Source organism: Tachypleus tridentatus, chromosome 4, assembly GCF_004210375.1.
Source record: "Tachypleus tridentatus isolate NWPU-2018 chromosome 4, ASM421037v1, whole genome shotgun sequence".
Lineage (NCBI taxonomy): Eukaryota > Metazoa > Arthropoda > Merostomata > Xiphosura > Limulidae > Tachypleus > Tachypleus tridentatus.
The window spans coordinates 81,279,868-81,568,225 of NC_134828.1; the positions used below are offsets into that span (position 1 = coordinate 81,279,868).

The 288,358-nt window shown below is 34.1% G+C and overlaps 2 protein-coding genes across 2 annotated transcripts in view; both read left to right on the forward strand.

Annotated features, from left to right (window-relative positions):
• The first annotated feature begins 2,211 nt into the window (after positions 1–2,211).
• On the forward strand, positions 2,212–137,869 carry LOC143249544 (cell adhesion molecule Dscam1-like). Its single transcript, XM_076499570.1, has 26 exons — positions 2,212–2,920; positions 31,689–32,012; positions 48,828–48,989; positions 49,939–50,085; positions 50,247–50,537; positions 52,752–53,021; positions 57,879–58,286; positions 66,412–66,573; positions 70,651–70,935; positions 72,616–72,735; positions 75,778–75,951; positions 77,069–77,216; positions 79,239–79,387; positions 79,792–79,923; positions 80,152–80,322; positions 80,889–80,959; positions 85,086–85,326; positions 87,508–87,606; positions 90,099–90,284; positions 91,593–91,886; positions 93,918–94,082; positions 95,226–95,425; positions 96,391–96,472; positions 111,844–111,951; positions 133,236–133,318; positions 133,864–137,869. Exons 1-25 carry the CDS (start codon positions 2,875–2,877, stop codon positions 133,286–133,288), a joined length of 4,488 nt encoding a protein of 1,495 aa, XP_076355685.1. The 5' UTR covers positions 2,212–2,874; the 3' UTR covers positions 133,289–133,318; positions 133,864–137,869.
• Positions 137,870–175,234: 37,365 nt separating this feature from the next.
• LOC143249545 (cell adhesion molecule Dscam1-like) overlaps positions 175,235–288,358 on the forward strand; it is a 117,796-nt gene continuing 4,672 nt past the window's right edge. The window contains exons 1-23 of the mRNA XM_076499571.1: positions 175,235–175,919; positions 189,869–190,189; positions 209,562–209,726; positions 212,099–212,254; positions 225,607–225,900; positions 227,604–227,873; positions 228,987–229,394; positions 229,922–230,083; positions 234,504–234,788; positions 235,335–235,454; positions 241,597–241,773; positions 243,228–243,375; positions 248,347–248,495; positions 250,205–250,336; positions 250,569–250,736; positions 251,274–251,344; positions 264,242–264,479; positions 265,025–265,123; positions 279,054–279,239; positions 279,852–280,148; positions 280,791–280,958; positions 281,542–281,732; positions 282,762–282,843. Of these exons, the coding sequence (XP_076355686.1) occupies positions 175,868–175,919; positions 189,869–190,189; positions 209,562–209,726; positions 212,099–212,254; positions 225,607–225,900; positions 227,604–227,873; positions 228,987–229,394; positions 229,922–230,083; positions 234,504–234,788; positions 235,335–235,454; positions 241,597–241,773; positions 243,228–243,375; positions 248,347–248,495; positions 250,205–250,336; positions 250,569–250,736; positions 251,274–251,344; positions 264,242–264,479; positions 265,025–265,123; positions 279,054–279,239; positions 279,852–280,148; positions 280,791–280,958; positions 281,542–281,732; positions 282,762–282,843 (4,339 nt within the window). The 5' untranslated portion in view covers positions 175,235–175,867. The remainder of the gene's footprint in view (positions 175,920–189,868; positions 190,190–209,561; positions 209,727–212,098; positions 212,255–225,606; positions 225,901–227,603; positions 227,874–228,986; positions 229,395–229,921; positions 230,084–234,503; positions 234,789–235,334; positions 235,455–241,596; positions 241,774–243,227; positions 243,376–248,346; positions 248,496–250,204; positions 250,337–250,568; positions 250,737–251,273; positions 251,345–264,241; positions 264,480–265,024; positions 265,124–279,053; positions 279,240–279,851; positions 280,149–280,790; positions 280,959–281,541; positions 281,733–282,761; positions 282,844–288,358) is intronic.

The window sequence follows — 288,358 nt, forward strand, 5'->3', positions numbered from 1 at the left end:
ATCCATCACCAAACTTTGGGTTACTCTAATTAAATAAACGAATTTGACCTCACTCCTATAACACACGCAGGGTCTCAAAGTGTGGAGCCGTGATTCTCCAGCAAGTCACTAACCACTGACTTCTGATTAACAGTCCACCCCGTTACCATTCGTTCTATGTCCGCTCCACAAATTACAAACATAACAATTAAATTCATTGACAAATTGCAACAAAAGAATCAACTCTTAGTTTTATTAATTCTTATCGTTACCGTATCTCTGTTGTACTACAAACGTAATACATTTTCTTACCGTATCTCTGTTGTACTACAAACGTAATACATTTTCTTACCGTATCTCTGTTATACTACAAACGTAATACATTTTCTTACCGTATCTCTGTTATACTACAAACGTAATACATTTTCTTACCGTATCTATGTTATACTACAAACGTAATACATTTTCTTACCGTATCTCTGTTATACTACAAACGTAATACATTTTCTTACCGTATCTATGTTATACTACAAACGTAATAAATTTTCACAACAGAAACTTTTCCCAGGCTGAATAAAATAAACGAATATTACTATACAACTTTAAAAAAAATTACATTGAATTAAGAAATTATTAGACTTATTTATTTAAAAAGAAACGCCTATTTTAATTATTTTTATTTATGTGTGTTTTGTTATGATGATGGACAACAAAAACAAAAATGGTTTCTATTCTTTAAAGCGCTGCTGTTCGAATATGAGAAAATACGTTTTTCTATTTTTGGAATATCTGAATATATACCATCCTTGACCATTGAGGTGAGATTATAGAAAAATTTAGAAGAAACGAAGACTTACTTGTTTAATGACTTCATTGGACATTAAAATTGTTGTTTATTATCAAGATTGTATCTATATGTATGTTCAGAGAGTTGTTGTTTATTATTAAGATTGTATCTATTAAGAGTTGTTGTTTATTATCAAGATTGTATCTATATGTATGTTCAGAGAGTTGTTGTTTATTATCAAGATTGTATCTATATGTATGTTCAGAGAGTTGTTGTTTATTATCAAGATTGTATCTATATGTATGTTCAGAGAGTTGTTGTTTATTATTAAGATTGTATCTATATGTATGTTCAGAGAGTTGTTGTTTATTATCAAGATTGTATCTATATGTATGTTCAGAGAGTTGTTGTTTATTATTAAGATTGTATCTATATATATGTTCAGAGAATTGTTGTTTATTATTAAGATTGTATCTATATGTATGTTCAGAGAGTTGTTGTTTATTATTAAGATTGTATCTGTATATATGTTCAGCGAGTTTCTGTCCTTTCAAAAACTCTGTGTTCAACACTACACCAGACCCCCCATAACACAGCAGTACATCAACGGACATAAATCTAGAAAGCGGGTTGCGATACCGGTGGTAGGAAGACCACAGAGAGCCCATTGTGTGTCTTTGTGCTTAACTTCAAATAAATCAGCGTTACACCAATGTTCTAAATAATCCAGTTTACAGTGCGTTTTGATTTTGTTCAATATGAATAACTTTTTTGTTATTCAGTAGATGAGTACTACATGAAATACATTAACTAAAAGAATGAAAATGTGTTATGGATATGTTGAATTCCTAAACTTATCTTAGGAATTCTATATAAATATTGTTTAAAAAATTTGGAAAGGTTGGCTAATGAATTAATTTAGTTCTTTAGTTCATTGGAGAAATCTGACCGGTAACACCTAAGTTTTCTAGGTCCTGATTATAATATTTATGTTATTTAACCATGATGAACTTATGATCCTGAGAAGTGTAAACCGAGATTATACTGTGATTTTTAGTTCCACAAGGGTGAATTTCAGGTTATTATTTTTTCATAAGATTATATTACCCTTTTTTCCAGACTTTTTATGTAGAAACAATGGAGAAGATATGCAGTTATGTTGAGAAACAAGCGGTACAATGAAAGTGTGTGACTGAATATTGTTAAGTTTAATACCATCTGTTCCATCAGTAATGCTCTACCGCCTGGACAAAGAAAGACGTCAGAGAAATCTGATGATCCGTTGAAAACGATATGACCAGGGGCTTTTTTTCTATTGACACCACATCCTCAGCAAAGGGGTGATTTAATAAGACCACAGTACAGTGGTCAGCTGAGTGCGAGATACTGAGAAGGGAGAGTGATCAGGCTCAATTATCACTGCAACCTGTCGCTCAGAGAGCTCGAGGCAGGCGTGTATCACGTGACGATCTCAGGCATTAGCAGCCGATTCGGAGGGTGAATGAGAGCTAGTCCTACTGCGGGCGATGATAGTTGGAGTTTGTCTTCTAGTGCACGAAGCGAGAAGGTTGGATTTCTATCCGGTGTCTAGCTGGGATGGTGCGAGTTTTAAAGTACTTGAAAACAAATAATTCATCCTGCAGCTTTCAGAAACTACAGCTTGAAGCAAGGAGTTTGGTGTAGTTAACCAAAAGTTGTGGAAGGCTGACTGTAGTCGTTCAAACTGTTATAACGAGTGGTAGTCGTTCAAACTGTTACATCGAATATAAATCGTTTCTTTTGTTCTAAGGTTCACTAACCGATTAGTGGTGGCTAACAAGAAAGAAATATTGGCCAATGAAACTTTGTTTACACATATTATATGACCATCGCTTTTCAATAATCCATTGCATCCGTGCGCTAAGCGACGGTAGTTTCAGCAAAATATATTAGTTCTGCAGTTACGTGAACCATTTGTCAACTGTTTCCTTATCTATACAGACTGGTAATGGGTTATTTACACATATGCTACCAACTCCATAGCTAATCTTCTATATCAAACGTGAAAGCCAAGACATTTCAGCTACCAGCATGTGAAATAGACGTTCAAGATCATTCAAGTATTCACAATGTTCACTACTCTCTCGTTTCTCTGTTGCCTTGGATATTGTTACCGTATGTAAATGATTTTGTTTGTGTCTCGTTAGGGTAATTTTATTAATGTCATTAATTATTAAGCCGACGTTTGTATCTTTGTTGTAAACTTCAATTTATGAAATAAGTTATTTATGGATGGTTAAAACGTAGTTTACTAAGACAAGCTATTCGGTAAGTTTCTAATTCTTTCTATTACAATAACAGGTGTCAAAGTAAATAATTCTATGTCAGTTTTTCTTGTGTATCCTTTTCTATGAGAATAATTTTTATTCTAATTTTACAAAAACACTTGACATTTTTTAACATAAACATAGACTGATCAAACATATAAAGAGTTGTTTAATTCTTATAGTATGATATACAACAAAATTCTGAAGATATTCAATATAGCATTACAAACTCTACCTCTAAAATTATATAAAAAGAACCTGAACCTGGATTAACATTGGTTAGTTCATTTCCTGTGCTATTTCCCACAAAGGTTTTAAGTAACTTCTACGTATTAGCTCGTAACTAATAATGAGCGTTTTCAACAACAGGGAGCGTTGAATATTGTGTTGGTGTAATATTGTCAAAAAAATGAACGTTTATTAAAAAAGCGTCGGTGTCTTCGTATAGATAATTTCCTAAAAAAGTTTCAGACAAAAGTAAATTAGTTATTGTATACAAGTAACTTGAAATAGCATTGTTTTTAACGAAATAATAAATTAATACAGAGAGTTGTTTGAAAAAATGAATATTTATCACAGGTCCTCAATTACTTCGAAATTACGCTCCCAAAATAATTTCTTCATAAGATAACATAGTTCATGTATTAAATATAAATAACTCTTTGAAAATGAATTTTTATCCACGATGAACAAATATTATGTAAGTCCCACTATATGAATATTCATTACATAGTTAGCAAAACAAGCATCTTTAAATTTTCATCAGAATTACTATCTAGAAATGATTGTTTAATATATTCATAAGAGGAGAACAATTATTGTTCAAAAGTACATAAAAATGTTTATTAAGATAATATTTCAAAACAACTCTAAACTATGAACGCTTATTAGTGAAGATTATTTAACATTTAGAGAGAATGGTGCTAATTAGAAAAGATAAGTTTTATGTTAAAACAGCTCTTAAGCAGTGAATAGCCACTTGAAAGGAAATTTTTAATGTTCAGGGACAACTGTTACAGGAATTAATGTTTGTTAGAACAACCATGTTCTTATGGGAAGACAGCTCTAAGCATTGAATGTTTTTTTAGAGGAATTAAGTTAAAGTTTAGAGATAGAAAAATAATGATTATGTAGAATAAACCAAGCCTTAATATGAAAAAACAAATCTCTGTACAAATTAATATTTTTAAATGTTGCAGCAAAAAAGTTGTTGATAGAATATTTTCCCTACACAAATCCAGTTATTACATGAACGCAAAGCTTTATAATCATCCAGTTATTTTCATGGTTTTAAAACAATTCAATCAGAAACATAATTTGTAAGAAAAACCAAGAAATTAATAAAAATTATTTCTAAAAATGTTGTGATTACTGGAAAATTTTAGCTGTTACTGAAAACATAGAGACGATGATTTGAATTTCTAGCCGTTCCTAATTTAGGAGTGTAAGAATAGAGGAACGGTAGCTAGTCATCACCACCCACCGCCAACTCTTGGGCTACTCTTTTACCAACGGATAATGGGATTGATCGTAACATTATAATGCTCCCACTGCTAAAAGGGCGAGCATGCTTGTTGCGACGGCGATTCGAACTCGCGACCTTCAGATTACGAGTCGAACGCCTTAATCCACCTCGCTATACGGGGCCTAGAGACGATGAACCGTATTTAGAATTCACCCTTTAATAATTGTGTATAGTAGAAAACAAAATCGGGAAATAAACATTTCTTTGAAATAACTGATGTTCAATACCAGGTTCATTACTATGTAGAAATAAATCGTTCACCAAAACTGTTACTTCTCAGATAAATTCCTTTTTTTTTAAAAAAAAGACATAATGAATGTATCTTTATCGGTGGGTTTGAGTTAGTTAGTTAGGAAATACAAGTGTAATCTTTTATATCTAAATTTTACAGATGTGATTAGCTGTTTATTGTCCCTGGATGGGAAAGAGGTAAATTATGGAGTTAAAATAGTAACATCTCGGGTTTGATTTTCTTGTCGGTAGATAGAACAAATAATCCATTTGGCTCGGTCTAAAATAAAATAAATAACCAAGCACTTAGCTGATTGTTTTACACATGCATTAAATGTAAAATAAATAATACATACGTTATTGTAGCGTAGCCAAAAAATATCTGATTAAACCTTTGATTTAAATCAGTAATATGTATTTAGTTCAATAACATAACAAAATACTAGTAATCCACACGCCGTTTTCACGATCTGTTTGTTATCTACAATGTTGTACTTTTCACGCAAAGTGTTTTTGCTGTTTAGTTTGAGAAGAAAAGTTCAACGTAATAGAATTAGGTGAAATATCCTATTGAATTTGTTAGGAATTCTCTGGTTTTATAGTGCAATATGTTGTGAAAGGGCTTAGAATGAAATGTTGTGAATGGTATGCTTTATTAGATTGGGTTTGGGAAATCATTTCAGACTGTCTGTGCGTTTTTATTGTCTCTCTGAGTTCTTATCTAGTTGACAGTATTTTTAGCCCCCAGTGGCACAGTGATATATCTGCGAAATTATACCACTAGCAATTGGTTTCGACACTTGTGGTGGGCAGGGCACAGATAGCCCTTTGTGTAGTTTTGTGCTTGATAACAAACAAACAAACACCACAACAGTATTTTAAAGCTCTGATGTACATGTATTTTGTTTTCGTTTTTTCAGATTGTTAGTGATTTTTGTCAGATCATGTATTTTTGTCATGTTGTTAGTATCTGTTTCTCAAGTTTCATGTGTTTTAGTCAAGTTTTCAGTGTTCTTTTTTCTCAAATAATCTTAGTTGTTTCTACGTTGTCAGTGTTTTTCAGGTTCAGTGTACGTGTTTGGGTGTGAGGTTGTCAGTATTTTTCATCAGGTTCTATCCGTTCTTGTAAGATTCATACATTCTAGTCCAGTGTTTTTTTTTCAATATTAGTATGGGATTTGTTAGATTGTTAAGATATTTTCTAACTTTTTTGTATTTATGTAAGGCTGTTAATACTTTTCCCATATTCTGTACGTTATTATCAGATTGTCACTATTTCATCTCATGTTATACGCCTCCTTATAAGGTTTTGAATGTTTTTATCAAATTCTTGATATTTTTTATCCTTAGTATTGTTAATATTATTTCTTGGGTTCTATATGCTATTGTTAAATTCTGTTCGTACTTGTCACGTTGCTAGCGCTGTTAAGCTGTAGCGAGTGTACTTTTGCCAGCTTATTTGGGTTTTTGAAAGATCTATATGCTCTTGTCTGATTTTCTGCGTATCTGTCAAATTGATTGTGTTTATCAGCTCTTAATTTATGTGTGTGTATTCCTTTCAGAGCGGAAGTATTTATTCCTAGGTTCTATGTGTCATTGTCGGGTTCTGTGAATACCCTCTATGTTTTAATATTTGCATATTTAGTGGGTGTGATTTTGTCGTGTTGTTAGTATATTTTATCAAGGTTTATTTGCTTTTTTAAGGTTTTATGTGTTTTTTCATGTTTTTAGAATTTCTTCTTCGGTTCTATGTGTCATTGCCAGGGTTTGTGAGTTCTGACCAAGCTGTTATTATTTTTTAACTTTAGCATGTACTTTTGTCAGGCTGTTATTTTTTCTCAGATTCTATGTTACCTTGGCAGGTTGTTGGTATTTTTTTTCAGATTTTATGTGTTTTTGCCAGATTGTTGGTGAATTTTATCAGATTCTATATGCTGTTGACAGTTGTTTTTTTATTGTCCAGTTCCTAGTGTATTTTAGCTATACTGTGGGTGTTATTATTAGATTGTCAATATTTTTTATCAGGTTCTGTGTTCTGGTTACGTAGTTACTGTTTTTCAGCCCAATTGTGTTTTTTTTGTGAGATTGTTAGTCATATTACTAGTGTTTGGTTTTCCCGGCAAATTTTAGTGTTTTGCATACACTACTATTAGATGTTGTTTGCACTTATCACTTTGTCAGTGCTTTCTGAAATTTCATATACCTTGACAAATTACTAATGTTTTATGTGTGTGTTCTCTTCAAATTGCTGGAGTGTTCTTGTCAAGTCTTTGTGTTCTATCAATATTCTAGAATCTCCGTCTTCTAACCATTTTAGTTATTGTCAGTTTCTATGACTTATATGTTTTTAGATATGTGTGTTTTTTAAGAAATTGTCTTCTTTGTCACTATCATTTTCTATATGTTTCTATCATTGTAGTTTGCATTTTTCTCAATCTGCTAGCATATTCTTTTCAGATTTGTGTGTTCTTTTGCGGTTACGTGCACACTTCACCAGTTGTCTGTGTGTTATTGGGATGTTTGAATAATATTTACTTGTATTACATGTTTAGTTTATTGTGTGTGATTGTTAGGTTGTTTGTGTGGCTTATGCTGTTCTGTTCTTGTCAGAGTGTTTGTTAATTTTAGTTCACGTAGTGTCAAGTGATTCGTGAAGGGTTCGTACAATATTTGTTCTAAATATCAAAATATGAATTAACGATACGATACTTTTCTAAAAGCCTGTTCAAATCAACGGTAATTATTGTGGTCCTAACAAGAACAAAGTCTTAATATGGTTAATTGTGACGCAGGTAATCATTAGCTCAGCAACTTATTATTTTATTGAAAATATCTGTATAAAAGTTGATAAAATTCAAACTAACATGAGCTTGTATTAATGGATCACACGTGTTATTATGTAATCTATTGACGTTGTATGTAATGGTTAAATTCTGATGTGAACTGAAAATAAAAAAATTGCAAATAGCAATAGCACATTTTCAAAAGGTTTGTCATCTAAAATATGTAGTTGTAAATATCCTATACAACTTTTTCACGTAATATTTTATGACTTTTTATTTTTTAAGTGCATCACTAAAACAATGTTGCATAACTTATCAAGGTCTCATTTTCAAGTACATGTCTAGAAAAACATTGTACGACGTAAGTGGGAGTACCAAACTTACGTACATGACAATGAAAAGCTTTATACACTTTCTCGTGTTTTATGTTTAGCTTATAATTATTGACAACAGCGTCATGAATGTGATATTTGACTACATGGTTTATTGTACAGAAGGCTGAAATATTGTGATTAAATACATTATTAACATAGTGTTGTGCTGGTTACCAAGATTTCATGTTCACTTAGTCGTTATAACAATAATGTATAGATTGTCGAAGTCTTATGACTAGTTACATGGTTATAACAATCTAATAAGAGCTAACATAACATATAACAAAATGTTTAGGGACAGAAAGAGTCCTATTAGTGAATCTCAGCTTTCCTATCTTTTAAGTCAAACTAAAATTATTAAATAAATTAGTTTAAAAAATTAAATCCAGCCTTTTACATTCATATATCTATCTGTCAAGTTTTCTTTTAAACTTTCTCAAATTTCCTGCCTCTCCAACATCCGAAGGCAACCTTTTCCATAGGCCAACCACACTATTTGAAAAATAAAATTGTCTCAGTTGAAGACGGCTTCTACCTTCTCTAAATATATATTTGTGTCCCCTAGTTCTTTAACTCTCGCTGTTAAATATGAAAAAATGTTTATGTATAAGTATAATAGTTCCTTTTACAATATTAAACACTTCAATTAGACTCCTTCTTACTCTTATTTTTCAAGAGAACACTAGTTTAAGAATATTAACCTATCCTCATATGGCCACCCCTACATCGCAGATACCATTTTAGTAACCCTTCTCTAAACCCTTTCCAATAATTCAATGTCTTTTTTTAAGGTAATGAGCCAAAGATTATACACGATACTCCAAATGTGGCCTAACCAGTGGTTAAAACAATGAAACTGAAACATCTTTTGACTTCTATTCAATATTTCTGTAGATACAACCTTAATTCCTATTTGCTCTACCACTCGCAACAGCACATTGCATGGATGGCTTAAGAGACTAATCAACCATTAAACCAAGATCCTTTTCTATCAGACTCCGTTAAGGTTATTTCCATACAAATTATAAAACAAGTTATGATAACCCACATGCAATATTTTTCATTTGTCGTAATTAAAACCCATCTGCGATTATTTGTCCAAATAAATAAATGATCTAAAATCTTTTGTAAAATAGTAGCATTCTCTTCACAGATAGCAACACCCAAGACCTTGATATAATGGTCCTAAGACTGGGCCCTGAGGTACACCATTTAGTAGATAAATCCAGTTTGACAGAGCTCCATTTATAACTACCCTTTCTTTGCTTTCCACTTTTCTATCCAATTAGTTAACTTATTCCCCACACCTATAGAGATAAGTTTCTTTATAAGCCTTTTATGTGACACTCTGTAAAATGCTTTCGGAAAATCTAGATACATCAAATATACACCCATACCCTCATTTACATATGCTGTAGCATTTTCAAAGCATGTAAAAAGGTTTGTAAGTCAAGATTTTCCCTTAATGGAACTATAAACTTCTAAACTTTTTAAAATGACTTTGTAAAGTATTTTTATCACACTTCCCAAAATAATTCCCACAACTGATTTAAGACTAATAGGCCTATAATTACCGGGACAACTTCTATTACTGCCTGTGAGGATAGTAGTGACATTAGCTAACTTCCAATCTGTTGGTACTTTTCCATTATTCAAGGACTTACAAACATTGTGGCAAGTGACTCACCTACCAAATCCTTTAAAACCCTTGGGGAAATATTATCTGCCCAGAAGCCTTATCATTCTTTAAATTTCTCAGTATTATTTGAAAAAGTTAAAAATTTATGCAATTGTCTTGTTCAACTTTGTTTTCATATATCACTTGGTCAATATGAGAAATACTAATTAAGCCTTCATTAGTAAAAACTAAATAAAAATAAAATTTGTAACCCAGCCGTTTCATAATAATCAGATACAAGCTTTCCTTTGTTGCCATTTCATGACCTAGTTGTTTCATAATAATCAGATACAAGCCTTCCTTTGTTGCCATTTGATAACCTAGTCGTTTCATAACAATCAGATACAAGTCTTCCTTTGTTGCCATTTGATAACCTAGTAATTTCATAATAATCAGATACAAGCCTTCCTTTGTTGCCATTTGATAACCTAGTCGTTTCATAATAATCAGATACAAGCCTTCCTTTGTTGCCATTCTTCAAGGAACCTACCCCCATTCTCACATTTTGTTTACCCTTAATGTACTTTAAACATTCCATACTGTTTTAAGCCAAATTATTTTAATATCTTTCGGATGTCCTTATTTCCTGTTTGATCGATTTTCTTGGTCTTCTATAATCTTCTAAAACTTATATAATACAGTTATCAAAGTCTAGTATTTAACTAAATTACTTTAATTTATTTTTATGAACTGTCGGGATTTTATGATTAGCCACGTGAACATAACATTTTTGTACAGACCGTCATAGTTTCAGGCTAAAGTATACTACAATAACATTGTTATACGCGTAGTGTTTATGTACATTATCAGAGCAATGTAATATAGAATGTCGGGACTTATGATTAGCTACATGAATATATCAGTATTATACATTTTATCAACACTTAGTGTTTAGGTGCATTGCTACAACAATAATGCTCACTACGTTTAACGAAACCATTGTAACAATTATGTTTTTATTACATTCTCTAATATTTAGATAATTGACAGGAGCTTTGTTGTTCATATTGATAGCATCTTATATTTAAATACATGATTATGATAATGTTACCCAAACTATTGAGGCCTAATGTTTATGTACATGGCTGTAAGAATGCTCTACACTTTGCTAAGACTGGGTACGTAACTAAATATGTAAGATTAATAAACAGGTTTCCTGTGTCTGATGTTTCACTTGAAGATTATGCCATAGTTTTAAATCATGTTCAAGCTCAATATTTAATTACTTTTCTGTACTTAATATGATACTTATATCAGTTTAGACTTTAAAAAAGAAGGAACATTGTTATGTACAGTGAGATAATGGCATGTAAGTTACATTGAATTATATCATTGTTTACCAGAATAGTAATATTCGTAGTAAACAAGACTGTAACGTTGGTATTTTTACTGCAATTAGCGAAAGAAGTCACTAGGCTTTTACGAGCAATGAAATAGCGAAAAATACGACGATGATACAATAAAAAATGGAAATATATAACAGATCTTATCAATGGTAACAGGAAATGATGCTGTCTGCTACCGTGTTATAGTGGGAAGAATGAAACCATTGGATTTTTTAAAATAAGATACCACGTAATTCAGTTATGTCATTATAATTCATGCCATTCATGAATCGTCAGAAAGACAATAATACTTTACTTATTTTTAAACCTAATAAACTTTGCTAGACATCAAAGAACCACATCTAACTACGTTTACATCGATCGATTTGTATAGTTAAATCTTCATGTAGTACAGAGATAATCTCGAAGGTATTGCAATGCAAAAGCAACTTCGTCTAAGTGAACAACCTCGCCCAGTTAATAGCATGTTTCCGGCGAAACGACTAACGAAAGGGAGTGGTTTATGAGTCAACGTGTTTATGCGAGAAATGTCAGACAGCGTGTTATGGCAAAAACAAAATCCACCTCTTGTTCTTTATAGCTGTAGCCGTTAAGCTTGAAGATCATATTATTTTATGGTAAAAACATCATACACCCTTTGTTCTTTATCTCTCTAGCTTTTAACCTTGAATATCATGTTGTTTTTGGATTTTCCATTATTTTACGAGTTGTTTCTTGTGCTCTTAGGTTTTGCTGATTGTTTAACTCTCTGCTGTTTCATGTTTTTTATACTTTCTAACTCTATCGCTGTCTCCCACTCTCTGGTTCTTTAATTAATAATGTTACCTAAACCTCAGAACGCCTTTTAACTGTTTCGTTTTCTCTTGTTTTCTGTCTGTTTATTTTTACATTATCTTCTGAACTTCTCGAATGCTTTTTATGAGTTTCATTATTTAGAGGTGTTTTAGCATCCACAATTATCCTTAAAAGGCCACTGCTATTTTGGTTTTCTATATCTTTTTATTTATTTATCTCAGAGTATTATCGTTGCTTTTGCAAGTCACTCTAGTTGCCAACTTATCCGTTTCATTTTTATTATCCTTCTTATTGTTTTCTTCTGTTTCAAACTTTCAGTCGCTTCAGCTGGTAATGTTCTCCTAATTTTCATATGCTTCATTATATGTTCACCTCAGTAATTTGTGCTTATCTTTTTTACGTTATTTACTCTCAAAAGCAGAACCTTCTGACAACAAGTCTTATTCAGTTTTCATTTCCAGCCTACCTTTATTTATTTTCAATCAACACATTTTTCTTTCATCGTCACTCTTGATACACTATTCTTTATTTACACATAAATGTATTCGTAGTAATACATCTGATACACTCTTATGTGTTAACACACATTTCATCCTTCTGTGAATACAAATGCATGTGTTTGTATTAAAACACACTTTTATCTTTACGCATTCATTTGTGCTATTCATCACTATTGATACGTCCATCTTTGTTAGTGCTGTTGTTTAATTTTCGTGTGTTTACACATACACTTGTGTTTCTTTGTGTCCGTTATATTTACTCGTTTATCTGTGTTGAACGTTTTTACTGAGACATCCTCTTATGTGTCATGTTCTTCCCTGTTTTAATTACTATTGGTATATCTTTTGATGTGTATATATATGTTTATGTCTTTCTGAAGCTACTGTTGATAGAAAATATGTGCTCGATCCTTCAACGTTTATGTTAATCTGTTGTGGATCATACAGGTGGCGTGCGGTACGAGAGCTCTCAATAAGCGTGAAAGCTAACTGAACTAAATGATGAAAAATGGGTTAAATTTAATAGTAAACACTAAACGTTTTATTCTCTGCTGTACAAACAGGTTATATTGTAAAACACAGGTGCTGCGAACTATCTTGCCAGAGGTTAACACAGGGCTCAATTTAGAATAGAGATCGTTGGTTTACTGGTGTTGTGATAGAGACTGGACTTATATGACAAACAAGGTTTTTATTCATATTTAGAAAGCTAGAGAGACTGTTTCTCCCCATCAGAATAGTCACAATCGAACTCAGAATAAAGATATTCAGAATGGATAGAATGAATAAAAATAACTTCCATAACACTATGATAGATACAGTAATATAATCAGACACAGCAACTACTTTATATGCCAATGGAACTCAAAGTGAAATCCATTTGAACTACTTCTACCTTTGACTCCGATAAACAGACGAAGGATAAATATTACAGGATAATTGGTGCCAACACTGGTCACTAAAGTACTGTTAAGGTAACACTCTAGCTAATTGGCCTTGCAATGAAGCAGCCTCGTGAATGCGTTTGAAAAGTACGTTAGAGATATTTTAGTTCTCGTGTCTAATGTCGAAACTAAGACAGAGTTAATTATAAATACATAGATATACATGTATATAAAATAAGAGTTACAGAAAAGTGAAGAAATATGTATCAAAATACTAAATCTTCATCGAATCCTTCATCTTGGGACGGTTTTTTTTATCTGACTTGAGTTTAAGCTCGTTCTAATTTCAAACACAAACATATGACCTTCTACGTAAACTTCGATCTCAGGTAGACAAAACATACAAAACTTCTCTTACGAATTATGACTCATAATAAAATGGTAGGACAATGTGGAAAGTCTCTTCAACTGTTTATAAACACTGAACAATTTACAAAAAATTAGTCACACAAAGACAAAAAACCACGAAAAACAGAACATGATAACAACGAACCTGACGAAATAAAACATAGCAGGCAAATACTGCAGCAAAGACACCTTTACAGGAACTAAGTTAATTTCATTAATTAATTGTTTGACAATAATGAGACTTAATAATCGTAACCAGAAATAAACCATGACTTGTAAATAACGATTTACATATTTATCGTCGTAATAAAGACCAATAATGGTATCATGACTTATTTTACATATCAGTATAACGTGTTTCGAAGTGATAATAAATTTAGTATTCATAAGTAATCAATATATATATAAGAAACAAAGTAAAAAAAGTCGTAATTGACACTACTACTAATGTAATACCGAACTAATTACAAATGCTCTCTGTATTTACAAGCAATAAGATATTTCAGCTATTCGTCTTAAACTAACCTGCCCATAATAATCTATGAACAATGACAGACTAAAATATACAATGGATATGCTATCTCTTCCTACACCTTGGCATCTATAGCAATGATAAAGAAAACCAAAACCAACTATAGTAAATGTGCCCAGTTCAAATCTAACTAGTGACATTATTTTACCCTGAAACATACAAAGTTGACCGCAATATGCACTTAAAGTGACTTACTTAAACTAACCTAGCACGGATCATCTAGTCATTACAAATAATGCAGAGAAACAAGTGAAAAGATAATAAACATTCACTGAAAATTATAAACGCACGTAACATCACAAGAATAATCACTAAATACAGTATTGTGGATAATGATACTAAATATTCCCAAGTGGTACTCCACAAAGTAAAAAGAGAAAAGTAAAAAAACGAGCAAGTATGCGTGTGTGTGTATAACACCACATTACAACGTTGCACATTACCCACAATCTAATACAAAATATATGTTTAAATGTAACTTAATTCAAAAGCCACAGTTAACATTCAAAAACAGATTGTTTTACTAGAAAATAAGTGGTAACTTTAACCACAATCATAAGGAGAATAACTAAAATCATACTCTCGTGCATCGTAACATTTAATTAATGAAACAATCGTTATAAAGCAGATGGTAGCAAGGAAATTTTCTACATCTTAGCTCAACATTACTAACACTAAGACCCTGGTTTTTGTAGATTATTTTGGCCTGATGAATGTCTGCCTGATAGTTTGTACATCTTTGCCTAATCAACTACCTGAAAGCTCAACGCAGTAGCATTTTTTCCAGTCTGCTGTCTAACATACTCTGTGTGATCTCTTTTAATTAGATGGATGATAAATAAGGTTTTTCTTATGTAGCATCTTGTGTTTCTCATGTACATGAATACGTGTTGGTTCATTTAGGTTATCCCATCTACTGTACAGTACTCTAAACTAAAAGTAAAACACTCAAAATCAACGCGTGTCAATCAAATATTGATCAAGGCTTCCTTTAAATCAACTGTATCTAACCCACCTGAAGACAACTCATTTCAAAATCCAACCACTCCGATAGAAAAATAAATGTATTTGTTGAATACGACTTCTACCTTGCCAAAATGACGTCCATGTTTCTTAGTCTAACTCTTCTCCTCTTTAAATACGATAAAAATGATATATCAATTCTATCAATTTCCTATGTAAACTTAAACACTTCAATAAAATCCAATTTAACTTTCCTTTTTTATACGAACACCAATTCATAGATCTTAACCTATCTTCGTATGACAACATTTCTATCATATGTATATTCCAGGTAGCCCTTGTTTGAACCTTTTCCAACAATTTGATGTTCTTTGTAAAGGAGCCCAAGACCGCATACAGTACTCCAAATTGCATCTATCCAATGATCTATAAAATTGCACTATAATCTCCAGATTTGTATTAAACATTTCTATAGATGCAGTTTAATGTTCTATTTGCCCTACCATTAACAATAGTACATTGCTTGGAAGACTCAAGAGTCTAATAAACCAGAACACCAGCGCCATTTCCTTCCATAACATTGTTAAGGCTAATCCCATTATTATTCACCCAACTCAGCAAATCGTCCAAATCTTTTTGTAAAGATATAACAGAATTCTCAGAGCCAGAAACACATAAAACTTTAACAACATCAACAAATGTAAATAATTTATAACCATTCCTTCATCTATGCCGTTGAAATAAGTTAAAAAGAATAAAAGTTATAGTACTGAGCCCTGAGGCGATATAAGGCCAGTTTAACTGAACTCTATTTATAACCAACCTATGCTTTGTTTGTTCGAGCCAGCCAGTTTTCCATCCAATGAGACAACTTATCCCACACACATAGAGGGATAACTTTTTAACCTCATATGTGGCACCTTATCAAATACTTTATGGAAAATCGTATGCACCAAACCCACACCTGTAACCTCATGTAATAAGCAGTGATCTTTTCCAAGAATGCTAAAATAATAGAAAGAGAAGATTATTCCCTAATGATCAGTGATGACGAGAAAACCCACTTGTAGAAAAAAATATGTAAAAAAAACGGCTGGTTTGGGTTGAGAAACAATTTTATGTAGAGGAGCGAACATCGTTTCGACCTTCTTCGGTCACCCTCAGGTTCACAAAGAAATAAAGAGGTAACTGACCAATAGCTGACCGCATGTTTGAAGGGAGTTGTGTAGCTGAGTGTAGGAATGTAGAGGGCATGCTTAGATGTTTGATTATATTTATTAATATAGGTATAAAGGTGTTCCTTTGTATTGGTTTATTTTGGGTTTAAGTTGTTGTATAAGTAAGGCTTCTTTAATTTTACATTTGTGTATGTTTATTTCTTTATTTAGTATTTGAGTGTTTTCTATGGTTATGTTGTGTTTATTTGATTTGCAGTCTTCGAAAGCGTGTGAAGGTTATTTTGTGCTCTTTGAATCTGGCTTCGTTTTTTTCTGCTTGCTTCTCCAATATAGAAGTCGTGGCAGTTACCACATTGTATTTTATAAATAATGTTGATGTGGTGTTTGTCAGTGTAGTTTTTACATAGTATAGACCTTAGTTTTGTGCCTGGTTTTTGAATAAATTTCGTATTAACTAGAATGTCATATTTTTTACTAGTTTTTGCCAAATGTTGGTTATTTTTCTGCTAATGTCGGGAATATATGGTATGTAGCAGTATATGGTTTCATGATTTTTTGATTCGTAAGATATATTTACTTTTGTTGGTTGATTTTGCTTTCTGTCTAGGTGTGTACGTATAAAGTTTTCTTCGGTTTGTGGAGGAAACTTATTGATGTTGATGAAGTATTGTTTTATTTTGTCTAATTTGTCGTTAATTCTATTTGGCGAACATAGTTTTATGGCTGTGTTTATTTGGTTTCTTAGTATGTTGAGTTTTTGTTTCGTTTCATGCGCTGAGTCCCAAGGAATGTATAGTCCAGTATGGGTGATTTTTCGGTGAATTCATGTTTTAATTGCTGTCTTAATTGCATATGTTTCAACTTGTGTCATAAAAAATATTGGCTAGAACTGGTGATACTGGGTTGCCCATGCTTAAACCATTTGTTTGTATATAGTTGTAGTTGTTGAACATGAAGTTTGCCTTCAACGTGGTAAATTCTATAAGGGTTACCAATTGGTTGCTGGGAATGTTATAATCTCATATATAGAATTCCAAGGCTATCTTACATGCTTCAGCGGTTGGGACTTCTGTAAAGAGAGATATAACATTGAAACTGAGTGAATCCACCTTAAGTGACTTTGTAAAGGATCTTTTAACAGAATTTTAAACACACTTGACATCATTGTTATGAGATTAATAGCCCTTTGAAAAAGGGATTAACAGTAACAAACTTTCAGTCTCAATCGTTCTATAACCAAGGGGTTAATACTTTAGTCACAGAACTTATCTAGGATTGGAGGTTGCCATATTGCTTCTAACACTATTGCCAATTCTTGTTTCTTAATTGGTTTAAGAAGGTTCTTTAGGGAGTCACTTGTAATCATGTTTAACACTGAGGAACACCCACTTCTAACTAAAATGGAGCTGTCTAACTGAGCATTCCTCCTGGGAAAAACATATTTAATAGTGAATAATTGTATAGTCCACTTCATTAAAACATATAGCCAGTCTTTCCGAGTTCGAACCTTTGTTTTCACAATTTATCATAATATATTGTATATCATAGAGTCGTGTGAAAAAGTTAGGACACCCTATGAAAGCCTGTGTATTTTGTAACATTTTTAGATATATAGATATTTAATCTCAATTTCAACAATATTGAGATATTATAGAATATAACTAAACAATTAAAACTAAAGAAAAGACCTTTCAAGATATTCTGTACATGTAATTCTACAAAAATGCATATTCTAACTGAGGAAAAGTTAGGACACCCTACCCCTAATAGTTAGTGTTACCCCCTTTGGCTGAAGTAACTACAGTGAGATGCTTCTTGTAACCATCTACCAGTCTCTGACATCGGTCTGAAGAAAGCTTGCCCCACACCTCAATGCAAAATTCTGTCAGCTGTGAGATGTTTGAGGGGTTTCTTGCATGTACAGCCCGTTTCAAGTCACCCCACAGCATCTCAATGAGATTATAATCTGGGCTTTTCAGGACTCTCCATTTCTTAGTTTTCAGCCAGTCCTTGGTGTATTTATTGATATGTTTTGGGTCATTGTCGTGTTGCAGGGTCCAGGTCCGCTTCAGCTTTACTTTTCTTACAGATGGTTTCACATGATCCTCAAGCACCCTCTGATATACAGTAGAATGCATGGTGGATTCTATGATTGTGAGCTCTCCAAGTTCTGCTGCAGCAAAGCAGCCCCAAACCATGACACTTCCACCTCCATGCTTCACAGTTGGTATGAGGTTCTTTTCCTGGAATGCTGTATTTGGTTTACGCCAAACATGTCCTCTGTTCTGGTGTCCAAATAATTCAAATTTGGACTCATCTCTCCAAAGAACATTATTCCAGAAGTCCTGGTCTTTGTCTACATTCTCTCTGGCAAACTTCAGTCCAGCCTTGATGTTTCTCTTAGAGAGCAAAGGTTTCCTCCTTGCACACCTCCCATGCAAGTTAAACTTGTGCAGTCTCTTTCTGATTGTAGAGGCATGCACATTCACATCAACAGCAGCCAGAGCCTGCTGTAGGTCCCGTGATGACATGTTAAGGTGTTTCGAGACCTCTTTTAGCATCTTGCGGTTTGCTCTCGGGGTGAACTTGCTTGGACGACCAGACCTGGGCATGTTGGCAGTTGTTTTGAAAGCCCTTCACTTGTTGACTATTATCCAGACAGTGGAATGGCTGATTTCAAAATCCTTTGGAATATTTTTAAATCCCTTACCAGACTCATAAGCTGCTACAATTTTCCTTCTAAAGGCCTCAGACAGCTCTTTTGCTCTCGCCATGGTGCTCACTCTCACTTTAACAGTCAGGAGCACACCAAACTAAATGTCTGAGGTTTAAATAGGGCAAACTTCATTCAAAATGCTGAGTAACGATCTTCTAATCATGTACACCTGGTGTGATACACCTGAGTTGAGTTATTTTAAGTGGAATAAATGTAGGGGTGTCCTAACCTTTTCCTCGGTTTGAATATGCATTTTTCTAGAATTACATTTACAGAAGATCTTGAAAAGTCTTTTTTTCAGTTTTAATTGTTTAGTTATATTCCTATAATCTCTCAGTATTTTAAATATTGAGATTAGATATCTATATATCAAAAAATATTACAAAAATACACAGGCTTTCATAGGGTGTCCTGACTTTTTCACATGACTGTACTGTTCCTTTTCTTGAGTATTTTTATACATACATATGTGCCTCGATAAAAACAGCATTCAACTACACTAAACTCTCATGTTTATCCTATGTCATATTTCATGAATTGGAGGCCATGTTTCAAATGTGAAAGAAATATAACTTCTCTTGCATATGTCAAGAATGTTGAAAGTTAAAAAACAATCATTATACTATTGCTCTATTGTCTTCTGTGCCATCGTAGCATGTGGTTAGCGATCGTTTTGGTTTGTCTGTCCTTCGTTCACAAACATTGTAATCATCCACTTAACATGGTATACATCTCACCCAATCAGACGAAGAATGGTAAGGTGAATTATGTGTCGTCCACTAGATGACAAACTCAGCAAAGCGTAAATTGCCAAATTTCATTGTTTTATTGATAATTATTTCTCCAGATACTCGAAAGAAAATCATTCATTGCATTACTAAGTCACTAGCCACAGACTGTGCTAAAGTGTCAGCGAGAGAATACATTTTAATCCACTTTGTACAGTAATAGATCACAGCCATTACATGTTATTTTCCTTTAGTTGTTTCTGACAATATCATGACCCTTCTCTCCATTGCAGAACTGGCTATTCCGCAAATTCTACACCTGCAAGCATTTTTTATTGTTTAATAATTGCCTTTCCCACTGGTCAGCGTAAGACATTTCATACTTGCAATAATACTGTTTAAATCTCACTATCACTAAAAATGTATCCAGTATAAATTAACACTCTGGTTTAAGGTAATCTAACACTAAGGCATAAACAAAAATGCACTTAGTGATTGAAATTACCGTTACAAATCTTGGAGTACAAAAAGAAGAATCATATTTAACAAATACAGACAGCAGCACTGTTATCTTAGTAAAGTTGGCTACATACCTTAAAACTGAGAAAAATTTAAATTATTTCTTGTTATAAGATGTCATTCTCTCATTGCTTGAACCTTATCAAGAATGCAAGAGATATTGTTCCTGCTTTTCCTTTCATTTGAAGTATTAAGGTCAGATTTTCATTAACAGTCCAAAATGTCCAAACATTAATACCTCATCGACATTTGAAAATTCATTTGCAAATCATCAACTACTTAAAAGTTGTTTACATATTATGCAAGCATAATTGAATTACATGAGCTTCTCATAGGCATTCTTTAGTTTTGAAAGTAGCCCTACATCTATTTTAAACATCACCTTATACCTGTCAATAGCCAAAGGTACTGTACCAGTAGGGCTCCTCTGTTGCATTCGTACATATATCTGTTTGCAAGAGAATAAACATGGCAACACATTCATTTGTCAGAAATTCTTGAAAACCATGGTGTGCCTTTGTTATCTTTTACTATTCTTCCAGGATATGGCCTTACGCGTTCTGACAGCGATTTCAGTAGTAGCTTTCATTATCTACTCTATTATTCTGTATAATGTTTAATTAACAGGATTCGTATCACCACTTCGAAAATGGCAGGCAGCAGGTCCTAAACATAAACCTACACATTAAACCATTAGCTTACTGAATGTGTAACCAGATTGTTACTACTGTCGTTTATCAGCAACCTCCAGGAATCTGTATACTTGTTTGAAAATATAATGATAGCTAGACTAACCATAGCTTTTCTGTTACTTTCAGTTGCTTATTCCTCACATATCTTTTCTAGTCTCATTGCAGTTGGTAACTTTATAGTTGTCTCTTTATAATTACACACATTTAATTAGAATATATCCACATCTCAGATACATTGCAATTTGAGCAAACATATTTTTGAGTTTGGTACTCCCTCACGTATAATTTCCAATTAATTCCATTCACAAATAGCACCACAACTCACTGCATTCATAGTTTACCACAAACTACTACTTATATATTTCATAAAAGCACTCTTGCTATCCATTGCTTCTTGGCTAACATTTGATAACTCTACCATAGAGTTACAACTAGTTCACCTGGTCCACAGTTCGTGTATGCAGTAAGTCCACCATTAAAAATCCTAGTTAGTTTAAAACAACTGGTTTTACAACTATAATAACTTGTTCTGAGCTTCTTACTGCTGCTGTCTGACACTGTGAAAATATGTGTTCTGCAGTTTCCAGCTCTGTATTGAACTTTATATACAAGCAGCCCTTTACTATTGAGGTGTATATTATAACAGTTGTCTCAGTGTTAATCTTTACAGCAAAGTGCGTGGATCCAATCCTCGCTAGCAATCTATAAGTTTATGTAACTGTGGCTGAAAATAGTGAGATTTCTCAGGGGGTGCAGGTGCATCTGGATGTTGTGTTGTAGTTTGCTGAACCATAATAGCTGTTTCCACTAGTGTTTTATTAGAAGCTAATGCTACTGACACAGTTTCAGTCAGTTTCATACGGCCATAGGGTCACATATCAGTTTGTTTGTTTGTTTTTGAATTTCGCACAAAGCTACTCGAGGGTTATCTGTGCTAGCCGTCCCTAATTTAGCAGTGTAAGACTAGAGGGAAGGCAGCTAGTCATCACCACCCACCGCCAACACTTGGGCTACTCTTTTACCAACGAATAGTGGGATTGACCGTAACATTATAACGCTTCTACGGTTGGGAGGGCGAGCATGTTTGGCGCGACTCGGGCGCGAACCCGCGACCCTCAGATTACGAAGTGCACGTCTTAACGCGCTAGGCCATGCCGGGTCTTCACATATCAGACCGTATAAATGAGAATGTCTTAGTACTCACTGTGCTTATGCTTATAATGCCATGTAAATTATGAACATTATTGTCATAATTTGATATATCTTCTTTGGATCTTGTTTGTTTAGTATTTAACTCTAACGTAGCGGTAGTTCAAAGTATGTTGGGGTCAAACCTACAACAATACTTTTTCAAAAAAATTAGACTCAGGTACGTAATTGGTCAACATTTAGAAACTCAGTACAAAAGAAAACCAGACCATTCGAGACTAGTTTATTCTGCATCTAACACAGCCAAAGTATTTTTTGCAACATCCGTATGAAGAGAAGGTTTTATTTGTATCACATTATAATTTCTTTCTGTGGACAGTGACGGAAATTGTCCTGTATTATCTTCCTGCTCGTGTAAATTAGGGTGCAAGCATTGTGTAAATTTGAAATGTCAGCATAAATTAAACTAAACCCTGTACTCTTCTGTAACTGGACATATTGTCGAGTCACTAAATCAATAAATGACACTTTAGCTGAGAGATGATCCTACTCAGATCTGACTTACAATGTTCATCAACCACAATTCCTAGAAGATTAGTCACTAAGATCTCGCTTCCAGTGTTAATGCTTTACTACTTATAAAAGACAATACCACCCAGATCTATATTGGAATTCATTTTCCCTTATTTCTGGAAGATAATGTCACCAAGATCTGGGTTCCAGTGTTAATGCTTCGTTACACATAAAATGGAAAAATAGTTAGCAGATGTGCTTACCCAATACATCTTTATCTCAGGTGCTGTAAACACTTTAGCCCAGTCCTCAGTAATACATGTACTAGAGAATGAAATATGAGGAATATAATAGAGGCAACCTCGTGTACTCTCAGTACATCCTGGCTTACTAACATTTAAAGGTCATCTTACCCTTTTAGTCTTTACCACAGTAAATTATCCCTGTATCTCTGGATTATTAATCCAGCTCAAAGATCAGCTTCTTCCCGTTCCTCACGTATTTCACCTTAGCCAATTCCTAGGATGAATCTTTTCTTCTTGGCTTTAGTTTCACGTTCTGCGGGGAAAAGAAATAGTGTTAAAGATTACGTAACTAAAAACGAAATAGAAGCCGCATGTTAGTCAAAGGTTTAAAGTAAATAAGAAGGTAGAGGTAGGTGTCAGTATGAGAAAGTATGCAAAACGAAATTCTTGATAAGACACAAAATGTGACTAATAAATACAAATATTTTTATTACATATGGCAAGAACCTATGGCATTGTGTATCACAACCTTTAGTACTTACCTTTTCTAAGACTAATACGTAATTCAAGTTAGGACATAGGTCACTGGATGTCTAGTGTGGTAACAAAGAGAGATTTTCTATATTAAAAAAACAACTTATTCCTTCCATGTTCAAAAGATGGAGACTTTCACTGCTGATTGTGAAAACGAGAATGGATCTCAATAGAATCCCATTTTGACACAAACTTAATATAAATAGTTTTTATCAATGAATTTCACTAACACATCCGCTTTGGAGAACAGATACAGTATACCAATCAGCCAGAGCAACCTTACACACCGGTACAACTCAAGTGGTGCATCTCAAATGTACCACTTTACCATGTGTCTCTGTCGACAAAGAATAGGACGGACAACAATAGGTAAATTCCCACATTGGTCTGGAATAGAATGGAATGGGTTAAGATTTTAACAACTCAGCCATGGGTTTTAAGGTTTTCACAGTTAAAGTCGAAAATATAAAAGAACAAGCACGTGCTGGTAAAAATACGGTATTTACCCATCCTTCTGTGTTTACTCCATTATTTCTGTTTATTGTCACTGATGGTACAACCATGTATTTAAAGAATAATTTCGATTTAATTCAATAAAAATTTATCCTTTTGTGTTTACGCAATAATTTTTATTTATCGTTGACAATAATACTTGATCATTCTATGTTTACACGATCATATTGTTTTGTTGTCACTAACGATACATACATTTATATATTATATAAGCCTGTGTTTACACAATCATTTCGTTTATTGTTTGTATTAATACATGACTTTGTATTTACACGGTCCTTTCGGATCATTGTTAATAATAATACGTCTTTTTCTGTTTTCGTGATTACATCTATTTGTCACTGATGGTACAACCTTGCGTTTACATGTGCATCTGTAGTTTGTGTTTGTGAAAGTATTTTTTCTGTGTTTACATATTGTCTTTCTCCGTTAGTTGTTACTTTGGTATGCTGCTTTGTTTATGCGTTCATGTCTGTTGTTACTATAGGTACATTCTCCTATCTACGGACAATTTTTTTTTATTTCTGTATCTATCTGCGTTTACGTTTTCATACCTGATGTTACGATTGATGTATTTCCATATAGTTACACATTCATCTCAGTTTATTACCAACGTATATACCTTTGTGTTTACACATACTCGTTTAATTGCCATTGGTGCATCCCTCTGTGTTTATACGTTACTTGGTTGTTGTTACTATTGGTACATTCTTCCGTGTTTACACCTTCATATAAGTTTGATGTCACAGCTGACACTTTAGTCTGTGTTTACATGTTCATCTCTGCTTTATTTTGATGTTAATGTACCTTTGTTTGTTTATAACATTTCTCTTTGTTATTATCATTGACATATCATTCTCTGTTTACTCGTTGATTTCTGTTTTTACCAATACTGATACACGTTCCTCTGTGTTTAGATGTTCATATTTATCTACTGCAAAATCTCTTTGTTATTACACGTTCATCTTTATGATAGATACCTCTCTAGTTGCACGTGCACCTTTATTTATTGTTACTCAAATTAAAGTTTTCCTGTTTCTAATACATACACACGTATTCTTTATCAGTACAGATTCATTCTAGTTTGCTATAATTGTGGATATTAAATAGCAAACGCAACATATCTAGTTCGTGTATCACCTTCTTTTAACAACTTATAGCATTGTCTAAGAATGCTAGCAAATATCGATCCACTGCTAACAGTGTAAGAGCTTGTTAGTAATGAAACGACACTAGAAACTACTAATGATTTACGTACCAATTGCGCATTGATTATATGAAGTTCCTAGAAGTTTAACAAAGTGATGTACGCCCGTATTGTGTTTGACTAGTAACGACATACGTTATTCAAACTTCAATAACAACAACTGGACGATGAGGTCTATAAGACGAAACATACAACAGCTACTTAACTTCCCTGAGTTCTTACCATTTCTAATTTCTGAATTTTCTGTTCTGTTTATTATTATGGAATGCAAGAAATGTTGAGATTCTTTTTTTATATCAGGGTAAAGCAGACAAAGTTCCAGTTTTAATGGCGGATGACGTTGCTTTCCTAAGTTTATCACTAGCTCCAAACACCGAAGACTTAATAGCAGTTTGATTCTTAGTTGTTACGAGGGCAAAAGACAGTTTAATTTCATCTTACCTTTATACCTCATATAGTAGTCGCGATTATAAATGTCATTTTTGTTCATAAAACAATATATCAGGTAAACTGCTAAATGACACTTTTATTCTGCCATTATGTTTTACGTTATAATTTTAAATGTTTTAACCGGATAAAATGTAAGATGTTAGAAAGAGTTAAAATATGCTTATGTAGCTATCGGTTTTCTAGTGATTTGAATTCTCCATTTGATTTATTATTTTCACTGAAGCTTGATAAACAACACGTTCTACGTAATTAATAACAGCTAATGCCCAGCGATATTGGAAAGAAATTCTGAGTAATGACAAAAGGTATAACAGGTGATGCCCCAATGAAGAGAAAGAACAGAAAGATAATTCGTAACTAGAGACATGGCTTTAAATATATAAATCTCTTTTAGACGGAAACGAGTAGAAACTTTTAAAATTAATATGAAACTGCATTGTAAAGTAACTAAATTGGGAGGAATTTAAATATTAATTCTTATTAAAACTTAGTTCATTAGAACGCATTAGAACAGCTCGTAAGTTTAATCGTTCCAAATGTGAAAACAAATTTATATTGATTTGGTCTCTATTCAAGAAATCAATTGTTACTATTCCCTGAGTGCATGTGAATTTTGTTATCACATTTATGAAACTTATCCTCCAATAGAGTTATCTTTTCAACTGCAGTCAAGATGAGCATCCTTATGACGATAGTTCTTAAAATGTTCATTATATGTTTCGAATCATAGAAAGAAAAGAGCACTTGTTAACGTTTCCATGGTAACAATTTTGATATTATTACAAAGTGTTTAAAGAGACAAGAAACTAAATGGGCCTGAATGACATAATTTTATGGCGAGGTAGAGTACTTGCTATTAAATATAGATTCACCTTCTATCAGCGTTGTTTCCCTCACTTCCAATATATTCTGTCTACGTTCTAAACTCAGAAAATTACGTCACAATTATTAGCAAACTATCGATAAATCAGAATGAAAAACTATCACGGACAATTTCGGAAGTCAAAAGTTAAGAAACTTCATCCATTTCAAAAGACGATAATCAAATTGTATAGCAGCGTATCACCTATCTAGCCATATCAATATAGAAAATAGTAGAAACATATTTTTTAATGTACATAGTAACATAGTTGTGCATAAAAACAACTTTTTTCACCCAGAATCAAACTTCAGTTATAACTCTGTATGTTTTGGCAGTATTTCACTGTCATTGTCGGAGTGTAAAAAAATATTACTTCTGATGATGGCAATGAAATACTATAGAGTTGCAATCACAAGTTGTAATTAAAATTACAGTGCATGAAAAAAGTTTTTATGTGTTTCATTCACATTTTCCTTTTCAGGAACACATATTTTAACTTTTAAAAAAGGCTCTGTTAATGTTTTTCTGTTTGAGAGATTACCTGCACTAGCTGTCTCTAATTTTAAAGAGATAAACCAAGGAAAGGGCAACTAGTCATCGTCACCCCCGGCCAATTCTTGGGTTAGTCTTTTGTCAACGAATAGTATCATTTACCGTAATGTTATAGCGCCATTACTGTTGAAAAGGAAAGTATTTTGGATCGTGGGATTAGACGAGTGCCCTAATCACCAGACCGTGCCATGCTGTATGGAGTTTAATGCAAATAAAATTTATTCGGTGACGAAAGTGGCATTAGGCTAAAACCTGAAAAGGTTACTTCCATTTTTAAGGATATTCATGGACCAAATACACTTAGTTAATAGAATTTTGTGTACACTTAAAGCAGTAAACGTAGTTTATAGCACATGTGATGAAAACAAATAATTTTAAGCTCCACAAACTTCGTCTCTAACCTTACACTTTCTTTAATTTCACGTAAAACTTTTGCAATTCCTCTTTTGTTATTCTACTCAATTGTACCCCGAAAGGTTAGGCAATAAACAGTTACCTAGTTTTTATCAACTAAATTTTCTTATCTTACCATTATTATTTGGCGAGCTTCATATATCGTCTGAAGTTACTTTACCTAACTGGATAATCCCCTGTTGGTTCATTGGTAAGTGTGCAGGTTTACGACAATAGATTGTTTGTTTGTTTTTGAATTTCGCACAAAGCTACTCGAGGGCTATCTGTGCTAGCCGTCCCTAATTTAGCAGTGTAAGACTAGAAGGAAGGCAGCTAGTCATCACTACCCACCCCCACCTCTTGGGCTACTCTTTTACCAGCGAATAGTGGGATTGACCGTCACATTATAACGCCCCCACGGCTGAAAGGGCGAGCATGTTTGGCGCGACGGGGATGCGAACCCGCGATCCTCGGATTACAAGTCGCACGCCTTAACGCGCTTGGCCATGCCGTACGACAATAGAAATCGGGTTTCTAAAATTTCAGCAGAACAAATATAGTCCATTATACAGCTCTGTGCAAAACAACAACAAAAAAACTAAATGAATGTATTTTATGTTAAAACTGTAAACCTGTTTAATACTCCACTAGATCGGTTCACTGTTTTGTTTTTCATTGTTTTCGCTGACATGTAGATAAAATTTTATAATGTGAAATGGTAAAACAATGTAAGACCGAAGGGTCTGTTGCTCGGGACGTGATACCACTTAATACGTTCCACACTTTATCTGTGGAGACTTTATAAAATCGATATTCAAACCCGTTGCTTTGTTCAAAGTACTATACAAAGCGTTTGTGGCGGCTGTTGCATCTATTACTCTCTTCCTAATCAGCATTTCATAATTAAGAATACCTATACTCGAACCTCTGATCCCTCTGACCTATACGTTTAACCCATGAGTCATTCATTTGAAAATTCCAGGTTCATTACAATTTATAAAGAAAGAATTCAACTGTTTTAACGTGCATTTTCGTTACGTGAAAGATCCGGCTAAAACATGAATCCTTCGTCGTGAACGACTTATAGTTTAAAAGTTGTAAAAGTCTGTTTTTTTGTTCGTTTTGAATTTCGCGCAAAGCTACATGAGAGTTATCTGCGCTAGCCGTCCCTAATTTAGCAGCATAAGAGTAGAGGGAAGGCAGCTATTAATCATTACCCACCGCTAACTGTTGGGGTACTATTTTACCAACGAATAATATGATTGATCATAACTTTATAACGCTCCCACGGTTGAAAGGGCGAGCATGTTTGGTGTAACGGAGATTCGAATCCATGACCCTCAGATTACGAGTCGAGTGCCCTAACCAGCTGCTGGCTATGCTAGGTAGTAGTGAAAGTAATCTTGTATTATTAAGTTGATCTTCTTTCGTGACTGTCTTATAAAAAATCTAACATCTGGTTTGATTGTATTCCATTGATAATCCAAAGCGAGGAATATTTCAATAGATTGAGTGCAATAGAAAAGAACCTAATGCCAGTCAAAGTTGATGTCAAACAATCTCTACCAACATTCTGTAACTCCAAGCTATGAAAAAAAAAGTTCTTTGATGGCACCTGATGGGAATTTTATATCGCAAACTTTAAATGTTCTAAATAACCACATTTATCGATTCACTGTGTGAAAAAGTCATAAATTGAACCAGACACCGTAGGCAAAGTCCGCTTTAATTAGATAAGCGTGTAACTTAACAAAATTTATAGGGTTGTAAAGCTGAGCGAACGCTATAAAGACACAACTTAGTAGCAGTTACAATATAGCTTGATAACGTAAAGATTTAAAAAAAAACATAGTAAGAAGATGGAACTTACCTACAGTGCTTATATTGAGTATAATGTTTAAAGTATCTCAATATTCACGGCATTTAAAATGAGATCGCATGTTACTCGATATCCTTTCTATACCACAACTTTTGGTATTAAACTGAATTTTATTTTACTATGATTTATACCAGCTGAAACCAAGCAAGATCGTATTTTTAGTAAAGGTTCTTAATTAAGCAAATTCACCCAAAAAAAGTGAAAGTGAAAGGGAAAAAAAATTGAATATCACATTTTTCAATCGTTTCTGTTTTCAGTTTTGCTTACAAAGGAATGATTTTTTTTTAATTTCGCGCAAAGTTACACGAGAACTATTTGCGTTAGCCGTCCCTAATATAACAGTGTAAGACTAGAGGGAAAGCAGTTAATCATCACTGCCCACCGTCAAATCTTGGGCTACTATTTTACCAACGAATAGTGGAATTGACCGTCACATTATAACGCCCCTACGGCTGAAATGGCGAACATGTTTAGTGCGACGGGGATTCGAGCCCGCGACCCTCAGATCACGAGTCTACTGCCTTAACCACCTGGCCATACCGGGCCACAAAGGCATATAACGATGGAAATTAATCTTTGATATCCAATAATCCTCAGTCATAAAACACAAACGTTCCTTCAATTTTTGTGCTTCGCAGATCTATAAAAATTTCAGTCTATCAAAATTCCTGAACTACAGCTTTGTAGCCACAATACACACACATACAAAAGTCCATTTATATGGAATATAAATAAATAAGAAAGAAAACAGTAGTCTTAATATGTTGGTATTCCCTTATCCTGAAATTACTTAAATAAAAACAAAATTGAAAAAGATGACCATTTTATTTGTAGACAACCATCGAGATGCGTTATATCAATGACAGATGAGGCTAGTCTAGCTTTTAACAAAGAACCAGTTCACACGCAAGATTGTATGCTGTACATTTATACAACTACCACACTCAGTTCCAAATCCAGGACTGTGACCATGAGTTTTGAACAGACTTCACGGAACTCTAAATTAGATAATGCTTCAGTTTAATGAACATTATTAGATATTTCATTAATCTCTGCTGAACGAGTCGAATTGTTATATAATTTCCAGAATAAAATAAATCAGATTACGAAACTACCGCTAAATAACAGTGATTTTGAATTCAACAGAAAGCTCAAGTTTAGAGTGTATTAGCCGAAAGTTGATGTCAATTTTGAAAAACATAAATGAAAACAGGTTAAAAAGATAATTTAAACTGTCTACACAATCTTATCAGAATATATCAAAATATGTGAAGGTCTGACTTTAAATTATTTTTTTATTTTTTCCTTACACTTATCGTAAACTATCTTACACATTACGTTATTTTTAGGTCCAGGTTCAAGTTTGGTTAAATTAAGTTTTATGAAATTCGATAAATATATATATAATGTAGATAACGTTTACTTTCTAAATATTCCCCCCCCCCAGTGTCACGGCGGTATGTCTGCTGACTTACACCCCTAGAAAACCGGGTTTCGATACCTGTGGTGGACAGAGCAAAGATAGCCCATTATGTGGCTTTGTACTTATTTCTAAATAAACAAACTTTTTTAATAAAGTAGTACGTCTTTAAATGTATTATCTTGTATCCAGTGTTTGGATAGTTCATAAAGTTTGGTATACATTTTATTTGTATCGTTTATTACTATATTACCATTTTGGATCTAACAGTTTGAAAAAAACGTGACTTTTACTTCCACATTTTCACTAAAACATGATCTTCCCTGTAAAAAATGTCGGGTATGGATAATTCCGAAACTGAAATCAGTAGACGAATTTACCAATATTAAAACTTTGCTTGATAATTACGTCGATTTTGATCATAATATTATTTTAAAATGTTCCTTAATACAAGTTCTGAATATTTACTCCTTTAATTAAAGTTAATTAATACTCTTTGTCATACTCTAACAAACAATGGTCAGCAAAAGGCGTTTTGATACGAATGTAAATTTGTGAACGGTTTCTGTTGCAGTTAGTTTTATGGTAAAATGTGTTTGAATATAAATGCACAACCGATTTTCTTCTATACAGCAAAACAACTACAGTCTATAACTTAAACAAAATGTGCGAAGTATTTAACGTCTTATTATGAGAACAACAAGAGTTAATTTTAAAATGTTTGTAAAAAATTCCAGACACAATGAAATAATTATTAGATATTATGGTTGCTCACTTCATTTTATTGTGTCGTCTCTTTCGATGAAGGTAAATACCTTATTTACGTACAACATATAATTTATCTCCACTTATATTTACATAATAGAAAGTAATATTCCACAGAAATGAATGTTTTATTACTTTATTATATGTGAATTAAAATCACCAGATTAACAATACTACGATTGTTTAACAATAAGCTTGTAGTTTTATTTTGAAGAAGTGAGAAAAGTTGCTAAGTTTATCCTTCTATAAGAGAAATAAATTTTAAGTTTTACTTTAAAACAGACGTTACAGTCGCTGTGGCCCGACAAAAGGGACCTGGTTTTCTTCAAGAACCTCCACATATTATTGACTTTTCAAACACAACTGGAGCTGTTATTCAATGTTTAGCACACGGTGATCCTTCTCCTACGGTCAGTTGGTCAGTGAATGACAGGATAGCGGTCAGCGATGTTACAGGTCTCCGTTACGTACGTAGCGATGGAGCACTCGTTTTCCCTCCATATCGAGGTGAAGATTTTAGACAAGAAATCCATGATACCACCTACCGGTGCATTGCTTCTAATTCAGTTGGCACAATAGGAAGTAGAGAAGTTAAAGTCAAAGGTGGTAAGTAAAATGGGTCTTATGTTTGTGTTGTTTTTGAAGTCATTTTCCTTGTACAGTTTTCTTAAGTTAAAAGTATTGTTAATTAATATTTTCAGATGATGTTTTGTAAAATCTCGAAATTCGATCATTTTACTATTTTTTCAATCCTATTTAACATTTATGAATCTTGCCCCCCTCCCAGTAGATCAGCGGGAAGTCTGAAGGCTTGTAACGCTAAATACCGAGTTTCGAGGACCATGGTGAGCACGATACGGATAGCCTGCTATGTATCTTAGAGACTACCAACAATCAAACCAAACCTTTCTCTGCCTAAAAGGAGAAAAGTTCCTTATCTTAGTAGACTGCAGCCATTAACTGAGTTCTCTTCACTGTAAATGTGAACAACGAGACTCGTCTTTGAAGCTTCCCATAATTTTAAATACTGGATAAGGTTGTTCCATCAAGTGCCTGAAGTTCAAAGAAGTTTATCTGAGCATATTAAAGATGTGCATACACACTTATCAACAATTTAGAAACTACACTTAGAACGCTAGCCATAAGTTAAGAATGTAAAACAAACGATAAGAAAGATGAAAAATGTGAACAATAAATATTTTTTGTTATTAAATTTTATTCACACGGGTGTTATACAGCGAATATGATATAAAAACATGAAATTATTTAAACTTCGATATGGCTTCAAAATAGAATAATAATAGAGCTTACATCAAGTTTCAACAATATATTTTTTGATCTAAATAAATAAAGCTTTAGAAATAAAAGATAAGTCAGAAAAACCAGACACACAGCAAGACGTGAATTTTGAAAAGTGTAATAAAATAAATAAATATAGTACGAGTTACAAAATAAAAACATTCGAAGAATGAAGAATTACAATGATGTAAGATTCAAATATTACAGGCTAATCTAAATACTCTGTGTTAACAAAATGGAGCTCTTTCTCATAAAATACCTTACCCATTGATGCTTAGTGGTAAACTTGAGGGTTTATAAAACTAAAACCTTGAAATTCAATCTCTGCTATGGGCACAGATAGCGTGTTTTGTGTTTTTTTTCTTATAGCAAAGCCACATCGGGCTATCTGCTGAGCCCACTGAGGGGAATCGAACCCCTGATTTTAGCGTTGCAAATCCGGATACATACCGCTGTATTAGCGGGGGGCACAGATAGCCTACTGTACAACTCTGTACTTAACAACAACAACAAAATTATACTTTAAGATGAGGGTTGGTGAAATTTGGCTCCTCAATCAATGTAAGAATTTTGGCAATGCTTTGTTGCTTGTAATTTCCAACAATTATAATATTGTTTTTAATTATTGAGTGTGAATAGACAATACATAAAATATTTGTGATTATCAAGATACATGCAGTACTGTGCAAAAGTGTTAGAACAAAGTCGAAAATGAGATTTCAGGCTAATTTCAATGAACAGTAAAAAGAAAACTCTATTAACCTTCATACTTAGTACAACAGAAACTCAGTGGAGATGCTTGAGTTCAGCAAACAGTTAATGTTTTGTGTGTCCTCCTTTTGCTTTAATAACTGCAAACAGTCTTTCAGGAATTGTTACAACATATTTAATCAAATTGTCCTTTGGGAGTTTACTCCAAATGTCTCTAATATGAAGTTTATTTGAAGTTACTTTTGATTTGTCAAGTTTTTGATCTACCAAAACACAGATCTTCCAATGTGTTGAGATTGGAGGTGTGTAGGGGCCATCGCATTCATTTCAATAACTCCAGCAGTTTCTTTCTCACTTTCTGCACAGGTTGTACAAGTGTTTGAGGTCGGTTTCTTCTATGTAGTAAAATCCTTTACCAATGATAGGTAAACCACCGGATATACCATGACGGATCTGGTGTTATTTGTACTTGTCCATTATTAGATCTATTTTGCAAGTATCTCCTGTCACCTCAGCACAAAAATACCCTCAAACCATCACACTATCTCCACCATGCTTCAAGTGAGTTTTGTTTGTTTGTTTTTGAATTTTGCGCAAAGCTACTCGAGGGCTATCTGTGCTAGCCGTCCCTAATTTAGCAGTGTAAGACTAGAGGGAAGGCAGCTAGTCATCACCACCCACCGCCAACTCTTGGGCTACTCTTTTACCAACGAATAGTGGGATTGACCGTCACATTATAACGCCCCCACCGCTGGGAGGGCGAGCATGTTTGGAGCGACGGGGATGCGAACCCGCGACCCTCAGATTACGAGTCGCACGCCTTAACACGCTTGGCCATCCCAGGCCCTTTAAGTGAGTTATGTATTGAGTTAAGTATCTTTTTACCTTTTTCTCTGCCGAACATACAATCCACATTTTGAGCCAAATATTTCAAAACTGAGCTCATCCGTCCATAACACCTTTTTTTTCCAATCATCAAATGTCCTCTTTTTTAGCAAATTTCAATACCTTGATAATATTTGGAGAATATTACAACTGCTACACAACCACGTTTCATCTTTGGTGAGTCTTCTTGATACTGTAGATCTGAACACTTTTTTGTCATTTGGTACATGGTTGTTTATCTCATGTTTGAGATCAGTGGCAGTCGTCCTTCTGTCCTGAAGGCTACATAAACGAAGATACTTAACATCAGTATCATTGAGTTTATGTGTTCTGTCTCTTCCTTTCCTATTTTCAAACTAACCTGTTTTGATCTCATGATCTACAGTGTATTCGACAATGTTTGGGGAGCATTTCAAGTCTGCAATAATTTGTTGGAGAGTTCAACCAGCCTAAACTTTTTTATGCAAACTTTGTGTTATATTGACAATTCTTTACCCTTTTAGGGCTGTGGCATGACAAAAAAACTTAATATACAGTGTTTTTATGAAGGTTTATTTGTGGAGTACTTTTCAATTGACTTCCTCTCGCATATACCAATACAATATGCTAGCTCCTTGTTCGCTTCTGTCTATATAATTGAAACATGGGGTAGCATAATAGTTCCTTCAGACCCTAAACTTGTTCAGTATGTTCATTCAACTAGAACCATTATGACATGCCCATGGTGTAAGTGAACGTGTATTCTAAAGAATTATGAGTATTCTCACTCTGGCTCATTCAATTGTCAATAGGGATCAGTGAAGAATAACCATAGTGCTGAAATTTGCATTCTGTAACGGCATGGTAGAATGAGTCTCATAAAATGGAAAGAATGAGAAAATATTCTGTTGTCCTAACATTTTGCACAGTAGTGTACATATACGAACATCCACTTTTATGTAGGGGTTCTGTCCACTGCTTATAGATGTTTCGATCAACCTCGCTACAGTAACTGTAAAAACACTTAATGAACAGCGGTGTTAAAATGTACGTCATACACGTATCACCTTCCCTGCGTTTGGAAACTAATGGAGGCAACGGAGCGTGAGGTGACACCATACGACTGTATTAGCTAGTACTCCCAGGTCACACTAGGTATACAGTTTATGCACATCTATTTGTATCTATAGGTGTATATATATATAAAGACACTTACGTGATTGGAATACACTTACTTGAGAATTTTATTAAAATAGATTTTTATTGACCTCTTTAATATAAACTCCTATAATCAAAAGCATATGGATCCTACTTGTACAAAGCAATGTTTAATGCTGATTTTTCGGTAGTATCTTTTAATTGATCTAGATACGTTTGGGAATGAAAGCAAACATTATATCATGACTTTATATTTTGTTGCTATTTTAATATGGTCAGTGCATATAATAACTGCACTTAGAGCAATAAACTTCAGTTCAAATCAACATTTTGGTGACGCCGGAGCACTAACTTGGGAATTTGATGGTTCACTTAGTTCAGTTTCGAATATTAAAGGGGTATGGAGAGTCAGGTCTTCCATTTCAGGCCACAGAAAGCAGAGCTGTCAAAACACATTCTGCTATACCTCTAACAACCACGTGACTCGTCTCTTTGAGTTTGCTGTTTGTTTTGAGCTCCGAGTAGAAGTGGCATCCGGAAATGAGTTTTCTGTTCATTTCTCTTCCTCCCTGAACACCGTGTCGACCGCTTCCCTTGCTTCTAAAAATATTTTTAATCAATGCAAATTTCAGCGAAATATTAGATTTATTTCTTCTTTCATTTTCTTTTGTGTGTATGTGTGTGTCCCCTGAGAAACTTAACAAATTATTGTTTCGTTATTGCAAGAACCATTTTATATTTATAGATGTCGCCATTATCGCGTGCAAATCTAAGGTAAATATCTCAGAGTAAACTATCTTTGAATTAAATATTTCTAAACCCGTTTTAATTATACAGTTCATTTGGAATGGTGTTTGATATGGAGAGTTCATTGTAAGTTCATTATCAGTAACACAGCATGCAATGACAAATATTCACACTGTCGAAATTATCTTGATATAAGAAAAAAATCAGTTAAAGAAAAATTCTCTTCTATCACAAGACGCTAATCTAGACTGACTTTATTGGAATGAGCACCTACGAATCGATTATAATAAAGGCATATTTAAAGAAAAGTGGGCTTTTAATAAAGCGTCTCTAAATTACATATTTATGGAATAAATTTTTTCTTAATTTAAAATAATGTTTTCTTACTTTTATAAAAGACATACACATTGTCTATATAACTCATTTTTAACATGATCTAATATAATGTGGCCTGGCATGGCCAAGCGCGTAAGGCGTGCGACTTGTAATCCGAGGGTCGCGGGTTCGAGCCCGCGTCGCGTCAAACACGCTCGCCCTCACAGGCGTGGGGACGAATAGTGACGGTCAATCCCGCTATTCGTTGATAAAAGAGTAGCCCAAGAGTTGGCGGTGGGTGGTGATGACTAGCTGCCTTCTCTCTAGTCTTACACTGCTGAATTAGGGACGGCTCGGTGCAGTGGGCTAACAACCTGCTCACTTAAATACTTGTTGAAGAATCCGCAAGCGATTGCGGCCCTATGTTCCTTGATGGAATCTAATGGTGATAACTAACTAACTAATTTTATGTGAAGCTGTACATAATATATGAAACGTTAATTTTATACTTAATAATAAGTTCGTTGTTGCAGTTAAATATAGAAATGTGTGTGTTGTTAATGTTTTAGATAGTTATATACATAGTAATTCATAGTATGTTATCTGTCACTCGGTCAATAAAGGACGCTTAATGTTGCAATTTGTACTGTCGTAACGTCAATAAAACTTGTGCATGCCATGAATCACGAGAATAATTATGCACTCTATAAGCTACAAAACAGCACGAAATATCATTAATTTTGGTTTCATTTACTCTTGAAACAGAACACTTTGTCAGACCCTATGGAAGAACGCCTATTATATATATTAAATTATATTACACCTTACAGTACTTTTATGTATTAAATAGTATTACATCTTAACTGTGCATGTGCATATTAAATAACATTACAATTTGAAACTACATGCATATATATAATATGGTATTGCACTCTGACACTAATTATGTGTATTAAATGGTGTTACAATTGTACAGTACACGTGTTTATTAAAGGTAATACACTTTAGCAGTACATCTTTTAAAATATATCTTTTATCTTAGAGTGATAGATGCTCTTCAAGATTCTTAGAATTGAGTAGTTAGTTATTAGCATATTCGTTTATCTATCTATCTGTTTCCCCCACGCTAGTACAGCGGTAAGTATAAGAATTTATAAAGCTAAAATCAGGGGTTTGATTCCCGTCGGGGAGCTCAGCAGATAGCCTGACGTGGCTTTGCTCTAAGAAAACACACTCTATCTGTCTTTTTGGAAATGATATTATCTCTATTTCTCTGTGAGAATTTATTACATCCTTGAGTTCACAACTAAACCGACTCTGTTCCTTTCGAATGTGTAATGTTGAACAACTAATATTCCGTGTTTTAAGATATTTTTAAACGCTGTTACATGTAACTGATTGGCTCATTGTTTTGTGTATGTTCAATGTAAAACTCAACACTCGGTAATAGGTTTTTTTAACTTGTTTTTAATCTCACAGTTTATTTAGGTAGATAACAGAACATATCTGTCAACATCATAGTAATCTTATGTATTAAAACAAGTAGTATATATATATATATATAGTTATTTATTTGTGCGTGCACACGCGCGCGCGTATTTATACTTCACAAATGTGGGGGGAGCTATCTGCTGAGTCCACCGAATATTTGACAAGAAAAATATAAATTCCCTCGTCTCACCACAGAAACGAACAAATGAACTACGCCCATGTCTTTATTTTAGGGTTTTGAGAACTTATCTTGTTCCTGCTCGTGTCATAAATGATTAGAAATCTGAAACAAATAATATTTCTATATATATATATGTGTTATATCTTCAATTAGGGGAAACACTTGTTAAGAGACCATAGTAAAATGAGCATTATTGAGCATCACAACAATAGAAAGATCAGTTATGTCTTAGTTACGTTTTTCACACATCCAGTCTTGTTATATCTACCTTTCACACACAGCCATAGTAAATATAATTAGTTACCCCAAGTTTGAACAACGTTATATAGCATTACTTTAGAGCATGTTAAACGATGTTGATTAATGATGCACGTGAAAACTATCCCAGATTATGTTTATCACTACACCTAAATACTGGTTACAGTCAACATAGAAACGAGTATATAATTATATTACGTTTAAGATAACAAGCTCATAAAACGTGTAATTTTTTATTTGCGAAAGCTGTGTTAAATTTAAAATATGTTATATATGCACAGTTTGAACAGAAATATAATATTTTATATTAATATCGTTAATAATAAGGATACGCAACTGATAAAACATTGAATTTTAATATTTACGAATAAAAACGTACAAATGGTGTATTTTATTAACTTCACTCATTACCGAGGTAATTTAATTTATGCAACTAGGTGAATTTGTTTGAGCGGAGTAATGCTAACATTTTTTACCAAACAATCAAAGTTAGGTTTACAGCCAAAACATTTTAGGCTTCTAAACCAAATTACAATGAAACTAAGCTTTCGTCTAGGTAAAATCTAGACCAATTAGTAAATAAAGTGGTAAAAATATTGAAAATAATAAAATAAATGAATGTATAAGTTTAAGTTTGTGAGATGCTCAAAATAGCACAAAACCTAAGATAATGTGAACAAAGTGCATGAAAAACAACAACTAAAATAACAGAAGCGGATGAAAAAGTTAATAATTGTAGAAAGTATTCAAAACAATTGAAGAAGAGAAGAGAGTGGATAAAGTTTAAGAAGTATTCAAAACAATAGAAGAAATAAAGGGAGTGAACAAGGTGCAGAATATACTCAAAACAATACAGCAAGAAGAAAGATAACATAGTGCAAAATGTACTAAGACAATAGAACAAGCAAAGAGAATGAAAAAGTTTAAATTGAAAAATACTCAAAACAGTTTAACAAAGGAAGAAAGTGAGAAAAGTGTAGAAGGTATCCAACAAATAATACAAACTTCCTTATCTTTTATTACTATTATTACTAGAGCTACAATTCATTGAGTGTATTGTAAGTTTCAACAAATTAGCTACTCTTTATATATACTATTCTGCTTCGTTGTATCATATATCTCCATCTGCGGTGATTATATAAACATAAGAAGGCTACTGCTATATGGGTATGTTGATATATATTAGGAGCAACTCTCTTTTTTTACATAACATCGTCAAAGTGTGTTCTATAAATTTTTATGTTAATGTACACTGACGCATTACCTTTGTTGTTTTTTTTTATCGTAATTCTAATCATCTTTATTATATGAACAAGCAGTTTTATCTGGTGAATTCTTGAAGGGCCGACATAAATTCCGTGACAAAGAAATACCTTTGTCTGAAGGGCGGATCCAAGATGTAGTGATGTGCTCTATGCCTTTCTCGCTCATTCAACACATTAGAGGTAGAAGAAATTAGTTTGAACTTTTAATTAACGATATATCTTCAGATGAACAGATAATATATTACTGCAAGTTCATTAATTTTCTTTCTGGGATAACGCCTTTCTATTAAAGGAAATATTAAATTATATAGATTGATGATAAAACAGCAAAATGTTAGCTTCATAATTAGCAAGGTAGCCTCCTAAGGATAATTATTTGTTAATTCAAGATGAGCATACATTAATAATTAAAATATGAACAGAAACATCAAATAAATTACAATTTTCATAATATCGTTTATCAATATCGATAAAATGAGATGGTAAGTCTTGCCTTTGTTTACATACACCTTTAGGTGGAATTGTTTTTAATTTGAGATTAAAAGTTGGTTAGACTGAGCATTTAAATAATCAGTCAAAGCAAGACGAGTGCCTCGTCTGAACAGATTAGAACCAAGGTTGTATCGCAATATTGACTAGCATAATATTTGAATCGTATTTAAGCCTGGACTAAACTAGGACCTGAATCGAAGCAATATTTGGGTCTATACTTTATATCAAACCACAATCTGAGTTGGATAAGACCACTACCTGGACCAAATCGGTATCATGAACTGGATTTGTATTTCATGTATTTCAATGGCATGAGCTGAACCATAACAGTTGATGTTCAAAGGATAAGGACATGTACCATAGAAATATACGGACCAGTTCTGAACCAGGAACATAACAAAACTTGATGGTAGGTTAGGAGCATGGACTAGAAGTGGTCTAATATCCGACAAAAATACCAGATACTCAACCAAACAACAACCGAAATATGGCCCGAAACACCATCAGACCAGGACATAGCCAGTAACAAAACAGAATCTTATCTTAAACCAGAAGAGGGCATAACTCAAACTAGGACCATGTCTGAAATTTACACAAGCCAAGACTCAGCCAATGCTTTGTCCAGAATAATAAAAGAACTTTAAACAAGCAACTCCTGGACTAAAAACAGATCCGTATTTTGGTTAGTATAATCTAGTTTAGTTATTTGCATGAACTAGATCAAATATTTTGAACAATATAAAAATATATTCGAATAAATACTCAAACTAACCTTTCTCTTTCAACAAATCCGTTTTAATATACGCACGTCCCCTTCGTTCTCTTCCAATTCAACCCAAATAAAATCACACGTTATCGTACATTAGTTTAATAACAATGTTATGAAAACACACAAACGTCTTCAACATTCTACAACTATAGTTTAAACTAGTGCTGTACGTATTCGAGTCTCTTTTCATAATTTTAAACCAATGTATATAATTATGTACAAATCACAGTGTGAATAGAATTTTATCTTATTGTTGAAAATAGAAACAGTTCCTTTGCTATCACTAACTATTTTTGACATTTTTTAACTCTCTCACTTCTACAAATGGAAGTTGTATCTCCTAAAATAAAAGTACAAGAAATTAGATAGTGTCTCTCTGCTTACCTCCTGTTGGTATGTACCTAAAACTACCCCTTTTTATAAGTATTTATTCGTGTTTGCTACTATCTACAAGTCCTGGGCAAAATTTTGTAATAATACTCATAAATCTTTGATATTTTCTTAATGATAATAGGATATCACATTTCCTTAGTCCACTTAAAAATTTAATCTCAAAAAACGTTATTATTATAATAATTCAATTAATGCAAAACAATCGAGCAATTCTGCATTTTTAGACTTCAATCGACTTCAACTGCTACCCATTATCTATTATAACAATACTCTGTTTTTGTCTGTCCTGAAAATGTGTGTGCACTTATATATCAACAAGTGTTAAGAAAAGATAGATGTAAACTTACAAATAAACATGTTAAAAGCTTATCTAAATTTTACAAAAGTCTAACGTTACGATGTAGAATAATACTATAAGTCTATTTATTGATAGTTTTAAGTAAGGCAAAGTTTAGCCGTAACTAATGTAAAACAACGTACACAAGTTACAGTGTTAAGGTATGTCTTAATCAAGTATAAGCAGTAGTTAAACAAGACGTAACAGGTATTAGTCCTAAGACTAATGGATTTCGGTGTCTACGAGTAGAATTACTTTGTATTATTCTGTAACTTCTGTATTTAAAAAAGTACTATTGCACTAAAGATATTAATATGTTCGCATATGTTTTGTGGGTTTCTTCTAGTTACAGTTGTTTTCCATACTTTTCGGAACATTCCTCTTTCATTTCAATAGTCACATAAATCTTTGTTCTATGTTTGAATATATGGAACCATTTCGGACGTTGCCGCGCTCTTTATTGAACATTGGCTTCATTTTTATTGGTTGATTAGATAGATAGGACAGATACATACGTTTCAACAGCTTTGAACAGACTGTTACACATACCCTTTTAAAACATTCTTTTCAATTCCTTTTAAAGCTATGCTATGTATACGCGTCAACTATTTAATTTTACAATAGATTTAAGCCTATTGTTACGCTTTTCCGTGGCTATAGAGAGATAGACTGATTTATAAAGACCCCACCATACAAAGCATTCATAAACAAGTGATGGTAGAACAACTTATAATCGTAGGATGGATCTGTAGATTGCTAGAATTATTGACCTTAAAATGACCCTGTTTATTTCTTTAGTTTCAGCGTATCTCAACAGACGCATGGTAATTTAGCGTTTACTGCATTCAGCTTTGTAATAAATAAGCAGATACCCACTTCAGAGCAACAACTGACAAGTATTATAAGCATTTAGTGCATCTACCGTTCGCAATATTTAAGGTAAGATACGTTTGCATATCTATGTATAAGACCTGAATTCTAGACCAGTGGAACTGTGCACCGCCCTTAATGAAAAACTTAGATGAGGATATTTGTAAAAGTTAGTTTTTTTCAGAATGTTTTAACAAGGCTCGATCAAGGATGGACTATATACACTCGATAAGGTTGGAGATTGGGTTGGCCAAGCCAATGTTAATGTTCTGACTTTCATTACATTGTTTAATAACTACAGCAGAAAGAACAGAAACGAGCCCGGCATGGCCAAGTGGGTTAAGGCGTTCGACTCGTAATCTGAGGGTCGCAGGTTCGAATTCCGTCACACCAAATATGCTCGCACTTTCAGCCGTAGGGGCGTTATAATGTTATTCGTTGGTAAAAGAGTAACCCAAGAATTGGCGGTGGGTGGTGAATACTAGCTGTCTTCACTCTAGTCTTACACACCTAAATTAGGGACGGCTAGCGCAGATAGTCCTCGTATAGCTTTTCGCAAAATTCCAAAACAAACAAACAAACGAGAACAAAAAACAACTTTTGTATAAAAGCACTGCTTTTTCCTGTTAGCTTGTGATGCCCACTGCCACCACTTGATATCGCTTAAAATGAAGAGTAAGTGTTTTCCGGTCAGTTACTCTTTTGTTATAGCCAATACTACTATGATAATTTCTTATGGTACCTTTGTTTGTTTGTTTGTTTTGGAATTTCGCACAAAGCTACTCGAGGGCTATCTGTGCTAGCCGTCCCTAATTTAGCAGTGTAAGACTAGAGGGAAGGCAGCTAGTCATCACCACCCACCGCCAACTCTTGGGCCACTCTTTTACCAACGAATAGTGGGATTGACCGTCACATTATAACGCCCCCACGGCTGGGAGGGCGAGCATGTTTGGCGCGACGCGACGCGAACCCGCGACCCTCGGATTACGAGTCGCGCGCCTTACGCGCTTGGCCATGCCGGGCCCTTATGGTACCAGTGCACACTTTTGCCTGTCCTGCAGCAGTAATATCTACTTGTTGTAGGTCGTTTTCCACACTTCTCCTTGGAACATAAGAAGTTGATTCTGTTGGTTTTAGCCTCCGCAGCAGTGCTAAAACTGTGTGTGTGTTTTTTCTATTTGACTAAACGTCACTCTGCTCACAGTGGACAGTGGTATTGCAGATGACCTATTGATTTCTCGCTTTGACCATCCTCCCATCGTCCATCTAAGTGGTCTCGTAAAAATAGGGTTAATTACTAATATTCTTTTGTTCATGGCGTGGCTGTTCGTATTCTGCGGTTTCCACAAGATACATTCATGTTTAAACGTCGGAGTTAATTCCACATGGTGTTAACAGAGACAGTCGATTTATATTCGCAGGTGTGTCTATTTACTTACTGGTAAGCTGCGTAGAGCCCGTATTTTCCTTTACTCATTCATAGTTAAACATTATGGTGTTATTGTTTTGAACGAATAGGAAGCTGTTAAAATTGTCCAAATAAATAACCTCAATCTCTTTAATAACTGTTATCGCTTTATTTTACTCAGTTCTAAACTGTTTAAAGTAAGTGAATTAATGGTACGATAAAATAAGGTGAAAAGTTCAATATAGCGTTTATTTTCAATATTTTCATGAAAAAAATTCAAATACTAATCTATGTTATAATATTCCCCAGTTGTTCTATGCTAGTACTACAAGTACAAGCGTCCTAGATTATCTTACAATAGGTTTAGAGTGTTATACATATACCTTTAAGACATTGTCTTTAAACCCTTTTAACACTATGCTATACATACACATCTGGTTTCTTTTACCATAGATTTCAGTCTGCAATTACACAGTTGGTTTAAATTACCACTACGTGTACACTTATATATCTTTTACCACCCCATACAGTAGTTATAAATACATTGTTATACATAATTAAGTCCCTTACAGTTCTATATAGTAGTTTAAATATTAGTTTGACAAATACACACTTTAAATCATTATTCCTGAGTTGTTTTAAGCTAGTGTTATACGCACTTGTGTTTTATATACATTAGTTAAACTAATCCTTCTCAGTCATGTAAACTCAATATTACTCATACACACTCTAAAACGTTCTCTGTGGGTCGGTTTAACTAGTGCTTTAATTACATTCTATTTCAGTAGTTTTAAAGTCATTACTAGTCAGTCATACTCACTATGAAACGTTCTCTGTCAGTCAATTTAAACTAATGCTTTAATTACATTATATTTCAGTAGTTTTAAAGTCATTACTAGTCAGTCATACTCACTATAAAACTTTCGATGTCAGTCAATTTAAACTAATGCTTTAATTACATTTTATTTCAGTGATTTTAAAGTCATTACTGGTCAATCATACACACTCTAAAGCGTTCTCTGTCAGTTGTCTTAAACTAGTGCTATATGCAGAGGACGCTTCCAGTAGTTTTAAACTTATAATTCTCATACAAGCTCTTAAAATATTCTCTGGCAGTCGTTTTTAAACTAATGCTACACACACACACACAGCTCTCAGAATAGGTTTACACCCATTGTTACTGAAACACACTTTAAAAATTCCCTGTCAGTAGATTTAAACTAATGCTACACACACACACACATCTCTCAGAATAGGTTTACACCCATTGTTACTGAAACACACTTTAAAAATTCCCTGTCAGTAGATTTAAGCTAATGCTACGCACACGTGTCTCAAACAGGTTCTTTGAGTAAGTTTAAACTCAGTGACACACATACTCTCCTAGTAGTTTTAAACCAGTACTAGCATACACATGTTTGTTCTTAAACCACCGCTACAGTTTCACACGCATAATCTTACATACATCTGAATAAACGTACAAGTCTTCCAGTAGAACAGCTTACTAAAATAGAGCGCTATAATGCAGGGTTCGATTTGTCGTGGTGGACACAGCATATGGCCTAAGATGTTTTTGCTCATTAAAAAAAGCAAAAGTGACGTATTTGTTAAAAGCATTTCACAAAGCACTTAAGTATGTTTTAGTATTTAAGTATGTTTTAGTAGCTTCGACGTCATAGGTGCAAGATCAACTAGAAAAACTTGACACCAGTGACGTTGACAACATAAATGCCTGGAGCTGATTTAGAAACCGTAACAAAAGAACGTTGCTAATTATAAAATTACTTTTTTATCCAGTAGAAAAAGAGTAGAAACAAAAAATAATGGTGTAATTAATCTAGGTCTTTAATCAAATATGCTTCGTTTGGTAATATATATTTTGCTGTATTAAGTTTCTCTTTTATGTGATCACCAATCTAAACCAGACCTTTCAGTGAGTTTACATGATAAGCAAGCGGTCGTTTCTGGTTTCTATGGAAACCGTTGCCATGTTATCAAAGTGCTACACTTGCCCAAGTTGCAATACTGTAAAGGAATGTTATCTTTCATACGATAAAATGTCTTAACCGCATAAAATTGTTCTTTTTACGACCGTCATTTCATTATACACGCGAAAATAAACCAGTAAATGTATCTGCACCAGTAAATGTATTATAGATATAATTACTTAATGTAAATTTATGTAATTTTAATTATGTCATTAACATGTAAATTTAAAATCATGATTAATAACAATGAATTTTAGGAATTACATGTTAGAGTCACTTCAAAGACAATGTAACAAGACGTGTAGACCTCTATCTTATTTGTTGCATATCTGATCATACAAATCATATACAGAAGAACAAACAAGGATGATTGTAAGGACAAACAAATAAGATAGCAAAAAAATGTTGTACTTGAAACTTGGACCTTTACTGGCAACGCTCAGAGCCATAAGTTGTACTCAGGATGTATTACAGAGAATTACCAGAAATAAAAACAAGACTAGTTTGTGATCGAAGCGATGGTTCGGAAGCAACATTTAGAACGTCCAGATTATTCTGGAAAACCTTATTTTCAATGTGTCTCTGGTGATATGTAGTTACTATATGACAAATATATTTTTTTAAAACTATAATCATTTCAAATATACAGTTTTCTTTGCTATCACCCAATAAATATATTAACATATATTGACCAAATCTTACTTGTGAGAATTATGTAACACCCTTGCTTAATTTTGTTAATCAACTTTAGATGAACTACACTCATGTTGACTAAAACGTATACTGGGTTAGTTTGTTGTAAAAAAACTTCAAGTAATTTTTGTTTCTCGTATGATGGTTCTGGTTCTTTTAAAATCGCAACATCTTGTCAACTTTGACGATACAGAACAATGACTGATTTTTCTTTTAATTAATTCTAATCTGTTGTTGCTGTTGTTTGCAATTAAGCACAAAACTACACGATGCTCTGCCCACCGGGGGTATTAAAACTCGGATTTTAGCGTTGTAACTCCGTAGACATACCGCTGTGCTATTGGTGGGGGCTGTTTTAACAGATAGTCGCACGTTAAAACTAATCTTTAAGAGCTTCCAACTTTTCAGTCATCTGAAAATTAGCATATGTATACGTATATGAAATTTAAGTTTTAGTAGTACTGTGTCTAAACTGAGATAAAGGCTAATTAGTTATTTAATTTCATGATAACTTATTCTAGAGACCAGTGTCCATTCTATTCAAAGTACGTTTATTGAAATGTTTATTATAAACGACAACTAACTCTTCCTACGGTTTAAACATAAACTTAACTGAATTATTAATGTGCATTATTCTTTCCAAATTTATCTTCACTGCACAAATTAAATACCGTTATTAAAAACAGTGACGGTAGTTTAAAACGTTGACTGTCATTCCCCAAAACCTCTTTGTAACTAAAATAAAAATAACTGCTTTGGATTGGATTTCGCAAAAAGCTACACGACAGCTATCTGAATTTAGCAGTGTTAGACTAGAGGGAAGGCAGCTAGTCATCATCACTCATAGTCAACTCTTTTACCAACGAACAGTAGGATTGATCGTGACATTATAATGCCCCCACTGCTGAAAGGGCGAGTATGTTTGATGTGACGGGAATTTGAACCTGCGTAGCTCAGATTGAGAGTCAAGCGCTTTCACCATCTGGCCATGCTGGGGCCAGTAGTAATAATAATTTCATTATGTTTTCATGGACGAAACATAAACTTACAAAAAAAATACTTGAGAAATGTATATCTTAAAGTAAAAGTAGTTCGGCATCAGAGATTCATTTTATTTTTCATGATGATTTCTGGAAAACAACCAAATTAATCAAAATACAAACCTAACATACATGAAACTATACAAAAGATTTAGCGTTATTATTTACTAGAAGCAAATGATAAAATTCTGTCTGACGTACGTGATAAACCTGAACACTTCGAAAGAGAGGCGTGTTGATAGTAATTTTAATATAATAAAGCAAACTTTATTTATTTTGTAGAAGAAAACTAGATGGAAGCATGCCTAGCGTTCTAAATAGGATCACTTTTGAATCAAATTTGTTTGTAATGCTGTGAACTCACAGATATATATATATATAGTATTATACATTTTTTAAAAATTCATAAGTCTCTTGAAACTTTGACATTTGTGTTTCTAACTGTTCCATCCGTAAACACTTTTTTTCATCGCTATTGAAATACATATATGTAGAAATATATTTTTGTATTAATTCGAAAACTACTATGAAGCGTTACTATCCACTTATTTATTTTTAAGAGTATTTCCTGGGTTGCTTGTTTTTTGAAAAATATGACGCTAAATTTACTGCGTTTTAAAGGTTATAAAGTGAGTTATAAATGCATAGGTTAAAGCCACCAGTGCTTCATGAGGTTATAAAGTAAGTTGGTGTGTATGTTATAAGTTTATTCATATGTATGTTTATGCATATTTAAAATACGACAAATACAAGTTACAAGTGATAGAATATTATAATATTATTTGATCATTATAAAGAAAGTTGCAACAGGTCCTAGAAATCCTTATCTGTGTTATATTTATGCGAACAACTCTGAATGTTCTTGAGTAATCTCTGGAATTTAGAATGTTGTAAATGTTCTCTAGTTTAAATAGCCCCAAAACGTTAATTTTCATATTTTAGAAACTTGACGTTTAGTACTGAAATTTAGAAACGTTGACTGTTATTTTACTGTATACCAAAATATTATAATACGAGTTATGTCATTACTTTTGTAGGTACGGTATTTTAGAAAACTGCAACGTGTGAATTAATTTTTAAAGAGTAAAATGTCAATTTCATGTAAGTTACAGACGCTGTAACTTCTTGCACGTATGTTTTAGTTGTGCTACAAAGCTACGTGGCTGAAGTTTACAAAACATATGCAGTCAAAGGAAACACAGCTGTAGTAGAATGTCACATTCCTGACTATGTCCGTGAATACGTTGCGGTAACGTCATGGCTGAAAGATGGCTCTGTTGTCATATATCCAACATTCACAGAGGGTAAGTCAACCTTTCTTACTTCAGCTTTCAAACTTTGTTAGGTCGTTATGCTCGTTAATGGTTCAATCTGTAAAAAAATAATTCCAAGCATTTGCTATATTGTTAGTACTCCTATAATAAATTATTACAAATATTAAGGTTTATTAAGGTTAGAATTAATAGTTCAACTTCAGTGACGTGCACAGAGGAGGAGAAATCAAGGTCCTGACTTTGTGTTCTTATGCCCTAAGAGTGCCATTTTTTCTCTGACACAAAATTATCAAGTATAAAATTATACACCTGATTCTATTCCTTGCTAGCTATGAATTATTAGGAAAGACAGAGAAAAAATTAGTTTCAGCTTTAAAATAGATGGAAAATTCGGTCGTGTAAGATTTTAATATATATATATATAATTATAGTACGCTATTAAGTAAGTGTTCATATGTAAAAAGTCATTATTTAGTTTTAGTTCAACTGAATAGAAATAAAAGAAGATGTGTTTAGTTTTCATAAAATTTTATCCCGTATATACTAAAGACACGGTCCCCACGGTCTCCTCTAAAACATACAGTCCCCTCCCAAAAACAGTTGTCTTACAAATGTTGAAAAGTGCCCATTTTGTTAACGATCCACTGCCCTTTTAACGTTCTCTACATTTTACTATTCAGTGTAATTTATCCGTAACTATAGCCACATTATATGAACAAATCCACATTATGGTTTGTAATGCTACATATAATAACTACTAGATGAATATCACGAAAAAAGTGTTATTACTCAACGAGTAACTATTCAACAAATCATTTATGCGTTTCGAAACATTCGTCTATCTTGAACACCTAAACAAGGAGAACCAATGCAGAGCTTCAAAATGTTTTTTGTTGTGACTAAATGCTATGATACACTCTAACATAATTCTTCATGCTAAGTGTGAAACCTTATAATAGTCCAATCATTCTTTAACCAGGTCGATACACTGTCTTTCCGTATGGAAAACTATATATTCGACAAGTGGAGTCCTCTGATAACAACAACTGGTACCAGTGTCAAACTCAACATAGACTGACTCAAAACATCCACACTAGCGCTACCAAGGGCCAACTTGTGGTAACAGGTGAAGTACAAACTTATTTATAATCATACAATAATCCATAAATAGCTTTATATTTATTTATTTAGCTTTATTGTATTTAAAAAGGAATATTAGCTTTCACCACTTCAAACTAAGATGATTAACGAATACATGTAAAAATAATATTATTCCGTATGTTACAGAACCTACTATTATGACACCAAAAATCATAGATATTAGACGACGTGTGGTGGTGAAACAAGGTGAAACAGCAGAACTACCTTGTGCAGCAAGGGGTTATCCTGTACCCTCGTATTTCTGGTACAAACATGATGGAGTCCAATTGAAGTCCATAAAAAATGGTGTCAGGCCTTTTCTGGTGGATGGAATATTGAGGATACGAAGCGTAAGAATCGAAGACGGAGGAAGATACACTTGTCTTGTTAACAACAGTCTTGGCTCAGAACAAGCAGAGACTTATCTTATTGTAAGAGGTTAGTAGTCAATGAAGATTCACTTGATAACACTATGTAACAAAATTTATACTTTTTCTCGTTCCTGGGCAGAAAGTGTTATTTCTCAATTGCTTATGCCTGAAGTAAATGGAAAAGACTTAGTTTTCTCTTCATATTTTGCGTTTCTGACCTGGGAGCGTACAACGAAAACATGATGGTAGACTGTATTTGGGGGTTGATACGTGAAAGTGATATACATTACAGTCGCAAATCTCGAAAAACTACTCACTTCTAAACATTTTTGTATAACTTTAGTATAAATACATGTAAATCTTGATTCATATGTTGTTTTATTCAGACCTTATGTAAATGAAAATGTGCAAGTTTATCCGTTTTTACATAGAAAGTAGGTTAATTTCTAAATTTCATTATCCACGTCACAAAAGCAAAGTTTGAAGAGAATAATGTCCATTTTCTGTACTTTTACAACATAAGCAATTAAAAAATAACACGTACACTCCAGGAACAAAATTTGTGTTATAGAGTGTAATCAGTAGCTTCTAAATTGCAATCATTCATGTGGCTGTTAATGATAGAAAAATAGCATAGGTTTACCACTATTAAAGAACAGATAATTAATTGATTATTTTAGAGTTATTAACAGCTGACTTTTAGATGTTAGAAGACAGCAGAGATTCACATGACTGCTAGAGGTTAGAGAAAATTAAGATATTCATATGAACGTTAGATATTAGAGTAAAATAAATATTCATACGAATGTTATATGAGATCATAAATTCATCTGACTGCTAGAGACTATAATACAGCAGATATTCATACGACTGTTAGAGTTTAGAAGACAGTAGGGATTTATTGAAACTGCTAGAGATTATAAGACGTACTTTCACGTGGTTACCAGAGGTTTTATAAAAGATGTGAATTACTTGATAATCGAATGTTTCTTAATAGCAGACACTCTTCTCAATGTTAGAAGTAGAATACGATAGAAATTCATTTTGTGGTATGAAGACATCAAAAACTCGTCTGATTAATAATTTATATAGTCGGTTTTGCTGAATTATTAGATGTTTATAGAGAGTAGAAAATTTTTGGTGGTTAATCGTTTTAAGAGAAATGAAATTTACGTGATTATTATAGCTTTGTATACAGCGAAAATTCAACTGCTTTTTCAACATTAATACAGGGCAAATATCCTACAGTGGAACTTATCTAACAATTACAGATTACTAAACACCAGGGATTAGTTTGATGGTTTGATATCTTCAAAATTAAGATTTTTCCTGATTATTAAAGGCTTACATAAAGCTGAAATTTATTAATATAATAAAATTATTCTGCAGAAAAGTCTCATCTAATTGTCCCAGTTTTTAGAGAAAAGGAGAAGCACTTCATTGTTAATACAGTAGAGTGAAGATGATTGATTGCTAGAGGTTAATAGACAGTAAATTATTACCTGATTGTTAAAGATTTGCAAAAAGCTGCGAAGTCTCTTGATTGTTAGAAACAAGCAGAAAACAATTAAGACTCGTCTGACTGACAGAAATTCGACTAATTGCCATTGTTTGTAAAAGCGAAGACTGGTCTGATTGACAGCGATTCAACAAATTATCTTTGTAAAGACCAAAGGCACATCTGATTGATAATAAATCAACTAATTGTCATTGTTTGTAAAGAGTGAGGAATTGTTGATTTTAGTACTAGAAGTAAACGACCTTATAAGACCATTGAGATTTGATTAGAATTTATTATTTGAACTATATTTGGTAAAAGTGTAATTAGTTCTAAGAATCTAATCACGAGATAGTTTCTTCGCTTTGTTCGTATAGAGGTATTTTGAACGGTTTTACTATACTTTTCAAAAGAGGAAAATTCTGTAACAGTGTTTACTAAAGATTTACCAAGGAGACCAACGCAAGTCAACGCTATATGTTTATTGGAACTCTCTGGCTTCCTTTTCTTGTGTTGTATGTTGAAAAATGTAATAACTAGTCTTGAAATAAATATCATAAGTTTTTCTATAACCTCGTATAACTTATGAGAAGGGTGATTATAGAGTTATTTGTCCTGCACACGTGGTTATTACGACTCTAGAAGAAAACATTTTTACAGGTAGATAATAGATTTACATTTACTAATCACAATACTAGAACGTCCACTACAGCGAGACGGCTATGTTATCGTATTTCATTGATCATTTTTAACAATCAAACGTTACATCGTCTCATATTCTAGAGCCTTTATCGGTCGAAGTACACCCTCGACACCAGGTGATTGACATCGGAAAATCCGCTTCGTTTAACTGCTCCATCGTAGGACAACCCATTTCAAACGTGGAATGGAGAAAAGACCAAAAGCCACTAAAAGGAGAAAAGAAACGCCAGTTAATATCAAGAAATGTTGTATACATTTCATCAGTTGGAAGAGACGACAAGGGGATGTACCAATGCTTTGTGAGCAGTGACTGGGAATCTGTGCAATCGGCTGGAGAACTGAGTCTGAAAGGTAAAGACGTGAGAAAATAATGAACATTGGTAAAAATATATCTCACTCACTAAAATATTAACACTTACACGTATTCAATACACAAAGACTTGCATGGTTGAAATTCTTGACGAAATAAAAAAACAAGTTAATATTTATAACATATAAATTTATTAAACTATTATTCAGAGCACTACCGTACTAGTAATATATTAGAATAGCATAACAATAAGGCCTGGCATGGCCAAGCGCGTAAGGCGTGCGACTCGTAATCCGCGGGTTCGCGCCCGCGTCGCGCTAAACATGCTCGCCCTCCCAGCCGTGGGGGTGTATAATGTGACGGTCAATCCCACTATTCGTTGGTAAAAGAGTAGCCCAAGAGTTGGCGGTGGGTGGTGATGACTATCTGCCTTCCCTCTAGTCTTACACTGCTAAATTAGGGACGGCTAGCACAGATAGCCCTCGAGTAGCTTTGTGCGAAATTCCAAAACAAACAAACAAAGCATAACAACATGAAAATTCTTGAGTAATATTAACATACTGATGCTAACAGAAGAAAGGGGAAGGATTTTATAACAACGATAGTAACAACAATACAAAAAGGACCGTAAAACTAAAGAATTTCTTTTATGTTCTAATTAACATATACCAGTTGCTCGGATATCGTATAACAGTTATAACCTCAATTAAACAAATTTTTTAACAGTCACCCATTTAAATTAAACATACTTTACCAAACACTCACACGAGCTGATTATTCAGAACTTGTCGCTTAAACACATTTTATTAAAGATTCACCAAAGTTGGTTATGAACTTGTCTCAGGAACTGTAATTGTTTATGAATCTTTAATAGTTACGAATTTAAGACCGGAGTCCAAGTAAAAAACAAACATTTCTTCTGTTTATTGAACGGAATAAAATTGGGAAAACCTAAAATTAAAAAAAAAACTTCAAATAAGCAAGAAAAATAAAATTTGCACAACTCCTTACTTAGGTCACAGTCTGGTTTGTAAACTAGTCTAACTCCGATATGACTCTTTATGTTGTTGTTGTATTTTCTGGTATCATACATATCAACTCTATATCACTGGCCAGAAATATATACCAAGAAACTGAAAAGTTGTCTCTGATTCTATAAAACACTCAACTTTTAAGAATTACAATCACATACGAACAAAGATAAAGTCCCATAAAACAAGAATTACCATAGTAATTCTGAACTGAGAACAGACATGTCAAAATTAATAATAAGTGTGAATTACCTTCAGCCAGTGTTATCAAATGGTACTAAACTCAATTGAGCAACCGCTTGATTCCTTGACAGTATGTAGAACGCAAAAGTTCAGATTATCCGAATATTTTATAATCTATACCTTAGCCATTTACAGAATAAGTACAACACAAGTATTCTTATGTCACTAATCAGAAAAATGTAGTGTCTGTAGACACGCTAGTTACAGGAGGATAACCAGTTTACATTTCTTCCTGTGGTGATCATAATAGAAAGTCTTCTGGAAAACATTATACACAAGTTACTTATAAAATATATATATAGTTATATGCTAGCTATGTTTTAGAATATGTACAGATATGTCGACATCTCTCCTCAATTACAGTTGTATCTAATTATAATTCATCACGTAATATATTATCATATGGTAGATAAGTCAACATTCTAGTGTACAGTCATGTAAAAACGTTAGGACACCCTATGAAAGCCTGTGTATTTTTGTAACATTTTTGGATATATAGATATTTAATCTCAATTTCAACAATGCTGAGAGATTATAGGAATATAACTAAACAATAAAAACTGAAGAAAAGACTTTTCAAGATCTTCTGCACATGCACTTCTACAAAAATGCATATTCTAACTGAGGAAAAACTTAGGACACCCTACCCTGTAATAGCTAATGTTACCTCCTTTGGCTGAAATAACTGTAATGAGACGCTTCTTATAGCCATCTACCAGTCTCTGACATCGGTTTGAAGAAAGTTTGCCCCACTCCTCAATGCAAAATTCTGTCAGCTGTGAGATATTTGAGGGGTTTCTTGCATGTACAGTCCGTTTCAAGTCACCCCACAGCATCTCAATGAGATTATAATCTGGGCTTTGACTCCGCCATTCCAGGACTCTCCATTTCTTAGTTTTCAGCTAGTCCTTGGTGGATTTACTGGTATGTTTTGGGTCATTGTCGTGTTACAGGGTCCATGTCCACTTCAGCTTTAATTTTCTTACAGATGGAATCACATGATCCTCAAGCCCCCTCTGATACACAGTAGAATGCATGGTGGATTCTATGATTGTGAGCTGTCCAGGTTCTTCTGTAGCAAAGCAGCCCCAAACCATGACACTTCCACCTCCATGCTTCACAGTTGGTATGAGGTTCTTTTCCTGGAATGCTGTATTTGGTTTACGCCAAACATGTCCTCTGTTCTGGTGTCCAAATAATTCAAGTTTGAACTCATCTCTCCAAAGAAGTCCTGGTCTTTGTCTACATTCTCTTTGGCAAACTTCAGTCTGGCCTTGATGTTTCTCTTAGAGAGCAAAGGTTTCCTCCTTGCACACCTCCCATGCAAGTTACACTTGTGCAGTTTCTTTCTGATTGCAGAGGCATGAACTTTCACATCAACAGCAGCCAGAGCCTGCTGTAGGTCCCGTGATAACATGTTAAGGTGCTTGGAGACTTCTTTTAGCATCTTGCGGTTTGCTCTCGGGGTGAGCTTGCTTGGACGACCAGACCTGGGCATGTTGGCAGTTGTTTTGAAAGCCCTCCACTTGTTGACTATTTTCCGGACAGTGGGACGGCTGATTTCAAAATCTTTTGGGATCTTTTTAAATCCCTTACCAGACTCATAAGCTGCTACACTTTTCTTTTTAAAGGCCTCTGACAGCTCTTTTGCTCTCACCATGATGCTCACTCTCACTTTAACAGTCAGGAGCACACCAAACTAAATGTCTGAGGTTTAAATAGGGCAAGCCTCATTCACAATGCTGAGTAACGATCTTCTAATCATGTGCACCTGGTGTGATACACCTGTGTGTGAGTTGAGCCATTTTAAGTGGGAATAAATGTGGGGGTGTCCTACCCTTTTCCTCAGTTAGAATATGCATTTTTGTAGAATTACATTTACAGAAGATCTTAGAAAGTCTTTTCTTCAGTTTTAATTGTTTAGTTATATTCCTATAATCTCTCCGTATTGCTAAAATTGAGATTAAATATCTATATATCGAAAAATGTTACAAAATTACACAGGCTTTCATAGGGTGTCCTCACTTTTTCACATTTATATGCTAATATAAATAAATTATTCTTTAAATGTCTACTAAAAATTGTTAAACTAATCACTACTACCTGTTTCGCAGGTGTTAATGCTAATATCTTGATCTTGAAATCAGTCACAATCAAGGTAATAAGGCCTGGCATGACCAGATGGTTAGCACGTTCGACTCCACGTTCAAATCCACATCATATCAAATATGCTCGCCCTTTCAACCATGGGTGCATTATAATGTTTCAGTAAATTCCATTATTCGTTGCCAAAAGCGTAGCCCAAGAGTTAGCGGCGATGACTATTCTTACACTACTAAATTAGGAACGGCTAACACAGATAACCTTCGTGTAGCTTTGACCGAAATTCAAAACAAACAAACAAATTAGAGTAATAATCTTTTAAAATTGTTGGGGCTGGTAAGCAAATGACTTAAAGATTTGTGGTGTAAAGAAACTTAACGGGCCCGGTTCGCGCCCGAGTCGCGCCAAACATGCTCGCCCTCCCAGCCGTGGGGGCGTTATAATGTTACGGTTAATCCCACTATTCGTTGGTAAAAGAGTAGCCCAAGAGTTGGCGGTGGGTAGTGATGTCTAGCTGCCTTCCCTCTAGTCTTACACTACTAAATTAGGGACGGCTAGCACAGATAGCCCTCGAGTAGCTTTGTGCGAAATTAAAAACAAACAAACAAAGAAACTTAATAAGATAAACGTCTATATTTGGTGTTTAATGACGACACAATAATATTTACTCTTTACAAAATAAACCTACTGTATCAGAGCCTATTTAACACGGATTGAGTCGTTATCGTAAAATTCTAGATGAAATTCCTTGAATTTCGGAGAAATAGGCCAAGCCTTGTACCCCTTCCTATCGTCTCTCACATTAAATCTGTGTAATCATAATAGCCATTAGAGTAAAGTCATGTTAATTTGTGTAGTCACAATAAAATTAAGCCGCGACAATTTGTGTAGTCACAATAGCCATTAGTTAGGTCACGACAATTTGTGTAGCTACAGTAACTATTAGAGTTAAGCCCCGACAATTTGTGTAATTACAATAGTCATTAGAGTTAAGTCACGACAATTTGTATAGTCACAGCAACCATTAAAGTTAAGTCACGACAAGTTGTTTAGCCATAGTAACTATTAGAGTTAAGGTATGTCAATTTGTGTAGTCACAATAACCATTAAAATTAAGCTGCGACAATTTGTGTAGCCACAATAGCCATTAGAGTTAGGTCACGACAATTTGTGTAGCCACAGTAACTATTAGAGTTAAGTCACGACAATTTGTGTAGCTATAATAGCCATTAGAATTAAGCCACGACAATTTGTGTAGGTATAATAGCCATTAGAGTTAAGCCACGACAATTTGTGTAATTACAATAGTCATTACAGTTAAGTCACGACAATTTGTGTAGCTATAATAGCCATTAGAGTTAAGTCACGAAAATTCACTTTTATTTTTATTTTCGGATGTTCGGAATCCAGACTTTTGGAGAGTTTTTAAAATATTCTTTAAATCTAACTTAACTGTTTCTTTCAATATTCCACGAGACCGTAAACCATAAACTTATTCGACTTGTTCCCTTTCACTACCAGAGGATGAGCCCTCACTTCAAGAAAAGTTTCACGGACAGACCTTACAGCCTGGTTCGTCCTTGACTTTAAGGTGCGTGGCACAGGGTGTACCTCTGCCTCAGGTTACATGGACCTTGGATGGAGCATCCCTCACCGACAGTCCTCGTCTGCGTATGGGGGATTATGTCACTCAATACCAACGTGTCATAAGCTATGTTAACATATCTAATATTCAGCCGGAAGATGGCGGAAACTATAGCTGCAAAGCAAACAGTGACGTTGGAGAAGTCATTCATTCAGCCAGAATCAATGTGCTTGGTCCACCTTTTGTAAGGCCGATGAAGAATGTCTCTGTGGTGGCCGGAGAGATTATGATACTGTATTGTCCGGTTGGTGGCTATCCTATTCACTCTATAACATGGGAACGTGGTAGGTTGAAAGTAATTTAGTTTCTCTATTTTTTTTTTCTATTTTAGGTAACTTAAAACTTCTAGTTAGACAGTACTAACACTAATTATGTTGCTGACATCCTTCTGTAGTTTATAAGTGTTTCATACTTTTGTTATTATTTTGTGTTACTAATTAGATCATTATTGAAATTAATAAGTTATTTTTAACCTGTATCTAAAGCAGGGCGTGCTGTGATTTGTCCTAAGGGGAAGCAATAGCATAAAAGGTGGATTATAAAATAAAAATAATTATATACAGGTCGGCCAATAAAAATAAAATTAGTTATTTGTAGACATTAATCATATTTAAGACTAAGTGCTTCCAATTAAAGATAAAAACAACATATTCAGTTACTTACTTCATTTATATGTTAATTCCATTCTTCTTTCGTTTTGATTGAATATATTTATTACATCTTCATAGAAACTATCAGTATTTATTTCCAGATAATTCTGGATTATATTTGACAGGCCAGAAAATCATTTGATTTCTCTACATGAGACTTCAGTAATAGATCATATTTCTTGCACAAATTTACTAATTTCACATAAGTGACTCAGTTAGCAGACTCTAGTGGTTCATAATAAACCCTAATGCTAATTTTTGTTCACCCAAATAGCAAACTACGTCGATTAATCTTTTCAAAATGTCTCTACTTCTGTTCATCTCTTTATTGTGCATTTATACATTAATTTTATGTTGGATATTTAGTTGGAATTCAACCCATGATTTTCCAAATCTAGCTAGGCCTAGAGTTAAAAATATATGACTGGAGGAATTTTCACGTCTTTTAATTGCCTTATGCACATTATATAAATCATCAAATCTGCTTGAGTTCCATGTCCCAAGTTCACTGTTAAATAATAAACACGACCAGCAGAAAAGCTTCTGGAAGTTAGGACAAGCAGTTTACCTGTCACATTGGTTTACATTAAATTTTCGAACGCACTGTTTTGTTTTTCCAGTCAGGCTTAGAGCTGGCATCAGTTTACTATTTTTAATGTTGCTTCCTTTATCTCTAAAACTGTTTATACCAAAGTTGTTTACTAATAAGCTTTCAATAACACAGTTACAATTTCTCTTATTATCTTTTTTAATCCATATCCAAACCTTGAGGGTAACACTTCACATAAATTTTATGCACACAAAAACTTACAACATTATTTAATACAATGCCGGAAGCACCTGCGAGGTGCAGGTCATGAAAAACAAAAGTTTTCAAATATCTCAAGAAAATTAACTATATTTTTTTCTTATTATATTTGACTTATTTGTTGTACATTTTAATTTATAAAATAGTAATTACGAAGCACTTTCATATTTATAATCTTTTATTTCGATTTTTAATGATTTAAATAATTTTATACATAAGCTATAAATTGTCAATAAATTCCAATTGTGTGTGTATTTTGAAGTAAGATGAAATGGTAATTGTTTCCCTTTATACCATAGAAGAGGGTAATATAACATTCAAAATGTGTTTGTTTGTTTTTTAAATACAAGTATAAATTTGTAAGTTTTTATTCAGAAAATTATTCATGTAAGCAGCGTTTTATAGTTTAAAGATTATATATGTAACAAAAATGTTGTAATTTAGAAATAAAGCCTTTTCTTGTAGGAAAAAAAGCTAAAATCAACTCACAAAAGGAAACATTTTGCGAGTTGTTGTCCAGCTTCTTTCGCCCGTCCAAAGCGATTACTGATTACGAGGTCTGTTCAAAAAATACGCGGACTGTTTGAATTGCGCGGCTCCAGTAGGTTCCAGGGGAATCCGCTTGGTGTCGCTAGGTTTGCACAGATCAGCTGATTACGATGCCATTTTCCGATTGCAGATATCTTCATTTGTGTATTAGCTACGCGGTTTTAAGTGAAGTGCGATTTTTTCGTTTGGCGGATTTCAGAATGAATGACCTGAAGAAGCAACGACTTGCTGTGAAATTTTGTGTTAAACTTGGAAAATCTGCGACTGAAACTATTGCTATGCTTAACACGGCTTACGGTGATGTTGCTATGAAGCGTACGGCATGTTTCAAGTGGCATGAACGTTTTAAGGATGGTCGACAGTCCATTGAAGATGATGAGCGTCCTGGACGTCCTTCCACGTCAACTGACGACCCACACGTCGACAAAATCAACACCTTGGTGCGGGCAAATCGACGTCTGACTGTCAGGGAGCTTGCTGAAGAGTGTGGGATATCAGTTAGATCTTGTTACGAGATTTTGACCGAAAAATTGAAGATGCACCGCGTTGCTGCGAAATTCAGCCTTCAGAACTCGTGAGTTTTTGGCCAAACACTCGATCACTGTTCTTTCCCACCCCCCTACTCACCTGACCTTGCTCCTTGCGATTGTTTCTTGTTTTCCAAACTCAAGAGACCCTTGAAAGGAAGAAGATTTGAGACGATTCCCGAGATTAAGGCAAATGCGACGAAGGAGCTGGAGGACATTACAAAAGAAGCGTACCAGGACTGTTTCAACAAGTGGAAACACCGTTGGGATAAATGTGTGCGTTGGGGAGGAGAGTACTTTGAAGGGGTTCCAGACCTGTAACTTCTAAATAAAGTACATTTTGTTTTATGACGTCAGTACGCGTATTTTTTGAACAGCCCTCGTACGCATGGTGTGGTAGAGTGCTTCCTTATGAATTATTTGGAAGCTCATAACGTCATATTTAGCTGATACTTAAAAATGAAATTTGTTAAACATATATATTTGGGAGGCACTACTTCTTTTGCTTCCACAGACCTCGCGCCTTTGATATTAAGTTAACAATTATTGACATTATCGAATTCTACAACTGTTAGCAAACATACAGTATATACTTAAAGTTAGTAAAGACTGGTTAATTGAGAGAGGTGTAGCTCAAACTTAAACATACCATTTTTTACGTGTTTGATTTACAGCTTAATAAATTAGACTGTTAAAGTTAACAGTTTTATCATCCACTCTTTAAGTGCCGGAAGCTGGGAAATATTTAAAACCTATAATTTAAAAATTATGATGGAATCATGTTAATTACATAAAAATGTTTGATATTCCTCTTACTTCGTCCATTGCAAATTGGAAATATGACGCTTGTGAAAATGACATTTAGATATATATATATACTCTTCAAAAAAAGAAACGCAAAAGGCAAAATTTGAGACAAATTGATAACAAGTTTATTTCGGGTAGTTCTGTATGACATGTGTAAAACTTTGCATTTTCACTGCTGAACATCCAAAGTCTGCAAAGGCGAAGTCCACGCTCACTAGTTGAAGCTCAACGTCAATAACAAGTATGCCCCCGTGAGCATCAATAACTGCTTGGCATCTCTTGCCATGGAAGCGATGAGATGACGAATCACATCCTATGGAATGGCTGTCCACTCAGCCTGCAAAGCTGCTGCAAGCTGAGGTAGAGTCTGCGGTTGAAGTTGTCGCCGTCGCAGACGTCGCTCCAACTCGTCCCAAAGATGTTCGATGGGGTTTAAATTTGGTGATTTGGAAAGCCAGGGAAGAACGTTGATGTTGTGGTGTCTCAAGAAAACAGTGGTGAGTCGGGCTGTGTGAGGACGGGCGTTGTCATGTTGAAAAACGTCGTTGACGTTCACCATGATGGGTTGCACATGGGGCCTGAGAATCTCGTAGACGGTTGCGTACGGTCTGATCGGAAATCCTACGCAGCCCTGGTATGATTGAGGCGGTAGACGTCGCAGTGGTGGTCCTATCCCGAAGGTGACATAACCGGATGTAGCGATCTTGTGCGGGCGTGGTCACACTAGGGCTGCCAGATCGTGGACGGTCACGAGTTGATCCATGTTGTTGGTGACGATTCTATAGCCTTGTGATGGTGCTTGGGCGGACATTCACAGCTCTGGCAACATCTGATCGAGATTCGCCTGCTTCCAAGCGACCAATGGCGTTGTTGCGTTGTGCTTCAGTCAGTCTTGGCGGAACTGTATTGCGTGTCGGTGGCTTAACACTGAGCTATGGAAACCGAGAACCCGTCACTTTTATAGGGATTTTGCACATGTTGCACTTGCAGAACATGCAGATCTCTCAAACAAATTTATTGGACACGAATGCGTTTTGGCGAAATATTCGTTGTTGTCCTCCGTTTTCAAAGTGCACAACTTTTATTGTCATTTTGGTCTGACAATCAGTGCCTTAACACGTGTAACATTACATACTCTGAGCTTGTAACGTTATTACATATATTTCTCTTTAAAATAAAAAAAATATCCCTTTTGCGTTTCTTTTTTTGAAGAGTATATTTAGTTTTCTGCATGTCATTGTCGAATTGCCTTTCGTAAATACCAGAATTCGTCAGTGGGGCTGAATGATAAGAGGCAAAATATTAATGTGTCCAATATAATAATTTAAAATTTATAATTTAAACGCCGAAAGATGTCGAAACATTGAGAACCAATAGGCCTAACACTTATGATAAAAAAGGCGTTAACTGTAATGGTTTTTACCTACATTTCTCTTAATTTCTTTACTCGCGGATTCAAAATGAAAGACGCCTTATTGGCTGTGATTTGTAGGAGGAAATACGTAGATCTGAAATGCTATTTCTATATTCCCACTTTTCCTGATTTTGAATACACAGTTGGCAGATTAAAAGGAATTTTATATAATCATCAGTAATTAATATGGTTTTATCCCGAAGTGTTGATATTGTTGGATTATATGATTTAGTAATACCTTGTATGTAGTGTTATCTGATGGTTAAGTTATATTAACTATTTGTATTCAAATTTACGTTTATTGTATTGATTAATTACACGAATTATTTGATTAACGATTGTTATTTATACTGCATACTGCGATGGTAATATTAGTACATTCGAGTCTACATTCTCTTATTAATACATTGAAAACATAGTTTTAAAACAATAACATAATGGAATAAGTTCATGTTTCATGTTTTGTGAGTTAAAGTAGCAGACAAAATTTAGAAATACAAATGAAACGACCTCCAGGAGTTTAAAATATATTTATAATACAGTATCCAGCAGCTTTGGAGTGTAGTTATTTATAATAATGATATAACCTCTAATAACATTGGAGTATGCGTATTTATACTAATAATACAATATTGAAAAACTTTGAAGAATTTTTATTTATATTAATGATACAATATCAAACAACTTTCTAATGTATTTATTTATACTAAAAATACAATATCCAATAATTTTAAAATTAATGATACAATATCAAACAGCTTTCTAATGTATTTATTTATACTAAAAATACAATATCCAATAATTTTAAAATTAATGATACAATATCAAACAGCTTTCTAATGTATTTATTTATACTAAAAATACAATATCCAATAATTTTGAAATTAATGATACAATATCAAACAACTTTCTAATGTATTTATTTATACTAAAAATACAATATCCAATAATTTTGAAATTAATGATACAATATCAAACAACTTTGTAGCATATTTATTAATATTAATAATACAATACCCAAAAATCTATAGCGTGTTTATTTATGTCAATGAACAACCTTCAACAACTTTGGAGTATGTGCTTTTTACCTCTCTTTAGTTTTAGTACTGGTTAAAATTAAGTGTTTTTATCACAGCTTGCTAATGAACCATCAAAGTTGTGTTCGTTAATGTACAACTTAGATTAAATACCGAATTCTCGAGCATCTCTGGTATCTTACTTCATTAACTAAAGCTAAGAGAATTTTGGGATATTCATAATAAGATAATTTAATCAATTCAGCTACAAACAGACACCATAGTGGATTTCATTCCTCCACACATGATTTCTCAAATGTCAAATACAAATGAGGTATCAAATTCTATTCCTTTGCTCTAACACAGTGTCAATAAACTGTTAAAACGCAGCGTACTGTGTAAAAATAAAAACTCTGAAGGACTTTAAAACTGCTTGACAAAAGTTTTAATTTCGCGTAGCTTTGTTTCATAGTTCTATTTTCTCAATTTTCAGTTTCATGTTCCAACGGACTGTAAACTGTGAGAAACACAAAGGCTTAATAATTTGTTCATTATTGTACTTATTTTTCTCCTGTATGCCTTCTAGTAAATGATAATAAGAGAAAGAGAGGTTGTTTCTTTGTCTGCTTCACAGAAATGTTACTTTTGTTCATCAACCGTCTAGATAGTGAAGTGGAAGTCAAACAGGTGTAAAAATCCTGTATAAACTTTAGTGTCACTATGTTAAATATTTTATAGTTCTCTAGGCGTTGCACTCCTCTAGAAGGCTTACTTATTGGAACGTTGAAATTCTTTAGAAGGCTTGCTTATGGTGTTACACTGCTCCTTAAGATCCGCTAATTGAGGTATTACTATTCTCTCTAAGATCCGCTAATTGAGATATTACTTTTGTTTGTAAGATCCGCTAACTGAGGTGTTACTCTTGTTTGTAAAACCGCTATAAGCTATGTTTACTGAGGTGTTACTCTTGTCTGTAAAACCGCTATAAGATCTGTTTATTGAGGTATTACTCTTCTCTGTAAAACCGCTATGAGATCTGTTTATTGAGGGGTTACTCTTGTCTGTAAAATCGCTATAAGATCTGTTAATTAAGGTGTTACTCTTGTCTGTAAAACCGTTATAAGATCTGTTTATTGAGGTGTTACTCTTGTCTGTAAAACCGCTATGAGATCTGTTTATTGAGGGGTTACTCTTGTCTGTAAAACCACTATAAGATATGTTAATTGAGGTGTTACTCTTGTCTGTAAAACCGCTATAAGACCTGTTAATTGAGGTGTTACTCTTGTCTATAAAACCGTTATAAGATCTGTTTATTGAAGTGTTACTCTTGTCTGTAAAACCTCTCTTAAGATGTTACTCTTTCGTGTAAGACATCTTATTGACATCTTGCTCTTTTTAAAAGACCTTCTTGTTGATGTTTTAGCCCCGTATGTAAGTCCTCTTATTATGGTGGTGTTTTTCCTTATAAACTGCCTACATGAGTGTGAAGTGATTTTTAATCTGAGCAATTTTGACTCTTATGTGTAAAATTTTGTTTGGAAGTTTCTTAGACAAAGATAGATGTTATTTTTTATAGAAGAACTGAACAGCAATGATCTTTTTATTAGTAAAGCTTTATCCATAAGTGTACATCATCCTAACAGCCTGTTGATACCTACTTTTCATGTGGTGGTTCTGGTTACTATCACTTGTGTACGTATTTCATGTTTTATATCATACTTATCTCTTGAGTGAGTCCAACTACTTGGAGGATGGGTAATTTTTCTCTATAATATCTGTTTTGAGATGTGGTTGAATAGTTGTTTACATTATCTTATGTGAGAAAGTGTTTAGCCATAATATCAGTTCGGTCATTAATTATTGCGTTGATACTCCAAGGAGTCAGTGTTAAAGTCCGTCCTTCTTTCCAGTTGCTGTAGTAGGCTTTTCTGAGGGTTTGGTGTTAAACTCTGTTATCGTTTCCAATGTTTGTACGAGTAAGATGAACCACTCAGGTTAATAGTTTACAAATATATCTGATTTTTGTGGCACATCTGTTTTTCTGTTGACCGTATGTATGAAGAATTGCTTCAAGATTATAATTTTCTTTAGACTAATGCTACATTTCTATGTGGAATAAGGCACCCTTATTCTTCTGCGTGAACGTTTCTGTAGTGTATATCGGGTATTATATTTCTCTATAACACTTTGCTAGAGAATTGGACGGATACTAGTTTTACAGTTTGTTTGTTTTAGTGCAAAGCCACAATGGCTATCTCCTGTATCCGCCGTATGGAATCGAACCCCGGAACTTAAAGGTGTAAGTCCTTAAATTTACCATTGCCCAACCGATAGGCCAGATTTCTAGCGATATGGATAATGTAGCGATTCTAATCTACAAAATATGTCTAATAGATTGTCTGTAGCTCTTCTTACTACAACTGAAAGCTTAATTGTAAAAACTACTTATTAATAATAACACACCAAGTCTTTCGAGTTTTTGGAATTGAACTTTTAATATCTGTCTAATATAAATCACTGTCGAGTTTCTCACCAATTGTCATATTGGTTATATAACAATATATAAGTTATATATATATGTATATATATATAGTTTTTGATTTATTCCTGTTGTCACGAAATTTCTTTTAAAATTCAGAGGGCGTCCGTCTTCCGTACAACCACAGACAAAAGGTCTATCCAAATGGCACTCTAGTGGTGAAAGACATCGAAAGAGCAACAGACGAAGGAAAGTACACATGCCAAGCAAGTGATAAGGATGGAAACTCCGCACAAAGTAGCTTAATAGTTTCGGTTTTAGGTAGGTCTTCTATTACAACCGGCACGTTTGTGGCCTAACAGATAAGGCTGTTGAAATATATTAGTTTTGGAATTTAGAAAGTATTTCACTTGAAATAATTACAATCATGTTTTTATGCGATGAATGTATATATATGACTTTGTCTCTTTTGTTATATCAAATACGTGTATAGAAAATTGGATTTCTTTAATCAGGCAGAACAGGGTGTTCAAACATAATTAATTCATTAAAATTGACGACATCTCACAAGTCAGCTACTTCAGTGATTCCAAAAACTATTCCTTGTAGCTTTATGTGCCTTTAAGAGGGACAATTAGCTTGAGGAACATGCATAAATCTACTCTATAGTTTTATTTGCTTAATCTCTCAAAGTAGATAGTAACTTTTAAAAAAAGAGAGATCATAGTTAAGACTATGAATATGCTTAGTAATGAAGTATCTCATGGTTTTCTGGGAATCCTTAGAATTTTAAACAGAACACATCTTTACGGAATGGTGTGTTTAGAACAGTAATGTTAACATGTACGAATCTGGTAATGTTGACTTTGTTGCACAATTCTGAAAGAGAATTAAGTTCAAGTTTTTTTAAGAATAAGTAAAAAAAAACTTTATTCTTTTTGTATTTCTGATTAAAGTTCTGTCTTTATGAGAAGATACTAGCGTCATTAATACAGAATAGTTCAGCAACGTAATCCTGGTCATTCTTTTTACTGAAGAAATTACTTGTTAATGTTCCTACGACGAAAAAAAAGTGACTAATACCTGTCTCACTTTAGTACCTGTCACACTCGGCATTTTCTCCATTATTATTAATATCCTTACAAAACGAAGAGAGAAAGGTACTCTTTTGGATTTCACATTTCAAACACTAGTGAGCTTCCTGTCACCAGCTTCTGTCCGTAATCCTTTGGATTAAAGATTGTAGCGAACACTTGAGTAAAAAAGTAAATATGGGGAATCTTTGACTATAAAAAATACCGAATTTGTCACACGATGCAGATACTGTCGATCAAATATACAAAAGTCTCTTATTTCTGTAACTTCAATAACCTTTCAACACCATTCAAATATCCATGATCAAAATAAACCAGAATAGTAATTTGTTTTCTTCTAACTCAACAGGAAACGTGCTTTTCATATCAAGTAACTTTTAAAAGTAACAATATAACTGTAGCATGAGAAGATATGAAAAAATTACAGTCGACTAGTGGTCGTTTTAATATTCACTGACTCAGTAATATCCCTTCATTGTTAGATATGTTTCACCACAATAAATCACGTGCCTCGCAGTCAAAACGTAATCTTGTTCTTAACAAAGTAGTATGATATTGTGCTCGTGCATGAACAGTTGAGAATTTGCACTGTCACGCGATTCCATTTTACGATCTTTTCAAGAAGATTGGACAAAAATTCCAGACAACTAACGCTCTAGAAGCAGCTGTAAGCAAATTGATTCGTAATATCACACCTATAAATTATAGACCTTAAGTTCATTAACACTGGTGGCCTATGTCTACTGCTTTTGAACTGATATGGCTGGTTTACAGGAATAAAACTCATTTCTGTTTGAAACAATCTTCGAGCTTTGTTACCTCTGAAGCCTCAGTAAAATAGGGTTGTTATATCATGTATAACTATATGATCACTGTATATACACATACAACTGGAGAACATCCTTCATTTTAAGGTAGTTAAGGCACTTGACTCGTAATTTGAGGATCGCGGGTTCGAATCCCTGTCACACCAAACATGCTCGCCCTTTCAGCCGCGGGGACGATATAATGTGACGATCAATCCCACTATTCGTTGATAAAATAGTAGCCCAAGAGTTGGCGGCGGCAAGAGATGACTAGCTGCCTTCCCTCTAGTCTTACACAACTAAATCAAAGACGGCTAGCGCAGATAGCCCTCGTGTGCTTTGCGCGAAATTCAAAACAAACCAAACATTCATTTTAGTCTCTCACTGGTATAACAGTAAGTTTACGGATTTACAACGCTAAAAACAAGGGCTCGATTCCCCTAGGTGGGCTCAGCATATAGACTAATGTGGCTTTGCTATTAGAAAACACATACTCCATCATTTTAAATCGTATACCAGCAATAATTTTACTTTCATATCGCTTATACACTCGCGAGAGAAATAATATGTTTCTTCCAATGGTTTTGTTTGTCAGTGCACTAAGTCTACCGTCACGATTCCAGAGATGCCAACCATTACGATTTGAGCGTAATCATTACGATTTTGGTGTATATATTACGACTGTACGCTCATACAGACAAATATTACGACTTGTTGCAACTCCCAAATTATTATATATTATATAGGCCTATACAATAAAGTGATAAATTGTTCCCCCAGGGCTTGAAAGGGGTGAAAAGAAAATTTCTAGTGAGATACAAATAAATTTTGATAATAAATAAAAGACATAGTTCAGATGGCTACTTGCGATAATCATGTTTGTGCTTGAAATAATAAAAAATATTTGTATCTCCGACGTCTACCAATAGTTTGAGTGCGGTGCTTCCCCATACTGGGTACGTGGGGAAATCCATAGTCACGTCATCAGTGCTTGTCAGCCAATCAGCGCTCGCGTAGATGGGTATTTGTCGTTTTCTAAGCGGCATAGAAACTCCAATGCGATCGTTCACAAGTTGGAAAAAAAGAGGTCTCGTTTACCAGATTATCTTGCTTCTGGCAAATCTAAAAGGACTAAAACTTTGAATCAAAAATTTAGGAAAGAGTATAGTGCAAAATATCTGGTCATTGCATCAAAAGTCAGTGACAGTCATGCGTTTTGTACAGTTTGTCACATCGATTTTTCTGTGGCGCATGGCAGGATAAACGATTGTTCCAGACATACAAAATCGGCATCTCACCAACAAAAGGCTGAGGCGAAGACAAAAACAATGCAGATAACGACATTTATGAGTACGAATTCAGAATATGAAAAAGAATTTCAAAAGTATTTTTTTTAAATTTATTTATTAAATACACAAAACACAGTCATAAATGAGCGATCTATAGCAGTAATAAATAATAGTTATAATAATAATATAATAATAAACAGCTTAGAGACATTGGTCAGGCCTATTGGTCAGTTATTTGAAATAGTTGGCATTTCTGGGATTCATTATTCTTCAACTTCAGGTACTAACCCAAAGAAGTCTCCAAGTGGCAGAACGGTATGTCTGCGAACTTACAACACTAGAAACCGGGTTTCAATACCAGTGGTGGGCTGAGCAAAGATAGCCTATTGTTTAATAAAGTTCACACAAACAAACCAAGGCTCTAGGAACATTGTCATATATCTATTGTTGTTATTGAACATTGTTACCTTTACAATGTTGTTCTTATGTTAAGTGACGTCGCCGTTTTTCTCGTGGTTAGTTCTACAACAACTGATGTTGATTTTTCCTAATCACTAGAGTGTTTGATGATGTTAAATCGTTTCAGTCGTCAAATATTTTACTCTTAAGTAGTTGACGTTTTAACTTTGTAATTAACAGAGTGATGTTGTTATTACGTTTTGTTTCGTTCAGCAATTTACCCTTCACCAAGTTAGAGTTGTTATTAATTTATTTCACCTATGCAGCGATTAACTCGTTAATAACTTATCTTTGGCTGGTTTATTGGCTACCTTCGTGTAGAATTCCACTTTTTAATTACCGATTGTTTTTGGTTTGTTTTGAATTTCGCGCAAAGTTACATAAGGGCTATATGCGCTAGCCGTCCCTAATTTAGCAGTGTAAGGCTAGAGGGAAGGCAGCTAGTCATCACCACCCACCAACAACTCTTGGGTTTCTCTTTTACCAACGTATAATGGGATTGACCATCACATTATAATGCTCCCACAGTGAAGAGGGCGAGCATGTTTGGTGTGATGGGGATTCGAACTCGCGACCCTCAAATTACGAGTCAAGTGCCTTAACCACTTGGCCATGCCAGGCCTCCGATTAGGTTTATTTTCTAGTTTATCTAATGATTGACTCCTGTAATAATAATAATAAAATCACTGGAAATGAAATTTGTCTGATGACTGAACCTTTTAAAAAGTATTTTGTTATTTTTATTTCTAGTACGTCCAGTAATTGACCCCTTCAGTTTCCCAGCCTCTGTCCACCAAGGTCAACGGTTCACAGCTATATGTACCGTCATCAAAGGAGATTCTCCTGTTCGGTTTACTTGGCTTAAAGATAAACATCGGATTGAAGACTACCTGGACATTCGTGTTGTCGGAGTTGGTGAGTTTTCATCTACTCTGATTTTCAACTCATTGCGGCCTGAGCACCATGGAAACTACACGTGCATCGCAAGCAACTTAGCAGGTTCCGTGAATCACACAGCAACAATGATAATTCACGGTACGGGTTGTTCACGTTTATGAACCTATGGATGTCGTAAAGTTTGTTTTAAATACTTTAGTATTTAGATTAGTTTTCAGTGTGTTTCTCCTAAATACTTATTCATAAATTTATCCGTAAAACGTGTAAGTGTTGATCTTTATAAGTGTTAATTATAAACTATATCTTTTTTATGATTAACAGTAAGAACTTGAGCAAGTTTTAATCTCAAACTTAAGCCCTAGGTCTAGTTTAATTTTTCGTATTTCGAACTTTATTCTTTTAATTATGTATGGCTAAGTGGTTAGTGTGCCTAAAGCGAATTAGAAGGTCCAAGATTCGAGCAGGATTCGTTGCAAAGTATGTTCCTTACTTTGAATTGTAGGAATTTAATATTTATGAAGGTCGATTACCCTATCTTATGAGGACAAGCTGTGTAGGTGGTAGGTGCTATTAACTGAATGTCACCTCTTATCAGCAGTCCTAAATTAGGAATGGCTATGCCTGGATCGTGGGACTCCTGTCCAGTTTATTTAACATGTTTGTCGTATAAGGCGCCGTTCAGTATCAAATGTTAAAAGTAGAAAGTTTAGTCTCAAACATTAGCCTTAAGATTAGCAGAAGATCTCTGAATTTTAAACGAGGCTGGTTATAGCCCAATTGTTAGCGAGACCACACTGTGAATTTTAGGATTTCGATTCGTGTCCCGTTGGCATATAAACACGCTTTCTACTTTGTAGCAGTGGTTAACTAGCTTTTCTTTCTATGATCTCTCTATCATTTCAAAATGAGGCAGGATTATTCGCAGATAGCCCCTGTGTGGATTTGCACAAAAACTGAAACAAACATACAGTTTCAAATCTTAGTCCTAGGATTCAAGTTTGGAAATTTTAACTACAAAATTTAATCGTATGGAATCAGCCTGGGTGTAGCTTAGTGGTTAATGTGCCAAGCAGAGTATCAGAAGATTCAAGGTTCGTATTACATATACCGCTGATGAACATGCTCCACGTTTTCAGCGTTATAAGTGTGAAATGTAATTTAGCTATTTAATTAAGATTAGTATTATAACTGTGACAGGCAATCCAACAATTTCATTTATATTAGCATTATAACTGAGACTGGTAATCCATGTATTCGATTAATATTAGCAGCGCAAGCGGCAGGTACTTCTGATTGGTTTCTCTCCCTCTGGCCAACATTTCTTGGTTAAGGATGATCATACCTAAACCTTGTTGGCTTGTGGCCTGGCCGCTTAGACCTCGTGTCGCATACAGTACTTATAGGAGTTTGGTTTAGTTCTAAATTAAATACAATAATTTTAGTTTCAGATTTTATATATAGGATTGGATAAATTAGTTTTAGTTTCCAATTTTTGTTTGAAAATTAGTTGTATAAGTTCTACATCAAGCTTCAGTTATAGAATTCAGTACACTCGTTTTAGTTTCAATCTTTGCTACTTGCAACAACTATAGAGTTTTAGTTTCAAACTTTTGTGTGTGAACTAGCTGTAAGGGTTTTATATCAAACGTTAACCTCTTATAAGCTATTTAAGGTATTGGAATAAGCCTTAGTTTCAGGACGAGGTGTAGAAGTTTTAGTTTCAAATTAGCATCGGTATACCGAAAAGTAGAATATGAGTGTAAACATAGGATTAGTTGTAGATATATGTCAGTTTTAGTTTCATTTTGATTCTTACAGTACCTCCTAGATGGAAAGTAGAACCACGTGATAGTTTTGTGATTAAAGGTCACTCCGCCCTCATAAACTGCCAAGTCCACGGTTTTCCACATCCCAGAATTCGCTGGACTAAATCTTCAGGTGAGAATAGTTTCAATAACATTATTACTCAGGTCTCATAACCCACTGTATATGTCTAGGTCCTTGGTTCTTACATTTCAATTAAATTAATAGAAATACCCGCCTTCCGAGTAGGTATAACTGCTAGTTCCTACAGAAAGCTGTTAAGCCTGCAGCCCAAATATAGAATCACATCCTTCTGGAATTGACCGACAAAACAAGTTTGTTTTTTTATTGTTTTATATTTGAAACTTACTCCTTTTCTGTTGGTAATTTTTATTAGTTAAATCTGAAACGTATCATTTTTGTAGAAATTTAAATTGTTTTATTTATTGCTCAGCTATAAAAATACTGTCTAGTGGTAAAAATATTACCCATTTAGGGCTGATGACGATCGGTGTGATAGTTTCCGAGATCCGAGTTTTGAATGCACATAACGCAAGCTCCATCATAATAAAATTATCCTACGAATAGCTAAAGTTAACAAAAATGAAAATTTCACCACTGTTTGAGCCTCGATAGCTTACCAACCATTTTTAACGAGTTATCTTTGTTATTTCTTACCAAACTTTGACAGGTACGTCTACTACTTTGTATATACTTTAAAATAAGTAATTATTAAATAATTAATTATAGTTATTTGAAGCTTTGAGACCGTTTTCATTTGGTGCGGGTTTACAGAATCTAAAATATAAAGTGTTATTTAGTAAATGTGTACTTTCAAACACTATTAGTCTACGTACATGCGTCATACAGTCTGTGAAAAGGATGGAAAAACATTAGATTGACCAAACGTATATGAACCGAAAATGCCACTAACAATGAGGTTATCCAACTGACTTATTTATCTAAGGCAAAGTGGTCATAGAGGCTTTTCCATGACTTGATGACATAAGATTGATCATTGCTAATTATAATTTTCATTGAAAATGTTTAGCAACTTTTCTGGTGGAAGTTATTACATGACAGGTTGTATAGGATTTTACAAGAAAATCACTGTCAGGACAGAATGATATTATCTCTAGTGTTCAACCTACCTTTATGTTTTTTTAAATTACTTTGATCTGTTATGTATATCGAAGGAAAATTAAAAGATTTTCACTTCGTTTCATTTAAATCTTAAAGGATAAAACATGAATACAACACATTATATAGAAAGAATAAAACATGAATGCAACACATTATGTAGCAAGGATAAAACATGAATACAACACATTATATAGCAAGGATAAAACATGAATACAACACATTATATAGCAAGGATAAAACATGAATACAAAACGGTATATAGAAAGGATAAAACATGAATACAACACATTATATAGAAAGAATAAAACATGAATACAACACATTATATAGCAAGGATAAAACATGAATACAAAACGGTATATAGAAAGGATAAAACATGAATACAACACATTATATAGAAAGAATAAAACATGAATACAACACATTATATAGCAAGGATAAAACATGAATACAACACATTATATAGCAAGGATAAAACATGAATACAACACATTATATAGCAAGGATATAACATGAATACAACACATTATATAGCAAGGATAAAACATGAATACAAAACAGTATATAGAAAGGATAAAACATGAATACAACACATTATATAGCAAGGATAAAACATGAATACAACACATTATATAGCAAGGATAAAACACGAATACAACACATTATATAGCAAGGATAAAACATGAATGCAAAACAGTATATAGAAAGGATAAAACATGAATACAACACATTATATAGAAAGGATAAAACATGAATACAACACATTATATAGCAAAGATAAAACATGAATACAACACATTATATAGCAAAGATAAAACATGAATACAACACATTATATAGCTATTGATCTGAATTTTTTACGATTCATTTTATTCTCAAAAACCATAAAAGCGATAAATAGATAAAAAAACCGATAATTATAGCAGATAAAACCTCCACCGATGGCTCAACCAGGAACTTGGAAGTTTATAAGAATTCAAAGTTCGATCTAAAAAATAAACGCTGCATAGATAGCCTACCATTCTCAACAGACGATAAACCAAATAAAATTATGAAGGGTAAAAAATAACATTCATATGTTTTGTTTTTACATAGTAAATAGCTTATTAATAAGGATATAATCTGTAGGTAGCCATGTTGCTAATCACATAAACAACGTATCTGTTCTTAAAGCAATCTTCTATGGTTATAGTAACGCGTAGAAACAGATACAGCAGAGGTGTAGTAGTAAAGAATGATCAGATAACCAAGATTTAACTGTGTACATGCTGTGTATCTTAGGAACTTATCGATATGAGGTTCACGAATTTCTGATTTATAAGTGTAGCTTCCCTATAGTATAAAATTATTCAACGGTTGTTTGAATGCAGAGTATGATGTGAAGAGTGAATCATTCTCCCGAGGGTTTCAAATTTTGTCTTTTACGAATGATGATGGGTTCAAGTGAGGTTATGTAAACTGTTACATTAGATAGAATTTAATGTTATGAATTGGAATTCCTAACCTGAACGGTATATTATTAGCAAGTGGACATAAAGGTCACACCAAGAAAGTCAATGGAGTTCAGATCTAACAATAATTAATTTTGAACTACTGACCAGATATAAGGCAGCACCATCTGCAGCGATGTATGTGTCAGAAACTTTGAATCAACTTAGGGGCTTTACTGTCATTTTAATAGCACATTTATAGTTGAAATTGTAGAGTATATTTGACAATAACACACCTCGAACCCAGGACCCATCGTTCCACTGCTCTGTATGCTAATCACTTGGCCACATTGGGCCGTTATCTCTGTTTTGAAAACACACACACACACAAAACAGATCGCATACCAACCCGCTTTTACTTCAAGATCCTTCATAGCTACGATATTTTTCTCCTCAGTAGCACAGCGGTATATTTATGGACTTACAACCCTAGAAACCGAGTTTCGATATCTGTTGTGGGCAGAGTCCAGATAGACAGGCTGTAAATAAAGTGATACATTCATTTCAACTATTTTATGGCTTTTATTTGTTCATGCGTCGCCAGAAGACACACCCAGAGACTACCGACCCATCAGTAGTAGCTCTCGTCTGTACGTGTACGAAAATGGTACAATGGCCATCCACAATGCACAGAAGGAAGATGCAGGGTTTTATTTGTGTCAGGCTTCTAATGGAATTTCTCCGAGCATCAGCAAGATCATCAAATTAAGTATACATGGTAGGTATACATGTTTAGACCTTTTATTGTGTCTCAGATAGACTAAAAACATAATAAACTCCTGAGAATTTACGATAAAACATTAAAACATAGATCACGATAATCAGATTTTTAAATAGTCAATTTCGCCATCTATTGTGGGAAACTATATCTGTAAAATTAAAACTTGAGCTTTCAGTGCCTGAGCGTTATTGTTTTTTCTAATTTATTTAATATTAATTTATTGATTTAATTTAATAATGAAAATTTTATAGGAAAATTATTCTGTTAGTTTTGGCTAATTATAACCCTTATTGTATAATTTTGCATCTGTGCTCAGTAGTATTATGATTTGGCCGAAATCCAAACCGAATGAAACTAACCCAAGCTTAAGAAAACATGCTTGTAAATAATACAGATTATTATAATAGAAGCATTACTAACTTTTAATTCACCTTAATATAGAAAAATATTCAAAGCTTTGTAGATATTTTTTCAACATACTGAGCACCCAGGATTACATTGAGTAATTAAATTAATCTCGAATTTTATAATTTGATTTTACTACATTCACAGAAGTAAAGATAGATATCTTCTAGTAATTCTTAATTATATGTCTCTTTCAAACCACTTTATTTTAAAGTAATTTTCCCATATTGACATGTTACTATTAACTTACAAATATAAAATATAAAAAAGTACTCGAAAGAGTCTTTGATGGAAACATTACATTTATTTTTGGAGTACAACGTTTCATCTCAATGACCATAAAATTTACAGCGTGTTTCACTTTTAAGCGACGAAACGTTGTAATATTTCCACGAAAATCTATTTCAACATCATACAAGTTAAATAATTAATCTTTAGTGCCACCTATTAAAGAGTTGAAGAAGCTCATATGTATCTAAATAATCCAAAATACATTTCTAATTTCTATAGAGTGTTTGAATCCGTTTTACTTTAGCATATAGTAATTTAAATTAATTAATCCTAATTAATTCAGGTATGCGAATAATGTGGCGCCATCTTGTCGAATTTATTATCCTGCGTTATATAATCGTTTCTCATTTGCTTTGAAATTGTTTTCTAATCACTCCAATAAAAAAAAAAAAACTACCTATTTGCTTTCGGTTTTCAGTTGCTGCTCATTTCACTACAAAGTTCCGAGCTGAAACAGTGAATAGAGGCTACAACGCCAAATTAAAATGTGAAGCCAGAGGAGATCGACCCATATCAATTGTGTGGATGAAAGACAAGCATTTGTTTCATCTTCAAGATTCCTCAAGGTTGAGTAACTTCTTAAATTCAGAAACACAGAAATACAAATAAAGTCGACTACAAACTAACAAACAATCTATCTTTAAGACCTACCGAAATTACGCAAGTTTTGATGAGACAAATGAAGATACGAAGAAACAAGCAGAAAATTAGAGATGAATAGATAGATAAGAAGCGAAACAAAACAAGTAAACAAACTGAGAGTAAGGAATAAATTTAGAATCCTGTTTTTAGGTCTGATTAACTCTTGTAAAGCACATGATTCGTAAATTGAGAAAAGTCCCAAGACGCCTCGTGCTTAAATATAATAATGTGACACGTCACGTTAAATTATTTCCTAGTATTGTTGTACGTATGAATAAATATCGTAGTTAACATATTACTTATAAACAATTACGGCGTATTTGTTACATAATGACTGACATAAATATATTTGAATGTGGTTTTACTAACATATTCATAAACTAATGTTAAAGTTTACATTAGAGACAAACTTTCTGCAAATGGAAAGTAATGCGAGTGAACTTGGAGCTCTATTTCTATAATGTTCTAACTAGAGGTTCGGTTTGTTTGTTTTGAATTTCGCGCAAAGCTACGCGAGGGCTATTGGCATTAGCCGTCCCTAACTTAGCAGTATAAGACTAGTGGGAAGGTAGCTAGTCATCACCACCCACCGCCAACTCTTGGGCTACTCTTTACCAACCAATAGCAGGATTAACCGTCACATTATAACACCCCCACGGCTGATAGGGCGAGCATTTGGTATGACGGAGATTGGAACCCGCGATCCTCAGATTACGAATCGAGTGCCTAAATAAATACAATTAATTATAAACGGTTAAATACTTTATTTGAATTTCGCGCAAGGCTGCACGAGGCCTATCTGTACTAGCTGTCCATAACTTAGCAGTATAAGACTAGAAGGAAGGCAGCTAGTCATCACCACCCACCGCCAACGCTTTGGCTACTCTTTTACCAACGAATAATGGGATTGACTGTAACTTATAACGTCCCTACAGATGAAAGGGCGAGCATGATTGGTGCAATGGGGATTCGAACCCGCAATCTTCGGATCACTAGTGTGTGTGTGTGCGTGTGTTTTTCTTATAGTAAAGCCTATATCAGGCTATCTGCTGTGGATCACTAGTCGAGCACCCTAACCACCTGGCCAAATATTTTGTTATGCAATGAAGCTTTCAAATAAGGTGATTATTTTATACCGTTAATGAACGTTGAGATAGTATATATCTCATTATCATGAATATTATTTGTAAAGTAATAAAGATGTGTTTATTTAATAAATTAACATACTATTACATATATCATTACAATTAGGCCTAATATATCATTAACCATATATAGGGCCGGCATGGCCAGGTGGTTAAGGCGCTTGACTCGTAATCCCAGGTGTGTGGGTTCGAATTCCCGTCACACGAAAAATGTTCGCCCTTTCACCCGTTGTGATGGTCAAAGAGAAGCCAGAGAGTTGGCGGTGGGTTGTGAAAACTACCTGCCTTTCCTCTAGTCTTATGATGCTAAATTAGGTACGGGTAGCGCAGATAGCCCTCGTGTAGCTTTGCGCGGAAGTTAAAACAAACATGAACCGTAGATTCTGGTCCAATTGTTTGACCCCTCTTCTACCCACATTTTCCAATGATGTTTGTAACAGATCACACAATTGCTACTGAATTTTCAATCACCAATCTACACAACTTGTCTAACACAAGATGACATCACAGATTGTAAGTGAACAGTCCCACCATCTAGTAATAGTATTAGGAGTTACTCGAGAACTAGTTGTTTCAATTATCCTTCCTTTCTAACCGTAAACAACGACAATTGTCACTTGTATTATACTTATTTCCTTTACTACAACGCGTTGACGGATAAAGAGATAACTAGCTAAATTCAAGTAAGTTATGTATGAGAAACTGTTATAAATATACGCACATATTTTGTAATGGCTGTTACTTGTGTTATATTAGGAATAAACTTATACGCTATTTCCTGTTTTTTGTATGATATTTCAGGTATAACATCAAAAAAACATTACATTCTAATGGCATAACGTCAGTGTTAATCATCCACGATACTGACAGGCGAGATTCTGCTTTATTCACTTGTCTAGCATCTAATCCATACGGCAGTGACGACACGAACATCAAACTCATAATACAAGGTATGAGAGGCAGTAATATAACGAAAAATAGTTTTTAAGTTTTAAAGTATTTATGACGACTGGGGAATGGTATTATTTGTAACATTTGTGATACAATTTAATAATTCTGAAGGTTCAATTTCTGGATTAAATAGTCTGAAATATTTTTGTATACCTGTCAGTGTACTATAAATGTATCGACTAAGCTTAAATCGAGAAGTTTGTGATATTAGTGGAAAATAGGTTTCTATAGGAAACGTGAACATGATATACAACCAAACTAGTTCGTAATGCGCTGATTCACAGCGTTGTTACTACTAATAATAATATTGTTAATTTTATTATAAGGCACATTAGTATATTATAAGAGCTTGACAAATATTAAAGTTATTTATTACTTTTTTTGCTCATCATATTTTCATCAGAGCCTCCGGATACCCCTCAAGACTTGAAAGTTTTGTTGGCCACAAGTAGAAGTGTGAATATAGAGTGGGCGCCACCGTACAGCGGAAACTCTCCGATAATAGAGTACATGGTGCAGTGGAAAGAAAATAAAAGTAAAATTTTTTTTTATCTGATTATCTTAAAATACACGAATTTAATTTATACCGTCATCAAGAAAACAGTAAACTGAATGATCAGTGATTAACAGGTATCGACGTTTCTTGTATTTATCTGATAGTTTATCTTATCAATAATCACAAACTGTTAATTTCATGTTCCTTTCAGCAGTGTTGTTATGATTAAAAATAAAATTGTAAACACAATGATACAATTTTTCACAGATAGATGGCAGGAAGGTCCTATTTCCAATATTTCTGTGCACGGTTCTGATTCGACGACTACAATAAACGATTTGCAGCCAATGACTGTCTACGATTTTCGAATTCGAGCGGTTAATAGCTTAGGAACAAGTGGATTCAGTGAACCAGTTCGTGTAAAAACAGATGAAGAATGTAAGAGCATAATATAATATTATCTTAACATTTTTGTATTAAGAAATCTAGGCATATTTACACTGATTACCTGCTTTGTTTTTGATTTATACGAAATCTGTTGTGTGTTCTATGAAGTATTTGTTACTAGATGTATTTCTACTGGGTCCCTGAAAAATTTCTGTTGGAAGAGTAAATAAAACCAAAATTAGTAGTAACAAATATTTTTATTATTTGCTTTTGGATTTCATATGTCATAATCTGTTGTAGTTTACAGAGTTTATAATTATTCTCGTGATTTATAGCATGCACGTGTTTTACTGACGTCACTTAAATACAAACTGCGACGTTAGACATCCCTTATGTGACATCATTCTAGTGTCTACTGACTGACTGACTGATAGACAACATACTACTGTATAGCAGTGCAAGAAGTTAAAAGGGGTGACCACTTCCTTTGGGCTACTTTCGGGAAAATTATTTCATTTACAGTTTTACATGAAAATAAAAAAATGAAAAACATTATATCTGAAAACAAACAACTATTTAAAGTGTCAATTAATTAAATATTGTACCACTACTTGCAGCTCCGGGTGGGCCTCCTATCAACGTCCAAGCTGAACCTACAAGTTCACAATCAGTGAAAGTTTCTTGGAAGGTATGGAGTTTTAATGTTTATAAAAATGTTATTTTAAAAGAAAATGTTAAATTCAATTTTTTTTTGTGAAACCCCAAACGGGTATAATTTTATATATTTCATTTCAATTAGTTCAAATGTCCGTCATTGGGTCAACGGTAAGCTTACAGACTTACAACACTATAATACAAAATTGGGTTCCACTGGTGAGCAGACCACGAATAACCTGTTGTGTAGCTCTTCGTTTAAACAGAAAGAGCTATTCAAAAACTTAACAACACTTTAAGTAACGTTTTTATTACTTAATAGTAGTTAAAACGCTCGTTCGGAGCCATAAGTAAACAAACATGACCTTCATCCAATTTTGACATGTGTGATGGACATTGACCAATCAACGACATCAGGGAGCGTGTTGCTATTTGCAAGTTGTTACATAGATAATAGGATTATGTCTACTTCAGTGGTCTTGAAAATGCATAAGACGAAGTAACTGTATTCTATATGAGTATGATACATAAAATTTGTTCATGATATTTTTGTTTCATCATATTATCCACAAACAAGATTATCATGTTACTAGAAGAGTACTATCTTCTAGATTATGTAAATTACCCTGACAGCATCTTCAATTTTACAAACATTTATAATTTTTTGTAAAATAAGGATTTCGATATTTGATATACATAACAAGTTATATCTAAGAAATGTTTTGTTACACTCTGTAACAAAACCTCGAACAAATATATCATGTTCATCTTTATTAGATCCAAATTTGGACTCATATGTCGATAACACCAGGGTTTTCCTAGGCGATATAATAGAATTACAGCAGGGGCATGCTTCTAAATAAATTCACATCAGCAATACCACAGGGTGCATTGCTATGGGTGCATAGCTAGGTGATACCATATGAATAAGTCATCACACTAGATGGTACGTTACTAACATTTATGTTTTTTCATATTATTTTATTTCGTTTACAAAACTTATCTTATAACTAATTATCATGAAAAGTTTCTGGGATACTGTAGAAAATAACGATACAGAAAACTAAATGTACACTTAGGGGAATTCTCAGTATTTGATGGTACATTAGGAAATTATGTTCTAAGTTACTGTTTTCTGTGTTTGATCTAGAATTCGCATATTTCTCTTTTACAAATATAACTCCATAATATTAATATAAATAAGCTGTATTTTTTGTTATGCTTTATCTCTGACATTAGAGGACGGATTTTTTCAATATGGTGACATACGAGGGCTGTTCAAAAAATACGCGGACTGTTTGAATTGCGCGGCTCTAATTGGTTCCAGGGGAATCCGCTTGGTGTCGCTAGGTTCGCACAGATCAGCTGATTACGACGCCATTTCCCGATTGCAGATATCTTCATTTGTGTATTAGCTACGCGGTTTTAAGTGAAGTGCGATTTTTTCGTTTGGCGGATTTCAGAATGAATGACCTGAAGGAGCAACGACTTGCTGTGAAATTTTGTGTTAAACTTGGAAAATCTGCGACTGAAACTTTTGCTATGCTTAACACGGCTTACGGTGATGTTGCTATGAAGCGTACGTCATGTTTCAAGTAACATGAACGTTTTAAGGATGGTCGACAGTCCATTGAAGATGATGAGCGTCCTGGACGTCCACACGTCGACAAAATCAACACCCTGGTGCGGGCAAATCGACGTCTGACTGTCAGGGCGCTTGCTGAAGAGTGTGGGATATCAGTTGGATCTTGTTACGAGATTTTGACCGAAAAATTGAAGATGCACTGCGTTGCTGCGAAATTCAGCCCTCAGAACTCGTGAGTTTTTGGCCAAACACTCGATCACTGTTCTTCCCCACCCCCCTACTCACCTGATCTTGCTCCTTACGATTTTTTATTGTTCCCCAAACTCAAAAGACCCTTGAAAGGAAGAAGATTTGATACGATTCCCGAGATTAAGGCAAATGCGACGAAGGGGCTGGAGGACATTACAAAAGAAACGTACCAGGACTGTTTCAACAAGTTGAAACACCGTTGAGATAAGTGTGTGCGTTGGGGAGGAGAGTACTTCGAAGGAGTCCCATACCTGTAACTTCTAAATAAAGTACATTTTGTTTTATGACGTCTGTCCGCGTATTTTTTGAACAGCCCTCGTACTTCCAAGTTTTAAGATCTCGTGACAAATGGTATGTCCTACAAGAAAACACACAATCCTTTACATAAAAATAAAACCAGTTTATAAGAGTGTTCCTATAAATTCACATAAAAGCAGTGTCAGAAAACCAACATGATTAGATTTATCTCTAGTCTCGCGCTTTACATGATAATGAAAACTAAATGTACGTTTATGAAATTCTCAATATTTGACGGTATCATAGGTCATTATTTTAGCTTATTTCTACTTTCTGTTTTCGATTGAAATATAAACTTACAAATATAGTTCCTAAATATTTATACAAATAAGCTGTTTTATTCATTATACTTTAATTTTGACGTTGAAGAATAGATTTTATATATCAGTAAAACACATTTTTCGATATGACATTGTTCTAAATTTTAAGATCTTACAACAAACAACATAACAGAAAAGCACATGTTACTATATCAGTACCACAGAATTCCACTATAACTTATCAAGTATAGTAACTAAGCTGCATGTGGTTCTTTACAAAAATGTGATTTTTTTGAAATCACTAATGTCTTATCTTACTGCTTGAAATCCAACAGAAATACTTTGTTGAGGCTGACAAAACCACAAAGTAACATTCTGAGTTTTCAGTTGGTTAAATGCACATCACTGGGTGAAGTAGTGTACCTAAACAAGTATTTTAAAAAATGGAAGAGGTGGCCAGGACCACCTTGGTTGATTCAATAAATATTTTAATACCTCAAGATATATAAAAGATAGATGATTCTTATATTAAATTTTAGCTTGTCAGTATCGGTGTCAGTGTACTTGTTACATTGTTCACTGATAAAACCCTACAGTCTCTGTAGCCAGTGTACTAGTTACATTGTTCACTGATAACAATTCTACAATCTCTGTAGTCAGTGTACTTGTTACATTATTGTTCACTTAACTTTATAATACCATTTATCAATATGGACATAGCAAGTTTCTGCCATAATCCTGTTATATCGCCTAACAACACACCTCCTGACACTGTCGATGTATGATTGGCGTACATATTCTTTCCGCACCTGTCGAAATTGGGTCAAGGTCATGTTTGTTTACTTCCGGCTGTATTCCGCCGTCTTAACTATTACTACTTGTTACTACTCAAGCCTACAAGAGATTTTGATTTAATTGCTGTTCATATGTCAAGTAATGTAATTACATAGCTTTTATTAACAATTTATAGTATGATTAATTTATTGTCTATATCATTGTTCCAACTGTAAGTGACTTAGTCTGTATCATTTTTCTAAATGTGAGTGACTTGTATAATTGTTCCGACTGTGAGTGTAGTCTATATCATTGTTCCGATTGTGAGTGATTTAGTCTGGGTGACTGTTCCGACCATGAGTAACTTAGTATACATATCATTGTTCTAGCTGTGATTTATTTAATCTGTATTATTGCCTTATCCAATGTTCCTTCAGTGAAGAATAACTCTAATTTGATAACTATTCTTACTATTAGTGGCTATTTTTATTAATGTCTAGACTGAATGATTAGTTATACCATTGAATTTACCATGATTAATTTTGTTAATTTTTATGACTAAAGATGAGTAGACTTAATGAACCATTAGACTATAAGTGGTTAATTTTGACCAACTGCGTGACTTTCAGTGTGTAGATTTGACAACACATTTGGCTGTGAGTGTCTTTTTTTACCAGTCATTTGACTATACGTTCCTAATTTTGACCAACTGTTCAATTGTAAGTGTCTAGACTTTGCCAATCGTTTGACTTTAAATTACTATATTTGAACAAAGTATGGCTTTAACTGTCTTATTTTGACAAATCGTCTGATTTTAAATAGCTAATCTGGACAAATCGTTTGACTGTTTGTGACTAATCTGAACCAGTCTTTTGACAGTGACTTACTAGTTTTGACCAATGGTGTGATTGTGAGAAATAATTTTGAGCACTGTCCTGACCAATTACTGCTCCAAGGCTTAGTGTCCAATACTGAGTGCTCGACGTCTGTCTTAGCCACCACATCCAGAGGTCAGATTTGGTGAACTAACAGGCTACTACATTGGCTACAAGATAGCGGGGTCATCAGATTCCTTCGTATATAAAACATTAAGTCTGAATGATAAATCTACAGTGGAAGAAACTCACTTAACCAACCTCCGTCGTTTCACCAAATACGAAATCGTAGTCCAGGCTTTCAACAACAAAGGGGCTGGACCACCTTCAAACGAAGTCTTTGTGCAGACTTTTCCAAATGGTAAGTTGAGATAATTACTACAGCATACTATACGTCCTAAGAAACGATAAATTAATATTTATTGATGTATTTTGTGAAATGCTAGATTAAGCTGAGCACTTATAAATGGTAAATATAGTAAACAATAAGCTACAACACACACTTTTATTTACTGTTTTTGTTATTTCTTAGAATTATAAGCGATGACTAGAACACTAAATTACAAACGTGATCTAAACCTCCATAAAAACTTGTTATTAGACGATGGCTGTTTAGACTTCGAGGTTTCTTCATGAGTAATGTATATGAACACCCGGAAATACAAATCACCCGTTGCTTTGTCAAACTTTAAGATCATTTAATCATTTTGCAATAACCAAAAAACTCGCAGCGCGTTACAACTGTTATCTGGAAGATGTAATGTTGTAATATTGTTATGACTATTTTAATTTTATTATTATTACTTTTCTCAAATCCCCATTCTATCGCGAGAAACTTTGTAAATGACTCCAGTTACCACAATATGCAACCTTCCATTTATTTCACGTATTAACTCTCCATTTCTGATAGAAACATAAATGGTATGATATACAGAATGACACGTCCACCGAGTGTCCTCCACCATCACCAATGTATCAAATATTGATATTTCTGTTCTGTCATGGATTATTGGTCTTGAAGCCTAAGAACGAGTTTCTAGTACCTCAGTAAATATCCTAATCCATCCAGTTCATATTAGAAGCTGATGAAAGATCTTGACTTGTGTGTTATAAGAGAAAACTGCAATTTGGTTGTAAATTCAACAGAAAATCAATTCATGCCAACATTTTCTTCCGTTATTTTCTTTTCAACCAATCGATAGCTAACAAAAGCTGACGTCATAAGAGGGGTAGAAAGCAAAGTTAGTCTTTTGTCGAGAGTACATTATTTTAGAGACATGAAGATATGTCTTCTACAAGATATTTCAAGTTAAGGGCTAGCATTCATGGCATGTTGAATAACCTCTTGATTCAAAAGAATTGTATGTCGAGAAAAAGAAGACAAGAGCTCAACTGAACTTGTCTGAGTTTCTCTACCCTACGTGTAGAGATCTATTGTATCAAAACAAGTTTTAAACCATGATCGACCCAAAGAAAGATCTTCTGCAGACAACGTTTCTATGATGTAATGTATAGCTTCCCGTGTTCCTCCAAACTAGAAATACGTTTACACCAAATGCACATTAAAATGAACTAGATTATCTTAGCAACGTAGGTCCTATCTATTACCTGAATGTGACATTTCTCAGGTCATGAAATAGCGTACAGAAACATTCACGAGCTTATAAAAGAATCCATCCTAAATAAACACTTGGCTAAATATAGCAGACATAAAAGACGTTATGTTTTGACACTAAATGCTAGGTGTATAAACGCAGAATACATCTTCATTAGACAGCATAGACTTGATGTATCAGAGGTGTAGATAAAGAAACCGTCCCTATTAAACATGGGTGTAAACAGATACTTAGTGTGAAAAGACATCAATTTCATGTAAACAACGTTTATGAAGCTTTCTCTCTGAGTGTTGAATCATAGACAACAACATATAATTCCTCAATAAAATTATTGTTCTTTGATAGAATGTTTAGGAAGAGTATTCACTGACCTGAAGACGAAAGGCGGAAGATTTTCGAAACGTCGTCCTCTACATTTGTGTCTCCACAACAGGCAGTTGCTGTCAATTCTTTAGTTTCATCAAAATTATTGTTGTCACGAAATTCCTGATTAATTAATCAATAGTAACAAAATAACAATAAACATTACGAAACAGTGTGCATACCTACTGCTTCCCGTTTAATAAACAAGTATGCGTGTTTGTGTCATATCATAGAGATGCATGCCAAGTGTTTAATATTATGAACAGTACAGTTTGTCGAGTTTCCTCAAATTCTATTAAAGTATTCAGAGAAAGTTAGGTTTTTATTCTAAGTTTTTATGTCTTAAACATTACAAGTTTCTCCACTTTCAGTTAACCTGGTAAGGTGACACTTTAACAGTAGTGTATCCATGCTGTTTTTTATAGTGACGAAACATTCTAGTAATGTCTCATTTACAATAGAGTATTTTGAGCTTGTCTTTTTCCTTTTATCAGATACATGTGTAAAATTCGCGCTCTGACTCTGTGTCTCATGTTTTACTGATATTTCTGCACTTCATTCAGACCCTCCCGTGTCACCCACACTTAACGTCGTTGGATCCTCAACTTCCAGTATTCGATTATCATGGGATGGGAACGATCTGAGTGACGATTCCATTTCTGGTAAGTTTAATTTTAATCCATATTCAATGTATATATATATATATATACAGTCATGTGAAAAAGTTAGGACACCCTGTAAAAGACTGTGTATTTTTGTAACATTTTTGGATATATAGATATTTAATCTCAATTTTAACAATACTGAGAGATTATAGGGATATAACTACACAATTAAAACTGAAGAAAAGACTTTTCAAGGTCTTCTGTAAATGTAATTCTACAAAAATGCATATTCTAACTGAGGAAAAAGTTAGGGCACCCCCACATTTATTCCCACTTAAAATGGCTCTCACACACAGGTGTATCACACCAGATGCACATGATTAGAAGATCGTTACTCAGCATTGTGAATGAGGCTTGCCCTATTTAAACCTCAAACATTTAGTTTGGTGTGCTACTGACTGTTCAAGTGAGAGTGAGCTTCATGGTGAGAGTAAAAGAGCTGTCTGAGGCCTTCAAAAAGAAAAGTGTAGCAGCTTATGAGTCTGGTAAGAGATTTAAAAAGATCCCAAAAGATTTTGAAATCAGCCATTCCACTGTCCGGAAAATAGTCAACAAGTGGAGGGCTTTCAAAACAACTGCCAACATGCCCAGGTCTGGTCGTCCAAGCAAGTTCACCCCGAGAGCAAACCGCAAGATGCTAAAAGAGGTCTCCAAACACCTTAACATGTCATCACGGGACCTACAGCAGGCTCTGGCTACTGTTGATGTGAAAGTGCATGCCTCTGCAATCAGAAAGAGACTGCACAAGTTTAACTTGCATGGGAGGTGTGCAAGGAGGAAACCTTTGCTCTCTAAGAGAAACATCAAGGCTGGACTGAAGTTTGTCAGAGAGAATGTAGACAAAGACCAGGACTTCTTTGGAGAGATGAGTTCAAACTTGAATTATTTGGACACCAGAACAGAGGACATGTTTGGCGTAAACCAAATACAGAATTCCAGAAAAAGAACCTCATACCAACTATGAAGCATGGAGGTGGAAGTGTCATGGCTTGGGGCTGCTTTGCTGCAGCAGGACCTAGACAGCTCACAATTATAGAATCCACCATGCATTGTACTGTGTATCAGAGGGTGCTTGAGGATCATGTGAAACCATTTGTAAGAAAAGTAAAGCTGAAGCGGAACTGGATCCTGCATCACGACAATGACCCAAACCATACCAGTAAATCCAAGGACTTGACTAAAAACTAAGAAATGGAGAGTCCTGGAATGCCTGAGTCAAAGCCCAGATCTTAATTTCATTGAGATGCTGTGGGGTGACTTGAAACGGGCTGTACATGCAAGAAACCCCTCAAACATCTCACAGCTGACAGAATTTTGCATTGAGGAGTGGAGCAAACTTTCTTCAGATCGATGTCAAAGATTGGTAGATGGCTAGAAGAAGCATCTCACTGCAGTTATTTCAGTCAAAGGAGGTAACACTAGCTATTAGGGGTAGGGTGTTCTAACTTTTTTCTCAGTTAGAATATGCATTTTTGTAGAACTACATTAACAGAATATCTTGAAAAGCCTTTTCTTCAGTTTTAATTGTTCAGTTATATTCCTATAATCTCTCAATATTGTTAAAATTGAGATTAAATATCTCTATATCCAAAAATGTTACAAAATGCACAGGCTTTCATAGGGTGTCCTAACTTTTTCACATGACTGTATATCATTAGTATGAGAAATAACATCACGTTGTCCCTCTTTAAAAAAAAAAAGCTACGATAATTTAATTATAGTTTGTCCAAATGAACAAGTTTTTAAAATTCCTCGGATAAAACTTTTTATAATATATTGCTATCTATTACTCACAAGATAATTATAGATACCAGCACGCTGTCTAACAAAGTCCTATTTTCTGGTACTTTTTCTGTCAGTTGTACTTTCAACTACTTATTGTTTGCTACTTTCTCCAGCAGGTTGCACTTTCAATCATTTATTGTCTGCTACCTTCTCCAGCAGGTTGCACTATAAGAGTAACCATAAAATGACTCTACTCTACCAGACAGGAATAGCCCAAAAGTTGGCGATGAATGGTGTTTACCAGCTATGTTCTTTCTCTAGTTTGGCAGTTCAAAGTTATTTAGCCCTTGTTTATGTCTGTGCGAAATATCTAAACCAGACGATTTTCCAGCTGGAAGGCGTCATGATAGCAACACTCCATTAATTTTAGCGCATGTTTTTGGATGGTTTAGATTATTCTAATTGTATTTTATGCTTTTGAAAACAAGTTATCTGCTTTATTACGAAAAAGGGCACAACATCAACTTCAAACATAAATAATTATTTGAGTAAGTAAAAGTGGGGCAGTTGAGATTGAAACATGTATTTACAAATTTAATTTATTTTTGATCACAGGCTAAACTATTTGTCTACGAACAAGATAGTTAAAATATAAATTATATGTTCAATGTTTTCTTTATTTTTAGTATTTAAAAATTCTATGCAAACAGGAAGTTTAAAATGTAATGTTATGTTTAGTAACTTGATTTTTTTTTTTTCGATAGGATATCTCCTCTATTATAAAGCTGACAATGAAGAATGGAAAGAAAAGACACTCCCTGGAAATAATAAGCACTACACAGTTGAAGGCTTAACATGCGGATGTCATTATCAACTCTATCTCCTGGCTTTCAATTCCGCCGGAAAAAGTGAACCTAGTGAATTAATTAGCACAAAAACTGAGGGCATGGGTAATAAAGCATTGTGTTATAGAAGGTATATTAGCAGGTTAAACAGAAAAAAGGTTGTGAGGTGAGGTACTATTGTACGTTCAGCCGAAGACATTTATGAGGTACTATTGCAGGTTAAACCTAAGACATTTTAAGCTTTACTGAGGCGTTAATGATATACTGCTGTAAGTACTGTTATCGGTTTCGCCGTAAATGGTAGTGCTGTATCATTAGAAGTTCAAACAAATGTATCAGTGATTTACTGCTTTAGACTAATCGCAGATAATAGCTTTGTACTCTTGTATGTTAAACTGAAGACATTAGTGATTTGTCATTTAAACCTGTGACATTAGAGGTGCACCACTTCGCGTTGAACCAAGTTTAAACAGGATACATCAATGAGATATTTCGTAATGTTGATCCTAAGAAAGACAATTTTAACCATCCTGTTCAACGTACACTATCTTTGTCTGTCTGATATTCTTCCAAAATTTAATCCATTTGTCACCAAAACAGTCAAGATAGTAACATCGATCCAAAGCTTAGATATTTGGAAAATACATATCCCACACCCAAACGACTCAATGTTGATAAGAAAGTTCGTCATAGGCCAATAGTAAATGCCTAATTGATAAATACACTGCTTATTATTTCCATAATGTATATTTAGAATAAGATATTAAAGATGAAAGTATATATTAAAAAATTCATTTCCGGTTTGTATCTTATAATTGGGCCCGGCATGGCCAGGTGGGCTAAGGCGTTCGACTCGTAATCTGAGGGTTGCGAGTTCGAATGCCGGTCGCACCAAACATGCTCGCCCTTTCAGCCGTGGGGCGTTATACTGTGACGATCAATCCCACTATTCGTTGGTAAAACAGTAGCCCAAGAGTTGGTGGTGGGTGGTGATGACTAGCTACCTTCCCTCTAGTCTTAAACTGCTAAATTAGGGACGGCTAGCGCAGATAGCCCTCGAGTAGCTTTGTACGAAATTCAAAAACAAACAAACAAACCTCATTTTTGTCATGTCCAATTTTCGTTAAACTTCTAAATTGTAGGAGGAGTCTACTCGTGTTTAACAGTTAATGGTGCAGCTTGAAGTTTTCAAGTTTTGAGACAATTTCTATTCTATACGTTGTAAGGAGGAGTCTATATCATTTAAATACTTTGTTAATAAAGTTTTATAAGTAAAACATTTATGAAATAATAAACACAGGAACTGTTTAACACTGCATGTTTTGTATATTTTCAATTCTAGGCCTAAGAGATGCAAATGTTAATAGTGTAGTACTTCTTGACACCCATAATAAGATTTTTTTTAACAAACAGCTCCCGTTGCACCCGAAAAACAGTCATTATTGAACACCAACAGGACTTCTGTGACGGTCATTTTAACTTCTTGGCATGACGGTGGCTGTCCAATAGGATCTTTTAGTGTTAGCTACAAGGTCCACACAGAAGATTCCTGGAGGTCTGTGTCCAGTAGCATTTCCGGGGACGAGAAACAGATGACCATTTCAAGTTTAATACCTGGAACTCGATACCAAGTGAAAGTCACTGCTCACAACAAGGCCGGCACTACAGAGTCTATGTACTCTTTTGTTACAGTATCTACGTCAAAGAGTAAGTCAGTTGCTATGTGTACAATAAAACTTAAGCAAAAGTTATAAGAAGAGTGCCTGTTTACAGTTATTGTTCCATCTTATAAGTCAAATACTCATGTGTTACATTACTATACAAAATTGGAAGAATAATTTGAATAAATAACATTTCTTGAAATTATCCTTTTTAAAACGTTTCTATAAAGCAAATATATTTAAATAGTTAGAAACTGTTATACGGTTTTTAAGTTATCATTAATAGCATTAAAATATTCACTTTCAACCTCATAAATTGTACTAGTATGCAAAGCATTAAAAACGTATGTGAACGAGTTCAAAGGTTATAAAATAACTTCGCCAGATAAAAATGATATTTTTTAAAATAGTTTAGTACCTTCTCTTCTAGACGTCCGGGTAGTTAATACACTTGACTCGCAATATGAAGGTCGTAGGTTCGAATCCCCGTCACATCAAACATTCTTATCCTTTCAGCCGTGGGGGCGTTATAACGTGATGGTAAATTCCACTATTCATTAGTAAAAGAGTAGCTCAAGAGTTGGCGGTGGGTGGTGGCGACTAGCTGTCTTTCCTCTAGTCTTACACTGCTAAATTAGGGACGGCTAGCGCAGATAGCCTTCGTGTAGCTTTGCGCAAAATTTGAAAAAGAAACGAATCTTCTAGTCATGTCAGTCGTTCATAAGAGTTTAATTTAAACCTGCTCTGAAAGCCATTAAAATATATTAGATTATTAGTAATATTTTACAGAAAGTTATGAAAAATTATTAATTTTAAACACAAGGTTATTAACCTTCCTCTTTAAAACAGTAACAATTATTACCTTCAGCATAAGGATGTTAAATTTCTGAAAATTATTAACTTTTCCTCTAAAAGCTACGATACTCAGTAGGAGACAATAAATTGTTTTCTGTCATAATTATTAATGTCCTACAAGAAGATAAGACTGATCTACTGAAAATTGTTATCTTCAACGGAAGGTTATTAACCTTCCTCTGAAATCTTTTAACCTGTTTCGGGCTCTATTTCCACCCAAAATTGTGAAAACAAATTGACGTCACATCCTCTTCTTTGAATCTTATTTCTTTATGAATGTTATTATATATATGAATTTTATATTGAAAGACAGGGGTTTTGTATTGTAAAAAATATATTTAAAAATTATTCTTGAAATAATAATAACAGAAAACCCCATATTAGTAATTGTTGAACTTGCTGTTTGTTTGTTTTTGAATTTTGTGCAAAGCTACACGAGGGCTATCTGTGCTAGCCGTCCCTAATTTAGCAGTGTAAGACTAGAGGGAAAACAGCTACTCATCACCCCCCACCGCCAACTCTTGGGCTACTCTTTTACCAACGAATAGTGGGATTGACCGTCACATTATAACGCCCCCTCGGCTGAAAGGGTGAGCATGTTTGGTTCGACGGGGACTGGAACTCGTGACCCTCACATTACGAGTAGAACGCCTTAACCCATCTGGCCATGCCGGGCCTTGAAGTTACTAGGCGAATCCGTCAGGAAATACATGGCGTGTTTAAATACAAGTTCCTCAATGTCAAGCGCTGCCTGTATTCTGAAAATTATATCCTCTTTTAAAAGTTATTAACATTGCTTTGACTATTAACTTCTGAACACTAATAATGTTTCTTTAAAGCTGTTAACCTCATAATTAATGCAGTGTCCTTTCTTCAGGTTGTCTTGTCTTGTTTGCAGTTAACTACAAAGCTACACAATGGGCTGTCTGTGCTCTACCCGTCATGGGTATTGAAACCCAGTTTCTAGCATGCGTGTCCACAGACTTACAGCTGTGCACACCAGGGGGAAGGGGTTCGGCTAGTCGAAACAAACAAAAAGCAAACTGAAATGTTTTAACAATCATTTCTTATATCTCTCACTGTTACTGCTGATTTACAACGCTAAAATCAGGGGTTTGATTCCCCTCGGTGGGCTCAACAGAGAGCCCGATGTGGCTTTGCTATAAGAAAAAAAAACACACACTGTAACTGATTGACTCAAACTACCGGTGTCGTTCCACAGTGTTCTCGACGCCTATCCCGATACTTATTGGAGAAAAAGTTCCGTTTTATCTGGATTTAAATATCATCCTACCGACTGGAGTGTCTTTCGTAGTGGTGGTCGTTGTCATGTTCTTGGTTTCTGCAATCGTTCGGCGACGCAGCTCTTCTGAAAGCTCAATAAGTGGTTTGTGTAATTTACTCATAGTTCTCTGGAATTGTAAGAAATTATGCATGTGTTTTAAGTTAATGAATTTTATGCATTAGGTGTAATAATGTATGCATTATATTATATCATTTATCTATATTGAAGTATTACTGTGTACTCGTATATTTTCATTACATACTCTTCTGTTCCTCTTTTGTACGTATGATTTCATAATGTGCTTTTAACATTCGTTTTGTTTTGTTACAGTCTATTATGTAGTCCTTGCTTCTCACCACGTACTTGTAGCACCTCATTAAGTTAGTCTGGGAATTGTATAATGTTATCATACTTTTATTATGTATTCCTAGCTTCTCACCACGTACTTGTAGCACCTCATTACGTTAGTCTGGGAATGGTATAATGATATCATACTTTTATTATGTATTCCTAGCTTCTCACCACGTACTTGTAGCACCTCATTAAGTTAGTCTGGGAATGGTATAATGTTATCATACTTTTATTATGTATTCCTTGCTTCTCACCACGTACTTGTAGCACTTCATTAAGTTAGTCTGGGAATGGTATAATGTTATCATACTTTTATTATGTATTCCTAGCTTCTCACCACGTACTTGTAGCACCTCATTACGTTAGTCTGGGAATGGTATAATGTAATTATACTTTTATTATGTATTCCTATCTTCTCACCACGTACTTGTAGCACCTCATTAAGTTACTGTCTGGGAACGATGTAATGTAATTATACTTTTATTATGTATTCCTATCTTCTCACCACGTACTTGTAGCACCTCATTAAGTTACTGTCTGGGAACGATGTAATGTAATTATACTTTTATTATGTATTCCTATCTTCTCACCACGTACTTGTAGCACCTCATTAAGTTACTGTCTGGGAACGATGTAATGTAATTATACTTTTATTATGTATTCCTATCTTCTCATTACGCCTCATTAAGTAACTGTTTGTGTATTGTGAAGAGAAAGAGAACAGTGTCATAGTCGTACTTCATGCCATAAACGACAGTTTTTCCTTAGTATACACCTGGCTTTATTCGTTTCTTATATTTTACAGTTTTCTTACTTCATACATATATCCTTTTTGATTAAGTCTACACCATGATGAAACATTCTTTACTAAATATTATTTTATTTTTAATGCAGGAAGTTCGGTGTATAACTGTCGGAAAATGCAGAGTCGTGAAACTGTCCAACTAAATAGTTTAGATAACCAGAACTCCATCAAAAAAATCTCAGCTTCACCTAGTCGGGCTAAATCTTTCACGTATCCACAACCATATGCTACTACCCAGCTGTCTGGGTCAGAAGACAAGAAGTTGGGCGATGCCGACGATTACAGCTTAGTAAGTAGAAGTATATATACATTGACAGTGAAAAGACATAATAATTCTGTTACGTATCAATGTTATATCTCGTTTTCTATTTAAATTTACAGCAAAAATGATCTCTGAAGTCTTTCAGTGCACTAGTAAGTACTGTAGTACACGTTCTAACTAATATAATTTTATTCTCAGATGAAATCACTTTTATTTTGTTAAGTTCTTCAGGCTTCTATAAAACGTTATATTTAAAAAGGACAAATTACGTTATTTCATTTGAAGATAAAATAAGTGTTAGTAAAATGTAATAGAACAGTTAATTTTTATATGATAATGGAAAATCGTTTATAAGCAGTATCGAATGCACTTCTCTAAACGCTAAGTAAAACTCGGCATACTTAAAAGTGTTTGTTTGTAGTTCAGTATAAAGATACACAAAGGGTTATCTGTGCTCTGCCCAACACAGGTTTCGAACCCTCATTTCTAGCGCTATAAGTCTACAGACATACCGTTGTGTCACTGAGGGCATTTAAAAAGTGACAAATAACTGTATTTAAGCTTACGCTATAGAAAGTAGTAAGTAACGTTCTTCACGTTTTTGCTGTTTATCCAGTAATGTTTAACTTGTAGTTTTCAAAAGGCTGTTAAGTTTCACTTTTCATGAATATGATGATTTTATTTTTACTCTCCGCCAAACAACGAAGACACTTTAATTTCTTCAAGATGAAAGTAACACTTTACTTGAGTGACAAATGGCATTGTTTATAGGATATGATTAAAAGTCATAGTACCGCTATTATTAAGCTGCAAACTGTTTGTTTTTTTATGAATGAATAGTCAATTTAAGAACTCGATCAGTAGATTTATTCAGTACATTTTTATCTCGACTTACTAAACAATATAATGAAACGAAAATAGTTATTTGTCAGTTTATTTTTTATTTTTCTTTGTGGGTAGAAACATTCATTCTGAAATTGGGTTTCCTTTAGGCTAAAGACGAACCTTTATATGCTACTGTGAAACGAACTCCTCGGCCTCCTCGATCAGAGGTACATGTGTACGATTATGAAAGTAAGTTCATATTTGTCTTAGTAGATGGCAGCACTTACTATTCAGCTTAGCAATCTTGAACTATGGAATTTTGTAAAATACCGAAATTTCTTCAGTAAGAGGTGTTTTTGATAAAAACACAAATTGTTTCTAAACTTAAATGTTTAAAAGCATTTTGTGTACTTGATGCTTTAGAGATGCATTTACGATACTATTCACTTATGAAAAATAATAATTGAAAATTTACTAAAAAATTACAAATCGGTTTATTAGAATTCTCCTAATTCATTTTCTGCTATCTACATGGTACTCACTTCACTGAAAATTTTAAGTTCATAATGAGAGCTGAATGGACTTTGAATGTATCATAAAGAGCATTAAAAATAACAGTACAGGAGTAGCTATATTGTTTAGTAAAAAGTTTGAACTTAAAATGCAAAATTAAGGAAAAATTTAAAGTGGTATATTAGTGTATTCATTGTAATTCTAAACACTGAGCATTTTTATTAACAAGTATGTATCGAACAAAAATAAATGAATCTAGTTTTTACTGTGAGGTAATTCAAATGATATTAGAGTTTAATAATAATCAATCTAATATTATGAGTAACGATTGCAACTTTATACAACATCAAAAGTTAGATGTAAAAGGATATTTATGTATATAACTAATCCAAATGCAAGAAATAAAGTATTAGAAATAATGGATATTTTATGTGACGCATTTCAAGTGTTTTATCCAAAATATAAACATTTGAAATGGTGAAAAAGGACCTTGGAAACAAGCGTTTAGATTTATTTTAGATATATCTCTTGATGACAGTTACTGCAGTAGACACTCATCAGTTATTTTAAAATGTCAACTCTTAATAAGTTTGTTCATGAGACAATAATCTGAAATTTAGTACCTTTTTGCACAAGGAATAATATTTTTTAAATGGAATGAAGATATATAAACTGGTAAACGAACCCTATACAAGAAACCATGGTATTCTATCATTCAATGCTCAATTGCTTCTTAGTATATTATTGATTGAAGTTAGAGTTATAGTTTGGTCTGAAAGTTATTAAAAATTAAAAGAATCAAGAATTAGAAAATGAAATAATGACTTTGGCACAATTTTTGAACGAAAATAATTGTAGACGTATAATGCATTATATAAAATATGCTAAAACAAATGCAACATTATTTAAAAAAATAAAAACGCATGAGAGTTCAGAAACAGCTAAACAAATTTAAATTCTATGGTATTAATTAAACTAGAGATGACTATTTAGAGGATATTGATTTAAATGTACTATTAAGACAAAAACAATTTGTCACATTCTGTATAAAATGCAGAATAGCTAGAAAACGATTCTGTGAAGGCGATTTATATGCTTTTAAAAATTAAGAAAAAGCGAAAACTTATCTAGAATTTAAAGTTTTACAATTCAGTTCTTTAAATTATTTTGGTAGAATATAACCACCATATAGTAAATGCAATAAATGACGCATATGAAGCTAAGAAACATATGGAAACAAGGTATTGTAACTCTTATTTCAAAACAGGATATGTCAAGAAATATATTTTACTGAATAGGAAACAAATTACTTTCATAAATCTTAATTAGTTTCAGAATCTATATCTAAAAAGATGAAAACTGTGTTAGCGTTATTTATCTATGAATGAGAGAAGTATTTGAAAAAATATTAGAACTTTAAATCATAAGTTTTACTAAGAAAAAAAGAGAATATATTAAGACTTTCACTATTTTTAAATTTTTAAAAAACATTTAATCCGCTTTTGTGGATGTTTTTAAATAGTATTCGATGTATTTGGATTTGGAAATTCAAATATACGATGGAGAAATGTTTTTCATAACGATATAAATTCTATTGTTACCCAACATCCGGGCCCGGCATGGCCAAGCGTGTTAAGGCGTGCGACTCGTAATCTGAAAGTCGCGGGTTCGCATCCCTGTCGCGCCAAACATGCTCGCCCTTTCAGCCGTGGGGGCGTTATTATGTGACGATCAATCCCACTATTCGTTGGCAAAAAGAGTAGCCCAAGAGTTGGCGGTGGGTGGTGATGACTAGCTGCCTTCCCTCTAGTCTTACACTGCTAAATTAGGGACAGCTAGCACAGATAGCCCTCGAGTAGCTTTGTGCGAAATTCAAAAACAATACCCACCATGCTTTTAAGCGACTTTTTAAATTGAAAGATGATGCGCTTTTTTTTGTTTGTTTACCTAGGTAATTACAATACTAGAAATAACTGTAAGACCTAATTCAAATATACAAGAAGTAAAAACTAAAGGTGATAATTTATTTTCAGTATTTTTATTGTTGTTCAAAAATTATTTCTAAATTTATAGTTGTCTGTAAATACAATGTTTATGTAACAGTATACTGGGAAATTAAAGGTGGAAAAGTACTTTAATCACGATTAGCAAAACAGAATGGTTAAATTTTATTAATATATTCCTATGTTGAGTATAGGAAACTTTCTAAACAACATAAGGCTTCAACAATATGCATTCTTTTATTTTTGTAAAAATAAAATAAAATTTATAATAGGTTATTTTATTGTTTAGAGTTTTTTTCAGGTTTAAATAATATATATAGTTCTAAATTATCACATTATTGTATTTGAATTAGAAAGTAATGGCACAAGCTGATACTGTCTGGAATTATATTTTATTGGATGCTAAATCTTACAGCTATAGAAGGAAATTAAAAAGAGAATAGTCGGTGGGAACATTTTTCTTTAAATAATTATATACAGCGTATCAAACTGAAAATTATATTTCAATAAAAATAAAGCAAAATTTACAAAAAATTGAAAAACTCGAAAAAATTATTTAACTATTTTTACTTTGTCTTTTTCTTTTGGAATTACTTAAATAATAACACTGAATTTTTTTATATTCCCTGAAAATTCTTTGTTTTTATTTATTTACAAACGATGGCATTTTGTCTTTTATGTTGGGATTTTTTATTGTGTCCTTTACAGTATCCATATTATTTATTAGCAAAAAGTTTTATATTTTTCTTATGTAGCTTCACTTTAATTTCTGTAGAACTCCGAGACTTAATATTAATGTATTCAATTGAACTACATGACCATGAAACGAAGTTGGATACCAAAACACTGTAACAAAATTAACAAAAAATTACTGTTAAACAAAAATCGTATGGATTTTAACGAAGTCTTCTAATTCACTCAGTTTTCCATGCTGATGGCGGTTTTTTTCAGAATGCTTAAATAAGCTAGAATTAAAAACTAGAAATACTAAATAAATGACTGAAAATATATATTCATTTATTTAAATTGGCTAAAGTTAAATACGGTAAAAGAGATATAACTTAACATGAAATACAAAGTAATGTACAATAAAACAAAAATAAATAGTGATTAAACTAGTATAAAAAGAAATGAAAAACATAAAACAAGGAAGAGAAAGTTAACGTATAATGGAAAAATAAGGCAGACTAAAAGAAAGAAATATATCACAATACAGAAAAACTACAAAATATAATACAAAAATAGGATAGAAATACAGCAAAATAATGCATACAAAATGGAATGGATAGAACAATTGAAATTTAACTATTGTATTAAAAACATTTTAAAATAGTTAAAAATGGTGGTAAGAAGAACCCAATATGCTGACGAAATATAAAAGAAGAAGGAAACAAAAGCATTTGAAAAGTTTCACTGTTAAAAACTAAGGAAAACATCTTGGAAAGGAATAAATATTAAAATAATTTTGAATAAATTAAAGTGAAGCAATCTTGAACAAATACTTAAAGCAAAAACTAAAATGAATGATCGAACTAAAGACAGGTAATCCTTACAACTGTAAAAGGAAATGAGTTAAACTGTTAAGGTGTGTTAAAAGTAAATAAAAATTAGTAAAACTTTTAACGTAAAATTTAGAAATATATGAACAAATAAGTGGAACAAAACGAAGCTGTTGATAAAAAAAATAACATTGGATTAGACACTATTAATTCAATTGTGTGAAACAAGAATCTACCAAAGTTTAGGCTTGAAAGTGTGTCCAAATTTCGTAATAAAGATACCGATGGTTACAACCGTTATTTCGTACATTTACTCGCAAGTAAATGCGTCAACAGCATTTCAAATGCGCTACCAAGAAGAAACTGCATCAGTAGCATGCCAGTTACTATTTCACACGTATTATTTACAAGAAAATACAGTTGTAACATTTGAACTATTATTTCATACGTGCTTACAATAAGAAAATACATCAGTAGTATCTCAACTGTTATTTTATACGTACTACCAGTAAAAAATACATTAGTAGCATTCGAACTACCATATTATACATGGCGCGGATAGCCTAGTTGCTTTGCGCCGTAAAACACTAGACTAATCAAACATTTTATACGTACTACCAACAATAAAGAATACATTAGTAAAATTTCAACTATTATTTCTTACTTACTAACGACAACAAAAATACACTACTTATATTTCAATGTAAGAGAAATAAACGGGGAAGAATTTAAACATAATAACAGAGAGAACGAGAAAATCTAAATGATTAAAGTAGTAATAATTAAAGGACTACAAGATACTACGTTGTAAACAGTTTTTACATAAAACACAAATTAGCAAATGAAATGTGTGTGAAAAATATAATTAATATAAAGTTTAGAGGCCTCACACAGGACAGTTATACAATAACGTTTTGATAAATTAAGCCTTCTTTCCACCCGCCTTTTCATCTCTTCATACGAGCGTCAACAGTCGGTTCTGTAGAAGTTTGTATAACAGCTAATTCCCTTTCAGAAACCACGAAGTTTGAAATCTCGTGAAGCAGAATAACCAAAGCACACTTTATGCCTGAAATCTGGAGCGTTACAAATATGAAGAATTATCTCACTTTATCTTCTGCATATAAACGATAACTGTGAGTTATTAAAGTTTTTTATTCGCGTCACAAACTAAAAGTCGTGTTACCAAACATGCACATTTGAAGTAAAAATCATCTCTATTTTTTTTATTGTTTGGTATGTTTTGAATTTCGCGCAAAGCTACTCGAGGACTATCTGCGCTAGCCGTCCCTAATTTTGCAGTGTAAGACTAGAGGGAAGGCAACTAGTCATCACCACCCACCACCAACTCTAGGGCTACTCTTTTGTCACCGAATAGTGGGATTGATCTTCACGTTATAACGCCCGCAGAGTTGGGTGGTGATGACTAGCTGTCTTCCCTCTAACCTTACACTGCTAAATTAGAGACGGCTAGCGCAGATGGCCCTCGTCTAGCTTTGCGCGAAATTCAAAAACAAACAAACAAAAATGTTTTGATTATGATGTAATCATTGTGTTGTAAACAATCACGTGATTGGCAGAATAGCGAACGATAAAAGTTTCTAAATCATTAAATATAACGTTTTAAAACTATAAATATTAAGAGTAAGTAAAGAACTTACCAAAAAAGACTTGAGAGAGTAATGTTACGTTGGAAACTGTTGTGATAACTATTATTGATATGTGAACGTTACACGAATCGAAATTAACATAAGTATTGAAAAAACCAAACATTCAAACAGTACATTCAGGCCTCCAAAAAACTTACAATGCTTGTTTTAAAACTAAATGTGTGTGTGGGTGATCACTTAAGTAAACTACGAACAAATTTTAAATTAAATAAAAGATGGTGTGAAGTTTTCACAGCATATCGAAATCTTAATGAAAAAAATAATTAGATTTAATTTTATAGAGAATGAAAAAATATATAAATGAAAAGTTTTTTTTTTTTAAACCCGCGACCCTCGGATTACGAAGCGCGCGCCTTAACGCGCTAGGCCATGAATGAAAAGTGTACTTGAAAAATAACGCTAAGACACAAATCATAGCCATAAAAAACGACTAATAAACAGCTAAGTAGGTTGATTGTGGTTGATACAGAATGAATAATTAGTATCCTTCATATATAACGAATACAATGAAATGGGTATCTGTTACAAATGTTATAGTAAGCGACCCCTTACGTGTCTTTTTTAATTCTTTTCATCCTGTTTTATATAATTACTCTTTTTGTTCATTAAAAAACATTTATTTATTTATTAACATGAAGTATACGTAACATGTCATATGTGAGACGAAAATCTAGTCATCTACACGTGTACAAAAAGTGCATAGATTTCAAAATAAAAGTAATTTGATTGAATTATAAAACACCAAAATTAATTAGTTTGCATCAGTAATGATTACAACTTTAGAAATCGTTCGAGTAGAAGCAAACAGATTACAAAAAGAGAATTTTCACATTCGAAAATACAAACCTTTATATCTTTATGGTTTAAATTAAGATTATAATGGTATTACTGTTGTAAATTTGCGTAATAACAATTGTATTGGTATTTTACTTTGTGTAGATAGGATTAATAAAAATGTACAAAAAGACAAATCAGAAAAAAAACTAAAACATAATAAAATGGATACGTTTTGCAGGTGTGTGTACGAATTTATATAGTAAATTCTGTGTACTCTCTAACATTCGTAATTACCTCTACAAAAATATAAATATATATACAAACTAAACAGTTAACAGTATTAGCAAAACCGTAAAAACATTTACTTTTGAAACTAACCATGCTGATCAATTAATTTTTGATATTATTGAATTTAAATTTAACATAAATAATTTAAATATATAATTAAGTAATTGCCAATAAGAAAATCGTCACTAATTTTAAACCCAAACTTGTTAATCATTTGCAAATTCCTAAAATTTTCATGGTTCTTTAATAAAAACTATTTTCCTTTAAAATAATTGAAACTTATTATCAATTTGAACTATGAAATTCCAATAGGTTTATGCGTTTGTAATTAAACACAAGACAACACAATGATCTATCTGTGTTCTGCCCCTGTGCTCCTGGGAATGATTCTAATAGGATCACTAATATATAATCATAAATATTTTTTGATTATTAAAAATAAATAATGTACACAGTTTGCCATGTGATTACTACTGAAACTTTTCGACAGATTCTTCTTATATACATATTGTTAGTGGAAAGTTGGATATGATAAAAAAAACAATTCTTTATAGAACATCGTGAGAAAAGGTGCTAAATGCGGAATAGCTTCATAAAAGAAAAAAAATAGACATTTTAAATTTTATAAGGAAAGATATCGATAATTATATATTAAACTTGATAATTTTACACGTTATCTTTCGACTTGATTTTAAGAATGGAGATATTATGTGATTAATAAAATTAAAGATAAATAATTTTCCCAGTTTAAATAATTATCCAACTAATTTAATATTTTTCGAATTTAAAATTAACATCTGTAAAATACAGGAACAATATATTATTGTGGTTGGCGATAATGCTCGTTCTAAATTTGGCTTTATTTACAACTGTTTTTATGCAAAAATTGTAATCAATAAGATAAATGCTAATAAATCAACTTATTTATATTTCTATATAATTAGAAAATTATACTTTTACTACTACTACTAATTAAAACTTGTTCACTTTTTATTTTACAATAGTTATATTCATTTCAATAAGTACATTTGTAAACAAATAATGGGTATACTGAGGTGTAATTATTCAAATTGTAATTTATATCTTTATTATTAATAAAATAAATTTATAAATGATTTTACAAATCTAAATTATTTTCCTTAACATATAAATATAATTATGATTTCATAAATATTAGTGATCCAGTAATGAGCAATTATAGTTACCTTGCAGTTCTACAAATCTAGAATACCTTCATATCAACTACCGAAGTACATTATTTAGATTAAGATAATTAATAATTATGATGATACTGGTATGTATGATAAAAAATGATTTCACATTTCATGTATAAGAACTAAATGGTAATGTTCAAACAAATGCCATACAAAGTATTATATATTCACAATTTCTTGAATATTGTAAAATTTCTAGCAATATACAGTGTCTGATATCTAATATAAATATTTTGGTATACGGAAAATATACCATTTGCGTTTTAAATGGCTATGATGAAAAACCTTAATAATATATTTTAAATCATTTCATAATAAATAGAAAAAAGTATTTACTTAAATTAAAAATAATGACATCAATAAAATTATAATGTATACAATAAAAATAATTACTAAAATTTATTGGTAAGAGGGAAAATAATTAAAATTGCTAGCTTGGACATTTTTATATCTATCTATATATAGATAAATATGTATAAATTGTTTGTTTTGTTAATTTCGCGCAAAGTTACACGAGGGCTATCGTTGCTAGCCGTCCCTAATTTAGCAGTGTAAGACTAGAGAAAAGGCAAGCTAGTCATCACCACCCACCGCCAACTCTTAGGCTACTCTTTTACGAACGAATAGTGGGATTGACCGTCACATTATAACGCATCCACTGGTGAAAGGGTGAGCGTGTTTGGTGTGACGGGGATTCGAACCCGCGACCCTTAGATTACGAGTCACATAAATATATATGATCGCGAACGTTTCTCTGTCTCATCCTCTGTGGGTCTGTTCCTTAAGTACGAGCTCTCCCAGGGGTATAGCGTCATGTTTTCGGACCCGCACCGCTAGAAATTGGGTTTCGATACCAGTAGTGGGGAGAGTACAGATACTTCATTATGTAGTTTCATGTTTAATTTCAGTCAATCAACCTTATGCACAACCACATCTTTTAAGCTGCAAATTCTTAACCCTGCTTCAGCAATATATTTTGCTTTTCTTGCGTGTAAGAAAGATATTAATCAAAGTGTCAGAATACTTCAAGTTAGCATTCCAATATGATATTTGGATTTAAATAGCAAAATGCTAAAGTACTATTATACTAAGCCAAACATTCTGCTGGTAATATAACTCTCGTACTCTACCTTTCTATGCGACTATGTACAAAGATCCGTACAGTAACAAGTATTTTATAGGGAAAGTGATACAACAACAGTAGCCACCTATATAAGACTAGTAGACTACCTGATGTTTCTCGGATAAAAATAGCTTTAAACATTCTAAGTTGTTTTGATTAAATCAACCATATGAATCGTGATTTTTTGCAAAAATATTCAAAATTATTTCTTTAATTAAATATTTGAGTAAAATCAATAAAAATAAAGTTGAATTTAATGAATAATTGATTTATTCTCTTCTCGTTGCAAAACAACTTAAATGAAAATTATCCAATACCAAATGTTTTTGTAAAGTCATCATATAGCTGATTCTTGCGAGTACACGCAAACAAAGCAAAAGACATTGCTGAAGTAGGCCTGCTCAGTTGAGGAAGTGTACGCACATATCCGAGAAGAAACACCACCCTTTTTAAGTTAAGGGGAGTTAGCGAGTAGACATGTATGTATAGAAGAAAGGAGAGGGAGGAAACAAGTAGAAATGAAGGCTTCATGAAGTTTTTAAATCGTTTTAAAACATAATTGATCATGGATAGAATAATTAGGAGAAGTCCTCACACAGAGACGAAATGTAAATAATAGCGTTCTTGATCTCATATTATCAAAAATATCCGATCTTTAGAATTCAATACCAGTTGGTCGTCCTGTTTACCAAATATTGCTATATTGGTCATTTTGGCCTCAAAACAGCCTCTGAGGCCGCGGCCAGGTAGCTCATGTTACTTTCTGCACAAAGTTGTTTTTCTACGCAGAATTAGGAATTTGCAGTTTGAAAGATGTAGCTGTGCACAAGGTTGACTGAGTGTTTGGAATTAAGCACAGAGCTACATAATGGGCTTTGTGTGCTCTACCCACTACGGGTTTCGAAACCCAGTTTTTAGTGGTGTGGATCTGCAGACATACCGCTATGCCACTGGAAAGGCCTGTGCATAGAGAAGAGGCCCACAGAATGAGAGACATTCTATATGTGTGTGTGTGTATATATATATATGTATATATATATATAAAATGTCCAAGTAAGCAGTTCTAATTATTTTTTCTCCTATCAATAAATTTTAGTAATTATTTTTTAAGGAGTTTAAAGCTTGTAGCTTTATAGACGTGACCATATGTAAGGAACAGACGCATAGAGACATTAGCGCTTATACAGAGTGACCAAAAAGTAGGTATATAGTTACATATGGAAAGTTGTTTCTGAGGCATATTCGAGGACAAATGTACAAGAGGAAATCGCGAAATATTTAGTGCAAGAGTTTATCACAAACGCATTTACAGAACTTGATGGACTGACAGACTTGTGTCAGAAAACTTGCAGAAGTGTGACAGCAGGCAGGCTCCAGGATTAGGTGGACAGTAACAGATTTCAATTTGAACATCTGTTGAATTAACACGGAATTAGAAGTGTAGTTAAATGAATTATGAATTATCAACATTATACATATTTTCGGGTTCCCCTGTATGTATATATATATTATCACATTAGTTTGAGATATAAAATGTTAAGCTGCTACTGGAGATTGTCATGGAGATTTGTTTGAGAATATAGTGAACATTTATGGATTCTGCATAACTAATTTTTTTATATATATAATGCATAGTAATTGCAAGTATACACTTAGACTAAGACACAACCCCACTAAGTGCGTATAAAATGTTACCAGTAGAAAAGCAGCCTTTACAAACAAAAATCTGCGTCTAAAATATCTTCTTAAATAAACTTTCATGCCTTTTTAAAGTAGGTATTGTATGAAAGTGTGCAATAAAATTTGACGTTAGGTATATTATTTTTTGCCTCCTTCACTGGTACAGCGGTAAGTCTACGGACTTACAACGCTAAATTCAGGGGCTTGATTCCTCTCGGAGGACTCAGCAGATAGCCCAATGTGGCTTTGTTATAAGAAAAACACCCACACACACCTCCACTTCATATATAATATACTGATTGACTCCTTAAAGACGCCGGTTGTATATACAAAACATTGAGTATCTACGTGTTATAATCATCTTATGTTCATCCTATTATAGGCTTATAATTTCTGTTTCTCCTTGTACTTAAGCTTCTTAAAGGAACACCAGATATATATATACGAAAGCTAACTTCACGAGGTAGTGTTAACATCGTTTACACTAAAACTATGATGTTTTATAGTTTATGTAAACTACAGAAGAAACAAATCCACTTTTCAGTACCCATACGACCTACGTAGTACCTTATATAGTATTTCACAAAAGGTTTGGGTGTAATATACCAATCCGTTTTTGTTGTAGGCTGGCAAGAAAATAATAATAAAAACGAATTTCAAACGGACCGTTTTGAGCGGATTTTCTTTCGTTTGGAAGTTTAACACGCGCTCTTATTTTATTCGTTTTATAGGCATACAACCGTTATCAGTCAACAGTAAAGGTTTTAAAGCGTTGTTTGCACTGAAGCTATACTGTTTAAGGTTGTTTTGTTTTCCCGAACCTTCTATTAAAATCTCTAGCGAACACTGTTATGAAACGCTATCGTGATTTTTAATAAATATGTTAGCATTCATCAATGAAGTAGTGCAGATCGCTGAGAAATCCTGTTAGGCTTAGCTGAGTAAAGTCATTGATAACTTTCTAAAGAGAAACAGCTATAATTTTCATCTATTTAGACAATATCCTAGAGGATATGTTTGATGTTAAACCCAGTTGGGAGAAGATTCTAATGTTCCTAAAAATGATTTTTGCTATAAAAAGATATTTTCACGCAACACTAAACCTTCATGTCATTCCTAGATTAATAAAGTAACCGATAGTTGTATCCAAACTGTAACTGAAGTATAAAAATTTAAAAGTAAAACCTGTGATTAAAGCTCCTCCCCCCAGTGGCACAGCAACTGTATTCTGTGGGCCTACAATGGTAGAAACCGGATTTCGATACCCGTGGTTCGGAGAACACAAACCATTGTATAGATTTGTGTTTAATTACAAACAACAACAAATGAAAGAGTTGAGGATGCTGCAAGAATGTTGTTGTAATAGTTTCAATTGTTGAACAGACTATTTTGGATCATTTGGTAAAATAATAATCCCAAATGTAATCAATTTAACGATAACAAAAGCATCTTGTTTCTTCAACAATAAGTTTACAAGTTAGCTTAGCAACGTGTGCTGATAAACCTATGTTCATAGAACTAAAGTAAATACTAAAACAACTTCTCTCAGCTCTCTTCGTATCTCTAGTAGTTCACTAGAATATAAACTCAATATTCATATAACTTAAGCAGCAAATAACTAATTGACAGATTCACTGATTCAATAATTAATCTACTGTAAAAAAACTCGCTAATTAATAATTACTTGCCCAACTCGTTTTGTTTTGTTTTGTTTTCATACAGCACAAAGCGTTTCCTACACTTTCAAGAAAGTTTTAGTCATATAGCCTTGACCTCGTCGCGTGAGGTTAAACTACCTCCAGATAAATAACAACACAAACGTCTAAATGGTGTCTCCACTCCTTGGATTATGAAGTCTATTGAACAATTTTATTACGAAGATAACACACTGGTTTATTAAGCTTAAACTTCCATAACAATAAAGCAAGAATTAACAATATAAATATTACAATCTATTGTTACTGGGACAGTCCTCTTTAAGTTGAAAGTTGTAGAATATCCCTACTGACTCCATTACAGATGACACTCTGGAAAGTGTCTCTACAAGAGCTCTTCAGTAAATAGGTTTACCTCTGACGTACTTACAAAGAAGACCACAGTGAACAAACCATTGTGTTCTTCGATTTTACTTTGTGGCACTTTATGTTGAATTTTTAGTTATTCTCTGCTTCTATTCTTCTCATTACTGGTTATTCTACATATAGTAATGTAATTATCATTTGGTGTACATGAGCTGTGAAATATTTGAAGATAGTTTAATGTAAGTTCGGTGTTTAAGAGTGGAATTTATTCCCAATATGCAATATTTCTTTGCGTCAATTGCATAAATATTGTATTATAGCATAAGGAGTGCTATAATTCTTAGGACCCAACACATGATTCATCACCGTCTCTGACTAATGTCTGTTATCTACCATTTTTCTCACCTTTTGGAAGTAATTTCTATTTAATACAGGATTTTCTTCTGTATTTCTTGGCAATATGCCCCTTTAAGTTGCAATTAAAACATCATCTGTCTTGTTATACACCACTTTCCATTCTGAGTAAACAGTTTTTCTAATTAATCATTTAAGATTTTCTGGACTTACATTAAAGAGAGTTAATGGTTTCTACACTACTCGAGCTGATAATCTCATAATACTTGGATCGTGCTTTTAGTTGTTTATCTGCAACTTTAATCGACTTTGTCACTAAATGAATAGCCTCTGCCTACGATGCAAACCTAATTTGCTTTAGCTTTATTCACACATTGTCATTTAGTATGGCATCTGGAATTGGCTTACGTTCCAAGAAACCCATTATTTCACGTAGAACAGGTCAGTATGATAATTGGATAAATCTTTGAACATTTCCCACAAATTCACCCAAGTCTCATCCTTCTTTTGTATTCTATTTCTATGGCCAAGCGTGTTAAGGCGTGCGACTCGTAATCTGAGGGTCGCGGGTTCGCATCCCCGTCGCGCTAAACATGTTCGCCCTTTCAGCCGTGGGGACGTTATAAAGTGACGGTTAATCCCACTATTCGTTGGTAAAAGAGTAGCCCAAGAGTTGGTGGTGGGTGGTGATGACTAGCTGCCTTCCCTCTAGTCTTACACTGCTAAATTAGGGACGGCTAGCACAGATAGCCCTCGAGTAGCTTTGTGCAAAATTTAAAAAAAAAACAAATATTCTATTTTTAAACTTTTTGAATTCCTTTATATTTGTTGTTATAATATTTTTTGTAAATCTCCTTTGGCTTCTTCGATCTTTCATTCGATAAAATTTATTTATGTTCATAGTTCTGTATTTCTCATTTTTGTATTTGTTGTCTTCACTATGTGTCTTTTTCTTTTTGAGTTTGCGCACATTTTATGTGTGTGTATGTGTATTTTTTTAATTTCGTCTTTTCTCGATCGTCTGTAACCTTTTCGTCACTCCCACCTCGCTTCGAGCACGAGTTGCTTTTGATGTTAAGTCTAGGTTCTATTTCAATTTTTACAAATAATACCATTCATTACACTTGTAATGGTGTCTCTCGTTGGATTATTCAGTGTTAATAATTAATAATGCAGAATGTAATCTGCTTAAGAAAAACGAAAATGTTTCATCAATAACGGTATTAAAGTAGATAACAAAACAATAATTTCACATTTTTGCTTTGAACTTTCACATATTTAGTAGTTCACTGGAACGTAAGCTGGATATTCACAAAGCTTACGTAACATACAACATGATAACAAAACTTCTAGTTCAATCTACTGGAACAATCCTACTAATCAGGCCCGGCATGGCCAGGTGGGTAAGGCGCTCAATTCGTCATCTGAGAGTCGCGGTTCGAAACCCTGTCACATCAAATATTTTCGCCCTTCCAGCAGTGGGGCGTTATAATGTGACGGTCAATCTAGCTATTCGTTGGTAAAAGAGTGGTTCAAAAGTTGGTGGTGGGTGTTCATTACTGGCTGTCGTCCCTCTTGTCTTACACGGCTAAATTAGTGACAGCTAGCATAGATAGCCCTCGTGTAGCTTAGCACAGATAGCCCTCGTGTAGCTAGCATAGCGCAAAATTCTAAAACAAGCAAACATCGTAATAATCAATAGCATTACTTACCATTTTAATGAGTATTGCCCAGTTCTCTCCAACAGACTTTAAATTACAAAATGTTCTATTTTGATCTGTTTGAAGTTAAGCACAAAGCTATATAATGGGCTATCTGGGCTTTGCCCAGTACGGATATCGCTGTACCACTAGGTGCTTTTGATTTGGGTCAAATAAGGTAGATGATATTTATTCTGAACTTGATAAAAGCTATATTTTTTAAAATTTTCGTTGAGTCAATATCTTTTTAACATAGCGTAGAGTGATTTAACGTTAAAACTCAGTTTATTAATGCAGAATATGTACAAGGAGATAAAATTTAATAAATGGTGTTGGACTGAAACTTTACAAATTTACTTAAGTAACGTTTGCTGATAGACCTAAGTTACAGAATTACAGTAGTCGCTATATAATATTCAGGAAACTGAAGTAATGAATAGTCAATCCAAATCTACTGTTTTAGACGGTAACCTCTAGCCTAACTTTATTTTTATAATATTTTGTGTTTCATGCACTTTAAAAAAATTCCTATTCTTAATGCCACGCATTCATCACGTGACTTAAAAGTCCTTCTCGTCAAACAATTTAAACGTCTTAATTTTTTTTAAAAAGGAAACAAACACATGTTTGAAGCAGTTGGTGAAGACAGAATTTAAATTTTGTGAGTGAAAGAGACTTACAATGATAAACCTAGTACATGAAGTACTTTTTTTAGTGTGTGTTTTGCTGCTGTGTAGGTTATGGTTTGAAAATCGACCAATTTTCTCTTCCGACCCAGGTTCAGCACAACGTTCATACGATGAAAGCCACCCTTCTACCAGTTACTGGAAAGGAACCCATGCATTCGTCCGGATAGAGGAATATCCGTCAGAAAAGTCTCTTGCAGGTAAAAGAATAAAAACCACAGAAAACATAGTAACAATATTTGATGTACTTAATTCTTTGTTAAAAACGATAATGTAAGAAAAATCGGGATATTTCAATATCTTCTTAAGTTATTTTGGGTTATTTTATTTTCTGGTATTAGGGTATGATGGAGTTAATCTGATAATGCTGATACAGCTAAAAATAGAAGTAGAAATTTTGCCTTTTATGTTGTAATCTATTTTTCTTTTTTTCTGCCCGATCAATTTATTGGTTTATATGGTAGGTACATTTTAATCAAATATTTCCAGAGATTGGGTGCTGACGGTTGATTGGTTAAAACAATACAATCATTTTTTTTTTTTTTTATGTTTCCAGTTTTTCTACAGAGGTCCTTAAATCTCGAATTTTTTTTCTATTTTGAATAAAACAGTGTAAATGATATTTACTATGACTTTGTAGAAAACGGTATCCATTGCTGACAGAATTTCAAAACTGGAAAGATGCGAAAATAAAAATTGCGCTCTATTTCATATGTTCCGAAGGTCGCGGGGTTGAATTCCCGTCATACCAAACATGCTCGCCCTTTCAGCCGTGGGGGCGTTGTAATGTAAAGGTCAATCCCACTATTCGTTGGTAAAAGAGTAGTCCAAGTGTTGGCGGTGGGTGGTGATGACTAGCTGCCTTTCCTCTAGTCTTACACTGCTCCATTTGGAACGGCTAGCGCAGATAACCCTCGTGTAGCTTTGCGCGAAACTTAAAACAAAAAAAAAACTATTTCGTATGTTTAGATACATATATATGTATGTTTTACTTTCTGTACGTTACAAATTTTTGATTACTTTTTAAAACTAGAATACAGAGTACAAAAAAGGTAAATGTTAAAAATACACATAAAATCAAATATTATTTCTTACAAAATGGAACTTTACGAGCTTTTAACATGGCAAAACTTTTCTTTAAATTTGTTCGTATGAATTTATCTGATCGTTTCATTTTCAATAGAAATTTTTGCTAGACCAAGTAATCTCTCATGACTCATTGTGGAACGCAAAAATGTTTTTGTAAACCATAGTCTCGAAACATATTTCGCCATTTGCCACACAAACGGACGAAGTTAGTAAAATTCTTAGAAAATTTTATTTGGTTTTTATGTAGATAAAATACGATCATTTCTGGGGCTGATTTTTCTCGTATTCAATGTAATATTAATTTAAGTTCTGCACACAAACTTTCACCATAAATAGTCTTTTGTTTATTGCTTGTAATTATTGTTATAAATGTTTACACTGTTTGCGCCCCTAAAATTATGATGCGGATTCTTTGAGCCCTTCAAACTCGTCTTGAACCAGCTCTAACAGTGTTTTTTTGTTGTTTTAATATCTTCAAACTCGTCTTGAACCAGCTCTAACAGTGTTTTTTTGTTGTTTTAATATCTTCAAACTCGTCTTGAACCAGCTCTAACAGTGTTTTTTTGTTGTTTTAATATCTTCAAACTCGTCTTGAACCAGCTCTAACAGTGTTTTTTTGTTGTTTTGATATCTTCAAACTCGTCTTGAACCAGCTCTAACAGTGTTTTGTTGTTGTTTTAATATCTTCAAACTCGTCTTGAACCAGCTCTAACAGTGTTTTTTTGTTGTTTTAATATCTCCAAACTCGTCTTGAACCAGCTCTAACAGTGTTTTTTTGTTGTTTTAATATTAGCTTATGACGAAACTCGTTTTAACCTACTACGGAATGATTAATAGGGTGCTCCGAAAATTTCATATTTAAAAATATGCGCTTCTCGAGCATTCTTCCGTTAAATTGATCATTCTAAATAGCCCGAGTTATGTTTGAAGTCTTAAAGATCATTTAAAACCTTGCTAGTAGAAAATGGATAATTTAAAATGGTTCGTTATATGCTATACTTATATAGTTAAAATACTAATGCATATACAAAAATCATATTTGCTGTAATCAATATTCAAGTTTGTTTGTTTTGAATTTCGCGCAAAGCTACATGAGGAATATCTGCGCTAGCCGTTCCTAATTTAGCAGCGTAAGACTAGAGGGAAGGCAGCTAGTCATCACCACCCACCGCTAACTCTTAAACTACTCTTTTACCAACAAATAATGGGATTTATCGTCACATTATAACGCCCCCACGGTTGAGAGGGCGAGCAAGTTTGGTGCGACAGGAATTTGAACCCGCGACTCTCAGATTACAAGTTGAAAGCCTTTACCCACCTGGCCATACCGGACATTTATTCAAGTCACACAGTGAGTTTGATAATAACGTAAACTTCACACGACAAAATGGTTCAGATAGTCACAGAAATAACAATTCAGATGTACTGAGAATTTCCTTTGTGAAATCTGGGACATTGCGATGGTATTTTTTTACTACTTGTAATATGAATTACCTTTGCTCTTCATCTTTTGTGCCCCCTAGTGGCAGAGCGAAATGTCTGCGGACTCACCCCACCAGAAATCGGGTTTGAATACCCTTGGTGGGCAGAGCACAGATAGCCCATTGTGTAACTTTTGTGCTTAATTACAAACAAACAAACAAAATAATCATTTGTTAATGTGTTTGCAAAATCCATGATGAGCTTGACTGAAAAAGATCGTTTACCATTTTGATATAGCAGCTTCCCTGAAATCACCATCAGTGGTCCATTGTATTGGTGACAAGCGTAACCAGCCAATGTCGATACCAAAAATGTCAACTACGAGTCATGATTTTCTGCCAATTGCAGACGCCAATTTAGTTGATAAAGATAACTGTGGAAACATCGGGACTCCTTTTTCCAGTAATTTTTCGTCCTTCACCTTAATCAGTCGAGGAGCAATTTCTTCTTTATAAATTCTGACATCAGGATGCATAAAAGCATAGAAGGTGCGACCTCTTGGCCCCGCATGGCCAAGCGTGTTAAGGCGTGCGACTCGTAATCTGAGGGTCGCGGGTTCGCATCCCGGTCGCGCCTAACATCCTCTCCCTTTCAGCCGTGGGGGCGTTATAATGTGACGGTCAATCCCACTATTCGTTGGTAAAAGAGTAGCCCAAGATTTGGCGGTGGGTGGTGATGACTAGCTGCCTTCCCTCTAGTCTTACACTGCTAAAGTAGGGACGGCTAGCACAGATAGCCCTCAAGTAGCTATGTGCGAAATTCCAAATCAAACAAACAAACAAACAAAAAAAGCGACCTCTTCCGTTAGGTACCAGAAATGGCTGCTGAGCGCAGTAATGACTCCAATTCTGCTGTGCATATTTAGATCATTCTATAGCTGAGGATCATTAAAAGATGCATCGATAACAGAAAATGATAACCAAGAGTTTTTACGTAGAATGGAGTATTAATGATGCGATCAAACATACTGTTGATGTGAACATTCTTTGTAGTCACTATGAGAAACCTTTACACACTGGTCCACCCTTGAACTTAGACTTCATGATAAAACAGATTTGGGATATTAAGTTTATTTTTTATTTATTTATTAAGCAGCTACGGTGCAACTTGTCCATTTTGAATTTATCATAATTCAGACTATCACCAAATGCGCATATCTTAGCACTATAAATTACAGCTTTCATTCAGTGCAGTCCAAAAACTGGGATTTCTTCTAGAAAAATCAACATCGATTCAACACATTCTCGATAATCGTCACGAGGCAGTAATCTTTAGAGACATCCTCAGATAAGGCCAATTTTGTGCAGAGAAAATTGATAATAATTTCCCGTTTAAGTTTAAGTTGACCGTAGAAAATATACAGAGATACACAGATATCAGAGATAATCAGCGTCATAAAAATTGATCGTTTCTCAAGAGTTCTCCAAGATTTCTTAAGCTCTTTGATTCCATTGTTGTCCAGACTGGATGTGGCACTAAACTATTCCTACCAAACTTCTTTCCATTATGTGGCGACGGCAAACAAATTAAAAATCTTTCTGGTTAAGCAAAGCTCCTAACTGCATATAAGTACCAATCTTCCATCCAGAGCTTCAAGAGTTAGTATCAAAAATACGTCCGACAACAGGGTTTTCTACCTTCTACTGGAGTCTTTGTTGTCTGGCATTCCTTCTATAAAAAACACTTTCCTCTTCTCATCTCGTGGAACAAATTTTCAGTCCCAGAGAAATATTGCACACTTCGTTGGAATACGTTAGTTTCTCGTACCAATGGCACTCTTCTTTCGATTTTTTTCTGAGCTCCTTGTAATCGATTTAGAATAAAACACCTAAAATAATCATAACATCTGAAATTATTGCGACCATGAATTTTGCTCTTTTACCTGCAGATAAATTTAAGCGATCTAACATTGTTGACATTTTTAGACTTCTGACTGAAGTACTTGGAAGTTCGAAAGTACTAGTTCCTTTTCTCGTGGAAATAGTATTCGTAGACTCAGCACAAAAGTAAGGTGGGAATTCAATATCGTCATCTTCAGACTGTGGATCTAGACAGTCTGTAGAATTTACTGGATCTGAATTTAGATTTTCTGGATTCACACTGACAGTTGCTGCAACACTTTGCTTTCATTGCTTTTCAGGCCTTTTGCTCATCAAATAAGAATTATCTTTCATCATTTTCTTTTCTTTTTTTTAGCTGTTTCTGATGTCTCCTGATAATAAAGACACCTTCATTCAGAAACTTGACATCTTTTTTCTTGTGCAGTGTTCTGTAACCCTCATAAAGATTCAAAACCTGAGCTATGACTTTGTTCTTTTTGTTAAGAAGGTATTTCTGTTTTGTCCCATTAGTTTTGAATATCAATTACGATCTTGTCTGCAACTGTACCATTAAAGTGGGCGTGTTTCTCATGCTTCGTCGTTCTATCTTTTAAATAGAATAACAGCCATAGGATCTCACCGTTTATAGGAATTCTGAAAGCTGAGAGTTCAGTTGCAGATTTACCCATTAACCATGTATCATGAACTTTCCCCAAAACAGGCCGATATATTATTCATCAAACAAACTGAATAAATAAGATTCAATTAATATTATGGTAGTAAATTTAACTTATACATTCAAAATTTAAATATTACATTAACAAACCAGCGTTAAAAACTTAAAAATCAAAAAAAATCAAAGCAGCTTTTCGTAGTCTCAAAATAAAAATAAAAACATTGATAATTATAAAGTTCCAAATTTTAATAGATTTTGAACATGCAAAAATATTTAGTACTAGTAGGAAGGCTATAGCATCTTCAAATAGCCTGAAAATAAACGTGTTTAAATGAAATAAATAATGGAATCAGATGTATGGGGAGCATGCCTTTAAACAATTCTTTTTAACTGTTGTGTATTAAATAATGTTATGGCCCGTTCTTCTGATATAGAGTATAGACAACAAGATATGGTTTAATAAACATGCTGTGGTATGGAATGGCACAGAATCAGTGATGCGACATCATATCAGTAACACTTAGAAGCGAATCTGTTACTGACAATCAACTTCACTATGCCTCTGTCATTTTAACATGTCACACGTGATAGGAATGACTCCACGTTGTGACAAGCTACATAATGTCTGACGTCGTAACAATGTTAGGTATAAACAATGTTTCCAATTAAGTATAGCGGGAGTGTTAAATTTAGTTAGGTTTTGAAGCAATCGATTTGGTTGCTTTACTGTTTATGAATAATATGTTGTGAATTAGCGACTTTTGTATTACTCCGTCATGTTCTTAGAACCTTCTAAAATTTTCTCTTTGTTTTAGTGTTTTAATATTATTACGTTATAATATATTGTAGTGAGTAGAACGTTTTAGGTTTCTGTTGAGCTAAAATACACGTCCAAAATGTAATTCGAGTCAGTGTTAGATAGATAGAGCTCGACTCGTCGATTGTGAGTTTAGCCTTAAAGAGCGTATAAATATGATTTTGGAAGTAAAATTATCACATATTGTTTTGCAATAACAGAGTAGAGAACAACAGTTTGTCTTGTCAATTTTATTAAATCTATGTAGACTTTGACGAAGAAAGAAGCAATTACTTAAAACCCTGGATACAACTGGAGTAACGAACAATTATATTGGTGATTTAAAAGTGAAATTATCACAGACTGTATTATAACAACAAGACAGAAATAATAATTCGTACTATCAAATTGTATTCTAAAGTAACTGAACCGGCTCGTATGGACTTTGACGTAAACGAGACAATTATTAACACTTTAGATACAACTATAATAACTAACGGTGTATCGAACATTTGTATATATGTTTCATTTGTTTAAATACATTGTTTTATGTATTATTATTATTTATTATATGTTGCTGTTTGTTTACTGTTGAAAGTTATCTCCAACAGGTTACAGACACCTACTGTACAGAATATATCCATACGTATGAAACCTGGCAAACAGTACTGAGCTGATAGCTGTAGTTATACACGAAAGTTTCAAAGATATAAAAATTATTAGGAAACCTTCTTATTAAATGTAGTATATTTAAGTAACTTCGTGATTTCTTCAGCTTCTAGCGAAGTTTCATCCTTCATCCTGATCTCTTAGTTAAAATATGAAGTTGCAAAGTTGAAAACGTCGCTCTCTTAACAGTTTTGAAGGACACAGTGTACTCATATATTTCTTACATATCTCGCATTCTGTTATGAGGTGTGGCACTCCTGAAATACATATATTTCGTGTTCCGATATTCGAACATAATTTTAAAAACTAGGTTTATAGATTATTAATCAGCAATCCACATCCATCCTGATTCATAAACATACCAGTTTAAAGTTGAACAGCCCACAAAAGAAATGTAGAGATTTTATACATTTAGATTTTCTAAACTATTAATGGAAAACATTAGATCTTTTATTCCGACTGAAAATTAAGAGTACAACTTGTAATGATGAACAGATGGACAATCCAAAAATTTTTTTGTATATTTGAGCTTTGTTTCACAAATGAATGCTCCATCATTGCTGCTCATACCTCTCAGAACTTGCTGTTAATGTTGCTCCTTCTGGACATGTCGTTATTAGGATTATTATGGTTTGAACAAAATATGTCTACCTGACAAACAACCTGACTAACAATGACAGTGTAGTCTGAACTGTTATAAACAGGAACATTTCGCTTAATTTTTCTTTGTAGTCAATCACGAAGCTACACAGTGGACTATCTGTGCTCTGCCCATCACACGTATCGAAACTGGGGGACATTTCACGTAATGGAGACATAAGCCTACCTCTACGCTTTCCAACTTTTATACGATTATATAAAGGTCAGAGTGTATAAACAGTACAGGACTTGAAAGGTAGCATAAAGACAGAAATGAATGACTTTCCGCATGAAACTTTGACCTCTGCAGTGAAAGATGTCATCATTAAGTCACACCAGTATGTAGGAGCTCATTTTGGACATCAACTGGACGTTATTTTTCATACTTAATTATTGCAAGCAATGAGCTATTATAAGTTTCCTAACTAATAAACACAAGTCATACAAACAGATGCTGTTGTCTGTTACTGCATTTTTAAATCCCTACACATTTTTGGTGGCGCCTGTACTTTAGACTGTGAAAAAAGGTTTGACAAGCAAGTCACTGTAATTATATTCACAAGTGCCATCTGGTGGCTAAAAGATATGCCTAGGAATTTATAACTCTAAAACCGTGTAGTTTTGTGCTTAAACAAAGTTTTAATACAGTATGATTATATATGTATGACACGATATACGAAAAGTACAAGTATATTCTCCTGTAATGGTTTAATACGTTTGGTTTTCTCGTGAGACTTTTTTAAAGTTATATCGCTTCATAATTGTAAAGTTTGTTTGGGAATTTCTCACAAAGTTACTCGAGAGCTATCTGTGCTAGCCGTCCCTAATTTAGTAGTGTAAGACTAGAGGGAAGGCAGCTAGTCATCACCACCCACCGCCAACTCTTGGGCTACTCTTTTACCAACGAATACCAACTTGTACGAAAAGTACAAGTATATTCTCCTGTAATGGTTTAATACGTTTGGTTTTCTCGTGAGACTTTTTTAAAGTTATATCGCTTCATAATTGTAAAGTTTGTTTGGGAATTTCTCACAAAGTTACTCGAGAGCTATCTGTGCTAGCCGTCCCTAATTTAGTAGTGTAAGACTAGAGGGAAGGCAGCTAGTCATCACCACCCACCGCCAACTCTTGGGCTACTCTTTTACCAACGAATAGTGGGATTGACCGTCACATTATACACCCCCACGGCTGGGAGGCGAGTATGTTTAGCGCGACGCGGGCGCGAACCCGCGACCCTCGGATTACGAATCGCACGCCTTACGCGCTAGGCCATGCCGGGCCTCAATTGTAAAGTCTGACGGTTTTAAACTACTGTCCACCGAGTCTTCCAGCTTTCGTACTGACGTAAAATTTTTTGCCCAATCACAATTAAGAACTTCTCCTGTTTAGTAACGCGATCATCGCTTTAGGCTTATAGGTCCTTAGACTACTTATCCGGCTAATTTACTCTTTTAAAAAGTTGAAAATAGTCTAATTAAATTTCTTATCCCACTTTCTCACTTACTTAAAAGTATCTCTTTTTCACTTTAGAACTTTGTAAAATTTTGATAGCGACAACACCAGTTTGGAACGTGTCTGCCGAGAATGCCCAGATTGTACTTTAGTAATGTAGCACTGGATAATATATCATAGTGTTTAACGTGCTAACCTTGGACTCAGAAAGTCCGAAATTCAAAGAGAGAAATGCTTGTGAACAGTATCACAGTTTCAGCTGTGGTGGGTATTATAAATATGACAGTCACTCAACTATTCAGTAAAGATTAGTTGTGTATGAAGCAGTTGCTACTCATCGGTTGTTGTTCCTCTTCTTACCAAAATTTGAAACAGCTTATACAATAATCCGTGATGAGGAGAAAACCCACTTGTAGAGAAAATTATATATGTAAAAACGGGTGGTATGGGTAGAGAAAGCACTATATAGAGGAACGAACAACTGGACTATACATTCCTTGGGACTTGGCACATGAAACAAAACAAAAACTCAACATACTAAGAAACTAAATAAACACAGACATAAAATTATGTTCACCAGATGAAATTAACGATGAATTAAACAAAATAAAGCAATACTTCATTAACATCAATACGTTTCCTCCACAAACCATAGAAAACATTATACGCACACATCTAGACAAAAAGCAAAATCAACTGACAAAAGTAAATATACCCCACGATTTAAAAATCACCATATATTGCTGCATTCCGTATATTCCCGACATCAGCAGAAAAATAACCAACATTTGACAAAAACTAGTAACAAAATATGACATTCCAGTTGATACCAAATTTATTCAAAACCCAGACACAAAACTGAGGTCTATACTATGTAAAACCTACACTGACAAACACTACACCAACATTATTTATAAAATACAATGTGATAACTGCCACGACTTCTATATTGAAGAAGCAAGCAGAAAAAAGGAAACCAGATTCAAAGAACGCAAAAAGTCATCTTCACACGTTTTCGAACACTGCAAGTCAAATAAACACAACATAACCATAGAAAACACCCAAATACTAAATAAAGAAATAAACATAAACAAACGCAAAGTTAAAGAAGCCTTACTTATACAACAACTCAAGTCCAAAATAAACCAATACAAAGCAACACCTTTATACCGATATTAATAAAAATATTCAACATCTAAGCGAACCCTCTGCATTCCTACACAACCCCTTCAAACATGTGGTCAGCTATCGGTCAGTTACCTCTTTCTTTCTTTGTGAACCTGACGATGACCGAAGAAGGTCGAAACGTTGTTCGGTTTTCTTCATAGTGCTTTCTCTACTCATATCAGCCGTTTTTACATATATAGCTTATACAATACTAACCTCTGATGACATTATAAGTGTGGCAATCACTTATCTAATAAATACTAGTCGTTTACGAGGTTGGTGCCAATGACCGATTGTTTTTCCTCTTATTAGCAGCTCAAAATTAGAGATGTCTTATACAATACTGTCCTCTGATGGGTTAGTGGTTACTCTGGGGCTTTACCATGTACATATTTGCGCTTAAGCAATAAACAAACACCGGTTAGTGAGTTAAAGATAGTACAAAAGTCTAAATTTATAATATCACACACCATTAATTCACACTTGTGACCAGCGAGAATCCGAACAGCAGCTATCCTGCTCGTATTAATAATCTATTTTAGAAGTAGCGTTGAGTACCATTAGTGATATTTAATTCTGTGGATTTTTATCTTGAGGTAGGTAAGAAGTCACTTTAAACACAAAAGTTTTGTTTTCTACAATTATTTGACCGTAACTTTCACTACAAGTTAATGATACTACTTTTAACAATAATGTAAATTGTTCAAGAATGATTAGTCGTGAATAAGCTTAACGTAGGACTAACTAATAGAAGTGATTCATGTAGCCAGCATTTTAATATTTTTCTTACGGAACAATTCTTAAATTTTAACATTTTCAAGTTAGTTATTCATAAAATAAATGATATGAAACATTATTGTTATATAAATTCCTCTTTTTTAAGAGACAAAAAATAATCTTAATCATAATAGTCTTAAGGTTAAAGAAATTTGTTAAAGTAAATAGCAGGTGAACTTCTCTCACAATGTGAGCTAGAGATCCTATATTGAAAGACAGTTCACTGAGCTCGAAAAGTGTAGTCAAGCTAACTGCAGCGCTCCATGCGGCAGGTTTGATAAAAAGCAACTGTGCTGCCGTTTTCGAACAAGCTGTCGTATAAAAACGTTCTACAGGTGCATGCATATAATACGTTTGCTATTTATATAAGTAAAAGCTAAGAAAGTGAGTGACATCATTCTAAGTTTTTGTTTTTATGTGTTTGATAAAAACACTAATTATCAACTGTATTTGGTTTTCCTCGTTTTAAGTGATGTGCGACCCCTAGTGGAGGCCCGGCATGGCCAGGTGGGTTAAAGCGTTCGACTTTTAATTTGAGGGTCGCGGGGTTGAATTCCCGACGCACCAAACATACTTGCCGTGGGGTCGTTATAATCTGACGGTCAATCCCACCATTCTTTGGTAAAAGAGTATCCCAAGAGTTGGCGGTGGGTGATGATGACTAGCTGTCTTCCCTCTAGTCTTATACTGCTAAATTAGGGACGGCTATCACAGATAGCTTTCGTGTAGCTTTGAGCGAAATTAAAAAAACAACAACAAAGAAACAAACCCCTTAGTGGCACTGCGGTATGTATATCGAGTTTCGATACTCGTTGTGGGCAGTACACAACGAGCCCATTAAGTCCAAACACTCAATAATGAAATAAATAACGTGCATTGCTCAACATTTGTTACGTTTCTCGAATTGACACATGCATTTTATTTTCCCAGCGGTTCATCACATGAGCAGAAGTTGTTTGTCAAGAAACACCATGTTAGACCATTTCTAACTTCGTAAACTATGCGTTATCAACAGAAATATAAGTATTATAAGGTTCGTATTAGTCTTTCCTATTGTTTATTCAAAGTGTACTAACATCACTAGTGTTTCCTGCTCATTAGGAACAAAAAAAATTATCTTAAAAGTTTAGATAACGATTGTGTCAAATATGTTGTCACCTCAGCTAGTCTCTAGAAAAAGGTCAAGTTACAAACGTTTTTGGGTTGGCTTTTTTTTTTTTTCCAATTCTGAAAGCTTCCTTGATAAGAAACTAAATCGTGAGAGTCTCTGTGTATTGTCAATAAAGCAATTATTTTAACAATACATGATTTAAAGCATCTTAATAATCAGAACAATGTTTAAAGAGAACAATATAAAGTATTTTTAAAATAATTTTTTTTCAGCTGAATAATATTATATTTTAAAATACACACATCCTTTTCCCCTTTTATAAGGCAAACTAATTTTGATATAACAACGTTTGTCGTAAGAAGATACATTTAAATCTTGTTCTTACAAAGACTGCTGTATCATTGGTCGTTTACTTTATCGTTCGTCACACATAAGGACACTGTGTATTGCTCTTCTTAGAAACGCAATCGTATATTTATTATGTTTCTCCCTTTAGGTTGTGTTTATACATTATATAACTTTCCAAATACATTGGGCTGTATTCTTGTCATGAAGTTCTATCTTGAGTAAGGCCCAGCATGGCCAGGTGGTTAAGGCACTCGACTCGTAATCCGGGGTCGCGGGTTCGAATGTCCGTCACACCAAACATGCTCGCCCTTTCAGCTGTTGGGGCGTTATAATGTGACGGTCAATCCAACTTTTTCTTGATAAAAGAGTAATCCAAGAGTTGGCGGTGGGTAGTAATGCCTAGCTGCCTTCCCTCTAGTCTTACGCTGCTAGTTTAGGGACGGCTACCTCAGATAGCCCTCGAGTAGTTTTGCGCGAAATTCAAAACAAACAAACAAATTATCTTCAGTAATATCTGAGTTTAAGATTCATCATTTGTGGTTTATTTTGTCATACTGTTTGTCTGTCATCTTTTTTTCTGTTGTTTGTTTTTTCTCGTGGGACTGAATATTTTTGGAGATTAAGTTCCTGTTGTACTTTACGTTTGTTTTCCTAAAGGTTTAATCTGACGTCGCTCTTCTTTTGAGTCTCCTTTCTTGGGATCACTCATTTGTTGGAAGGAACCTTTAACAAACTGTTCATGAAATAGTCATTTTTTACTGTCGTTCACAACCTCCAGGGTGGTAGTATTGGATCGCTGTACCCTACGGGTATCATCTCTTATTATCTTTGTTATGCTAAATGAGTCTTCACATCAGAATAATCTTCTGTAGTTAACTTATTCTTCTCATAATTTTTTTTAAAACCCTATTCGGTAAATTGATATATTTAAACTTCATATTACATGAGATTATTTGGTAATTCATCTGGTGCAAAACATCTTGCACTGTTACGTTATTCATTAATGTTTCGGTCACGTGTGTGATTAGACGATGGGTTAAAGGACCAACTGATAGCTTTGCACGGATTTAGTGAGCGTGAGTTTTTCAAATTTGTTTTCTGAAATCTTTGTAGGTCATTAAATTCAATTTTTCTGTTATCTTCTTCAGAAATCTGAACAGTGGAAAGTTTCTAATCATTCCACTGGACCGTCGCACTGAAGTTGATATAGTGTCATCCTTATTTGCTTCGGGTTTGAAAAGCCACACATTTTCACAAAATCCTGTATTAAAATTCACTTTCTTGATGACACTATACGAAAACTGAAACTTTAGAAACACAACAACAGTTTAAATTATTACTATAGTTAGAATTATTACTATTGTGTGAACTTCTAGATTATGGACTTCCTCTACAATAGAGGATTTTATAAGATAGTTCATAGATACTACAATGTATTTATTGTCTTAGACATGTAAATAGGCCTAAGCCATCAAGTGATATTTCTTCATATGTGATATAAACTATAGCGAGGACTTTATTCAATGAGATAATTATTTCCTTTAAATTAAAATATACTCTACACCACTCCACGGCGTTTCCTTCACACTTACCAACAGGACTTTACATTTTTTATTCAATTATGACCACTGCTTTCGCTATTATATAGTATTTAGAACGTGTGGTCATTATTTTCTTAGTACAACGAATGGTAGGTACTCGGTTACGTTTATTCACTTCATAGTTCCAGTTTCAGATACAACTTTTCCTGGTAAATTTATGTGTGTGTGTGTGTGTGTGTGCCTTGTTCTTGTGTAAGCTTTATTTTCTGATCTAAGTGGCAAAATTTCTGCCCAATCTGCACATTCTATTCCTCCCTCGTCTTAACCAGTGGTAAATCCAAATCCAGAATAATGTCCTACAATCAAGCTCAGTTTTGCGTGTTTTTTTTATGAATGCAGTCGCCCTCTATTTACACGAAAAGACTCCTCTTTTGTTTAACATCTTGATCAATAAGTACAATCTCAGTAACCCCTGTTCAAGGCTTGCATGGCGATAGTGAGCTGTAGCATTATATGTAAACGTGCGGTTTTCCCATCTTGCTAATTCTCTTTCAGAGTTCTTGAATTTCCTAATCTATCTGTAAAATATATGGTTCGTTCTTAAGATTAAAATGTTTGATTATTTTATTAATTTTTTTGACAAGTCCTTCGAAAAGTAATATATTTACTTAAGTCGTGCCGGCGCCACAGGTGGCAAGGGAACACTTGCTCACCCAAATATTTTGTTGCCTCCTTCCTCCAAAAAATAATCCTATATACACAGAGCATTACAATGCGTATAACAAGAAAGCACCTTCGCACACGCACTACCGTTTTACGAGATTTTTTTTTCTTGTATGCTAGAAATCGATCAGATGTATCCTACAATAATAGGTATACCTTTAACCCTATCTTTTTATGCTAATGATACTACTGGACTAAATGATTATTTACTTTATGAAATAGTGCTTGAAAGAACATTATTTATCGATTCACTTCTAAGAGAACTTGTTATTTATCCTCCCCCCAAAAAAGGAAATGGCTAGTTATGTTAGAATGGGTTAAACCTTTTGATCCTTTCCAAGGTCTTTCAGTACTTCAAAACCCAGTACAGAGTAAATTTTTGGTGCTGGTGCCGCCACTGTATTTAATGATAACTACCTCATCAACTAATCCATGTTTGACCTAACCTGAAGCCACCATAGACTTTCTACTTAGAATAATGTTATTGTCACCTCAGATATCTCCTCCAGAATTCGTTCTTGTAGGCCTTGTCTATTTGTAATATCCAATTTATTATAACTCATACAGAACCTCACATTCCTTTTTTCCTTTGTTCTGGAGCAACGTATGAACCTTATGCTCTTCAGGCTTGTTCCTGTATCTCTCACTCCCTTAATAGTATATAATGTGTCAAAGAAAGTTTTCTCAATCCTACTCATGCGGAACCTTCAGATAATGTGATTAAGTATTTATTTAGAAAATTCTATATTGCCCGTTTATTAATCTCTAACAAAATATTAAGGGTTAAATACTGGATTCAAGCAAATTAAACATTCCTGTCTTCATCACATTGGCTGTTCTAAACAATCTTCACAATTACTATTAATTCTTTATCGTGTAATTAGTCTTCCACTTTAAAAGTGCTGAACATTATTTATCTGTATAATCTCAGTCATAACTACAGTTTCACTACTGGGTTCAGAGTTACGGGTGGCCTAACTTTTTCTAAACAAATAAGTATATCACGCTATCACCTTGATCAGTGCCGTGCTACTACTACGTGTTATTCTTGTTCTAATGTAATCTTTACCGTCTCTGGAGACCGGAATGATTGTTTTGTTTGTTCGTTTTTTTTAATTTCGCGCAAAGCTACACGAGGGCTATCTGCGCTAGCCGTCCCTAATTTAGCAGTGTACGACTAGAGGGAAGGCAGCTAGTCATCACCACTCACTGCTAACTCTTGGGCTACTCTTTTATCAACGAATAGTGGGATTGACCGTCATATTATAACGCTCTCACGGCTGAAAAGGCGAGCATGTTTGGTGTGATGGGGATTGGAACCCGCGACCCTCAGATTATGAGTCGAGTGCCCTAACCACCTGGCCATGCCAGGCAAGACCTGAGTGAATCTTCCCAAAACATTACCAACGAATAATTTGTTATCAGATGTAGTTTTTTCAATCTATCCTCTATCTTAACAGTCACATTTGAGCCAGTTTTAATAATGCAATTATGCAGAAATTCTAACTAGTTTTCAATCTAAACTATATATATTGTATTTGTGATTTGCTGAACCTTGTATTGATATATTTACAGTTTAAGAGATATTTTATTCTTTGGTTGATTATACTTCCCACCCCTAACCCCAAAAAAACAATAATTTCAGTTTTTCCGAGTGTTAATATAGAGAGTTGAGTATGCTATATTCCAAATCTTTTTAATGTATAAATAGCAAGTTAAGTAATAAAAGTAGCCGATATAAAGTCGCGGCGGAACGGATTGTTTCAGAACTACATTTTCATCTTGTTTGGCGTTGTGTAGGTAGTGTGGTTCCTCTGGAAAGGTTATATATTAATAGTAGCTTGTTTTGGTTTGTTTGTTTTGGAATTTCGTACAAAGCAACTCGAGGGCTATCTGTGCTAGCCGTCCCTAATTTAGCAGTGTAAGACTAGAGGGAAGGCAGCTAGTCATCACCACCCACCGCTAACTCTTGGGCTACTCTTTTACCAACGAATAGTGGGATTGACCGTCACATTATAACGCCCCCACGGCTGGGAGCGCGAGCATGTTTGGGCGACTCGGACGCGAACCCGCGACCCTCAGATTACGAAGCGCACGCCTTAACGCGCTAGGCCATGCCAGGCCTATTAATAGTAGCATTTCCTATTTTAAATTGGTTTTCAATACCAGCAGTGGGCACAGTTCTGTGCTTAACAGCAGACCGAGATCTTAGGTCTTAGAGATGGGCTCAGGGTGGAAAAGTCACATTTACTTAATTATAATAGAAAATATAGGAAAATAGATCAAATTGGAACGGTCTAGAATATGATCTGCAACATGTCGTACTTCGGCCGTGGTAAGTGACTATCGTTGTCTTGTTCAAGATGAAAGTCCACGAACACCGGTCAATGGCAACATTCATCCACGTATCGTATACAACAGTTTGCTTGTTTTTGGTTTGTTTGTTTTGGAATTTCGCACAAAGCTACTCGAGGGCTATCTGTGCTAGCCGTCCCTAATTTAGCAGTGTAAGACTAGAGGGAAGGCAGCTAGTCATCACCACACACCGCCAACTCTTGTGCTACTTTTTTACCAACGAATAGTGGGATTGACCGTCACATTATACACCCCCACGGCTGGGAGGGCGAGCATGTTTAGCGCGACGCGGGCGCGAACCCCCGACCCTCGGATTACGAGTCGCACACCTTACGCGCTTGGCCATGCCAGGCCCCAACAGTTTGCAACGTGCACAAACTGCTTTCATAACTTATCCGTTCAGTTGTTGCTAACTTGAAGCAGATGACGAATGAAGACACACTAAAGTCACTGAAAGCAGTCACTATGTGTTCCTAAGTAACCGGACTGTTGAAACTAGCTCATGGAACCTTTATCATCGTATTTGGATAGAAGAGTCGATGGGTAAAATAGTTTTAGTAGGAGTAAAACATACACTTTAAAATGGTAACTTGATAGAAGAGTCGATAATAGTCTTAGAACCAAGTCTTTTTCATTGGAAACTAAGTTGCAAGGTTATTGTCAAGATGCACTGCTATCAGACCATAACTGGACGTGATGAAGTGTACTGTAATGACGTGGTGAAGTTCCAAAATCGTTTTAACGTAAGGATTTAACCTTTGTAATCTACTATACAGTATAATATCTTTCATCATGTGATTAAGTTCAGCGTAAATTGTAAAAAGTAAAACTTTTAGAAGTAAATAAGTATCAATCTCAGTATTCTTGTTCATCGTTGTGTGGTGTCTGCTCCCCTATGGTCAGGAGCTACTCTCCTTGGCTTGGCATGGTAGCATGCCTGTTTTTTATTTTGACTTGTACTCTCGACATCCAAAGCCAGTGGGACTGCTCCTACTTCCTGACTTTTCAACACCAACGAAATCCACTCAGAATTCCATTCTTTGTACATCCCTGCTGGTAGCTTGATTTACTTGGGTTGCTATATAATATATGACTCTCCTTACTGCGAATTGGCCTAGCGTAGCACAGCCGTTAATATGCCAAATTGGTGGGCCCAACGTTCACGTCTCGTTACAAAAAAAAAAGAAGACCACAGTTTAAAGGCCATTGGTGTGTTAAAAGGGTAAAAGACAACTCTCACTATTTGGTTACCCAAGAGCGCTTTTGAGTTAATTTTGGGCGAATATACTATAAAAGAATTAGACTGCGCATTCTGAGTTTATCATTTGTCTTGTCATTTTATCTATGTAAGGCATGTCTCCAGTTCTATGACTAACCCTTAATACCTATCTCATATTGTACTGTTTATTTGTCTTCAAGCGAAACCTAATATTTTCATCCTCGATGGCTTCTAAAAACTGATTTGTGGCTTGGATCTCATTCGTGTTAAGTTGTATTTATGTGTAAGCAAGACACTGTACTTGCGCTTAATCCAAAGTCAGAACAGACACTTTCTCTTCCCTCTATCTTATTTTGTGAGCAAACAGAACTCTAGGGGGCTCTTTTCTGTGAGCAGACTAACATTTCATGTAGAGGACATTTAGTTTCAGATAGTCCCTCAAAGGGAATGAGACTGCTAGTAAACACGTACTGTGTGAGAAAAGCAAAAGATGAGCAATCAATAGGATAGCACAAAGCCAGAAGGCCACTGGTATCATCAGTAACGGAACTGCTTTCTACTTCCTGTGAAGCCGCCAGGAAGCGGCGATCTCCGTGCATATGAGGGGTGCAACCCCTTTGATTGTCAACCGTCTCAGTTCACCAGAGAAAATAGTAGTTTAAACTACTTCAGCTATAAATTTGCTATGAAACATACAGTTTTATCATCACCAGGTATCATTAGGAACAGCCTTGTTGGCATTAGCGTACAACACGCAAAAGTGTACAGCTGAATTAATGTTATACACTTTTCTCACTGGAAACCCATGTAAGACCAGTAGAGAAATGGTTCACTAAAACTACAGTCAGTCTTATACATTATCAGACTATATATTTTAAGTATTCTTACACTATTTACAACCCTCTACTTTTCAATAAGTTCACTCAAATGTAAAATAAAATAAAAATCTCTACATTTCTCTCGTACTTTTATAAGAACATAAACATGGAATTCAGAATCTATATGAATGGATGTCACTATGTGTGTATATCTATTCCTTATAGGTTTCTACATTTCTTGATCAATCAGCACCAAACTTGACACGGTGGTATAGGATGCTTTGAGGAAGGTCAAAAGGGGTTTAACCCTCCCATCTAATTTCACAGTGACAGAATCCTGGAAACAGTATATTGTTCTTTTTAGTATCGATACCTTCAGTATTTTCTTTACATTGTTAATGTTTATTATGTTAAAAAAAATAAAAGTACAATTTCCTATTCGTTGTTTCAAACGAGTTGTTATATCACTCGTCCAACGGACTGACAATCGAGCTGGTGTGCCATGAAACAGATTACAAAAATTGGTAAATCAAATTAATAGCGTGTAGTTTGTTTGTTTTTTGAATTTTGCGCAAAGCTACACAAGGGCTATCTGCGCTAGACGTTCCTAACTTAGTAGTGTAACATTAGAGGGAACCTAGCTAGTCATCTCCACCCACCGTCAACTCTTGGGCTACTCTTTTATCAACGAATAGTGGGATTGACCGTCACATTCTAACGCCCCCTACGACTAAAAGGGCGAGCATGTTTGGTACGAATGGGATTCGAAACCGTAACCCTCGGAGTAAGAGTCGAGTGCCTTATCCACCTGGCCATGCCGGGCCAGCGTGGAGTTACTAAAAAAGTTAGAATTCATAACAACTGATCATTCGAAAATATTATTTGGCAAGTATTGTGAAAGTTGTTGTTGTTTGTCATTAAGCTGCACAAAGAGCTACCTGTGCTATGCCCATCACAGGTATCGAAACCTGGTTTTTAGTAACATACGTTCGCATACACACCGGTATGCTACTGGGATGCAATTTTAAAGACATTATTTTTTATTTAGTAGCATAACACAGTACCTAATTGGGTGTCAAGAATATGCCATAATTAATAAGTTAATTAAAGTATCATTAAGAAACAGAATGTCTATCTTAATGTCCTTCAATGGGACTGTTTGTTTTTCTTATAGTAAAGCCACATCGGGCTATCTGCTCAGCCCGCCGATTGGAATCGAACCTCTGGTTTTAGCCCGTTGGAACTATGGTAATTCTTCAGATTTACACTGCTAACATCAGGGGTTCGATTCCCCCCTCAGTGGGGACAGCAGATGACCTTATGTGGTTTTGCTATAAGAAAAACACAAACAGTTTACCTTAATAAAACAAAACGTCTCTGACAGTTGAATCTGTAACGCACTATTAATGAAACTGGTTTTCCAGGAACAATATAAACATGTTGACGTCCACAAAGTGATGCATGTTCGTATATTAAGACATAGAAGCGACGTACTTCTGTTCTCGCTGGCTTAATTGGAATTAAGAACAAAGCTACACAATGGGCTATCTGTGCTCTGCCCACCACGGTTATCGAATCCCGGTTTCTAGCGGTGTGAGTTCGAAGACATACTGTGCCACTGGTGGCTTTCCTTTTTCGGTTTTTAAATACATTTACGAGCTCTTAGTCACATATGCAACAACTTTCTGCCAATGTTTCAGTCTACGAATAACTGACAGTGAGTCAATTAAAATTAATCGAGCTCTTACATCACACTAAATACACGTCACTCACGTGGTAGTTGTTGCTGTTATAAACATCAAGATGTTACAACATTTTTGAAGATGCTTATTGATCACCGCATGACGTGGAAATGCATTCAAAAATGTGGGAAACATAGAGTTACACCAAGTTACATGGGAGTGACTGAAGGGGTAAGTTTGAAGACTCATGATGGTGGGCATAGCACCGCTTAATAAAAAGTAAGTAACACAGAATGTTATTTTCGACTTAATTGAAGCTATTGTTGCATTAACTTTTGTTTTCCTATACTCATAACATTTTTGTTATAATACTAAGTGTCACGCGATTGACACTACGTTTCAAGTATTTTAAGAGTTATGATATTCCCCATTCATTACCACTGTGTTCAAGTTGAAAGTGATGTCAAAATATCCACTTGAAGTTAATAAACTGTAGAGACACGTAACACCAGTAATATAATAATAATTTCTAGTACACTTCCATACAATTTAGTTATCTTATACAGTATTATTCTCACTCTATTTTGATATCTAACTTAAATTACAACTCGACCAACAATTTTGTCTCTGTACTTTATATAATAAATCCTTATATTACTGTTATCTGATCACATTCATCACATCAGATACTCGCAGCTCAATTCCGTATATACCAGCTCCTCGCAACACCAATAATACCATACTAATATTGTTGTTCTCGAGGCTGGAATGCTATTATTATACTCACATCTAATTCTTGAAAATCCCTAAAGGACACGACAAAGGAAGGACGTAGTGTTTAAACATGTAATGAATCTAATGCTAATGTTTTATGATAATTACAATAATGCTTCACCAACTTGTAAAAGGCAGTCACACCATAACGAAACTTCTCTACAATCGATTATCAACACTTGCAGATAGTTGCAGATATTGTAACCGAAAATTTGAGAAATACATGAAAGAAATATATGGAAGAGAAAATGTGGCTTTTATATTTTAATTTAAATGAGTAATTTGTTTATTTTAAAATAACATATGCACGTGTGTGACTTTTGATTTCATTTGTCTCTCTTATTAGCTCCTCCCAAACGAGTTGGTGCCCAAAATCCTGGAAGGTCACCTTACAGATGAAGTTTGATCTATTTACTTCTAACTACAAAGGTTAGTAGTGAACATTTGTTTATGAGTTTTTTCAGCATTCTTTCTAGCTATGAACTTACCAAAAAAAAAAAAAACTATCAAAACCTGTTACATTTTACGCTAAGCCTCAAAGGTGTCCAACCTTATAAAACATACAGTTAGTTCTCTCTCCATGGCTTCCGAAGCGGTACAGCGGAATGTCTGTCGTTTCACAATCAATCATTCTTTTTCAAACTTAAAATACTTACTTTAAAAGAGAAAAAGACTTGTGATGCGGTAATACGTTATCATTTAACCTGGAAGAGAATTATATTGATTCGTATAATAAAGAAAGCATTCGATTATTTTTATTAGAACGTATTCGAAGGGATTGTCAATGAATGTTTAAAATAAGCCTAACTCTGGTATAGAAACTCACTTAAGTGAAGTTTTAAGTATTTATAACAGACATTTCGCTCTTAAAGATTGGTCCATGGTATCTGTTTGTTCGAGAAAGTTTAGAAATTAATAATTTTTTGTGATAATTATTGATTGTTCACGAATAAGATAGAGCTTATTATTTGCAGGTCTTTTGAAGGAAAGGTACACCATGATTGTTTGTCAAGATGAAAGTTTTTGGACACATTATCATCAAGGATAATATATTGGAAAATATATCAACGAGAAAATTAATTAAAGTAATTATCAATGTGCCAAGTGAAATGTTCTGTGTAACGATTTTTAAATGCTTATGTACATCAAATGCACTGCACAAACTGGTCATATATTGTAATATTTATCAAGGAAATGAGAGAGACATTGATCAGTCACTACAGGTAATTGCAGGTAGCGTGATATTGCAAGTTATATTCCATGGTAATTAATGAAATATTCCCTGTTTATGTATGCAATGTGTACGTGCGTTATGTTAACCATAATTTCTAATAGAAGAACTAAGTTCTATTTTGTTTTTTATGTGGATTATGTTATGCCTTCGTTAGCTTTATTTATCCAAAGTTTTCATAATGTTACACTGCATACCACCTCTTCTGGGTGTTGACAAAGTTCCACAATGGTGAACTTTATATCTAGTCATTGGTCTCAGTGTTATGTTATCTATCACATAGATTGTTTGAGTTAGCCACTTGATGGCGCTAAGATATTGGTACAGTTTTAGTAGCATTGTTATTTATGCAAATAAAATATTTTGGATTCCAGTCATAAGAAATGTTCATGGTATTTATATAAAACGGGCATTATTTAATGATGTTCACAAAATACCCCAACTTTAATAGAAGATATACACAAGAAAAATAACAGAGAGAAACTTACTCAATACGTCAGCATAATTAATAAACTAATATATAATTTGATGGTAAAATTGTATTAATAAATTTCAGAAAGAGAGCGACTTAATAGTTTTACGCACGTTTCCTGTTTCTAGACAATTAAGGCTGATCAAGAGATCCGAGTTGGGATATTAATATATTTGAAAATACTGCTGTTTCATATGAAACCGTAAGTTCGTTAATGTTGATGAAATTTATTTTAAAGCATTCACATTGGGTGTTTTCTGCTGTCATCTTATTATTGGAACGTATGACCAATCTTCTCTCACAGAATAACATCAGACTACATTTCATAATTTAAAAGTAAAAATAGTGTTTTACTACGGTTAATGGTAAAGCTAAATCTTCGTATCTTCTTATTAGGTTTTGTAATTAAATTCTAAATGTAGAGTTCCTTTCTTCTTGAGTTTCTCGACGATAAAGGTGTGTCTAGACAGTGATAATTTATTTTCAAGCGGAGATAAAACTTTTCCTTGCGTGTGCTCATGTAATATCTAATCGTTAGCCTGAGTGTTAACTGTTTAACAGAAACTTTACCAGGCGACCACTTTATGTTGCTGGAAAGTGGATCTGTTATCCCGTGGTTTTTATCTTATGCTAGATGTGTAAAGGTTTCCATTACTGAGAAATATTTAACTTCAGTGTCCAATAATCAAATTTTGTTTGTTTGTTCTTTACGACATTAATCACAACTATTTTGATTCAGCCGGTAATTTTGGAAACCAATTTTTTTTATATATATACACCCGAATAGCTGTCTCAATCGGCAATCATATGGGACGAGTATGTTCGTTTACAGGGAGTTGAACTCGCGACCCTCAGATTGCAAGTTGAGTACCCTTAACCATCACCAGGACATACCAATCCCACGAATTACGTATATATATATTTTTTATTTATCTAAACTAAACTTATATATTATTCTCAATTTTCTTAGCTTACGCTTTTGAATAAAAACAATTTAGTATCTCTTTGTACTTCTACACAGCAGACAAATCTGTAACGTGTTCTTAATGGTTCATTAGCAGCTGATAACAACTCAGTTGAGGAAGGAAGATAAACACGTATTATGAAGTTAAACTAAAATACATATAACTTATCCTCATCAGTAAACCTCAGATCATTCATTGAGGTCTGTTTTATCTTCGTCTTTATATCCTAGATTATACATTGAGTTTTACGTTTATCCTTGTTTTCAAATTCCTAATTTTAAAATGAGGTCTTTTTTACGATGAGTCATCATATAAGAAATATTTCAAATAATTTTATTTACACCTTTAAAATAAATTAGTAATATTAAGTCAAACAATAGTTTATTGTGAACACGTGAAATACATTCACATTTTCCGTTTTAAAGTCCTAATAATTATATAAAACATATTGTTGACGTGAGAATTATTATTCCAAAAAACTCAATCACCCGCTGACACAGCGGTAAGTCTACAGATTTACAACGCTAATCTAAGGTTCGATTCCCCAAGGTGAACACAGCAGATAGCCCAATGTGGCTTTGCTATAAGAAAACACGTAAAAAAATACATTACCGTACACTTTAATGAGTTACGAAACGGGATTCTAGTAATTTTATTTTATTAAAAATATTCTTAACACTTACAAAGCTTATAAGGTATTTGAAGTATAAACATTACAAAGATAATTCTAAAAATGTTTTGTTCCAAAAGTATTTAATCTGAATATAATTGTAACACTTTGGAAAGATGGTGAATTAATTATTATATTTGTATTTGATTTTCCTTATGCATGAACATACATTTTTATGTTGTAAAGGTATATGTTTTTTCAGCTTTAGGAAATAAATAGCTTTATACGTTTATTTTACCAATAATATATTTGTGTAATATTCAAATACTATAAACGTTGCAGAGAGATCGTGACGGAAAATGTTTTTCAAACAACAATAATCGACACATGTTTTCGTGTTACAGTAAACGGCAAAAATCTGGCATTATTTGCCACCAAACAATGGAAAGTGCAGACACGCTGCTGTAATAAACAAAAAAGCGTAAAGTCAAATATTTATTGTCAATTAAATCTAGTTAACAAAACAAAGTTACAACTGAGTGACTGCAAATAGGACAGTAATCTGTTCTAGTAACGTGATGTTAACAAGTGAAGTTGTCAATTATGTAATTAATTTTTATTGTCAGTGTACAGAAAATATCTCGTGCGTTTCCAGCCTAAGAGGCATTGTAGTTTTAAGGAATAACATTGTTATACTTAACATCAAATTACATAGTTGAAGGAAATAAGACGAATTAAAACTGGCATTTTTGCACCAAAAACATTGTATTGTTGCTCTAATCAAAAGCTAGACCAATATTTTATCCTTGTACCGAAAATATTAAGTGCAAAAAATAATGTTATTGTATTAAACATGGCGAAGTACAAATGATATTCTTGTAGTTAATTAAGGGAACTACATATGACATTGTTGTACTTATCAATACTGAAGTACATGGCAGTGCTCTACAAAGTAAGCGCATCAGGAAAGAAAGGTGTATGTTGTGTTGTTGTGTATAAATTGCATTTTTTAAAATAATTCATTGATATGAACATATCAAAAACTTAAATGTAAAGTATAATTATCGCTATTAATATTATATGAAATAACTTCAAGTATTATTCATTCATATGTGAGACATGATGTGATATTGTGCAATTAAACATATTTATTTATTGTAAACTCTAGAAAAAAAGTGTTTGTTTGTTGTTTTCTTTTTCTATACATTAATTTGCCCATAACGTTAAGTGACGACCTGAGTAGAAAGCAATGTAAGAAAACAGTTTATTTCAAATATTCGTAAGTAGTTGTTTATTTTTCAACCTGACAAAACATAGATACGTATTTAATAGGTTTTAAGTTTATGTATGCTCTATATGTTTATTGTCAATAACAGATTGATTTTCACGATAAAACTATTTTAAAATTGTTAACTTTGTCAAATTCTTCTCCAGTTAATTACTGACTTTATTTTGTAACCAACTGTTCCAGTAAACTAATAAATATGTCTTACTTTTGACCGTATTTGCTTGGATGCTTCCCATCTATTTCTTAAAACTAACTGTTCAACTGATGTTACAGTTTTGCTCCGTATTATTATTAAACTGATTTTATTGTTTTTGTTCTGTTATTGTTTTCAGACATTTCTCCAACTGAACATTTAACTTATTGGCTGTATTTTACTGTTCATTATGATTATTAAATTTATGTTTTTAACTTTTCCTTGTTTGCTTATTTTATTGTTGAACCAACTCATTAACTGTCAGACTGAATATCGACCTTTTCCCTGCTGCTGCAGCTGTTGAAATAACTTTATTTTAACCACACTATTTGTTCAAATAATTATCGTAATCGCGTTTGAATTAACTAATTATAAATTCGACGTTGCTCACTGATTTTCTTTATCTAATAACAGATGAGCTGTCCACTTCATTCTTGGATTTCAGCTTGATAATTATCTATATTTGTTATCTAGTCTATGATTTTTTTCCACTAATCACTTCAACTGATGTTGTCTTAATATAATATACAAAGAGAGTTGTATTGTTTTAAAATGCTCCAGGTGATAATTAACCTTTATTATGTTGTCTTAGGCTATGCTAATGAATTATATCTTTCAACTGATTTATTTCCTAATAAAATGACTTTATTACTTAGTAAACTACCTGTACCCTGGTAGGTCGGTATTAATTTTACGGATTTATTACGCTAAAATCCGAAGTTCGGATTCCCCAATGAATAGAGAGAATATAGCCATTGCGTAGCTTTGCGCTCAAAAATACAAATAAAAACATCATATAGCTATTTGTTTCTCTGTTCCACCATTAAGACAACTTTATCATGTTGTGCCTACATTATTACCTTTTCTGTTCAAGATCTTTGTGTCAGTACGACCTTATTACCGTGGTGTTCTAACTGTTAAATCAGTCTTATTAGTTTCTCATCTGGTTCCCTGTAGTTAAGTTACTTTACGTACCTATGCTCTGTTATTCATTCTAGTTCCATCTCTAATATTTCTTCTTCTGGTACAGATAAACTAGTCCACTGGTGGCCCAACGGTAATTCAGAAACCTTAAAACACAGAAAATCGAATTTTCCATCATGAGATGAACACAGCACAGATAGCCCATTAAGAAGTTTTGTGCTTAATAACAAACGAACAGAATCATATAAACTAAGTAAAACTCAGAAAATAGTTCAGGCTTAACTGTTTGGAAAACTTTCAGTGGTGTTTAGTCTTTGTTATGACGATGCATTGCTAAAAATAAACGTTATTACAATACTGTTGCTAAATGTTATTGTACTAGCTTAGCTAACTGGAAAACAGGCTTTCTTAATAATGACTAAGATCATAAATAGTGCCTTCATTAAACAAACTCTCAGCTTGTAAAACGAGTTTACCTTACTTTCTGATCTTATACTGAAGTATAATCAGATCTTTCCGATGCAACATCATGGCCTCTTTTACATCTTCTGTTAATTATCAGTAACTGTATTTAATAAATGTTTAGTGAATGCCGTATTTGCTAAAGTTTAAACTATCATCACAGAAGTTTGTTTTTGAATTTCGCGCAAAGCTACACGAAGGCTATCTGCGTTAGCCGTCCCTAATTTAGCAGTGTAAGACTAGAGGAAAGGCAACTGTTCATCACCACCACCGCCAAATCTTGGGCTACTTTTTTACTAACGATTAATGGGATTGACTGTCACATTATAACGTCTCCAGGGCTGAAAGTGTGAACATATTTGGTATGACGGGGATTCGAACCCGCGACCCTCAAATTACGCATTGAGTGTCTTAACCACCTGGCCATGCCGGGCTCTTTTTTTGTAAATCGTTGAATATAATGAATAAAAACTTAATGGTTTTTATATACATTAAACTTCTTGCTGGTAGTAGATAATATTAGCATATTAAGCTCTCCTTCAACTATAGAAATTTGCATTAAATTAACAGTAAGGTAAAGAACAAACAGACAATTTAATGGAGTATTGGCTTATTGTCTTGGTTAATTGTTAGATTTTTTTTCATGAATTTTTGTAAAATGTATTGTAGAAGGTTCATTTGCTTAGTTCATCTTTATTGTTTTTAAAAAAAATTGAAATTTCCTTGGACGATTTTTTTTAACATTCTACTTGTTTTAAAAATCACCTAAACAAATTTTTAAAAATCTGTTAGTTTTGCTATCTGTTCTCCTAGTTCTGTGTCCGTTTAACGTCTTACTTTTGTTGATCTTCGAAAAGTTAGTTTGCGAACTACAATGGATTTAGTGAATGCATAGATCCTAGTTGTCATAATGAATTTAAATTTGATTAGCGCGGCTTGTGTTGTATTAACTCACTCTTTAATCAACTAAATAACTTATATTCTCATGAAAACAAACATGCTTCTAGCATGATGTGTGGGAACTCCACATCGATTATTGTTCAAACACAAGAGGTTTTATTTACTTTACTTCAAGCTGTTAGCTAGGACTTAAACACACAGGTCCATCGGGTTTTTGTTTTATTGAAATGGTTTGGTTATTGTTTGTGTGTTTTTCGGTAAGAATTACTTTCCGGAGACATAGGTTTATATTTGTGTGTGTATATATATATATATATAGAGTCATATTAAGAAAATCATAGAAATATTATTAGAATTATGACAAGGTTAATGAGAACAAGTTAACAATAACATTATTTAACTTTTATCTAAAAATAAATTTAAGTTTTCTAGTTGTTTCCATACTGTTCAAACCCATTTGATTAGATGTGGTGTGGAATATTATAGCCTGATGAGTTTGGTTCTGTTAAAATCTTTAGCATAATCGTTTGGTCCAGTCACAAACCGTTTATTATAGTCAGTGTAATAAACTTCAATAGTGAACACGACCATTGTAAAATTCTCGACTTTAATATTACTTTAACATTATAATTGTAAAATTCTCGACTTGAATATTACTTTAACACAGTCAGTGTAAACTTCCCGACGTTAATTGTTTGTTTGTTTTTTGTTTCCGAATTTCGCGCAAAGCTACTCGAGGGCTATCTGAGCTAGCCGTCCCTAATATAGCAGTGTAAGACTAAAGGGAAGGCAGTTAATCATTACCACCCACCGCCGACTCTTGGGCTACTCTTTTACCAACGAATAGTGGATCGACCGTCACATTATAACGCCTCCACGTGTGACGGGGATTCGACCCCGCGACCCACGGATTACGAATCGAGTGCTTTAAACAGACACGGAAGTTGTGCGAGCCGTATACTATATGCAGGACATTCACATTCAACTTCCGGAGGCGAACTGTAATGTACATGGTGAATCAGTAGTCAGTGAATTAAAGACGTGGGTGCGTTATAAGAGTGACTGTCGGATTCCACTATTAATTCTGGTAAGAGTAGCCCAAGAGTTTGCATTGGGTGTTATTGACTAACTGTCTTCCCTCTAGGCTAAAACTTCAAAATTACGGACGATTGGCCCAAACAGACATCATCTAGTTTTATGAAAAATCCATTAAATAAACTTTTAATCCTTATAATGACGATAAACTCACTTGAAGTAAAAAAGTATTTTAAGGACTGCTGTCATGAGTATTGAAACATTTAAGTAAAATAAAGTGCAGAACCACGTAGACAAACGTTTGTTTTTAAATTTCGCTCTAAGCTACACGAGGGCTATCTGCGATAGGCGTCCCTAATTTAGCAGTGTAAGACTAGACGGAAGGTAGCTAGTCATCACCACCTACCGCCAACTCTTAGGCTACTCTTATACCAACGAATGGGGATTTACCGTGATATAATAATGCCCTGACAGGTGCAAGAGCGAGCATGTTTGGTGCGATAAGTATTCAAACCCGCGATCTTCGGATTACCAGTCGAGCGCGTTAACCACGTGGCCATGCCGGGTCGCGTGACAACCCTAACACCAACATTATAAAATACAATGGCGCAACTGCCACAACTTCTATATCGGAGAAACAAACCGAAAGAATGGAAACCAGATTCAAAAAACAAAAAGACATTCGCACATTTTTTAACACAACAAATCCAAAAAAGTATAAAATAACCATAGAGAACGCCAAAGTATTAAGTAGGGAAACAACTACAAACAAACACAAAATCAAAGAAGTGCTACTTATAACTGAACCAACAAAAAGGAACACCTTTATACCTATATTAATTAATTAATAGCCTGACATATCACTGCAACACCCCTTATAGTCTCATGCGCATTCACACTCTTGTCCGCAAGTGCCTACTAACGATCAATTTCAAACTGTCTTTATCAACCTAAAGATGACCTAAGAACTTCTAAACATTGTCCTCTACTTTATTTTAATTAAAGCTATCTTTAGAATACACTTAAACCTTTCATCTAGTTATTTTACTCACTTTTATAGTTAAATATATGCTATATACTAAGCATATGCCTTAGGTAGTTGAGGGATATAGTATAAGACAATATTTTCACTTCTACTTTCAAAAATATGCACTTTCTTGGAAATAGGTTGAAGGGAAAGTAACCAGTTTCATCGCTTCAGTTACCGAAACGTCAGAGGGTTTTTTTCATCCAACTGTGTAATATTTTTACTACACATCTACTCGAAGAAATAAGTCTGACCAAATAACGTACAACCATGAGCATTTTAACACTTAACTTGTTTCAGTTTAATTGTTTTAAATATAATAACTTAGACGACATGAAGTTCTCCGTTACCATGACAACAACTCGTGACTAGTGCACGAGCTAAACCGTAACTTTTACATTTTGTGTGTTCTGGGAAGACGTTAGCAGATAAAGTCGTTTACCGATCGATAGGTCTGGTGAAAATTTGATTTACTTGCTGTGGATCAGTTTGTTTAAGATCACAACCTCTAGATCCAGCTAGCTACGGTCACGTGGCCATGAATTTTACAAAACACTCGTGATTTCGCCAGCAAACCGCAACGGCGTAAAAGCTGAAAAATTATTTGCTTCCACTCAAGAATTTCAGTCTGGGAAGAGAGATATTAAAGGATACACATTAGCAGATGTCATAAGTGAGTAAAAGATGTATATATAGATAGAGAGCTTTAAGAATAATAATAAATAAAATAGTTATCTTAAATGTTTGTTTGATTTCCAAAGTTACTGAAGTCCGATTTTCGCTAACCGTTTCTAATTTTAAAATGATAAACTAGAGGAGAAGCAACTATTTAACATCAGCCACCGCCAAATCTTGGGCTATTTTTGTCTTACCAAATACTGATATTTGACTGTCACATTCGTAACGCACCTATAGCCCAACACTATGGAGTGCGATTTTCTTCTTTCTTTTGCGGTAACGGGACGCGAACACTAGATACTCAGACCCATGACTACTAGCTACATATTTGGTCCTTCAGTGATGACGTTTTATGTTAAGAAATGTTTAAGTTGGTGCTTAACGTGGCGTTCGTCACATTTAGGGAATCCGTCATTAAGTAGTAAACAACTGTCTTTCCACAGCTCGACAATATCCATCATAAAATCCTTATAACGTAAACTTTGGGTTATAAAGTACTGTTCTTCAGGAAAAATGGTTTGATCGACGTCGCTTTTCATTAACTGAACAAAATGTCAGTAACTAGTTAACTCTGGTGGGCACGAAACGCTTCCTTTGTTTTGTTTTAGTTGAGACTTGTTGGCAGCAGGAGTAATTCTCACGCTATGAATGCCTCTTAAAGAGGTCTTGATGAAAACTACTTCATAAGAATGTTCAAGGAAGAAAAAGCTGACATTTCTGATTGAGCGGTTGAAGACATCAATTGGAAGTTTCTAAACTAAAAGTGCGCCTATAACATATCTATCTATGTGACATTAACGCACTGGTATTTTTGATATTTCAATTTTATGGGAGATTTTGTTAGATAATTAAGTATTACGGTGTGTTTGTTTGTTTTTGAATTTTGCGCAAAGCTACACGAGGACTATCTGCGCTAGCCGTCCCTAATTTAGCAGTGGAAGACTAGACAAAAGGCAGCTAGTCATCATCACCCACCACCAACTCTTGGACTCCTCTTTTACAAACAAATAGTGTGATTGACCATCACATTATAACCCCCCATAAGGCTGAAAGGGCGAGCATGTTTGGTGTGACGGGAATTCGAACCCGCGACTCTCGAGTGTCTTAACCACCTGGCCATGTGGAGCTAAGTATTACGGACATCTTTGCATTAACCCATGATTGATGGTGTTTGTTTTGTTTAGGCTGATTACCTTTTAAAGAAGTTATTATTATGCTTTGTGCTTTTATTTGAATTTTACAGCAGTTGGTACACGATCAATTTACCCTTTACGTTTTCATGTTTATAAAAGTTTTAAGTTGCATAAAATAAGCACAATTTAGTAATGTGGCACCACGAGATATCAAATAAACAATAATCGGAAAGAACTTTATTATTCTTATGAATATCGTAAGCAAAGGATATTAAATTTCTAAAGTTACCAATAAACCCGTTATCAACACAATGCAAACCACAAATGTGAAAATCTAACAGTATAGATCACTCAACACACGAAATATTTTAAGGACAGACATGCCTCCTAAACAAATGTAAATAGTAAACAATTCATTTATATTTGTTTGATTCAGTGTATTTACTTTAAAACATGTTAAACTTGCCATTAAATGTATAATCCTGTTGTAAAATTCTGTAAAAATAATTATTGAAGATATATGAGTACTGAACTACCCGACATTGCGTTTCAAGTTTACGTTTCACTCATAACTGGAAAATCATGTAATAGAACTTGCATACAAACTTCAAGCCTTGTAAATTAAGAAGTTTAATTCTTTTGTTGCTGTTGTTGTTGAAACGACAAAAAAATATCTATCATTATTTAACGTAACAATTCTCTTCAAATGGATGAAATTTCACTTGAATAATCGTTTAATTCACACACACAGAGAAAGAGTTTACACAACTACGAGAACCGCACCTAAAGTTACCTAATTTAATGGTTCGGTTCTTCTTGTGTCTAATCATAGCTTTTCCCTCGTCAAATCTGATTCATACAAAAGTATTTGTCAATTTTGTTAAATGTGCTGTTAAACCATATGTGTGTGTGTGTGCATGTATGTTCCAAAATATGGTTTTCACTCTTTTCGTTGAATACAGAGTGAGTAAACATTAATAATAACTGAAAAAGAAGAGAGCTTTTGTTGAATATAAGTTATTTTTTCAGAGAATAATTGCATGAGAGAGAACTTTTGTTGAATATGAAATCTCAAAATTTCAGAGAATAACTACGTGAGAAAGGAAGCTTTCATCAAATATCGGTTCTTAAGTCATCAGAGAGAACTTATATTGAATATCGGTTCTCAGATTATCAGAGTCACATCTAAATGTACCCTAACTTCATTTTTATGTAAATAGGATTTTTTTTTTAAATATAAAGGTCTAATTCAGTTTGTTAGTAAATCTGTGAACGTACATAGTATTTCTGCAACTTTTATTTAATATAATTATATTTTCGTTTATATATTCCGGAGCTTACATTATACGTTGAAAATGTTTGCCTGCAGCATTAGTTAGAGATAGAATTCTTATAACACGGAGAATAAACTCTAACCGTATGTTATTTAAAAAATAAAAAATCTTAAAAAGGACATTTCACCTGCCATAAAGTCGATAAATATATCCAAAGATCCTTTATACAAGAACAACTTTTAACTGAGGACAAAAAGGTCCTACTGTAACTTGCAATATACTTGTAAATATATGTAAGACTGCGTGTATGTTCACCCATATTTCTGTATTTATGACGTCACTGGTTGTCAAGAGAATAATTGTTTGTTTGTTTTTGAATATCGCACAAAGCTACTCGAGGGCTATCTGTGCTACCCGTCCCTAATTTTGCAGTGTAAGACTAGAGGGAAGGCAGCTAGTCATCACCACTCACCGCCAATTCTTGGGCTACTCTTTTACCAACGAATAGTGGGATTGACCGTCACATTATAACGCCCCCACGGCTGAAAGGGCGAGCACGTTTGGCGCGACGGGTTTGCGAACCTGCGACCCTCAGATTACGAGTCGCACGCCTTAACGCGCTTGGCCATGCCGGGCCTATCAAGAGAATAATCTAATAGTAGTTCCCAAACAAAATGTTGAATAAACGTCCAGAGGAGACCATTAAGCTAAGTATGAGTCCAGCTGTTTTATAGTTAGAACCTGATTGACTTATTTAAACTTTAAAACAGTATTATCGAATATACTTGAAGTGGGAAATTTATTTTTGACGTAGCACATTCATTCCTATATATACAGTCTTTGCAGTCATAATTTGTTAACTTATTCTTTTTCCAAACAATTTAGGTTGGTAAAATTTGGATAAACATGAATAAATTAATATAACTAGGTTTTCAGTTACCAAACTGTAACAAATATAGCAGCATCAGACCAAAAATAGATCTTCAGATAATTAAACGTTTAAAATAAAATAAAATTACGACAATTTAATATTAGGAAATTATCCATTATAGCAATCCATTACACCAGAAGACTCCCAAAATTTAAAATTAAAAAAAGAAAACAACGTTACATAGAAAAAAGCGAGACAAAACCAGGCAAGTACAAATTGGAGTTCAAAAACTTCTATAATGAAGTGGTAAACTGAAGAAATAGTAAGCCAAGAAAAATTCTATACTCAAGATCATCGACAATGAAAATTCAGAAGTTTCAATGTGTTAAAGTAAGGTGTAGTTAGAAAACGTAGTTAGATTTTAGAAACGATATAAAGAGCAACATAATTTGCAGTTTAATTGTTTTTAAGAGTTTGAACGTTAATAGATCACGTGAATTTCATTTCTTTGTCATTGTTTTACTGGTATAAATAAAGAGAGCTGAATTATTATTTAAAAAAAAAGCCGTGGCACCCAACTTATGAACTGAAATCCAAATTTTCACACAATTTGTTTATAACATAACACATTATTAAAGTATTCATTATTCTCAGTTAAAGTTTCTATAACATTTAAGAACTTAATACGAATACACTTAAAAAATAGTATACACTGTGTGATGGTCAGGATAACTTGTAGAAAGAGTTATCGGACAAAATAGTAGCTGTATGTGTGCTTTCTGCTACTCGCTTCAAACACCAGCTCTTGTTTCACGTTGTTAATTTATTGACCGCTATTGGTTGCAAAAGTGTCTTACGGGTCAAACTTGTAAAGACTTACAACGCTAGAAGCCAAAATTCGATACCTGTAGTGGAGAAAACGTGTAACTTTGTGTTGGAAACTAAAAACAAACGATCATCCGTAGAGAGTGCTAGCATACTCTCTCAAATATATGAAATGATTGTGTGCCCTCCCCTACACTGAGTTTACGTTGTGTCAAAGAAAACTTAATAAAAGTTTTGTTTTCGTGTTAGGACGTAGCGCCATCTATTAATGAAATTAACTTTAATTTACGTCATTTATAAGAACTCCACAAAAATAGCAATAATGAGGGTGAAGGGGGTTATGAACTTAACACTAACACCCTCTTGTTCCAAACTATCATCCCACAAAGTATGATTGAAATTAGCACAGTGGCCTGTAAGTACTTGGATAACAGACAGACAAACAGACAAACAGATCTGAGTTCTTCATACATAGAGAGAAGGATCTAGCAACGAAGCACACAATTTCTGATTATCATTATCACAGTTTTATTTATTCTCGTTTATACATCTACTATTTGGTTTGTTTCTCAACCTACTATTTCTTCAACAGAGAAAATAATTAAAGGGTTTTAATACTTAATATTGTGTTGTTTCTAAACTTACATTGCTTATACACGTTATATCACACCTGATGTTCCTTCATTACATGATATGTTCAATAAGTGTTAAGTCTTCTATAACTCCTAATTACATGTCATTTCTAAACTTACGCCGATTAGACACATTACAGCAAACGTAAGTTTTCTCCATTACATAATATATTAGATTAATGTTAAGCCTTCTATCACTTTTAATTACATGTTTCTAAAGTCACACTGATTATGCACATTTCATTTAGCCTATTTTTCCTCTATTATACAATATGTTCAATAAGGATTACGCTTTCTATCACTTCTAATTTCGTATTATTTCTTAACTTGAACTAATTATAACATTACAGTAGGCCTATTTTTCCTTCATTACATGATATGTTCAATAAGAGTTAAGCTTTCTATGAATTCCACTTTCAAGTCTTTCGTTAACTTACATTTATTAAATATATATATATATTACATTAAAATGAACTTGCTTTTCCTTCATTATACAATATGTTCAATACGTATTAAGCCTACTATCACATCTAATTACATTCTATTGCTAAACCTTTACTAATTTAACAATAAAATAAAACTATTGTTCCTTCATCATAAGTAAGTGTTAAGACTCTAATCACTTCTACATTTTTGTCGTTTCTAAACCAATGCTGACTATACACATTTGTATAACCTTACTTCTCTTTTATTATATACATGGAATATTCATGTTCAATAAATGTAACACCTTATTTTACTTCCAACTAGAAAGACATTCATAGAGGGAAACATCCGCTCCGCAATGTCTTAGACTTTTGCAGCAACAAACCTAAAATATACACCAAAGATTTCTAACTTTGAAATATACACGTGAAGACACCAAGATCCTAATTCTATCTGAGTTTCTTCGGGAATTTTTACTGTTTCTAAAAGTCTCAGTTTACTTTCTTTACGACGAAAGTTCTTGTGCTTCAGTATGAATTTAACATTTGAACTCCGTTCAATAACATTTAACTCATTAGACTTTATGGAACACTCACGCCTTAAAAAAAAGTAGATCAAAATAATCTAAAAACGTTTCTAACAATATAGTGTGACCTTAACCTTTAACATACCTGTATCTTAATCAACTTAACGTTCATTCTTTGTATCAGATTTGGTCAAAATCGGATAAAATCTTTTCAGGTTATATATTCACACACGCACATTGCTAAATGTTATGCTCCCTCTATCAGACTAGAGTAATTATACGTTGTACTGATTGTACAGACTACAGAAAGCATGTTCCTTCATTACACGATATCTTAACTAAAGCAAAACCTTGTATCACTTTCACCTTATATGTTGTTCATTATGTACATTACAAAATTTCTTCATTATATAAGACGGGCCCTGATGGCCGAGCAGCAAGTTTGAGGGTTCAGACCATTAAAAACCAAGTTTCAATACTCATTATGGTCACCGCACAGAGAGCCCACTGTGTAGCTTTATCCTGAACTACAAACATACAGGTGGAGTTCATCTCGTTTTAAACTCGTCGTATGTGAGAATAATTACCTTTTCTTTTTTCTTTATTGGAAATATTCTTCGGTTTTCTAAATCCGTCTGTTCTCTCTCAGTTATCGCCTATCTAAACATATTGATAGACTATTAATGTCTGATGTTATTTTTGTAGATAAAGGTAGTGCAATAAACTATTATAAATTTTCCTTAACACGTACATATAACATCCCCCAAACCTTACTGTCTTTAGAAATGTTTAGCTTTCTGTCAACATATACCAGCTTTATAAGTTCTTTTATTATAAACTGATTTATACCCACAATAAATATATCTCTTGCTTGTTTACTGCTCAAGCTGTGCGTGTACCTTGATAGTTTATGGCTTCAAAGTAACTTCCCCTAAGCGTCTCCGCTGGTTAGAAGAGCACACACACACCACGACAAACAGAGAACACCATATACTAGACCTCCCTACTAGATAGAATATGTGTAACAAACTTAAAGCTAATATTCAGTTTTGCAACGTCCTTATAAATATAAGGACTCGCGTTTATGTATACCGTTAAACGAAAAGATTAATATCTTCTAATAAGCTGGATAGTTACGGTGCAATAAGTCGTACTAAACATTCGCTAACGTAACATCTAACACATTAGATAGTCTGTATATTCCTTAGTACATCAGGTATAATGGCTGTCATTAATTATGATTTAACGCTCTAAGTAACAGAATATGGAAAAGAACAATATCTGCTGTCAAGTTGGATACGTCTATTCTTTTCAGCCTCTATATAAATTCTCAGGCTTCTGAGAAAGTGAAAATAATATCAATAATATGCAGTGTTCTGGATCCTTAAAGAATATTCGTGAAAATCCAACATCTTTTGGTTAAAAACAAAAATATGAACGTTTATAATTATACTTCGAGATGATCGTATTTTAAAGTATGAGATTTATAATAGTATCAGTGGCCCAACATGGCCAGGTAGTTAAGGCACTCAACTCGTAATCCGAGGATCGCGGGTTCGAATCCAAATCACACCAAACATGCTTGCCCTTTCAGCCGTGGGGACGTTGTAATGTTACGGTCAACCCCACTATTCGTAGCCCAAGAGTTGACGGTGATGACTAGCTTCCTTCCCTCTAGTGTTACACTGCTAAAGTGTAGCTTTGCGCGAAATTCAAAACAAAGCAAACATTATCAGTGGGCATAATTAGTGATTATTTTTGTATTGTGTCAACTATAAAATCAGATATGTTCTATAAACATTGCGCTAAGTAGCTTAAGACACTTCAAGCGATGACAAACCTTTCTCTACATAAGAACAGTCTGGTGATAAAACGGGTAAATCATTAAACTCAACACTGTTTTAAGTACTTTTGGTAAGGTTGTAGGGCTCGGATATCAGTCTTGTTGTAATTATTTGTCCTATACGATCATATAAATTCAATAATTAGTTGATTGTTATTTTTACACTATTTTATTTTTATTAATTGCTACTTAGTAACTAGATTCTACTCTACGTTTCACCTACTATTCTGCTGTCGTCATGAAAGTCTTGAGAAAGAAGATTTCTATGAAGGCATTTGGCGGGATTCGAACATTGAAATTATTAATAGAAAGACGGTTGTGTAGTTACTCTTTTCAACTGAAGGAGCGGAAGTAAGCGAGGCTCTGTGGTTCATGTTTCGTTACTACCAAAAATAAATAATTTTTCTTCCGTAGCTGCGTTATAAGAGTAATGGTCAAATCCAACTACATGCTCCTACAAGCGTAATACGAAATGATAAATACAAATTGTTTTCTCACTAATCTATCACTTTACAATCTAGTGTAGGTACCCTTTATTTAGTTTTGAGAAAATACAACAAACTAACACATTACTCTGTTTTCTCCGCCTCCCTCCAGTGGCACAGTGGTATATCTGTGGTCTTACTACGCTAAAAACCAGGTTTCGATACCTGTGATAGGCAGAGTACAGATAGCCATTTGTGTAGCTTCGTACTTAACTACAGACAAACTTATTCTGTTTTCTCCAGCTCTTGCTTCAATCAGCTGAACTTATTTAGGTGTCTTCGAAAAATGTATCCAGGTTTTCAAGATGTTTATACTAGGTAGATTAAGTGTATTATCAGTTAGGTAGGCTTAGAATGCTTTTTTATTATGAAGAAGGACGAATGCACCAACAACGAATATTTGACACATGTATGTTCAGTAACAAACATTTAATTCTTGGACGTTTCGGAATATAGATATTCCATCTTCAGCAAGCTATATTGAACATAGTAAATTATTAGATCCAGACATTAACCAGGTTTAAACATTTTACAAAAGTAATCAAAACAGAATAAAAGCACGAAACAAATTAAGAGATACTTTTTTATCTTGTGTCGTATGTTTGGTTCAATTACATTTATTTTAGAAACATTACAAATTCTTACATGGTCTTCATTAGCACATGAATTACTATATGTATAGATCACTAATGCACAGTGTTGATTTATATATAGAGATCAGTAATGCACAGTGTTGATTCTTATATATAGATCACTAATGCACAGTGTTGATTTATATATATAGATCAGTAATGCACAGTGTTTATTTATATATATAGATCAGTAATGCACAGTGTTTATTTATATATATAGATCAGTAATGCACAGTGTTGATTTCCTGTTATACTTTTACCCTAACTTTTGTTGGTGTTTTTGTTTCCCACTGTAAAGCAGTTTGTATTGACAAGGGCTGCCATAAACGTTGGGTTTTTAGATGGTTTTAATATATGCTAACTGCAATCGTGTTGCGCATAATTAATACTTAGACTAAAGTAATCGAACAGGCTGTCAACCATGACAGCAACGAAACGTTGTTTTGTTCATAAGAAGGAATACTTCTGTATTAACCATGACAACAAAGACACTTTGTTCTATTTTTTTTAGAAGATAAGGTTTCTTACGTACTAACGATGACAACAAATACATGTTGTTTTGTTAATAAGAATGTCCGTCTTCTTCTGTAGTAACCAAGGCAGACAAAACATTGTTCTATTAATAAGAAGGTTGTGTTTCTAATGTACTTACAACGACAACAAAGAAAGTTTGTTCTGGCAGTAAAAAGATTGGGTTTCTTACGCACCAACCACAACAACAAAGCATCGTTTTATTAATGAGAAGATCTGGTTTCTTTGCTAACCATAGGAACAAAGAAATGCAGTTCTATTTATAAGAATGTTGGGCTTCTTCTGTATTAACCATGAAACCGATAAAACATTCTTGTTTATTTTTTTAATAAGAAGGTTGAGCTAATTCTGTACTAATCTGTTCTACTTATATGATAGTCGGATTTTTCCCTACTAACTATAGCACTTAAGGAATGTTCCATTTGTATGATGGTCGGGCTCCATCTCTACTAACCATAACAATTAAGGAATGTTCCACTTATGTGATAGTCGGGCTCCATCTCTACTAACCATAACAATTAAGGAATGTTCCACTTATATGATAGTCAGGCTCCATCTCTACTAACCATAACACTTAAGAAATGTTCCACTTATATGATAGTCAGGCTCCATCTCTACTAACCATAACAATTAAGGAATGTTCCACTTATGTGATAGTCGGGCTCCATCTCTACTAACCATAATGCTTAAAGAATGTTCCACTTATATGATAGTCAGGCTCCATTTCTGCTAACCATAATGCTTAAAGAATGTTCCACTTATATGATAGTCAGGCTCCATTTCTGCTAACCATAATGCTTAAAGAATGTTCCACTTATATGATAGTCGGGCTCCATCTCTACTAACCATAACAATTAAGGAATGTTCCACTTATGTGATAGTCAGGCTCCATCTCTACTAACCATAACACTTAAGAAATGTTCCACTTATATGATAGTCAGGCTCCATTTCTGCTAACCATAATGCTTAAAGAATGTTCCACTTATATGATAGTCAGGCTCCATCTCTGCTAACCATAATACTTAAGGAATGTTCCACTTATATGATAGTCAGGCTCCATCTCTGCTAACCATAGCAATAAAGGAATATTGTTCTGTTAACAAAATAGTATTTCTTTTGTATAACCAAAGATAACTGAAAGGGCTTTCTTCTATGTATAAGAAGGTCGGGGTTCTTTTGTAATAATAAAAACAACAGAAAAACATATTTCAGTTTATAAGAACATCAAGCATCTTATGCGCTTAAGATAACAACAAAGACATGTTGTTCTGTTATTAAAAGGTCAGAGGTTCTTTCGTACTAACCATGACAACAATGAAACATTGTTTTATTTAGAAGGAGTTCTGCTCCTTCTATATCTCAGATGACAGCAAAAACTTGGTTTATTAATAAAGCAAGTCGGACTTCTTCACCAACCATAACAACAACGAAACATTAACTAATTAATAAAAGGACTGAGCCTCTTGTCTACTAACCAGGACAACAAAATATTGTTCTATTTATAAGAACGTCGAGCTTCTTCCCTATAAACCATGGGAAGAAAGAAACGTTGTTGTGTTTATAAGAGCTTCGAACTTTTTCGGTATTAACCATGATAACAAAGAAACGTTCTACTTAAAAGAAGGTCGGGCTTCTCTTCTGTTAACCATGGGAACCAAAACATTGGTGTAATTATAGGAAATTCGGTTTTAATAACTATTAAAACGATGAAACCTTTTTTACAGATGCTTGTTTGTTTGTTTGTTTTGGAATTTTGCACAAAGCTACTCGAGGGCTATCTGTGCTAGCCGTCCCTAATTTAGCAGTGTAAGACTAGAGGGAAGGCAGCTAGTCATCACCACTCACCGCCAACTCTTGGGCTACTCTTTTACCAACGAATAGTGGGATTGACCGTCACATTATACACCCCCACGGCTGGGAGGGCGAGCATGTTTAGCGCGATGCGGGCGCGAAACCGCGACCCTCGGATTACGAGTCGCACGCCTTACGCGCTTGGCCATGCCAGGCCTTTACAGATGCCCTACTCTCTTAGTGGCATAGCGGTATGCATGCGGACTCACACCACTAAAACCCAGGTGTCGATAACCGTGGTAGGTAAAGCACAGATACCCCATTGTGTAGCCTTGTGCTTAATTCCAAAACCCTAATTTTTCTGTTCATAAAAAGGTCAAGATTCCTCCACACTAACTACGACTTTGTTTTATTAATAAGAAAGTTGAATTTTCTGCTAACAATGGGAACAAAGAAACATTGTTTTATTTATAAGATCTGGCTTCCTCTATACTAAGAATGAAAACCGAAATGATGTTCTATTTATAAAAATGTGAAGTTTCTTGTTTACTAACTATGACAACAAAAAATATTGTTATATTTATAAAAGAAAGTTCAGTATTCTTTTATACTAACAATAACGAAACGTTATACGTTTATGAATTTCGCACAAATCTCCATAAGGGCTATCTGCGCTAGCCGTCCCTAATTTAGCAGAGTAAGACTAGAGGAAAGCCAGCTGGTCATCACCACCAACCGCCAACTCTTGGCCTACATTTTACCAACGAATAGTGGGATTGATCGTAACATTATATTGTCTTCACGGCTGAAAGGAGCGAGCATGTTTGATGTGACGGGGATTTGATCCCACTACCCTCAGATTACGAGTCGAGCGCCCTAACCACCTAGCCATGCCGGACCAAAATACTGTTTTATTAATATTGTTAAACATCGGGATTATTCTGTATTAACCATGAAACCTGAAGCGTTGTTCTATTTATATAAAAGTCAGAATTCTTCTGTAATAACAATTACAACAAGGAAACGTTTCTTCTTTAATAAGAAAATTGGACTTATTCTAACTATAGGAGAAAAGAACATTGTTTTATTTAGAATAAAGTTTGTATTCGTCTGCACTCGCAGTTGAAACAGGGAAACGTTCTATTTATAAAAATTTCAGACTTCTAAACAAACCATGACTATAATTAAACGTTATTCTAGTTATAAGAAGATCAGACTTCTTCTTTACTAACCATGGCAACATTTTACTATTTATAAGCAGGTCTGTTTTCTTCTGTTCTATCCATGACAGGAAAGAAATACTGTGATATTAGTAAAAGGTTATAATTATTCAACAAATAAAGTTTGATCTGTTAATAAGATCGGTTTTTTACGACACTTTGATCTATTTATAAGAAGGTTGGAGTTCCTCTGTTTTAATATAACAACAACAAAATATTGTTGTGCTCTTAAGGAGGTTTGGCTTCTGCACTAACAATAACAACAGATAAACAATCTTTTGTTAACAAGAATATTATGGTTCTTCTGTAGTCAAAACATTGTTCTATTTATAAAAGGGTCATTCTTCTTTTTTACCAACAATGACAACAATAAGACATTGCTTTATCAATAAGACGATCACTTCTGTACCAACAATTACAATCGGGAAACTTTCTTTGTATAAGAAGGTTTGAGTTCTTCTGTACTAACAATAACGAAACGTTGTCCTGTTAACTATAAAACTGCACTGCTTTACAAACATTGTTCTGATAATGTAAAAAGTAAGCTTACTTTGTGTAGTTGTTGTAAATTTTCAAAATTGAGTTTCTAGAAGAAATAATGATCAGTTAACTTTAAAACTGATTATGTTTTATAAATTAGCCATGCACAAGAATCTAAGTTCTGTCAGCCAGCAAAGTAGGCTTATACAATAGATAATGTCAGTTGTAAAGTTAATCTTTTACCACAAAGTAGTTTCCTTCGTCAGAAATCTGAGTTTATACCACAAATACTATGCTGTTAACTACAAAGCTGAGCTTGCAGTCCAATCTTAAGACTTGAGAGTGTCACATTATACTAAGTTTCTAATCGATACTTGACACAATCACATAACTCGAATCATATAACTTTTAAACAAAGCAAGAATTTTAACCAGTTAAAATGCTAAAAGGTTCGAAGACACTCTTGAAACATGAAACTTTTGTACTCGAATTATCAATTGCCACGTTTGTTTTTAAATACTTTATAATACCATTTTATAAGGTTTACTTTGAAGTATTATGTATTATGTTCTCCTTATTAGGATAGTCTCTATAATCGAATAAAAAATGTAATATGTTGATGTCTCGCCATAGTTAGGAATGAATACGGTTCCGTCGTTTGTACTCAAAGTATGTGTTAACCTTGAACTTCTTAATAAACGAATGTGTTTTTACTGTTGTTGTTATTGGTGGTGGTGGTTTTTATTTGAATAAACAACGCTTATTTACAGATAAATAACATGTTAATTGTCTTTAAATTACGAGATTTTAACTGTGCACTTTTATTAAGGGTTAAAACTCCTAACAAAGCTGAAGATGCTCCAGTGTGAGCCATGATTTCGGAACTAGAAAATACTCGTTTACACGTAAGATCGTGGTGACATTGAAAAGACTCAAAATATACCACAGAAATATTGATATTTTACGGCCTATATCAAGAGTTCATTTATCACCAACTAACTGCCAAATTTATTGATGTAATATACATTATACAATTAGACTTACTATTAACCAAAAGGTGTGAATCACGATTAAGGGTAAGTTGTCTATAGCCAGTGTGCTGTTTTATACACTTTAATATTTTATCTCTGAATGAATAGTTAGTACATTTTCCTTAAGTTATAATAAATTTGTAGGAAACCATTTAATGTACTGTGTTTTACTCATCCACTGATAAATAGTTTTCTTCCGAAATGTTTGGGGCTCAATTATTATAATTTCATGTACTTTTGATAACTTAGAACAGTATAATTGATCATTTCTTTTCTTCCTACTCTAAAAATTGTAATCCATTACAAATTTAGTAAGCGAGTATGTGTTAATATAATCACAGTCGGTGACGGCCAATAATATCAATAATTTGTGATATTGCTTATATATGATGTTTCTTTATCACGTTGTCTTGTACCATCAATACACCTTTAACCATGTGTAAAAAAACACTAAAAATAATTAAACATCAATATAGATGTATCCAATTAATGTTTATGCGTTAACTTCTTTTGATTTAAACAAAAAAGTCACTCTCTATCAGCTATTCGTTTGTTCAGGTTTTCCATAAGGTCACTATGTATGAGGATTTTTAAAGAATAAATCTCTTTATCAAGAATCTCATCTTGTAACTAAGCAACATACATTCAGGCTTTACTCGGACCAGTCTCTTGGGGCAGAAGAAGGATCTTCAATGGCTGCTTATTAACTACTGGATGCGATAGAATCGTAAATGTGAGAGAAAAAGAAACAGAGATATTCAAGTTCAATGGTTTGTTAAGGCGTGTCTTTGTGATATTTTTTAACTTGTAGTGTTTCTAATATTGCGTTTTTCGTGCTTAAAAGAAAGACGTGTAATGGAATGCTGAGCAGAGTTTTGTGTATTGGAATTAATGTCTGCATACCTTAATAAAAATATTTAAATAGATAGAGTTGACTGATGCATTCTATTTTCTACAATGTAGAAGTGATAGCCTACACGTAAAATTGATTAAGCTTATAGCTTGAAGCTTTCTAAATGTATCGATTAAACATCACTGTTCTAGAGTATGAGGACTAAGGCTTTACATAACATTACCACCGACAGTACTTAACTACAATAGTGGAGTTTGTGAGAGCCGCTAAACAATTTATCATGTTAGCTATGACAGTGAAGAAAAAGGCAAAAAACACACAACAGTTCATTATCACATACAACACTTAAAAGTATCAGAGGAAACCTTTTTTTTCAATGTTTATTAGGGTCACGATGTAAAATAATCCTCTTTATACGACACTGGCGAACATATAATAGTATAAATAACGTTTTATTATTATAATCACAACGTTAAAGACAATGTTAATAGTTTCATAAATTATTATTATAATTGCAAGACTAAATAAGAAGGATGTCGTTGTAAACAGCATTATTATAAAAACAACAATAGAGATACAATCAACTGTTCTATATATAGGTACAACAATAAATAATGAATGAATGGCTTTATTCAATATGATTAAAATCATAGCAATAAATAATTTAAAAATCGTTGTATACAGTATAATTATAATCATAACAGTAAATAATTAAAAATTGTCATATACAGTATGATTATAATACAGCAATAAATAATGAAGAAATCGTTGTATACAGTACGATTATAATAATAATAATAAGTAACGAATAAATTGTTGCTTGCAACATTATTGTGATTACAACACTAAATAACGAACTAATCGTTCTATAAGGTGTTAATATGATTACAGCACTAAATAGTTGAAAAAACTGCCGTATATAATACTATTGTGCTTACAATACTAAATATTAATAATAAAACCGTTGGATACAGCATTGTTATAATTACAACACTAAATATTCAAAATATCGTTAGATATAGTGTTATTATGATCACAGCACAAAATAACTAATATTTATCTTCTAGTAAAAACTGTCAAAATACACTGTATTATTTTACATATGACACGAAAAAATTGTCGACTTTGTAAAAACCGAACTAACATTTTTCTAGTAAATAGGACACTACTTACCGGATAAAAACGGTCTAACATAATAATAAAAAAAACCTACAACCCAAGCGCTTTCGAAGGGTGAACCAATCTTTATTAGGTCTAAATTATCTAATTTTCTTGTAATAGTGATTGTAAATTACCAATGCCTTGCTGATAACGCTAAATAAAAGGAGGAACAGATGTAGCGTAGTTTCTTGTCATAACAACAACATCAAGTTTCAATCATGATAACCCTCTTCACAATAAATAACATGTTATCTTATAACATCCATATCCTGCCTGCACTTGGCATACTTTCCCCACACAATATTATTTTACTTACATTGACACTAAGTAATGTTGTACTTGGTCAATCTGATATTACAATCTAGAACCAGCTATCTTGAATTTTATTGTTGGGGGAACTAGATGTGGAAAACAAGCAATATTTTGAAAGTTTAAGCTACGAAAACTTTGAAAAACAGTGCTGCTATTTTATCTTACCAAAGTTAAGTCAAAAGTAAAGTCTGTGTAAAGTGATATAAAAGATTTTTCAGAAGCATTTTTATTGGTAGATATTAAACATGAATCAAATATTTTAAAATCCTGCTTAAAGCACAGTAAAAAAAATCGTGAATGACTTGTAATATTTCAAACAATTTCGATGTTTTCTACAAAATATTATAGGAATGAGCAATACAAAATACTATTAGGTGTCATTAAAATCGTCATCATTGTTGTCTCCGATCAAAATGGAAGATTGTTTTTAATGGCTCAAATAAAATAATACAATGTGATGTAGAAGTGTTTTCCTGCGTGGTAGAGCTTCTTCATTATTTATTGTTGTCAATTATTGATTCGCATAACCTGCACCAAATTTGCATATTTATAATGATTTAAATTATAGACCTAGAAGAACCCCGGGGCAGCATGATGTAAAAAATCCAGTAGCTTCTTGATCACGAACACTCAGTCACAGGCTCTGGAGCTGGAGGTACGAACATTCTCACTGGAACAGTAGCTGCATTCAGAAGCAGTCTCCAATGATGGCATGGATCTAGAATGTTTGGATGATTAGTGCCATCCTGTCACTACACTGTACCTATGATTTTTTCAACTATTTTAATCAGTGCTAACTTTATCCGGTGCGAATACGAGGTCTGTTCAAAAAATACGCGGACTGTTTGATTTGCGCGGCTCCAGTTGGTTCCAGGGGAATCCGCTTGGTGTCTCTAGGTTCGCACAGATCAGCTGATTACGACGCCATTTCCCGATTGCAGATATTTTCATTTGTGTATTAGCTACGTGGTTTTAAGTGAAGTGCGATTTTTTCGTTTGGCGGATTTCAGAATGAATGACCTGAAGGAGCAACGACTTGCTGTGAAATTTTGTGTTAAACTTGGAACATCTGCGACTGAAACTTTTGCTATGCTTAATACGGCTTACGGTGATGTTGCTATGAAGCGTACGGCATGTTTCAAGTGGCATGAACGTTTTAAGGATGGTCGACAGTCCATTGAAGATGATGAGCGTCCTGGACGTCCTTTCACGTCAACTGACGACCCACACGTCGACAAAATCAACACTCTGGTGCGGGCAAATCGACGTCTGACTGTCAGTGAGCTTGCTGAAGAGTGTGGGATATCAGTTGGATCTTGTTACGAGATTTTGACCAAAAAATTGAAGATGCACCGCGTTGCTGCGAAATTTGTGCCTCAGAACTCGTGAGTTTTTGGCCAAACACTCGATCACTGTTCTTCCCCACCCCCCTACTCACCTGACCTTGCTCCTTGCGATTGTTTCTTGTTCCCCAAACTCAAAAGACCCTTGAAAGGAAGAAGATTTGAGACGATTCCCGAGATTAAGGCAAATGCGACGAAGGAGCTGGAGAACATTACAAAAGAAGCGTACCAGGACTGTTTCAACAAGTGGAAACAACTTTGGGATAAGTGTGTGCGTTGGGGAGGAGAGTACTTTGAAGGGGTCCCAGACCTGTAACTTCTAAATAAAGTACATTTTGTTTTATAACGTCAGTCCGCGTATTTTTTGAACAGCCCTCGTAGTCTGATTCATCTTGTAGTAAACATTCTCATTCTTAAGTCGGACAGTCTCTAGTATGGTATTATCATTTCGTACAACTGGCATGTTAATTTTGTCAGCTCTTATACCGTTGCCTGGAAAATTTTATACATTCTCATTCAGTGAATATTTCGATAATTTCGTTTAAACTTGACTGAAACAAATAAAAGGTGAGTTTGTTTTTATCTCCACCTTTGTCAGTGACATCACATGTAATAAATGCGTAAAAGCCTGGAAGATCTGCCATGTTTGTAATTCCTTGGACATTCAAAGTGGACTTTTAAAATATTGAGCCCCTTGATTTTCCAGTCTTAGATAGTATAACCTTATCTCTATACAGTTTCCGATATCGTTGAGTATCATAACTATTGTCTGCTTGTTATGCACGTATTTTAATCTATCATCTTTCCTTGCCGCAACATCGATGACATATAACATATTTGAACCTAAATTTTCTCTTCCACATATGTGCTATACGGGTTCTGGGCATTCAAATAATTTGGTCTCTTATCTAGAGATCACAGCTATATTAACCACTGACTATGCAAACTGACTGATAACTTTTTCAGCCAAATAAAATGTGGTTGTGCCTTTGATAAGTGTGTATCTGTAAAAATGTTTGCCTTAACGTGTATTTAATAATGATAGAATCGTCAACGACGCAGGCTAGAAGAGCATGCTCCCCTCTTTACAATCAGTTTTCTACATTGTACCAATCAAAGGTAACATAAAGTTTATGAAAACAATGTACTGAACTCACTCTCCTATCTCGCCAAATGCAATCAGCCACGCAGAAAATATTTTTACTGTATTTTACCAATTTCTTCACTTGTTACATGCCATCAATGTCCACGACTTTCCTCCGATAAGATTGCATGTCACAAGTCTTTATAACATTAGTTTTCAACTTATGAGCTAGTTTATTCTTGTCAAGACAAAACGAAGGTTTTTCGTCTGCATAGATCGCGGCAGATACAAACCCATAAATTTATATCCTGACTTGAAGAACGTCATTATATCCTTTCCTTGCCCCGATTCGTTATCCTTTGCAGAATGTCTTCTGGTAGCAGGTTCTGTGGTATTTTACATTCATCTCTGCCAGTTGTTATGCTGTGAAATAAGAAAAAATGCGTGAAGCTTTTTATTGAAATATAGTGTTTCTCACCGTAACGAGCTCTATCTGTAACAAAGTTGATGGCTCTTTCAGACGAACCATTGAACCTTAAAGAAACCATGTACCAATGTCTTCTCCTGATAAATGAAATACAATTTTAAGTCAATTGCTGAACCTTCTTCACTTTCACTACTGCCTGTTTTTTTTCGTTTTTTTATATTCATTCTACCTATGATGGCATTATCTACCTTCAAAACAGTTTTCAAGTGCGTTTTTTAAACTACGTTTTCAAAATGTTCATTGTCGTTGAAAATATCAACTATATAGTATAGGTAATCATTCCTGTTCATCTGTTTCATATTCTCAGTGAATTACTTAAATTACCCATTGAAACGGATTTACCGTTATACGTTTATTTTAATACCTACGTGTGTTTCAGTTTGATGTAGGTGACGTATATTTTTGGATGTGTATTGCGCAAGTCCCGCCTATTCTCTAAATTTGTAGAAGATTCTCGAGAGAAAGAATTAAGAATATTTGTTTCACAAAAATCCTAGCGTGTTTTTGAACGTTGTTGAACGTCCGAGAATCTCACGTAATTCATATAAAAGCAGCTAGCCGAGAAACAGTTATAAGTATTGATCAGGTATAGTCAATATACTATCAGCTACTGAAGTTGAGCAGTTTGTAATGTTCGAAATCTATAAACGTTCCAGGTCAAATTGTGTAGTGTTTCTATTAACAAGCAATAATAACAATTATAGCTTCAGAAAACCCAGGTCCCAGAAGAGAAGATATATTTAGTTCTAGATCAGATATAAGACTCAGTATTGTCTGTAAGTTTGTAAAACTATTGTATAGAAATCTTATTTGTAATAACTGTCACTACAAATTGTATTAATGTTTTATGTTAAAATATATTTGTATTAAGAAAGAAAATAGTGTGTATCAATCATGTTGGCAAATATCATAAATTTGATACATATCGAAATTTAAATAACTTCTAAATTCAAATTCAAATTTCCGGCTGTTTGAAATCGTAATACGTAAATTATAATACGTATCACCTTATGCCAATTAATATTCTCTGTTATGTATCAATTTAATGAGAATTTCTAAATTGTGTTTAATTATTTAAAATAATGACTTTTTAATTTGCTTTACCAAACAAAACTTATATAATATTAAAACAGTAAATCAAGTAAATAAACGTTATTAGAAATTACTAAGAAGTACAATATGAAACTTATTATAAACTTAGTAGGTCTTGAGGAACCTTTATTTTAAATTTAGAAGCTGTGATACGTTATATTATAAATGTAAAGATTGAGTACATTATATTAAAATGGTTTTTGAAGCCAAACGGTAACCGTTACAGTCTGTGTCGCCACATGCAAATATGCTCTATCTGATAGCTGTGAATCTTGACAATAGTAGTGTAGGCACCGCCGTTAAGCTATCATGTCAAAAGAATACCGATACTCCCTGCATAAGTTCCATACACCATCTAGTGTAGGAAAACGATGATTTCCCATTATATATTCGGATCGTATCGATATTTACTGGTGCTGTGCCTAACGACTTGGCTAGTGTTTTTTCATATGGAATAGAATAAAGATCCGCTTCATTCTCGCGATACTTGAGGTATACGACAAATAAAAAGTTATGTTATGTATGCCTGGCCTGTGTCACTTTTTCAGGAATAAATTACATTGTTACATGGAACATGTAGGCGTTTTTAGCCACTGACCTGTATGTTTCTTCACTCTCATCTGTCCCAAGGCAACACAATTCGTTTTCTTTGAACTATGACTTATTGCAGGTCTCTTTTTTGGAGGCCCTAGCAGCTCAAGTTGGTCTATATTTCTTTATCCTTCAAAGATATTACGTACAAGGAATATCCCTATCTTGGAAATTCTATATCTCTGATCTAAAACACCTATATTATCTAAATGTATGAATATTTCCCATCGAAAATGACAATTACATATTTATCCCAAAAGCATTTTAGTAATATTACTCATGAAATATCAAACGACGTCGCCACAGCTGTATATCTGTGGACTTATAATACTAGAAACCGGGTTTTGAGACCCATAGTTGGTGGGAAGAGCACAGATAGCTCTTTGTGTAACTTTGTGCTTAACTACAACAACAACAACAATAAGATATCAAAATGTAGTTCTGATAACTTCTTTCCATCACGACTTTATTATATCAGTTGTGGTTATCACGTGCCTCGTTGATTTTCCTATTCAAAATAGTTTTAATATAACATACTCAGTATCTGCTATACTTGAAATGTAGAGATTGGTAATTTATAATTCAAATATGGTGATTGACGTATATGCATTATGTAGGTAAGTATTGAAAAAACGTGTATGTAACAAAGATAGATAAATGTTAAAGTATGTATATTAGAGCCGTACCTATTGAAAAATGCATATTTTGAAGGTTGAACTATTATAAACTTACAGAATTAAATGTGTATGTTTTAACTATAAAACTTATGGTATGTATGCTAAGAAGATAAAAGCTCAAGTGTATATATTAAATCTAACACATTGAAAAATATATTGTAAACGTAAAAAATTGAAATTACGTGAATATTTTAAAAGTATATGATAGAGTATGTATGCCACAAATGCAAATATTGAAGTACATTTATTACATACATTCCTGGACATAAGATACATCTGTTTCAAGTTTATGGTTTTAATATTTTCATCAGAACCCTGCTAATAAAAACAAGAATACTGAATTTAATGCTTAAATCAAATTCAAATTTTCTTTAAATATTATCACTAATCTTTGTCTTCATTATTGCAATTTACACAAACTATGAAAGGTGGCGCTATAATATGAACAACATTTAACAATTCCGTATGATATTTTTCCAACATAAATGTGCAACGTGAACTGAATGGCCAGTTTAAAAAACGTCATACCAAAGACATCTCTTATGTCGCTCCGATAACCAGGTTATAGGGTTATACCTATAATCGATTAGCGGAATTGATTATCACTTTTAAAATACGTCAGCAACTGAAAATGTGGAACGTATTCAGCGACACTTCACAGCTGGAACCTTAGACCTTTGATCGACGATCCAGCACCCTACCTACATAACTACCTTTGACTAAGTTAATACGAATCGTTTATGAACAGTCATACATCTGTAGAAAAGTGCATATGCTTAAAATACTAAATAGAAACAATATTTTTATTAGTGAAATATAAACTAGTTTAAATAGTTAACACAATATTTTAGTTAGATTATTTATACATATAGTTAGTATGCCAATAAACATACTGCTGATATTTAATATAAAACTTTATACCTTATATACCAATAAAAGACAGATGCTGTAGCTGATATAAAAAGCTGTTGAAACATCCAACTTGCGCTTCGTACATCTTATAAGTAACATGTGATAGAACTTTGGAATGCGTCAATCTAGTAGGATAAAATATTATTTTTTTTTACTTTTTGTCAAAACATAACAACTGAAGTTACTTATTAGTAAATCACTCCAAAATTAACACGAGGGAATTCTAAATAGTCGCGGTACTTGAAGTTCAATTTTGCAGGATTAAAATAAATTAACTTATGAGACCTTAGACGTGTTAAAATATACTAATTGAAAGGTTTTGATCTCCTGAATCAAAAACTGTAATTAAATCTTAAATCGGTCAAAAGATGACTGAGCTATGAGATAAAAATTTGAATATAGAACCTGAGAGCCATTCCATGAGCCACTATGCCACAGGTAATATAAAGATATTTGACTAGTAAGACAGCAGCATTAGATTACGGATACTACAAGAAAGTTGCTTCCAAGAGGACGATACTGTGTTACTTGTTTATTGGGAATTATGTGTGTAATTCATGGTACTCATCCGAGCTACTGTGGACTACAGTCTTCCTATCAGCTCTTAATGTTTCTTGTAAAGTCCGTGTTTACAAAAAGGGAAAGAGTCGTGCGTATGTTGATCCGTTGTTATAACATTTCACATTTCTCAGAACGTCTTGTATATGTTTCGTGCTTTTTGTGAAGAATGAAAATATAATGTGTATGCTCAAAGTCTTATAACTACGTAATTTTCAACATGATTTAACATCAACTGTACTTTTTGTATGATACCGCTTTATGTCTCGCCAATGTTTTATAATCTATAACAGTACAATGTACTTAAAGGGAAATTTATGTATACTTTTCAAAATTCACAGAGCATCCATACTCTTTAAAGATACTGTTGGTGTTAGCACCAGTGTTCTTCATCAATATATATCATACACGTTCTGTTTCCCTCTAATCTACTTCTCAAGATTTCTCGATCATATTTTAACACACGCTGTAGTATTTAGAACATATTTCTCCATAACAGAATAAGAGTGTACCTCTCCAAATGTTGGAATATGTTTTGATATATATACACTATAGCATTAGAATATACGCCTAATTATTTCTATACTATAACAGATAATTGAAAGGAATATAATACACAATAAAATAACTACACTTTTTCTCCCGAATATATGTTCACATTTACTGTTAGAAAACAACAACATCTATATTTTGGCTTATTAGCAAAAGCAGACATCAAAAGTCAGTTATTCAGTAGGCTTCCTAAAATAAGCTTATCCTAAATCTCTTAATTTGAACGGTCGTTGTGAGATATGATTAAGATTGCGACCGGAAATTAAGTTTATTAAGTTTGAAATTTAATGTACAATCTATTTTGTATTATAGGTGTTAAAAGATTATTAGAATACTTATTACGAACAATCTATTGAATAAAATACTACGTATTGTTATTCCAGTTCAGCGCCATATATATATTTTGTTGAATAGTATTCATACTACGCTAGGTTCGTATTTATGTCGCTTGACTTAAATAAATATCAAAAACGCTTTCTTAGTGCTTGTTTGGTTTTTCAACACGAAGTGTACACCATCTTCCAATACATCACCGAATACAACTTGAAGCGATACAACGCTTTTAACTGTTCTTCCGGCCATTAAGGTGTCAACCATGGGCCACGTATTAGGTTTCGGTTATACATCTAGAGCAAATTGTCACATGGTAGGCGGGAAACCAAAGGGTTTTCCAAACTGAACGAGTCTAATGGAACTTAATTTAATTTACTATTGGTTTCCTTTGTAGGAAGTGATACCGTCTAGCTCTTAGTAAATAGAGGTCGGACCGGTGATACTAACAGAAGCTCTCCAAGCTACTTGGTATGTTCATGAGATTTGAAAGCAAACAAACTATCTTTACTTACGAGTATTTCTGATCGTCACCTATCCTTTATTTAAATACCAACAGCAGATGCTACAAATAATCACGTTTTGAAATACAAATACAGCTTTGTAGCTGTAGAAAACTTAGTGTTGGGGCATTATAAAGTTACGGTCAATCACACTATTCGTTGACAAAAGAGTAGCCAAAGAGTTGGCGGTGGGTAGTGATTACTAGGTGCCTTACCTCTAGTCTTACGCTGCTAAATTAGGGACGGCCAGCAAAGATAGCCTTCGTATAACTTTGCGCAAAATTCAAAGAACAATCAAACAAACTGAGAACATATAGAACAGAAAAAACAAGCACTACGAGTTAGGTCTATCTTGTCAATCGATGAATAGTTTTCTAATGTTATAAGCGAACATATCGATCAGAATTGAATCTTAAAATAAAATAGTGATGATCATATAGTGAACCTGAACAAGTGAAATTAGAAAGTCAAATTGTACAAAAAGTTTCCTGATAGTGGGCAAAATTGCTGTACAAGTTAACGCGCATTACTAGTGGGTTTTATTAATTAAAGCGCGCAAAAGTTTTTCTTGTAATTAAAAACCATAAACTGAGTTAATAAGTCACAGACTCGATACTTAACGAGGTAGGGAAGCATTTACTTGTTATGAAGGACTATTATTTACATTCTCAGCAGCACTCGAAATTAACGCACACTGTCGTCGATATACACGTGAAATGAGCTAGGTGACTACATGAATACTAGGCATAAGGAATGTTAAATATTCATGGCGTCACACATGTGTTTCATCTTTCCGCACGACTCTTCTGGCATTGCTGTTTCTGATTTCTAGTTTGTATCAACCAAACTAGAGAGTCAGAGCTAACTGACTTATATTTCTATTTTAAACGGATAGTAGCTACATCAGTGTAACTTGAGTGTGAACAGCGAGAACGAACAAAACTAATTGAGTAATCTTTCAAAAAGTGGCATCAACCCTGTATGTACAAGACGTATATGATAACAGTTAACAGCAGAATAAAATGTATGTAAACAATCATAACCAGACAACGTTGGATGAGTAATCAATATTCATATGAATGATAAAAGGTATATAAACAGTATTAATGTAAGCTGTATATAAACAACGACGACACTCAGCGTTAGGATAAGTTATATCTAAACAGTGATGATACTCAATTTTAGTGTAAGCTATATGTAAACAATGATGACACTCAGCGTTAGTGTAGGATATATATAAACAATGATGACACTCAGTGTTAGGGTAAGCTATATGTAAGGAGTGATAGCAATCAGCGTTAGTGTAAACTATTTGCAGAAAATGATGACATTCATCGTTAGGGTAAGCTATATGTAAAGAATGATAATAATTATCGTTAGCGTAAGATTTATGTAAGTAAATATAAAACTCGGTGTTAGATAATTTGTATACAATTAGCATCAATGTAAATTTTAGAAATAACTACAACACTCAGCAGTAGTGTAAGATGTATAAAAACATTTAAAACCGTGCTAATCACAGAAACCTGTATTTTAGGTAAGGCAGCGGTTTTAAATGTTTTATCATTCTTTACAAGTTGAATATCTGAAACCTGTAGGTTTGACACAGGACTGATATTAAGTATTACAACTTTTATAGATGTGTGAAAACCGTAGCTTTGATATAGAATTGATACCATCTATCACAGATTCTACAGATATATGACAATCGTTTGATCACTCTTATTTTCTTATTTCTCCGTTGACCGATGAATATTTCTTTTTTGTACATGCTTGGATAGATAGGGTCAGCCTTCTAAGAAACAAAACAGTGTCTTAGGTTCGACAACACCACCTCACTATTATTTTTCTAATACGTTCAACATTCAGTTCTCTACTACGATAACTGTTTGTTGTTGTTGTAATTTGAAAATATTGTGTACACTTTCATGACGTATCTTCTTTCTACGTATTATATTTATTTTAAACCCCAGGGAAATTCTTAGCTTAACTTAAGATATAAACCTTTAATTTTGGTAGGAAAATAACTCGAAATAATAAAAAAGAAATACTGCAGGACAGATTGTGTGTTATTAACATGAGTGATAGTTTAACGATTTTCCACCTTCTATAGCTCAAGCTGTGATAATCGAAACTATTGCGTATTTTTAGGCATGAGCTTTACTGGTCTGTTACTTCACGTACCAAATTTTAAAGTCCTCTATAAAGAGATACCTGAGATGTAATGTTTTCAGTTTTGACTGAATTTCTTCTTTTTGTTTTTAATTCGCACCAAAAATACGGAACTTTTATTTGATATAAAATCATACTTACCTTTAAAGGATTTTTTTTTTCCAAATTTCATACACAAATACATCTTTACAACCAACAATTAGGAGTCTCATTTGGGGTGATTTTAAGGTTTGGTTTTAAATTTCGCACAAAACTACACTAGGGCTATCTGCGCTAGCCTTCCCTAATTTAGCAGTGTAAGATTAGAGGGAACGCAGCTAGTCATCACCACCCACCGCCGACTCTTGGGCTACTCTTTTACCAACGAATAGTGGGATTGACCGTCACATTATAATGTCCCCATGGCTGAAAGTGCGAGCATGTTTGGTGTGACACGGATTTTTAGTTTATTCTCATTCGGATTAAAGATGACTGACTTTGTGGAGAAAAACTAAGGTGAAATGACGTGCAAATACATAAATATTAGTTTGACCAAGCAAATTAGATTAGCAGTTTTTAGCTCAAGTTTTAAAAGTGTCATACATGTAGATAGTTGTTATTCATTACTCACGTTTTAGCAAGATTTATTAAATTTGACGAGATTATTCTAGCTGAAGAGTGTTTAGCGTCACGTGATGTTAGCATAAACAGCACGAAGAGTGATGGTCGACATAGTTGTACCAATTGCATGAAGGTGATGACAGGACACTGTTAATCTAACTTCCATGGCATTACTATAAAAAAGCTACAATGTGTTAACACTGTTTTATAGAGGAAAAACTACCCCATATATTTTTTAAAATATCGTTGGTTCTGTAGAGTATAGGTCTGTATCTCAGAACGGCTGGTGTAGGTATTAACACTTTTTTTGATAAAGAGAGAACAACGTTTCGATCTTTAAGTAAAAGAGAGTTTGCAAATGACCGTTGCCGGACACGTCTCAGAGATGAGAGTATAAACAGGTACGGAATTGCCAACTTCAACGCCCCTTGCAAACTCTCTCTTTCTTAACCTGAAGATAACCTAGAAAGGTCGAAACGTTGTTCTCTCCTTATCAGTAAAAGTGTTAATACCCATACCAGTCGTTCTGAACTACATTTTTATTTGAAGTGGGTTTTCCGTCATCAAGAGTATAGGTCTGTTCCATATAATAGTTGCGATCCTAAAGTTGATGTTGGTTACTATTCAGTGTTACTTTCTTAGTTGCTGTGTATTGACAAAATTTATGACATCTAATCGAAAACATCTTAGGTTTAAAAAAGGCTATTCATTAATTAGCCAATCCGCATATTTTGTTTTGGCCACCATCATGACCAAAGTTTACTTGCTAGTTTTAATTTCATTCCTTTTTGGCCATACCTTCTTTTCACACCTAAAGTGTTTTTGATTGCCAAAACAAATTTAAGTCTTGCTTTAGTGGCTAATTGGAGAGAATACTTGTGTTTTAAGAAAAAAACTTTTAATCTTGTTTTGTGAGTGACTGGATAGAATACATATTTTTCCCACAACAAAGTTTAGACTGGCTTCAGCGTGTAATTGAAAATAATACTTGTTTGTATAGAATATTTAAAAGTTAGTTTTGCTTCAGTAAGTAACTGAAGAGAATGGCCTTTTTGCACAAAAAAACTTTATTTTGGCTTTAGTGAATGACGGAAAAAAATTCCTGTTACTTTTGCAGGACAGATTTTAATCTGACTTCAATGCGTGACTGAAAAAATAATTGTTTGTATGGAATACTGATAAATTAGAGAAAATACTTATTTTCTTGCAGGACAAAATTTAATCTAACAATTGCGTGACTAAAAATAATACTTTTTTATATAAAGAATATTGAAAAGTTAGTTTTGCTTTCGTAAGTGACTGAAGAGAATGCTTGTTTTTGGAAGAATTCTTCTGGCTTTTCATTGTGACTAAAGAAAATATTTGTTGTTTTTTTTGTAAAAAGCCTATGAGGACCATTTCTCTTACCATAAAAAAATCTTTATTTCTGTTTATGAACTGGTACAATATTTAATAAAAGTGTTTTTGTGGCTGAAACTCAACACAGATCTGGATTACTGTTTGGTGGTTTAGTTTCTGAACAAAATTGTTTTTGTCCAACTCGTTAAAGAATGTCTACTCCTTTTTCTGTAGTAGTTATGACAAACCAACACACAAAAAGGAAATCGTTTAACGCATAAAAATGGCTATTCATTACTTTTGCAACAACTGTTTAAAGGACGAAAGTGGTAACTAAGTGTTATTAAAAATACATACCACTAAAATATATTTTGGTGTTTAATATCTCATTTTCAAGGAAATAAAATGACTATCTTAATTAAACTGGTTCTAACGAAATTCAAATTCAACTTTTTCCTATGTGTGTTTTTACTTCAGTGTCAGCATCTGTATTGTTTTCCTTTTTTTTGTTTAGTTAAGGGATTTCCTATTAGTTAAGATAAAAAGGTATAATTTCATGTTCAGCCACTTTGCACTTTTTTCCCAATAACAATGTGTGGCTGTCTTGTATTAAATTCGAGAAGAAGAAGCGTTTTCTAGAATGTCAGAGAAGTTAGAATATTTTTCAAGGTTTATATAAGAACACATCGGTCGAAAAGCCTATTGAACGAAAAAGAAACGTTTTTATGTCTACGACATCCGTCTTCAGATTAAACCACTATCTTTTATTTCTCTGCCTTCTTTCATACAAAGTACGTTTCTCTAAAGGTTTTTATTGCATTAAAAAGGTGTTGTTCAATACATTACTTTATTAAACGATTAAAATTAACTTTATTATCATGTACAAAGGTGTAATTTTTCATATGATAGAATGGTAAGTTTAATAAATATTCGCCTTTCTTATATAACATAACAATCACATTGAGAATTATCTTTAAAAAATCGTAAAATGAAAACAATAGAATATTTGATGGATTTGATAAAACTTTGAAAATAAAACAACTTCAGAAAAATGAGTTAAGTGAGCTCGAAAAGTAAAAATAAATTCATATATATATATAAACATTTTAACTGTAGAGAATAAAAGAAAAAATACATCTCAAAAGATAAAAAAGCTTCATAAATCATATGGAGAATAAACATTATTTGAAGAGTGAAGACAGAATAAACATGTGAATTCCCGATTTAGTTTTTACTAAACAAAACCATATGTTTTTTGAGCTACATATATGCAAACGATGAATGTTGCTTTACAATGTTCACCGCTGTAATGTTTAAAAATTCCAAAAGCGATGTTTTCTTCCATGTGATGTTTTTCTCGAGACAATGCTCATAACCATGTATTCCCGTGCTAGAAACACAAAGGATTAAACCGTGTTACTTTTCCCTCCTAACTCTGGCTGAAAGCAGCAGACATAAAACGACTTTATTTCCAGAGAGAGACGCTTTAACAGCAACATTAATTCTCTTATTTCACAAGGTCTAACATCGCTACTAGTCTTCTTTGGTAATATGTATATATATCGACGCAAGAGAGCTAAAGCGGGAAGGGCTCTGCACGTGACAGTGTACTCAAATGCACGTGCAGTTAGAGATACAAAATGATGACAGAAGGACCAGGAACAATGCGAACAAAAACGTAATCGATCAATTTTATTCATCGTTCTTGTAAAAGTTCAAACATAATAAAATGTGCAATGATTCATGATGGTTGTTTGGAGGCAATTTTGAATTTAATTTGTATTGATTCAAGGCACTTGTTGCCTTTATATTATTAAAGAAAAAAATGCTTGGAGTGATTCTTAAAGGTTTAATTCAATCTCATTTTCATGTTTTCATTTTACTGAAAGATAATCTTACATTTACCCTTTCTTAGGTGAAAATACTTAATAGCCTTTAAACATTGCATACTTCACGGACTAACTTGGTGAAACGCACAAAGCACAATTTGAAAACCCTGCCAGATTTCGCTGTTTTATACAATATTTTCATATGTACTGAGAAAAAAGAAATAACTTAAAACTGTTTAGACCCAATCCACCATCCTGTGCAACATTCTAAACTGTTTGGAAACATTTTAAATGTATTTCATTATACATGACTAAAAATAAATCACATTAGCGAATTAATTTTAATAAATATTGTAAATATCTTCAAAAAGTTCCCGATTAGTTAATATTAACATTTGATATAATTCCTACAAAATTCCAATTCTTTTAATAAACTTTTCAATGTTAGAGCATCAAGTTAGGACTATTTATGTGATCTTTTGTTGGGATTGCGTTATTAATTTACCTTTCACTTATTTAAACGTTAAAAAAAAACTTTTATAACTTTTTGACAATGGTTTTAAAATATATAACAATATCCAAAAGTCATACTTGAAACATGGTAATACATTATCTCGAACGATCTGCCATTGTATTTCTTCAAACATTCATAAATTCTTACGATTCACATTTCAACAAAATCCAATCCAGTTTAATAGTTCAAGAGCTGAAATAATTTTAAACTTGCTGAACAAAATATCTTTAATAAAAACCATGGATAACTAGTATCTGATATCCCACAAAATTAACTAAATTAAAATATCTTCTACGAAATAACAACGTTTTCTTATATTCCCGAATTTAAAATAATTGCGTCCAAGAATTATAATACATTATATCTTAAAATCATAATTAGCTATATTCTTAAACTACGCTTACGTTTATTCTGGGATTATACTGATTTATATGCTAGAAGCATTAACTTATATCATTATGTTTAATAACTTTTTAAACGGATGTCATAGAATCGTTTTTACTAACATTGTAAAATCATATTAAATTATGCTTTATTATTGCATTAACCTACAACATAGTAGCTATTAATTTAACTCTTAAAGTATATTACTTTATATCCTAGATTTATACCAACTGAAATCCTAAAGAAAAAGCTATCTGATATTCTGGAATTACATAATTTATATCCTAAAATATATCACTCCTTATTCTAGATCTTACTATCTGAATTCCTGGAAAAAAAACTACCTGAAATATGAAATATATTATCCTATATTCTAGATTTATACTGACTGAAATATTCTAAAATATATCTGATATTCTATAATCACACAATTTTATATCCTAGAATAACACAGATTTATGTTATACAAGATTATTACTTTCTTTCTTATGTTTAATCTAGCATTTTAACTTGGAAAAAGTAACTTTTAAATGATACTAGCTTAAATCACAGAAGATTGGTAACTCATAACATGATACTAGCTTAAATCACAGAAGATTGGTAACTCATAACATGATACTAGCTTAAATCACCAAAGAGTGAGAACTCATAACATGATACTAGCTTAAATCACCAAAGAGTGAGAACTCATATCCCACTGTGATAGTAAGTTAGTTTTGGAAGCTATTTAGCGAATATGTTAAGCGTTTATCGACAACATAAACCTGAAGCTACTCAGTCAACAATTTTTGCTTATTTGTTTGTAGTTAAGCACAATCTACGCAATCGGCTAGTTAAGCTGTGCTCATCACGGGTATCGAAATCTGTTTTTAACACTATAAGCTGTTAGTCACTGGGGAACACTCACTTAACAAATAATTAAAACACTTAAAAGTATTAATTCTAAATAAGTACTGTTATTAACCTCCAACTAGCAGGTCGCTTTTTTAGGCTTAGCAGTTTAGCATAGCCTGGGCATTTCTATACGTATTTTTTAAATTCTTATGCTGTAAATGTTAAGTATTGATTTTCTGCTTACTATCATATTTTCTTCTTGTTGTTTCAACTTACATCAGAATTAATTTAAAGACTCTTGAAGAAATGTTTATTAAAATTCTAACTCAATTTTAGAAATTAATTCTGGGGATATACGACTTCTGTACTTTTTTTCCGATGTGGATTATTGAGGTTTTATTTTCGATTACGATTTTTACGTTCTAAACTAAAGGAGTATTGTTTACACATGAATTCAAACTAGCTGGACAAAATAACCTCTTACAGTTCCCTCTCTTTATAGATATTAATGTCTGCTATTTAGCGAGTATTTCCGAGAGTACGTTCTCTCTCACCAAGTGCAGAATTAACTGGTAATAAATAGTTGGCATTAGCCCCTCACATTGGAGTTTTTCTGTCAATCCGCATAGTTCTCTAAGAAAGAAACCGCGCAGGCGCTTTATCGCAGAATAAGCGCTCGTATCATACGAAGAGGGGAAGTCTGTTTCCTCCCAGCTAGTTCAGTGAGTGCATTACTTCATGTTTGTCGTTCCACGGTCGTCTTGTCCCGCGTGGAGTGTTAATTCATGTGCTGTTAGCTCGAGTAGAGCAATACATGGTAGATTTGTATCAGAGTTAGATGTTAACAGAAGAGAGATATAGTTTTTAGCTGTCAGTTTGTATACAACTGTTTCTCATTGAGGATACGATGTGCTCTCTGAAACCTCAACTACGTGTTGGTAGTGAAAGTTAAAAGACTTCGACATAAAACTTTGTTGAAAAGCTTTTTGTTGTATATTCATTTATTTATTCAATAGTATAATCCCTAAGTACCTCCTGTTGTTGAAACATTTCAAATTATCATAACTTCTAATAATTTCATTTATCTATGAACATATCTTTTATTTCCGGTTAAAAGTAGTAACACCAAATGTTTGTGATTTACTAACAACCTTACACTGGTTGAATTACGAATGTGATTCTTTTTCTGAGTCTTAATGTGCCTAATCGTGATCCGTAGAGAACAATATTTAAAGTTTTATTTATTTTTAACCAACATTGCCCCTTTGTCTTGCACCTGTTTGACAATATTGGGCTTTCTGTGAGTAACTTTTATTTCATTGTCAAAATCCCTAAACACTCATTATTCTTCACTACTACACATAAATATGGGGAACATCTTGAAAATGACAACAATTTTGGCGGCATTTCTTCAAAACGGTAAGTTATTTTCTAGATATTTATAGTTGAAGTTATTCACTAAAACTTTATTACATATCTAAAGACTGCCTTTTTTGTTGTAACTCATTATTATTAAGCTAAGCTGTTTGAACTGTGATAAATGTCAAGCCAGACATTCAAGCTATTCTTGTATGAAACTACTGGTTAAATTTTCCAGATCTTTAGCTTTATTCTAAACTGTTATTATTTGAATTACGAATTGATTTGACGAAGAATAAGTCACGCCTAAACATAACCACGTTAAAGATGTTGCTTAATCTGATGTAGATCATTGTGATTTTGTTGTGTCTTATAATGAACGCACCAAGTGTACCTTTTTGTCTGCTTCCAAAGAAGCGCTCTTACCAGATACGTATGTGCTTAAAATCACAGTTCAACTCCAAACTAGCATGATCGAAGCAACTCTTACCTTAACACTCCTTAGTATATAGGTCAAATAAAGTCCAGCGTAACTCTAAACCTAAAACCGAACACCACATATAGGTTAAAAAATGATCAGTCTAACTTGTGATTAATAGGTTTTAACCACTAACATGTAAAAATGAAAGGGCAGGTAATGGTAATGGCCAAAGTTAGCAAATTCTATCGTTGGTAAAAACTTAAGTGTACGTTATGGTTTAAACTGTATTGTTAGAAACCACTTTGAATTTCTAAGAAATGTTATAAATCTAAGAGTACAAATGATACTTAAATTTTAGTTTTTAACCGTTCATTAACGTCCTAAAAAGACTCAAAGAATCAGAATCGCAAACGAACTTCTCATAATTAGGAAGCACCGACTGATGTGTTTCTGTAGATATATAACCACTTGCCTCCTCAAAATTCTTCTATCCATATCATTACCACGTAGCTATTTTTACTTTATAATATAACATTTTCCTCATGTTACTCTCTATTTAATATAAAACAGTATTTTTATGAATTTCATCTGCAGTACACAGTAATACTACAACTCAAACATGTGACTATTGATTCATCTTCTTAACTTCACTCTATTATCCTATCTTCAAAGCTCCACATTTATTATATTTTTCACTTCATACTATTACTCCTATGTTATACATTTTGTACTTATATTTTTGTGAGATATTACGGCAGCAGTAAATGTGGGATAGTGTAGAAGTAAGAAATCAGAGAAGTTTTGTTGTTGAACACAAAGGGACACCAATAGTGCTGCTCGCTGCAGATATGGAAACCCGACTGTTGATGTTATAAACTTCAGGTTTACGTTGAGCCACCGCAGAACAACAGAAAAATTATTGTGATTATAATATTATTATTATTAGCGTTTGATAAGTAATACTTAAGTAATTGTGATACTACAGATTCTTGTGAAAATGAAATACAATAACAAAAAAAGCTTTAAAATACTTTAAAGAAAATAAAATTACTTGGTGAACTATTTGTGAGTAGCACACAAATAAACAAATGTTCTGCTGGTGATGAAGAAATATCAAAACATAAATTAATTATACAAGACTGTGGCTCGTGTTAGAAATACTTCACTTGTTTATGAAATATTCACTGCTCGTTTTGCATTACAAGTTACAGTTTAAATCTTAAGGTAAGTAGAAAAAAAAGAGACACTGGAAGCATTAACAGTTACGATTTGGAAATTAAAGACGCATCACTTAGTGTTTGTCTATCTGATTCATAAAGAACATCAACAAATATCACTTAGTGTTTGTCTATCTGATTCATAAAGAACATCAACAAACATCACTTAGTGTTTGTCTATCTGATTCATAAAGAATATCAACAAATATCACTTAGTGTTTGTCTATCTGATTCATAAAGAACATCAACAAACATCACTTAGTGTTTGTCTATCTGATTCATAAAGAACATCAACAAACATCACTTAGTGTTTGTCTATCTGATACATAAAGAACATCAACAAACATCACTTAGTGTTTGTCTATCTGATTCATAAAGAACATCAACAAACATCACTTAGTGTTTGTCTATCTGATTCATAAAGAACATCAACAAATATCACTTAGTGTTTGTCTATCTGATTCATAAAGAATATCAACAAATATCACTTAGTGTTTGTCTATCTGATTCATAAAGAACATCAACAAATATTTATCCCAAGATACATAAAACCAAAAGAAAAGGCTAAGAGGGTTCTACAAGTTTATAATATTTATTACAATGTTAGTTTATAATTTCTACTAATTCATTCTGTCATATTTTTCTTTCTTCATATCACTGAGGGTTCCTCTACCATCTTCATTAATTTATATCACTGTCACTTCCTTCATGATAATGCCATTTTCAACTATATTACGTCAGTATTTTAATTGTGCAACTCCTCCACACAACTGTATTACTCCAATATTTACTCTGTGTGTGTAACTCCTCCATACAATTATAGTACTGCAGTATTTTTACTGTGTAACTCCTTCGTACAGCTATATTACTCCAATGTTTTTGTTGTGTAATTCCTCCTGACAACTATATTATTCTAATATTTTTGCTGTGTAACTTCTCCATACATCTGTATTACTCCAATATTATACTGTATAACTCCTACATTACTCCAATATTGAATTCTCCTCGTCCTCTATTTCAATACTTTTTTGTATTTTATCTCTTGTTTTCCATACTAGTACCATTCTTCAATCCTGTATATATTATCTATCATATTACTGTTACTCCATTATTCTACTGTCTTTCTCCATTACAGTATTTTCTATTAGTATCACTTCTTTATGAACCTGTTCTCTTACTCAATTTTACTACCAACCACTTCATCGTGTAATACTCCAAATCCTTATTACCATCACTCCTTCACGAAACTCCCGTCCTCCACATTACTACCACTATTTTATGAAACATTTCTGCTCCTTCTCCATTATACCACCACTCTATCTCTTCTTCGCTCTTCCCTTATTATTATTACTCCACTTTATCACGTCCTCAATTTTTTCTATCACTCCTTTATGTAGCTCTGTTCTTCCATATTACCACTACTCTTTTATGTATCTTTCTTCCTCTGCATCACTACCATTACTTTATATAGCTCTCTTCCTCTGTATTACTACCATTACTTTATGTAGTTCCCTTCCTCTGTATTACTACCATTACTTTATGTAGCTCTGTTCTTCCATATTACCACTACTCTTTTATGTATCTTTCTTCCTCTGTATCACTACCATTACTTTATGTATCTTTCTTCCTCTGTATCACTACCATTACTTTATGCAGCTCTCTTCCTCTGTATTACTACCATTACTTTATATAGCTCTCTTCCTCTGTATTACTACCATTACTTTATGTAGCTCTCTTCCTCTGTATTACTACCATTACTTAATGTAGCTTTCTTCCTCTGCATTACTACCATTACTTTATGTAGCTCTCTTCCTCTGTATTACTACCATTACTTAATGTAGCTTTCTTCCTCTGTATTACTACCATTACTTTATGTAGCTCTCTTCCTCTGTATTACTACCATTACTTTATGTAGCTCTCTTCCTCTGTATTACTACCATTACTTAATGTAGCTTTCTTCCTCTGTATTACTACCATTACTTTATGTAGTTCCTTCCTCTGTATTACTACCATTACTACTTTATGTAGCTCTGTTCTTCCATATTACCACTACTCTTTATGTATCTTTCTTCCTCTGTATTACTACCATTACTTTATGTAGTTCCTTCCTCTGTATTACTACCATTACTTTATGTAGTTCTCTTCCTCTGTATTACTACCATTACTTAATGTAGCTTTCTTCCTCTGTATTACTACCATTACTTAATGTAGCTTTCTTCCTCTGTATTACTACCATTACTTAATGTAGCTTTCTTCCTCTGTATTACTACCATTACTTAATGTAGCTTTCTTCCTCTGTATTACTACCATTACTTAATGTAGCTTTCTTCCTCTGTATTACTACCATTACTTTATGTAGCTCTCTTCCTCTGTATTACTACCATTACTTAATGTAGCTTTCTTCCTCTGTATTACTACCATTACTTTATGTAGCTCTCTTCCTCTGTATTACTACCATTACTTTATGTAGCTCTCTTCCTCTGTATTACTACCATTACTTAATGTAGCTTTCTTCCTCTGTATTACTACCATTACTTTATGTAGTTCCCTTCCTCTGTATTACTACCATTACTTTATGTAGCTCTGTTCTTCCATATTACCACTACTCTTTTATGTATCTTTCTTCCTCTGTATTACTACCATTACTTTATGTAGCTCTCTTCCTCTGTATTACTACCATTACTTAATGTAGCTTTCTTCCTCTGTATTACTACCATTACTTTATGTAGCTCTCTTCCTCTGTATTACTACCATTACTTAATGTAGCTTTCTTCCTCTGTATTACTACCATTACTTTATGTAGCTCTCTTCCTCTGTATTACTACCATTACTTTATGTAGCTCTCTTCCTCTGTATTACTACCATTACTTAATGTAGCTTTCTTCCTCTGTATTACTACCATTACTTTATGTAGTTCCCTTCCTCTGTATTACTACCATTACTTTATGTAGCTCTGTTCTTCCATATTACCACTACTCTTTTATGTATCTTTCTTCCTCTGTATTACTACCATTACTTTATGTAGTTCCCTTCCTCTGTATTACTACCATTACTTTATGTAGTTCTCTTCCTCTGTATTACTACCATTACTTAATGTAGCTTTCTTCCTCTGTATTACTACCATTACTTAATGTAGCTTTCTTCCTCTGTATTACTACCATTACTTAATGTAGCTTTCTTCCTCTGTATTACTACCATTACTTTATGTAGTTCTCTTCCTCTGTATTACTACCATTACTTAATGTAGCTTTCTTCCTCTGTATTACTACCATTACTTAATGTAGCTTTCTTCCTCTGTATTACTACCATTACTTTATGTAGCTCTCTTCCTCATAAATTACTATCACTACACTATTTAACTTTCCTCCTAATCCATATTACTACCAATCGTCTATATAATTCCCATATAATCCTTATTACTGTATTCCTTTGCATAACTCTTCTCATCATCCATACGACTACAGCTTCTTTAATCTAACTTACCGTCTTATTCTTATTATTATCATTCCTACTCCGCCTTATTACTACCTCTTCCTCCTGCAATTCTTTTCCCCTCCTCCATATTACTACTTCTCTGTTATACAACACTCCTCCATACTATTATTGATCCGTTATGTAATACTCTTCCTTACTACCACTCCGTTATGTAACACTCTTCTTCCGTATCACTATCACTCTGTTCTGTAGCACTCTTCTTCCGTATTACTATCCCCGTTATGTAACACTCTTCATCCGTATTACTACCAATCCCTTATGTAACACTTGTCTTCCGTATTACTACCACCCCGTTATGTAACACTCTTCTTCCGTATTACTACCACTCCGTTATGTAACTCTCGTCTTCCGTATTATTACCACCCCGTTATGTAACACTCTTCTTCCGTATTACTACCACCCCGATATGTAACACTCTTCATCCGTATTACTACCACCCCGTTATGTAACACTCTTCTTCCGTATTACTACCACCCCGATATGTAACTCTTCCGTATTACTACCACCCCGATATGTAACTCTTCCTCATTACTTGTTCCACATTTTACTACTTCTTTTTTTTTCGTGTTACCAAATCTATTCTCTCTACCTTTTTGACCTATTTATGTATCTTAGTTACATCAGTATTGCTTCGTTTTGTTCTATATGTTCTTTTAATTCGTTTGTACATTTGTTTGAAATTTATGTTTTGGAATTTCTCTCGTGTGAAATGTAAACATACACTTTACTTAATTATAACATTGATGAATCTTTCATACTTTTTTATATTCGTGTTTCAACACTCATATTTTATTATAATATATGTAAATCTTGCGAGCCTTATCGTACATTTTTTGCAGTAGATTATAACACATACACCTTTGAAACTGCACTTTTAAAGCCAAAACAAATCAAATTTACTCTCATCATCCCGATACGTGTTTCCCTTGACAACAGAATCGCAGGCGGTTGCTATGAGAAAATACGGTAACCACTTTCTCGTGTCTTGGGATTATGACACCAAAACGAGAGAATCTCAAGTGTTTAATTAACTTGAAGGTGTGTTATATTGTTCTGTCAATATCTGCACTGTCGTTGTCGTCTTATGCAGCTTTCCTATGTTACTATATTTGACAGTTATTCCTAGCACCATTAACAGCATAAGACAAGGTTAATATACAATTCTACTTATCTACTTGTCCAATCAACTGTTACGTGGAATGTCTAAGTGTTTCTAGGTCGATACTTTCACACCTAGCACAAAAATACAACTTAAACTCATGAACATATTCAGATAATACAAACCAGGAAAAACATTCCAGGATACGTTTAATGATGTAATTAAGTTATCCTTCTTTTTTTAAAAATCCCAAAAGACGTTTTCAATAATGGAACATGAGTTATGCATAAACCAAACCGAAAAAATTAAAATTAAGCACAAATGAAATCTAATTAACAGAAGTTTAGGGAATTCTAGAAACGTTTCTGTCGCCTTTAGGCCAGTAAATCAGATTTTTACTCAAACAATGTTGTTAACATTGAAATTCAGAACACTAATTATAAATTCGTTGGAATTAAGTTTGTGATGTCACATCAAGAATTGCTGCTACAGCGTTTCTTTATGTTAACTACTTTCTCATGAGATATTGTGTTGGGATCACACCTTTCAAGTAATTCATTATATTACATAACTGATATATTTTGCGTAAGGTACTTTAACAGTCTTGTAGAGTCGAACATTTGAATTTAGCGGTTACTGCACTCGTAATGTGAATCCGAGACTTCACGTTTTGCTCACCAATGTTGTAAAAATTTATTCTGCGATTTGGAGTCATCAGTGAGATATAAGAGTGACAGTCAAGCTCACTCTGTTCGATCAGACAAGAGTTGGCAGGGACGACTGTTAACTATTGCATTGCGTCTAATATATCAGTTCAGAAATTAAGGATGGTTATATTAAGATACCTTTTGGTTGAGCGTGGCATGAAAAATGTAAAAATCACAGTGGTGTGCAGCTGGCTTTTACACATCCTAGTTCAGTTACACATTATAATTTCCCTTTACCTTCATCTTGAGGTAACTTGTTTACATTTAGACAACGTAGCCACAAATTAACGTAAGTCAATTATCCAGGTAACAATATATAGATTATCTAAGGCGTCAAATCTAATGAAGACCAAGTGAACTAAAGTGAATCCTTGAATTATTATTGTTCACACTGTTGTATATGTCGAAACGAGTTTGTGTTCAATAATTCATGTGTAAAATGTTCACACAAGAAAATAAAACAATGATATTAACATCTATTACAATCCGCCATGTATTTAAAATAGGGTTAGCAAATCTACCATTCTTTTCGGTTCAAGACAGTAAACCTGCCATCTCTCCAAATTATAGTCTGTAAGTATAATATCTCTTCGAGTTCGAGAAACATAAGCCTACCAACTCTTAAAAAAAAAGAGTTACTGAACAAACCATCCACAAGGGTTCAAGACAATAAATCTGCCATTTTTTGAAAGAAAATATCGTAGATGAACCACCTGTAAGAGTTACTATGGTAAATGTACTAGCTTTTGAAGAAATAGCCAGTAAAGGTACTATCCTTTTAACTCTAAGACTCACTGATTTAAAAATATACTTTTAAGTCAGTAAATACCATCTCTTGGTCTATTCAAAGTCAGTAATTGTACCATCCTTTAATATAAAAGGAACTAACTAATTATGTGAGATAACAACGTGGAAAATGTTTTCACGTATCTCTAAAGCAGCTACGTTTTTGCCTGTTAAGTAGAATAACTTTTTGGTTGCGAAAACATCTATCAACAATTTAGATACAATATACTTTAGTTGAATACAAAGTAAACAAGATTAATTATAGAAAAAACATTGTAAGAAGTAGTTCTTTATGAGCATACACAAACACATATATAATACATATATTTTAAATATATTTAATGTTACATACTTTACACACCACTAGAACTTGATATTTGACTTTGTTCTACAGATAATACAATTTTTTAGTACAGGCTACTTCACACATACCCTTTTGGGGCCTCATCACATAAAACGTTACTTAGGACAGCTTGCAAATGTGTGTTAGATACCATTTGTGGTCATTTAAAAACTTCACCCTCATTCCACTGAGCATAAACTTTAACAATATAATAACCAGGAGGAACAAACCGTGTATTAGAACAGTTTTGAATATTAAAGAATAAATTCCTTTTGTTTTATTTTTCTACTGGCTGGAATGCAAGCTTCAATATTTACTTATCGCCCCTTGTGCTCCATCTCGTATTAACCTTTCTTTTAATTTATGCTTTTGATTCACTTCCTTGTTTTTATGTTTCTTTAAAAGCAACCAACTGCCTTCTTTCCAAAAATTGGTTGTTGCAGCAAAGAAAAATAGTTTCAGATGTAGGATATTATGGGATTGAACACTCACATCTGATTCTTTCTTTTCCATTCTAGTTTTATTCCACATATACAGCTTGCAGATAGAGGTTAAATCTTTGGGTCTTACATCTTCAGGTACTAGGATATATTTGACAGTTCCAACGATGTAATTTCGACTCTAACTTAGTTTGTGTATCTTTTATGAACAAAGCTTTTTGTTTTCGGTCTGCAAATATACATTTATTTTAAATTCCGAGAATATGAGATGCTCTTGAGTCACGTTTTTCTTTCTGAAATTTAAAGAAAAACATAAAAGTTGTATTGTGTTTTCAAATTTAAATTTCTAACCAGTTTTGTTTTCAAATATTAATTTCTAACCCTTTTGTGGCCTAGACCAAGTGTAACTTGAAAGCTTTTGCAATTTATTTAAGACAAATTAAACAAATTTTGAACTACACAATCATTTTACTTGAACAAAATTCTAAGACATTTAAAAGGGTTTTAATGAGACGTTTTAAGAGCCATTTTACTTTCACGCTTAAAAGTGACCGTGCTGCTTACACATTTATTCTTACATTCTAGTGCGAAAAAAACGTTCTAGAAAGTCTGTCTCTCTACAACATATTTCACTGTCTCATAAATAAAACCAAAAGCTTTCAAAAGGAGTGATCCGAATTGTAAGCAAAAATGGAAAACAAAATAAATGCGATATAAAAACAAAAAACAAATCCATATATTCAATGCGTGCTGTTTAGATATACTAAAAATCGATCCCTAAAGACAGTAAGAATATATTTAAAATAATGAACAATAAATTCCTTTGTACTTATATAAAATTATAATCAATTATTCATTGAGTACGCGAACTAATTGCTTCTGGCATACGGTATTATGATACGGTAATGGTAAAATTTTGGATACAGCAGTGATAGGCTTTTAAACACTTATTACTTCTTCACGTGATGTTATGACATAACAACGTTTATTTCATGAAAATAATAATGCTCGATTCTTGAATTAAATAATAGTGTGTATTAAGCATGTTTTCAGACCACCTCTTATTCAATGATCGAAACCTATGATCTGTTCTCTTTTTTTTTTTTTTACATTTTCATTATTGAAGGTGTTGTGGTAGCTAACTTATCTTCAGGTTAAAAGCTAGCTCTTTCAGCATAATTACAAGACATTCTAGTATTCTAAAGTAGAATCATTCCCGGAAATGGAAAATGATGCATAACAAGTGAGGTATAGAGTTTTATGTTGTACTTTTTTAGCGTCATGGTGTTATTTTATTTGATTCTAAAAATTTTAGTGATTGATCCTTTGTATCCATGGTTCTCCTCGAAAACGCGAACTCACATGCCACTAAAGAGGTTTTTAATGAATAATGTTTATCTTAAAAGGTGAGAAGCCCTTTTAATTAACCTCGACTCCGATTCAAGGACACGTTTTAACTGAAATGAATTACCAAACTAGTAGATACAGCTGTTTGAAAATTTTCTTCTTAAACATTTATGAAATGATGTCTATGAAGGGTATAACATTTTTTTTTCAGAACATCTGACATAATTAAAGATGGGGTACTGGCTTTTCAGTTGTTGTGTGGATTATTCTATTTAAGAACGAAAACGGAAAACAATTTCTTTTATGCAGTTGCTTAATGTTTTCAACGAATTCTTCTTGATGTATTCAACAACAATATATGTATAACAACATGTATTGTGCTATTATGATATCGAATTAAAACACGTTACAAGATTTTAGACCTAGTGAAAAGACCTGTAATTTAAACAATGATGAAACCAGGTCTTGAAAGATTGAGTAAAATCTAAGGATACTGTGATCAGTTTTGATAAGTTGATTAATTTAAGAACACCGGCTCTTAACCAGAAAATGAGGTCGTTTCCATTACTTCTCTTGGCTTGGCATGGCCAAGCGTGTTAAGGCGTGCGACTCGTAATCTGAGGGTCGCGGGTTCGCATCCCGGTCGCGCCAAACATGCTTGCCCTTTTAGCCGTGGGGGGCGTTATAATGTTACGGTCAATCCCACTAGTCGTTGGTAAAAGAGTAGTCCAAGTGTTGGCGGTGGGTGGTGATGACTAGCTGCCTTCCCTCTAGTCTTACACTGCTAAATTAGGGACGGCTAGCACAGATAGCCCTCGAGTAGCTTTGTGCGAAATTCCAAAACAAACAAACAAACAATCCATTACTTCTTCAAATGTGAAAACGTAAAGGAAAGAAGAGAACGTGAACATTGACCTTATGTCTTCGCCCTTATTACTTGCACATGAAGGGATCGTCTTCTGCATAACTTCAAATTTGAATAATTTGAAATTAACGTCGTTAAGTCACAAAATACACGACTAAAACAACAGCTGCAATCTGTGATGTATCAGTTGTACACACGAGCAATAACAAAGTTTGTGATTTAATAACTGAGACGTTAACAATATTGTTAAAACTTGGCTTCCTGAGTTTCAGTATAGCAGTCTAATCGTTCAAACTTAAGTAAAATATATTTAATACAGTTTGTCAAACTTACTAGGCGTTTGTGTACTTGTTACAAATATTTATTAATAATAACTGTTTGTTTGTAATTGAACACAAAACTACACAATGGGCAATCTGTGCGATGCCCACAACGGGTATCAAAACCCTGTTTCTAACGTATCGCTTTGTCATTGGGGAATAATAATTAGTTATCACTCAACGATAGATTTCTTTACAATGAATAACCATATCACAGTCGACATTACAAAATCTTAGTAAGTACAGTGTTTGTTTCTTTGTTTTTGAATTTCGCGCAAAGCTACTCGAGGACTATCTGCGCTAGCCGTCCCTGATTTAGTAGTGTAAGACCATAGGTAAGGCAGCTAGTCATCATCACCACCCACCGCGAACTTTTGGGCTACTCTTTTACCAACGAATAGTGGGATTGACCGTCACATTATAACGCCTCCACGGCTGAAAGGGCAAACATATTGGGTGCGAGCGGGATTCGAACCCGCGACCCTCGGATAACGAGTCGAACACCTTAACCCACCTGGCCATGCCGGTCAACAATGAGCAGTGATTAAATACATTTGTCATCGTTTTATTTTTGTTTTGTTGTTGTTTTATTTAAAAAACTACAACTTTTAATTATCAGTAAAATATAATTTTAAAAAGTCATAAATAAAAAGTTATGACCTGGGTCTAGATGTGGTTATAACATGATCATTTAAAACTCTGAGAATTAAAGACTTTTTTTCTAAGAAAATTGGGTAGGTTAAATTATTTTTATTGAATCCTATATTTTAGTTAAGTAAGAATGATTTAATCAAAAAGTTATAGTAATTTAGTCTTCTATCCAACTTGGTTTTCACTGACAATATTTTGAGGTATTTCAATAATACTTTAACTGATTAAGGATACAAGCATTCTACACCAATAAAAATTCACTCTCTAACATTTTGAAGCCAAACAACAAATTTCTAAGCATTGTTGCTGTTCTTTTAACCCCAGCGGAAAACTGGCAAATGGCCAAAAAGAAATCGATATATTTGGCATGTGCTCCAGAACATCAAGATTAAGACGCCTTCTTTTGTTGCCTTTATGATTTTTTGCTAATATTTTGGTCATTACTGTGTACAGCAGTTAACAAGTTTTATTTTGTTTGTTTTTTTAGATTCGTGGTAATGTAATGAAAGAGTACAAATATATTATGGGAGAATGTAAGGTTTTTAGTAAAGTCGAAATTGATAGAATAAATTTTTTTCTTATCTTTAGATTTCCAAGAACTATCAAAAACATAGTTACTCAATGATTTACTGAATTATAAAGTGTTGTTATTTGTTTTATATTTTAAACAACTGATAAAAAGCTTTATATTAAAGCTACTTGACTGTTTTGTTTTATTGTTCGATGCATTAAGTAAAATCAAGTTTTTAATTAATTTGCACTTTGGATACTTTAATGCCAAATTTAACACTGTTAATAGAATAATTAAAGTAAAACCATGGATGCCCCAATCACCACCAACCACATTTAACAGCTTATAACTACTCTAATATTAACTATGCACTGTAATTCAACAAAAATCGCATATAAACCAGGTTTGTTTCACCATTATAATATCAAATATCCATCAGTTCGTGTTCACTTGAATGTTTTCCAGTTTTCTACCACTCAAATGTCAACCATTTTCAGTAATTTACTCCGTAACTAACATAAACAATGTTCTGAAGTTCACTTCCTATCAGATATAAATCAAGTTTCTTAATTCACTACCAACCCTAAAACACAAAACTCCAGTAATTCATCACCTGAAAAATATCGAGAATATTCAATAATTCCCCATCACTCTAAAATAAACTATTAATAATTCAGCATCGCTTAAGCCTACACGGTACTATTACCATATCCAGTACACAAATGATGTTCATTATATCACTAAGATCAAAATGACAAAGTTATTCAGAAATTCATTAACACTATAATCCTAATATATGTTTACTATAATTCAAACATATGTTTCGAGATTCACCGCCTACTACGCATTAATTTTCACTAATTTACAACCACTCTAAAATATACTAAATTAAATAACCCATAATCACTCTCATATAAACCATGTTCACTAAATCAGTACTTAATGAACACAAAAACATCTTCAGCAATTCACCACCGCTTTACCGTACTCAGTAATTGTTCGGCACCGTACAATAAAATCCACTAAATAACGTAAAACTAGAAAATTTGTGATCACAAACTGTTCATTAGTTCACAAGTATACTTCTTAACCCATACTTTAAAAAATTAACACACCAATAACAACGTTAAATTATTCACATTCTCTTTAATATGGATTATGTTCAGCAATTTATTCAACAAATCTAAAACAAACCATATTTAGTAATTATAATGTGAGCATAGAAGAGCTCATTTTGGTTTAATACAGAAACATTTGTGTTCAAAATAATTAAGTATATGATATAAATGCAAGTAGATAATTTATTAACACCTAGTTATTATGTGTAAATCACTTAACCTTGTGTTGATAACCGTAAGCAACATCTCAAAATTCGTGGGTTTTTTGTCATTATTGTTTACTACCCAAATATATATTTTGTTTTACTTATCATAAGAAAAATCTCAAGTATTTTGAAACTAATAATAAGAACTAAGTGAAAGTAAAGAAGAGCGTATAATAATATATAAACCATATTATACCTCATATCATGTGCCGAAGAGGCCTTTCTGCTAATACCAAACTGACAGAGATATGAAAAACATTGTTGTGGTTCAGACGATATTTATGCTATTTAGTTGCTTGTAAACCATTTTTTGTCATGGTGAACTAGATTACATTGTTGTAGTGTTATTTTGCATTATATTATGAAATAACTGAAATGAATGAAAACACGAATTAGTGATTTTTAGTCATAAGAAAAACAAAAGAACAAAAAATCTTGCTGTTTTCATTATGAATTTTTGATTGAACATATTTTGCACTTCAGGTCAGAGCCACCGTGTGGAGAAAAAGAGTCCTACATTTATATACGAACCTCCAAGCAAGGTTGATTTTTCAAATTCTACTGGCACAGTATTACCATGTTCTGTTCGAGGAACACCCACCCCTTTAGTGAGGTGGGAGACTAGAGGAGGCATCCCAGTTAGAGATATTCCAGAGATACGTCGTGTACGACCGGATGGATCACTGGTGTTTTCTCCATTTGGAGCGGATAAATACAAACAAGATATTCATGCGGCAGTTTATCGTTGTGTTGCAACGAATACAGTTGGTAGCATTACCAGCAGAGACATCTATGTTAGAGGAAGTAAGTGCATTAACTATAACCTTACAGTAGGCTAACAACTGTTAGCATGTTAACAAGAGTCTAGCAGTGTAAAAACAGTACCTTAAAAAAGCGGTAACAAGCATTTTATGTTACAACAGTAACGCTGATTGCTACACTATAGTTCCCCTTATAACTACTTTACATTCAGATCAACTTTGAACTCTGGTCTATATATTTATTTTATAAAACACAATCAATTAGTTTAGTTACACTTATATTTTGATAGACTGTCTAGTAATATTAATTTCTTGCTAATAATTTAAATCAGCTATTGTCTTCAAAATAATATTTACTATCATTTTCTTTTTCATTAACTTCTTATGACGTAATAGAAATTCGCGTAAAAAGACTGTCTTTCTATGCCTGCATGAATATACTTTTATCACATAAATACGAGTTGCATCAGTTATTTTCACAAAATTGTTGAATAATCTTCAAATCAGATTTAGGTCGTTTACTTAACTCTTAAAAATTTACACTACCGATAAAACTAACTTTTTGTTGATTATGTTAATACAAGGGGGTGTTTATCAACAGAGTTCTTCCTCACTTTATCACGTACACTTAACGTAGACAACAAAAAAATCACAATGTTTTTATTTATTTATTATCTCTTCTTCTTAAAATATCGTATTCTTTCATTATAGACTTATTATTATTATTATTATTACTTTCTACATGATTTTTGTAGACCTTTTGTTTCACTTCCTAACTGTTCATAGTCATAATTTTTCTATCCTTCATCAATATAATACTCAATTTCTATCTTACGGCAGGCCTTGTATTCTCTATTCCAATCATTTTTAATCCTTACATCACGGGCCCGGCATGGCCAGGTGGTTAAGGCATTCGACTCCTAATCTGAGGGTCGCGGGTTTGAATCCCAGTCGCACCAAACATGTTCGCCCTTTCAGCCAGGAGGACGTTATAATGTAACCGTCAACCCCACTATTTGTTGGTAAAAGAATAGCCCAAGAATTGGTGGTGGATAGTGATGACTAGCTATCTTTCCTCGAGTCCACTACTAAATTAAGGACGGCCTTCGTGTATCTTTGAGCGAAATAAAAAAAAACACCTTACGTTGTGTTTCTGTCATCTTTTCATTTTGGACGAATACCTGTCTTCATTTTTCTGGACAATATTTTCATTGTAAATGTCATGGGTTTGGAATCATACGATCTCTTTTCTTGCTGTTTCGTCTTTGTCATTCACAAGTTAATATTTTGTTGTTATAACTTCTAAGCTAACTCAGTTCTTAGTTTTCATTATTAACAAGTTAACACACTTTCTTTTCTGCACTAGCTATTCTAAATTTTGACCTGAGAGACTAGAGGGCTATTCAACTCCTGTGCTATTTGAATAGTAGGTTTTGGCTGTCACCCTTATAACACACCGACGACATAGAGAACACGTGCAGAATCATAATGTGCTGCGCTGACCACTGGGCCACTTTAAACTATATAAGAACGAAAGAAACACCCTTAATTTTACATTGTTGTATTTAAAAACGTGATACAACTAAACACTACTAAAACAAGTATGTATGGTAAACTACTCTGATAGTGTACTACACAGCATAAAACTAAATATACTTAACTAAACAGTAAAAACACCCAAACTAAATAGCAATGAAAAGACATGCGATAAAAATAAATTGTATTAAAACTAAAAACGTAGTAAAGGGGAAAGGAGTAAAAACTAACAATGTCATAAGATTAAAAACTAAACTATTATAACAACACTAAGAGTACAATAAAATGACATTAAATTAATTGTAAAAAATTGACAGGACAGTAAAAAACGGAATAAACTATATTAAAATTAACAAACAAGGAGACGTAATACACTTAGGGTGTAGTAAGGCTTAAAATGTATCTGATTAGTTCAGGAATAGCATTGTATCATAAGGTCATGGAGATTTTATGAAAACAACGTATTTAGGTACTAAAGTATTTACGTTTTCTATCCACTCCTTTGACTTACAATTTATTGTACAGTTGTAATTTTTATGGAAACAGAAGCATATAAAATATGAAAATTTTGGCACAAGCCTGATCATCGCATCTTTATTTTATAGTGTACGCATGTCACAGAAAGAAATTATAAATATTGTTAAATATGCTATTCAACGCTTATTCTTCAGAAATTTAACGAAATCTGCATCGTAATATGCAGTATAACAGACTTGGTTCTAAATCATTGTCATATGAGCCTTTGTCAACCTTTAAGTCTTACTTGTTATCTAGTTAACAGTAACAGAATACATAACCGTTTCATCGCAAGGCAGTTTGCCTTTCTCCAGCCATCACTTTCGCATGACAGATAATTTTCTGCAAACCGAATATGTAAGTACTAAGCATATCTCCAGTGGCTCATCGGGTCTCATCTGCGGCGACACAACTATTCTGGTAAAATGCAGTTAACTCTTTTAAAGATCAAATAAAATCTATATTATATCATGATTAATATGTTGCCAGATATTTTTTAAGAATATCGTTTTTGGTTTCTACTTCAAATACGACATTTTCGTTTCTTAAAATTTATAAAGACGTTTGTAATTCTTGGTTATCGTGAATCTTATATGGTATAAGTTTTGTCATAAAAAAGGTTCACTGTTTTGAAAAACTGTTATCCTTTCAACATTACTTAACAAAGCTGTTCATTTTTGAAGCTAAAATCTCAACTCTTATTGACTACTTTCGTGCGTATTAACAATAATTAGTACTCTGCTGTTCATCGAACTATGTAAATATAAAGCATTGAAAAAGTTTAACTGTGTTATTAATTGTATCTACAAATCGAATTAATATTTATTTTAAAAGCAGCTGTTAGAATACAAAACTACTATCGTAAAATGACAACAATGCAACATTTAACCGCTTGGACGTATAGTTTCAAAGCGTCTTGTGTGTTTTCAAAAGAGCATCAACAAACCTTATGCAGTCCATAGTACATTGGGGTACACTGTATCATGTTCTAATACTGTATAACTAAGTTGTGGGGTCTGATCAAGATTCTGTTATCTGAATGATTGTTCAATTAACAAAAGCTTTCTAACTGAGAAGATGAACACTAAAATGATCCACCTAGATGGCTCGGCTATGTTGTTTCTAAAAATACAACATACACTGTGCATGTTGTGGTATGTATGGCTCGACCATGTTGTTTCTAAAGATGCAACATACACTGTGCATGTTGTGGTATGTATGGCTCGACCATGTTGTTTCTAAAGATGCAACATACACTGTGCATGTTGTGGTATGTATGGCTCGACCATGTTGTTTCTAAAGATGCAACATACATTGTGCATGTTGTGGTATGTATGGCTCGGCTATGTTGTTTCTAAAGATGCAACATACATTGTACATGTTCTGGTATGTATGGCTCGGCTATATTGTTTCTAAAGATGCAACATACATTGTACATGTTCTGGTATGTATGGCTCGGCTATGTTGTTTCTAAAGATGCAACATACACTGTGCATGTTGTGGTATGTATGGCTCGGCTATGTTGTTTCTAAAGATGCAACATACATTGTACATGTTCTGGTATGTATGGCTCGGCTATGTTGTTTCTAAAGATGCAACATACACTGTGCATGTTGTGGTATGTATGGCTCGGCTATGTTGTTTCTAAAGATGCAACATACACTGTGCATGTTGTGGTATGTATGGCTCGGCTATGTTGTTTCTAAAGATGCAACATACATTGTACATGTTCTGGTATGTAACTGCAGTAACATCAAATATACATCGTTGATAAATTCTGAATTGTTAATGAATCTTTTTAGCAAAGGACAACAAAATACACAATTTGTTTTCATTCTTTATTTTTCAAAAGGTGTTTTATATCCTTGTTGTAATGTCTTATTTTACGTACATGTTTTAACATCACTAAAGTTAACAGGTCCTTTTAACATATTTTACATTTTTAAAGTTTGTTTTAGCTGCTATCAGATTAATCATTCTTTTTAACTGTCGTAAAACTAAATGCTCTTTGAGTCTTAAAATCTAAACGTTTATTTTAACATCCATTGAAGTTAACTGTCTCTTTAACACACTTTAAATTTTAAAAAAGTGTGTTTTAACATTCACGATAAAGCACGCATTAATGTTATCATATCTTGTATTTCAGTACATATTAAAAATAACATTGTTTCTCCCATTCATTAACTTTCAACATGTTTGCCAAATTAGTTATTATTATTAAGACTTAACGTCATCTTAAATTAACAAGTAGATTTTAACATTCTCTACAGTTAACAAACCTGTTTTGGCATCCCTACAGTAATACGATATAGAATAACAATGGCCTGATTACACTATGTCCCATCATTTTAGAATATGTTATAAGACGTAATAACCATTGAAAACCAACTCCTAACTCTTTACGCTACAAAATACGGTTCTAAATATATACACTTATATCTTCTTACGTTGTTGTCTGTACGACAGTAAAGGAACATACACTATTTTCGTGTTGCTTATGCAAACTAGACAAACATTGAAAAGTGTAGCTCAGGGTGAATGAAAAACCTATTGATTTCTCCACGCATCAAGATTTTCCAAAATGCAGTATATTATCTCCGATATAGATGTATATGTTTAATATAGTGGTCATCACGGAGAATTATAAGCTGCAAGCAGTATCATTTCTTGGTAAAACATTTTATCTCCATTCTGGAGCATAAACTAATTGAACAATAGCTAATATCTATAAACTTGGGAATCACACATCTTTGATCTTCACACAACTCTAAGTTTCTTAACCCACGTATTGATATTTTTACGAGGGTAATTTTGTGCTATTTTATTTTCAATGTAAGATGTTTCAGATTTAATACTTAATTTGTTTGATCATAGAATTATTTTTGGTATATTTTTTAAAGTTTCAACTTCTTCTTGCTATTTTAGTTTGGTCTAGTTTACACCGTAAGATGTCTTCACGAGCTCCAGGCTGGTCATGTTGTGTCCAGGTTGCTGAGGATTTATTTATTTTCCCGGTAACATTTCCCACAGTTACATAATATTATATTTATTTTTAGCTTCCTAAAATGATCTTTTATATTGCCCTTATTAGGTTTTGTTCACATTATGAGCTGATGTCATCGATTATAGACACAATTCACTGATGTAGGTTCGCTACAGTCCAAATAACTAATCATAATAAATTTATTTTAGTATTGTAAAATAAACCCTCTTTTAAAAAATTAATTTATAAATGTATCGGAAACATCCTGTAATACTTATCGCCAAATGACCGTTTTAATAATGTTATAAATTTTATTTAATGACGATAGGTATTTCTGATCTTATCCATCAGGTAGTTTCTGTTTTTATTGTTTCTTGTAGAATTTGAGCGAGTTGTCAAGGTCACATAATATAGGGATGCTTGAGTTTGTATGTAAGAAGGTTAAGTTTGTTGTACAAGGGACTTATAGGTTTTTGTTGGTTCAGAGTTTTATGTTTTATGTTGATGTTTTATCTCTGTGTTAGAAACATTCAACTATGCCGTACAGGCGTATTCTACGACTGGCTTTACGTGTGTTTTATGTAGGTTGAGTGTTGTGTTTGGTGAAGCTCCGCGACTGTTATCTATCAGACAACAAGATGTCTTGATCTAAACCAGATCAGATTTTTCATACCCTTAATATGTTCAATCCACGTTAGTTTCGAATCGTAAATAAATCCTGAGAATTCTGCAGGTGTGGCGATTTTGTTCTGCTTGTTTTGATGATTTTGTAAATAATAGTACTTGTGTTTCATGTGTGTTTATTTTGATCTTCCTTTTGTAACAGAATAGTTCTATTTCGTTTAACAGTGATTATATATTGTATGATATTGTTATTGGATTTCTAGCACTCTTCCAAGTGACCACATTGTCTGAGAGCTGTAAACATAGTGTAACATTTTATTTTTTAAAGGTATTTTGCTTATACACATAATTAACAAGGTAAAGCTAAGTACTTTTCCTTCTGGGATTTCTGCCTCAGGAGTGTAATATCCGAGAATGTGCGGTGCACATTTACTCAGATGCTTCTATCACCCATGAAGTTTGATAATCAGTGAGTAAGTTAAGTTAGAAGTCCCGTTTTGTATAATTCATACCTAAGACCGCTGTGCCAAATTGTGTTCAATGTTTTCATTAAGTCGAGGAAACATCCAACCGTGCAGTGGTTTTCTCTGTTAACGTGCAGTCGATATTCAGTTATTATACAAGTATTATTCCCCATATATAAATAACTGACAATATTCGAGTTATTCACAAGTTGTTCATCGGTGGCTCAACGGTAAGAATGAAGTTTTTATTGCTAAAAATCGTAGTTCGATACTCTCAGTAGGCACAGCGCGGGATAGCCTATTGTGAACCTTTATGCTTAATGCCAGGAAAGCACAGTCACTCACAAAATATTACTTTCAACATATAAAGAGCTGATATTATTCAGTTAATGTAAGTTTTAATTTCGAAATATGTCCAAACTAACACTATCCACGTGTTACACGAGTACCGCTCTAGCATATCCTACCGACCATTGGTATAGTGCTAAATCTTATAGTGTAGGAATCCTATCAAATTTCTGTCCTTCGGGTAATGTCATAATCACATTAAGTAATTTGTATTCAAAATTTAATTTTAAATACTGGATTTTAGGTGTAACAGTTGTCCCGACGGCATTACATTCCTGCTAACGACGATATTGGTTTGAAGTTCGCGCAAAGCTACTCGAAAGCTATATGTGCTAGCCGTTCCTAATTTGCCAGTGTAAGACTAAAGAGAAGGCAGCTAGTCATCACCACCAACTCTTAGGCTACTCTTTTACCAACGAGTAGTGGGACTAACCGTCACATTTATAACGCCCCCACGGTTGAAAGGGAAAGCATGTTTGGTGTGATGGGGGATTCGAACCCGCGACCCTCAGATTACGAGTCCAACGTCTTAACTACCTGGCCATGCTGGACCAACGAAGATATTCAGTTACAGATCTTATTCTTTGAGAAGAAACAACATGTGAGCTCTTACCCTGAGGAAAAAGATGTTTGGAGCAAAAATGAACTGTCGTAAATAGGTTTCAAAACCCGTCAAACTTGAAACAGTTGATAAGTTTCTGAAGACAGTGATTAGCATTTATTAAAATATACAAACAAATGCTCAATATATATGGTGACTTCACAACCACGGGGAACCGAAAAATGTAATATTTGTCGGCTGCAGCTTTACTGAAATGTCCACTGTATAATTGTTACAATGAAAGCACTATTTATGTCTCAAAACATTCCAGATATATATCATGTTTTCACGTCAGACCCTAACTGCTCAAAACTCCGTAATAACAATTAATCAAAACATTATTTAAACTATCTTTAAAAGCAACAAGCTGAAAACAAAGCAAATAAAACATAATCTTAAAACATCCTGGTCTGTGGTGAAGTTTGCTTGTTTGTTTGTTTTTTTAATTTCGCGCAAAGCTACTCGAAGGCTATCTGAGCTAGTCGTCCCTAATTTAGCAGTGTAAGACTAGAGGGAAAACAGCTAGTCATCGCCACTCACCGCCAACTCTTGGGCTACTCTTTTACCAACGACTAGTGGGATTGACCATCAATTATAACGCCCCCACGGCTGAAAGGGCGAGCATTTTTTGTGTGACAGGGATTCAAACCCGCGACCCTCAGATTACGAGTCGAACGCCTTAAGTCACCTGACCATACCAGGCCAGTGATGAAATTATTTTCAAACCTACTCCCATGCAAATAATATCAAATAACCACGATGTATAAATACATGCGTATCTAAGTAAAGACCACAGAATATCAAGAATCATACTAAGAATTAATGGTTCCGGGAAATGTATTTTCATGAGACTGAATTGTTGGGCGATAGAAGAGCGTTCAAAATCAGCTAAATATCAGCAAATCTTTTCCACAGTGAACAGGTTCGCAATTTTTGTCAGTCCTATAGGACATTAAAACCAACAGAGGACTCTTTACACTATGAGGAAAAGTGAGAAGAATGATCCGTATCAAATGGACATGCGTATGCGTGACACATGAATCATAATTCTAGGGCCCGGCATGGCAAGGTGGATTAAGGTAATGTTGTTGTCTCCTTTACAACATGAGATGCATGACAGAGTAGCTAGCGGAAGTCATCTTCTCTCCAGCAATAGGTATCACATATTCTATTATACATTCCTGCTGTTTTAGGCACTATTTATCCCCTCCCCTGACAAGTCCAGATTTCCACAATTCTTAAGTAACCGAGACACCTGGATTATGTGACCTATTCTCTAGGGAATTTTCGCTGAATCGTCTACATGTGATAAGAAAATACAACGATATTTGTGTGAGTTTTCATTTTGGTAGATTGATCATCAGAACCAGTGGTAAATATTTGTGTGGTCACTAGTTGCCTGAAACTCCACAACTCTCGAGCAACACTTTCTACTTATCTTTATCTAGGTTGTCAAACAGTAGGATAGAGTTCTTGCTTATTTAACCCGAGTAACAAAACAATGAGTTGAGGGGTGGGACGTCTCCAACGCCTAGGTAAATATGAATCCTATCGAACAAATGTACTCTTCCATAATTATTCTCTAATAAAGTACGAAAAAAACTTTTGAAGTACCCACATTTATGATTCTTGCTGGGATTCGTGTGCAATACCACAGGTCCAGGTTCAAGTCTTGTAAGTACGACGTGTAACATGTACGACATGAACTACGTGACAAAGTACCAAATCCATTAAATGCTAAAGTAATGTGTGACCTTTGCTTTATGTTTAGTTTGATACTGATATGCCGTGTTTATCAGGCAGGTAGTGGCACTGCCTATGTAGGGATGGTTCAGATTGTTTAACGAAATTTCATTTTAAATATCTTTTCAACAGGTCGTCAAAACTTTACAATGATATACCGCGATTCTTTTTATAGCAATATCTGTGTAATACTGAGTCACGTATTCTGGTAATGTCTGTAAATATCACAGTAAAAAGTTTGAATTTCTTGTTCTTCTTTCTCCTGATTCTTTTCTTTTTATTAATTGAAAAACCTAAACAATGGTATCTTACAAATGCAATGAGATGACATAGTTTCAAACAGAGTACTTGCTTTTGTAACTGTTATAATATCTAATTGCAACACTAGAGGGACATTTACTAGAGCGCAAAGCTCCGCCACGCATTGTTGATCATATTCAGCCATAAAACAAAATATGCAAATGTTACTGTATGTCTGTCTTTATCAACCGATACGGTCCTGTTTCAGCAAGACAATGAGTAATATCACTCTACATATCTCATTAAGTTTTCATCAAAATCCGATCATTTTTGACTGAGTTATAGAGCAAAGACAATATGAAAAATCGGTCCTCGTATTGACAGCTAGGGATTGTTTGGATTTTAGTGACCTTATTCTGACCTTGGCCTTTCATTTCAACGCTCCAAAAATTAAACATTTCTAAGATGAATCAAATTTCAAATGTATACCAGCTTTCGTCCAAATCCATTCAGCTCTTTTTAAGAAATCTTTCTGACAAACATAGACGCATACATATATGGATGATTACATTTTAAAAATCATAATTCTAGGGCCCGGCATGGCAAGGTGGGTTAAGGCGTTAGACTTGTAATCTGAGGGCCGCGGGTTCGAGTCCATGTCACGCAAAAGATGCTTGCCCTTTCAGCCCTGGGTCGTTATTATGTTACGGTCAATCCCACTCTTTCTTGGTAAAAGAGCAGCCCAAGAGTTGGCGGTGGATGACGATGACTAGCTGCTTTCCCTCTAGTCTTACATTGCTAAATTAGGGACAGCTAGCGTAGATAGCCCTTGAGTAGCTTTGCGCGAAGTTTAAAAAAACAAACAAACATAATTCTAGTGTAAACGACATTATCATTGCCCCTTGAAGTTAGCACGCAAAAAATTAACATATAGCAATGTATATAGTTATTCAATCACAATTAAGTTTAAGTTACCTTAATTCTGTCTGTTAACAAATATTTAGTTTTTTGAAAATTTCATACACTTCCTTTGTTGAATTGTTTTTCTTTACTTGTAATAGTATATCTGTGCAGGTGAACGTATGGCATATCATTTTTGACCGGTTTGTTTTTAGTTTACTCGAATACTTTTATTTTATATCTACAGCAAAAAAAAATGAAAATTGTCCGTTATTTATTTTATTCTTCCTTACACAAAACATTTTCAACTTCAACTGTTAGTGTGTAGAAACTCTGTATCCGAGAAGAATGTATAACGAGTTTTTTGTTTCATTTCTTCTGGAGTTAACACTAGCACTAGTATCCCCATTTTATGTAAATTGACAAGTCTTTTCTTTTTTTGTGCCGTTCATCAAATGTTTGAATTTTGACTTTTTATTATAATATTAAACTACTTTTCTTCATCTATAGCTCAGCAGATGGATATTTTATGCATGATTTGTCAAACCGACCGTGCTGAATATATAATACATCATTATTTTCATTCTTCATTCACCAGTTAATTTTTTATTACGTAAGAACACGTGTTTTCGCTCGTTAGTAAGATAACTGCCATTCCTTAGTAAAAACCGAAAATGTTTATAATTAGTATTTGATCTCAGTGTGTCCCCGAGAAATGCGTAAAGCATAATAAGGTTGAAATCTATTTAGGAGAAGGTATTTTTGTTACTACCACCGACATTTCTATAATTTAACCTATTTCATGTGAATATAAGTAATGTTAGCTTGGTATAAAAAATACAATATATTCCATATTTATCTATGGATGTACTAGCCACACCTCTAACAGACTTTGCCAGTTATGCTACTGACCAGAGTTGTTGTACTTATTCAGGAAATTATATTCACATTTACATTATTAAAATGCTTACGAAGTTTTAGTATATGCTCAAAGATCTGTAAGTGAACTCCTTGCATATTCGTATAAGAACATCAGCTTTGGTTGTATATGTTTTATATGTTCGTTCTAGACGCTTGCGAGCTATTTTATAAGCTGTGTGTAGAGTGGAATGTGTTTGTTTGTTTTTCCTTTATTACTGATAACACATTGTTGTTTAACATAGTAATGATCAGAACTGTTAGGTTGTCCAGAAATAAATGTTGTTTTAGAACTGCGAAGTTTGGAAACGCATAAACTAGTGTTGTAAAACATGCGTTAATCAAAGTAAGCACCATTTGCTTCAACACACTTTTGCCAATGTGTAACGATGCTGTTTATGCCCCTTCTGTAAAAATCAGAGCTTCTATGGTCAATGAACTTTCTGAAAGGTTCTTTTGCAGCTGTCTGGTTTTAGAAAGCGTTAATTGTTTAAAACGTTGTCAAAGTGTTTGAATAAATTAAAAATATCTAGGGGAAAGGTCTGGGAAATAAGGTGGATGAGATAGAACCTTGATTCCCAATTTGTTCAATTTTTGGAGTGTCATCCTTGACAGGTCTCATAATGACGATTTTGTTGATCATCAGTCAGTTCATATGGAACACACTTATTCAATGTTTTTGTCTTTCCAATCGCACTCAGGTTGTTGGCAATGCTTGATTTGCTTGCGCCTAGCTTTTTCTGCAAACTGACATATTGTTGTGCGAGGGTCCATCTCAACTGCTTCCCTTAATGTGTTTTCATCTAAAGATGGCTTCCTTTCACGATCTTCGTGGTCTTCAAGACTTTTATCTCCATGTCGAAACCTATATGTTTAGTAAGAGATTCACGGCCGAATGCCTGGTTGATGTTTCGTGTAGTTTCGGTAGCTTTTCGTTCAAGTTTGAAGTGGAGAGGAAAATCAGACAAAAGTCCTTGTTGTCCATGTTGCCTTAGGGGTTGCAAAATTTACTCTGAGTAGAGTTGAAACAACAGACAATTAAGACACCTTGTAAGCGACAAACGTTGGATAAAACGAACCAAAGATACGTTACTCAATATTTGGCTTCTGAATGCCGTCGTGAGAATTCCGACGTTTATTTCTGGACAACATAATACAATACGATAACCAGTCGGCATGGTCATCTGGTGATTTTTGTTGTGTTTTTTCTTTTGAGAAACTATTTCGTCTTCCATAAAGTTACACTTTATACGGCCGACTACTAGAAGGTTTTGTTTGTTTTTGAATTTCGCACAAAGCTACTCGAGGGCTATCTATGCTAGCCGTCCCTAATTTAGCAGTGAAAGACTAAAGGGAAGGCAGCTAGTCATCACCACCCACCGCCAACTCTTGGGCTACTCTTTTACCAACGAATAGTGGGATTGACCGTCACATTATAACGCCCCCACGGCTGAAAGGGCGAGCATGTTTGGCGCGACCGGGATGCAAACCCGAGACCCTCAGATTACGAGTCGCATGCCTTAACACGCTTGGCCATGCTGGGCCCCTACCAGAAGGTATAAGTGACTTTTCAATGCGGACAGCCAATTATAGATAAGAAAAAAAAAAGAGTGTAAATTTGCTACTATACAACTAGATAAATAGATATCTACAAGATAGAAAAATATGTCATCAGCATCCCATAACGACACAAAGAAACAAACAGACGTCTTTATGAATAATCAAATAAAGTACTGATCTTGTAGCTTAGAGGACAGGCAGACATTCTTCAAAATGCAATAGAAACGACAAAAATGTACATAAACAGAGAAGTAAGTAACGTTTCACTATGTAAGCAGATGTAAGCAGAGGTAAAATTACTCTTTCCCATTCCTCACCACTACGATGCACAGTTTGTTTGTTTTGTTCGAGAGCTATCTTTTTTCACAGTCCCTAATTTTAAAGTGATAAACTAGAGGAAAGATAGTAAATCAACACCACCGACCACTAGTTCTTGGGCTATCCCAAGGAGTAGTGGGATTGACCATAACATTATAACGACTACACGGCTGAAAGGACAACCATGTTCGATGAGGGGATTTGAATCCACCACCCGCAGTTTGCGAATCATATTAAGCCAACTTAAATTAAATTATGTGCAAAAGTGTTAGGACAAAGTATTAGATTTCAGACTACTTTCAAAGAACAAAAGAAGGTATATCATATGTAAAACATCAAACTTTGTTAATATTCATACTTAGTACAACAGAAACTCAGTGGAAGTGCTTGAGTTCAGCAAACAGTTAGTACTTTGTGTGTCCCCATTTTGCTTTAATAACTGCAGACAGAATTTCAGGCATTGTTGCAATATACGTAATCTAAGTGTCCTTTAGAATTTTACTCCAAATGTCTCTAATACACTCCCATAGTTTCTTTGGAAGTAACTTTTGTCAAGTTTGTGATCTATCAAGTCTCATATCTGCTTAAATAGGTTGAGATCGGGGTTCCGTGGGGGCCATTGCATCATTTGAATAGCTCTAGCGGCTTCCTTCTTAGCTAAGTAATTTCTGAATAGGTTGGATGAGTTTTTGAAATCAATGTCTTCTTGGAAGTAGAATTCTTTGCTAATATTACTTAGACCATTAGGTATAATATTGCAGATCAGTATCTGATGGTACTTGCATTGGTCCGTTATTCCAACTATTTTGCAAGTATCTCCTGTTGTCTCAGCAGAAAAACGCCCCAAAACTATCACACTGTCACCCCCATGCTTCATAGTAGGTGCTATGCATTCAAGTAAGTATCTTTCACCTTTCTTCCGCCGGACGTACAACTTACGCTTTGAACCAAATATTTCAAACTTGGACTCGTCCGTCCATTACACTCTTTTCGAATCATCAAAAATCTAGTTTTGTATATTTAGCAAATTTAAATATCTTGATAATACCTAAAGATTAAGTAAAGGTTTATTAATTGCTATCCCAAATATTCCATTATTATTGAGTATTCTTGATACTGTAGGTCTAGACACTTATATTTCATTTGATACATGGTCGTTTCTTTCATGCTTGAGATCAATGTTAGTCTTCCTTCTGTCTCGAAGGCTGAATAAACGAAAATACTTAACATCAGTATCATTGAGTTTATATGTTCTGCCTTTTCCTTTCCTATTTTCAAATTCATCTGTCTCGGTCTCACAGTGTACTTGACAGTGTTTGGAAAGTGTTTCAGGTCTGCAGAAGTTTGTTATAAAATCCAACCAGCATCACGTAACGATTTTACTCGAACTCTCTGCTCTCCTGACAATTCCCTACGCTTTATGGGCCGTGGTATGACAAAAAAAAAACACTTAAAGTTTAGCGCTAAACACTTGTTTTATCAAGGTGTTTTGTGGGGTGTTATTAAACTGATTTATTCAAGCATATAACGGTATCATATGCTAGCCTCTTTCTCTATAGTTACGACAATGCATAGTGTACCATAACAGTTTTTTCGGGCTCTAAATTTGATCAGTATGTTCATTCAAGCAGAACCCTTATAACATGCCCTTGGTACAAGTATATAGGAATTCTAAATAACGATATGTATTCTCACCCTGGCTCATTCTATTGTCAACAGGAATCAGTGAAGAATTGCCACAGTGTTGAAATTTATATTCTGACATGGAGTAATTAGCCCCATAAAACAGAAAGAATGACAAAATGTTGTCTTGTCCTAGTAATTTTGCACAGCACTGTACAGAAAGAAAAATACCATTCAGTGCACGTTTATAGATTTGCAACGCTAAAATCCGAGATTCGACTTCCCGTAATAAACAGAACGCAGATAGCTCAATGTGTAACTTTGCCTTAAACAAAAAGTAAGCCACTTACTATAGGTTTTGAGAGTGATGATTTATAAAACAAGGTATTTTACGTTGCATGTTTCTCCTGGAATAGCCGACACTGGTGACAAACTTGTAACCAAGACACCTAACGACAGTGTCCCTCATCTTCTCTCCCTCCACCTCTTTTGCCACATTCGAAAAATAAAAAACACCCTAGTCTATAAAATGCTATTTTGAGATAAAAGAGAAGGCACCTATAACTTGCTATAAGACCGTAGTATTATGCTTAATTCATTTTTAAAAACCGCATTCTTTATTTGGCCACTCAGGATTTCTCGAGGTTTTTTCCTGGCTACACACTTCTCCCAATATCACAGCTTATATACGTATAGCGTTTCAGCCACTCGTACATTTATTCTATCTCATCGAGCCAGATGAACATGCTGGCTTTCATTTAAAAGAGACGAATGTACGTTCTTTCTTTTTCGTAAAACTCATAAGTTCATAAAGTTCATAAATAATTGTAATGATATTATTTTCCAAAAGGATACTTTGATATCTAAACTTAAATAAAAGATTTTAACAGATGCATCAAAGTATTAAAAGTTATTGTAACGAAGCACGGTATTGTATATGGTGAAACAAGTGTGTAAAATACGTACAACCAAAACAGTTAAAACAACGAGAGAAATATTTTTACCATTCCTCTGATTAGGGACCAAATCTTCCCGTAGCTCACTCAAACAGAATAATAAAACTTTAAAAATAATACCATATAAGATGTAGAATAAAATAAGTAGACTGTAATATGACTTGGGATAAAATGCTTTCCCTCTGAAAATGAACTTATATGAAGTGAAATATGATTCGAAGTAAAATGCTTTTCTCCTGAAAGTGTAGTCAGATAAAATGTAATATCACTTGGGATAAAATTCTTTTCTCCTCAAAGTGCACTTGGATGGAGTGTATGACTAGGGCTAATATTCTTATTTGTTATTTTCTTTCTTTCTTTACTAATCAATGAAGATTTACTAACACTTAAGCCTCTTAGTGTGGGGGACATGAGCTGGATTTTATTCAAAATCTCTCTTATTTTGATCCCCGTCTCCTTGTCTTTTTAAAGTCTTGAATTAAAGCGAAAGCCGAGTAGTGATTGGCCACTAGTCACAGATTTAAAAGGAGACGCCAGGAGTTTGGCTGTTAGCCAGAGATAGTGTAACATCGTAATGTAATAAAGGAGACACATTCTTCACTGGGTTTGTTCTAGCATTGTCTGACGTTTCGTAGAAATTAGTTTCACTAAGATTAATTCATTCGAAGCTTCATCTTGTAAGAAAACGTTTAAAGATAATGTTAGGATCTTTCTATTTTAATTAGGCTATTCTTTGGGTTTTCATACATGAGAAGATATACTCGTTTAAGCGTAAAGTATTACAAGCAACAGTCTAGACGCAAAATATATGTTTATTCATAAAATTTCTGTCTACGTACAAACAACAAAAGATAATATTGTAAAGAGGCATGTATCAGTTGCTTATACGTTAGTTTCCAAACCTTAATTTCAGTGGAGAGAAAACGTTTGGAATATGTTTGTATATATATATATACACTGCTTGCCAAAATCTTAAGGCCAATGAACATAAAGAAAAAAATATGCATTTTGCGTTGTTAGACTCAACCACTTATATGAGTAGAGCTTCGAAAGATGAAAATAAAAAGGGAAAATAAAAAAAAAACTCTTTTAGCATTTAATAGGGAAAATTTGAACACTATGAAATTAGCCTAAATACTAGTTGGTCAAAAGTTTAAGACCATACCAAAAAGAAGTCCTAAACAGGGTAGGAAGTGCCCAACAAGAAATCTCAGTAGTGAATTGCACGGCCGTCATTGCGAATAACTTCAAACATTCGCTTTGGCATGGTCGATATAAGGGTTTACAGAGGCTGGCTGGAATATTATTCGAAGTGGCTTCACGAAGATCATGCACTATTTAGAATTGTCGTCCATTTCTATAGACTTCCCTTGCCATCCATCCCTAAACATTTTCAATGGGGTTCAGTTCGGACGAACACGCTGGATGGTTCAAAAGAATCATGTTATTCGCCATGAAAAAGTCCTTTGTCCTGCGAGCATTGTGAATTGCACCGTTATTCTGCTGAAAGATCCAGTCATTTCAACACAAGCGAGAGCCTTCAGTTTGCTGCTTATTGATGCCCCTGTATAACCTAAAGTTCCATTGTTCCATGGAAGGAGAAAGCACCCCAGATCATGATGGAGCCTCCTCCACTGTGTCGTGTAGAAAATGTCTCCGGTGGGATATCTTTATCGTGCCAGTAACGTTGGAAGCCATCTGGACCATCCAGGTTAAATTTTTTCTCATCAGAGAACAAAACCTTCATCCACTTTTCTTCTTCCCATGTTTGGTGCTCCTCAGCAAAGTTTAACCGAGCTGTTTCGTGGTGTGGAAAGAGGCGTGGTCTTTTAAGACGTTTACAGTTTTTAAAGCCTTTCTCCTTGAGCTGCATTCTGCGTCCGTAAGGGCCTTAATTTGGTTCGACGATCGACTGGTGTCTTGGCGGACAACCCGTCGAATCCTCCTGCTCAACGCTGGCGAAATTTTCGTGGGCCGACCACTTGAAATTCTCGTTCCGTATCCCTCAGGGTCTTTTAAGAAATTTGCAACAGCAGGTTTACTACGCCCAATCTCACCAGCATTGGCACGTTGAGAGAGACCTTGATTTTGCAGCTCAACAATTCTGCCACGTTCAAACTCTGTCAACTTTTTAGCCTTTGCCATATTTTTGCCCAATGTAACACAGGAGGTGTCAGGGGGAGATGTTGACAACGCTAATACTTGAACACAAATGACTAAATTTCGTTACGTGTTTACCGATTAACGCTTCGTTTCAGTATGGTCTTAAACTTTTGACCAACTAGTATTTAGGCTAATTTCATAGTGCTCACATTTTCATTATTAAATGCTAAGAGAATTTTTTATTTTTGTTTTCCCTTTTCTTATTTTTATCTTTTGAAGCTCTACTCAAATAAGTGGTTGAGTCTAACAACGAAAAATGCATATTTTTTCTTTATGTTAATTGGCTTAAAAATTTTGGCCAGCAGCGTATATGTATATATACGTTTCATTTAAATCTCATAAGAAAATATATTGTACTTAATGGTCGTTTGACTTTATTTTTGATAAAAGTTTTATATTGGTAACTTACATTCATCTCTTTATTCGATAAAAATGTTTTTAAATATTATGATGTTACTTACTTTGAGATATGCGAAATCGTTGTAAGATGCACTCACATCGAATCATGGAAAATGTTCAAAATTAATTGATGTAGTAAGAGAGCTGTTTTAAATGTATTATCAATAGTTTATTCAAGCTGAATAACGAACGCTTATATATTATTGAAACTGAAAGTCCACTAGACATCATAGAGATATCGTACCCTCCTAGAGAGTCCGTTATAATGGCACTGTGATAACATTGACGTTACTAGCTCTACTACATTGGATTATCTTAACCCTAAAAAGAGTTCCATGCCCCTGTTACGAGTGCACAACTATGTTCTCTGAGTGTTTCCTTAACTCCAAATACAGCACAGTAAATGCTCACTAGGTGATGATAGTGGTATACCTTTAAAGAGATCTTCTAGGTCTCAGTACATAAGTTCTAGAAGATTCCTTGAATAGGAATGTGGTAAAAAGTCCAGTGTAAAGCGGTACCAGGTCAGAGTAGTTTCAAATAAACCTCATTAATTAAACGTACTATCAAATATTCATCGATGAAAACAACGTTATCTTTTTTTTAACGGGACTGCAACAACACTTTTATTTCCTTTCCCGTACATACCAAGCACCCGACTTAATACTGAAGCAACAGTCCTTTTTTATTATATGCACATGTATACCAGTCCATTCGTTCACTGGTGACATTTCACTCCTCTGTCTACGAGATTTGCCTGATGGAGTAACATTGTCCTTTTAACGGGTCAACATTAGTTGCTATTGTTGTTCTTAAAAAATAATTCAGTTATATGGTATTACTATATTCAGTCATATGGTACTACTATATTCAGTCATATAGTACTACTGTATTAAGTCATTTAGTACTACTATATTCAGTCATATGGTACTACTTACTATATTCAGTGAAAAGATTCACCAGATGTAAAAATTATGCTGTTATTTGGTACTCTGATTACATACGGCATCCGTTTAATAAGTTTATACTGTTTGAAAGTAACGAACTATTCTAAGAACTTTGTTTATTTTTGAATTTTTAGCGAAAAGTTACGCAAACGGTTACCCATATCACTAATTTTTAATTAATAAACTCAATGACAGGCAACAAGTTAACAGCACCCGTTGCCTACTATGGGACAACTCTTGTCTGTCTGAAAAGTAGGATCTAACAAACGTATCGAACGCGTTGTTGCTATAACAACTAAGAACCCTTGGATTCACAGTTCGGGCATGCAAATCGCTTGGCCATGCGTGATCCTTTTTAAAGAAGTCAGTTTGATGGTTACATTAGAATCTTTAAAATCTTTACAAGAGTGATAATAAACTAGATAACTCTTCTTAGAGTTGGTCCTTACATATGAATATAAAAGTAATCCTTGTGAGGTCAAATATTTTTACTGATTTCTCACCTCACTTTTCAGTTTACTTTCTAGTCAGGATTGCCTAAGTTTATTGTTGCTTTTTTTATTGTTGTTTAAACAGTTGTTAATCAGCTTTACTCGATCGACGTCCATGACATATTTACTACCGTTGGAAACACAGCGGTCTTACACTGCCATATTCCTAACCACATGAGAGATTTCGTTACTGTAACATCATGGACTGAGAAGCCGACTGGAACCGTTATTCAGCCTTCAAGTGTGATGAGTAAGAAATGAACTTTTATATATTGAAATCTTATTTGCTTTTTACATTAGATAGCCACTTAATTAAGGCTACTTCAAAACATCTAATATATATTCATATAAATTATTAAAACGTGACTTTTATATAAACAAATGCATACATTGTTTATTTGATCACTTTCAATGTTATTTATTTAACAAATCTGATCACATTATGCATAAGTGAGCTATTTATTTGCTTTTTCCATTCTGATGCAAAGATTATTTTTAAGTGGTCGTCTGGCGTTAAAATTCATAAATAAGTAATGTACAAACTCTTCCTCAACATTTAAGTTTCTAAACACGGTGGTTTCCAGTTACAACATTTCGTGTCTATCTGTTTTTTGTCTGTTTGTTACGCCTGAATTACGTGTAGTAGATGTTTCTGCTTTAGTTTATTACTTCTTTTGCCTTACTGTAAGAAATCAATACGACCATACTCTTTAGAGATTTGTAACCGTTTTTTGAAGATTAACTATTTATTCAAAAAGAATGCTTATCAAATTAAAACAACGTATGAATACAACAAGATGACGTTAAAAGCTAGCAACGCTTTGGAGTAATGCTATCATTACATGCAAAAAAGAATACTTTATACATGTCTTTTTAACTTGATCTAGACGACTGATGTTATTAGTATATATTTATGTGTACACAAAAACGTAATCTGTTAGTCTATTTAAATACATCACTACCGCTCTGGAAAAGCTTTCTTGTATAAATGGAGGTGAAAACACGCCTTTTTTATATATACATTCAAAACTTATCCTGTTACATTACAGCTGCGTCTTTGTTGAAACTTCTCCCAGATAGTTGTTGTGATTTGATACAAAACATTTAAACTTTACGTTCCGCAATAGCAGCTGTTGAAAAGAGTACATTATAAAACTAGTGACCATAATATTAATGTGTTTTATAGCTAAACATCAAACTGAAATTTAGAGAATTATTTCACTTTATGTCTTTTTTTTTTGTACAATACAACCACATTAGATTATCTGCAGTATCAACAGTGGGAAATGAACCCTTTTTAACATTGTAAGTCCGTAGACTTACCGCTGTCCCACCGGGGAACGTTTTCCCTTTTAAGCTAAATTAAGTCGTGATTTTGGTTTTAGTAAATATAATTTTTATTACCGATTTAGTATATTTTTATATGAATTCAACTTCATGCTTTTATTCTCATTTTGATACGTTTCTGCCTTCCAGAGAAAGACCAGTATTTTTGTCTAGCGCCAATCGTCAGAAGAAACTAAAACTATTCATGATCAGTGACTGTAGTTCTGGTAGTATATGATTTTGTTTTCTCAAGTCTGAAGGTATAAAGAAGTGCTTATTTCGTGTTAATTCGCTTATAATTTATCCATAAAACTAGACGAATATAGTAAATGTATTTTAATGAATTACGTTTTACGTATTATGAATACATGCAATGCAATTTGCGTTGAAATTTAGAAAAGCAAACGAAATGTAAAACAAAAAGTTTGCTTTAGGCTAATTAACGAGAATATTCTAGTATATTCCAAGTAGCAATAGATCACGTGATTCACAAATCTGAAACAGAGTCGTCTTTTGTAATTCGTTAAGTAAGCGGAATACGAAAAAAATGTTATTATAAAACAAAAGAGAAATGGCGTCGTTCGTTTAGTCTTTTATAAAGGTCAGGAGGTCTTACGTGAAACCGTACATTTTACAAAGTGATCTCCGTTATGTTTCGGAAGTACGTTTAAACTAAACATAGGTTGATCCATTATCCATGTAAACAAAGTGTCCATCAGATAACAGTGGAAGCCATGTAAAAACTTGTTTATCTTTAAGCGTATAATGGTATAACATTAGTATGTTATTTACAAAATCATGTACCCTGAAGCCTATGTGTAGTAGATAGATATTTTAAGAAATGTCTTTTTTTGTGTTGTTGTTATGGCTCTGGTCTCTTTTAGTTTCAGTAGGCACTACGTTATCAGAGTAGTACTGTATATACAGTCTCTCTAAACTTCAGTGCAACTTTTCCATAACATTTTCTTGTATCACATAACTTGACTCTCGATTTCACTGGACAATGTAATACGTGACGTCATGTTGTCTGAACAGCTTCTCACTGCCGATAGTTTATATCTTTGCATTAGTTTTCTCTTTGTCTGTCCAATCTAGTTTAATATAGGTTTTAAGTGAATATTATCTGATCACATCTGCGCAGAGATAAATTTTAATGACCTTTTCTTATTTTATTTTTTTCATTTCTAGTCCTCTAATCTCTCTAGACCCAAGTAAGTACTGTTTTATAACACTAGTGTCCAAATTGTTTTCTTTACGAGTTATCTAACGTAATTACTTCCTCTAATAAATCACTAGGCCCGAGTGGACGCTACGTCATGTTTCCAACTGGTGAGCTGCACATTAGAAGCGTGGATATGAGTTATTCTTACCGAAAATATTCTTGTCAAGCAAGAAACCGACTTGTTGGAGAGGTAATTACTAGCGACACCTCGGGACGACTTACTGTTAGAGGTAAATTTGAGAGTGGAAGAATAATATTTTATTCATTAAAATGTTGAAGAATATTTTATCATATTTTACAATAAATTACAAGAGCTGGAACAAATGTAATTCTACTTATTAAATACTTAAGAAAACTCCACGGTTTGGTAATGGTGTGTATCGAAAGGTAAGTTTTAATAGCAACACTGTTTGATTTCAACAATAACGTCATACCGTTATATCCAATTCTAATGAAGCAGAATTCTGTGTGATAATAAAAAAACTACTTCGACGTTTTTTATTCAACTATCCATTAATTATTATTATTATATTACATGTTGCAACTTTTGTTTACTGGAGTGGGTGTGTGATTCATTTTGAAGCAAGTTTTATTTATAATTATTTTTACGACACTTTAAAATGTTCTCGACGAGACAATTAGTTCCCCAGGGGCACAGCGGCATATCTGCGATCTCCCACCACTAGAAACCAGGTTTCGATACCCGTGGTGGGCAGAACACAGATAGGCCATTGTGTGGTTTTGTGCTTAATTCAAAATAGTAGACTTTTTTGGAAAGCGTAACAATATTGATGCAACTTGTTCCAAAAAGTCGCCGTTTTATTTCCTCGTATTGAATTAGTAAACTTTTACTGTTTCAAATTGAAAATGACTTACAAGTGACAAATGTAACTTCCAAAATTTCAGTAGCTGAAGTTCAAAATATTGATACTATTATAATAGTTTGTCTGTTTTGATTCTTGGAAATGAAATCAACTATTATATTAGAGCTGGGTAACTTAATAAACCATCTAAGAACAATGATTAAATTAATTAACTGAAATTAGCGATTTCGATTACTTCAACAATCAGTTAATTAAATAACCAGCTAATTAAAATTAAGATTTCTATTCATGATTATTCTGTGTACCAGAGTAATAACGATACTGCAACCAAATTTGTCCAGTCAGTATTTCATAAGGAAACGTTACAAAAATTATTTGCCACTATTATTCACTTTGAACTGCTGAATATGTGTTTGTTTGTTTGTTGATACCAAATCGATTGCTGCAATGCAACCAATTACTAAATACCGCTGATCATCCAGCTCTAATACTGAGTTTAGGAACTATTACAAATATTAACTTAAATATTTGTTATTGATCTGTTGAAGATAAATGAGAAGTATTGTTTATCAAGACCCGGAATGGCCAAGTGTGTTAAGGCATTCGACTCGTAATCCGAGGGTCTCGGGTTCGCGCCCGCGTCGCGCTAAACATACTCGCCCTCCCAGCCGTGGGGGGTTATAATGTTACGATCAATCCCACTATTCGTTGGTAAAAGAGTAGCCCAAGACCCTTCTCTCTATGCTAAATTTGGGACAGATAGCCCTCAAGTAGCTTTGCGCGAAATTCAAAAAACAAACAAACATTGTTTATCAAAAACGTTGATGCCACCTAACAACCTTGAATTCAGTAACTAGGTGTTTAATAACATATTTAACTTACATTTTGAAAACAAAATTAACATGTTTCTAATTACATTTCAAATAAAATATATTTAATCACTGTAGTTAAGAAAGCAATACTTTCTCTTATCCTCTTGGGCCGGGCGTGGCCTTAGTGATAACTGTCCTGATCTGTTAATCCAAAGATCTACGGTTCACTTCTCGTTATTGTCGAAATATAATGTTCTCAACACTGTGGAGTTAGTGATACATTATAAAAGTAATGGTCAAATCCCAAGAACTGGTAGAGATTGGTGTTGATCAGCTAGCTCCCTCTAATCTAACATATCGAAATCGGGAAAGTTCATCACCGATAGCCATCATATAATTTTGCTCAAATATCTGAAACGAAGGAATCTACCATCTTGGTGAAAACTTTGTGATGTGAAACTTATATTAAACATTTTTTTCAGCATTGAAAGATGGTTTAACGTACAAAAACGGTGTTAGTTAGATTATATTCAATCACTTTTCGTTCCACATTAGGTGTTGATGGTCTTTGGCTTGGCACTAGTTCATTTTACTCACAGATTAAGTTACAAAATCACGTTTGCCATGTTTTATTTTTCTTGCATCATTTTTCTCCGAAACTTAATACTTTTTTAAGAATTACAAATATTCTCAAGATATTTCCAAAAGAAGTTCATACCTTGAGTGCCTATATATAAAGAAGAATTAGGTTTGTCTCATTGAGAATTCCACACCAAACCCTTCAACAGTCAGCCGAAGACTTTTCTTTCTCACTACCTAAAAGACAACAGGAGAAATGAGCTTGTCTCGAGGTGTGATGAAGAAGACAAATGAAGTAAAGGAGGAAAGGAGAAGAGATCGGTCATAAAAGTGTAATCCTTGTTTTTCGTTTGTGTTTAGCTTTTAGGAGAGTGCGGGGTCGTATTTCCAGTCACATTCTAACACAACTTGTGATCGATTGAAACTCGAAAAGGCGTGACAAAGAAGAAGAGAAAAATAAGGGACCTTAAACAAATTGCGTAACTATAACAATTATAAATCTAAAGAATTTAAGTTTATTTTTTATCTGCTAATTTCTATCGATTATGTTACAGTTATTTTCCTCATATGTGCTTTCGCAAGAACATATTGTATTGATATTTTTCACATTAATAATATAATTTATTCTTCAGACTATTAAAATTAACTCATATTTTAATATTTTCGAATTTATAGTAGTTTATATAATTCCACGTTATAAGCCAGTTTTAAGAAATTAGGGTTAGTATAACCAATATTTGAAACCGTCGATACTTGATGATAATCCATAATTACTTAAATAAGGAAAACAAAAATAATTTTACTTTTCACAAATGCTGGTTATCTCCACTAAAGACGTCGTCAAGTACATACTGAAACAGTTTATGAAAAAAGTATGTATATTTATTCTCACCGGTGTTGGCAGAACTGATCTATCAACTGGCTGGAATTTTGAAGTTACAATTTTTGTTTAAATATTTTTGTAAATAGGCACCGTCGTTTTACAGATCTCATGTTGAAATATTCTGAAACGTATTAATTACATTTTGGACAACTGTCACGCGCACTGTTTTATTATTCAGTTAAGTTTCGATGGCACTTCAAACTAACCATTTTACATTTTTTTTACGTTTCTCCATTAATCCGACTGCTTGACTTTTAATTAGTAGTCATTATTTCTATATACTAATAACTACAAAGTAACAGATCTAAAACAACAACGTACAGACTGTTTGTCCCCATCGGAGGTCTGACCCTGAGCACTTTTGACGACCATTTTGACTTAAATGTTTAGTTACACCCTGGTTTCAACCATAGAATCGGTTGGAACTTTGGCATTCATTTGAGGTAAGCGAAGTAACTGAATTATTTTCGTCAGTCAGAACTATGTCAAGATTCGTTTTTAACTCTATTTATTCTAAGATTTCCATCCAGACTGTTTAGCTCTTTACTGTAAGTTTTGAAGTTGTTTTTTTTGACAAATATTTTTAAGGAGTGGCAACAAATTTTGTGTTGAATTAGAATATTTCTAAAATCATGTCTAATATCGCTGACTAAGGTTATATGGAAAATATAATTTATCAAACTTGTAAGCATCAAACTCCAAATAAGACTAACCTAAGTCTCTAAAGCTGCCTGACGTTGTTGGAATTACGACAGAAAATACTGATAAGTGATGAGGATATCAAAATGTTTTTAGGATTTCCTGAATGATCTAAACATACAAATCTCATAACTAAACTTAAGTTTCTGTTCAACTGTTTCAAGGTGAATATCAAGATTCCAAACCGGATCTTTTGTTAAACATATTTAAACCTGTTTAGAATCTATTTTTATCTGCACCCGCAAAAAACATGCTACTAATGGATTAAATATTTGGGGTTTGTTTTTGTTTTGAATTTCGCGTAAAGCTACACGAGGGCTATCTGCGCTAGCCGTTCCTAATTTAGCAGTGTAAGGCGAGAGGGAAGTCATCACAACCCGTCTCCAACTTTTGGGCTACTCAAAAGAGTAGTGGGAATAGTGGAATTGATCATCACATAATAACACCTCCACGCCTGAAAGGGCGAGGTCTTTGGTGTGACGGGGATTCAAACCCGCAACCCTCGAATTACAAGTCGAGCGCCTTAACCACCTGGCCATGCCAGGCCAAATATTTGTGAAACAGGCAATTATCTTGTTTTCCTCAATTCGATAATTAGGGTTAATGCACTATCATATATTCGATCACTTTTAATTCGTTTTAATTCGTCAAATCAGCAAAACAGTAACAATAACCTATATCATAACATGAAGTGAAATATTATTCAATAAATAGATAACTTTTGTTTGCTAACTTTCGAGATAGAAACAGAAAATTATTTGAAACGAACAGTCACAGCTGAATCCATACGATAATTTGAGGCGGGAATTTTTAGCCTAGAAAATCTCAAGCCTTCATTAATATTTCGTCTATTCTTCTAGTCTTCGATGCAGATGAGAAAGAAGAAGAAAATAAAAAATTCCACATAAGATCTAGAATAGGCAGAAATGTGCAACGATAATCATGTATTTAGTAAGTTCTGAACACAACACAGAAAGAATTCACATCTTGTATTCATGCGGTATGGGGAGTTTGAATCCTGATGAACAGGTTACTAATCTGCCAGATTTAAAGTAGATCTCCCCCTTCTTTATATGCACTTTGATAACTAACACAATCATTTAACTCAGAAATATTACTTTGGTAATATATATTCAAATGTTCTTAATAGGACATGTCCAGACTTGAACAATGATTCAGAATGTGTTTCAACATTTAACAACCGTTTATATTCTGGTACTTAAGAAACACGTCGTAGAGATCTACTTTTTTACTTTATAGACCCACTTATTAAATAGCTAATAAGTATATATGAAAGATTTTTCATATATATTTACTATAAAAAAGTTTGTGAAAAAATTTATTGTAACATATTCAAGATCAGTTATATTTTACCTCTAATTAATAATTAATCAATCCAAGTTACATTTATCTTCTTTTTACCAAAGGTTGTTTATCTACCCTTGTCAAGATATTCTTGTTAAACATACACTTTACTTACTACACAAGAAGTAGTCAATAAGGTTCCTGTTACAGTCTCAACTTAGTGTTTCTGCAATACCTGATGTTATCTGTAAATTTCCTGTGAAGTTTTCAAATGTTTATAAAACACAGGAAGTAAGTAGTAATAAGAGTTAAGCTACAGTATTTGTTTGTTTTTTAATTTCGCGCAAAGCTACACGAGGGCTATCTGCGCTAGCCGTCCCTAATTTAGCAGTGTAAGACTAGAAGGAAGGCAGCTAGTCATCACCACCCACCGCCACATCTTGGGCTACTCTTTTACCAACGAAGAGAGGGATTTACTGTCACATTATAACTCTCCCACGGCTGAAAGGGCGAGCATGTTTGGCCATACAAATCAGTTATTGTGTTATATTAAAATAACGTTGACACTATCATATAAGATATATATGTGTGTGTATATATGTATATACTAATGTTTTGTATATCAAAATACGTTGCCACAATAGCTTTGTCCGGCTCATGTTCCAATAAAACATTTGTTTTAGTGTAAAACAAGATGTGGTTTACAGCTCATGTGACATGTCACATTTTGTTTAAAGTAACATAAGAATATTTTGATATGTCACAGTTCTAACTTTGTTTTATTATAAAACAAGAATTAGCTTATATGACTCACGTCAATGTAAACGTTGTTTTAATATAACAAAAATATTTTGAATATTTCATTTCATAGTATTAACTTTAGTATATCACAATAAGTAGCTTATATATCTTATATCACAATATGAACTTTAAGACATTAAGGTTGCAACTAGCACGAATTAACCCGGAAAAACTTCATATTTTTCAGTTCTAAATGAGCTCAGAAGAAAAACCAAAATTTAAACCTATAAAGTAAGACAGCACACAAAGCACTGAATCGTCGTTCACCCAAACATTTAACCAACAATAGTAAATGAAAACTACGACAATGCATGATATTCGACATTTTATTTAGCAATCAGAAAAGAGGAAACTGTTCAATTGTTTAGGACAGATTTAACAGGACAGCAAAATCCTTGTGAGTCAATCTCTCTCCGCGGGAGATTGAGTACCGCTTATCGAAGGAGAGAAAACACAGACACAAAAGAAACAAAGAATTCTCGTCATCTCTCACGATTAACTCTCCACCGATAACCGGAGGCCATTAGAGGTCGTCAAAGTCTATCTTTGATAGATACATGCGATGACTCAGAAACAATCGCCACTCAGCCAATCTTAAACAAAGCTAGAAATAAATAAATAAGTGAGAAATTTATTTCTCTTTACTTTTAACTTCTCAGCTTAATGGGAGCAAGAACTAAAACTTATTTGTCACTTCTGTACGATTGTTCTGTCCCGTTGGATAAAAAGCAACGGAATAAAAAAATCAGCATTATTTGTTTAATATTACAGCCTTAATTAATTTAGTTCACTATCAATTTGTTTGTTTGTTTTAGAGGAAAGCCACAGTGGGCTATCTGCTGTGTCTCCTATGAGGAATCATACCTCGTATTTTAACATTTTAAGCCCATAAACTTACCATTATCCCACCGAGGGACAAAGTCAATTTGAAATCTTCATTTTCCAAATAAATAAAAGTTGAACTGAGTATTTTCAGTTGCTTAATCGTCTTGTATTTAGTTCACTCCTGGTGTAGGTGTTTGTCTTTCAGATGTTGATATTCATTCTTCTAATTCACATCCAATGTAGGAAGTCTACTCCTAATATATGAAAATTTGTCTTTCATCCTGTTCATTCCTGACATAGGAAGGTCTCTCTTTCTTTACCAAGTTTATTCCTGGTGAAGGAAGGTCTATTTTTCAGATGGTTGATTTTTCTTCATCCAGTTCATTCCTAATGTAGGATGGGTTATATTTTAGATGAAATTTATATATGTAGAAACGGCTGGTATGGGTAGAAAAAGTACAATATAGAGGAGCGAAAAACGTTTCGACCTTCTTCGGTCATCTTTAGGTTCATAAAGAAAGAAAGAGTTAACTGACCGATAGCTGACCACATGTTTGAAGGCAGTTGTGTAATTGAGTATAGGAATGTAGAGGGCGTACTTAGGTGATGGATTATATTTATTAATATAGGTATAAAGATGTTCCTTTGTATTGGTTTATCTTGGGTTTGAGTAGTTGTATAAGTAAGGCTTCTCTAATTTTGCGTTTTTTTTATGTTTGTTTCTTTATTTAGTATTTGAGTGTTTTCTATGGTTATGTTGTGTTTATTTGATTTGCAGTGTTCGAAAACATGTGAAGGTGACTTATTGCGTTTTTTTAATCTGGTTTCCATTTTTCTACTTGTTTCTTAAATATAGAAGTCGTGGCAGTTATCACATTGTATCTTATAAATAATGTTTGTGTTGTGTTTGTCAGTGTAGTTTTTACATAGTATAGACCTTAGTTTTGTTACTAGTTTTTGCCAAATGTTGGTTATTTTTCTGCTTATGTCGGGAATATAAGGCATGCAGCAGTATATGGTTTCGTTTTTTTTTTAAATCGTGGGGTATATTTACTTTTGTTAGTTGATTTTGCTGTTTGTCTATTTGTGTGCGTATAATGTTTTCTACGGTTTGTGGAGGAAACTTCTTAATGTTGATGAAGTATTGTTTTATTTTGTCTAATTCATCGTTAATTTTATCTGGTGAGCATAGTTTTATGGTTGTGTTTATTTGGTTTCTTAGTATGTTGAGTTTTTGTTTTGTTTCATGTGCTGAGTCCCAAGGAATGTATAGTCCAGTATGAATGATTTTTCAGTGGATTTCTGTTTTGAATTGTGTGTCAGTTCTTGTAATTTTGAGGTTAAGAAATGATATTTGATTGCTTTCTTCCTGTTCACATGTGAAGTTAATGTTGGGATTTATAGAGTTAATGCGATTGAAAAAATTAAGTGTGTGTTCTGTAGATGTGAATCCCGCAACTGTGTCATCTACATATCACCAGTATAGTGGTGGATGTAATGCTGTGTTAATTGCTTGTGTGTCATAAAAATATTGGCTAGAGCTGGTGATACTGGATTGTCCGTGCTTAAGCCATTTCTTTGTATATAGTTGTGGTTGTTGAACATATTTTAGATGGTTGGTCTTCCTTCATTCATTTCATTACCGGTGTAGAAAGGTATATCTTTCAAAGTGCTTAAGTTTTCGAGTAGTTTTTTCTGTGATTGATTTGTTGTTGTTTTTTCACTCCATGTTTTTTCTGATATCATGGATGACTCGACCAACACATACTGTACTTGAAATTTTTTGATAAAACTGGGCGCTTAAAACGCAATATATAAAGAGCTTTCATTCAGATGTTTTTAGTATACCCATATTGAAAAACAATCATTAGTCACGAAATGAATATGTTTATTGGATGACTAAGTTCATCGTTTTGTGGTATCACATAATAGTGTTTCAAATATAATGCAAAACTGCAGAAAATGCTCACATTAAGGCCGTTATATTCCTTCTCATAGTTACGGAAAGTTCACATGTTTAGATTTGTTCATGTTGTTAATGTTTTTTTTGTATTTCGTGCAAAGCTACACGAGGGCTACCTGCATTAGCCGTCCCTAATTTAGCAGTGTAAGACTAGAGAGAACGCAGCTATTCATTACCAACCACCGCCAACTCTTAGAGTGCTCTTTGATCATCGAATAGTGAGATTGACCGTCCCGTTATAACGCCCACACGTGTGTTTGGTGCGGCCGAGATTCGAACACCCTCAGATTACAAGTCGAACGCCTTAACTCACCTGGCTATGCCGGATCCGATGTTGTTAATACGCACAGAGCTAGTAGTCAATGAGATATCTGCGTCGTGTCCACTTCAGGTATTGAATCACGAATTTTAGCGTTATAAACCAACAACTTTACAACGACGTTAGTGAGAACAATTTTTTTTTTAGAATATAAATTGTTAACTCTCCTTATGGAAACGATTTAAACTTTATTTTTTCAACATGTAACATTTATAAGCTAGTTTGGGAGTCTATAAGTTTCGTGGGTACTTCAGAAAGTTTTTTATATTTAATTATTTATACATGTGGAGGTGTACATATATTAGTGTGTTTTTGTGTAAATCACGCACAAAACAGACACTGGGTGTGTTTGTAAGTGTGCTGTAATGATCAAAAGCAACATTTCGTTATTTATGAGATTCTGCAGAAAATGCCATTTGCTGCAGTTGAGCCGAAACGTTTATCTGTAATTTTAGCAATTGTTTAGATTTTTGTTTTCTTAAACATCTTCCTACCTTTTTCTGTCAACTACCTCGTATGAAAAGATTTGTTATTATTGAAAGCTACAAATCAAATCAATGTTTAGCTATTTTCTGTTTCATTCAACTGTATGTTTATCTTGTCCTGCTTAAGAGAAACAGTGAACATATAAACTCTTAAGTAATTACCATCAATCTTTGTTCCGCCTCATTTAACTCTAAGAAAATAGCCGTTAAAACTGGTGGATTCGGATTTATTGCACAATAATAAATACGCTAAAACATATTTCCATCCACGTTCATATATTGATATACTTACACACACACATATATGTGTATATTGAAATACTTACCGTGAAATACAATATAGTGTTTATTTGCTTCGCAGTTTTTCATGCAAAGCTAAACACAGAGATATATGTAAGTAGTCTTCCCTAAGTTTGAACTGACCCGGCATGATCAGGTTGGTTAAGGCGTTGAACTCATAATCTGAGGGTCGCGGGTTATAATTCCCGTAGCACCTAACATGCTTGCCCTTTCAGCCGTGGGACGTTATAATGTGACGGTCAATCCCACTAACCCTTCCTAACTTAGCAGTATAAGACTGGAAGAAAGGCAGTTACTCATCACCATCCATCACCAAGTGTTAGGCTGTTCTTTTATCAACGAATAGTGGGATTGATTGTCACATCATATAATGCTCCCAAGGCTGAAAGGGCGAACATTTTGTTGTGAAGGGGATTCGGACCCGCGACCCACAGATTACGAGTCGAACGCACTAACCACCTGGACACGCCCGGTCAAACTAGAGAGAAAGCAAATAGTTAACAACACACATCACCAGATCTTTGGATACTCTTGTTTGGCAGAATGGTTGGATTTGGCATACACTTCACCCATAGCCAGAAAGTATTGAGTGCTTTGTTGCAACAACGATTTGGAAGCCTTATTTAAGCGTTTGGCTATTTTTCTGGTATTAACTCTAAGAAAACACAAGATGTTTAAACTTTCGACTGTTTTTGTTGTACTACTTGTAAAAAGCGCGGGATGTTTCAACCTTTCACTACTTTCTTTACCGTTATGTTACTTATTTTTTTCTTTTATTTTTTGAATAGCTTTGTTCTGCTACTTCTAGAAAGCCCGGCATGGCCAGGTGGGTTAAGACGTTCGACTCCTTATCTGAGAGTCGGGGTTCGAATCCCGGTAGCACCACACATGTTGGCCCTTTCAACCGTTGGGGCGTTATAATGTGACGGTCAATCCCACTATTCGTTGGTAAAAGAGTAGCCCAAGAGTTGGCTGAGGGTGGTGATGACTAGCTGCCTTCCCTCTAGTCTTACACTGCTAAATTAAGGACGGCTAGCGCAGATAGCCCTTGTGTAGCTTTGCGCGAAACGTAAAAGAAAAATACTTCTTGAAAATATGGGATAATTTGTGTTTATTTTTATTGTGTTAGTTTCTAGAAAGTGCGAGATGTTTCTTTCGGGTTTGACTGCCTTTTATTGTGTTTCTTTTAAAAAAGTACGGAATGTTTCAGCGTTTGATGTTTTGTTGTTTTTAACAAAGTTCAACAGTTTTTAAGTTAGATAAATATTAATTGCCTGTTTGGATGTTTTTTACTATAATCAACACCTATAGGGTTAAGTTTATTAAAAATACATTTTCTTCGCTCTTTAGCTAGGCCTAAGGGAATTTCATATTTAACTACTGATGCACTTCCCAAGATGAATAATTTCCCTATATAAATATAAAAGAAAGGAAATATACAGGAATTATAATGTACTGCTTCAGCGACCATTGTCATGTTTGTTGCTAAGTACAAAATTTCACCATGAGCAATCCGGTTGTATCCATCACGGTTATCGAAAAACCTGTTTTTAGGGTTTTAAGCCTACAGAATTGACGCTGAGCTACTTGGGGTGCGGTTGATGGAAGGGGGTTAGTTACTGTCTTACATAAAACTTTACTTTTTTTTTTTTTTTTTTTTTTGGCATAGCGCATTATTTAATTTAATTCTATAAAATTAGATTTTTAATTTTTTTATACGCAAAAGCATAAACGAAAGTTAGAATTAACCAAAGCACGAGGTAACAATGATCAAAGCGTGAAACATTAATTAAACATTTACGTATAAAATATTCCCGAATACGAATATCTACAAAAATAATAGGTGCTTTTTGGTTTCTTAAATAACAACACGGTCCATTAATTACTGCTTATTGTTTATCCGAAAGTCAGTCAGGATTTTATTTGTACTTACCAAGAGATAATCGGAAGTAGTCGGCTAACATGGCACTCTACATGACATCATAGCTACCACTTTGATGGCACTATTACGTTGTTTGTGCCCATTTTCAAGTCTTTCAAAACTACTGTAACCAATTCAATTAAAGAAAAAAAATATTAGAAACTCAAATCTCTTTTACCGGAAATTATTTTGACCATTAAGAAATCCCATTCCCCTTTTATCTTTTGCTGTGTCTACGAAGTTTATGCAACCACTTGATCATTGGAGTAATGCTAAATTTTATGAAGTCGAAGCGAAAACAAAATTTGTCAGATTTATGGCATCACCATCGGGGTAAAGATCTCATATTTAATACCTAATTTCCATATTTATGACTGCATTTTAAATATAGAAGATATGTGCAAGACTAATTATCTGAGTCTACTTGCATTAGTACTAAATTTGATACGTATATATTAGTGAGAGAAAACAAGTACTTCAACTTCCTTTAACTAAAGCAGTGGCAAGAACCGTGTACCAAATAAAAATCACTGACATTAAAATAAGTTTGAAAAGCCAATATCTTATTAACTTGCTACATTTCGTACCGTAGTATAATGTTAACAACTTTGTCTTTTATAAAAATTTGCACTTTTTCTGTACCGCCAATGCGGATAACAAAAAAAATGCAGCCTTCGTTGTATATTATGTAAATAATAAGCCTTTTAAAAATGAATACGTTTTAAACACACCGTATAATTATAAAATGGATCTTTAATTTTTTTAATAGCTATGTAATGTATGATAAACATAATTACAACCTTAACGATCTTACAATTGTTTATTAGTCGGAGAGGTAGCACTGTGCCTGACGCCAGCTCCTGAGAGAGAGTGGCAAAGCATGTTACGGGTGAACTTAGAGAGCTGGACCAGTGGATGTATACTAGCGAACTAATTTTTTTTATATAAATATTATTAGTTTTCGAATTCAGCTTCAAATTCAGGTACCAAATCGCTGTTCCGGTAACCTACACCCCTGGTTTTGATATACGCATATAATAGTATCAGTTTAAATTTATAAACCTAGAATATTGTGGTAATAGTCATAAGATACACCAACACATAGTTCTGTCTCTACTGCTAGTGTTACTGCGTACTTCAGTATTTTGTTAACATTACACAAACACTTAGCTTAATCTCTTCTGCTCAGGATAGTGAGAACTGCAGTACTTTTTTAGCGAAATATAAAAGGTATCTAGTTTAAGCAGATAAAAATATTTAAATCTTGATTGACTTTTTCCATTTTATGTAATAAGTTAAAAGGTTGAGTATCTAATGCTCAAGTACTCGTTTAATTAGTAATAATAATAACATGTTTAAATATTTTATAAATTTCGTGCAGAACAAATCAAAACATGTGTTTTCAACTTCATGAAGAAGAGAAGAGGAACTCATTTTCTTAAGGTTTTACAATCTTCAAAATTTGACTGACACATTATAACGCCCCCACGGCTGAAAGGGTGAGCATGTTTGGTGTGATAGGGAATCGAACCCACGACCCTCGGATTATGAGTTGAGTGCCTTAGCCACCTGGCCTTACGAGGAGACTTATAAGAAGAGAGTGTGTGTGTTTTAATGTTTGTAAGCTTCAGGAAGAAGACAGCCGGTGTTAATGGTTAACTATTTTAACAGCTTCTTAAGAAGAGAAAGTGTGTTGTTTTGGTTTTTTTTCACGAACTTCATAAAGAAGAGAGCCAGTGATTGTGTTTAGGTTTTTTTCAACTTCGTGAAAATAAAGTTTGTGTTTCTGTTTTAATGTTTTAGAATTTACATAAAGAAAGGTCCACGTTTCTTTGTATTTACTAGATAAAATACTGTATTTCATAGAGCTACATCATGAAACTCCGCCTAAGATAGAAAGCACCAAGTCTCGTCTGACAGCAAAACAAGGAGAAATTGTAGCATTGCCGTGTGTTGCTCAAGGCCATCCAGTCCCTATTTACTACTGGTTAAAAGAAGAAGTAGGTGGAGCTTATCATGTGTCAGTTGGTCAACGGATTACTCAATTAGACGGCTCGTTAGTTATTCATCAGTTGAATAAAGAGGACTCTGGAACATATATTTGCATAGCCAATAACACTTTGGGTGAGGACCGAATCAGTATGGAGTTACGTGTATATGGTAAGTTACAGCAGTAAGTTCAGTTGAAGTCAATGAACAATGAGATGTAAAACGAAAACAGTATTTAAATCACACATTCATAATCCGATTAAGGTAAAGTCTCAATCTGTGAAACAACAAGCCTCAGTTAAGATATTAAAATAAATTTAATAGCCTACGTTATGAGCATATATCCCAGGTACAATTCAAGAAATTACTTGCTCTCTCACATCGGTTTACAAAAACTTCGTTTGCTTGCTGACATGTGTTTAGAGACATCTAGCGGTGGGTCTAAGTTGTTTTAAAGAGCAACGATATACATTGACAATGTTCACAGCGGCCATATTCCGTCCTTAGTCCCGAAAAAAATATAAGTTTTAAGATATAACTTACCTAAATTCCTGGATAATCTCTTGTGAACAAACGTAGTTTAATGTTCATTTACAATATCTATATACAAGTTTAAATTACTACAACTAATACACTGCAATTTAATTGTTTAGGGATTTTCTCCAGTACAAATAACTTACCTCAATTCCGGGATAAGCTCTTGTGAACAAACTTACGTAGTTTAATGTTCATACACAACATGTATATACACTTTTAAGTCACTACAACTGATCCACTGGATTTTAATTGTTCAGAGATTTTCTTCTAGTGCAAATAAGTATTTACCACAACAACTAGTTCTCAAAAGTTTATTAAGCTTAGGAATTATTCAAATCGTAAAAAGAAAACATAACAACGTCAAAACACAAAATTACGAGTTTTAAACTATCGTAATTGGGAAAAAAATCTGAACGTGTATTTTTAAAGAGACCTCTATATTCAACGTATTATTCTTCTTGTGGGCTAATGTATGTAAACATGGAAGAAGAAAATTGATTATTTTGTTGAATATTCGTTCTGCGTTTTACACTATTATACTTGTTACTGAAACAATTAATAAATTTAGAATATTACAGATAAAATAAGTTTCGTCATAATTCTAACCACTCCTGTTATGTGTACAAAGAAATCAACTAATCAGAAACGACATATCTTTGTTTTCATACCCACTCCATCAGTTTTGTCATATGAAATGTTGTTAAAGAACAGATAATATGATGTTTTGATAACAGAACTCATGACCGTCAGAAACAATACGCTGAATAAAATACACTTTGCTTTCTTCGTCATAATGTACGTAACATACTCTTTACAGCAGGTCTCTTTCAATATTAATGTAAAAAAATTTGTCATCAAACCGTCAAAATAAACTCTTCTAAATTTTAAGTTCCGTAATATGCAAAAAAATTATATTCATGTTTCAAGTAATTTAATGAAACGACTGGCAAGCTCATGAACTTGCGTAGCAGTGTTTCACCTGGTAAACTAGAGAAATGGCCACTTGTCAACAGTACCTACCGTCAACTGTTAAGCTACTCTAATCGAAAAGTGAGATTCGCACTCTTATAACGCGCCCAGGGTTAAAAGTACCAACAGATCCATGAACCTTTGCTCCTTTGCAAGTGAAATAGAAACTTGTTCTTCTTCACTTCATTGCAGACTAATAGTCACGTGACTGTACTTTTATTTAGTTTTATTTAACCAATGTAATATGTATTTTTTGCGTGTATTTTACGGTTTCTAAAATATTAAATATATTTTTGGGAATTTTAAGAACAGCTTATATGCTATTAAGTTTCTAAAGTTTTAATGCATTTATCACTCTTATTTTGTAGCCCCTCTAAGTGCAGAAATCATCCCCGTACGCCAACTAATACGTCTTGGAGGACCTGCTGGTATAAACTGCACGTTGCGAGGATATCCTATCCATTCAGTTACCTGGAAGAAGGATAGTTCTGTAATACCAGTTTCTAATAAACGAATCACGGTAAATTGGGACCATCTGCAGATATATAACGTTGTACGAGAGGATGCAGGTGTTTATCAGTGTTTTATTTACAACAACATGGAGTCAGCTCAAGCTGCCACTGAGCTGACCTTAGGAGGTAGGTTGGAGAGAAGTTGAAGATATCAACTCATATAGTCAGATATAACTTTGAAATTTATAGGTGGGTTGTATGGGAGATAAACATTAAAAATCAACTTAGGCAATCAGAGCGCTGACATTTATAGATGGGTTGGATGACAGATAAACAAACATAAAATATTCAATCAGCTAGTCATAACATTGATACTTACAGGTTGGTTGGAAGACAAATAAACATGAAATTTCAAGTCAATCAATCATGACGCTCAACTTTATAGGTGGGTTGATTGACAGATGAACATGAAGTATGAACTTAGCAAGTCATAGTGCTGACATCTATGGAAAGGTTGGATGACAAATAAACATTAAATATCAACTCAGACAACCATGTCGCTTACATTAAATAATAAGTTGAATGATAGTTAAACATAAAATATCAACCTACCTAGCATGACTCTGATATAAAGATGTAAGTTGAATGACAAATAAACATTAAATATTAACTTAGACAACCGTTGTTATTAGTGGTATATATAGGAAAAAGATATCAGTCTATCTGTTACTTGAAGGTGTTTTGAGACATAAGTAAAAACAAAACTATTTAAATAATCAAGCCCCTGATGGTAAGGAGTAGATAGGATGGGAAGTCCAGATAGAAAATTCGCTGAAAGTTGTCATTAACATATTTTGGAAATTTTTGTCCATCTTTACCGGAAGCATTACTACTTTGTTTGTGCGTGTGTGTTGTTGTGTCGTTGTTTTTAATCGTTTATATGCGTATGATTCAAGCTATAAATTTTCCTGAACTTACAAATTGGAATCCGAATAGATATTACTGATCACTGAATTTGCTTGGACTTGAATTCCCGTGTGTGGAATATGAATTAGAAGTAAAGGGGTTTAACTTTATATAAGAACACAACTCACAAAAGTGTGTTTCTTTGGAAAGTAAACTTTCCTTAACATGAAAAGTTTGAAATTTGAGATTAAATCTACCAGTTTACTTGTAATAAATAAAAAATCATCTTCCAAAAACGCTCTGATAATTACTCTTTTTACCGTAACTCGTTTAATAGATATATAATCTTCATTCTGATATTTATTCTTTTTATAATATTAACCTCGTTCGCAGATGAAGCTCCAGAATTTCAGAGCACCTTCCACGAGATGATACTTCAGCCAGGACATCTTGTGTCCCTCAAGTGTGTGGCTAGTGGAAGCCCTCTGCCGGAGATAGCCTGGCAGCTAGATGGTGCTATTCTTCCTGAAAGTCAGAGAATTCGCCTGGGAGATTATGTTACACCAAGTGGCGCTGTAGTGAGTTACGTAAATATTTCAAGCTCTCGAATCGAGGATGGTGGTGAGTACGAATGTAAAGCAAACAATGGCGTCGGTTCCATCAGTCATTCTGCAAGAGTCAACATTTTTGGTCCTCCAGTGGTAAGACGAATGAGGAATATAACGGTAGTTGCAGGAGAAGTCCTCATTATAAGGTGTCCAGTGGGGGGTTACCCCTTAGAAACTATTCATTGGGAAAGAGGTAGGTATTATATATCTTCCAATGTCCCTTTTTTTTTCTTTTCTTTTTAAACACACTTCAGTGTCACTTTAGGGAATAAAAGTGAGGTTTTGTAAAGATTAAAAAATATCATTTTCATTATAAGAAATTTGTACTAATGTATATTAATGGAAACATATATGTTCTAGTCATATACAGGCCCGAAATAGCTAAGTGTTCAGGACGCTCGACTCGTAATCTGAGGGTCGCGAGTTTCAATCCCCGTCCCACCAAAAATGCTCGCCCTTTCAGCCCTAGGGGTGTTATTATGTGATGGTCATTCTTACTATTCGTTTGTAAAAGAGTAGCCCAAGAGTTGACGAGGGGTGGCGATAACTAACTACCATCTCTTTAGTCTTACACTGCTAAATTAAGGACAGCTAGAGCAGATAGCCTTCGTGTAGTTTGCGTGAAATTAAAAAAACTAACTAACTAACTGCATGCTAATTTTCATTAATGGTATTACAAAATACGTTTGTACTATTAACCTTTTTTTTCATTCGATGCAGCTGGAGTTCGGCTCCCTTACAACCATCGCCAAAAAGTCCACAAAAACGGAACTTTAGAAGTACATCACGTGGAAAGGGCAACAGATGAAGGTCCTTACACATGCGTGGCGAAGAACAAAGAAGGTCAGAGTGATGACAAAACTACTTTTGTGAAAATTCGAGGTTAGTTCCTCCTATACTTGTAACACGTGATACTGAGTCTTGAAACAGTGGTAATGTATAAAGTAGTAGCATAAGGATCTGGACAACGATTCATAACAGATATTGAGCATCATATACGTATAATATGTTATGACAAATTATTGATATTTATCTTTGTTATCAGTTACTCATTTAAGCCGAAATTGTATTTAGAAGAAAGTTAGTGAAACTATAATATGGCCCTCTGGTGGGTGGCTCACTGGTAATAACGCCAAAAATCAGAATTTGATACCTGTGTTTATGTAGCTTTTCGACGAATAACAACAATCAATCAGTTAAGAAATAAATGAATCTTATCCCTATATATATAAAGGGATATGTATATATATATATATATATATATACACTCGTATGTGCGTGCGTGCGTATGTATATATAAAACAGGCGAATGTAGGTTAAGACTGATAGACGGTGCATCCCCACTGCAACGTGGGTCCTACTCTGCAGTCACCTCCAAAATCTAGGGTACATTTTATAATCCCACATTATAGCTTGTACCCTGGGATCTTTTTAATTATTACAACTTCTTTTAAAAAATCATTTTTGTTTCGGCTTGTTTCTTAAGTTATAACAAACTAATATAATTAGTTAGAGGTTTAGGTTTGCTGTTTTTAACGCAGTCATTCCTTGTGATTTTGTTTACTTAATTTTATTAGTATTAATAATATATATATATATATATACACTACATTGCCATAGTCAAATGGATTTCAAATTTTTTAACCAATAGAACAGCACAAGTAAAAGTCAATAAAACCATATCCAAATTATTTAATATAACGGCAGGAGTGCCTCAAGGATCAGTCCTCTCTCCACTTCTATACATAATTTTCGTCAGTGACATACCTTTTCCAAATCTAACATGCACACACAATTCACAATACGCAGACGACATCGCAATCTGGAGCACCTCCAGAAACCCAGCAATGGCCATGTCTCGCGTACAAGAATCACTAAACAACGTCTCAACATGGAGCAACAAGTGGAGGGTCGTGTTAAATCCGACAAAAACACAAGCAATCACCTTCTATAGAAAACTCAAGAAGCAAAGAAAAAATCTAGAAAAATAAAACTATCACTTGGAAACACAACCATTAACATGAGCAAAAACATCACATTCCTTGGCGTCACTTTCGACACAAAACTAACATGGAAAAAACACATAAACAATATACACTCATCAATCAGAAAAAGAATTTCATATCTAAAGACTATAACTGGTAAACAATCGAAATGCGCACCGAACACCATTATACAAATATACAAGGCTTACATCCGTCCACTAATAGAGTACGGATGTCAAGTAACATACAATATGTCAAACAACACACTCCAAAAAATCCAAGTGTAACAAAACAAAATATTAAAATCCGCATTCAGTTTACCATCTTTTACGCCAACAAATTATCTACACCAAATTAGTAATTTACCAACTATAAGAGACAGAATAACAGAACTTTCTCTCAAATATTATCTAAAAGCAGAAAATAGAAACAAACTAACGGCATCACTACACAAATTATCAAGTGCACCAACAAAATACATATCACCTTACAACATATTTCAAGAATCACAATCCACTCAACAAAGAATCTAAATAAATAAAATCTATGTTATTAACATGAATTCCTTATTTTCAGGTACAGGGCACACGACAGGCAAAACTTTCGGCGCCTGTCGTGTGAAAGTAGGTTTTCTCGGGGCACTCCCGTTTCCCCCCACATCAAATTCTTCAGGCATTGGATTTCTAGATCCCAGCCTAGGCAACCTTTTTGCCAGACCCAGAATTGGGCTGTTTGGTTTGATCTGAATTTGAATGAATTACATTCATGTTCACATCTCCCCAACTTTTTCATTTCGGGACAGGTCCCGGCCTTTCTTTCCACTGCTGCCTTTGCCTCCACCCAAAAGAACATTTAGTGAGACATTCTCCACCCAAAAAGTCAAGAATAATAACGATAATTAACTTATTAAAATAATAATAAAAAAAACCACCACTTAATCTTAATAACAATCCACGAAAGGGGACGAAGAGGAACTACAAAGTTCCTGAACACCCCAGTTGGAGAGAGAACTCTTCTGATTTCTCTCTCTCTAAACTGAACCCCTGCCACGTTAGTTTATTATTTATTTTATTATTCTACATGGCCATAAGTATGTGGATACTCCTTCTAATTAGTGGGTTCGGCTATTTAAGCCACACCCATTGCTAACAGGTGCATAAAGTCAGGCATACAGCTATGCAATCTCTTTTTTTTTCTTTTCTCTTCGTTTATTCCTATTTTTCTTCCCAGCTACTTCCGGGCACGATCTGGGTAGATTTTTCGGCGCCCAGGCCGTGAAAGTGGGTTTTCTCGGGGTACTCCCGTTTCCCCCCACAGCAAAATCTCTGGCATAGGACCTGTAGGTCCCAGCCACATACTCACCTGATCCTAAAAAGAGCCGTTTATTCAGTTATAGTTTACAGTTTATCCAGCTATAGTTAATTTTAAATTAACTCGCCAGCCGCCAGAGTACTCCGGCCATGGGCCAAGGTCTGGCTAACTTCACTTATGCTGCTCTCGTCCAGTTCTCCCGTCTTTCTTATTACTTACAAATACCCCATTCCGCCTCAAAAATATCAAAACAAAAGTAAAGGAAAAAAAACATAGAAATTTTAACAATTTCTCACGTGAGGGGACGAAGAGGAACTACAACGTTCCTGAACACCCTAGTTGGAGAGAATTATCTTCTGATCTCTCTCTCTCTAAACTAAACTCCTGCCACGTTAATTTGCGTTGCGTTTTGCAATCTCCATAGACAAACATTGGCAGTAGAATGGGTCGTGCTGAAGAGCTCGGTGACTTTCAACGTGGTACTGTCACAGGATGCCACCGTTTCAACCAGTCAATTCGTCAAATTTCTGCCCTGCTAGAGCTGTCCCGGTTAAGTGTAAGTGCTGTTATTGTGAAGTTAAAAGGTCCAGGAGCAACAACAGCTCAGCCAAGAAGCGGTAGACCACACAAGCTCGCAGAATGGGACCGCCGAGTGTTGAAGCGCATAGCGCGTAAAAATCGTCTGTCCACAGTTGCAACACTCACTTCCGAATTCCAAACAGCCTCTAGAAGCAACGTCAGCATACAAAAACTCTTCGTCGAGAGCTTCATGAAATGGATTTCCATGGCCGAGCGTCCGCACAAAAGCCCAAGATCATCATGCCAAGTGTCAGCTGGAGTCGTGTAAAGCACAACGCCATTGGACTATGGAGCAGTGAAAACGCGTTCTCTGGAGTGATGAATCATGCTTCACTATCTGGTAGTCTGACGGACGAATATGAATTTGACAGATGCCAGGAGAACGCCATCTGTCTGAGTGCATAGTACTAACTGTAAAGTTTTGTGGAGGAGGAATAATGGTCTGGGGCTGTTTTCATGGTTTGGGCTCGGCTCTTTAGTTTCAGTGAAGGGAAATCCTAATGCTACAACATACAATGACATTCTAGAGAATGGTGTGCTTTCACCTTTGTGGCAATAGTTTGGGAAAGGCCCTTTTTTCTTTCAGCATGACATTGCCCCCGTGCTCAAAGCGATGTCCTTAAAGACATGGTTTGCCGAGGTTGGTGAGGAAGAACTTGACTGGCCTGCACAGAAGCCTGACCTCAACCCCATCGAACACCTTTTGGATGAATTGGAACGCCGACTGTGAGCCATGCCTTCTCGCCCGACCTCACTAATGCTCTTGTGGCTGAATTGGAAAGAATCCCCGCAGCCATGTTCCAAAATCTAGTGAAAAGCCTTCCCAGAAGAGTGGAAGCTGTTATCATAGGAAAGGGGTTACCAACTGCATATTAATGTCCATGATTTTGAAACAAGATGTTCAACAAGCACATATGGGTGTGATGGTTTGGTCCACATACTTTTGGCCATGTAGTGTGTATATATATATATATGTATATACAGTCTATATATGTATGTGTGTATATATAGGTATATAGTAGTGACCTATATTTGCTCCACTTGTGTATAAACTGTGTAAGTAAGTCTAAAAAGATGTGATAAATAAATTGATAAGAAAGGCACGATTTTGAATCTCTATGTTTTATTTAGTTTTGAGGAAGTTTAGTAGTTTCAAAAACAATTTATAAACTTCTTACGGTTTCGAATACTTCCTTCGATCTCCTTGTGTAATTGCTTAAAGCATTTAAATACCAGACACCTCAATTACAGATTTAGTAATCATTCTATACAACCTGACACTATTTTTATGTATTATAGTGAAACCGATCGTTGCACATTTCACATAGTCTATACAACATGACGCTGTTTTTATGTATTATAGTGAAACCGATCGTCGCATATTTCACATAGTCTATACAACATGACGCTGTTTTTATGTATTGTAGTGAAACCGGTCATTGAACCTTTCACCTTTCCGAGGACTTTGAAGGAGTTTCAACGTGCATCTGCTGTATGTACCGTTAGCAGTGGAGACTTGCCTATCAAGATTCGCTGGTTTAAAAACGATCAACCCATCACGCATGACAACGGAATACTTATTAACGAGGTTGTAGATTACTCCTCCCATTTGCTTTTTGAGTCAGTTCGTCTCAAGCACCGTGGCAACTACACGTGCATCGCTAGTAATGACGCTGGCACTGTCAGTCACACTGCTACAATGGTAATTCATGGTAGGCTTACCTTCGTATATCTGAACCTTTGTTTCTTTCATTTCTTTACTTTAAGATTCCATGTACAAGAAAAAAAAAAAGCTTTACTTCTTATCAAACGGCTGCAAAGTGTGTTTTCTTCTCACATGTTTCTGATTAGAAGCTACTATACCATGATTTATCACCTGAAAAACTCAGCTAGTGTTACAAAATTAAAGTCCTGAGTTGCCACTCATTCTATGGATTAACTGGCATTAATTTACATGATCACCCGTTTATGATAACTTCAGTCAACTAACAATAGCTAAAATTGTTACCAACTTCATTAGCACGGTTTAGACATTTATAGACACAGTGTTTTCACTATTGTACCCATCAATTTATTATTTTTTCCTGAAGCAACTTTGTACAATTTGCGTATCATAGCAGCAAATAATTCATTTCTTCCTCGTGCTGTCATAAAAAATCTAATGAGCGAATCACGCATTGCTGGAAAAGAATAAATAATTAAATCAACACTTTGTATTTTACGAATGACAAAATAATTATTCACCTTTTTACCACCAGTTCCTCCTCGATGGATTATAGAACCTTTCGACATGTCCGTTATCAAAGGACGAGGAATTGTAGTCAATTGTCAAGCAGAAGGATTTCCGGAACCACGGATACGTTGGGCTAAATCTGCCGGTATTGTGGTTTATTATTGTTACTGTGTTATACAACACTGTTATTCTTAATAATTAATTATTCTGTAATTTATGTTTAAAAGGAAACTTTAAGAAAACCCTTACTAACGATTAAACTTTGATGACACAATACACATTAAAACAACATCTAAACAAAAATAAAATATACAAAAATTTACTTTAAAAAGAAGTCCAGAAACACAGCTGCATCTCTGGACTTTGGTTTAAAGTGTATAGTGAATTTTCTCTCCTCACAATAACAGTTTGCTTTAGTACTATGTACAACCAACACTGTATCTTACAAAAATGTAGGGCCTGGCATGGCCAAGCGCGTAAGGCGTGCGACTCGTAATCCGAGGATCGCGGGTTCGCGCCCGCGTCGCGCTAAAATGCTCGCCCTCCCAGCCGTGGGCGTGTATAATGTGACGGTCAATCCCACTATTCGTTGGTAAAAGAGTAGCCCAAGAGTTGGCAGTGGGTGGTGATGACTAGCTGCCTTCCCTCTAGTCTTACACTGCTAAATTAGGGACGGCTAGCACAGATAGCCCTCGAGTGGCTTTGTGCGAAATTCCAAAAACAAACAACAACAACTACAAAAATGTAATAGTAGTGATATACTTTTGAACAATATATAAGAAACAATATCGTCTAAAAATCATAAAAACATTAGTAAAATTTTAGAACAAAGTGTAAACAACAATGTACCCTACAAAACGTATAGACAGTAATAAAATTTAAAATAATGTGCAAAGAACAAAACGTCTTTCAGGAGTATTCACTGAAACTCAAACTGAAGAAGCTATAAAGCAAAACGTCAGTGCCAAATTAAACAAAAACAACATTTTGGTGTTTTAAGGTCGTTTATTTCTAGCAGGAGTATGCCTTCTGTACACCAATATATGCTACATAAATTAAATAATGACATTACATAAATTATATCAACGTAATAACATGCGAATCATCGATCGTTTCGTTTCTGAGGGCTCACTCCGCTAAAAAACATCGGGTTTTGATACTCACGGTAAACGCAGCACAGACATTCCATTGTACTGTTTTCTGCTTAACATTAAACAAAAACCTTGTGACGAAAAGAAAACAGGCTTGTATCCAAACCAAATATTTCATAGTTTCAACTGTTAAAATATTGCATTTTAAAATTTTGTCTTTGCTTTTAACAATTTTAGTTTAGTTTATTAACAATAGAAGTTTATAAAAAGAAGGAAATTCTGAGAAAGCTGGAAGAGAATGATTTCAGTAGAAGAACTCATACTGATAAAAAAATGTAACTGCTGACAAGTGTTAAAGTAAGGTTTCTGTACAAGTGCTGATATTTATAAAAAAATGTAGCTATGGGCATAAAGTAAGGTATCTGTACAAGTGCTGAGGTTTATAGTAATTGTACCTATTGACATAAGTTACAGTCAAGTTTCTATACAAGTGCTGAGATTTATAAAAATTGTACTATTGACATAAGTTACAGTCAAATTTCTATACAAGTGCTGAGATTTATAAAAATAGTAGCTATTGACATAAGTTAAAGTAGAGTTTCTGTACAAGCGCTGAGGATTATAAAAATTGTAACTAATGACATAAGTTATAGTCAAGTTTCTATACAAGTGCTGAGATTTATAAAAATTGTAACTAATGACATAAGTTAAAGTAGAGTTTCTGTACAAGCGCTGAGGATTATAAAAATTGTAACTAATGACATAAGTTACAGTCAAGTTTCTATACAAGTGCTGAGATTTATAAAAATTGTAACTAATGACATAAGTTAAAGTAGAGTTTCTGTACAAATGCTGAGGTTTATAAAAATTGTAGTTATTGACATATGTTTAAAAAGAGTTTACTTACAAGTGCTGATATTTATAAAATTTGTAGTTATTGACATAAAGAAAGGTTACTGTATAAGTGCTGATGTTTTCTAAAATTGTAACTTATGTCACTAGTTACAATTTTTATAAACCTCAGAACTTGTATAGAAACCTTTTTTTAACTGATGTTGACAAGTTCTGAGGTGTATAAAAATTGTAGTTATAGACATAAGTTAAAAAAAGGTTTCTATACAAGAGCTGACGTTTATAAAAATTGTAACTATTGACATAATATAAGTAAAGTTTCTTTAAAAGTGCTGAGATTTATAAAAAAAATTACAGATATCAACATAAGTAAAAGTAAAGTTTCTGCACAAGTCCCGAAGTTTATAGAAATTGAAGCTATTAACATAAGTTAAAGTAAGGTTTCTGTACAAGTGCTGATGTTTATAAAGATTGTAGCTATTAAGATAAGGTAAAAAAAGGTTTCTGTATAAATGCTGAGATTTATTAAAAAATTAGCTATTGATATAAGTTAAAGAAACGTTACAAGTGCTGAGGTTTATAAAAATTGTAGGTATTGACATAAGTTAAAGTTTCTCTACAAGTGCTGATGTTCATAAAAATTATAACTATTGACATAAGATAAAAACGTTTCTGTACAAGTGCTGAGAGTTATAAAAAATTAGCTATGGATATAAGTTAAAGAATTTGGTTAGTTACATGAAAGAAGTCCCATACGGGCCATGAACGTAATTTGTAAGAAAGATGTTAATGCATGATCATAAATACAAAACAAATATGCTAAAATAGATAGTCTCTTTTTCACAGAAAACTTATTGTTTTTGGGAAGAATGGAAAAAAAATTGCATAACGTCGGGCTTTGTTTTATTGCTTCACATTATAGTTATTGCCGTAAGATAAATGTGTTCCAACAGCTACAGTCACGTTGATAGGTTTGTTAACTATGAACTTATTCAAATGACTGGCAGGCTTATCGATTAAAGTTAATTATTGGGTTGAGGAATAATTCGTGAGCGTTTTTTCAAGTTAACAAAATATATTCATAAATGAAACGCTTTCGCAAAATATTTCATGTCATTTGGTAGATAATTGTTTGCTCTAATAGATGGTGTGTTTGATTTTCATATGTCTTTAATTTTTGCTTTCATTTTCAGCTCATTAAATGGAATGTCAAGTGGACAAAATCGAGCATTTTCGACACCATCTGCTTTTCGCATTTAATTTCTTGCAATTTCGTTTAAAACAATGCATACTATATACCTAGGTATTACATGAAATAAAGTATCATAATAAATGTTTTGGATGTAATGTGTTCATGCATTGAAGTATTGTATAGTCTTGCATGTAATGCTTGAATGAAATTATTTAAAAACGCTCACGAATTATTCCTCAACATAATATTTCAAAAATAATTAATCACCAGGATTCAGTGGCACTGTGGTATGTGTGTGCAGATTTACAAAACCAGAAGCCTGGCCTCGATACCCGTAGTGGGCAGAACACACATAGTCAATTGTATAGCTGTGTGTTAACTTGTAAAAAACACAAATCATCGTAGGTGTTCTAAGAGTGAAGTCTTCCTTCCTTTTCCTATCTCCACACATACATTCGAGGATTGAGAACTAATACAGACTTGTTTTTGTTGACGAGCCGTTCTGAGATACATTAATATGTACTTGGTTGTGGCATTAAATGCTAAAGTGAATGTAATGTAAGATAAAGCTAGTTTATCGTTATAATTATAGGCATCTATTTTCCTGCGGTGAGAGTCACGTGACACTGTTGCTGCCATTCTATTCTCCACTAAATCACTTAGCTTGAACCAAGTAGCAGAACTTGATGTTAGTAGTAAGTCGATCTGTTAAAACTTTCACACTACTGTACCTCGACACGTTTTGTAACTATCCTATCTAACTCGCACGGGGCTTTCTCACCTAGTCAATAATGCTAAATTCTATTCATTATCTAAATGGGTGTAGCGTTTCTGTGACCTAAAAAGTTACTCGTCGTACTGTTACAGTGAATTAACTTGATAATTTAATAATGTAATAGAATATTTAATGAGTATAGTTCAAGCATCTTGAAAACAAAACAGATAATATTTTTGTGACATTATCCACTCATCACCTGTAAATTATAAAATCGAAGGAGCTTCTGTAACACTAGCACGTAAGTTGTGTCTTTATCTGTGTACAATTTGATTGGTGTAATGCATGCGTGTGTGTGTTTTATTATAGCAAAGCCACATCGGGCTATCTGCTGAGTCCACCGAGGGCACTCGAACGCCTGATTTTAGCGTTGTAAATCCGTAAACTTCCCGTTGTACCAGCAGAGGACTGGTGTAAAACAACTGAGTACTTAACTGCCAGTTGTTTTGTGGCTAAAGTATTTCTGTTGCTGCTAACAATGAGTCAGTCATGAGATTGTTTAACTATATAATCGTCACTAACACCATATATATAAATACATATGTTATCGCTTTTTTATCCGAGTATTTCAAATTATTTTAAACTAAAAGTAATTGATAATTATATAGATTCTAATAACAAAAGGTTCAGTGAGAAGGTTATTTTAAATATCCAGATTTACTTTTACCAAACTGCTAGTGCGCTTGAAGAATAAATTTTTCACCAAATTTTCAGGAACTTTTATGCAACAGTTTATGCTATACTAACAACGGATTATTTGGAAAACGAAATGTTTCATCTTCTTCCAAACTATTTTAAGAGCAGCTGAGTTAATTATTTAAAAATAAAAAAGAGTTCAAGCCACGTACTCAGAATGTTTGAAAAGGTAGCTCCAATTTGTGATATCAAAGACCAACACATATTATGCGAGGCACAATCAGCATGCTAATGCAATAGTAGTCTGAAGTCATGCGATTATTTCAAGTCAAAAATGTTAATGTATCATAAGAAGATTACAGACTATAATGTTAAATACAAGCAGCTGAGCTATCGTTAGATGAGCATAATCTGATTTGGACGACCCTCCCCTTCCTACATACTTGCATACAGTTTGATAAAAAATAAAGGATTCGAGTTTATATACATATATCTATGTATATTGTTTTTTATGATGGTTGCTTCAAGTATTTTAAAGTCAGTTTTTGACTACATCAAAGTTAAACATTATTCATTAATACGCTCAGCTTGTTTGGTTTATTTCTTATGGTACACAGGCCCGGCACGGCCAGTTGATTAAGGCATTCGACTCGTAATCCAAAGGTCGCGTGTTCGAATCGTCGTCACACCAAACATGCTCGCCCTTTAAGCCGTGGGGGTCTTATAATGTAATGGCCAATCCTACTATTCGTTGATAAAAGAGTAGCCCAATAGTTGGCGGTGGGTGGTGATGACCAGTTACACTACTATATTAGGGATGGCTAGCGCAGATAGCCCTCGTGTAGCTTTGCGGAAATTTAAAACAAACCAAACCAACCTTATGGTACAACAAAACTGTTTTTCTGGGAACTACAGTACTTAAGCTGTAAGAAATATATAAAATACACACTAGTTTTATTTTCCTGGTGTTGTGTATGTATCTGACATTTCGTGTTTTTGTTGTTTAGTTTTCCAAGAACATTGATTAATGTTTATGGATTGTATGAATCTTTAAATTGTATTTATCGTTTTTTTACCATATTTCAAGATCGTGACGTCATTTCGGTAACGTACAGTCGGATATCTTTTTTTACGGTTTTGAACAACTATAATTAACTTGTTAGAAACGCATTTTTTTGAGTAAATATTTTTCAACAAAGCAAGGGGGAAAAATAAGTCAGATAAATAAATTAGTTAACAAACACATCTAAATGATTTTTGGTTTTCGCGATGTTTCGAGTAAACTTTCTTCACCTATGACACAGTACGTGTAAGAAAACCGTCTGCTCAAAAAGTGAAAAACAAAGAAACATTTTTATTTAGGCGTGTATGTTAACTTATTACAAGTTCTGAATAGTTACATAAACGTTTTTTTTGTAAATTAAATATACTACATGATTTTATTTCCTGTAAGATTGATCATAAAAAATGTTACTTAAAATAGATTATTTATTAGTTGACTGAGATATGATACAATCGTGCAGAAAACACTTCTCCAGTTATATTAGGGCATTATCAAATCTTTTGTTTTCGTTTTAAAAATCGTATCGCATTAGAACATAAATGCTTTAATTTAAATGGTAGTTAACAAGATGGCTAAGAAAGCCTATTTCACTTGAAAAGTTCACATTTACGTTCGATTGTTTGAAACGCATCAACTTGTTATATTCTCATAACAACTATTGTATATTGTTCGGTACAGAAAAGGATGTTCCCCTGAACTTCAAACCAGTGGTCAGCAGTCCACACCTTCAAGTTTTTGAAAACGGATCACTATCCATTCACAATTCCCAGGAGAATGACGTAGGCTTTTACCTCTGCAAAGCAACCAATGGAATTGGACAAGGCCTCAGCAAAGTTATTAAACTACATGTAAAAAGTTAGTGGGACTTTTTTTTACTGTTGGCGTCCTTACGTAGAATCCCATATTTCTGTTTTCTTATTAATCTTGAACACATTTAATACATTACTGCCCACTAAGGAGTTAGCTGATTTTGAAATGTTGACGTCACTGAACCCAGGTAAGAATGTCGGATAGCCTACCCATTTAACAGCATTCTGTTTTTTGACCTTTAGTTACTAATGTTGAAAAATATAGAATGGCAAATATATTTCGCTTTTAAATTTAAATTTAAAACTTGTATATATGTGTGAATATATTAATGTTAGATCCTGTAAAGCTATACTTCTCAGACCAGGTGATTAGGGCGCTCAACTCACAACATGAGGGTCGCGAGTTCAAATGCCCTTCCCACCAAACAACGCCTTGAGAGCGCTGTAATGTTACGATCAATTCCATTGTTCGTTGGTTAAAAAAATAGCCCTAGAGTTGGCGAGGGTGGTGATGAGTGTGTGTTTGTGTGTTTTTCTTATAGCAAAGCCACAAAGGGCTATCTGCTCAGCCCACCGAGGGGATTCGAACCCCTGGGGTGGTGATGATTAACTGCTTTCTCTCAAGTCTTTCGCTGCTAAATTAGGGACGGCTAGTCCTGGTGTAGCTTTGCGCGAAATTCAAAACAAACAAACTCACCCTGTGGTCCGTTAATCTTTAGAAGTTCATTACTATTTTGAAGAGCTTATAAAACATAAAGACAGGTTTTTATCTAATACTTTAAAAAATGATGCTATTTTCGATAAAATAATAAATCTGTAACTTGTTATTGTTTAACTCAAGAGCCAGTCGAGAACTAAAACGAACGTTTAATACAAACATGGACGTTTCTTGTTCCAGTTTTTAAAGTGACGCCTTAAATTTGGAGTGGCAATCATTTGAATAAATTCTGTTTTTGTAACTAAAAGAATAATAAAACTAGCTAGAATCAATAAGATTAAAATTACTCACATAAAGGTATGTCCGGTGTCACAAAGTTTCTCCTATGCGTCGAAATTTCCCAAGGGTATAAACGAAACGACGGCATTCCATTACTGTTATCAGTAATAAAACCAAGTGGATATAGAAAAAATTTACCCGACAAAAAGAGCTTGGTTGTAACAAAGAAAAAATACAATTTCAAATCATCAAGTTAATTCAATCAGATAAAAAATGGTGGTATAACACTCAGGTAGTATTTCACTAAATATCAGTTTTGGTATAACACTCAGATAGTATTTCACTAAATATCAGTTTCTTTACTGATTAAACCCTATTGTTCATGTGTTTACACAGAACGACATGAATAAAAGAAAGATTTATTAATAAAATATTCCATGCACAAGTTATTGATAAATTATTGGTAAGTATTAGTTCTTAAGTCGATTGTATTAAAAAACATAGTATAGGTTAATACATGAGTATATTCATAAAATAGTATTTTAATATTTTTTTTTTTACAGTTGCAGCACACTTCAAAACAAAGTTCATGGCTGAAATGGTTGAAAAAGGCCACAATATCAAATTGAAATGCCACGCACGAGGAGACCAACCCATAACAATTATATGGCTAAAAGCTAAGCAAAACATCAACTTGCAAGGTGATCCCAGGTCAGTACGGACTTTCACTTTTATATTAAGTGTTGAAAAAAAATTAAAGTAAATATTTAGCTTTCAGTGGAGAGGAATTATTCTTTCTTCGGAGTTGCTTTTCTGAAATAGCAAAACTTATAACTTTTTTTAGTTTTTATGCAATGAAAAATGCCTTTTCTCTCACTGTAATAGATAATACAAGCCTGCGCTTTCAATATTCGTAAAAGTTTTAGCTTTAATAACGGATTTTCCATAATTCAGCTAGGCAGATTTCGCAAATAATATTCATTTCTCTCTATAATGTCAGGATTTTTATACAAATCGGAAATAAAAACCTATTACTTTGATCAAATTATTATTTCGTTTGCCAAAATGAACATTTTTTTATTATTATGCTTTTTAACAAAAACACCAATAAATTGAAGGAACAGGGAAAACATTGATGTCAAATGAGTAGTATGCATTCTAATTCATCCTGATTTTGTGTGTGTGAAATCTATGTCTTTAAGTCACAAAACTATATGTTGTGGTCTTTATTTTATCTATTGAATCTGGAACATTTCGTTGCAATGACCAGCTGTAATCAGCCATCCTGCTGATGTTCCACCTTTCCTGATACCTTCTCTACATTTTCCTGATGTCTTTGTGAAACTTTTACCCTTGTTCTTTCCTGAAATTTTCAAGAAAATATTCAGTATGTGAGTGTAAGAAATGAACTTCCAAGCTCATATTATAATCCAAGTTTTTGAATTTATCAAGTATGTTATTAACAATCTTTTCGTAATAATTTTGGTCCTTGTTGTTTCCTTGAAAAGTGTTAGTAACATCTTTAAAGGCAATCCACTTTTTTTTTTTTAGTTTTATGTGAAGTGGAGGTAATAAGATTTTCTTTGTGTCAACCAAACTTTCACGTTAAACGTTTTTCGATCCTGGTATGAGATTGACTCTGTGCAGTCATTGCTTCTTTATCCAGTGCTGATTTTGTGCTCTGCTGTCCCACTCGCACAAAAAAACGTAACAAACTTTGTATAACTGAATTTTTGACTCAACAACGTACAAAGAACTTATAAGTCACCACAAAGTAGCCAACTATGTTTTGTTTTGTTTGTTTTTTTTTTTGTATTTGACCGCATTAAGAAGTTTGAGATTTTTGTACGTTTTCTTCGGGTGAACCGAAAGAGTAATAGGTTTAGATACATATATGTTACCATTCTGAAGGAGAACACCGTTTTGACTTCTTTTGAGGAATTAATGGACAATCACCACTTACTTGGTTTATAGACTGCAACTCCTATCACTGGTGTTAATTTAGCGATATTGTTGCAATAAACCAGTTGATCTTCTTGAGAAAAGTGTTTATCAACTTTTTCCCACAATTTCTGTACCAGTATAATGATGTTCCTAGAGAACGTAAGCTCTTGGCTCGAAGTCTGGACCACAACATCTCTGAAGAATCCTTTGGAAGACCCAAATCTCTCACCAAATCATTAAGTCCACCGTTTGTGAAAAGTTGTGGCTCGTTTCAGGTTGAAAACAATCCCTATCATCATTTCTATTGACATCAGGTTCAGAGCCAGATAAAACCATATCAAGAGTCTCCAGTGGTGTAGATACAGGTACATTAGGTCCATGAGCAACAGGTCTTATAGCACATTAAGAGTTTGGATAAGAAATTTCCTTTTATTTCGAGTGTTGTAGCCTTGCATGTTACATGAGCAAAAATAGCAGTCATCTCCTTGGTTTTTAGGTTCACACCAGACCACTGAAATCTATAAGCAATGACTTTTTTTTACCTTTAGTCCATTGTCTCAACTCTCCAACATAAACAATACAAACTTTGTACGGAGCCTGTAACTTGTCTTAGTCCGAAGTTTCTTCCAAAATGCGCATAGTATGTTTTTGGACGAATTCTGTAATGTTTTGCTTTGTTTCTTTAGAATAAATTTACCACAAATGTAACAACTTATCTTGGGGACGTTTATACAACCTCTTGTTGACATGGTAATGAATAAATATTATTAAAATGAAAAATAATATCAATGCGCATGTTCATGCAAATACTATCCCGACATGAAACGCCATGTGGCCTGTTAAGCATTTATATGATAGCGGTGTATTTCTCGTGGGTTGTAGAACATAGATAAGACTCTCACGTCGCGATTGGTCTAGAGAAATCCATAGCCAATGGTTGTCAATATTTTGCGCATAACAACATGTGACCCAATTTCAATTAAAATAATTCACTTGTGTAAAACTCTGTACGTGATAGTGAAAAATGAAAATCAATTTCAAATTCAGTATACAAGAAATACTGTAGAACGTTTAAAAATTTGAAGACAATAAAATCATAGCAGGCCTGTGTAATTTATTGATATTTTATCGTAAAGCACCTTATAAGTTCTTGTTCAAATTACCAAATTAGACATCTCTACACCTATAGATTTGACTTAGATTAAATAAATAAGTAATATTATATTATTACAAGTAGTATTCTGTCATAAGACAAAAAGAATATTGTATGTCGGGGGGAAAGTGTCTTACATTTACACTGATTGTTAATTTTGTTAAGACCCACAGGTATATTTGTAAAACGGACTGATCGTGATGCATCACATGTTTTCTTGAGCCCTATAAATGTATATGTAGTCGAATCATGATTAGTCTGAAATACAATAGGTGAGAGCAAATACCTTTACAAATTTCTAAGAGCATGACAGTAGATACCTGTTTAAGAAGGGCGTTGCTGTAAAATTATGTTACTTTGATTGAAGGTTCTGTCATTGGAATCTGTGTAACAGCTGTCGGACTGAGTCTAATCTTTATTATTGTTGGAGGAGTCTATTAGTTGAAACAATCTCCAACTGTACCATTCGGCAGTCGACCACTATTTGAAAAGCAAATCATCTCGTATTAAAAAAAATAAGGCATGAAATTTAGAGTCAACTTCGAATAATGAAAAATTATTTGAAAATATACGATGTAGTGTTAATAGTGGTGTATACTATATCAAGAAAATTGCACATTGTACTTGATTTGGTTTGTAGGGAAGGTTCTCGTGGCTTCTTGGATTATTTTAGGTGCGTTACAAACGTCCAAGGGCCTGGCATGGCCAAGCGCGTAAGGCGTGCGACTCGTGATCCGAGGGTCGCGGGTTCGCGCCCGCGTCGCGCCAAACATGCTCGCCCTCCCAGCCGTGGGGGCGTTATTATGTTACAGTCAATCCCACTATTCGTTGGTAAAAGAGTAGCCCAAGAGTTCGCGGTGGATGGTGATGACTAGCTGCCTTCCCTCTGGTCTTACACTTCTAAATTAGGGACGGCTCGGTGCAGTGAGCTAACAACCTACTCACTTAAATACCTGTTGAAGAATCCGCAAGCGATTGCGGCCCTATGTTCCTTGATGGAATCTAATGGTGATAACTAACTAACAAACGTCCAAAGTGTGCGTGAACAACGTTGCCGATTTCGTTTGCCTCACAAGGACTGGTAGATTATTTTTATGAATTTGACCAAAGTGTTATAATGATAGCTAGATCTTCATTCGATTGAGCATTATTACAATCATCTGCTGATCATGGCTTCAGTTAGTAAGAATGTAGTTCTTTCTTCACTTAATTAAATAATAGATTGGATGTAATATTATAAAATGCCTGTGAATGATATCATATAGTTTATAATAATTCATACAGAAATTTATAAACCTTTTTTTTAATTATATTTTATAGACGAATCATCTGATCTTCACCATAGCTGTCAGTTTCATTCAGTAAAGCTTTTGGGCTTGGTTTTGGTTTTGTTTATATATTGGTTTGTTTCTTTGTTTTTGAATTTCGCCGTCCCTAACTTAGCAGTGTAATACTAAAGGGAAGGCAGCTAGACATCACTACCTATCGCCAACTCTTGGGCTACTCTTTTACCAACGAATAGTGGAAATGACCGTCACATTATAACGCCCTCACGGCTGAAAGGGCGAGCATGTTTGGTGCGACGGGGATTCGAACCCGCGATCCACAGATTACGAGTCGAACTCCTTAACCCACCTGGCCATGCCGGCCCCTTATATATTGGATTGCTTGATTGTAGTTCATATTTGATTTACTTATACTGTTGATTTGCATTCGTAGATTCGTTTTCCCATTTCATAAAATGCATATGAACTGGTTGTTACAGTTGCTTTATATTAAATTCCCAAGGTCAAAAATAAAACTAAAATCGTCTCTAACAACTTTTTCGTTATTTTATGTTTGTGTTATAGTTAAGCGTAAAGCTACACAATGGATTATCTTCACTATGCCCATTATCGTTATCGAAACTCGGTTTTTAGCGTTATACGCGTTCAGAGTTAGCGCTGAGCAACTGGGTGCTATCATCTTAGGTACTTTTAAAATTCTTTTCTTTTCTGCTGGTAGTTTGTTTGTTTCAGAATTTCGCGTAAAGGTGCAATAGGATATCTGCGCATATCTTTGGTTACTTTTTTTCTGAAGAAAAAATGAGATTTGAACTTCACTATTATGGCATCCCCACTGTAGTGAAATGCGGAGAGTGTTTATGAGGTATGCTAAATACTAGGTCACGCCCAGACTGACAATATGGTTAGGTGGTTAGGGCGCTCGACTCGCAATCTAAGGATAGGTCGCGGGTTCGAATCTCCGTCAATCCTAACATGCTTCCCATTCAACCGTAGGGGGCGTCAATCACACAATTCGTTGGTAAAAGGGTAGCCTAAGAATTGGCGGTGGATGATGATGACTAGCTGCCTTTCCTCTAGTGTTACGCTGCTAAATTGGGACGGCCAGCGCATATAGCCCTTGTGTAGCTTTGCATGAAGTTACCAAACAAGCGAAAATCAAACTCTAACAAAGCTTGTTTATTCTTGTGAATATATAACAGTATTACTTTTTATGATTTAAATATTTGTTGCTTTGCTTCGTGTTTTTAGGACTTAAAGTGTTCCCCCTTAATTGTTTGACATTTAAATTTTCCCTCTTAGATACACATTAATAGAGACAGTGTTGTCCTCTGGTGTTACATCTGAATTACTTATCCGCCAAGCTGAAAAACAAGACTCGGCCCTTTTTACCTGTATCGCTTCCAACATGTATGGACAAGATGACACCAATATACAGCTGATAGTACAAGGTAATGAGAACTCTATATTAATAGTGCTTCTTTAAGCCAGGTATCCAAGATTTAGGATGTACCGCAGACCTTTAACACACAACATCATTTCAGAAAGAACTAAAACTATTTTTGGTTTTCAGGTTGAACTAGAATTCAACAAAATGTTTTATGATTTGATGACACTATCGCAAATTTTGACTTATATAGTACACAGTAGTAAACTTTGAAGAAGTACGTGGTGTTGTTATCTTACCCTATTGGGCTAAGATCGGGTATAGTTTGTTGTGTTCTTTTTTTTTTGTTGTTCGCGTTCTTTTCTTTGTATTTAGAGTAGATACGAATACCTTGACTTTGGCATCAGTTGAATAATTCTCAATGGTACTCTACCACTTTCAATGCATTTCATTTACAGTACTGCTTGACAGACCGTGCTGTAGGTTCTAGATGAAGCCCAGACTAGCTATTTCAATAGCTTGTTTTTCAATCTTCAGTCTCTCACTTCTTTGAATGCCACCGACTAACACAGCAGTAGCAGTGCAAGTATAACTTTACTCTGAATGCATTTCTCTGACAGAGTTTGTTACACATTGTTGCCAGGTGAAAGTAATTTGTATCATCAGATTTCTTACAAATGTTTCCGATCGCGTCCATAAAGCCCTCTGGAGCTTTTGAGAATAACACAGTGCTTAGAATCCTTAATACAGTCATGCAGAACGCAAGCAATCGATTGTTCTTGTCAAGAACATTGAAACTTGATGTCTTCCGCCGAGCTTCATAATTTGGAAAGTTTGATGTCACTGTGGATTCGATACCAGAGAACTGTCGAATTGTATAGACATTGTTCCCTGTTGAAGTACTAAAACAACGCCTTTCTTTCACACATTAATTCTTGGATCATGTGCATCATTTTTTCGATGTCATGAAATACAAGAGATCCGTCATCAGTCATTCCTTTTTCTTTCTTCCCGCTTTTAATTTGCTCTGCAGGTATTGGTAAAAGTGTTAGCCAATAAACAAACGATCCGGACTAACTTGAATAATTAGATTCTGCACAATTCTGGGTGCCTGTCCCGTAGAAGCATTGTTAAAACGTTTATTACAGCAAAATATTAAACATGAGTCAAATAACTTTGGTTTAACTTTACTGAGGCGGTGTTAGATAAAATATAATATGCAGTTTACAATCTTAAATGGTATATAAAACAAGTTTAAACTTTTTCTGAGTATACTAAAAGTCTTGAATTTCGGTATATTTTTATGATAAGGGCCCTGCATGGCTAGGTGGTTAAGGCACTCGACTCATAATCCGAGAATCGCGGGTTCGAATCCCCGTCACATCAAACATGTTCGCTTTTTCAGCCATGGGGCGTTATAATGTTACGACCAATCCCACTATTCGTTGGTGAAAGAGTAGCCCAAGAGTTGGCAGTGGGTGGTGATGACTAGCTGCCTTCCCTCTAGTATTATTCTGCTAAATTAGGAATGGCTAGCGCAGATAGCCCTCGTGTAGTTTGCACGAAATTCAAAACAAACTAAAACAATCTTATGACAAATCAAATAATAATATTGATAGTAGATTTACATCAAGATAACTGTGGTTACTGAAGCCAATCATTTGAAACCAATCGTATGTATTTTTTTATACTTAACAGTACTAAAAAGTATAGTGTCGAAGTTTGACTTGTGTAATTTATTATTTATTCCACTATAATTATTGCTTATTTTAGAGCCTCCAGACACCCCTCAAAATTTGCATATAGTTGAACGATCTAGCCGCACCGTTGCACTCAGTTGGTCAGCACCGTACAGTGGCAACAGTGTTATCACGAAATACTTGGTTCAGTGCAAGGAGCAGTCTGGTAAGATAAAGATTGTTGGTCAAATGAATAAATGTTCCAACATCAATTGACCTGCTAACCAGATGTAATAAAAATTATAAGTAAACAGATATAGAGAATGACTACCTAGATTTGTTTTATATGGCAAATATGAACTTTAAGTAGATAAACTAATTAAATTATTATAGCCAAATTGTTATTGCCATAAATTACTTTATTGTCAAATTGAAAATACGTTTCTAATGTTTTATAGCGAAATGGAAGAAGGAAACTTCCAATGTTACAATATCGGGTACAGAGACAAATGCTTTGATCTCTGGTCTTAAACCTTCCAGTGTTTACCATATGAGAGTAATCGCAAGAAATGGCCTTGGTTTCAGCAACCCAAGCGAGGCTGTGGAAGTCAAAACCGAAGGAGAAGGTATGTCCAGGTCACGAGTGTCAAGAATAGTGACACTGTTATTTATTAAAACTTAAAAATAAGTTGAAACTCTTCAGTTTTGGGTAACGGAAACAAAATCCTGGACTTGGGAGATATTTTTAAATTAGTAATTAAAATTTAGAGCACATTGGTGAATTAAATTCACACTCTTAATCAGGTTTCTATAAAACCCATGAAAACAAGCATAATGCAGTATCAACAGTGGAACTAAATGTTATGTCTGCTGTTGTAAGTTAAATACTCTTATCGATTACTTTTTCTTAAATAATAAAAGTTATCATTTTAAAAACATTGAATTTTAACACATAAATACCTTTTACAAATATAGAGTGAAAAGAGCAATTTTGTACAACGTGGATTTATCGTGTTTTTGTCTTCAATATAATAAGGCAATATACGATAAGTGAAAGTCAAGAGAACAGCTTTCAAGGAAAAAATAGATATTTGTGCGATTTCACACCGTATGGAGCAGCTGAGCAATGCCAATTTATATTATTTTAATGTGATTAATTTTAGCCCCAGAAGGCCCCCCACTGAGGGTTCGTGGCGTATCGACGAGTTCAAAATCCTTGAAGATAACATGGAAGGTAAATTTTTCCTTTATTTGTTGAGGATTTATGTGTGTGTATATATATTATATTTATACACGAGTTATGTATTGGGCGTGTATGTATGTATTATCATCGTTCAGGGAAAATGTCGTTTGGGAAAAATAAATTTATCTTCAGCTGTTTAACATACTCTCTATTCGCACGTAAAAACTACACACACACACAACTATTAATAAAATATAAAATGCAGCTCAATAAAATCAGTTAGATGATAACAAAACTGGATGTACAATTCACTCAATATAAAATAAAATAACATGCGTTGGACATGCAGTCTCTCAGTAAGTGATCAATGTTGTAACAACAGATACTGCTTAATGAAACATTTATGAGCCAGAATAGTTTTCTGGGCATCCGTACGATGGTTCCTGCGCTATGCGAGTAAATATATTCTACTTGTAACTTGTATTTATCCATGGATAATAAACTTGGTTATGAAATAGTTGTTTTATCCTGACTTGTCACTTTAGAGTCCTTAAACCCTATTTCTTTAGGGTACATGTTGCCCTTTCCAAAACCACGAATGAATTTTATAGGAGAGAATTGGTGATTGAATATCCTATCTGATTTGAAGATTCCTTTGTGTAGGCCAGTTAGCTGTTTAGTCTTATTCCTCGTCAATGGTAAATGGCGCTTGGACCTAACCTAAATCATGCAACTCATTGGAACAAGGTCAAATAACACTGCACAACAAAGTTTTTGCTTCTTGAACACTGTTGGGTGTTCCTTATAGATTTTAGGCTGCTGATCACGAAACTCGCATCCAAATTTGCCCATCCCGTACCGTTTCATCGAAATTTTTAGTTTTGCTACAATGGAAAAATGATATCAGGACAACTGGAATCCGTCAATGCTTGCTGACTACTGTTGGACACTGCAACGTGATGCACCGGACATTGAATACAAACGAAAATCAGGAGCAAAACACTTCTAATTATGTTGAACTTAATAGCATATTAGAAACATAAACGCAATTAAATACGTTATTGCCGCTAAACAGTTAACTGTCTATTTCTCAGAGTTCCTACGTAATGAAGCAAAACCAAAACTATATTTGTGCATACCCACCAGATATCTGTCACAATCAGCAAAAACTTTTCAGGAAGCAAAATTTAAAAAAAAAAATTGTTGTGCAGTGTAATTTGTTCTGCTTTGGTGGATGATGGGTAACAGTAGAAAGTAACATGTTTTATGTGGAAACAATGTCTAGTCACTTTTTAACTATTCTTCATATTTTTTGTGCTGCATGACAGTAGACTCTAGTGTAGGAGTTAAATGAGGGACTACCGTCTGTGATGTTTAATGAGATATTTTGTATCAACAATAGGAGCCTAAAACTAATTCAAAATTATCATGTTTTTTTGAAATCAAAACTAAGACTCCTCTTACGAGGCAAACATTTTAACAACAGAACTACCACATCTATGAAGATGTAAGTTTTATGACAGTTTCCTTGTAAATTTCTAACTCTGTTTTAGCTATTTTTATTGGAAATTTTGATTTTAAAGATTTAAGTTGTAAAAATTTAAAGAGTTATATAAAGTCGTGCGAAGTTAAAAGCTTTTTGGAAAAGTGAGAAATAAGACAAAGCAGCATTCGAATCTGAATAATTTGGTTTAGAATGTGTGCCTCACAAGTGAAAGCTGCCATTCTAGGCTAGAAAGTTGCCGTCGTAGGGAATACATAACTGACGTAGCAGTGATAAGCCTAGAGAAGACTGGTTTACCGAAAAAAAGTATATTTTGTTAGTTATATTCATTACCACGTTGATAATTATTCTCGCTCTAAATTGATAGCTTACTCTGATCTGAAGTTAATAGGGAGTGGACAGCTTACATAACAGTTTAAAAATGATTTACCTTTCTCTGCATGACAATAGGTCGTGTATATCTACAGGTTGAAAGTTTAACTTAATTGCAGAAGAAAAATGGTGTTCATTTCAAAGTTAATTAAAAATGCAAATATATTTTCAAGCCTACAACTAGGGACTCTTTTATTATTTTTTAAAGTAAACAAATTAGACTTGAAATAGTGTCTACATATTTTCTCAAGCTACTTATTTTAGTTGAATCAAAATAGGGATTTCTAGTTGGAGAAAATAATGTAGACAATATTTTCAGTTTAGTTTTCAGTTCATAGTTTTATTCTTGAAAATGTGATATTTTCATTTTAATTCAACTTGTTCCTATATTTTCTCGACGACCCCTACTTCCCTTTTTAAACGAACGGTTTTTAATTCTTCTCTTAACCTTCATGTATATTTATTAAGAATAAATTTTAAGCTGCGTGCGTGTACATGCATTTAGTTGAATATTAAGTTTTTAAACAGTTTACTGATACATTCTTTTTTTACCACCCAACCATTATTTACCGAACCAGGTGGTTTTGGTGCCTTAAGGTTTTGTGTAAACATGCGTTTAAGAAGATTCGATTACAAAGAAAGTCCCTCACGACAATATCGCATATATTACATACTTTTAGTCACGTAAATCAATTTTCAGTAAGAAAAAATCAGCATTTTAAATTGATCATGGATACTGGCAGTGTTTCATAGATATGTCTAGGTTTTGGTGAAAATACGCACCTAATTTTGGTGTGATTTATGAAAAAAATGTGAATAATAATAAAATAATTGTGAAACACCCAGTCACAATGCCAGCAAAGTATGAAAATCATTAGAATGAATTATTATTCACAATTAAATAAAATTGTTATGATAAGCGTTAGAAAACTCTCCCCTCGCTAGTACAGCGGTAAGTCTAGGGATTTACAATACCAAAATCAGGGGTTCGATTCCCCTCGGTGGGCTCAGCAGATAGCCCGATGTGGCTTTGTTATAAGAAAAGTACAATACAATAGAAAACTCGTTGAAATATTCGCAGGAAGTACAACAGTGAACTTGAGAAATGATGAACCCTCATCGTGGCAGTTTGCATTTAATGTGATACAAATTGTACGTATTTTCCAATTACTGTGCATTAATAAAACACTGGATTTTTTAATAACGGAAAGTGAAAAATCCATCAAGGTGAAAAACGAAGGTGTTTAAATGAATTTTAAAACTACCTTACAGGATACTCAATATTGTATTCAATTACTACTGTACAGCTTTCAGTAAAATATTCATAACCGTTTTTTTTTCTGTAGAGGTTTGTAAAACTAAAATAATATAAGACTGAATACACTTCTGCACGTTGTTTACACAAATAAAATACTTAAGTGTTTCCGAATAATATAAAATGGAGCATTTTCGACTAATATAACGGTGCTTAAATGAATTTGAAGAGCTTACTTTAGTAATGAAGAACTTGGAAAATTTAAGAGGATTGAAATCTCTATTTTAAAAAATCAACTTTAAAATAGCCATACAACCTTGGTAGGAGTTTGTTTAGTAGCTGTACATAGATTTTGGTGCAGTAAACCTAGCCGTTTTGCCTGTAGGTTTCAGTGCTTGAATGGCTTTGAAGAGAAACTTGGCAAATAGCGATAAAAAACTGAATTTCTTATTTTTCAAGAATCGGAAAATCCTATGGCCTGTGCAGGAGTTTTTAATAGGTTTGAATATAATAATCAGTCATTCTTTTTCTATACTTGTGGTCCCCCGCTAGTACAGCGGCATGTCTACGGAATTATAGCGCTAAAATCAGGGGTTCGGTGGACTCAGCAGATAGCCCAAGGTGGCTATGAAAACGCACACACTCTAGACTTGTGAAACAAGAATGATATAAATATGAAGAACAAGTGGATGAATTTGCATTTTCTAACAATCGGAAAAATAAGCCTTTTTTTTGCTATCGTTAATATTTTAACTGCTTTAGCTCTTGAGATAAACGGTTTTGAGTGTTGTTTCAAAAACAAGTTTACTTTTAAAGATAGTTTTGCCCATTTTAAATTAGAATTTTTGTGATATTCATGGGCAATTGTATTATGAACCACTATCGCGGTTCATTATACTGGTTCAGTCCCTCCTTGCGCCCCTTGGTGTGGATTCCTGAACGTGGTGAGGGAATCTTCCAGGGAAGGTTCTTTTTTCAGTTTACCTCCTCTGGGTTCTAAACATCCACTCGGGTTTGCCATGCATAGTGACCCGTGAAGGGGAGGATCCTGGGGGTTGAAGGGTCCAGCCCTAATGCACCACTTTGGTTTTGAATTCCTGTAGACGGGCGGCCTTGGAATGGCTGGTCCACTTTGGCTAGGGTCAACGAAGTACCAGTGTTGGATGGTCCCATCAGGTGTTGTGGACATTATATATGATGCTGGTGTTTGGGTATAGTGTTCACGAAACCAATGCATCCCCTCGTAGACCTTCATGGTAGATGGGGTCAGTGGGCACTGAAATGTAGCTTCTTTGTTATGGATACTCCTCTTTCTAACAAAATAAATAAAAATGAAAGAATTGAAAAAAACAGATCATTGGAAAAAATCACGCAGGGACGACTGCTGTACAGTCAACATTACAGCCAGATTTTACACCTCGATTTCTGATTCTCCATTCCTTGGGGTAGATCTCTCCATTTTTCATTTAGAAAGGATTCTAGGGACGTGCTGGCTCTCCAAAGTCAGTAAAGAAGTTGCGTTCTAGAGACATTTTGTGGAAATATCTTCACCACAGCTTACCAAACTTCTCTTGAAATCAAAAGCCATTAGAGATATACCCATTAAAGTTATTCCCCATGCGACTTTGAATTATTCCAGAGGACTTATAGTTGAAAGATATTTAAAGAACACTCCCGAGTTGGAAATCCTCGCTGGTTTCTCCAGCCAAGGCGTTACTACGATACGCCGAATCTTCACTCGAAAAGACGGAATTATGGACCCTACCAATGTTCTGATATTAACGTTTATATCGCCACGTCCTGCTGTCACAGTCAAAGCAGGTTATCTGAACTGTAACATACGGCCTTACATTCTTAAGACTCTCAGATGCTTTTAGTGTCATTGATTTGGTCACTCAAAAACATCATGTCGTGATTCTTTGGTATGTGCTCGTTGTGATGGTAAAGGCAGCGACGCTAACAGGTGCAACACTGAACCATACTGTGTCAACTACAGTGATCCATACTTATTTTATTTTTTGCCCTAAATGGGTAGAGGAGAAAGAGGTGCAATGCTTAAAAACGTAATAATATCACGTACTCAGAGGATCGGAAATTACTGTCTTCAACTCTTATCTCGGACATGTGCTGCTGCTCTCCATTCTATTACCACAGTGGGAGTGCAGACAGATCTTTTCGTGCCTCCAACAGAGTCGTTTGCAAAACATCTTAAGAACCTTGTGCCCTTCATAATTAAAGAAGTTCACGCATGTATGTCTACCTCCATCTTTGTACGTACTACTCCTTCCAGTGATTGCCCTGACTTCATTCAGGTTCAAATGTTTCCTTGGGTCCATCCTCTTCTGTAGCCTCGAAAAGTAAATTGACCGTTTGTCAATTTACGCCCTCAGTCATTGGAATCTTTGTCCATAGACAGAGACCTGCCTACCCGACCCAGGGCAGTATTCAGGGGAGTTGACAGATTTTCGTCTAATAAAAAAAAACTGGTCGCAAGCAAAAGATCTCCCCGCCGCACTCTCCTCCATATAAATAACAATGGCCACTCTGATTCAGTGGAACTTTCGAGGTTTTGATTAAATTTAGACGACATTAAGGATTTGATTGATTCTTAGCATCACATGTGCCTTTCCTTACAGGAAACGTTTCTGGAACCTGCTGATACAGTCACCCTTCGGCACTTTTCCTTGTATGGAAACGACCTGTCGTGATGGACGAATGCATAGTAGGATGGCATTGCTGGTTGATCAGCGTGTGCGCACTCTGCTTTTGTCACTTGATACACCCTTAGAGTCTGTAGCCATCTGTGCTTTCTTGGGTTGTACCATCACTACTTGTTCTCTCTATCTGACTTCTGAAGAGACATATGATCAGTCAGACCTTGGTGCACACGTTGAGCAGTTACTGTCTCCTTTTTTAATCCTAGGGTATTTTAATAGACATAATCCCCTTTGGGGTTGTGCGAGTATTGATGGAAGGTCGTGCTATAGAGCATATGCTCTTGGACCACAATCTGTCTCTCTTCAATACTGGATCTTATATTTATTTTCATGCACCTAGTTAGTCATTTACTGCTATATATCTTTCTAGCTTTTCCCCTTTATTTTTCTCTTATTTTTCTTGGAGGGTTGACTGCAGCCCACGGAGTCGTGATCATTTTCCTATCATGTTGAGAGAGACTGGCCGTGGTCATTGCTATCCGACCCGCATGCCTCGATGGAAGGTGGACCAGACTAACTGGCCTTCTTTCACCACTCTCTCAGAACTTGATCCTACCATCGTGTCTAAGCCATTGACAGATGACTGTGTGGCAGCAGTAACTACTGTATTGTCCTTGTCCAGGCAACTACTCAAAGTAATCCTAAAATCTCGACACGTTTCCCACAGTATCCTAGTCCTTGGTGGAATCCCGCCTGTCACAAAGCTCATAAACGGGCTTGGGATACCTTTCGTAAATATCCCACACTCTTAAACCACATTACATTTTAGCAGGCCCGTACACATATTCTGAAGGTCAGACGTCAAAGTCAGAAGGAAGCTTGGATTAAATACAGCTCTAGAATTTCTTCTACTGTCAGTTCCAAAGTCATATTGGACAAAATTCGAAAGGTTAGTAGCCAGTATACTTCTGCCGCCATTTCAATCTTGTACTCTGATGGCCAGGAAGCTTCTGATACTTATAGCATCGCCAATACTCTCGGTGAAGGCTTTTCTCATGCATCTAGCACTTCTGTTTCATTCCCCATCTTTTTAGGCATCAAAACACGGGCAGAACGATCGCCTCTTTTCTTTCAGGCTGATCGTCTTTCACTAATCACTTCCTTACACTGGTGGAACTTAATCTTACTCTTCTTAAGTCTGGCAATACATCAGTCGGACCTGATGGTATTCGTTATGACTTTCCTACTTCTCTCACTATTCTTCTCATTGTTTTTAACCAGATCTGGCAGAAGAATGTTTTTACTGATGCTTGATACCATGCTATTGTACTCCCTTTTCCTAAACCTTGGAAGGATCCCAAGATTCTTTTGAACTACCATCCAATTGCTTTGACAAGCTGTCCTTGTAAGATCTTAGGGAGCATAGTTAATGCTCGTTTTGTTTGGTTCCTCGAATCAAACAATCTCCTCTCACTCAGCGTGTTTTAAAGACAGTGCTCCACAATAGACCACCTTATTCGACTTGAAACATCAATCAGAGAAATATTTCTCAAACAGCAACCTGTTGTTTTTGTATTTTTGTATCTTGAGAAATTTTGTAATACAACGTGGAAGTATGGTATCTTGCTGAACCTCCATTTGTATGGGTTGCGTGGCAATTTATCGACTTTTATTAAATATTTTTAATGAATCGGCGATCCCAGGTCCGTGTGGATTTGACACTTTCCCGTTCTTTCCAACAGGAACTTGGAGTCTCTCAGGGATGTCCTGAGTGTCACACTTTTCATGTAAATATTAATGGCATCAGTGGACAACTACCCTCTACTGTTACAAATGGCCTCTTTGTCGACGACTTTCACATCTCGTGTCAGCTGTCAAATATGAGGGATGTTGAGCTATAGACTGCCCTCAATTATTTACTGACATGAACCACAGCAAATGGTTTCAACCTTTCTCTCCCCAAAACTGTTTGCATACACTTTTGCCATCAGTGGGTATTCACCCTGATCCTGAACTCCTTATTCGTGAAGTTGTGCTTTCCGTGTTCCTTGGGGCTTATATTTGACCGTAAGCTGGCCTTTATTCCATACATAAAGCAGTTACGTGTCAAGTCTATAAGGGTACTGAACATCCTCTGTGTTTTCTCTTTCACCTCTTGTGGGCGGATCGATGTTTCATGCTAAAAATCTATCGTGCACTTATTTGACCAAAACTAGACTTGTGGGTCTTTGGTTTATGGCTCTGACAGGATTTCAGCTTTGAACATTGGACCCTGTTCACCATCAGGGGCTTCGGCTCTGCATAGGGGCTTTCCACACTTCTCCAGTCCAGAGTTTATACACAGAGCCCCATGCAGTCCCTTCATACTTTCATAGTTTGAAACTGTCTTTAATGTATGCTTAAAATTTCGATCTTTATCACAGCATCCCACATTGGGTTGTGCTTTTCTTCTTGACTGGGCCACACTTTTTTCATAATAGATGGTCTGTTACTGTCACTTTTAGCCTTTGTCTCCAGGTGCAGTTGGATGAATTGGGTCTATCTTTGGATGGCATAGTGATATCCACAGATCAGCACATCCCACCATGGCTAATTACTATCCCCAACCGTGACCTTTCTTTGAGTTATCTGAAGAAACAGATATTTCTGATTGGAAGCATTGCCTTCTATTTGCCAAACATCTTTCGAACCATCCTTCCATTCCCATTTATACTGATGATTCGAAATCTGATGAATCTGTAGACTCTGCCATTGTTTGCCGTGATTCTGTTGTTGCACACAGAATCCTCTCTATACTTTCTGTGTTCAGTGCCAAATTATACGACATTTCTCTTGCCCTGAATCACATAGATGCTATGCAGTCCACGAACTGTACTATTTATACCGATTCACTTAGCTCTCTGTTAGCCCTCTCGGTGTGGATTCCTGTACGTGGTGAGGGGACCTACCAGGGAAGGTTTTGTTCTTTCAGTTTGCCCTCTCTGGGATCTAAACATCTACCCACGTGTTTGCCATGCGTGGCGGTCTGTGAAGGGGAGGAGAGAATCCTGGTAGTTGAGGGGTCCAACCCTAACACACCACTTTGGCCTTGAATTCCTGTAGATGGGCAGCCTTGGGGTGGCCCCTCTTGAGTCCAGAAGTTACACATGTTCTTCAGCAGTTGACCAGATTCTTCAAGCTGGTCCACTTGAGCTAGGGTCAACCAAGTACCAGTGTTGGATGTTCTCAACAGATGTTGTGGACATCGTATCTGATAGTGTTGTTTGGGTTTTGTGCTCACGAAACTCTGATGTTGCTGCAGTATCCTTGTTTGGCATTGTAATGCGTCCCCTCGTACGGCTCCATGGTGGGTAGGGTCAGTGATCACCGAAATATTCCTTTTTTATTATGGATCCTCCAAACAAAAAGTTAAATAAAATAGTGAAAAATAATCCATAAATAAATGACTGTCTTGAAGATTCTGAGAAGCAACCTTCAACATCTGTAACACCTGTTGTTCCTCATTTTCTTATATTACACTCTTTTTTTCAGACAAACATTTAAAGCAGATGTCTCCCTTTTTCATCCATAAATGACTAAAGGGACTTGCTGGCTTTCTAAAGTCGGTAAATAAACTCTGCTCTGGTGACATATTGGTGGAAACATCCACATCTCAACACACTCAACGCCTCTTGCATTCAAAGGCAATTGGGGATATACCCATTGAGGTTACACTCCATGTTACTTTGAATTCATCACGAGGAGTTATTGTTAAGAGGGATTTGAAGAACATCCCAGAGTTACAGATTCTCGCTGGTTTCTCCATCCAAGGAGTTTCTGCAGTGAGGCGTATCTCCACTTGCAAAGATGGAATTATGGTGCTGATCACTGTCCTCATTCTGACATTTACATCACCACGTCCACCTGCCACCATCAAGGCAGGTTATCTTAATTGCAGGATATGGCCATACATTCCATACCCTCTCCAATGTTTCCAGTGTCAGCTGTTCGTCACTCGAAGACGTCATGTCGTGGTTCTTTGACGTGTGCTCGTTGCAGTAGCAAGGACTACGATGCCTATGAGAGTGAAATTGACCATCATTGCATCTATTGCTATGGCTCTCACCCGTCCTAATTTCGTTCTTCCCCTAAATGGTTGGAAGAAAAAGAGGTGCAGCATTTGAAATTATTCAAAACATTAGCAAGTGCTGATATTGATGGGAGGGATCACTCCATAGAGCGTATGCTCTCTGAACACAATCTTTTTTTTTTGAATACTGGTTCTTATACTTATTTTCATGCACCTAGTCTGCCCTTTACTGCTATTGATCTCTCAATTTGCTCCCTTCATTTTTCTCCCACTTTTCAAGGAAAGTTAACAATAATCCACGAGGCAGTGATCATTTTCCGATAATTTTGAGAGAGACTGGCCATGGTCGATGCCATCCGACCCGCATGTCCCCGTGGAAGCTGAATCAAGTAAAGTGGCCCTCTTACACTGCTCTCGCAGAACTTGATCCTGTCATCGTCTATAAGCCATCAATAGACGACTGTGTGGCAGCAGTAACTGACTGTATTATACAGATAGCTGCTCAATGTATTCCTAAAACCTCGACACGTTTTCCACTATATCCTCGTCCGTGGTGGAATCCTGCCTGCTACATGGCATGGAAGGCTCAAAATCGGGCCTGGGATACTTTTCTTAGGTATCCCACACTCTCGAACTGCATCGCTTTTCAGCAGGCCCCTGTACGTGCTCAATGGGTAATACGTTAAAGCCAGAGAGAATCTTGGATTAAGTTTGCAACTAACATATCTTTTACCACTAGTTCCAAAGTCATATGTGACAAGATTCCAAAGGTCAGTGGACAATATACCCAGAATATCGCCGATACTCTAGGTGAAAGCTTTTGCCAGATATCTAGCACTTCTGCTTCTTCCTCCACCTTCTTAGCCATCAAGACTCAAGCAGAGCGATCACATCTTTCCTTTCAACCTAATTGTCTCTATGACTATAATCATCCCTTTACACTGGTGGAGCTCAAACTGGCCCTTCATCGGTCTGGCAGTGCATCAGTTGGACCTGATGTTTTACACTGTGAAATGATGCGCCATATATTTCCTGTTTCTCTTGCTATTCTTCTGATTGTTTTTAACCGGATCTGGCAGTAGAATGTTTTTCCTGATGCCTGGTGCCAGGATATTGTCCTACCCTTCTCTAAGCCTTGGGAAGGATCCCAAGATTCCTTCAAACTACCGTCCAATTGCTTTAACGAGCCGTATCTTTAAGACCTTAGAGAGGACGGTTAATGCTCGTCTTGTTTGGTTCCTCGAATCAAACAACCTCCTTTTGCCCACCCAGTGTGGGTTCCGACGACAGCTTTCCACCGTAGACCACCTGATTCGACTTAACATCAATCTGAAAAGGCTTATGATACAACAAGGAGGTAAGGCATTTTGCAAGACCTCAATATATATAGGTTACGTGGCCATTTGCCTATTTTTATTTAAATTTTTTTAATGGGCAGGTGATTCCAAGTTCGTGTGGATTCGACACTATTACATTCTTTTCTACAGGAACTTGGAGTCTCTCAAGGCTGTGTTTTGGGTGTCACACTTTTTAATACAAAGATTAATGCCATCGCTGAACAACTCCCTCTTACTGTTGTAAACGAGCTCTATGTCGACGTCTTTTACATCTCATGTCAGGCATCAAACATGAGGTATATTGAGTGGCGCCTACAGACTGCCCTCAATCGTTTACTGAAGTGGACCACAGCAAATGGCTTTAATTTCTCTTTCTAAAACCGTTTGCATGCACTTTTGTCGCCAGTGGGGTATTCATTCTGATCCTGAACTCCGTATCGATGAAGTTGTGCTGTTTCTGGTCCCTGAGACAAAGTTCTTGGGGCTTATTTTTTACCAGGACGTTGAAAGCATTAATAATCCATATTCCTGGACCTCTGCGACCTTTATTTATAGTATTGTGTGTAAAGTCTAAAGTAAGCAAAAAATGCATTGCATAATTCGTGTTCCTTGAAGTAACTTTTAAATGGTTTGAATAAATATACAATAAAATAACTTGAAAATATTTGGCATTGTTTTGTGTTTAGAGAGAGAGAAAATGTACTTTCTTGGTGTAAGTCTGTCAGATTCTGACTTTCTGTGAGATATGATCAATCGGTTTCAGAGCAGCCAAGTAACCAAAGAAACTTTCTGTTACAAGTTAAGACACCCATATGTTTATCTAGAGGACAATATATTTCACCAGAGTATATTTTGGATCATTTCTAGAACGACGCAAACATAGGAATTTTTATCAAGATTTATTAAAGACATGCATACATTAGATAAAATCATGTACACAGATATGAGCATTTTCGTTAATCTTAACTCTCCTAGACTCCTAGAATATCACTAATCTTGCTTGGCAAATCTTCTAACTGTTTAAATCTCATTTTGGACCAAACCTAAATTGCAGACGGAAACTTGTATTGTATTGCATATTTTCTTTTGGCTAAAAATTAAAAATACTTGTCACTAGTTTACATGAAATAGTTAATAAAGTTTAATGCTCATAAAATTGTTTAAAAACCATCCGCAATTTGTTGCAACAGATGAACAGTTAAGAAAGTTTACACAATCTTGAACCGTGCGTATGTATAATCGATATTATAAAAAAACTACGGAGAATGTTCAAGGCAAATCAATTTTCTATTTCATTTTTGTGTCTGGGTAAATAATTTGACAAAACTTTTTTATAACTTCTCTTGAATATTTCGTTAGTCAAAAGCTTGAGTGATATTTAAACAACTCTCAAATTTTAAATAAACAACTCTTATATTCGGCTAATTGGGGGAATTACAAGATATAAAATCTTACAATAAAGTAATTGGTTAGAAGTCCAGGATTCGCTAGGTTTGTCAGTTTCAGATGCCTTTGAGGGGGGGGGGAGGAATGAATAATCTACATTCAAGAACAAATTGGTGAAACCAAGTTCTGTTTAGATGTGTAAGTTATCAATATAGTATAATTCATTAACGACTGATTAAATTAAGTAAATCTAGTGCATTAGGTAAATACTCAGTACTAATGGCTCATTTTTCTTAGTGTTCAAAGATCTAAGTTTTCCATGAGTCCTTTCATGTTAATCAAAAATTAGGGTTACCCTCCCGTTACAGCCACCTAATCAGAAACTGCAGCATGGTGTCCTACAAGGTTACTACGTCGGATACAAACTGGCCACTTCTTCAGATCAGTATGTTTATCGAACTTTGGAAATCCAACCAGATTTTAAAGAGGAATGTCATCTGAGTGGATTGAAGCGGTTTACCAAATATATAATTATAGTACAGGCCTATAACAGCAAGGGAGCAGGGCCTTCTTCGGAAGAATTACTGTTACAAACTTTAGAAAATGGTAAGCTCAATAATGTTCTATGTTTCTTATTAAGCACACTTCCAAGTGAAACTTCTTTCAGGAGAAATTTGCATTGAACATTAAAACGTGATACGTTCAGAAAATTTGATATTACATTACAACCCTATTGAAACCAAAAGTGAAGTATTCTCTGGTACATAAAATCGATCATCTAGGATGTAAATTATGATTTCTTCAGTGACTTCACATATTTTACATCAAAATGAACAATCGTACTGGTTAACAATGCCTACTATTAATTTACATAGAATCAGTTTAAATGAATTTTTGTGACTAACGTTTCAGCTATCTTTTAGAATTTGAAAAACCATACTAAATAATATTCTCTAAGACAATATAAAATTCTGAATAATAATAATTTAAAATCACTAAAAAATACCTTTACGATACTTATCAAAGTATAATATCATTAGATTTATGGAAAAACAATATTTTTCGTCAAGACAAGAAAGGTTTAATTCAGCTTTGTTTCCTATTTATAATTTCTTTTAATCTGAAAACGTTTTCTCCTTGCTTTATCTCAGATCCACCGACAACTCCCCAGTTGAAAGTATTTTCAAGCACGACTAATTCCATTCAATTAACCTGGAAAGCAGTTGATCCTGACGGTAACCCTATTACAGGTGTGTTTATTCAGTTTAACTTTCAGTAGATATTTCGTACGTCTACAAGCTGTACACTCAACCTTGTCCGCTATTTATTAAAGTGATATTGTTCATCTGCTACTGATCAGGTAATGGGTTGTTATAAATCCATTTTAACATAGTTGAAAAGCTAAGTGCGTTTGTATTCTGTTTCAAAATAAGCTGTATATTACTGGCCCTTAATTTTATTCATATATAACAGCTTGTTAATTAGTGACAAAAGCACGTGCTGCAAAGATGTCTCTTCGCTACTTAAATGAACAGCTTCGTTGATTGAACAAACTCAGATGAAATGGACAGCGACTGCTTAGTTTAGAGTGACGCTTGTAGAAAAAGTGTCGGAAGACTTACGTACCGAAATACAAAAGACTTAACTTCGTCCTTTCTACCTGAGCTTTTTTGGGGTCAGTTCTCTAAGACCATCTCTCTCTACGAGTGTCACTCTGAACTAGACAGTCGTTGCCAATTTCATCTTAGTTCATGATTAACACTTGTTGAAATCACCATAAAATGTAGTAATCAAGAAAGATGTCATTTCAGGTAAGAAATGCAACTTTTAATGTCTGATTCATTCAACCTTTAGCCATTCAATAGAAGTTAGAAATCTGTATTATATTGTCTCCAAACAACTTTTAATAACTGGTTACTATAGGCTAAATATCGAAATCCTAGGGGGCATGTGTGGTGCACGGAGCGTCAGTTGGAAACCAGATCCGGTACAAGGTATCTTTGAATCAAAAGATAGTTACGTAGTACTTCTTAAGGGTATTACTTAAGTAACATCTTTGAAAAACTGCCCTCCCAGCCGTGGGGCGTTATAATGTTACGATCAATCCCACTATTCGTTGGTAAAAGAGTATCCCAAGAGTTGGCGGTGGGTGGTGATGACTAGCTGCCATCCCTCTAGTCTTACACTGCTAAATTAGGGATGGCTAGTACAGATAGCCCTCGAGTAGCTTTGTGCGAAATTCAAAAACAAACAAACAAAAATTGCCAACGATGGATCCAAAATATATTCATTGACTGTGAACAATGTCCTGCTGCTTCAAATTATCACGAATTACAGAGTGAATTATAGGTCACTAAACTGTGTACAAAAATATTCTAGAGTAAAAAATTTGAACCGTGTGCCATTCTCTGTTACCGTGTTATAGATCATACGCTGTTTTGTAAATTACTTTATAAGTGTGAAAGATGCTTAGTTTTAACCGTGGTATAGCGACTTACAGAATAGCTCTAATTTTTTTTTCAAGTGCAAACTTTTAGCTCATAACTCCGTCATTTGTTGACCAATTTTAGGTCTAATTATAGCGTCTAGGCAGGGGACGAAGATAGTTAACAAATGTTAGTGGTGTTTGTAATTCAATATGAATCCCCAATTTAAACACCTGGAAGAAGTAAAACTTCAAACAGTGATGTATCTATAAGTTGTTATTAAAATCTACTAATCAGAAAAGGACAATAAAAACTACAAATAACAACAAAGACTAACATATTTATAAAGGTATTAATTAGGAATAAATAACAGCTGAAAAGTAGAATACGATTATTTTGGAAAGCGTAGAATTCGAACGGTAAAACAAACAACGTAAAAATAAAATAAAACCAACACATGCAAACTGTTAAAATTGCAAATGCTGAGGTTAATCTCGTATCAAACATACACAAAATGCTGTCGTGGAAGTCATGGACAGGAAAAGTTGTTATTGATGAAACCACAGAAGGTAAGACTGCTACACGACGAAGGTTCCCACATTAGTGAAAGAAGCGAATGTCATTGTTTCTTTCAAAGTAAGATTAATTTAGTTAACACAGATTTAACTATATTACTGTTATTAAATTGCAGATAAAAATTCTAACAAATGGTAGACCAGTAACAAGATGATTTTGCATATGTTAAAGACAAAACATTATCTATGGGAACTTGTGCATGGAAATAGCTGTCAGGTGAAACTAACACCGTGTACCTGGAACGGTTTTCTTTTTAAGTCTACATGGACTACACTAACTTTAGTGATTTTTGAAATTTGGATATCAAATCAACTCTAAATAAATGCAGTCGTTCCTAGAGCAACAACATCAAGTTTTTGTCCACCTTCTAGACCTGTAAAGAAACCAATAATGATAGAAAAGTACCGGATAAATACTTATAAAGACGTTATCAACAGTTGTTCATTCTAAAACATCACTCCGATATCTCTGAGTAATAAGGGTATTCAGGAAAACCTTAAGCATACCTTAAGAATATTTAGTATGAATATAAAAAGAAACTTATAGGCTGAAGTACCAGATTGAAATACATGGTATTATTACGCTACAAGCTTTTCGACCCTTTAAATTTAAAACCTCTTCGTAACATGAAATTACGACAAAAACGGAAAAAAATATAAAAAATAGAAAGGAGTGTAAGAAAATCACGACCATACTAAGGCGAGCAGGAACAACATTTTAACGTAATACTTTAGCCTGCAAGTTTCTTTTTTATATTAGTACATCCACATTTAAATTAAGTTAAATCATTATCTGCTATAAGTATTCTATTGGCTATTTTTTAGGTGAGAAGGCTGCGGTTATTTCCTTCCAATCCCATGAATTAGCAGTACTGTTGTATACTAGGTTACTTGGTGCTAAAATTTGTATAAATATAATAGTATAATCTGTTGTATGACCATGGAAGTACATGGCAGGGTGTGGATGGATCTTGACCAAAATTAGAATAAAGGTTTGTTAGGTCCACGCGGAAACACATCAGTTGTACGGTTTCGCGTTATATTTTGCAGTTTCTATAGACATTTTTTACAATTTTTTTATAAGGAAAGCAACTTTTCATGTCTTAAGTTAACCATTCATTATTCATGAATTTGCATAACTTTCGTCCAGAGGATGAGTACTCCAACTATTATACAAATAGCTAACACATTTTGTAAATATTGCTGATATTATAGGTTAAAGTATAGTTAAATTATTATTATTACTTTGTAGAAAAGTGTTTTGTGTGTCATCATGACTAAGTAAAAATATGAGCAATTAAATATATGTTGTTGATTTTTAAGTGTACGATTCCATAAGCGGCCTTGTTGCTTTACAGTTCAATACAATAAAAGTAGGATAATTAACAGTCTTAAACGCTGATCCCTTAGTTTATCAACTTACTCATCGGAAGGAAGTAGTCTGTTCAAGAGAAAAGTGAAGATATATTAGAAAATGTAAAATGTTTCGGTTCAATGCATCTCCGAGCAACCATGGATCCACCAGGATTTGGTCACTTGATTTGTCACATTCAAGATGGCGGTATATGTCATTGATACCAGCTTGAGAAGCATTGACTCGAAAGTAATTTTTAATAGTTCATATAACTGGAATATATCAGTGCTGCAAATACATACAAAGAAGTCTGCTGAAAGCTCTTAAATCATTAGAACAACAGGTACTTTGACTAAAGGCTTGGATATGAGAATTATTTCAACAAGTACATCTTGCAGGTTCCCAAAGCTGAAAAGTGTTTCGAGTGTGGAATCGCAGAAGATATGGTTGGCTTCTGTAAACAAAAATGTTTCAGCAGAAGATACATGTTAAAGAGTGCCTCATTGGTACTGTCACCATTGCATTTATTCTAGTACATTATATATGTGGTTGTTAACAAGAAACAGTTGGCTTGAGTTCCCACTCTAAAACTTCAGAAAATTGTACCACAGTTCCTGCTAGATTACAAGAATTACAAGGGGTAAAATAGTAGTTACTAGTGATAATTGTTTAAATTCCTTAGTGTATAGGTTAACTCCATTTGAGGTAAACTTTTAATCCAGTATAAATGAAACTGTAAATTTCTATAAGAAATTCGCTTTTCAGAACTCTCGCCCACAAAAATTACTCAGAAAAATCGATGTCATTTTCTTTTATTACTATTGGTCAATCAAAATTGTACTTAATAATAGTAAGCTACCTTTTCATGTAATAACATTAGAGATTAGACTGTTGTGAAGTGATGATCAGGTGAACGTGGATTGTAGTATATCCAGATAGAACTGAACTAACTCGAGCGGCAGGATAGGCCCGAAGAATAACAAAAGATTCATTCAGGATATTTGTTATGTATTAATCTAAATCTTAGAGAGAAAAAAAAAACGATGTAATATAATTCACGAAATGTATTGGTAATGGTAGTTATGGGGTGCTTGTCTGCGTCCAAAGGATGCCGCCGTCTAGGGTTACGTAATAAACAAAGGATGCTCACACTCAAGTGTTACATAACTGTTACATGATAGACACCAAAAACAATGAAGTCAACGAAGTGGCACCAGAAGGTGCTGCGTTATAGTGAGTTGGTGACGTTCCACAAAGTGGCATCACAGAGCGTATTGTTGAAACACGTTACACAATTAAATATATAAATAAAAGCTATAAACATAAGTTGACATGTTGAAATATTTATGCAATTACGTCCGTCTGTAGAAACCCCATAATCCTCTGTCAAATGTATGCAGTTGATATATATATATATGTATAAACTAAAGTTCATAAGAACTTGATTAATAATGCTAGAAAAACACGTACACTTTCTGAAAACATTTTAGATTAAAATACAAGGTTTAATGTATTATATAGTGAAACTATAATTGTAATAAAACTTTTCGGTATTGATAAACGTAACGTTATGCAAATTAGATAAGTTATTAATTTTAAGTTATTGTTACTATAAAGTTGACACGTTGATCTACATCACCCTCTATCGGTTTGCTCACGAATTATCTGTGCACTCGTCATGCCAACTCGCCCACTGTTGCCATTTCGTAAAATTATCATCGCCAGCTCAGTGAGATTCTTTTAGTAAATAAATCGCGTCCTCTGGTGCTACTTCGTGGACATTATCGTCTTTGGATCTATTACATAAGTTATGTAATATCAAGTGTCGACATAATTTACATATTACTTGATAGTTATGCAACCTTCAGGCGACATCCTTTGGACATAGGACAGGCTCCCTAACTATTAATAATTCACAAACAAACTCTACATACTTTTTTTACATGGAACGGTTGTTTTTACTGGATTTTCCTTTATGCTGTCTGCTCTTACTGATTGTGTACCAAACTATGTAAACAGAATATTCTTTGCTTAGCAAGAAAAATCACATTTACGCAGAACGATTAGCGCTACTGATGTGGTTGGTCGTTATTAAACACAAGTGAACCATATCCTTAAGCAGCAGATGATGTAACGTTGGAGGATACTCCTGTTGACATCCTGGAACAACTTGCAGTAATTACTACAGTAATCTCTACTGGCAGAACAGGTATCCTAAAGAATAAGAAAGGCAGCTAGGACTAGATGAGTTTAACTGCTTTCTCAATCACGAGTTATGTGAAACCTGCACAAATAAATAATAAATACTATATCGATACAAGAAGATAGAAACGATGGTATATTCTTATACTACACTATAGTAAATTTTTTGTGGCGTACAACTTGTGGATGATGGGCCAAGAAGAGAAGCGCAATAAAAGAAGAAATACGTGTACAGGTCCTAAACAATTTGTTCCTGTAGTTGAAAGTGAAGTCCTTATGAGTACCTAATGAGTAGACTCAAGTAAAAGTGAAGTACTAACATTGGAAAATGTGCGCTTGAAATCTGGAGAAAGTTGCTGTGGAATAAATATAGTGTTTCTGGACAAAATTATGGATTGCGAGAATTATAATATATCTAAAAATAGTAGAAAGGTTCGTGTGAAAATAACTGTGATAATAATAAAACAGATATAAGGTTCGTGTGAAAATAACTGTGATAATAATAAAACAGATATAAGGTTCGTGTGAAAATAACTGTGGTAATAATAAAACAGATATAAGGTTCGTGTGAAAATAACTGTGATAATAATAAAACAGATATAAGGTTCGTGTGAAAATAACTGTGATAATAAAACAGATATAAGGTTCGTGTGAAAATAACTGTGATAATAAAACAGATATAAGGTTCGTGTGAAAATAACTGTGGTAATAATAAAACAGATATAAGGTTCGTGTGAAAATAACTGTGATAATAATAAAACAGATATAAGGTTCGTGTGAAAATAACTGTGATAATAATAAAACAGATATAAGGTTCGTGTGAAAATAACTGTGATGATAATAAAACAGATATAAGGTTCGTGTGAAAATAACTGTGATAATAATAAAACAGATATAAGGTTCGTGTGAAAATAACTGTGATGATAATAAAACAGATATAAGGTTCGTGTGAAAATAACTGTGATGATAATAAAACAGATATAAGGTTCGTGTGAAAATAACTGTGATAATAATAAAACAGATATAAGGTTCGTGTGAAAATAACTGTGATGATAATAAAACAGATATAAGGTTCGTGTGAAAATAACTGTGATGATAATAAAACAGATATAAGGTTCGTGTGAAAATAACTGTGATAATAATAAAACAGATATAAGGTTCGTGTGAAAATAACTGTGATAATAATAAAACAGATATAAGGTTCGTGTGAAAATAACTGTGATAATAATAAAACAGATATAAGGTTCGTGTGAAAATAACTGTGATAATAATAAAACAGATATAAGGTTCGTGTGAAAATAACTGTGATAATAATAAAACAGATATAAGGTTCGTGTGAAAATAACTGTGGTAATAATAAAACAGATATAAGGTTCGTGTGAAAATAACTGTGGTAATAATAAAACAGATATAAGGTTCGTGTGAAAATAACTGTGGTAATAATAAAACAGATATAAGGTTCGTGTGAAAATAACTGTGGTAATAATAAAACAGATATAAGGTTCGTGTGAAAATAACTGTGATGATAATAAAACAGATATAAGGTTCGTGTGAAAATAACTGTGGTAATAATAAAACAGATATAAGGTTCGTGTGAAAATAACTGTGATAATAATAAAACAGATATAAGGTTCGTGTGAAAATAACTGATAATAATAAAACAGATATAAGGTTCGTGTGAAAATAACTGTGATAATAATAAAACAGATATAAGGTTCGTGTGAAAATAACTGATAATAATAAAACAGATATAAGGTTCGTGTGAAAATAACTGTGATAATAATAAAACAGATATAAGGTTCGTGTGAAAATAACTGATAATAATAAAACAGATATAAATTGCACTTCATTTACCTGAAGAAAGTTTCACAGTCTTGAAAGAATTTATTTTCCCTTTGATACTTTTGTTCCAGTTAGTTTTCAACGTTAGACCTGAAGAGCGAATGTTGGAAGTTTCAAGAAGCACGAAAAGAAAGTCGAGATCAAATAACACAGTAGGAACTCAATACATTGGATGTGCTACTATTCTGACAGTGTTTCAGTAACTTTCAAAAAACTTAGACTCCCTTCCTACACTGTTAATGTGCCCTGGGGATATCATAGCCTACGAGAATACTTCCGCTGACATCTGTGTTTTAATGAAGAGCCTTAGACGTTATCAATACAAAGCTAAAATCAGGAGTTCGATTCCCCTCTGTGGGCTCAACATATAGTCCAATGTAGCTTTGGTATAAGAAAACACACACACACGTCATGAGTAGTTAAAAACTGCATTGTTATTCATAATTAGTGGATTATTCCTTTATTTCGGTTAATAATAAAGTGCCTGTGTTTAGTCAACTGTTATATTGTTTTTAAAAAAAAAAATCAAGTTTCACTCGAGAAGATTTATTAGCAGTTATACCAACAAAGTGTTCCTTTTAAATATCGAGAATAACTGAAAATTGAGCAAGTTTTGTCAATGTGAAACGTCTAAGGAGTATTTAAGTTTTTCTTTCACAGTAACACTTGGAATCCTGGTCATAACAAAAATAGTTAGTGGAAAGACTCTTCACACAAGAGTAACACATTGTTTAGACTATATTTTTCAGAAAATTAAAATTTTATTTATATATATAACTAATCCCTTCTTAAACGAATTCATTTTTATGTTAAATTAATTTTTTATGTTTTGTGGAAAAGATACAGAAATGATGTTTCATGAATTTAATTAAACAAATTAGCTCATATTTAACATGAATGTCTGTGTTGTTTGTTTAAATTTCTATATACGTGATGTACGTTGGAAGTGTATTAAGATCAAAATCATTAATCTTAGAGTACGTGTTATTCTGTTAAGAGTTTTAAGTAGTGTAAAGTACAAAATAATTAGTTACCTTGCAGGAAGTAATATATTATTTGGCAATCTCTACCCTGGATAAAATTTACCATTGGCATGTGGTGGAAGCATTTTTGAAGGCAGTTACTATCATATAATCCTACTGTCGTCGAGCGCAGGCTGTAGATTAAGGGGTTTTCTACCGCAGAGTATAAAGTCTGATGTGATACCAATAACCTCTTAACGAATCGTAGCTGTCAGCTGTGGTTCATGTCACGTGATTAGACTTGCATCCAATAATCGGGAGTACTGAAGTCTGGTAACTTGATGGTGGCAAACTTCTAGTCAAGTCTCTGTCAGTACCGAACATCCTCTGTATAAGCGAGATAGTCCGCTATGACCAGGTTATTGGAGCACACGACGCATAATCTGAGGGTTTCGGATTCGAATCCCCATCACACCAAACATGCTCGCTCTTTCAGCCATAAAGGTGTTATAATGTGACGGTCAGTACTAGTTTTCGTTGGTAAAAGAGTAGCCTAAGAGTTGGCGGTGGGTGGTTAGGACTAGCTGCCTTTCTTGTAGTCTTAAATTGCGAAAATACGACGATTAGTGCAGATAGCTCTCGTGTAGCTTTGCGCGAATTTCAGAAAACAAACAAACTGTACAAGTATTTTAACGAGGAGAGCAAAATGGGTGTAGTGTTATCGTTTGTGAAGGTGATGTCGAAACACTTCCACCCACTCTTGTAAATCATGAAGGGTACAGTCTTCCCTTTCAGTGGGTTTCTCTGTCTGGTAAACAGTGTGTGTCTGCACACTTTTAGGCCCCGATTTCTCGTAAAAAAAGAAACAGCTTCATTATGAAGTGAGCAGGAAATCTACCTCATAATGTGACTTTTGGTGAACGAAAGGAAATGTTTTTCAGCCTTCTCGATTCTAATGACGGTAGTTGTTTGTGTTGGTCATACTTTTTAAAGTGTACGTAACCTCTCCATTAAATATCTAATGGCCAATATACACCCAATTCTATGGCTGATGTAAAAGTCTCGTCAAAATTTAAGTGCTTTTGATGGTCTGTTGATTCCTTTTAATTTTATATGGATGGAAAAAAAAGGCTTTTCTCAAGGTACTTTTACGCACATGACCAAGGAATTATTGTCCAACCGACTACAAACGTCACGTGCATTGTACATTTCTACAACTGATACGGCATGAACTGCTTGTTTGCTGAACCTCATTTGCAACTGGTTTGTAATGCGCAAAGTCCTCCTCTCAATTTTTTTTTTTGTTGTTGTTGATGAAGCGCTGCGTTGTCATTGCAGTTGCTTACCTATTAAAGTTTGTCTGACTGTGCATGATTCCATGGACATTATGATGCTATATGAACACTTCACATCACCGTGAGCTTTGCTTTTCGTCAGTTATGCAAAGCAGCGTCTTGAATGTTCACTATAGCGTCACTTGGAGCCGTTTTATTATTCTTTTTTTTTTTTTCATTTTATTACTAGCTGTAGTACCTGTCCTCTGGTTATGTAAATTCATGATTAATAAAGGGTAATATTAGGACGTGAAAATGCTTCTCTTGTATGTAATTGTAAAAATCGCAAAAACACCAATAAAAACTGCAAAACGCAAAACATAAAAATGCAAATTTATATGTACCCCGCATAGACCTGTTATGTATTATAATTTATCCCGGACAAGTCTCCGATTTCTTACGTTACGTATTACAATTTCGAGTAGCCTCAAGGTTTAAAGTAAAGTGAGTGTCGATATGTATCAGATTTATATTTGCCAACAAGACTGATACACTCTTTTCTTTACATACACATATTTTAATATACAAACAATAATACAATTTATAATAACGGTTATTACAAATAATTTATATACAAAAGTTTTACAAACTTGTAAAAAATATGTATTGAGTTTTCTATCTAGTCTGGAACTGAATATTTTGTCAATGGTTCTCGATGAACGAATTAGTTTTGAAATGATATCGGTACAATTCGCTTAATGAATGTCTAGCTAGCTCTTTATGCTTGGCTGGTCTCGCACCGTTCAAAAGCTGACTTTTTACCTACGAAGGTATGTAATGTCATCGTAAAAATACTGACGTCCGAATTTCATTCACTGAAGTTAGATGGTTTGTAATATTCAAAATATATAAATGTGTCTTTTTCAAATATCTGTAGTTCCCGATTAATACAGTATACCAGCTGTACCAAACCAATCATGTAAAACTCTCTTGGTGTGTCGATGTACAAGATAGATATGTCTCGGCAGAAAAGATGCAATGACAGTAATTCAGGTTTATACTCGCACATCTGAATATGCTGATGATGATAAGACGGAGATAATCTATGATGATTTTGAAATGATACTGAGAAAAAGTAATGTATAAAATAGCCATGAATGATTTCATTGCCAAAATATGAATTAAATGAAGCAAAGAACAGTTTCAAAGTATAAGAATATATGGCATAGGTCAAATAAACAATAGATAAGAAAGACCTATTGAGTTTGCTGAAAAAGAATAGTTAATAATAGGAAACGATTTGTTTGAGAACAAAAAAGATATTAGACATGGGAAAGCTCAGATGAGAACACAATAAATCAAATCAACTTCATGGAAAATTGTGAAATCGTAACCACAGCGGCCCGGTATGGCCAGATGGGTTTATATACATCAACTATTAAAGATAAAGCAGGAATCAAAATGAATTTTGAGAAGAACAAAGCAGATAAAACAGACGTGTCTAAAATTTTACTTTTGAAAGTGGAGAATGCATTAACTGAGATGAAGAGTAGGAAAGCTTCAGTAAACAACATGATCACCAGTGATATTTTAAAAGCAGGTGGAACTGAAACAGTAAGGCGGACAATAAAATTGTTTAACAAAATATTGGAGTCAAAGAAGATGCCAAAGAAACGAAAAGTAACCGAGATCGTGATTTTATATAAGAAGCAAGATACAAAAAATTACCGCCTATTGTCTCACTTGTGTAAACTGTTCACAAGAGTACTACAAACGAAATTGAAAATAATTTTAGACGAACATCAACCGAAAGAACAAACAGGCTTTAGAAAGTATTTCTCAACAACAAAGCATTTACATGTAAATTAACCAAGTATTAAACACCAAATGAATACAACTTATCTTTGTGTGTGAGATTTATAAATTATGAAAAAGCATTTGATTTTGTAGAATTTCTACAGCACAGTATCACATGCTTTAGCTACAATGGGAGTCAATGTAATGTACTTCCAAATCTTAATATATGTACAGACGCAACACCAAAAATATATCTTGATAAAGAAGTATCATCAGTGATAAAGATAAAGGGGCGAGACAATGTGATACAAGCCAAGTGGGTTAAAGCGTTCGACTCGTAATCCGAGGGTCGCGGGTTCGAATCCCCGAAGCACCAAACATGTTTGCCCTTTCAGCCGTGGGGGCGATATAATGTTATTGGCAGTCCCACTATTCGTTGGTAAAAGAGTATCCCAAGAGTTGGCGGTGGATTATGGCAAGCTGCCTTCCCTCTAGTTTTACACTGCAAAATTAGGGACGGCTAGCGCAGATAGGCCTCGTGTAGCTTTGCGTGAAATTCAAAACAAACGTTTGTCTACGTGATTCTGCACTTTATATCTCCAAAACTGTTTACAGCAGCTTTGTAAGAAGTGTTCGGATTAACTGATTTAGAGGATGAAGGTATAAAAACAGTTGGGGAAGTATTAACAAATCAAGTGATGTAACTATTTACAAGTTCAACAAAAAAATGGAACCTCTATTAAACAGTTTGAATACCAGTAGTAAGAAGATTGTATTAATAAAACTTAAGGAAAAAACGAATTATATATATAACCATCTATCATGAAAGAGGTACCATAAAAATCGAGACTGAAAAAAATAGAGAAAGTGTCAGAGTACAAATATTTAAGCCAAACCCTCAAAATGAAAAACACAACAAGGTAGTAAATTATGGTAAGAATAAAGGCAACATTGTGATATTTTGTGATATAAAAAGAAATTCTAGAGGATCAAGATATCTCCATTACTTTGAAGGAAAAGATTACGGATCGGTGCGTACTACCAACCTTAATATATCTGTCAAACAGGAGCACTGATAAAAGGGATAAGGAAAAAGATAGAAACCATACGAAGAGCTATGGAGAGAAAAATACTTCATATAATACTACAAAACCGATAAAGAAATGACAGAATATAAAAGTCAAATATAATAGATACAGAATGTTTCATTCTAAGAACTAAATGAAAATGGGCTGGGAATATTGAAACGTATTCTGATAATAGGTGAACATTAATAACAATGGAATGGGCAACCTAGGATAGGGAAAAAGTTTGAGGGAAGGCAAAAAGAGATGATGGAAAGATGATATGGGAGGAAAGCAGGGATCAGGTGGGCACGGTACGCTAAGAACAGGAAATAGTGGAGTGCTCCGATGGAGATCTATATTCAACGAGGGAGAAATGCACCTTACTTACATAGATATTTACTGACTACCTTCTTTGGTCTATTGGTGATGCTTATTTGTAGATAACCCTTTACGTAAATTTACCATAAACTTCTGAAACAAATAAAGGAATTATTGTTTGTAACTTTTAGAGCTTACATTCAAATGAAAGAACATAGTTGTATATTTCATTCTATGCAAATCAACAAAATTTACTCAACAAATATGTTTGTTTCGGTAAGTATTCACACTGATTTTAGAAAATGTATTTGACAAATTACAATGCTACTATTTTTATTGTTGTAAGGAAACACCACGGTAAGCTTTATGGATCATAATATTAAAATTCGAGCCCGATTCTCATTTCCTTCATAGTTCAGATAGTTCAGACATACAGCGATATTATTGTAGTTATTATGTTTTTTATTATAAGAAGCGGCTGTTGTATCATGCTGTTCTATGTGAAAGGTTGAGTACGTTATAGTTAAAAAAAATTAATTTGTCAATCAACATTTCGCGTGTCAATTAAAATATCAAGTTGTAGTGGAACAGAATGTATCAGGGCTACAAGTTGATATTGTATGTGTTTTTGTAGGCTGTAGGATTCCACCAAAAACTGATCATCTTTGGAAAAGGTATGTAACAGACCTTACCAACGCACAATACTCATACGCTAAGATGCGACGAGATCGCGGATTTAGAATTTTGAGTTTGTAACCAATGCCATTGGAGCACCAAAGAATATAAATCAGCGTGGGAAACCAGAACCATCCATAAAGAGACTTGCAGTAAATGGTACCCAAGCTGTTTGAGTAAAGTGCGATATCAAAAAAACGAGTGTAAATCTATGAATACAAAAGTCGGTGATAAAAGCTGTCCACGTATCCTAAGCAACAATATACAATTTAATCGATAAGATCCGTCCAGAAACAAAATTAATGGGGGTATGAGTTTACCAAAATAATGTTTTCCCGTCGAACAGTTGTGTGCTCAAGTAGCTGAAGAATAAAACGGATATTCATATTATTCCACACAAAGACGTTCCGGTCAAATGTCTGGACACAACACCCATAGGTTTCTGTGCGATTGGTCTGTTGAAACAGGCACTGGGAACTGTCGTCCTCGTACACTAGATGGATTCTGGAAAGTAGCAGGAAGGACTTATGTGTTTCGGAAATAACATTTATCAACGCAAACATTTCTTTTCAGGGTGCATTAATAATACAGAAACTTATTTTTAGGATAAATTAACGACACTGATATTTATTTAGAAAAGAAATGAACGAAATGAGCTTTTCTTTGAATTACTCTTTTTTGTTTTCAGGCTTCACGTTAAGTGTGATGAAAAACAACCAACAGCTTGAAGAGATTGACGTTCCGGGTGACCGTGAAAGTTATACTTTTAACAATCTAGCTTGTGGGTCTCAGTACCAGTTTTCCTTAGTTGCTTATAACTCTGTCGGAAGAGGAGAGCCTAGTGATGTAGTTGAAGCCAAGACTTTAGGAGAAGGTGGGTAAGAAAGATAGAGGGCGTTTTGACTTATCTAACAAGTAGATATCTCATCATATATATATCTTAGAAAATAAAACCTTTAAAAAAGTAACAAACATAAACTAAATGTGACTATAAAAATACTTAGTTGATAAAGATAATTGTTCTCTTAGTACGTTCGTTATTGGTCTGTTTAGAGCTTGTCTTTTAACCCAAAGATGGTACTTATCTGGCTTTATTTAGATATTGTAAGTCAAATAATTTTTACAACGCTAAAATTATGGGTTTGATTTTCCTCGATGGACTCAGCAGATAGCCCAATATGACTTTGCTATAAAAAACACACACACACTGTATGTTGGTTATGATTAAACTGGTAATCTCATGGTTATAAATAATACAAACAATAAATTTTATTATTAGTGTTTTTATGAATTACAAGACTCCTTTTACATTCAAGTTGAGAATTAAAATATTATTTAAATAAATCACAGTTACAAATTAATAATAATCTAAACATCCACTTTCGCGTATTCTTAATGTTGACATTTTTCATTTCAATGCTAAATTTAGTACACATTTTCATCATCAAACTTACATTGAAACTTACATTTCATTCTCTTCCTACAGTTCCAATACCTCCCAGTAAGAACTCGGCTCTGTCTTACAACACCACTTCTCTTACTGTTAACTTTGCAGCCTGGCAGAATGGAGGGTGCCCTTTAATCTCATTTAAAGTACGTTACAGACGCCAACATGTTCAACAATGGAAAGAAGTAGCAAATGACTTTCCCGCCAAAAAGAACTATTTTCTGAATATCCATGGATTGAAACCAGGGAACTGGTATGAGCTACAGATTGTGGCGAGAAATGAGGCTGGGAAGACGGAAGCCAAGTATGTTTTCTATACTCTCGTCACTCCGGAAGGTAATTAATTTGCACTCATCTGTATGCTGGTTATCTTAAAATGAATTAGTTTTTAAACGGCCCGGCATGGTCAGGTGGTTAAGGTACTCGACTCGTAGTCTGAGGGTTGCGGGTTCAAATTTCTGTCATACCAAACATGCTCGCCCTTTCAGCCGTGAGGGCATTATAATGTGACGGTCAATCCCACTATTCGTTGGTAAAAGAGTAACCCAAAAGTTGGCGGTAGGTAGTGATGACTAGCTGCCTTCCCTCTAGTCTTACACTACTAAATTAGGGACGGCTAGCAAAGATAGTCCTCGTGTAGCTTTGGGCGAAATTCAAAACCAAACAAGTTTTTAAACACGTTTGTTGCTCGAAAATACCATCTATACAATTTAATCACTCTAAAGTAATGATGTCATGTTTTGTATACTCTTGTAACTTGAAAAGACAGTTTAAATTAACATCTTCATAATTCAGACACAAAAAATACACTAGAAAAAATCAGTAACAAATGTCTAATGTCTTTAATAAATACGTAAACACCAGAAAACTTGTATGTAAACGTAGAATCGATAAATTTAGAACGAGGGCGCAGTGAGAGATTCATATTAATATTTGACACAGTGAGTAATGGTTGCTCTTTTGGTTATCCTTCCTCAGTACCAATGCAAGTGAAACCAAACAATAGGCTCTCCAGAAATTCAACACCCTTCTACTTGGACCTCACTATAATTGTACCTGTCGCTGTATCATTATTTGTAATCATCATTGTCCTAATTGCCCTCTGTTTGGTCATCAGAAGGAAAAACACAAGCAGCTCACAGAATGGTACGACTATAATATTAATGTTTTCTACATTAGCTAAGGATTAAATATTTTGTTGATATTTTACATTTATGGTGTCTACGTTCTGTTGTTGTTTACTTTGACAAAATATCGTGTGTTTCGTTATTGTTTACTTTGACATTATGTTGTGCGTTTCGTTGTTTTATACTTTGACAGCATATTGTGTTTCGTTGTTTACATGTTTATTATAATTATCAACAGATTAATTAAATATAATAATTCATGAAGCAAATATTCCTTTGTTATTGTTGTTTTTTTTCTTTTATCAATAAAACACCTGAATGATTTTATTTTAAGATGTAAGAATGCTAATAGTCCCTTTTGGTTGAACTACTACCCAGTAGACGCCGTTGTCCAATAACTGATATTTCTTATTAACAAATTAAGCGTTTTGAACCTATTTAACTCATAATTGCTTTCTTAACTGTAAGTGTATAGATACCAGCACACTATACAAAAATATGTATTTCACACCAATGTGGCTTGAGATAAACTTTCGATCGGCAGTAAATCTTCCGTAATCGGACAATTCTTTAAAATAGCAATATTTATTCCTATTTTACAGGTAGTTCTGTATATGGCATAACCAAAGGTTCTGCTCAAGCAACTCTGCGGATGACAGACTATCAGAAGAAGACTCTGAAGAAGAAAAAAAAGAAGAAGGAAGCTAACAGCGTCTACTATCCTACACCTTACGCAACGACACAGTTGGCTGGAGAGTATTCAGACAAATCACGAACACATGAATTTCCGAAGGTTTCATTTTTGATTTTCTAAAGTGAACGCTTGTTCTGCTTCAAACACAAACTTCGTTAAACAGAAAGAAGCACTTTTTTCAAAATATTGCGATACTATTTGTATGTTTCCCTAAAAAAAACGAACAAATTAATAAATTTATGATAATTAATACCAGAAATAAACGATCTTATAACACCAGAATTTTTTTTATTTAATTAGACACTCAACGTTTCGCTTTACAGCTTTTTCAGGGAGCATTCACTAAAACACAAACCGAAATGGCCAATACAAATATTTATAAGGTCTAGTACTAATGTCTTCTGTACACCAATAGGCATTACTGAAATTAAATATACATATGATAATATATGTATATATGCTTAAAATATCCATAAATACGATCAACAGTAACAAATATATCTACATACTTTTGGAGGTCAAACTAGGACATTGTTCGTTCCAGATAGATAAAAATTAAATACATGTATGATATAGTATGTAACTACATGCTCAAAATATCCATAAATACGATCAACAGTAATAAATATATAAACAGTTCCTAGGAGATCAAACTAAGACATTGTTGGTCCACAAAAAACCTGTCAGCCAGCTTTATTGTTGCTAATTGTTCATGTCCTTCAACACTTAAGTAATTTTAAGAATCGAGTGTAATTTTATAACATTAATCACGAGACCAACATACAAAAATTGATTAGGTTTATGTTTCAGGAAATGGTAAGTGAATTTAATTCACTTTGTTTTGTGTGTGTGTTTAAAATGGTAAGTATAAAAGTTTAAAAAATAAAATGTTTTTATCACTTGCTGATTCATCTGTAATATGATGTGTTAGAAGCTTGGCTTATGCGTCTATTAATACTTCGATAACGTAACATTTTAATTTTGATTAGGCTAAGACATTAATCGAAAACGTAGAAATTCAACAAGAAATTGTTCACATATATAAAAATATGTCCGTGTACGATAGAATAATTAGGAAGATTACGACCTTAAGAAGAATCACTAGATGAAACACAATCTCTTCTCCAGCCTCAAGAGGAGCCATTGTATGCTACAGTAAAAAGAACGCCTCGACCACCGAGATCTGATGCACACATCTACCAGTCCCCCGGTGAGTGGCTTATCACAAAAGTTTTGTAATTTCAATATTGACTATTAAAGACACCAAAACACCATCTGGAGAGACTATCCTATAATTAAAGATCTTATTAAACCTTAAACGGCGACCATCATAAATTGATGCTGCTACCTACAACATTCCTGTGGTTTAAGGGTTAAGGGAACCGTAATAATAGAGCTGAATCAGAATACTGGTGAATTTTTGTGAAAGGTTTAGCACTTGGAAAACATTGGCTTTACGTAAATATATCTTCTGTAAATTAACAACAAATACCCTATTCGATGATGTATTTGAAAGCATCTTCATTTCAAAACACTTTAAATATTTCTTCACTCTTTTATAGGTTGATTGGTTGATTATTTGAAATTAAACACAAAGATACACAATGGGCTATTTATGTCTTGTCCACCAGGGGTATTGAAGCCCAATTTCTAACAGTGTGAGTCCGTACACACACCGCTGTGCCCTGGGGGGCTTTTCTAAACGGCTATGGTACCATCTTTTATAGCGTTGTCAAAAGTGCAGCTTTGGAGAGTAATGGAAAGGAATAAACGGTGTTGATCTTAGAAAGCAAGAGTAATGGAACACAGTGCAATGGAACATTACTGCCTTTGTAATCATATCAAGGAAGATTGTGGTCTGATGTTTTTAAGTTTCTAAGTTTTATTTCTGAAAACACAATACAATTTTCAATAGTCTGTTATATCTGGTTTCTTTAATGAACTTTTTTCCAGTTTAGTTTATCCCTATTCAAAGCTTTGTAGTTTGCTGTTTGCTTAAAATTATAGTTTTCATTACTGACATGAGAAGTTTTATGTATATTCAGCCTTTTACTATTTTGATTGAGTTAAATGACAAAAATAAATTGTTCAGTGTTACAGTTTGTCACAATTCTTTTCAATATTTGTTTTTATTTTATCTTTATATATATGTTTGTACACTTTAAGTATTGTTTATCGTAACTTTAAACCTATGTTTTTGCACAAGTTTTACACATCAGACCTTATTCTGATTTATTGTTTAACCCTCTATTGTACGCATTATTGGAATACAATGGGATAAATGTTTTTTTTTGAAATTTTTATATATTTTTTTAAATAAGTCTATATTGCACAACAAATGTTTTTGTATAATATATTTTGGAAAGTTGTTAACCGGTACGTTACTTAGAAATAACATTATTCAATTAAGGAACCAACAAAAATTACTCCATGGTATATTTAAACTGTTACCTGGAAGTAAGAACATTTAACTACAAAAATTAACCATTTGTAGGTGCATAAAGACTATTTGTTGCCAGTATGTTACAATATGCAATAGAGAGTGCAAAGAATTTATGAAAGAGATATAAAGTTTTTATTGCCACGACCAGCATTTACAAACATGATGAAATCGTTTATTTTCATCCTATAAAAAAGTTCGATGTAACTCATTGATGACGACTTTTTTTCCTTCCTTTTTTTGTCTATATGAAGAGCATTTTTGTATTTTTGCATTATTTTCTTGGTATAAGTCGCGAACATGGTAGATGCCTGTTTAGTTGTTTTTTTAAAAAATGTTGCTAACCTTAAGTTGATAATTCTATAGGAAGAAAACTATTCAGCATCAATGGAAGACGCCCGAAAAAAGACCTGAAAATTGAATTACTGCTTGCTGCTTATAAAGTTAATTAAGTCCCTTTTCTAACATAAGTTATATCTAGAAATCCAAGTGTGTTTTTAGTGCTGTTTTTAAAACTAATCTAAAAGCCTAATAAGAAAATAATACTGTAACTTCTTCCTTATAAAACCTTTGATGATTTGCAACAAGATTTTTGCAAAATCATCACAGCTTTTGCTTGCGCCAATCAACGTACTTGAGACATGCGCATTTATTCAAACTCTACCATGGCTAAAGAGAACAGCAAATGAAGAGAGACTACTTTCAGTTTACCAGATTTGTTTCTGACAAATATGTGGCATATTGCCAGTTTTCACAAGTTACAGCTGGTCTATACAGGCCTGCATAAATCCAGAACCATTCCACACTTCCTCTATATCGTCCATAAATCATCATAAATTTGTAACACCCACTGCGAACTACTGATCAGACCTACCCCAGATTCATTACGACATTTTACAGTATCACTGAAAGCTCCTGAACTGTTTAACCAGCATTATTTTAGTAATATTTTCATAAATCATCCAAATTCGTTAGTTTGGAGTTGTAGCCACTGATGAGCGAAAATTCTTTAATACAATAACTGCTTTAATTGTTACTTTTAAACGTAACCGTGAAATGAATGTTCTTTACTTCCACATAGCAACTACACGTATCATGCTCTTTAATACGTTATTTGTTGTCACCGAGTAGATTTCCATATTCCCACACGAGTTTCTAGCCATCTAGTAATAAACCCTACACATATCTATCATTTAAACTCAGACAAGTAAATTCATAAAGAGCATTAGACGATTCTGTGCAGAAATATTGTCTTTAAATATACAAAACAAATTCAGGTTTAAAAATAATTCTCAGTTATAACTCAGGATAGAATTTAAGAAAGAGATTACGTAATTAATTGGTTTTCGTTTTTTCTACTAAAAAAAACCAGGTTTTCCAGTGAAGGGAAGCAACATTGACATCGATATTTCTGGCACATTTATAACTCAAATTCTGTTTGAATGTGTATGTTTTCTTATTTAAGTTTTTCTGTGATTGTAATGTAAGTTATGGTACATAACGTGGGTTATAATTTTCTTGTAATGGAATTTCAGTGTTATCGCAACTAAGAAAGGTTTGGTATAAAAATCTAAAGGTTCTTCCCGAGATTTTGTAAGTTTATAGTTCCTATTAGGCAGTGTGATTATACTAAACAATTTCATTTTCAACAGTGTAGAAACCATTTGTTAAAATTTAAAATTAAGTAGAATAATAAGGCTTTGTAAATCCCTTTAAAAATCCTGATTGATTTTGACACAGAAGGTCTGTAACTCTGGTTATTTTTTGTTTATATAATTGGGCGTGTACATAAAATAACAGACATTTATTTAAATGAAGACAAAAACAAATAAATTAATTAACCCAGTTGATAAATCAACAATGATATAACAGTCTCACTAATTATCGAGATGAATGAAGTCGTACAATTTGTATAATTATACATCAGATGCAAAATAAAAAGGTTTTTCACGGAACTATAAACTTGCCGTACAATATGCAAAGCCTTCGATGGTATGAATTATTTTTTGAATTAAATAGTCTTATAAGTTTATAGGCCATAAATGACTTATAATTATGAATATTCTAATATTAATAAAGTGGTGGCCCGCCATGGCCAAGCGTGTTAAGGCGTGCGACTCGTAATCTGAGGGTCGCGGGTTCGCATCCCCATTGCGCCAAACATGCTCGCCCTTTCAGCCGTGGGGGCGTTATAATGTTACGGTCAATCCCATTATTCGTTGGTAAAAGAGTAGCCCAAGAGTTGGCGGTGGGTGGTGATGACTAGCTGCTTTCCCTCTAGTCTTACACTGCTAAACTAGGGACAGCTAGCACAGATAGCCCTCGAGTAGCTTTGTGCGAAATTTAAAACAAACCCTTTCACTGGAAAATATGGATTTTTCGTAAGAAAGTGATCATACGAACGTTTCCGTAGAGTACACACACACAAATGGATCTGATAGTTTATGAATTTACTTATCATATTGTCCCTTGGTACGACAGCGGCATGGACGTCCGTAGGGAGGGGATAGAGAAGGTATTTGTCCCTGTTAAATATCATACAGAAAAAAAGGTAAAAAACTACTGTCAATGTTTTAAGATCTTCCCATAATTGCATTGCTGTTTCTAGTCACTGAAGATACCTACATTATAAACATGATCAGACTCTACTCATTTCTACCTGACTGTTAGAAGCCACAGTGGATTCAGGATATGCATTTGAGATAGTTTAAGTAGGGCCTATCTGTTCTACCCAAAATTATCAAGATGTAAATATTCAATGGAGATTGGTGGGCAGTTACTGTCACCAACGAATAGTGCAGAATCTGTACTATATAATAGAAAGAAAATATAATAACGTCCAAAACACTGAGGATATTTTATACTCATATTCCATCAACTTTCTAAATGTAATAGTTGAGTCAGCTCAGAAGCCAGCTAACCTGATGTCATAGCTATGGGGAAATCAACCCACAATAATGAAAGCCTATTTCTCATAAGATAATTTTATGCTTTCTAATGACGTACAGGATCTAAATATTTTACAGAAAAATGATTTGTGTGCTAGTTTGGACATTGAAACTTTACCTACGAACATTCCTTTTAATTCCAACCCATAATTATAAAATCCTCTTTCAGGGAACAATAATAGAAAAACTGAAGATGAAAATATGAAATATGTTCGAACTCGTAGAACTTGGCTTTATGTGTAGATATATTCTTTATATTTATTATAAAAGTGATATTTAAACATTATTTTGACTAATAATGAGAACAAATACTAGTTGGCAAGGTCACTAAGTATTTTTTTCGCATTAGACTGAGGTTAAATCGCCATCATGCTGCACAATTATCCGATAGCCTACTAAAGCCATGGTCAAATGGTTAAGGCGGTCGACTCATAATCCGAGGGTCGCGGGTTCAATTCTCTATCTCACCAAACATGCTCGCCCTTTCAGCCGTGGGGGCGTTATAATGCTACAGTCAATCCCACTGTTCATTGGTAAAAGAGTAGCTCAAGAGTTGGCGGTAAGTGGTGATGACTAGCTGCCGTTCCTCTAGTCTTACCCTGCTAAATTAGGGACGGCTAGCGCAGATAGCCGTAGAGTAGTTTTGCGCGAAATTCAAAACAAACAAACAAACAAACTTAGCACCCTTAACAATAACTCAGAACTGATATTCGCCGTCTTCTCTGTCACTATTCATAGTTGTTATTGTATCATAAATTACCTACTTAGTACCCTTGATAATTACCTGGAGCTGCTATTCACCGTCTTTTCTCTCATCACTCATAGTTATTATTATATAATAAATTATCTACTTAGTACCCTTGATAATTACCTGGAGCTGCTGTTCACCGTCTTCTCTCTCATTAACTCATAGTTATTATTATATAGTAAATTATCTTCTTAGTACCCTTAATAATTACCTATAACCAGTACCGGATCAAGAGGATCGTAGGACCAACCAACCGCACATTGTAAATCATAAGTTAGATAAATTGTTCCCCGCTGGTACAGTGGTAAGCCTACGGATTTACAACGGTGGACTCCGCAGATAGCTCGATGTGGCTTTGCTGTAAGAAAACACACACAGATAAATTAGATAAATAAATTATAAATTCTGCTTTAACATTTCGTAGGATCTATTGTGTCTAATAAAACAATCCGGCCTTGCCTAGACCTGCTCTTTACCGTTTTCTCTGTCACTATTCATAGTTGTATTATATTTGTCCATTGAGTAACCTCCATTACCAATCATCGAGAACTGCTGTTCATCGTTTATCTACCAATATATATTTTTATTC

What these genes read in the sequence shown, in the direction of transcription:
- LOC143249544 (XM_076499570.1), top strand. Translation starts at nt 2,875, where the DNA reads ATGTTCACTACTCTCTCGTTTCTCTGTTGCCTTGGATATTGTTACC. An exon ending in GACTTATCTTATTGTAAGAG is followed by an intron (nt 50,538 to 52,751) that starts GTTAGTAGTCAA and finishes CTCATATTCTAG; the next exon opens with AGCCTTTATCGGTCGAAGTA. An exon ending in CAGTGAAAGTTTCTTGGAAG is followed by an intron (nt 80,960 to 85,085) that starts GTATGGAGTTTT and finishes CGTCTGTCTTAG; the next exon opens with CCACCACATCCAGAGGTCAG.